Here is a 243,793-nt window from a genome sequence, read left to right as displayed (position 1 = left end):
AATATGAGAAATTTCAGTCAGGATCAAACACTCATTATGATGTATTTAATGCATAAACAAGTTTGAAAAACTGCATTACATGCAAGCTAGGTCACCTCTTATGCTCCTTCACTATGTGGCAGAAGGTACACAACAATCCATATCCATCCATCCGTCCGTCCATCCATCCATCGGTCCGTTCGTCCGTCTGTCTGTCTTTACCCACTTATTCACCTGTTACCATTCACAGTACAAAAGAAATGTACAGTGGTACCTCTATTTATGAATGTCTCTACATACAGAATTTTCAGGTTAAGACACGCCTCAACAAGAAAATATTGCCTCTTGTTACGAAAGATATTTCAGGATATGAAAGGCAAAAATACAGTATAGCTGATACTCGTAGCTCCTAGAGTCTCTCTCGTCCTCTTCAGTCGCCCCTTGTGTTCCGAGAGCTTTACATGAGTGTACAGTGATCCCTCACTACTTTGCGCTTCTAACTTCACGCCCTCTGTCCATCGCGGATTTTTTTTTCATAAAAATGAATAAATAAATACAGATGAGCTGTCCTGAGCCAATCGCGTAGTCTCCCTCCTTCTCCCTGCTCTTTGTTGATCAAGCAGTGCACTGGAGTTGCTTATTACAGTTAATGATGATTGACAGACGTTTAATGCTTGATCTTGCCACAGATGTCTGGAAGCCAAAGTTTCAAAGCGCTGCATGTGTCAATCATCGTTTAACTTGTTAAACAGTTGCAGTGGCAACTAGGATTGTTACGATCATGTTTTTTTACTCCCGATCCGACCCCGATCGTTTTAGTTTGAGTATCTGCCGATCCCGATATTTCCCGATCCGATTGCTTTTTTTTGCTCCCGATTCAATTCCAATCATTCCCGATAACTTTTCCCGATCATATACATTTTGGCAATGCATTAAGAAAAAAATGAATAAAACTCGGACGAATATATACATTCAACATACAGTACATAAGTACTGTATTTGTTTATGATGACAATAAATCCTCAAAATGGCATTTACATGATTAACATTCTTTCTGTGAGAGGGATCCATGGATAGAAAGACTTGTGACTTTGTATATTGTGACTAAATATGGCCATCTAGTGTATTTGTTGAGCTTTCAGTAAATGATACTGCAGCCATGCCCCGATGCATGATGGGAAGTGGAACCATGATGGGAAGTGAAACCATGACTGTGCGTCGTGCTACCAATGGATATATCTTCTCTGCTTTGGGAAATAATCTAAGGTGTGAAGACAATAATCAATTGCCATCTTGCTTCACCACATTGCTTCCCATGATATTTCTAATCATAGGGAGAGGGATTGCAAGGCTTTAGCCAATTGGAGCAAGGCTGCCAAGATTCACTCTACTCATATAGCGCTGCCTTTTATCTCTCTATCTAGATAAAACGGCGTCATTACAGATTGAGCGCGACAATGAGTGAGAGGGTCATGAAGCGCATACATTAATTGCGTTAATTAATTTAACGTGACACATTTTTTAATATATTAATTGCCGCAGTTTTCGGGATATTTTTGATAACCCTACCTTAAGCCTAAACTAAAGACTCTGGATGAGTGTAACATATTATATCTGTAACATTAAACATCTCTACTGGCAACTCACTGTGTGTAAGTGAGCAGCTTCAGCGGATTTGAGTGGACTCACTCAATGAAGCATTTAATAAAGACAAGCATTTTTATATTTTATTTTGTTTAAAAATAATTTGGTGGGACAGTAACATGTTTAAAACTTATTATTACATTTGAAGTGCTTAAAAACCATTTATTAAAATACATAGTATATACTGTACATAATTTTTTTTTTTTTTAAATTCTGGGAAAAAACAGTGAAAAGACATGTTTTATATGTATCACTTTCCCATACTAAATCTGAATAAATACATTGAACACATAAATAAACAAATAAATAAATAAATAATGCAAAAAAATAAAAAATAAAATAAACAATAATATATTTTTTTAATGGGTTGGGACACTACTTTGCTTTTTTTCACTTACTGCGGCAGGTTCTGGTCCCCATTTATACCATGAAAAACGAGCAATCACTGTATTAGCTTTTTTTTTTTTTTTTTTTTAACATTATTCACAACTCTTATTTTATGTTTATTGTGCAATAATCTAATTCTAACATGTATTTTTTTTTTTACATGTTTTGATGCATTTTTATGCATTATAAAAGATATTTATGTCTGACTTTAGGGGGCTTGGAACGGATTACGGCATTTACATGGAAAACGCGTCTTACAGAATTTTCAAGTTACGAAACTACTTCCAGAACCAATTAACTTCATAAGTAGAGGTACCACTGTATTGTGTTCAACTCAACAGGTCCATATGACCATACCACACAAAGCAGGCCAACATGGGAGATAAATGAAGAAGCGATCCAGATTTAAGTGTAATGCAGGCGTATTATGTATACTTTTATTTCATGTATATATCTATTTAAAAAAAAAAAAAAAAAAAGATTACCTGCTGGGCAACAATAATTTCAATCATAAGAAAGGGCAACAGATTCAAGCAAGAGTATAAGCCTGCACTTTTAAACCTTTACTATGCTGCCATCTTGTGGAAAAAAAAAACACAATTCAAGGAAAATAATAATGCATTATAACCAGGGGTGCACATATTTTTTTTGCCCAGGTTCTCTCAGAGGAGGACCTGGAGATGTGACTTGGTCCTCATTGAGCTTGAGAGCCGACCCGCCTGATGCGATAAAATGATGACAAGCTTTAGTTAGAGCCAAATACCTTTTATTAATTATATTAACAATTAATGCCTGATTAACATCAACTGGCACAACAAATTTGCCATTACTTTGAAGTGAAATGTAAAGAAATAAACATAAAAGCAGTACTAATTCAAAATAAAGGGCATTATGCGGCTCCCACATTAACTCCAAGCCTTTGTAAAAGTGGGATGTCCTCGTCCTCATAAGAGCTCATTGAACGTGCATGTTTAGCTTTGTGAAATGCGAGCAAAAACACGTTTGTCAGTGCATGGCGCTGCTCTTCATTAACTTTATTCCGCCACTTGTCCATAGGGCGAGTGGGGTGCTGCCTGACATCGATAGTTTGCTTAATTGTCACATGCTCTGTTTTTTTCGTGCATTTCAAAGTTTGGATGGCTGACATTCTTGGACCCAACATAAAATGCGCTGCCGTTATCAGTGATTCTCACGGCAAATTTTGTACCACATATCCGTGCGAGCATCATTTGCTTTAGCTATGGTACCTCCTGCTGCCACTTTTCAGCAAAAGTCCTTTTTTCGGTAGCTCCGGTGACATCTCTGTCGTCTGTCTGTCCTTTGACGGGGGTGGGGGAACACGGAAATAATTACTCAGTGGGGCCTGCCTCCGACATTTTGAGAAGTGATTATCTCGTGTCCGCCGCAAATACAGTGGTCAGCCATTGGTACGCAAAAGCGTATGGAAGCCGTTGAGGGCCAGCGCGTTTGTATACGTCCAGTACGCATGCGCGCATGCGGACCACTTATGTGCACCCCTGATTATAACTATTCACACGGAACAAAAACTTTCGTAAGTAGAGGTACCACTGTAATGTGTTCAACTCATAATAATAATAGTATGACCATACCACAGAAGGCGGGCCTACATGTGAGATAAATGAAGAAGCGATCCATATTTTGCCCATTTAATCCTTTACTATGCTGCTATCTGGTGGGGAAAAAAAGACCATTTAGGGAAAATAATATTGCATTTTAACTATTCACACGGAACAAACTTTTCTTTTAAAAATTCAACAGTACAAAATACACAATAATCCCAATATAGAACCAGTTCACACTATATATGCACATTAATAAAATTTTTACATTATTTGAGCCACAATCCACTTAATCAAATTTGATAACAAAAGATTGTCGATTACTTTTTCAAACAGGAAAATTTGCGTTTAAAATATTAACATAAAATTTAAATATTTCCATAATATTAATGGCGAAAACATTTCCTTTCTCATTTTTAGTTTAGTCCCTTTCCAGCCGCCGTACAGTCACCAGAAGACCATCGAAAACGATGGTCATATCCCATCCTCTTTAAGAACTATATCCTTCCGCTTGCACTAGAAAATCCTTTCTTGTAAAGTAACGTTCTCAGTACTTAAATCTATGACCAAAAATAGAAAATATTCTTACGGAAACCACAAATAACATTTAAATTTGTGGTAAGTATACACCAAACATAAGAAATCGGTACTCTGCGTGCGTAGGGATATCCTTCACATCCATGCTCCTAAGAGCGGCAGATCGGAGGTTGCTAACTGCACGCTTTCTGTTGGACTAGGTAAGATCACTTGGTTTTCCCATTATTCTTTGTTTTGTGCAACATTATTCTTTTTTTCTCTGCTATTATAAATCGCTCCCTAGAATGTTTAATGATCATATGCACTCGTCTTGGGTAACGTTTTTTTTCTTTAACACAGTTAGACAATATTTAGTTTCTCTTTCTCTATGAGAAGCTAATTCATAGGCCACCAGGCGTAGAAATACATTGTAGTAGAAACAGGATTTGGTTTCACTCATTGCAGTGCTATTTAGTTGATGTATTTGCTTGAACCCTACGTTTACCGTCCTAACATAACGTGAAAGGCTCATGCTCAGTGCTTGGAAGAAAGTATAAAACCCCATATGTTCACTAATGCGGTGGTTTATCATCCTTGGAACTTGATCGAGTGATAAACAATAGTACTCTGCATAAAATGTTGTGATGTGGACTCTGCTCGTGTCCAGTCATGGGTCATCCACTAATTGTGGGTTAATATAGATTCATATTTAAATAATGTGTCACATTTAAGATAAAAGTGTGCTAAATGCTGCTTCTAAATACATGACACAGAATGCCTTTATTCACACGCGTTTAAAGCCCTACTAAAAACCTGATTTTGTTCGATAACTTTGTTTGTACTCTGCAGTAGCTAGTACAGTATATATGTAATGCAACTACAGGATATTAACGCAGTGGTGGATGAAGTACTCACTTTTTTTTTTTATTATTATTATTACTAAAGTAAAAGTACAGATAATGGTGCAAAAACATACTTAAGGGAAAAGTACAAGTATCTAGAAAAAAATACTCGTGTAAAAAAAAAAAAAAGTCTTTGCTTTTAAATTTACTCAACAAGTAAAAAAATGATTTTTTTTTTTCCCGATGCAAAAATGTAATATATGGCATAAAACACTCAGATGACTTGAAGTTCCGCTCTGAGAAATTTCAAAATTGTCTGATATACATGTGTGATACATCATTGGAAAGCTTAAAATGTCATATTTCTGAGGGGGGGAATTGTTTTTTTGAACAGGAGGGTATTTAAATAAAAAAAAATAATAAATAAATAAATTAAACAGCAAAACCCTAACTGGAGGTGAGAGATGCGAGAGCATAATTATAGACTCCATGAGAAGATATTATCGCGTACTTACAGTGGGGCAAATAAGTATTTAGTAAACCACTAATTGTGCAAGTTTTTCCACTTGAAAATATTAATGCCTGTAATTGTCAAAATGGTTAAACCTCAACCATGAGAGACGGAATGTGGAGAAAAAAAAACAGAAAATCACATTGTTTGATTTTTAAAGAATTTATTTGCAAATCATGGTGGAAAATAAGTATTTGGTCAGAACTCAATCTCAATACTTTGTTATGTACCCTTTGGTGGCAATAACGGAGCCCAAACGTTTTCTGTACCTCTTCACAAGCTTTTCACACACTGTTGCTGATATTTTGGGCCATTCCTCCATGCTGATCTCCTCTAGAGCAGTGATGTTTTGGGGCTGTCAGTGGGCAACACGGACTTTCAACTCGCTCCACAGATTTTCTATGGGGTTGAGATCTGGAGACTGGCTGGGCCACTCCAGGACCTTGAAATGCTTCTTACGAAGCCACTCCTTTGTTGCCTTGGCTGTGTGTTTGGGATCATTGTCATGCTGAAAGACCCAGCCACGTCTCATCTTCAATGCCCTTGCTGATGGAAGGAGATTTTCATTCTCGATACATGGCCCCATTCATTCATTCTTTCCTTTACATAGATCAGTCGTCCTGGTCCCTCTGCAGAAAAACAGCCCCAAAGCATGATGTTTCCACCCCCATGCTTCACAGTGGGTATGGTGTTCTTCGGATGCAATTCAGTATTCTTTCTCCTCCAAACACGAGAACCTGTGTTTCTACCCAAAAGTTCTATTTTGGATTCATCCGACCATAAAACATTCTCCCAGTCCTCTTCTGGATCATCCAAATGGCTCTCTAGCAAACCGCAGACAGGCCTGGACATGTACTTTTTTCAGCAGGGGGACACGTCTGGCAGTGCAGGATTTGAGTCCCTGGCGGCGTATTGTGTTACTGATAGTAGCCTTTGTTTCTGTGGTCCCAGCTCTCTGTAGGTCATTCACTAGGTCCCCCCGTGTGGTTCTTGGATTTTTGCTCACCGTTCTTGTTATCATTTTGACGCCACGGGGTGAGATATTGAATGGAGCCCCAGATCGAGGGAGATTATCAGTGGTCTTTTATGTCTTCCATTTTCTAATAATTGCTCCCACAGTTGATTTCTTTACACCAAGCGTTTTACCTATTGCAGATTCAGTCTTCCCAGCCCGGTGAAGGTCTACAATTTTGTCTCTGCTGTCCTTCGACAGCTCTTTGGTCTTGGCCATAGTGGAGTTTGGAGTGTGACTGACTGAGGTTGTGGACAGGTGTTTTTTATACCGATAATGAGTTAATACACATACAGGTAGTGAGTGGAGCCTCAATAGACCTCATTAGAAGAAGTTAGACCTCTTTGACAGCCAGAAATCTTGCTTGTTTGTAGGTGACCAAATACTTATTTTCCACTCTAATTTGGAAATAAATTCTTTAAAAATCAAAAAACTTGATATTTTGTTTTTTTCCCCCACATTCTGTCTCTCATGGTTGAGGTTTACCCATGTTGACAATTACAGGCCTCTCTAATCTTTTCAAGTAGGAGAACTTGCACAATTGGTGGTTGACTAAATACTTATTTGCTCCACTGTACCTCTTTTCGCTCCAAAAACTCCATGTATCACCGAGTGTCAAGACACAGCTGTGAATGGCCACAGTCGGATTTTTGGGGGATTTAATGGGTGAAACATGGTTATATAACAAGGGTTGCGATGCAGAAATTGCAGACATCAAGGAATGGTCGAGAATTTCATTTTCATATCTATACCCTTTAAAACGTTTTTTCTTCTTCTCAATTTTTCTTTGTTTGGATCAATTATTTATCATCTAAAATATTGGGGAAAATGCGACAGTAACGAAAAAAATGCAATTAAGCGATAGTTGTGAGGTAGATATCCATGACATTTTCACAGACGCTAATTTTTTCATTGTGACGTAATTTGTTTAAAAGTTTAAAATATGCAAGTGAATAATTTTTTAAAGTCGTTTTTTTTTTTAAACTAAATACTAGACATCAATTAATGATTCTAAGCTAAAACTGACAGACATTTCGAATAATAAATTCTAGTGATGCACGATAATACATTTTCCAACCGATATCGATAACCGATAATTTCCTGCCCCTTCCACCCGATTCCCGATAATGTCACTCCGATAATTCTATTGAAATATGTGTGTAAAATTTTAAAGTATACAAAGATCAAATGTTACTGTGCAAAAATGTAATTTAGTGCTATTTTTTTCTACATCAAATGTGAACAAGTAGTAAATTCCAACAACTAAACAATGGCAATGACGTTGTGTAATGGTAAGCTTTTGGTAACAATTACTTAGAGAGTAAACACCCAACTTGCACAAAAATGCCTTTAAAAGTAAGCCATTCCTAACATATATCACATTACTACACTGCAAAAACACCTCCTTAAAACTAGCAGAATTGGACAAAACTGTTGATTGCGCACATTTGGAGGCTAAATCAAGTATATAATTATCGGATTGCATTATTGGTTGAATTTCGTTTTATCTGGATTATCTGTGTGACGACATAATTGCCATTATCGGCCGATAATTATCGGTGACCGATATTATCGTGCATCTCTAATAAATTCGATTACTTACCTTCTTTTTATGGCTCGGTTGAAACAAAAGCGGTTGCGCGACATCTTTAAACGAGGGTTTCCAGGGTTAAACGGACAAATTAAAAATAGTTTGGGGGATTAATGGCCAGGTACATTCATTCTCTCATTCGCTTTCATGTGATAAGTGTGTAAGTGTACTTACATACGTGCATGTGAATAAAGTGTACATACATATGTTTTTAGAACTTTTTAATTCTTATAACAAGATACTCATAACAAGATTAAAAATTCCACGATGCACTTCGGGCGCAAAAGTTGAGCCGCAAAGTAGCGAAGGATCACTGTATCTCGAAATGATGATATACTGTACATTATAACCAGCAGGTTGCTACCAAAATGTGCCAGAAGACATTTTACACTAAAATAGTGGAACATCAGCATTCAAAAACAGACCTTACAGTTTGAAAAAACTGGACGACTATCGTTGTCAGTGACAGGCAATGAGTTAAGAAAGACACTCATTTGTTTACAAGAATGTTGCACGAATATACTGTTGCTGTATTTATTTACAGAAATATTGCCGCGAAATATTCTCAGTCTATGAGGAAGACAATTTTTTTTCTCTTTAATAGTTGCATATTAGAGTATTATATGGAATATTGTAGAGTGATTTCTTGACAGAGGTTCCCTCCCCTTAAAATCAATACACTCTCAATGACTGAACTTAATTGTAAGGGAAGTATATTTTGTGGATTCTTTCATTAACATTGCAGAAGGATAAAAGCAAGTTTGACACACATTAGAAATGTTTTATAACCAAGACGTTCTATGGCTATAGGTTATGTTGTATTCGTTTCAACATAGTCTTTTATTGTTTCCGGTTTCTGGTGGTTTAACCATTGTTTTTCTTTTCCTTTACGCAGTGAACACATCATGAGCACAAGCTGAGATCTGTCCAGACCACAGTCTGTCGTTTTACCTCGCTGTGTCTCGGTCTGCTCCAGCTGCCGCAATGGCTTTTGGACCAGCTCCCAGTCCAACCGTGGTGGACCAGACCACCCTCATGAAGAAATACCTGCAGTTTGTGGCAGCGCTCACTGATGCAAACACACGTAAGTTCATTGATTTTTAACTGTTACTTTTAGACACCTACAGGCCTAAATAGGTTAGGTACCATTTTTTTAGCATGGGAAATGTGATGAGAGCGATATGCTTTAGTCCAGTCAAAGGTACATGTCTGTGGGCGTGCGTGTTTGTGTGAATGTTTGTGTGTGAGAGTGTACCTTTTCGATCAAACTGGCAATGAAAGTAAAACTGATAAGATCTGAGAGTCCCTGCTAAACATATGAGAAGATCACTGACATTAAAAAGTACTTAACTAATATGATTAATAATGACTTTGTCCCTCAACATCCAGCTGATGAGACCAAACTCAAGATGATGCAAGAAGTCAGCGAGAACTTTGAGGTGAGTTTGGCATAGGGTTAGGCAATTAATTGATTTTTTTTCGATTCGAGTCTATCCGTCAAGCAGTATATACAGATATATACTAGTACATGCCATTAATTTGTTCCTCCTTCTTCCCCAAAACTTTGTTGTTTTTGGTTATTTCAAATACATGACTTGTGTTTGTTTTATATTTGACATCTGACATCATCACCAAATCCACTACCTGTCACCTTGATCCTCTTCCCACTGCCCTCATCAAAACTTGTCTTCCCTCAATAGCCCCCCTCATCACTACTATCATTCACTCTTCACTTACAGTGCCTTGCAAAAGTATTCGGCCCCAATGAATCTTGCAACCTTTCGCCACATTTCAAGCTTCAAACATAAAGATATGAAATTTATTTTTTTTGTCAAGAATCAACAACAAGTGGGACACAATCGTGAAGTGGAACAACATTTATTGGATAATTTAAACTTTTTTAACAAATAAAAAAACTGAAAAGTGGGGCGTGCAATATTATTCGGCCCCTTTACTTTCAGTGCAGCAAACTCACTCCAGAAGTTCAGTGAGGATCTCTGAATGATCCAATGTTGTCCTAAATGACCGATGATGATAAATAGAATCCACCTGTGTGTAATCAAGTCTCCGTATAAATGCACCTGCTCTTTGATAGTCTCAGGGTTCTGTTTAAAGTGCAGAGAGCATTATGAAAACCAAGGAACACACCAGGCAGGTCCGAGATACTGTTGTGGAGAAGTTTAAAGCCGGATTTGGATACAAAAAGATTTCCCAAGCTTTAAACATCTCAAGGAGCACTGTGCAAGCCATCATATTGAAATGGAAGGAGCATCAGACCACTGCAAATCTACCAAGACCCGGCCGTCCTTCCAAACTTTCTTCTCAAACAAAGAGAAAACTGATCAGAGATGCAGCCAAGAGGCCCATGATCACTCTGGATGAACTGCAGAGATCTACAGCTGAGGTGGGAGAGTCTGTCCATAGGACAACAATCAGTGGTACACTGCACAAATCTGGCCTTTATGGAAGAGTGGCAAGAAGAAAGCCATTTCTCAAAGAGATCCATAAAAAGTCTCGTTTAAAGTTTGCCACAAGCCACCTGGGAGACACACCAAACATGTGGAAGAAGGTGCTCTGGTCAGATGAAACCAAAATTGAACTTTTTGGCCACAATGCAAAACGATATGTTTGGCGTAAAAGCAACACAGCTCATCACCCTGAACACACCATCCCCACTGTCAAACATGGTGGTGGCAGCATCATGGTTTGGGCCTGCTTTTCTTCAGCAGGGACAGGGAAGATGGTTAAAATTGACGGGAAGATGGATGCAGCCAAATACAGGAGCATTCTGGAAGAAAACCTGTTGGTATCTGCACAAGACCTGAGACTGGGACGGAGATTTATCTTCCAACAGGACAATGATCCAAAACATAAAGCCAACTCTACAATGGAGTGGTTAAAAAATAAACGTATCCAGGTGTTAGAATGGCCAAGTCAAAGTCCAGACCTGAATCCAATCGAGAATCTGTGGAAAGAGCTGAAGACTGCTGTTCACAAACACTCTCCATCCAACCTCACTGAGCTCTAGCTGTTTTGCAAGGAAGAATGGGCAAGAATGTCAGTCTCTCGATGTGCAAAACTGATAGAAACATACCCCAAGCGACTTGCAGCTGTAACTGGAGCAAAAGGTGGCGCTACAAAGTATTAACGCAAGGGGGCCGAATAATATTGCACGCCCCACTTTTCAGTTTTTTATTTGTTAAAAAAGTTTAAATTATCCAATACATTTTGTTCCACTTCACGATTGTGTCCCACTTGTTGTTGATTCTTGACAAAAAATTAAAATTTTATATCTTTATGTTTGAAGCCTGAAATGTGGCGAAAGGTTGCAAGGTTCAAGGGGGCCGAATACTTTTGCAAGGCACTGTACATCCGGTACGGTCCCTCCATCCCTCAAAACTGCTTCCATCACACCCATTCTAAAGAAACCCAACCTGGATCCCACCAATTTCAATAACCTCCGCCCAATCTCCAACCTACCTTTCATTTCCAAAATTCTTGAAAAAACCGTTGCATCCCAACTCCATAAACACCTAATTACCAATGACGTTTAAGAGCACTTTCAATCCGGTTTCCGCCCCCTCCATAGCACCGAAACAGCCTTACTTAGAATTACAAACAACCTCCTCATAGCATCCGACTCCGGTTTATTATCAATTCTCGTCCTCCTCGACATCACTGCCGCCTTCTACACAATTTCCCACACAATCCTTCTCGACTGACTCTCCTCCATTGGTATCACCCACACACCCCTTTCCTGGTTCACTTCCTACCTGTCCAACCGCACACAATTCGTCAAACTTGGCCCCCATAAATCCAGTTCCCTCCCTGTCTCCGCTGGCGTGCCCCAGGGCTCTGTACTGGGGCCGCTCCTCTTCATCATCTACATTCTACCCCTCGGTTCCATCTTCCGCAAACACAACATTCACTTTCACTGTTACGCGGATGACACCCAGCTCTACATATCCTCAAAACCAACCGCCTCCCTCCCACCTTCCTCCCTCACCCTCTGCTTAGATAACAATAACTCCTGGTTCTCCTCCAACTTCCTCCTACTTAACAGCTCCAAAACAGAAGTCCTCTTAGTTGGTACCACCGCAACGCTCTCTAATGTCCATAAGTTCTCCATTACCATCAACAATTTACTGATCTCTCCTTCGTCTCAAGTTAAGAGTTTGGGTGTCATCCTCGACAGCACACTTTCCTTCCGGTCACATATCAACAGCATCACCAGATTAGCCTATTTCCACTTTCGCAACATTTCTCGCCTCCTCCCTTCTCTCACCCGCCATACCGCTTCCACCCTGGTCGGTAATCTAATAACCTCCCGGCTCGATTATTGCAACTCACTGCTCTTCGGTCTCCCTAACAAGACCCTCCAGAAACTGCAGCTCCTCCAGAACTCAGCAGCACGCCTCATCACTCGAACCCCCGCAACACACCACATCACCCCCATCCTCCGTCAACTTCACTGGCTTCCCGTCAAACAAAGAATCAACTACAAGATCCTCATCATCACCTTCAAAATACTCCATGTCCTGGCCCCTCCCTACCTTTGTGATCTTCTCCGTCAAAACCATCCAACCCGACCACTTCGCTCTACCACTATTCTTCCCCTCTCCGTCCCCCGTGTCCGCCTCTCCATCTTTGGTTCCAGAGCTTTTAGTCATTGCGCCCCCCAGCTCTGGAACTCCCTACCCCCTGATCTTCGCAGCATATCTACTCTATCACTTTTCAAATCTAGACTGAAAACACACCTGTTCACTCTTTCTTACCCACCATAACCCCTAGCTGTTATATTTTTACTTCTTTCTATTGTGCTTTTAATTTTTTATCCTTTTAATACCTTTTTATTGTACTGTGATTCCATGTCTCTTGTGAAGCGTCTTTGTGTGTTTTGAAAAGCGCTCTAGAAATAAAATGTATTATTATTATTATTATTATTATTTGGTTTGACAGTTGACTTCAATTGTGAGTGTCATAAAACAGTTTTAAGTCTTTTTCAGTTAAAGGATTGTTCACTATTTGCCAAACTGCAGCTAAGTGAGTTGAGTTCACTGATACCATACGGCAGTGGTTCTTAAGTGGGGTTCGATTGAACCCCATGGGATCGGTGAGTAAGCCTCAAGGGTTTATATAAAGGTTAGGAAACGCGGAGTCCTATTTCGTACGCTGAATAAATCTAGGCAAAGTGGCGTTTTAGACCAGGTTTTGGACTGGTTTGCCCTCAATTTGCAGGCTTTATTCCATTTCTTTCAACTGCTAGCCCTGTATTTAATGGGAGGAGAAATCAGTTTGCTCACCGGAAGATTGACTGGCACTTGGTACAACAGAACTACAGACAGCGTGAACTGCGTACATAATTTAAGAAAAAAAATAAAAGCGTCATTTTACGTCATGAGTCATCGTCTGTGACAATAAAATGAGAAAGTAGACATGAAAACAAAAAAAGAAACGGTGTGAAATGAAATGAGTTTCATTTCATTTACCAGCTTGAAAATCTACAGCAAAAGGCAAAATTATTTGTCGTAAATTTGAAAACTGGAAGAAATTTGAACAGGAATTCACTTAGATGTTAGCTTGCTAGGTTTTGAATTCGGGAAAAAAATGGCTTTGTTATGAAATTCTGAAGGGTTCGGTGAATTAACCTGGAAAAACTCATGGGGTTCGGTACTTTTAGCAAGGTTAACATACAGTCTTGAATTTGCACTCTCAAGTCAAAGCAAAAAATAATGTGGAGGACTACTTATATGTATCTTAGATATATCAGTTGTAATATATTTTATTCATTTAAAATAGGGAAAAACAGGTTTGCCATTTTTGTTCTGTTTTTCTAAAAGATGTATGATCTCTTGGGGCTCCAAGTAAGGAATCCCTTGGACCCTCCACCTTACTCGTGCATAAACATGTGCCGGTATGAGATGACCTCGGCAGCCACCCTCCGCAATCATATTTTACATATTGGTTGGCCCTCCTCCTCTAAGCCGCGGCCGTCTGTAACTTTTCTGTCGCCGAAGTATTCCCATACCAGCAATTTCGTTTTCTTCGATGGGGGAAAAAGTTCTCGAGTTTCACTTCTTGTAGCCATCGTGGAGCACAGCTGACTCACTGACACTGATGGGTGGAGGGTTGAGCTTTACAGCTGCAAGTGAGAGACCTCTCCATGCATTTTTGGAACATAAAAAATGGCTAATACCTTAGGGACGGTACGACGGAAAATTTTTGCGGTTTTGAAACCTTGACGTTTTTAACCACAGTATACCCTGAAACCGGTAATCAGCACATGTCTACTTCTGCCCACCGCAAAAATTTAGTTTTTGCACACATAAGTGCACAATATACTAGTAGAAGTAAACAAAGTATAAGACCAGATCAAAATAAAAATAAATTTGTCAAACACTTAAATAGTATAAATAAATAATATCAAATAAAATAAACGTATACACTTAAAAGTACACACACACTTAAGTTTCACTTTTCACAAAATGCAATCCAAAGGCATCGTGTTAAAGAGCATATGACACCAGAAAAAAAGTCTTAAATGGCATTATTATGTGAATTAGAATCATATTTTGAGACGATTCGACTATATACAACAATTTAGCAAAGCGCAGATGATGAGAAATTAGTCTTTTAATCTGCCGGTTAGCCACGCCTACAATTATAGGGCTTTAGCGTCCCCAACAGGTGGATGACGTCAGCGGTAGACTAGGCTCATCGGTTTTACTATTCACCCCATTGAGGGGGAATTGTTCAGAACGAGGAAAACGCGACAAAGAGAGCTGCAAAATGTCATTGTTCCAGTCTCTCTACTCCCAATATTTTTACAGGATATTCTTTTTATCCAAGTATTTTTCCCCAATAGCTATATAAATGGCTTGAGAAGGACCAGTCAGCCCGTCGAGGGGGAACTATTCACAATGAGGAAAACGCGACGAAGAGAGCGGCAAAATGTCATTGTTTCTGTCTCTTTACTTCAATATTTTTACAGGATATTCTTTTTACCCAAGTACTTTCCCCAATGCTAAATAAATGGCATGGTCATGACAAATAACAATCTTGTGCTAAATGGAATATAAAATAATAAAAATCCATTTATTCAAGACGACATGGCAAAATTACTCCATAATGGTCAAAACAGTCGACTTCACCTTTACTGTCACACCTCCCGAACGATATTTTATGACACCTAAATCGGACATATGTAATTTCCCTTCCCCAGCTTCGGAGAATGTAAACAGACCAGAAGGAGTGACAGCTAGCCGACATGCTAACCCGAACCGAGGGATGTTTCAAAGTCTTCGAAGTGGAAAATCACACATAACTAGCCTGGATTATTTGACATGACGACCCGGTTGTCGAGTTTCTTTGCGGATCGGCAAACCGCCCGGCGGAGAGCAATTTACAGTTCGTTCCCTGGAGGAGGGTGGCTGGAATTGTTGTGCAGCTAACGTGCTAACAGCTAACTGCTAATGAGCATGAGGATAGCTTTTTACATGCCTATCAATGATCAAACGTAAGTAGTCCTTTATTTAAAGGAATTTTATAGTGTTTACTTTGTAATCACTGTATTCGTATTTGACATAATACAAAACAAGATGTTTACTCACTTCCTTGTAAGTCCAATGGTCCCACAGTAAATATCCACGGTGAATGGAAACCTTTTGGAACTCCAAAAAGGCGCATACGCCTCTCCCGCATACAGAATGATTTTTCTGCAGCCGTTTGGCTGGCGTGATGCAAAAAATAAAAGTATTAATCCGCAAAATCAGCTGAATCCTTCGTCCTCATACACAACAGTACACTGTATAGTGAAGAGAACGTCTTCTACCGTACACGTCACAGCGCCCTCCTCCTCAATGCAAGACCGAAGCCGGAAGTCACTCATTTTCATGGCGCGGGATTCAAAAAACTAAATAAATATAGCGATCGCTTCCACACACATCCAAGCGGTCCATATCATTCAGGGGCATAAAATACCGCGTGTATTATGAAATAAACATGCTTTTTCATGTCACAGGCACTTTAAGGGCAGCTAGTTTGGTGTCATTTCAAGTGGCCAATTCTTTCCTTTTGTGGAGTACATGTTGGCAGCCCTCAGGGGGCCCTTTATTGGCTGGGGCCCCAAGCAAGTTTCCGGGTTGCCTGTCTGCTAGCCCTGCCTCTGATTGGAAATGTCTCCTACTGTATATATTTTTTTATTTATATATTTGTTTGTTTTTTAAGGCTTTAGCAGCGAGATCTAATACTGTATATAAAGTGACTGACAACAACGTAGTGCTTTTTCGGTGTTGATAACATTCATTGTCCTTAATTTCCAGAATGTGACGTCCTCGCCTCAGTACTCCACATTCTTGGAACACATAATCCCTCGCTTCCTCACCTTTCTTCAGGATGGAGAGGTGCAGTTTCTGCAAGAAAAGCCAACACAGGTCTGGGGATGTGCTTTATAAAATGATGTACATTATTGTCACAGTATGAAATTGTTTTTCATTGCTGTAGCAATTGAGGAAGCTAGTGCTAGAAATCATCCACCGCATTCCTACAAATGAGCACCTTAGACAGCACACCAAGAACATCCTCTCTGTCATGTTTCGCTTCCTGGAGGTATGGGTCATTTGAAAGGCTTTTTTATTTTACACGTTTGCAACATGTCTTTAGTCAGAAATATATTATATCGTAGACTTCACTATCAGTTGACGAGAAACGGGGCGCGGGGGCGCACCGTAGGGGGCCTATTTTCAAAAACTTAAAATTCAAATATTTTCAAAACCAAAGCCGCTAGCGATCTAAAACCAAAACAGGCGCCACCCTTAGGCATATATGAGTCCCCGTGAGCAGCGGCATAAAAAGATTAAAAGTCGTTCCCTAATAAAATCCCGATTAATTATTTTTCATATAATTATAGAAAACTTAAAATGGCAATAAAATTCTCAGCTGTTACGCTAGATGCAAAAAAAAAAAAAATCACCAAATGAAGAGAAAATCCCCTATATTTTCAGGATCAATAGCAATATTTAACATATATAAGTTTTTGCCCGAAATAGCGACGTAACTTTTTTATAACGGATGTCATTTAGTGTTATCGGGCAAATGATCTCACTTTTGAATGGATGTAAAAGATCCAAGATGGACATAAATGAAGTTAGTGACATAATTTGCCGGATGACACTTAATGACATCTGTCATAAGCATTCAGTAATGCCCATGATTGTGTCCTGTCATAATTATGACAGTCTGATGACGCCGTTGTCAAATAAAGTGTTACTTATTAACCCAAATAAATCAACAAATAAGCCGTACTGGATTATAAACCGCAGGATTCAAAATGAAGGGAAAAAAGGAGCGGCTTATTGTCTGAAGATTACGGTATTTGAATATAAAGTTAGGCTATTGTGTATGGATACAAAACCCAACGTGGTGGCCATCACATAACAAAGAGCTTTTTAAGTTGAAAATTCTAGTAAATAAATGTGTTAATCCTGGAATTTCTATAGACAGGAATGTAAAACAGTCTAGATCAGGGGTGGGCAAACCGGTCCTCGAGGGCCGCAGTGGGTCCTGGTCTTTGTTCAAACTTATTCAGCACAGACAGTTTAGCCAATGAGGTATCAGTGGAAACAAGAAGCACCTGACTGAAATCTACTGATTGCACTTGTAAGAAACCGGATTGGTGAAAGGCTGTCCTCATGATGGGTATGAAGAAAAACCCGCACCCACTGCGGCCCTTTGTGGAATTGTTTGCCCACCTCGGTCTAGATTCTCGGTTAAAGCAAAAAAACGGGCAGTTATCATTCATTTTACGTAGATATTTCAAGCTAAAGTTGCGCTAATTTTTTCTAATTTTTAATCATTTAATTTTTTTCACAACGTTTCAAACTGGTGCTATTTTATATAATAATTACCTTGAATCCTTGACCAAATCACTCTTGAGACACTCCTGCCTGCTTGTATGCACTAAAATTTTTGTCCTGTTTCCACCTAAATCCGGCGTTAGAACGCAGCTTGTGTTTGAGTTCATCGCAGTGAAAGCATCCGCGATGCCCTGCCTGGGCCAGCCCCCTACGGGAAGTCGTGGCGCAATGCTGTCTCGTCAACTGATAGTGAAGTCTATGAAAATATATTGTTAATGGTTGACATTCCTACTTGGTTTGTATTACCTCAAAACATGAGGACAATGTGGTGAACTTGACTAGACTGGTATTGTTTTCTAATTTCTCTTTCAGATTGAAAATGAGGAGAATGTTCTGATATGCCTTCGCATTATCATTGAACTGCACAAACAATTCCGTCCTCCAATTTCACAGGAGGTGAGTTTCATGGCCATATACAGTGGGGAGAACAAGTATTTGATACACTGCCAATGGGTTTTCCCATTGTCAGTGTGTCAAATACTTGTTCTCCCCACTGCCCACTGTATGTTATTGCACATTTCACTTTAGGAAATGTAAATGTGCCTTGTTTTTGGAATTTTGTTTAGTGAAAATAATTGCAAAACAACGGATCAAAGGCTCCAGTTTCTTTAAAAAATTGAAATCATAATAATACATAGTACAAAGTATATATGTAATAGTAGAATAGTATGTTCAGTAGGAAATCAAAACCCTTGCTCTACGTAGACTGTGCCATCTTTTCAGATTCATCACTTTCTAGATTTTGTGAAGCAGATTTACAAAGATCTCCCAAAAGTTGTTGTAAGTACTTTTTGTATGATTATTTTTTATTGATTTACTTTTTATTAATCACAAAAACAACATATCATGCACGCACGCTCTAGGCTCGGTACTTTGAGAACCCTCAGGTGATTGCTGAGAACACGGTGCCTTCTCCAGAAATGGTTGGGATGATCACCTCTGTGTTGGTGAAGACTGCACCCGAGAGAGAAGACAGTGAAACACGAACGGTAAAATATTAATACTCATTCTTGGGCTTGAATTCATCTGTGTCGTCTAGAATTACCACTTTTAAGCAATAGGTGGCGGCAGTGCTCCACATCAGCAGACCGTTTTAGTTCCAACAAATACTACAGGGGTTACATTAAATAAGTGTAGACTAGTTTTATAATACCCTAAGATTTTTTGGTTTTTGTTTGTTGATTGAGGTAGTGCAGGGTTGACAACGGCTTATTATTTTAAAAATAATTAACAATGGAAAAACGTCTAGTTAATAATTTGAAATATTGTTATTCAGAATTTGATTGTTGTGAACTTTTATTCATTTATTTTATTTAAAACGATCACAATCTGCAAGTCATGAGATTTTTTTTGGGGGGTGGAAGGATTGTTTGATAAAGTTGGGAAAAAAATGTTCCAAAAAAGGTAGGCACAAATAACACTGGTCTACAAGCAAAATGCTTCCTTGATGAAAGTAGGGAGACTTAACTAAACTCAAAAGTATCAATTAGCTATTGTTTTTGAGGTACAGTACATGGCTTGATTGTTAAAATTAAAGCAATTTAGATGAAAATGGTTATTTCTGTATAAAAAATATCTACCCCAAAAATTGTCTACCATTTCAGAATATAATTGTATAGGCAGGAGCTTTGACATAATACTGTGGTACCTCTACATTCGAATTAATTAGTTCCAGGTCCTGGTTTGTAAGTCGAAATGGTCGTATTGCTAGTGGGATTTTTCCAGAAGAATACATTATAATTCGATTATTAATTCATTCCACAGCCCAAAAACTTAAGCTAAATCCTTAATAGATACAGCTAGTACAATTACATGTAGCAAAACAAATAAATTAGAAATACAAATCATAATAATGATGATAATAATTATGTAATGAATCAGATTTTAATATAGTGGTTGTGTTTTGCATGCTGTTCCTGAATGCACCATGTGACTGACAACAGAGTGAGAAAGTTGCGGAAGAGTTTTTACTTTCTCTTTTAATGTTGTTGTTGGCATCGGCGACGGCAGACTGTAGTTGTGTTTTGTTGCACAAGTTCTGATATTAATCCAGGGTTTTCCATAGGATTTTTTTAAGCTGGTGGTAGTGGTGGACTACATCACAGTTCGACAGTCCCAAAATGTTGTGCCGCGGCAAAATTGCTTCATATCATGAGAATTTTTTTTTCACATTTGTTTCCAAGAAGAACCATAACAAATATATATTTTAAATATTTCATTAGCTAGGCTAATGTCATAGCTCTCAGCTATGGTACATGTACGTAAAATGCATAGCTGATTACAGCTACTTCCATCTCATAGTTCCTTTTTTTTTTTTTGCTTTATTTGACCTTAGTACGTACTATATTACCACAACAATGATAGTATGTTTATTAAGGGACCCTCGTCTGTTGACAACTTAAATCTTTTCTTAATACTTCAAAATACTCATCAGAAATTACAACCAGTGATATCGGTAACGAACAAATGGTATGCTGGTACGCCAAGATTCGGGTCAAAAACATGCTATAAAGAACTTAAATGGTATGTGAATGTCAATTTTAAGGTCATTTTCACAGGCTTAAACTCTCAGCATCAACGTCGTCAGGTACAAGCTTGCAACAGCAGAACCAATGTGGTTTTCAAAATAAAGCGTGTAAAGGAACAATTTTTATTTGACATGGTTTTTCTGGTAAATAGTGAGCTTTATTGTACTGCCCATAATAGTGTGTTTCCTTGTGAGCTGCCTGGCCGCCAGCTAACAATGTACTTCAATTAACCAAAAGGCTTGGTCTTTTCTTGCCTTCATGTGAAGTCTCTTGTTTTTATATTGTGAAATTATAACACAGAAACATACACATATTCAAAACTCAATACACTACCAACTATACAACACACTTACATACACAACTATTATATAGATATCACAACTTGCTTGAGCTACTACTAGCCTTAAGCACAGGCTGGCTTCTATCATACAACAAGACTTAAGAAGTTTTGTACATATGACTTTCCTCCACAGAGGTGTGTATATACAGCGCATCAATAGGTTACTGTAAATGTAAAATACTTAGACATATATTTCCGTTGCGAAAACGTAGCAAAAAGCACTCACGAGTGTCAAAGCGACCGATAGTCACAGCACTGTGCAAGTAAATGACTTGTGAGCCAAACAGTATGTCACAAAATAGATGCAGTGAATTATTTTGACTGACAAGTGGCAGCAACACACAGCAAAAGGTCAACTGATTTCCCACACTGGCGCATATAGCCAGCACAGACGTATTGTTAAATTATACAAATTATAAAATAGAATGTATCTTTATATAAAAAAAACAAATCTCATTTGCAAGGCGTGGCGGCTTTCTTTTTTTTTGGGGTGTGGTGGTGTGCCACATTTTTTATATGTAGGGGAAACCCTTATATGATTTAAAAACCTGATGAAGCCGGCAACTTCCTTGTTGATGTTATAATAATAATATTTGTCACCTTAACTTGTAAAGAGTGGCAAACAAAGGTCGGAGGAGGACCATTGAGATCGTGGATATTTTCTGGCCGTATTGTCGAGCCAGTTCACTGACGCCCACAACACGCTCATATTTTAACTTAATTTATTTTCAATGTCACCTTTCAGCGTCACCTTTTTTCACCACCTGCACCAACCTACTTGGGACCCATGTTGATTTATCTCATAGGAAAATCCGCCGTGAGTCTGTCTTGTGGGAAAAAAATGAAATTGCGATGCTGTCATAAATCGTCGTATTTCGAGCATGTCTTCATATGTCGAGACAAATGACCAGTAAAATTTTACGTCTGATGTCGAAAGGATCGTATGTCCATGCGATCGTATGTCGAGGTACCATTGTATGCTGTTTGTAATGTATTGCATAAATCCTGTTGTTTTGGAAGTGGTCAAAATTCATTAATGTAGACAATTATAAGCATTGGCGGACAATGATACAGCCAGCTCATTTCAAATGTGGCAACTTGTAAAACTGATAGTATAAAATTACACCAATGTATTTTTGTCATCAAAGTCTAACATTAAATACCTTGAATACTTTAGCCAACCAGCACTAAAATCTTTTATTTTCCAATCCATGTCACAATCAGTATGATTTAGCCATTTTTATCTCTGAATACATGTGACCAGGCCAGTGTAATAGATAGATCGAGACTTTTTCACGTGCAGTATCATGATACTGATGTGTTCGGCTTTTGTTTTTGATTATGCTAAATAGTTGATAACAGAACACACTATTACATTTTGTTGACTTGAGGCATTGCATTGTAATTGGCTCGCATTGATTCGAATGCGGAAGAGTATGTAAGTTGTGACTGTGTCATCAGGAATTGCAATCTTTTTGTTCTGCCTCCAGCACACTATCATCCCACGAGGATCTTTGTCTCTGAAAGTGCTTGCAGAACTGCCACTCATCGTGGTACTGATGTATCAGGTGGGTGAAATGAAATTACAGCAGGAGAACAAAACCACTCAATCAATCATTGTGAAAATATATTGCTTTTTTTCTGAAGGGAGATGATGATTCTATTTTTATTAAGGACATTGACACCCGAAACTCGTCTGATTCATTTGCGTTTTTGGATGATTGGAGTTAGGAGTGGTGTGCCTGGATTTGATGAATGAATATTCTCCACAAGTGCTCATTAATCCTAGAATTAAATCACCTCATCTTTAATTACGCGGCTGTATTACATTAATGTTGTTTTCCCTTCTTTAACTAATTTTGTCCACCCCACAGCTCTACAAACTGAATATTCACAATGTGGTGTCAGAGTTTGTGCCCCTCATCATGAGCACCATCATGCTGCAGGTGTCTCCACAAGCCAGGTACTACCATTTGCCCAAACAGGAATTACAACTCCCACTAAACTGAATTAATTTTTATTTTATGGCCCTTTGAATGAAATTGGGTACACTTTTAATAGAATTGTATCCCCAGCACTCTCTCTTCATTGCTTTTTCCTGGCAGCATTTTTTTGATGGTGTTGCTAAAGCGGGTTCCGTTCCATTTAGGAAAGTTAAAATAGCAGAAATTGGCTTAGCGGGAGGTGAAATTTGAGTGTGAGGTTGTATTAAACTTTAGAAGTAGGAAGGAAATGGAGCAGAGTTAATTAAGGAAAAACAAACCTCGGGACTCTCTGGCAGGTACGGAGAAAGTTTCTTTGGGAGCCACAGAAACAGCTGCCACACAAATGAAAAAGCCATGCAAGACGAATTGAGTCCCATATGTAGTTCCACATTTCACCCTTCATTAATTGTCACCTACTGCAGGCATGCTGCATTGTGTTGATGAAGCTAAATTACTTGCGTTTTTCTTGTTTTTTTCTTTGCAGGCAGCACAAGCTTTATAACAAGGAGCTTTATGCGGACTTCATTGCCGCGCAGATCAAAACGCTGTCATTTCTGGCTTACATCATTCGAATTTATCAGGTACACTTGTTCGATGTGTTTCGCATTCATTCTTACTATAAACAGAGTGCGGTCTTTTCATTTTGGTTAAACTAATGTAGGGCTGCAGCTATCTAATATTTTAGTAATCGAGTGATCAACTGAAAATTCTATCGATTAATCGAGTAATCGGATAAAATATTTTTTTGCAAAGAGCAATTATAAATATACATGAGAAAAAAAAGACATTTAATCCAATGTTGAACCATTTTCAGTCAATCAATGTCTTTATTTTCGATGTATATTGTTGAAAACAGCCAACAATTGCATCTCAGATGTGACTAGAAAAAAAAATCACTGCTTTCACTCAAAAAACTTGTAGATCTTATAAAAAAAAAACATTTCTTACCTAAAAATGTGATTACGCTTGATAACACACATCACTTGAACGCTATGTGTTTTTCCCACGTTTCAATTGAATTTCCATTTGTGTCAAGCCATTTTTAAGTTTTAGTTAAGTTTTAAGTTAGTCTAAACTGTAAGAACTGATAGGATTTTGAGTTTTTGCAGTGTTCAAAATAAATGTATGATACCTGCTGGATTGGCGCACATTAGGGACTAGTGCTACTTGGTGTTTTATTCAGCAATGACTACTGAGCTAAAACTGACAGTTTGCTGTATTATGTTTTAATTTTACACCCTCATCACTCTACAGCGCTGTGTTTTTACAGATTAAATAAAGCCTGTATGTAAGACATGTTAGCCACGCATCGACAGTGGTCATAATCAATAGAAACTTAGCCCTCCGAAGGGCTAACGTTACGTGAGCGAGTGACAGTAACGTTATATTTATTAGCGCCGAGAAGTCTACTGCTTAACGATGGCAGCTGTTTACTAACACTGCCCAAACGCAGCCGAGTCTGTCATTTCGCATCTAGTTCTAAACGCATGCGATATCTATGAGACTCATCGGACACTACCTGTTACCACACTAGCATCATGCGGGCGTAGTTTTTAGCAACGTCGGCGTAGTTTATACCGGCTGTCGGCTGCAGTAAGGTTTTTTTAAAAAAAATTTTATTGCTTCTTCCGCTGTGCACGTGACGTCAGTGCGTTGTCCCGCATTAAGAGTAGTCCGGGCAAAACGTGATGCTTAGAGCTGGCAAAATGAAACGATTCCTCGAGTTGAATAAAATTACTCGATCAGTTTTTAAACTCGAGTTACTCGAGTTGCTCGAGTATTCGTTTCAGCTCTAAACTACTGCAATGTAAAGAAGACAATGTATGGAATATGAACTATTTGGTACTTTGAGGTTATGGTGGGCGACATGGCAAAAAGAGGCAGATGGTTGACTTGATATTATAGTGCAAATGACAGTTGGTACATATATATCGATATACTAGTAATAGTGCAAAAATGCTTTAACATAACTGTGCAAATATTGCATATACAGTATCTAGATTATGCAGTACCCAGAGCAGGACAATTCTGAGAACATACAGTGGGGCAAATAAGTATTTAGTCAACCACTAACTGTGCAAGTTCTGCCACTTTAAAATATTAGAGAGGCTCTAATTGTCAACATGGGTAAACCTCAACCATGAGAGACAGAATGTGGAGAACCCCCCCCCCAGAAAATCACATTGTTTGATTTTTAAAGAATTTATTTGCGAATCATGGTGGAAAATAAATATTTGGTCTATACCAAAAGTTCATCTCAATACTTTGTTATGTACCCTTTGTTGGCAATAACGGAGGCCAAACGTTTTCTGTTGCTCTTCACAAGCTTTTCACACACTGTTGCTGGTATTTTGGCCCATTCCTCCATGCAGATCTCCTCTAGAGCAGTGATGTTTTGGCGCTGTCGTTGGGCAACACGGACTTTCAACTCCCTTATCACCCCATGGCGTCAAAATGATAACAAGAACGGGGAGCAAAAATCCCAGAACCACACTGGGGGACCTAGTGAATGACCTACAGAGAGCTGGGACCACAGTATAAAAGGCTACTATCAGTAACACAATGCGCCATCAGAGACTCAAATCCTACACTGCCAGACGTGTCCCCCTGCTGAAGAAAGTACACGTCCAGGCCTGTCTGCGGTTCGCTAGAGAGCATTTGGATGATCCAAAAGAGGACTGGGAGAATGTGTTCTGGTCAGATGAAACCAAAATAAAAAAATTTGGTAGAAACACAGGTTCTCTTTTTTGGAGGAAAAAGATTACAGAATTGCACCATACCCACTGTGAAGCATGGGGGTGGAAACATCATGCTTTGGGGCTGTTTTTCTGCAAAGGGACCAGGACGACTGATCTGTGTAAAGGAAAGAATTAAGGGGCCGTGTATCGAGAGATTTTGAGTGAAAATCTCCTTCCATCAGCAAGGGCATTGAAGATGAGACATGGCTGGGTCTTTCAGCATGACAATGATCCCAAACACACAACCAGGGAAACAAAGGAGTGGCTTCTTAAGAAGCGTTTCAAGGTCCTGGAGTGGTCTAGCCAGTCTCCAGATCTCAACCCCGTAGAAAATCTGCGGAGGGAGTTGAAAGTCTTGTGTTGCCCAACGACAGCCCCAAAACATCACTGCTCTTGAGGAGATCTGCATAGAGGAATGGGCCAAAATACCAGCAACAGTGTGTGAAAAGCTTGTGAAGAGTTAGAGAAAACGTTTGACCTCCGTTATTGTCAACAAAGGGTACATAACAAAGTACTGAGATGAACTTTTGGTATTGACCAAATACTTATTTTCTACCATGATTTGCAAATAATTACTTTAAAAATCAAACAATGTGATTTTCTGTTTTTCTTCCACATTCTGTTTCTCATGGTTGAGGTTTAACCATTTTGACAATTACAGGCCTCTCTAATATTTTCAAGTGGGAGAACTTTCACAATTAGTGGTTGACTAAATACTTATTTGCCACACTGTATTTCTTATTGAGATGCATGTGGCAATGCTGTGGCATTAAGAGTACAATGACAGTGACATTTCAGTGCAAACTTAAGTTCAGTATGGTGACAGATCATGGAAAGAAACTGTCTCAGTCAGTTTGTTTTGGCTATTTTATTTTTAGACTAATTTGCACATTACTGACCATTTTATTTTATATTAAACATTTAAGTTTGAAAGCTTTCTGAACCCGTTCCAATTTAAATAGTGCAATTTTTACCTAAATGTGCAATGAACATAAAAGGCAGTGAACACATGATACTTTAACATAAAAACTCAACACACCAATTATGCTATAGTAAAAGGCTGAAATAAACATGCAAACTTAAGTAACTGTCCCTTCAGTGTCTATACCTTGTTTACCGAGTTTTTAATACATGTGCCATTGTAATGGTTTGTTTTGAAAGTGTTTGCATTTACTTTTTATTCATTTAGGTGGATACACTGCCCTCCAGAGGCAACAGTGAATATGGTATAAGTCATTTCACATGCCTAAATCCAGCTGCTCCCTGTTAAGACCAACATACGTTTTTGAGCTAATGTTTTTTTAATGCATTCGTAATTTCGTTTATAGGTATATTTAGCCATTTTTTGTGGGAATGTGCTTTAACCATTTGTTAAGAATATTGTAAAAACAAAAACAAAAAAAAAAGTATTTTAATGTATTTTATAGCATTTAAGCTAGAACACTTTTATTTTGTAAGTTAGCCACACAGAAAGTCAGAAATATGGCAATGCTTTGAATTTGACTACTAAGGTAAATACTCTGAGTGCTCCTCTAGTATTTGTATTAAAAAAAAAAACAAAAAAACGACCAACCTGTTTTCATATCTGCCCTCAAACAAGGAATTTTGTTGTTTTAAATATGTGTGAAGAGGGAGAGGCAGAGCGAACATATGAAAGAACATTATGCCCATATTCAGGCTGTTGTTCATAAGAAAGCTTGCGTGCTTTATACTCTAATCATGTGTATGTGTGCTTAACCTTTCAGGACCTGGTAGGAAAGTATTCCCAGCAGATGGTGAAGGGCATGTTACAGCTGCTCACAAACTGCCCCTCAGAGACTGCTCACCTCCGCAAGGAGCTGCTCATCGCAGCCAAGCACATTCTCACCACTGACCTACGCAGCCGTATGTGCACTCACACAAACATATGCACACAACATGTAAATGTTACATGACACCATTCAGCATGATTCAATGAAGGTTCAACATTTTTTGTTCATGGTTAAAAAAACATGTTTAGCGTATTTTTCCAATATCGTTCAATCTAGGTTCGAGCACAGTACAGTACATTGGCACCTCTACTTACGAAATAATTGGTTCAGGAAGTACTTTCTTAACTTGAAAATTCTGTAAGTAGAGACGCGTTTTCCAAGCAAAGGCCCTAATCTGTTCTTAGTAGAGGTGTGCAAAATTTCCGATTCTTAGATTATTCGCGATTCGGCCGTAGAAGATTCGGGAACGATTCACAAACATCCAAATTCCGATTATTGAAATATGCCAAGTAAAGCGGAAGTACAACACACCCAGCGCGCCGCGCGGTCTTCGGGACAATGAGGAACAGAGCGAGAGTAGCTAAACATCATGCTTCTCATTACCCGGCCCCTCGGGTAATGCCAATGCTCAACTCATGGCTGTAGCTCAACTCATGCCACGAGATAAAAAAACACAACAACATATCGGACTGCTGCCGAAAAGCTGCTACAAAGTACATCCACATAATGTTACGGTAGATATCATTTATATAGGACTAGATGCAATATAGATTCGGTAGCGTTAGCAGCACATTTACAAAAAGCTAGATGCGGGCGTTAGTAAACGGCCGCCATCTTAAAGCAGTACACTTCCCTGCAAGGCTGTTGTAGAGAACCTTCCAAGCAAACCTAATTAACTTTTTATCTAAAATACTCCTAAATCGGTAAAATATTGAATTGAATCTATCTTTAAAATAGTTTTAAAACTTTCACATGTCGAAAGTAGACAAAAGGGAAATTATGGAATAACGGGAGCAATTTTAACAGCTTTAACAGTTGATTCACAACATTAGATTAGTAGTAGTAGTAGTTTAAAGCTGCTGATACAGAATGGGGACTGGAGTTTTTTATTTACTGTTATTTTTGTATATTTTTTTACTGCTATATGTTAACTTGATACTGAAGTAGTAGTTTGGTTTAGCCTGATAGTATTTTTGAACAATTTTGGAACTAATGTACAAAACATTTAAAAAAAAAAAAAAAAAAAGAAAGGAGGGGGGTGCATCAATAATCGTTTTATAATCGAATCGGAGCCTCTGAATCGTAATCGAATCGTTAGGTGCCCAAAGATTCCCAGCTCTAGTTCTTAGCCCCCCAAAATTGAGACATAAATCTTTATAATGCATAAAAATGCATCAAAACATGTAACATGTAATATGTTACAATTAGAATATAGCACAATAAACATAAAATCTGAGTTGTGCATAATGTAAAAAAACAAGGATGGAGTAAAGAATCAAAGTTAATAAGTTAATGCAGGGGTCCCCAAACGTTTTCCTGTGAGGGCCACATAACTTTTCCCTTCTCTGATGAGGGGCCAAGGTCAGTTTGTAACAGAAAGAGTGTGACGATTGCAGGAGTGCCTAAATGTAAAAAAAAATATTGTTTTTCAGAAAGCCACAATCAAATAACCCTTTCTGGATTCTTCACGGAACAAAAGTAAATAAAATAATATAATATAATATAATAATAACACTATTGATTAAATAGATAATAACTAAATAACCCTCTTCGAGTTCTTCACAGAAAAAGGCCAGGAAATAAATAACACTATTGAGAAATTTTCTTTAAAAAAATTCAAAATGCTCTCTGGTATTGTTCAGGGGGCGTATTAAATGTAGAGGCGGGCCGTATCTGGCCCGCGGGCAGTAGTTTGGGGACCCCTGCGTTAATGTAAAGCTGTCTGAACATGAGGGGTGAATGAAGAGGACGCTGGTATACACACGTACATTAGAGGTCCCTCTGAGCCAATTGGATGCCAGGAATGCTAGGCAATAGCCTAGGCAGAGCAGCTATAATTATGTTACATTCAGTCAACTCTAGGAGCTGCGACTACCAACCATACTGTATTTTTGCCTTTATCCTGAAATTTCTTTCTTAACAAGAGGCAATATTTTCCCGTTGAGGCGTGTCTTAACCTGAAAATTCTGTATGTAGAGAGTAGAGGTACCACTGTACTCTTTAAGTTAAATTTTCTATTGTTTTTTTAAGTGCTACTTCTCCTCGTCTTGTCTCTGAAGGTGTATGCAACAACAGATTTGTAGCTCCTTATTAGGCCTGAACAGTATATCGTTTGAACATCGTCATCGCGATGTGCGGATGCGCAATACTTGAATCGCAAGGATGTGGCATATTTTATTTATTTTGAACACCCAAACTCGTTTTTCTTCCTGCTAGTACAGCGCCGATAAAAAGAAAATAATCCATGCAGCTATTGTATGTTATTTTAGTAGTCGATTAATCACCTATTAATCAACTAGTTAGTTCGGGTAATCGGATTAGGAACATTTAATGCGTTGCAGAATAAATTTTAGGAGATGTAAAACAATTGTTTGCTAAGATTAATGATTAATGATCTTCAATTATTTAAAAATAAATTAAAATACCTGAGCTTAGCCCCAAACGGTATAAAAATAAATGAATAAATGAGTACAGAGTACAAGAGAACAATTGGCTAACTTTCATAGCAAAAGTCTGCAAGTTTTTTCTTCTTCTCACAACGCTCTTAATAAATCGTTCGAACACATATTCCCACAAAAAATGGCTAAATACACCTATAAACTAAATTACGAACGCTTAAAAACACATATTAGCTCAAACAAAAATTTATCTTATGTTGGTCTTAACAGGGAGCAGCTGGATTCAGCCAAGTTAAATGAGTATCCACTTAAAGCAATAAAACTAAATGAACTTTCAAAACCATTACAACGCCATTCTAAAGAAATACTTCAAGCAGCAAAATGTAATTCAAAGCTTTTTTTAATCTATTTACTTGACTTACTGAAAAAAATGCAAAAACATTTTTATTTTTGTTGTTGTTGCAGAGTTCATACCTTGCATGGATAAACTTTTTGATGAATCCATTCTCATTGGCTCTGGGTACACTGCTCGAGAGACCCTTCGGTAAGTTGCGCATCCATTGCAATCATCTCCTTGTTGGCAGAGGATTGCTCCAACAGTTCAGAGTCCTTTGCATATTAATGAAGCACATCTGAGATCCTTCTGTCAAATTGTCATGTACAGTTCACCTACATCACATCTCTTGTGGGTAGTTATTCCACAGGTCAATTTCCAAATGTCTTTGTCCTGCCACCCCACTCTCGCCACTTCACTGTCATTTCAAATTAGTAGTGCGGAGGAGCGATTAAAACCTGACTGGAATATTGTTTTCTTTTATTAATTCATATTTACTTCCTATAACTTTTCAGAGTAGCTCTTGTTTGCACTTTGTCTCTCACCACTTTCAAAATGTTGCCACATTCAATGTTCCCTAAAATCCACTCCAATTTCCCTATCATCACATCTCTTTTCAGACCTTTAGCATACAGCACACTTGCCGACCTCGTTCACCACGTTCGCCAGAACCTTCCCTTGACGGATTTGTCCTTAGCCGTGCAGCTATTTGCCAAGAACATTGATGACGAGTCGCTTCCGAGCAACATTCAGACGATGTCCTGCAAGCTTTTGCTCAATCTGGTAGACTGCATTCGCTCAAAGTCGGAGCAGGAGAATGGCAATGGCCGGGACATCCTCATGAGGATGCTGGAGGTAGCAAGCCTCAGACTTGGATATTGTCACTTTTCTTACATTAAAATGTTGAGCGACATTTCTCTTCTCTCTTTCTTTTTAAGGTATTTGTGCTAAAATTTCACACAATAGCACGCTACCAGCTCGTCTCCATCTTCAAGAAGTGCAAACCCCAGTCCGAAATGGGTGTTGTCGAGCCAGGGGTCCTTCCAGGTGTGCCTGCTACACCCACTCCATCTACAACGCCTGCCATTCTCCCTCCTGCTCCCCCCACACCCGTTCCTAGCGCGCCACAGCCCCCAGCAGCAGCCTTTGACCGTCAGGGTGAGAAAGAGGACAAGCAGACGTTTCAGGTGGCAGACTGCCGCAGTCTTGTTAAAACTCTAGTGTGCGGAGTGAAAACCATCACATGGGGCATCACCTCATGCAAAGCCCCTGGAGGTATGGTTAGAAATGAAATTGGTCTGTCATAAACTACCGACTTCAATTTATTTTATTGTTCATTTCCAACAGAGGCTCAGTTCATCCCGAACAAGCAGCTCCAGCCAAAGGAAACACAGATCTACATAAAGTTGGTCAAGTATGCCATGCAGGCTTTGGACATCTATCAGGTACCATAAGAGAACTTTTCTGTGCATTTTTTTTTTCATTCAATGGAAAAGGAAAAGCGATAAAAGAAATTTGATATCAAAATCAATGGAATCTGTGTACAGCTCTGAAAGGTGTCATGTTTTTTATATGACTAGGTCCAGGTTGCCAATAACCAACAAGCATATATCAGGGTGGCCAACTGCCAAGCGGTACGCATGAAGGAGGAGAAAGAAGTTCTCGAGCACTTTGCCGGCGTCTTCACTATGATGAACCCGCTTACATTCAAGGAGATTTTTCAAACTACTGTTCCATACATGGTCGAGAGGATTTCCAAGAACTATGCACTACAGGTATACACTGAAATTATATTAACTATTTAAGTGCCAATGTCACAAAACAGCGACACGCAACAGTGCAGATTTTTACAGGCCAGAGTTGCAAAGAAGGTGCCTCATGTAGTTAGTATTTTGCACCAAGAGATGGCAGACTTCTGCTACATCTATCATCATTTGTGGGCATGTTTATATTCAATGTTTTGTACTTTATAGCGTATGAAAACCGCTCCCGGTGGAGGAGATGAGGGAGCAGCAGTTTGAGTAGAATTCTACCGAGACAGCTTAACATGCCGAGTAGGGTTGGGAATTAGGGGTGTGCTATCTTAGGCATGCCATGATTCGATTACGATTCAGGGTGCTACGATTCGATTACTGAACGATGATCACGCTATTGACGATGATCACGGATATCACGATTATCGATGCATCGTACATTAGTAATTAATAAAGTAGGTAAACCATGGTACCCGCGGGTTATTAAAAGTATTAAAAAAGCATTGAATTTAGTTTTCCATTATTAAAGGTATTAAAAGTATTAAATTAGCTGTTGTAAGTCTGGAATTTTTTCACCGTGGTCGTAATTTTCAAGAACATCTCAGTGCAACCTAAATTATATCCGTGACGTTTTTTTTTTTTTTTTTTTTTAATCCATAATGAAGATGACGCGTAGATTTTTTACGATGCACTGCACTACAAATCGAAATGCAACTCGTGCGTGCAAAACCACCACAACCGGCAAAACTGAGAATCCATCCACCTCTGCATCGGGAATGCGTCCGTTTGTCAGTGGAACGAAAACCCTGCAGGCAAAAGTATTGTGGATTCTGAACACCAAAATGGACCACCATTCATAAACTTCAAATGAGTCCATTAGTGATCTGTTTTGGATATTACGTCATTTTTGGTCGGCATCGGCTGTCACAATGTCGGTCATATTTCGTTTTGTTCCAGAGGGAGCGTTCCCGATGTCGTAAATGTCTTTTGTAACGAATTTTCAGTTGGCAGAAAAAAAAAACTGCACATTTTCTTAATGTTTAAATAGTCGACATATTTTTATGATCATAATAAATGCATTTACACAATGAAGTAACGCTGGATTAGTTTGTTAATGTTGGTCAAATCGTGTTTTTTTTCCGGAGGGAGCATTCCCGACTTCGTAACTGCAGCCAAATTAAGCTCATCAAGACTTTAAGATAGAGGTAAAATCGGGCCTAAAAAATCCAGCCTGACCCAAACTGGTCCGCGGGTATTAAAGCCCGACCCGCGTTTTGTGTGATAACATTTGTGACGATGTCTGTATAAAAGCCTGTCTTTTATAACGAATTCTCAGTTGGTAGGGAAAAAAACGCACATTTTCTTAATGTTTAAATAGACTACATATTTTTATGATCATTATAAATTTATTTACACAACGAAATAATGCTGGAACAGTTTGTTAAATATAAATAAACAGATGCGGTTTTGCGGACTCGCAGAGGGGAAGATTAAAAAGGGCGTATATACATGCTCTGGCTCTGCAATGACTATACAGCGCCTAATTTTTTTTATCCAAATTATTTATTTTATAACAAGTAGTATTCCTTATTTTATCATTCATGCATCGTTAATGTATAGTTATTTCAAAAAGTTAGCGAGAAAGAACCCTGGCCCGGCCCGACGTCATAATTGACATTTTAATTTTGGTCATGTTTTCAGTTTAATTTAGCTGTTTCCAGCTTGCTATGTTTATAATTGTGATGTTTGTTTACCGCTTTTCCTCTTACTGCTAAGAGGGAGGAAGTTACATCGGCCGCCGCTATGATATTTAAGTCATCAGCCATCTGCTGTGACCCGGGAATTTAACACCTGCTTTCATGCACACTGCTTCCCATGTCAGTCGACAAGGGAAATTGTTTTCACACACAACTGCTGCACGGTTAAGTCCTGCGATATTCCCGTTGTTTTGGAGTGTGTGATAGGAGCTCAAGTTACATCCAGATACCTTAGGTTGCAGTTTATGGGTCATGCGAAGGCAGTGGACCTGCTTAAACATTTCAGTTTGCCTGTCGAATGAATGTGAATTTCGCCGTTTTAACTCAAGAGTCAGCCATGGTCACTGGGGTCTTGGCAGGTGCACTAGCGGCTAGCCTGTCACAGAAGATGGCTGGTCTGAGTCCTGTCCTCCTCCTTTTTTTGTCCATGATTATTGTGTGCGTGTGTGTGTTTAAAAAAATTCTGACAGACTTTATAATGTTACTTTAAATGTTTTAATTGTATCTTCAATATATGTGCTTTCTTTTGTCAAACACACCTAATAATTGAGGTTAAATTTGATGTTCAGTGCTTTATCTAATATGATTCAATATGATCTAAATAATGGGTGCAAGAAAAGTATTAATTTTCAGTTGAAATGGCAGTCAAAAAGGTCTTAAAAGTCTTCAATTTAGATTTATTAATCCTGGGGGGGACTCTGTGATGAAAATGATCAGTCGTCCAGTGAGATAAAGTTTTTCCGTATAAGACAGGGGTGTCCAAACTTTTTGCAAAGGGGGCCAGATTTGGCGCGGTAAAAATGTGGGGGGCCGACCTTGGCTGACGTCCTTTACGTAGAACAATATATTTAAGCAAAATTTAGCTAGCAATTCAGTGTGTCACATTTGCTTTATTAATTTTTCTTAATTAATAATTTCAACAATCTCCCAACTAGCCTTTGTGGCGTTCTCTTTCGACTCTTGGGCTCTTGCGAAATACTACTGCTGTGAAATTAAACTTGCTTTAAGTTGCTTCAATTTCTCACTGCGTATCTTCCCTGTAATCTTGTCGTACATGTCAGCGTGTCTTGTTTGGTAATATCGCCTGACATTGAAATCTTTAAAAACAGCAACTGTCTCTTTGCAAATGAGGCAAGACACAGTTGTTGCGTATTTTAGTGAAGAAATAGTCCAATTTCCACCTATCCGTGAAGCGTTGGCCGTCACAACTTTCTTTTTTTTTGTTGTTGATTGTCGCCCTTTTAGAAAATGGAAGTAATGGGTCACATGGAGTAATGTTGCTCAGCCCTTAAATACCTGCAACATGAAGCAATTATCAGAGAATCCCAAAATTTGAAAAATAAAGTCCTAATGAAACCTTTTTTTCAAATTTGTAAAACGAAATGTCAAAATGAAAGTGTAATAAGCGCTCTAATATCTATAACCCATGCTAAATCATGTTTTTTTTTCATGGAACCTGCAGATACATGTGTTGACTTGCATCCATCATTTTATTTTTCAAAAAGAAATGTCAAAATTCTAAATCTCAAAATCATGAAATTTTAGGTGTATCAAATATGATACATTTGACGATAAAGGGTTAAAGTGCTGCTGCCTTTTAGTGGGTAAATGAGGAGCAGCATTTTGTGTGTAAGCTACTTCGTATGCTGGTTGCGGTACTGCTGACCAATTTATTAAGTCTGTGTGCGGGCCAGACGTTATTGATTTTATGACAGAGGCTGGGGGCCGGATGAAATTTGACCACGGGCCGCATTTGGCCCCCGGGCCGGACTTTGGACATGTCTGGTATAAGACGTAGTCTGTACTCGAGCCAATGCTTTGTTTGCTTCACCAAGTTTGGAGTGGCAGGAGTTACAGCAATTTGAAAAAGTGATATCAACACTGATTTAAAAAAAAAAAAAAAAAAAAAAACTGGTACCCAAAGGATTAAAAAAAGAAAAACAAAAACAAAAAAAAACAATATTCATTTGATCTTGTATTTGTTTCATTTTCCTGTTCTGTATTCTTCAGATTGTGGCAAACTCATTCCTTGCCAACTTGTCGACATCAGCCCTATTTGCCACCATCTTAGTGGAGTACCTTCTTGAAAGATTGCCAGAGATGGGCTCGAATGTTGAGCTCTCCAATCTCTACCTCAAGCTTTTCAAACTGGTGTTTGGCTCAGTCTCACTGTTTGCAGCTGAGAATGAACAGATGCTGAAGGTAATTTTCAGCATGGTTAGCTAGACACCTGGGTTATTTTTATTAAAACGATTCTTGTTTCCTTAGCCACACCTCCACAAGATCGTCAACAGCTCAATGGAACTGGCCCAGTCAGCCAAGGAGCCTTACAACTACTTCCTCTTCCTGCGGGCACTCTTCCGCTCCATTGGTGGAGGAAGCCATGATCTCCTTTACCAAGAGTTCTTGCCTCTTCTACCGAACCTGCTCCAAGGTACAACTATTAATCAGAAGTCTCTGATGTGCTGGTGTGTATTTTTCTACTATTCTCCATATGTCTGCTTTATGTGCTATTAGGTCTTAACATGCTGCAGAGTGGCCTTCATAAGCAGCACATGAAGGATCTCTTTGTGGAGTTGTGCTTGACGGTGCCAGTGCGTTTGAGCTCTTTGCTGCCATACTTGCCCATGCTAATGGATCCACTGGTGTCAGCCCTCAATGGTTCTCAGACTCTAGTGAGCCAAGGGCTTCGCACCTTGGAGCTTTGTGTAGACAACTTACAGCCGGACTTCCTCTATGACCATATCCAGCCTGTCAGAGCTGAGCTCATGCAGGTAAGAAGTTATACAGTTGTACTTTGCAATTGTATTAAAGTTGCTCGGTAAGGTTTTGGTTCTGCTCTTAAATGTATTGCTTCTATAGCCTCCAGCTCACCCGTGACCCAAATGAGGATAAGAGGCGGAGAAAATGTGTTGGAGACACTAGTGTATTTTTGGGAATAGTTTGTGCAGGGAAAATATGCCTGATTTTGTTTGTGCAAAGGATTGATTACTGACGCAAATGGGCACGTCGAAATGTGTTAACAATAAGTATAGAGTTGTCCGCTAACGACTTTTTAACCAATATGCCGATATTGTCCAACTCCAAAAATCCGATGCCGATATCAAACCGATAAATGCGGTTGTGGACTTAACATATAATGGCTAATTGTATTGTGACACCCCGCTGGATGTTTTAACAATGATAAATGGAACAACTCAAAGGTTTTCCAAAGAAACATTCTGTGAAAAATAGGAGAACAACTTCATCTTTTAATTTTTTTTTTTTTTAATCAAGTGCAAAGTGCCAATATTATTATTATAGTCCGTATTTTTCGGACTATAATTGGCAGTTTTTTTCCATAGTTTGGTAGAGGGTGCGTCTTAGGAACTAGAGCAGGAGTGGGCAAACTATTCCACAAAGGGCCGCAGTGGGTGCAGGTTTTCTTTGTAACCCATCAAGAGGGCACCTTTGCACCAGTCTGGTGTCTTAAAAGTGCAATCAGTTGATTGCAGTCAGGTGCTTCGTGTTTCCCAGGGCCTCTCATTGGTTAAACTGCCTGTGCTAGGTCGGTTGTAACAAAGACCAGGACCCACTGCGGCCCTTGAGGACCGGTTTGCCCACCCCTGCTCTAGAGCCACTTATATGTGATTATATGCGGTCGGGTCGGGCCGACTTCTCCCTCAGTAACTTTTCTTTTGAGAAATATATATTCATATATTTATACTAAAACGATGTATGGATGTTAATTTAAATAAATTATTAATAATAATAATAATACATTTTATTTATAACGCTTTATTTGGATAAAACAGAGAAGGCGCTGTGCATGCCTGCACACGTGAACGCAGTGGCCCCACTCTTTTCAATCTTCCCCTCCGCGAGCATCCTGGTATTTCCTTTTCGATATGGAGCAGCTATTGGAGTGAAAAACTAAACACAGGGGAATTGAAAAGCAAACCACTGCGGTAGGAGTGGGATATGGAAAGGATTCAAATTGATTGTTGAAAATGCTATATGGAAACCTGTGTCGGCTTTGCTGAATGTAAACAAATGTGGCGCTTTGGTCTAATACGAGAAATATATTTAACAAACTTTTCCAGCGTTATTTCGTTGTGTAAATGCATTTATAATGATCATAAAAATATGTGGACTATTTAAACATTGAGAAAACTTGCGTTTTTTTTTCTGCCAACTCGAAATTAAAATAAATGTGAAATCCACTATCCGCCTGTTAGAACAGAAATGCAATTATAAAAGATATGATTGTTTATTGAATATCCATCTTACAGTCTTGTTTAACTGGGAGAATTCGTTATAAAAGACAGGCTTTAATTTGTTATCATTATGCATATACAGTATGCACCGGCATCGTCACAAACGTGATCACACAAAACGCAACCACGCATCGCATTTCCTCTTTCTCCTGAGTCCTCACAAATTAAACATTTCGGGTTTTCTTTTTCGGGCTCGGGCAAGCAAATCAAGTTAATTGATCGGGCTCAGGCAGCGTTGGGCTTTAATACCCGTGGGCCGGTCTGGTCTGACTGGATTTTTTAGGCCCGATTGAACTTCTAGCGTCGTGTAATGTTAGCATACCATACACTTATTCACCCTGTTGTTCTGTATTGTATTTTAAATTGCCTTTCAAGATGACATGTCTGTTCTTGGTGCTGGATTCTATCAAATAAATTTCCCCCCAAAAATGTGACTTATACTCCAGTGCGACTTATATATGTTTTTTATCTTTTCATTGCGCATTTTTTGGCTGGTGCGACTTATACTCAGGTGCGACGTATAGTCCCAAAAATACGGTATTCTGTCCTAAATGTGTGTGTGGGTACACAAATCGACAGATAGCGAACAAATCAGGTTCTAAAGCGGTGTTCCTTAACCGGGCTGACGGTACCGAACCCCACGAGTTTCACAGGTGCATTCACCAAATACTTGGGAATTTAATAATAAAGACTTTTTTTATTTTATCGTGTTCAAATTTCTTTCAGATTTCAAATTTACTACAGATATTTTTGCCTTTTGCTGTTGATTTTCACATTGAAAAATGAAACTTATTTCATTTCGCTCTCTTCCTTTTTTGTTTGCATGTCTATATTCTCATTTTATTGTCGCATCCTTGCATCACATACTATTTTCATGGCGTAAAATAAAGCTTTTTTTTTTTTTATTGTTATCTACGCAGTTCACGATGTCTGTAGTTCTGTTAAACTCCCTCATACCAATTGCCAATCAATCTTCCACTGAGCAAATCGATTTCTCTTCCCATTAGGGCTAGCAGTTGAAAGAAGTGGAATAAAACCTGGTCTAAAGTGCCTAGATTTAGTCAGCGTACCAAATAGGGCTCTGCGTTTTTTAACGTTCACCGAACCCCTGAGGCTTACTCACCGAACCCCTGTGGTTTGATTGAACCACAGTTAAGAACCACTGTTTTAAAAAGAGGTCAGACGCTGGAGTAAAGTTGAATTTGCTTGACTTGAAAAAATATCAGTGCTCTTGTCAAAAGATTTCCATTTTGACAAGAGCACTGATATTTTTTTGTAAAACTAAAAGCAATAAAATTATCAATAATCGAAATAAAGTCACCAATAAAGCAGTATATACCACTTGCCAAATTTGAATATCAACTGGTAGTACAGCTTGCAAACAATGAATGACCACATTTCACCACAGATGCAAACAAAACGAAATATACACATCTCCAATATATTACACAACACTCATGAATATAAAACAAGGAAGAATATAACTTACAAGCGATGCTTGTACAGTGGGGAGAACAAGTATTTGATACACTGCCAATGGGAAAACCCATTGGCAGTGTATCAAATACTTGTTCTCCCCACTGTATAAGGCACAAACAACGTGGTGAGATGGCAAGAACTGCTATGGTACACTGGCTGCAGACTTTAGCTCGTCCATTTGGCTCTCTCAATTTGCTATGAGCTTGCGTCCACATAAGTTTATGTCAGACAAAAGTGCTGGAACAAAATATACCTAGCACCAGCAGGGGTCTCAAAACACCAGAAACACAGGCAAGCAGTAAGTGGACATGACAGCACTGCCGTATGCATATCGGTAGAAAACTGATCATGAAAAACCGATGTCGATATCAACCGATATCATTTTAAAATGCTTTTATCTGCCGATATTTACGGCGAGCGGATAATATCAGACAACTCTAAATAAGTATAAAAATGTTGGTGAAGACTAGCCAAGTCCCTTCACCTTCTCGTGCACACACGGGGTTTCAGATTGACTGGAAACTAGTGGTCATTAGTAATTCATAGATATACAATGACAAATAGTGACCATTAACTTGAGTGAAAGAGACATTTATCTATTTGAATGTAGCACTGGTAGAAGTCTTCACACTCAAATATGTTCTCTGTGCCTGTGCTCCAAGGCTTTGTGGCGTACCCTCCGCAATCCGGCCGAGACCATCTCCCACGTTGCCTATCGTGTCTTAGGAAAGTTCGGTGGCAGTAATAGGAAGATGCTGAAGGAGTCTCAGAGGTTGCACTATGTGGTGACTGAGGTTCAAGGGCCCAGCATCAAAGCCGAGTTCACTGACTGCAAAGCCTCAATACAGCTCCCAATGGAGAAGGTAAGGCGACTCTATTACTTGACAGAGCTTCATTTTTAGTCACATGTGTCTAGGTCTGTGTGAGCTCCTGGTATTTTAATTGAATCCTAAGCTCCCATTTTACAAAACGAAGTTATGGTACTCCCAGATATTGGTCACTGAGCCTAGCTCTTCTGGTTGCGGAAGTGAAGCAGTTTGCAAATAATTCTAATCAGCCTGATTTCCTTATTAAAATAAACCTGTTTGAAGTTCAAAATTTGAATTTGGACCTTGTTGTGAAATTAATGCATCATGACAACTGTATGGGGAGTGATTTTTATTTTTATTTTGTACCACAATCGTTAAGTCCTAATCTATCTCTTTGAAAAAGTATAATGAGTGGCAAGGGCCACTTGTCGGCCACCAGTTGGCACCAGTGTTGTTTTTGGCAGCCTTTGGTTTTAGTCTTTAGGACGAAAATACTTAGTAGTCTTAGTCATATTTTAGTAATTACAAGATGTGTTCGTCTTTGTGTAGTTTTAGTCGACGAAATATCATTCAAACTTTGTCAAGCATTAGTCGACAGTTACTCAAAATATTTTCGTTTGTAAAATTTAAAAATTTTAGTCAAAAAATAAATAAAGGTTTCCAGCAATTTCGAATGAACATAGACAGACGATCACATATTGTAGCATCTACAAGAACAACACCAACTTGGTGATGATACTACAAAGGAGTAGGAACCTCTTGGTACCTCATGATACAATACGATTTGCGATACAAAGCTCACGATAACGATGATCTGACGATATGGCGAGACAACGATTATGGATACATTGGTCAGGAAATCATTCTATGATAATCTGCAAACTACTAATAAACAGAAAACCAAGCTTCCGCTGTGAATTGGAATGAGTTTATCACTAGTAGACGTCCAATCCATTTGAACTCCCATTTCAAACGGATTGAACGTCTATGGCCGGTAGTGGCAGCCAATGCCAGGCAATGAGGTATTTTTGGGCCATTTAAGATCATTTACCTGTTGATTTTCAGTTACTTCCTGTCGATTTTGGGGTATTTTATGGGCCTTTAACAGTTTATTTGTAGTCACAGAACAGGAAGTGACCTGGGAATCACCCAAATAAATAGGCAGTGACTCAAACTCAACAGAAAATGACCTGTAAATGCTCTAAAATGAGCAGCAAGTGACCTGTAAATGCCCTGAAAATCAGACAGAATGACTGTGAATGCTCTGGTTTGGAATAAACGAACGCTCCCAGTCTAAATGGATTGGGCGTCGAGCACCGTCAACGCAGCCTTAGAGTTAACTCACACACTAGTATGGTGGAAGATTTTGGTAGCAACTTGGTGCTTCCTTTTTATTGATTTTTTTAGACATTGACACGTTTTTAAAACGTTATCTCGATTCTTGGCAGGAACATATCGATAATCTTTTGGGATACAAAGTACAACCATATATCACCATTTCGATATTTTGTCACACCCCTAATACTACACTGTTAGAAGGAAAAGCAGTCCATCATTTTCAAATAAACCCACCTGGTAGCCACAAACGGTATGTAAAAAAATGTCTGCACGTCTAACACTGGGAAGTCTGGGATTTTTTTTTTTTTTTTTTTTTTTTGCTATTCTTAGTCTAGCCAGAAGTTGCAAGCAATCAGTTCTTCCCAATAATTGCTCATTTACCAAACAAAACAGCGGAAGTGGGCTATTAGCTAAATGCCATTTTGCCAACTGGCTCTTCTCTAGATTTACGGACCAGAAAAGCAAAGGGCCTCTGCTTTAGACTGGCCATTGTTTTAAGAGGACGCTCACCATTCTGAGGCCATGTTCACACCAAGCAAAGTTTTTTTTTTAAAAAACCGAGGATCCTGCCCTAATACGTTGGGGGAAAAATAATTGCGTCCACACCTGCACGTTTGTAAAACAAACAAAAAAAACTTCCACCGATGATAGGCCAAACCATAGAAAAATGTCTTCTTTTGCCAAATATCCTGCTACGTGTGGACATGGCCTGAAGCTTATGCTAATGCTAAAGCTAGGAGTTACATTTAACGTCTGATGATCACTCAGTACACCTTTAAAGGGTAAAGCAGCATTGCATATTTTCTATTGGCAAGATAAGAAAACAAATCTTACTGTGTTTCCAAACAAGCAAGATGGCGCGCAGCCTAGCTTGTAATACATCCTAAACTCTGGTGAGTAGAGTGAGGGAAAGGCGCAGCACATCTCACACGAGTGACACGACCCAAACACTCCTACAATGCAAGCTTACAATATGAAAATGTCACGTACTCTGAACATATGATAGAAACTATCATCATTGCTGACGAAAACAACACTGGTCAGCACGTTGCGGTTCCCGCCCATAGATTAACGTAAACAAGACGTACCGCCTAAGTAGCCTCAAAATGGGCTTCGCTAACATAGAGGAAAACATGGCGTCTGTTATGGCGGCGCCCTGAAGCGAGCTTCAAATGGGATCCGGCGAACGCTATATAAGTGACGTCACCCACACACCAGGTCCAGGTCTTCTTTTACGGTCTATGATTTTAATTCATCACCCTATTTACTTTATCCACAGTCAGTAATCGTCAATCTACTGTGGTCCAGTATGACAGAATTATTTACCCTTTGTAATGGCTGCTTCCCCTCTCTGGCTATAGATTCATGCCACACATTCTCTCACGGCTGCAAATAAGACTCGTAGAACTTAAAGGTGCTATGAAATGATGACCATGTAAAAAAAATGAAAACGACTGCAATAATGTAAATTTATACCTAGAAAACGAATTTGGCACTCAATTATGGCTGTTTTTTTTACAACAGTCATCCCTTGTTTTCCCCAAAAATCGAAAATCCGCGTCCGTAGAGGTGGAGTGTTCAATGTATTTATTCAGATTTAACAGCAATGGATAGTGATAGATGTAAGATGTTTTTCCCCAAAGTATAAATTAAAAAAACAACCTTATGTATATTTGAATAAATGTTTTTTAATCTCCACAAATGTAATAATAATGACATAAATGAGATATATATAAAATAATTATTTTTACATCTATACATTCATACATCTTAACGTTTTTAAATGAAATAGTATATATATTTAATTTCATTTTATAAATCCGCAATGGCCCTGTGGATTTATTTTTTCTTAGAGAAGTTTGAAGTTTGAAGCGGGAAGTAGCGAGGGATCACAGCATTTCCAGCCAAAACCATGCATCAGGGAACGCCCACTTTTTTTTTTTTTTAGCAATTCTGGTTGTGTCATCACCATCAGAATTGATTACAATTTTTAGCTTTCTAGTTCATGTTGACAGAAAAGTCAATGGATAGAATTCTAGCGGACTGCAAAAATCTGCAGCTCATTCTGGGTGTGACATCATCTTGGGTTGAGAGATTTATTTTTTTTTGTGGGTGTGGCCAAGGCAGCTAAGAAAGCAAGACTAATTAAGATTTAATATTATCATCAAGCATTTTCTTTCACCCTTGTGGATGGATTTGTTTCCAAATATCATTCATATCAAGCTACTTTGTGTAGTATTTTATCGCACCTTAAGAGAAATAGCACAAATAAGAATACTAGTGTTTCAATTATGAATGAATTATTGACCCATAAGTGAATTTGAAACAAAATTGAAAGTATTCAGAGTGAGTAAAGAGACAAATTTATATCGGCCATATAACATGCCCCCCTACCTTGAAGCCATTTAGATTTTAGGCTCCAAGTGATGAAAATCAGTAAATTTTCTGAGTAAGATTATATACTTATATACAGTGATGTGAAAAAAATAGGACAGCCTATGGAAGCCTGTGTGTTTTCTAACATATTTGGTCATATGGATGTTTAATATCAATTTTAACAATCTTGAGAGATTCAAGTAATAGAATTAAACAACTAAAACTTTTTTTTTTGTTTGTTTTTTGTTTTTTATAACTTTCTGTAAAATGTCATTTTAAGTGAATGCAATTTCTGATGAATAAATTAGGACACCCCCACATTCAATCTCAATTAAAAAAGCTAAAATCGCACACAGGTGTATCACATCAGGTGCACATGATTAGAACAGCATTACCCAGTGCTTTGAAGGAGACTTGCCTTATTTAAACCTCTCATTTAGTATGGTGTCCCCCAAACTGTTGAAGTGAGAGAAAACACCATTGTGAGATCAAAGGAGCTGTCTGAAGCCTTCAAAAAGAAGGTTGTAGATGCATATGAGTCTGGTAAGGGATTTCAAAAGATCTCGAAAGAATATAAAATCAGCCATTCCACTGTCCGGAAAATAGTCTACAAGTGGAGGACATTCAAAACAACTGCCAACATGCCCAGGTCTGGTCTTCCAAGCAAGTTCACCCCGAGAGCAGACCGCAAGATGCTGAAAGAAGTCTCCAAAAACCCTAAAATGTCATCACGGGACCCACAACAGGCTCTTGCTACCGTTGATGTGAAAGTGCATGCCTCTACAATCAGAGACTTCCCAAGGTAAACCTTCATGGGAGGTGTGCATGGAGGAAACCTTTTCTCTCAAAGAAGAACATGAAGGCCAGACTGAAGTTTGCCAGAGTGAATGTAGACAAAGACCAGGACTTCTGGAATAATGTTCTTATAATAATAAAAGTAATGTTCTGGACAGATGAATCTAAAAATTATTTATTTGGAAACCAGAACAGAGGACTTGTTTGGCGTAAACCAATACAGCGTTTCAGGAAAAGAACCTCATACCAACTGTGAAGCATGGAGGTTGAAGTGTCATGGTTTGGGGATGCTTTGATGCAGCAGGACCTGGCCAGCTCACCATCATAGAAACTACAATGTATTCTGTCGTTCATCACAGGGTGCTTGCGGAACATTGAGATTGTCTGTGAAAAAATTCAAGCTGAAGCGAAACTAGACCCTGCAACGTGACAATGACCCAAAACATACCAGTAAATCCACCAAGGACTGGCTGAAAAGGAAGAAATGGAGAGTCCTGGAATGGCCGAGTCAAAGCCCAGATCTTAATTCCATTGAGATGCTGTGGGGTGACTTGAAACGGGCTGTACATGCAAGAAACCCCTCAAACATCTCACAGCTGAAAGTATTCTGCGTTGAGAAGTGGGGCAACCTTTCTTCAGACCGATGTCTAAGACTGGTAGATGGTTACAAAAAGCGTCTCTCTGAAGTTATTTCAGCCAAAGGGTAACTCTCGCTATTAGGTTGTAGGGTGTCCTAACTTTTTCCTCAATTAGAATATGCATTTTTGTTCATATATTTGGTTTAATGAGTAAAACAATGTTCATTTTAGTTGTTTACCTGCAATTAAATCTTTCTTTACTAGAGATAAAGAAAAGCAAGATCAGACATATGTTATGTAAACATTTCTTAATAAAGAACGGAATATTTAATGGGGTGTCCTAATTTTTTCACATGACTGTATACATAGTACAATATATATTTTCTTGGCCAGATGATGCTTTAATGTTGACAAATTTTAGCAAATTTTATTTTTGATAAATTATTAAAGATCTGTGTGCTGTATCCCACTCTAGGCAATAGAGACAGCCCTAGACTGTCTGAAGAGTGCCAACACAGAGCCTTACTACAGACGGCAGGCGTGGGAGGTCATTAGGTGTTTCTTGGTGGCCATGACCAGTTTAGATGATAACAAACATGCTCTGTACCAGCTGCTGTCTCATCCCAAGTGAGTAAACATTCATTTGTAAAATGTAGGGCTGTCCCGATCCGATCACGTGATCGGAAATCAGGCCGATCGCGCCAATTTTCAGATGATCGAAATTGGGTGAAAAAGATGTGTTAATCATCATTTAGTCAACCTTCGTTGTCGAGAGGCTGTTCTCGGCAGCGTGAGCATCAAAGCATGAGTGAATTTGTTCAGGGTGAATCCCGCCTTCTGCCTGGAGTTAGCTGTGATAGGCTCCAGCACCCGCGACCATCGTAAGATTAAGCGTTTCAGAAGATGAATGAATTATATGTATGTTAGAGCGTAATTAAAAGTATGCTGTTGAAGGTGATGCAATGAAAATTGTGTGTGCGCCTACATTTTGTGCTGGTGCACTTTAAAGAGCATACGACAGGAGAAAAAAAGTCTTAAATAGCATTAATATGTGAATTAGAATCATATTTTGAGACGATTCGACTATATACTACAATTTAGAAAAGCGCAGATGACGAAAAATTAGTCTTTTAATCTGCCCTTCTAGCCAGACCGCCGGAACTGCGCTAGCCGAACCGCCGGACCCGCGCTGGTGGAGCTCCAACGACCCGGACCGGCAGGACCTCGGCAATCCGACCAGAAAGCCAAACTCCGCGCATTCACCTTAGTCTTAACCCTTTGTACTGACTCCATTTTGAAAGGTTTAAAGAAGGCTCACCGAATACAAGTTGACAATTTTTTCAGGCCGATAGCAATCAAAACAGCAAGGCGAAACAAAAACACTCAGGCAGGGAGGTGAACTCGTTCCAAGGTCACCATATCAGAAGTCAACAAAAGGTTCCCGAGAAAAAATGACAATGCTTAGTTAAACATTCAGTCTTTTGAAGGCTCTCGCGGGGGCGGGCCGTGGGCAGGAAGAAGGGTGTGTTTGGGATTATTGTCTGTTTGTGGATTGGACAGGAGGATTCTGGAGTTACTGTTGTCCGGGCAACGAGGGTTGTGTATTTTGCCACCTCGGTGTCAAAGGGGCTGTTGGAGTCTTGTCAGTCATGTTATCAGTTGGATATCGGGAATTCTCCGGTGCTCCTTGTGTTGGGACAGACTGTCCCGCTATTTGTTCTGGACTGTCCAGGAGAACGGATTGCGAGAGTTGGTGCGTCAATCTTGCTCTTGACGCACACGTTGGGCTTCCGTGATAAGAAGGCGTCGTGTATCTTTTATGCCCTATATTTTGCTTGTTTTCCTTGAACTATGGTATAACTGCTATTTACTATATATTAGCTGTGTTAGGGTAATACAAACAAACAAACGGTAAATACGAGAAACTATACTAAACCCTGATTAATTGTGTTAGAGTAATGCAAACAGTTAGACAGTGCCTACGAGAAAAGGTAGTATCTCCTTCAGATGTACGTAGAAGAGGTGTGCTTGTGGGACGGGTTAGTCACATTACAAGCATTGATCCTGGGCAGAGGCTAATTGACTTTCTTCTGTCTGTTTATGCTGGCCGTTTCACTCTGCTTTCATTACATACGCTCACACAGAAAGACAAGTGTGTCTGTGTCCACGCTTCTGCCTGGGTAATGAAGTGTGTCAGTTATGATCAGGAGGGCTGCAACTGCTGCCTCAACTTGTAAGGCATCTTGATTTGTCCCCCCTTCATGAAATATTCTGTTTTCTTCCTTCATTTATGCTCTTTTCACTCTTTCCCTCCTTGATTAGATGACTAGCCTTAGTGAGTACGCGGGGAAGCTCTGGGATGACAAAAGGTCAATTGATGTGACACTCTTGACCGCCACACCAGTTTCCACCCTGCCCACCACCATATTTGTCTTCCTCTGATTTGGTCACTCCTTTTTCTTCACCTCCTCCCACTTCCATCCATTTCTACCCTAAATAGCAGCCTTTTAAATTGCACTAATTAAATTAAGTGATCTATTAGGTCTACCTCCGGCATGTGGCATTACAAAACAGAAGCTCAAGCATGGATAAAACAGCTGCTCAATAACACGGTGGCCCAGTTGCCTTCAGCTGTTGTAAAAATCAAATACAACGGGGACACAGACACAGAGGGCCAACAACAGACTGCAAAATGGAAATCAAACCTTTTTTTTTTTTTTTTGTTGCATACAAGTGAAGTTTATCAGCTCGAGCGTCATTCATGTTGCCTTTTTCTTTTTTTTGGCACGTCTTATTTGTCTGGGTTGCAAAAAGTAATAAGCCTATTTTGGCAAATTGATGAGTAGAAAGAATTAACTATCTGAGTATGGTAATATGAATTAGAGATACATTAAAAATCTAATTAACTGTATACACTCTGGGCATTATGGTGAAATTAGGGGTTAATTTTTGGATGAGTTTTTATAAACTTTAAAAAAAAAAAAAAAAGTTCAAATATGCCTTGTTGCACATATATGTATTCCTAAATCATCAAAGGATTGTGTCATGAACATTTTCCCTATATATATATATTTTTTTTACATTTTTGAAAGAGTCATAACCAGCTAAAGCTGAAGAATTTCAAATGCCAAAAATGGAAAATCGCACACATTGCTTGATGTCTGATAAACTCTAAATCTCAGTAAGGTTTTGACTAGTGCTGCAATGATTAACCCTTTAAGGTCTGGGCCTATTTTGTCTGATTTTGCATGCCTTTGAAGTTGCCTTTATATTTCAAAGAAAGAATTGTTTACGATGGCCTGGTTTGGTCCCTTTTTTTGTGACACCTTGAACTTCATGTCCAAACTGTTGTTTCCTTCAATGACCAATTATAAATCATCATTTTGGGCCCAAAAAGACCAAAAATTCCAAAATCGTTTTGTCAAAATTTTTAATATTGATGTCCAATTGACAACCAAACATGCGTAACGAACCGTTTTGAAACTTTGTAATATTTATTCAACATGTTAGGATGAACATTCAACCAAAAAAATTTAGAATAAATAGTCTTATATTTGACAATTCAACATAAACAACAGGTATAGCCATAGGCGTTTTTTGCCTTCATACATGCTCTAGTCAAAACAGGTTATATACAGCAGACCAAACAGTGAAGAACAGTGAAAAAATATATACCATCTAACACAAAAAGTGTTTAGAGGCCATCTCTTTATGAGTTTAGGTATCGCGGCCCATCACCTGATGAAAACTATGTACACACAATCAAGCTTCTTGAACACACATTTATATACACAAATTGAGAAGACTGATTGTGGGGAAAAATATATATATATAACATTGGGGGAAAAAAAGCATTTCCAAAAATATTTACAATAAACAAGTTAAATTTTTTTCAGGCATGCCACTCCGAAAAGCAGTTTCGTCCTGGAATTGGACACGGCTACATCACACAGCTCACACTTCCATGGGGTGTCGCTCCTCTTTCCACCCTTCCATTTTCATTTCACTTTACTTTCATTGTCTCTATAAATGTACATGAAAAAAAAAGTCAGTATTTATGAAAATAATAAAGTATAAAATAAAAATATATACAGCAATAAATAATAATGGAAATCTATATGTAAGACAATAGAAAGAATACCATAGCTGAATATGTGCTACATCCCTAATCTTCATATAGAAAGAAGAACACCACAAATGATAAATTCCTGCCTGGGATACCCACAGTGCACGTACGACTTTGATCTGATATGCACATTTTATTATTATATACACAAACACACTTTTATTGCATCAAAATTAACTTTGTCTTGCAATATCAAAAGAAACTTTCAAAAGAAACATTTTCAGCATGAAAAAAAAGAGTGAGTTGGCTTACCTCTGCTCGTCGATGGCGTCACCCACGTGTTCAAATCCGTCACTATCTTCACTCGAGGACTCTTCCGAAGAAGACGATGATGACGAATTTGGACCATCCTCTTCCTCAAGTTGATCAAAAAGCACAATTGCTTGCGCTAAATTTAGTTTTCCGTTCATTGTCAAAGTCACACAATGTCGCTGCTCGATCCAAACGGCCGTCGCTCGCCACCTCGCTGCTTCAGAACACTCCTCCCTCTCGTTCGGTAGAACCTCGCACGGCAGTTATATTTATTAAAAAAACGCATTTTGTGCTTCCACTGTGACTTTGAAAGGGTTCGTTTGATTTGTGGTTTTTTCATGGAGCTTCCGTTTTGAAAAAGGACAAGAAATGATGGAAATACAGACATAAACAAATGATCCATGCAACGTTTTAATGTTTTTTTGAGAGGACAATGAAACTATAAAACTTAAATGACAATATCTCACGTTCTAGTTGGTCGATTGACTTCAAATAATAACGAGAGTAAACCGCAACTTCCGCACTTTAAAACGAGACCAACCAACGGCATGTGGGTGACGTAATTAAAACGTGAGGGCGCTTCAAAGACGACGTGCGCTGATGACGCGCCGGCGCGTCCTTCGACTCTCAAGGGTTAATGGATTAATAAGAGTAATTTGATTAGAGAAAAATATTCAAATTTCATTTTGCTGCCTCTAGTATTCGTTTAATTAAAGCGGCATTGTAATGGTTTGTTTTGAAAGTGTATTTAGTTTTATTGATTTAGGTAGATCCACTGCCATCTGGTGGCAACAGTGAATATAACTCATTTCAAATGGCCGAATAAAGCTGCTCCTTGTTAAGACCAACATAAGCCATGTTTTTGTTTGAGCTAATGTTTCTTAAATGCGTTCGAAATTTAGTTTATAGGCAGAGGTTGCGCTAGACTTTTTCGTTGTCTGTCATTTTGACTGACAGGGTCATAAAAATCCGGTCATAATCTATTTTTTCCCGTCAATTAAATTTTTAAAATGATGATAATGACATTGTGGTGACCCTTTGTTTGGCATAATTCACCTTCCGTACTTGTGTGTCCATTTGGCCGAGCGCGTTACCGGCTACGACAGTCATGTGACAGAGACACATAAGAGCCGCACGCGGTCCCCTCACTATCCACTCGCTCTCGCTATATGATTGGCCGAAGAGTCTAAATGCTCTCCCGTGAAATGCCCGTTTAAAAATGTTCCCGTTGTTACTTCTTGCGTCCGCTTATAAGTGCCCATTTAAAAAGGAAAAGCGATGGATGATACTACACACAGAGCGTATTATTAACAAATGTTAAAGTTGTATAATCATATAGCGAGAATAAGGAATGTCACTGACAAGCGCAGGCCCCCGCGAGTGGATAGTGAGGGGTCTAGGATAGTGCGCCTACAGCTAACAAGACTCTTAACATTGCATACCGCTTTAACATATTCAATAGTATTTAGTTTTCATTCATTTTAAATAGGGCTGGGCGATATGGCCTTAAGTACATATCACAATAAATTGAGCAGATTTACCTCGATAACGGTAAATGACGATAAATTCGCCCAAGCAAACTGTTATATAATTTGAAAATTTGAATCAATGCATGGAATACAAATTAACAGTTTCTCGTTAAATTTATTTACCAGCTTTCAATTTAACAATTGCACATGCAGTCTAAACATTAAGTATTAAAAAAATCTTGTAAACAATAAGAATTCTTGTGTGAACATTTATAACAGCTTGTATGACTTGAAAAATATCATCACTTGAATTTCATTCAATTCATTCCGCATTGTTATACACTAGATAGTGGCATACGTAGAAAAGATACAAATACGACACATCCACCCGCCCCCCAGAAATTATACTTAATTAAAAAATAAAATGTTTCACAAACCTTTGCTTTCTTTTATTCGGCTCAATTATTTACATCTTATGATTTTGGAAATCCTTACAGTATGCAATAAATAATATTCCTGTTCCCAAGCACTGTGCTTACTGTACTGTAATTTTTACAAAAAAATAAACAATACATAGTTACTCCCTGTCATCTAGGACGAGCCACTTACAAATACTGCTTTGAACACATCTTCACAGACAAAAGCAATGACACAGGCTTAAAGAGGTAAACTTTAATTGTGTAAATCACACTTAATGACGACAGGATCTCCTGGTTGAAATAGACGACATCCACTTAATTCTATTGTTCTATTGAAAATATGTAATGCTGAGGCAATTTGTCAACTTTACTTTTAAAAAGAAACGTGCATTGTTTATCCAGTAGATGGGGCTCTTGCAGTGTGTCAAACAGTGATTCAATTTAGGGCAATTGTCTTAAAAGTGGTTCATTGTTTCAGAAAGCCTCGGTTTTTCCATCCCTATCTGGAACCCGTCAAGAGTTCACTTAATGTCGGGTGAAAGTTTGGCGAAGCTAACTTAAGCCCGACTTCATCCCGTTTACTTGTAGCGTTAGCCGCTAGCATTAGCAGCTAGCGTTAGCCTACCGGGCTTCTGTTTGATTGGCTTCCTGAAAACCATGTGACTCCAAACGTAAGCACACTGTCTGCTTTCTTAAAGGGGAATGAACATAGCCGAACAACACAGAGTCAAAGCGGGATGAAAAGACTATATTTTCTTCTTTTATTAAATTACCGAATTTACCGACATGGTCAAAATTACGTCGGTCATCGTGAAGAATTTCGGTAACGGTAAATTTTCGGTTTACCGCCCTGCTCTAATTTTAAATTAATATTCTGTCCGAACAAGCTTAACAGAGAATCCACACCGTGCCATCACACATCAAGCAGATGAATATGTAACTTTTTCTCCGCAGTGACAAAAACAGCTAACTGTGGCCCCAGTAGTTAGGTAGCCTACCATATGTAGCATATGGAACAATGAAATTAACAGTTCACCTGCTGTGGCCTGAACGTAGTCTCACACTTTCCTCCTGGTGCGCATGGACTTGAATTGCGTGCCCGCTTGTGCAGTCCCTGTTTTTTCACCTCTTTTATCAACACCATCGTCGTTTTGGGGCTTTTTGAAGAAACTTCGGACACTCAGTTGCCTTGACATTTTTCAGAAAAAGGCCAACGACGTCATGCATCAAGAGAGACAATAGCTAATTAATAAGCTCACTCGCCACCCTGTGGTCTGGGGTGTGAATTGCAACCGGTCAAAATGACGGATGGACTTGTTTTTTCCGTCACCGTTTTAAAAAATCGGTCAACGACGGAAAATATTCGGTTAACGCGACTCCTGTTTATAGGTATATTTAGCCGTTTTTTGTGGGAATATGTGCTTAAAGCATTTAAGAGCATTGTTAAAAAAAATAGTATTTTATAGTATTTAAGCTAGTGTACGTTTGCAATGTAAGTTAGCCAATTGTTCTTTTGTTGTACTTATTTATTTATTTTTTTTTACCATTTGAGGCTCAGCTTAGGTTTTTTACTTTTTGATGTTCCTTATCGATTACTCGATTCGAACTAACTACTTCATTGATTAAGCGACTACTAAAATAATCGATAGCTGCAGCCTTAGTTTTGACAACTGACCATGAAAAAATAACATCTTAGCTTTTATTTTACATTGCAAATAGAGGTTGCGCAAATGAGCACTGAGTAATTTACATTCCAAAAATGGCACTTTTTGACAATAATTTGTAAACAATACACATTATTGTCATAAAACTTGAAAAATAATATTTTCTATTCATTTGAAAAAAAATGAAAATGAAACTTCATCTTTTATATCTTGGATGGGTTTGTCCATGCCCCTGGCTCTACCTATTAGCCATTAGAGCTCTGGCAGGGGTCAATCTGAAAAGTGAAAAAAATATTATATATTCTATTGTTCTCGAATAGCCAATTTCACACTGTATTTTCAAATTCACACATGAGTATCATAAAAGTAAAATAATTAATCTCATAATCTACCAATGATTTTTTTAGGTTTCTAATGGAGTTTATCATCTTACAAAAAGAAACATTTTTTGTCAGTGTTTACGTGGGCAATAATGCAGTGAGAGTCACTCTGTTCAAGGTAGGTCTAGAGGGCTCAAATCTTATCCAATTTAACTGGATCGTTGATATGGTCATGATAAATTGGTGTATTTTTTCATTTTATTACCTTCTTTGAGGGGATCAATGTCATTGTTTATCAACTCCTCTTCCATCCTCTTCGAATCTTCCATCCTCTTCGAATCTATGTCCCCTCTTTCTGGAGACTCCTCATCAGACTCGGCACAATTTACTGCTTGTACTTGCTTCCTAGGGACTGGATGATCTTCTCCTGGTGTTCCACACCTTCCTCTACCCCTGCCTTGTCACTCAGTTGCCATATTTCCAATATAATCGTGATCAAAATTGATTATTCCAGCAGACAGAGGATAGAAAACTTTGCGGATGCAAGATGGCGGCCACTGACTCTGTGCTGCCATGTGGTGTTGAATGAAAGAGCTACTATTCGTCTATATTCTAGCTGAAAATGTTGTCTTTATGACGAATACAACAGAAGTTATGGTCCACAGAAACCAAGGGGACGACGACGTCCCCGTTTGTACAGTGTGGAGTGTGCATAATTATATTTAATTACATCACACTACTCCCTATTACGACATTTTCGGTGTTATTTTTCTCTTCATTTGACATTTGCTAATTCTTTGCTTATGTTCTCTCTAGCTTCACTGAAAAGTGGATCCCCAATGTTATTATATCTCATCGCTACAAGGCACAGGACACGCCTGCCCGCAGAACTTTTGAGCAGGCCTTGACTGGAGCATTCATGTCTGCCGTGATAAAGGATCTGAGGCCCAGTGCACTACCATTTGTAGCTAGCTTGATTCGCCACTACACCATGGTCGCTGTGGCTCAACAGTGTGGTGAGACTCGTGATCGGCTTTTGCCCCAATTGCACAATAAACCACTTACAATATTTACTAAGCCAATTAGCGTCACGGTTTATCATGTATTTGTGGGTTTCTATTCCACAGGTCCATTCCTATTGCCGTGCTACCAGCTTGGCAGTCAGCCGAGCACAGCTATGTTCCACAGTGAAGAGAACGGGTCAAAGGGTATGGATCCACTTGTTCTGATCGATGCCATAGCCATTTGCATGGCCTATGAAGAGAAAGAGCTATGCAAAATCGGAGAGGTGGCCCTGGCAGTCATCTTTGATGTGGCAAGCATCATCCTTGGCTCAAAGGAGAGGGTGAGTCCTTGACGCACTGCAATATCTACAGTTCATATAACCTACAGTGTGGTAAAAAAGCCTCTACCGTAATTTTCGCACTATAAGGCGCATCTAACTATAAGCCCCCACCCACATAATTTGGCACAAAAACGGCATTTGTTCAGAGATAAAGCCGCAGCTTTTGTCACTGTATTATGGGATAGTTAGATCAAAAGATATTAACCGGTATCACTTTACTTGACAGTGGCATAATACAACAGTCATAAGACCAAATGGACCATATATTGCTTCAAGAAGCTTCAAGTGGCCATCACTGCTCCCTTTGGGGAGACAGTGAACCTCTGCTGCCACCTACTGTCAACACTGTTGTTGTCCAACATGCCTCCTAGCATGCATTTCAGGGCTACAGATGTAAATAATGATCAAAATTTGTGTATTATGCTAATTATTTCTTCAGTTACCTTTCCATTTGTTTCATGAAGTACTAGTTATGGTATTTGGTAACATTTTATTTGATAGTGGCGCCGTAAGACTGTCATCAGACAATCATATTTCTGACATGACACTGTCATGAGCATTAATCAAGGCTTATAACAGATGTCATTTAGTTTTATCCGAAAAAATTATCTCACTTTTGAATGGATGTCAAAGATCCGAGCTCGACATAAATTGAGTTAGTGACATAATTTGGCGGATGACATCCGTCATAAACATTTAGTAATGCCCATGATAATGTCGTAATTATGACTGTCTTTTGACAGTCTTATGACACCATTGTCAATAAAGAGTTACCTATTGCCCCAAATAAATCAACAAATAAGCTGCAGGATTCAAAATGAAGGAAAAAAGTGGCAGGTTATAGTCCGAAAATTAAGGTAATTCTGCAAGTTATCTTACTTCAAAGGAGCCGTTTATACTTGTCACCATTGTTACATCTCAACTGTGAGAGACAATGTGCAAATCAGTGTTATTTTTGGCAGCCCTTCTCATTTTCATATTATGCTTATTCGTCTAAGTCATATTTCAGTCATCACAAAATGTGTTTGTCTTCGTCTATTTTTTTGTTGACGAAAACTCAAAACCATTTTCGTCCAGTTTTCGTCAACTTTTAGTCAAAATGTTTTCGTTTGTAAAATAAAAAAAAATACTCAAAATAAATAAAGGATTTCCAACTATTTCAAATTAACATTGACAGACGAGCACATATTATATAGTTTCTACAAGGGCAACGCCAACACACTCAGCAGGAAAACAGTACATTATATTCTATTAACTATAACCATCTGGACCCCACGAATTGTTTGAAAAAAAACAGAATTTAAGAGGGCGCGAATGCTATGCTGACGCTACGAGTTACACTTAATGTGTGATGAACACTCAGCAGAGTTAGCACAGACCTTTAAAGGCTAAAATAACATTGCATATTTGACCCAGAAAACAAATCTTACAATGTGTGCAAGCCTGCATGGAGATGACACACTGTTGAGTCGGGGGACAGCACGTCACAAATGACACAACCGGACACTGCTACGATGCAAGCTAACTACACATAAAATGTGACACATTGTGAACATGTGACTGAAATTTTTGTGCCTTTTCGTCTCGAACACTGGCATTCGGCTCGTTATGTTTTAGTCCATCAAAACACATTTTTAGCTGATAATCATCTCTTCATCATCATGAAAATGGTGTTCGTTGATGAAATATTTTCATTATCATCGTTGACGAAAACAATTATATTTCATTCATAGCAAAAGTTGAATCTGGAACATAACTGGATTTTCTCCATATCTAATAGTAGAGTGCAGGTAGATTTTTCTCAAAGATGAATCAACCTCCATTCTACATTCCGACATTAAGATGATTTGTTCATGCTTGCTTTTATTTCAATCTACAGGCATGCCAGCTTCCCTTGTTCTCCTACATTGTGGAGCGTTTGTGTGCTTGTTGCTATGAGCAGGCTTGGTATGCCAAGCTCGGTGGTGTGGTGTCCATCAAGTTCCTGATGGAGCGGTTACCTCTTATCTGGGTTCTACAAAACCAGTTGACCTTCCTCAAGGCCCTGTTGTTTGTAATGATGGACCTCACAGGAGAAGTGAGTTTAAATTATACTTTGTGAAAGGATGTAAATAAGTGGCTCAATACTCTGTCCTTTTTTAAGTAGTACTTTAATTTAGTGAGTTTATTGTGAAATGGGGCTTTAGAATATCTTTTTATCCCAGGTTTCAAATGGAGCCGTAGCAATGGCTAAGACCACCCTAGAGCAGTTGTTGGTCCGCTGTGCCACTCCACTGAAGGATGAAGAAAAAACAGAAGAACTCCTGACTGCCCAAGACAAATCTTTCCACATGGTAACACATGACCTTGTTCGAGAGGTCACCTCCCCCAACTCCACGGTCAGAAAGCAGGCCATGCACTCCCTGCAAGTGCTGGCCCAGGTCACTGGCAAAAGTGTCACTGTCATAATGGAGCCACACAAAGAGGTTGGCACCAGCATGTTGTTTATCAGCTCAGGCGACACATCCGGACAAAACCTTTGAATAACTGATTTGTATTGGTGCTGCTGTTTCTTATCAGGTTTTGCAAGATATGGTCCCACCTAAGAAACATCTTCTACGCCACCAACCTGCAAATGCCCAGATTGGCCTAATGGAAGGCAACACATTCTGCACCACCCTGCAGCCCCGTCTATTCACAATGGACCTTAATGTTATGGAGCACAAAGTCTTCTATACAGAGGTAGGCAAAATTCAGCATTGCAATTGTCATTTGTCAAAGAAGTTGGCAGAATCATATTCACTTTGTTTTCGGTTTGAGAAGAAACCAGTCCAGTGCAAGGCACTCTCTCAGACACCTGATGCCTATTAATACTAGTATGTTGCAAAGCATTGATTTTAGTTGTAAATATTTTTACTGAGTTTTCCTGGCCTCAACCGGTTTAACTCTACTGTACATGAGAAAAGACCACTAGAGAAAGACTGTGTTAAAGACATAATAGACCATATTGGACCAACCAGTGACAGTCTGACCTTTTTCCTGTTCTTTCTTCAGCTGCTGAACTTGTGTGAGGCTGATGATGCTGCACTGATGAAGCTACCATGTTACAAGAGTCTTCCCTCTCTGGTGCCCCTCCGCATCGCAGCTCTCAGTGAGTCACGTCATTTTAGTCGTCTTTCATTGGGGTTGAATGGATTATCATCAGTGGTCAATGATTACGACTGATCGCATCTATTTTGCCACCTAGTTCGGCTGTCGCCGTTTTCGTGCGGCTTGGCCGGGGGAGCGAATTCCAACACTTCCAATTAGCAAATTTTTTGAGGACTTTTGACCCGCACTTGCTTCCGTTACTCAGGGCCGTTCCTGACCAATTTTGTGCCCTAGGCAACATATTTATTGCCCCCCCTCACCCCCCCATTTTCACCACATATATTTAAATACTCACACTGAAAAAGCATGTTATCTCTTTGTAATTTATTATATAAAAAAAGACAACGAAAAAGCGCAGAAATGAAAAGAAAAATGCTGTAATAACTATTCAAAAGCACCAATGAAAACACTTCAAAAACAAATGCATTAAAGGAATTACAATTGTTATTACAATATGATTAACACCCACCCACACAAACCTATATAAAGACACACAGAACACTTTCAAATGCAACATTTTTTTCACCTTGATTTATAACCTTACTCACCTTGTCTTCACTGATGCAAAAGCATCTATTGCACTTTCATATGACAGTTGTTTTGGAAGGTGCACTTCTGTCCTGGACTTGGTGGGCTTGCACTTGGTGCTGATGTGGATAAGTTCGCTGTAAAAGATGACCCAGGATGTACAGAGGTAGAAAGAAAATATTCAGAAGAGCATCTACAAAGAGAAGAAAGCGGAATGTTACATTAATTAGTCAAATAGCTGTTGATTGTGTAACCAGCATGACATAACCATAATAGCGCCTAAATTCTTGCAGCCTACTGTACCTGTCTATTGGATCCGGCCACTATCTTTGATGGGCGTAGTTAAAGGAAAATAAATTCTTGAAGTACGGCAACTACACAGGACTATCCAATAATAATGAATTAAATAATATATGATAGCAAAAAAATAATAATAAATTGAATGTTTTTACATGAATGTGATTGCCATTTTAATGAATTAATGACACATTTAATAACAAATGTTTGCATTTAAATCCGTGACACTTTTAGTCCCCAATACCACAGAACCTTGAAATTATTAATTCCATATTTAATGGTGTATTTATTTAATTAACCTTGGCACTTTTAGGCAAGGCAAATATATTTGAAAAGCACAATTTAACACAAGGTAAAAGTGGTTCACACCACATGAAAATAAGCAAGACAATTTTAGTCACCCATACACTTTGTCCAAATTTCTCTAAAATTGGAAGGGGAGTAAATTTAACTGAAACTAGTCCACAGCTGGCTGAATACTGAAAATATTTCTAAAAAAACAGCCTGGTTAATGATGCAGTATAATTTTGCTTTAGCACTAAGTCATATAAGCTCTATGTATATAACCGCTAGCTTGCAGTTGTGCTAAGTCTACGTGCTTATGCTGTTGAAAAAAATCACAACAAACCTCTGTTTTTCTTCATGTCTTTGCTGTCTTCTTTCTTTTTCTTCTGACCCGAAGGGCTTTTGTCTTTTCATGAAGTTGACTTGTCACCGTAACGTCGCTCAATTGCGGAGGCTAAAAATAGCACCTTCAGGTAGCTCGCTGGTCTGCTGGGTGGTGAGACTAGGGTCCGTGGTGAAATTATCGCATCACAGGAAAAAGTGAAACTGGCAGAAGGCACACTAGAAAAATGATTTCATTATTATTTCAAGACTTATCATGAACGGTTTTGTTGTTCTTTTGTTTTATTGTTTTGTATAATGTTTTGAATACTGCTTTCATCAAATATTATTTTAATATTTTTCTTGACGCCTTTTTGGACGCTGGTGCGCCCTTAGGCGGTTGCTTAAATTGCCTTACTAGGGGTGTGCCAGCTTAGGGACCACACGATTCAATTAGATTACAAATCAGGGTGCTATGATTCGATTACTGAACGATGGTCACGGTATTGACGATGATCACGGTTATCACGATTATCTTTGCATCGTAAATTACTAATTAAAACAGTAGCCAAACAAATTTATGTCCATTATTTATTAAAAAATATCCTAATGATTCAACAGGAACGATAGAAACATGCCCATACAACAAAAAGCTGCATTTTTTAAATTTATTTATTTTTTTATACAAGAAAGTGCAAAATCATTAACCATTTTAAAGGCAGTACTTATTTCTCAACATGCCTATACAAAACAAGATGCTCTTTTTTACAAGAAGGTGCAAAAACATTAGCTGTTTCAAACAGATTTCTCTCAACAATACGATAAAATTTACACTGGTGGAATGAATTCCACATTTTCTGGAAACAAAGTGTCTTTCGAAACTTCTTTTAACCAATATACCGCATTGGCCCGGATATAAGACAGCCCCTGATTATAAGACGACCCCCTTTTTCAAGACTCAAGTTTGAAAAAAGACTTTTTGAACACCAAATTAATTTTAATACAGAAAAAAATTACAGGACATCTGAAACAAATGATTATAACAATATATTTGAGAGAAAAAGCATGTTATTTTGCCTCATTCAAATCTTAATATCTGAACATTTAAATATGTAAGCTAAAGTGCAATCACATTCGTAAATGAATGGCTTCTGGTTTTTTGAAATGTAAATAAACCAATCTGTTGTGATAAAACAGCAAAATTGCAATAATGGCATCAACCATCAAACTAACTGTAACTGTAGTCTTGAAACAAATCTGAAAAAGGAAAAACATTGCAATAAAATAATGCAAACTGGTTAAACTTGAGAGTAGCTGAGCTTTGTCATGACAGAAGATTACTCCTCAAGTTCAGCATTCGCTTCAGTGATATCTGGCGCCATCTAGCATCGTGAATGGGTATAATGTCTAGACCCCAAATATAAGACGACTCCACTTTTTCAGTCTTATTTCAATGCAAAAAACACCGTCTTATAGTCGGGCCAATATGTTACTTTGTTTTCACAGATTTCTGTACTATTTATATATGTTTGTAGTGTTACCGCTGTACTTAAACGTGGTTTTACACGTTCTGCATCTGGAATAACTTTTGTACACCACCAAACAACGAACAACTTGACATGGAAATACAAGTCTCTAATTAGCATAGCGCTTGGCGCTAACTAGTAATATCTCAAAACCAACAACAATAAAGGCTAAACAGTACAAGAGGGTTCGTGTACTCACCTCTGATAGACGAACACGGGTCTTAGCAAAACACTAGGGGCTTTTTCCAATTACACGACTTGAACCTACAGCTGGACAACTGAAAGGCAAGGAGCAACAAACTCTCTATTCCCCTCTCGCTCTAAAAAATAACTTGCGCACAGAAGCGCGACTGCTGGGTCCCTGCCTGTCTCATACAAAAATTGATTGAACGCTGTGTGTGCGTCTGTTAAAGGTGTCCGGGCGGCATTCGTGTCTTGAATTTCGTTACGAGCGGCTGTCATAAAGTTATTAGGGAAAGTCATCGTTTTTGAACATTTATGAATCGTAATCGAATTGTCACATGTCGAATCGCGATGCATCTAATAATCGATTTTTTTGGCACTCCCTTATCCGTTACCAGAATATACTACAGTGCTCAAGTGAAGTAGCGAAATGTCCTGCGAACAAGATCCAATGTTCATACATCTGAGAGTACAAAACTTCAGCTTGTGGTGGATGAAAATAGCAGCCAGCCTTGCTAGCGTCAGCTATTCCAATTGCTACTAGTCAAGTTAAAACCATGTACTATATTTTGCTTTGTTGTAAAGCACTTTGACGACCTCTCAGGTTTTTGTAACACACTTCTGTAGCTATTCATTCGTACAAACAATGTATGATTTCTTTTGCATTTCTATGCTGTATTCTTAGACGCTCTAGCGGCCTGCAACTACTTGCCACAGTCCAGAGAGAAAATCATTGCTGCTCTGTTCAAAGCCCTAAACTCGACCAACAGTGAGCTTCAGGAAGCAGGGGAGGCATGCATGAGGAAGGTCAGTATGATAAGATTTATCTTTTTCTCTTTTTTTGTTGTTATTCTCAGCCTCATTTGTCAGGGTGCTTTATTATTTTCGTCTCTCAACCTCATTGAGTATCAGCCGACTTTTAAATAAAAACCTTGAGACCCTCACACAAAATATTGCTCTAAACTGGTATTCAACCCTGCCCTCGAGCTATAAAGCATACTCATGTTTTTTAATGCACATAGTTTTCAGAAAGTATTTTCCCTCCATATCAGTGGTTCTTTTCGGCCTCTCCCTCAGTTTATTGGCTGCTTCACTCATGCCATTTGCAATTGCAGGGATCATTTATTAATCCGTCTGAACCTTTCCATGATTTATCAGACTGTGTGAACCAGCCATGCCCCTATTTATCAAATCACCCACACCATGAAGACCCTAATCAATTCACCCTAGATGCTCTTTGTCCCCTTTCTCCTTCAATTTCCGTGTCCTTCATTTTCTTTCTTTGCCGCCATCACTCTTTATTGTGTGACCCCCCCCCCCCCCCCCCCCCGCCTCTCTTTCTTTCATCTCTGCCCTGATAGCACTAATGAGCATTGCTGTGGCCCGATCAATACAGGATGGGGTGTTTGTTCTCTCCACTAAGGGGAAAATGAATGTGGCCTCCATGCATCTTTTCCTCGTGCGTGTGTCCGTGCATCTGGCCCTGCCCTCATCTGATTTTTCTTTATCAATGGAATATTTAGTTAGAAGCTGTGGCACGGGAAGTGGGGTGCTGAGGGTGCTGCAGCACCTCCTGGTGTTGGGAAGAAAAAAGTGTTTTGGAAGAAACTTTTTTGTTGTTAAAAATAAATCAATAAATAAAACATATTGAAACGGTTGCTACCAGGTCACGTTGGATGAGGCGCTATTGGAACAGAAAATTTAACTGTTGAGAGAGGAGGTGTTAACATTGCGCTAAATGAATTAGCGATTTTTTTCTTCACAAAAACAGCAAAATTTTCTAAATCTCAATTCGAGGTTGAAAATAAAGATGATTATTATAGAAAGATGATTATTATAGAATTTATAATCGACCCAGCGAGGAAAGGTAAGCTGCAGATTTAGACTGTGGAGAACTTCAAATAGTTTGCATTGTAGCCATATACAGTGAAAAAAATAAGTATTTGAACACCTGAGAAAACGAATGTTAAAATTTGGTACAGTAGCTTTTGTTTGAAATTACAGAGGTCAAACGTTTCCTGTAGTTTTTCACCAGGTTTGCACACACTGCAGGAAAGATCTTAGCCCACTCCTCCACACAGATCTTCTCTAGATCAGTCAGGTTTCTGGGCTACCGCTGAGAAACAGAGTTTGAGCTCCCTCCAAAGGTTTTCTATTGGGTTTAGGTCTGGAGACTGGCTAGGCCATACTAGAACCTTGATATGCGTCTTAAGGAACCACTCCTTGGTTTTTCTGTCTGTGTGCTTCGGGTCATTGTCATGTTGGAAGACCCAGCCACGACCCATCTTCAATGCTGTGACTGAGGGAAGGAGGTTGTTCCCCAAAATCTCACAATACAGGGCCCCAGTTGTCAGCTCTTTAATACAGTGCACTCGTCCTGTCCCATGTGCAGAAAAAGACACCCAAAGCATGATGCTACCACCCCTATGCTTCACAGTAGGGATGGTGTTCTTGGGATAGTACTCGTCATTCTTATTCCTCCAAACACGGTTAGTTGAATTATGACCAAAGACTTCTATTTTACTCTCATCTGACCACAAAATTTGCTCTCATGTCTCCTCTGCGTCATCCAAATGGTCACAGGCAAATTTAAGACAGGCCTTCACATGTGCTGGCTTAGCAGGGGACCTTCCGTGCCATGCATGATTTCAAACCATGACGTCTTAGTTTGTTATCAACAGTAACGTTGGAAATGGTGGTCCCAACTCTTTTTAGGTCATTGACCAGTTCCTGTCGTGTAGTTCTGGGCTGATTCCTCACCTTTTTTAGGATCATTGAGACCCCACGAGGTGATATCTTAAATTGGGCTCCACTCCGATTGAGATTGACTGTCATGTTTAACTTCTTCCGTTTTCTAATGATTGCTTCAACAATGGACCTTTTGTCACCAAGCTTCTTGACAATTGCACCTTAGCCCTTTACAGCCTTGTGGAGGTTTACAATTTTATCTTTGTTGTCTTTGGACAGCTCTTTGGTCTTGGCCATGTTACAAGTTTGAGTCTTACTGATTGTATGGGGTGGACAGGTGTCTTTATGCAGCTATCGACCTGAAACAAGTGCATCTGATTCAGGATAATACATGGAGTAGAGGTGGACTTTTAATAGGCGGGCTAACAGGTCTTTCAGGGTCAGAATTATAGCTGATAGACAGGTGTTCAAATACGTATTTGCAGCTCTATCACACAAATAGTTTAAAAAATCATGCATTGTCATGTTTCTTGTTAGATTATCTCTCACAGTGGACATACACCTACAATGAAAATTTCAGACTCCTCCATGATTTCTAAGTGGGAGGATTATCAAAATAGTATGGTGTTCAAATACTTATTTTCTTCACCGTAATTATTTGTTGTTGCTACTAAGCTGCTGCCATCCAGAGCGCTGTTGGATATTCTTGTGCAATTTATTTCATCATCATCATTTTCCCTGCCGCTTTTCCTCACGAGGGTCGCAGAGGTGCTGGAGCCTATCCCAGCTAACTACGGGCAGTAGGCAGGGGACACCTTGAACTGGTTGCCAGCCAATCGCAGGGCACAAGGAGACATACAACCATTCACGCACATACTCATACCTACGGACAATTTAGAGTGTTCAATCAGCCTACCATGCATGTTTTTGGGATGTGGGAGGAAACCCACGCAGGCACGGGGAGAACATGCAAACTCCACACAGGAAGGCCGAAGCCCGGGATTGAACCCTTGATCTCAGAACTGTGAGGCAGACGTGCTAATCACTCAACCACCGTGCCACCGCAATTTATTTGAGCGTTGTTAAAAGTGGGTGTTAAACCGAGGCTTATTGGACTTTTAGTTTTTTTATATGTGTTTGTGTGTCATTGTGCCATCTAGCTGTGGGGATTTGCATTATAATACACTGCAGGTGAAATAGATCGCTGTCTTTGTAGTACCCCAGTAGTAGTATGTAAACTATCCAGCATGCATGTGTTCTGCCATTGTGCACGCTTTGTATTAGGCATGTGCCGGTATGAGATTTTCACGGTACGATAACCGTGAGCAAAAATACCGCGGTTTCACGGTATCACGGTATTGCAATTATAGCTCCAAAATTTTGAGATGTATGGGTTTAAAAAAAAAAAATAATAATAATTCCATTGAACAGGATTTTTTTTTCAAAACATATTTGCAAATTGGAACATGAATATAATGTGAAAATAAATAAATTAACAAAAAATAACAAATATTTTATATAAAATTAAAATAAATAGAACCTAGACTATACCCACAGCCACAGCTCAAGTTTTTCAATATTAGAGTAAGAACTAAATAATTGCTATAAAAAGTAAAAAGACTTCTAAATAAAATTAAAAATATGTACTGTATGACTTTTTTTTGAGGGGGGAAGCTCAAGTGAAGTTTCGCCATTTTCAGCCACTCTGTCAACTCTAGTCTACATGATGCCATGCCTTTGTGTTAAAAAGAACAAAGAATTCATAAGTTAATAAGTTAGTTAAAAATTTATAAGTTAGTTTTATGAATTAGTTAAAATGTAAATATTGTTGAGGAAAGGTTTCATCTAAAAAAATTTTTTTTAAAAAGTGAGGAGTGAGACCTCCTTTCTCAAATAGCGATCTTTGACGCGATTCTTTTTCTTTCCCCCCTTCATTCAAGCTTGTCTCTCACTCAGCGGCTGTGAGACATAAAACCTCGACGAAGCTGCTCTCCCAGCTTAGCCTAGGCTAACATTCGTCTTTGTAAGTTTTAGTTAGTTTGTATATTGAATTTGAAAGGAAAATGTGTGTTTTGTTGTTAGCGAACTTTCTAATGGTGCTACTGCTATCCTGTTGAACTTAATCACACGTGGAAAAATACAATTGTACAACGTTTAAATGTATTCATTTGTATATTTCACCACGATTTGAGAGCTCAATAAATTGAAGAAAAGTACGCCTTGTGTTTGGAGGATTTGTTTTTGGGTTTGCTGGCTATTTAGCAGAATAGCGTTACTGACACTCACGGCAACAAACGGGAAGGGGTGAGCGCTGCCGCACCAAGCCACTTCGGCTGCATTTTGGCACATGAAAAATAGCGAATACCGTACTAAGGTATGACGGAAAATTTTAGTGGTTTTGAAACCACGGCATTTTCACACCACGGTAAACCGGTAACCGGCACATGTCTACTTTGTATGGAGAAATAGTGTGAGCATGACAAATTTGGACTGAAACAGCTGTTTTTGGATGGAAATCCAAAATAAGTTCATCAGCACCCCCTGTTGTGAGTGACTTCCAGCGCCCCTGGTTAGAAGTTTACTTGGTCATAGAACCTGACAAGACTAACTCCAATGTTAAAGTTATAGAATTTGTAGAAGTGACATCAAATAATGTGTGGATATTACGCATTTCATTAAGCATTGAGTTACTAAAACATGTAAAAATAATGAATTGCACCCTTTGTGTTCCTTTCTAGTTCCTGGAGGGCGCCACCATTGAGGTGGACCAAATCCACACTCACATGCGGCCACTGCTTATGATGCTTGGTGACTACCGCAGCCTTACGCTGAATGTCGTCAACCGTTTGACCTCCGTTACTCGCCTATTCCCCAACTCTTTCAACGACAAGTTCTGTGATCAAATGATGGTAAGAAATGCTTCCATTTTTATCGTGAGCGTTGATTTTTAATTGAAGATTTGCAGACATCCCAAAAAGAAGTTCCTACCATTCTCTAAATCACTGGTGTCAAACTGACTCCATAAAGGGCCAAGTGGGTGCAGGTTTTCTTTCCAACCAATGAAGAGGACACCTTTTGACCAATCTGATCTCTTACATGGGTAATCAGTTAAACTTTTTCAGGTGCTGCTTGTTTCAGCAGAAAATTCATTGGTTAAACTGTCGGTTGGAACAAAATCCAGCACCCACTTGGCCCTTTGTGGAATTGGTTTGACACCTATGCTCTACATAATGGGCATGTTACTCTTGGGCACAGTCAAAAACTGCTTTGTCCCCTAACTACCAAACACCTGTGTATTGATTAGCTGTCATTTTATCCCTACCGGAGCCGACTCCAGGTTAGTCGGATGATAAGACTTACAGCTCCTAGTGGCAAGGAGTAAAATTACATAAAATAATCAGGAATATTGCTCATTCATTAACACTAGAAAACCCAGCAGAGGCCGACTTGGTCTTTCCCAAGACAAACACTCCTAATATTCCCTAGCAATGGCCAATTTGGCCTCTCCTCCATGACTCATGTGATAGTTTGTGTCAGTTCAAGTCAAGCTACATTTATTTAATTACATTTATTTATAAAGTTTGACACTTTTCACACATTTTTTTAATTCACTTCTCCTATTCTCCACACATAACAACAGAAACAATGGCCCAAATGTGTACATTGTTTTGAAGAAGAAGAAAAAAGCGTTTTACAACTGCAATTTGAGCGTAAAGCAGGAATTGTGTCTATAGTTTAGAAGGACTGAATCAGGGGCATGGAGTATGGATTGTGGTCATTGTGTCTGAAGTTAATGTATGTCTAGTGGTTGCATTTCCATATGAACGGCTGTTGTCTGCCCGACAACGACTTGCCAATTCAAAAGCACTTGGGTCGTTTTTGCCACCTCTGGGTTTTCCGGGGGAGAGGCCATATTTGCCATTGTTTGGGACTAGTAGGAGTACTAGAACTCTCTGGGACTTCTAGTGTTAAGATTGAATCTTTTTTTGCCTTAATATAACTTCAATGATATTCTTTCATGACTGTTTGAACAGGCCAAGTCACATGTTAGCGGATATTTTTTAATCCTATCTAGGCCAATTTCTTATGTGATTTTAAATCTAGGAGGGGTCGGTTTTTCAAAATTTGGCAGTTCCTTCAATACTATCAATGGCTTACCGCACGCATGCTATTTTTAGACCGTGACGTTGCATCGTAAAGTGGAAGTAAAACAGAAGTGGGACATTATAGACCCGCCCTTGCATAGAAACCATGTTAATTGCGCTACTTTTCTCCGGTAATCTTTCAAAAACGAACATACCGATCACACATTGCTTTTTTGAAACTTGTAGAAACGACTGAAGACATTACAACATTATGAAGGATGTTTTCATCATACTTCCCGAAACCAAAACCACGGAGGAAAAAATGTGAAGAATGAATAAATTTGCGCGGACTTTAAACGCCAGCTCGGCAGTAAACATTTATGCAGTAAACATTTTGTTGGGTTGTCATTGTCTTTCAGAGGAAAAAGAGGCAAGCCATTTTGATATTTCTAACTTATTTTATAGCGTGATGTTGTCCCGTGCTGCTTCTGTCTGACAATGAATGACCTGAAAAGAATTAAAATGATATCTGACTGCCACTGTTAGATTTTCTGTTGTAAAAAAACACCTTTAGTGAGGGGGAAGTGTAAATAAACTATAGAATTAAGATTTGGTATCAATAAAAAAATTAAGTGCTCGTTGGCTGTCATTGAGTAGCATTTGCGATCGCTACGCAAAACAAACAATATAAATTACCCCCAACAACAATCAGAGACGTAGGACAACCAGAGGATATAATATTCAAGAAAGACAGTGCTGGTGGTAAAGGATAGCTTGTTGAAACAGGAGAATGTCATTGTTAGTCACTTAAGAAAAAGGTGTCGATAAAAAAGCTAAGGCTATGCTTCGGTCGGCTCGTTTTTTTCGTCTTTTTTCAGCATACAGCACTCAAGCCGTCTCTCTAACTGAACATTTTTATGTTCTTCCACATCTTTGCCAGTGAATTTGGCACCAGGGACATCATTTTCAGAGAGAATTGGTTGGTTTAGCTCTGTATAAACATCTCCTTCGTACGTGATTTCCATTCATTTCCTATCGGGGACAAAAGGTCGCGTGTCCCCCCTTAGCAACAGTACCTAACCTCATGAATATTAATGAGCGGAAGTGACATGTTGCTTGCGATACGCCATTGGCGCAGAAGGTAGCAGTCATGGCCATGACGATACTATTAAGCTACTATAATTTGTCGCTTATTCTTAGCGATACTGAGGGTGTTACAATATATCGAAAATGTGATATATCGCGATACTTGGTAGCCCGAAAGGTTATCGATATGCTCCCACCAACAATTGATATATCGTTTTAACAAGTTATAACTGTTAAAAAAATGGTACCAATAGGTTCCCGCCAAAATCTTCCATTGGAATAGTGCCTACTAGGGGTGCAACGGTTCAGTTAGCCCACGGTTCGGTTTGAACCTCGGTTTTTGGATCACGGTTTCGGTTCGGTTTGCGTTTTGCTTTTTTTTTTTTTTTAAACTGTCTTTATTTTACTTTGAAAAAAAATGAAATAAAATGTATGTAAACATTTTCGGATGTTAAAATGCCTCTTAGCTCTTTGGCTAGTGCAGTTACTGACTACAGAAATACACACACAGTAGTAAAAAAGTTACTTGGCAAAGTAACTGGTGATACCTTTCATGAAAAAAACAAACACACCCAAAAACATAGTAACCTTTGCTATGTTTGGAGGTCATTTAATGTTGTGAATCAACCGTTAAAGTTGATAAAATTGCTCCCGTTTTTGCATTAGTTCCCTTCTGTCTACTTTCGACGTGAAAATTTTAAAACTGTTTCATCCTTTAAAGATAGACTCAAGTCAAGATTTTGCCGATTTAGGGGAATTTTAGATAAAAAGTTTCTTAGGTTCGCTCGGAAGGTTTACTACAACAGAGCCTTTCTGAGGAGTTTACTGCTCTAAAATGGCAGCTGTTTACTAACGCTACCGAGTCTGTCATTTCGCATGTAGTTCTATATGCAGGAGATATCTAGGCGTTGATTGTATGCTGTCGGCTACAGTCAGGAAATATTGGAGCCACCTAGCCTAGCATCACGTTTGCTACAGCGTCTCAACAAGCACTCATCCCTCTCAGTGTCTGACTTTTCTCGCGTCATACAACCAACGTAGTAACGAACATTGTCTCGTTGCAGAAACGGTGACCAAAACCGAACGGATGAAAAAAAAAAAACACTATGCACGAAAAACATGCAGATTTTGAACGTAACGTATGGCGTACACATTTAAAAATCAGTGCTCACTTGTACAAATTACGACGAGACCGTACAACTTGACAGGTATGAATTATAGTGGACCCTCACAGTTACTGTAGGTATTAGCACTCTGTAGCACGGGACGTCCAACTATCAGTGGTCAGGGTGAAACTATGTGCTTTAGCGAAATCATCTTCGATGGCTTTGCGTGCCATTTCATAAATGTTGGGGATTACGTTGTTGGAGAAATATGTCCGAGAGGGAACAATGTAACGCGGGTCAAGCGTTGCAAATAAATTAACGAAGCCCGCCGTGTGTTTTGACTGGTGTCATCTTCGGGGTTGTCCTGCCCTGAGAAAGTGATATCTGTGGGTGATGCAGACTGAGGTGCCGGAGTCATGTTATAAAAGTGTTGCCGTTAGTATGGGGAAGAAGCACTGAGCAATGCTTGCAAATTTTTTTTTCTCAATATTTTCTCTCCCCTCCGCATTGTAGTCCACGGGGAAACCAAAATGTTGCCACTCCGCCGATTTGAAAGAAGCCGGTGCTTCCTCAGAATTCGGTCTCTCCACTCCTCCGCTCGCCATAGCTATTTGTTTTCTTTCTTGTTTCACGTTCACTTCGCTCGTAAGCGAGAGAGGGCGTTACTCGGCTTTTATTACACAGGTACTTGACAGCAATCCGACATTTACTTGCGGGGCGGGAATTTCTCCACAGCTGTGCTTCACGTCACACACAGGCACACAGAGCTCGATCAATTCATTCCACAAGCGTTCGGAATACATTACTTGCAAAACCGAAAAGACGCGGTTCATAAAGGCGTATTGAACCGTACAGGGCGAACTGTACGGTTCGGCTTTGAACCGCAAACCGTTGCACCGCTAGTGCCTACGTTAGCTCACTGGCTGCCATTGACGTCGCTAGACATGCAATTCATTTTGACTGGATTGGACGTCTAGTGCCGTCAATGGCACTGAAATCAGAGCATTCACAGCCAGTCTTTTGGGCATTTATAGATCACTTCATATTCATTTTAGGGCATTTAGAGGTTACATCCAGTTGATTTTGAGTCACTTCCTTTTCAATAACCCAAAATAAACAGTAGGTAGGGGTGTTAAAAAAATCAGTTATGAGATGTATTGCAATATTACATCACACAATTTTCGTATCTGTTCAAAATCCGTCTGTATCGATCCTCTTGCATCTGTTTTTGGTGGAAATAAACAATTCAGTGGCTGCACTATTTAGGGTTGTTCCGATCATGTTTTTTTTCTCCCGATCCGATCCCGATCGTTTTAGTTTGAGTATCTGCCGATCCCGATATTTCCCGATCCGATTGTTTTTTGTTTCCTTTTGCTCCCGATTCAATTCCAGTCATTCCCGATAATTTTTCCTAATCATATACATTTTGGCATTGCATTAAGAAAAAAATGAATAAAACTCGGACGAATATATACATTCAACATACAGTACATAAGTACTGTATTTGTTTATTATGACAATAAAATCCTCATGATGGCATTTACATTATTAACATTCTTTCTGTGAGAGGGATCCACGGATAGAATGACTTGTAATTCTTAAAGGATAAATGTGACTTTGTATATTGTGACTAAATATTGCCATGTAGTGTATTTGTTGAGCTTTCAGTAAATGATACTTTAGCCATTTAACTTCTGCCCAAATGCACGATGGGAAGTGCAACATGACTGTGCGCAGTGGTACCAATTGATATATTTTCTCTGAGTTGGGAAATAACATAGGGTGTTAAGAAAAAGATCAACTACTACCTTCCCTCCCCACATTGCTTCTCACAAAATTTCTAATTGATGAGAGAGGGATTGTAAGGCTTTAGTCAATTAAAAAAAGGCTTCAAAGGCTGCCAAAATTCTCTCTACTCATTTTACATTGCCTTTTAGCTCTGTTTATATGTAAACGGTGCCATTATAGATTGAACGCGACAATGCGTCAATTGAGTTAACTATTTTAATGTTATTACTGCCGTTAACGCAATAAATTTGACAGCCCTGCTTTAAGACAAAACCAAAGACTCTGGATGAGTGTAAGACATTTTGTCTGTAACGTTAAATACAATTAGAAAACGATTTAATTAAAAATATATATGTATATATTAAAAAAGGCATGTCCGATATTTTTTTGCCGATTCCGATACTTTGAAAATGACGTGATCGGACCCGATTGATCGGGATCGGGACATCTTTAGCACTTTTACACCCGCCCAATAGTTAGCAGCGCGCAGCAGCATTGCCTTGCAGTCCGCTGAAGTAACAACATCATTAGACTAATTTGAGTAGAGATTTTTGACTAAAAATTAGAAAATGTTATAATGAAAGCCATATGTTGTTCAAACAAAGAAAAAACATTTTTACTTGAGTGCTGGGTGAGGTTTCAGAAATACCAAACAAAACAAAAACATTTTTACTTGAGTGCTGGATGAATTGAACTAAGTCAGGTATTATAAATATGTTGGACATTTGACATTTAATCTACTAGCTTTTTCTGTTTAGATCTATGTCTTTTTTTGTTTGTTTATTGGGCAAAACGGTGTGCATTCATGCTTGCGTTCTTTTGACTCGCCTACATTGTCTGTCTTTTTCTTCGTCTCTCAGCAACACCTTCGGAAGTGGATGGAGGTGGTGGTAATAACACACAAGGGAGGCCAGCGCAGCGATGGAAGTGTGAGTATAAATGTGCAAGACATGTACAGCCATGTATCGAGCCCTTCCGTGAGCTTTCTCTAGCGCTGACTTGTTGATGTAGTGCCTCAGTTGACATTTAGGTAAAATCCAGTGTTTAAGTAGCTCGTCAATAAAGACGTCATGCGATCTGTGTAAACCAAACAGAGGAAATGACACGAAGCTTAAGTCGCATATAGTCAACATATCTCAGCATGGCTTCTTCCCAGATGGGTTGCTAGTGGCCATATTACAATCAATGATTAATTAGGCGCCAGGCTGGCGATGGTCGGCCCAGTGCTGCGTCTCCTTATTATCCTCCTGACAGATAACCTTGTAAAGGCAAAGAAAAGGTGGGAACTTTAAGAGGAGAAAACAGTCCCCTCGCTTATGGAAATAAAACCATTTCAACCTTTCATTTCACGAGAGTCGCGACTTTCCCATCTATAAATGCTTTGCATAATTACATGCAAATTAGCCCCTTTCTTCTTTGCCTTCTTGTCTTATGCCAGTTGACAGTGAGCTGGGAAGTCACAGTAAAGCTAGGGTCATATGGTCAATTAGCCAAGCCTGATAAAGACAACAACGGGATGAAGAATGGCACAAACTGAGGTGGATGAAAGGGATCGTGACCGAGTCCATCCAATTGACTTTTTGACTTGAAAGGATGAAATATCTTCATTTTTGACCTTCTATCTCCAAATGTGTCGGTTTGGTTTGTGTGCTCCAATGGTCAAAAGTTTCCTGAGGTCATATGCAAAGGTTGTCATCAACTTCCCACCCACCCACTCACTTCACTCTATCATCCTGTCTTATCTGGCCAACATCCATTCGGAACAAAGACAGACAACACTCAGACACACACAAATGCACACTGCTGATTCTGATCATTGTCTCCCATTCTGGTACAGCCTGCATTGGAGGGCTCCGAGGTGAGATTTGACCCAGTACTGCGCCCTCTGTTGATGACGTTTGAAGCTTACTTGAGCCCATGTTGTGACAGTGGTGCTAGTGAAGTTGCCCTGTAGTTTTGTGTCCATGTGTATGTGTTTGTATGCAGACACTGTCATTGTCAGCTCACATTGTGATCTTTTTGGAAGCCTTTAATTCCCTACTGACAACTGCACTTCCCAAAATGACAATATTAGTGGTTTTACGAAATAAATACCCGTAATTGTCTTTGAAATGTTTGTCTGCTCTGGATTTACTTAACTTGATAGAACTCATCCGTGTTTTCCCCTTTTGAAGTCATTTTACTAATTGACACAAATGCACATTTTGTTTGACTAAAATTCATCCTGTTTTTTTTTCACAGTGGCTTCTCATCAGAAATTTTGTCGTGCCCCGGCATCTTATTCAACAATTTAGTTTACTCTCTTTTGTCTTATTCTTTTTCTATGTTTGACCTCTTTTTTTGTAGGAAATGAAGATCTGTTCGGCAATCATTAACCTTTTCCACCTGATCCCCGCCGCACCTCAGACTCTAGTAAAACCTCTGTTGGAGGTGGTCATGAAGACTGAACGGGCGATGCTCATAGAAGTAAGGCACACACCCAAAAATGGACACTATGTAGTAAACTGGTCCCAGTCTTTCAGTATAGTGATAGACAACCATTAATATTCATATTCACACTGTCGCTGAGTGGGTGTAGATATTCATATTAAAAAAAAACATAAACATTTTGTAAAATGTAAAGAACAAACCTTATTTCTTTTATTTGTATTGTAATTATTCACTTAGTTAAAAGCCAAATGACCAATAATAACTGATAAAATTTAAAAAATGCCTGAAGTTCATGAATAATTTTGTTAGAATAAATCAACCAATTATTAAATAAAAGATATATATAAAAATGTTAACTAGAGTTGTCTGATAACAGCTTTTTAACAGATATCCCGATATTGTCCAACTCCAAAAATCCGATACCGATAACAGACCAATATACAACTTAACGTGTTATTGATAATTGTATTGTGATGCCCCACTGGATGCTTTTATCATGATAAACGTAACAACTTTAAGGTTTTCCAAGTAATTATAGAAAATAAATGTCCCACAATATAATATAAATTGAAATGAGCCAAAATGTCCATGATTAAATAAAAGGAATTAGGTGTGAGACCATAGGATGCAAAGGACAGGGTTGGATGGAGACAACTGATTTGTGTGGCGACCGCTGAGGAGAAAAGCCAAAAGGAAAAGATCACAATAAAATCATGGTTACTGTAGTTATCCAAAAGAGCCACTTGGGGGCGACCAAAGCATCATAGGGCATGCCAATGCAAAGACAATACTTAGATGCATTTCCTGGGCTTTTGCACATATTTTTGTATTTTTATTACTGTTCTAGTTTTCTTAGTGACTATTTCTTTCTGGTAACGCAGTAATTATATGCATGTTTATAATTCATTATTTTTCATTGTCGCTTAATTTTTGCACCATGAATGCAAATGTTCTGCTTATGTAACAAATCCCAAGCATCTTGGTTAGGAAACGTCTAATGGTCAATAAGCATTAATACTGTGCTAAGCTGTGACCAGTCCTTGTGTAATGTCAGTCGGCCTCTTCATTCACTTAGAACGGATGTCAGAAGCCTGCGCCTCTAGTTGCGCCTCTTTAGCGCTGCTCTAGTGGCTCACTGGAGCTCAAAATGCTTGAAAATGAGAAAAGAGGGGGGAAGGAAATACATTTTCAGTTTTAATATGGTTTCTGTAGGAAGACAAACATGACATTCTTTTAATTCATTTTGTAATGAAGTCTGCATCGTACAACAGAGTAGTCACGTGGTGCGTCATTCCCTATATTAGGATGCACTGCAAGGCAGCGTTGTTTTTCGCAGCCATTTTAATTTTCGTTTTAGTCTTATGGACGATAATACTTTATGGTCTTAGTCATATTTTAGTCATTTTAAAATCTGTTCGTCTTCGTCTCGTTTTAGTCCACGAAAACTCAAAACAAATTTCGGCATTAGGTTTTTGTTGGCAATTCTCAAAATGTTTTCGTCTATAAACTTCAAAACTTTTAGTCCATGAATAAATAAACGAATAAAAAGTTTCCAACAATTTCGAATGAACGTGGCAGACGAGCACATAACTGTAGAGTCTACAAGGACTTCACCATTTTCATGATGATGAGACACACTCAGCAGGAAAACAGCACATTATTTGAAATGAATTAAACTCACCTGGATGCCAGGAACTGTATATAAAATGTTTGCCAAGAGTTTAAGAAGACACCGAGTGACCGTGCTAAATGCTAATGCTAACGTGAATGCTTTGCAAACGTTACAAGTTTTGTGTGTGATGATCACTCAGCACAGACCTTTAAAGGCTAAATCAATATGGCATATGTAGCAAAGATAAGAAAGCAAAACTTACCAAGCAGCACCTGACACGTTTCACAAAATTAGCCTGGAATGGGCACAGGCCTACTCACCGGCGCGTGTGTGAGGGTTGGGGGGAAGGCGCAGCACTTCACATGAGTGACATGACCAAACACTGCTAAATGCGTACTAACTACACATACAATAAGAAAATATCACACATTGTGAATTTATGACAGAAACTATGGCGAATTTTCATCCCGTTCTCATGTTGTCAGATGACAACTGGCATCCATTTCGTTGTTTTAATCTCCTAAAACACCATTTTCAGCGCATATAAGCCCAAACTGATAATGATAAACCAATATTGATAATATCTGATATCATTTAAAAAATGCTTTTATTGGCTACCCTACAATATTGGACGACTAACAATAACTACAGTACATTTCAGTTAACAGTTAATTTATAATAAATGCAATGCATAAAATTCTTGATTGGTTTTAGGACCAGGCCAGATCTTTTGTACTGTATGTCCTGATGAGAAAATCCTCTTGTTTTTCCATATTTCATTGTAATTTCAAGAAATATAGATCCCCCACCCCCAATTTTTTTCCTCGTCTCTTCCCATCTCTCTATTCATTATGTTTTTTTCATCATCCAGGCTGGCAGTCCATTCAGGGAGCCTTTGATAAAATTCCTGACTCGCCACCCTTCTCAGACAGTGGAGCTGTTCATGATGGAGGCCACTCTTAACGACCCTCAGTGGAGCCGCATGTTCATGGTTAGACATTGGACGCACTAAATGGTTCTCCCTTCTGTATTCATAGACACATTTGCTGCTATTAGAGGGGGAGAAAAAGCTTTTATTTTTCTAGCTTTGCCGGCATACTTTTTCCATCTTTGATATTCCATTTAGTGGCAAACTGAACAGTGCATCCATTTTTCCTACAGGTCTTTAAATATTTGGGCACACATCTACTTACTATATTAACAATGTGTATGTTTCCATATCCAGAGTTTTTTGAAACACAAAGATGCCAAGCCCTTAAGAGACGTACTGGCCTCCAATCCCAACCGCTTTGTCACCTTGCTGGTTCCTGCTGGCACCGCTGCCACTGTGCGTCCTGGATCTCCTTCCACCACCACGGCCAGATTAGATCTCCAGTTTCAAGCCATTAAAGTATGTATTTTATTTGTATCGTACCCTGAAAGTAACGGAATGTAAGTGCGTCTGACCATTTCCTTTGACCTTGTCTATTTAGATCATAAGCATCATTGTGAAGAATGATGAAGGCTGGTTAGCAGGGCAGCATTCACTGGTGAATCAACTCAGACGAGTGTGGGTCAGCGAGGCCTTTCAAGAGAGACATCGTAAAGACAACATGGCTGCTACCAACTGGAAGGAGCCCAAACTTCTAGCTTACTGTCTACTTAGCTACTGCAAGTATGTACATTACATTTTGAATCAACTACCATGACAAGTGAGCCAAGTAAATTAAAAATATATATAAATTTATGCACGTTTGTAATAATAAATAATTTATCCTCTAAAAGACAATAAAATGGTCAAATGTTTCAGTTAAATATTATAAATATTTATTAATATTTTGAACATTGCATATTGATATTGTGCACATGCTTATATGGGCGTGCATAACTGAATGACTCCCTGTCCCATCCAAAAGGCGCAACTACTCAGAGATAGAGTTGCTGTTCCAGTTGCTGCGGGCCTTCACGGGTCGCTTCTTGTGCAACATGACCTTCCTGAAGGAGTACATGGAGGAGGAAATTCCCAGGAACTACTCCATCGTCCAGAAGCGTGCCCTGTTTTTCCGCTTTGTCGAGTTCAATGACCCACACTTCAATGACGAGCTCAAAGCGAAGGTATGTTCACTTGTAACCAGAGCAGAAAAGTCAATTCCTAGATGCTATACTGCTTGGAGCTGAACGTCCTTCAGTGCTTCTGACAATTCTGTCGATCAGAAATTCAAAATAATTGCATATGATGACTGTCTACTACAAATTGACTGATTTAAAGCTATTAAAAACACCCACACAAGTTAAACTATTACCCATTTGATGTTTTCAAAATTGTGCATGGGCGTTGCCAGACATATTTCACTGGGGCAGGTGCCCCATATTGATCTTCAGTGCCCCAGTATAAATCTCACGTCTAAATTGAGATGTTTTTTAGCTTCTAATAATTTTTTTAATTCAAGTAATATGGGACATTAATGGAAAAAAAGAGAAAAATCCAACCTTCAATACAAGTGCATTTATTCAGTGGGGAAAAAATCACACATAAAGAAATAATTATTTGACATCAAATTATGTGTGTCACAATTATTAGCACCCCTGGTGTTAATACTTTTTACAACCCCTTTTGCCAACAAAACAGCACCTAATCCTCTCCTATAATGTTTCACAAGCCTGATTTTGTGTTTGGTGAACCATTTCTGTGTAGATTTGGCCATATGTTTAGGGTCATTGTCTTGCTGAAAGACCCAGTGATGACCCATCTTCAGCTTTCGGGCAGAGGGCAACAGATTTTGATTTAAAATGTCCTGGTATTTCAAAGCATTCATGATGCCATGCACCCTAACAAGGTTCCCCTGGCCTTTGGAAGCGAAACAGCCCCACAGCATCACTTACCCACCCCCATACTTCACAGTGGGTATGAGGTGCTTTTCAGCATGCGCATCTTTCGTGGCACGCCAGACCCACTTACAGTGTTTGTTGCCAAAAAGCTCAATCTTGGTCTCATCTGAGGGACCGTTTTGTTTTTCTGTAATCTGTGGTGTGGATTATCTTTCATGTTTACTTGTTGATGTCTCAAGAAGGGTCCTTTCAATTTTGAACAATTCGTAAGTGCTATTGTCAATGATCCAAACAATGTGGGCATGTGTGACATGCGCTTGTCATCTTAATGATTGCGATAATCACGTGAGTGTTCAAATGACTGTTATGTTGGATATAACATCAGGTTATGGTGCAGTGGCATAAGGCGTATGCATGAATTCAGTATTTGACTTGGAGACACAAAGGAAACAAAGAGTGCGGAATAAAAGGGAATGAATCATGTCTGATGCACAGACGGAACGCCGTCTGCTCCTCTTACAGTTAATTTGTTTTTGCCGTGTAGACTATAAAGACATGTTTTTTAAAATCCCAAATTCAGGGCATATAACTCATGCAGACAAGCAAACAAAAGTGAGCATGAAGTTGATGAAGCACACCGTGCTTGTTTCACAGTACACTGCAGTTTGGTTTTGTTACTAAACATGCCGTGCAAGAGTTGTTTGAACTACTGCAATATTATGATCACCGTGTCATTTTACTTTTTTATGAGGGGCAGGGGTATTATGAGTCATTCACTGCACTGTGCTTCTATTCTTTTACATTTTGATTTCGACTTTATATTCTGTGTGTTTTTTAAATGTATTAATGTCAATGAACCTCAATATATTGTGGTACCAAGGAAACGTATCTGTAGTTTACCTGGTATGTATGAGGTTATTAGTAGTTATGTATTAGGAACGATATTTGGGGGGGGGGGGGGGGACTATCATTGCGGTTTTTTTTGTGTGTGTGGGGGGGGGTTGCGGTGTACTGTGATATTAAAACTGGAAGAATTTTCACCAGATAACTTGAATAGCTCTGTTTAAGATAGGCCTTAACGATATTGGAAAAAAATGCTATATATATTGCCATGCCTCCAAACTTACTTTTTGCATTGGTGGCATTGGTGCGCCTAACTTTTTTCTTAATGTGCACCAGCACAAAATGCAGGCGCACCCACATTTTTCCTTGCATCACCTTTAACGCCATCCAGTGGTACCTCAACTTACGAAATTTATTGGCTCTGGAAGTAGTTTTGTAACTTGAAAATTCTTTAAGTAGACGTGTTTTCAATCTAAATGCCCTAATCCATTCAAAGCCCCCCAAAATTCAGACATAAATCTTTTATGATATATAGAAATGCATCAAAACATGTAACAAAAACATGTTACAATGAGATTATTGCACAATAAACATAAAATCGGAGTTGTGCACAATGTAAAAAAACAGGAATAGAGTAAAGAATAAAAGTTAATAAACTCATGTAAAGCTGTCTGATCTCGAGGAGCGAATGAAGAGGATGCTGGGATATACACATACAATAGAGGTCCCTCTTAGCTAATTGGATGCCAGGAATGCTAGGCAATAGCCAATGGCAGAGCAGCTTATAAGTGTGTTACGTTCAGTTAACTTTGGGAGCTGCGAGTACCAGCCATACTATATTTTTGCCTTTCGTATCCTGAAATTTCTTTCGTAACAAGAAGCAATATTTTTCCATTGAGGCGCATCTTTACCTGAAAATTCTGGATGTAGAGACATTTGTAGGTAGAGATACCACTGTACTTTTAATTACTTACCATAACATTCATATGATTGATGAATTCATTGATTCATCCATCCAACTTCTGATCCTTTTATCCTCTCAAAGGACGCGGGCGTGTTGCAGCATATCACAGCTCCAGTGGGGTAAATAAGTATTTAGTCCACCACCAATTGTGCAAGTTCTCCTACTTGAAAAGATTAGAGAGGCCTGTAATTGTCAACATGGGTAAACCTCAACCATGAGAGACAGAATGTGGAAAAAAAACAGAAAATCGCATTGTTTGATTTTTATAGAATTTATTTCCAAATTAGAGTGGAAAATAAGTATTTGGTCACCTACAAACAAGCAAGATTTCTGGCTGTCAAAGAGGTTAACGAGGCTCCACTCGTTACCTGTATAAATGTTACCTGTTTTAACTCATTATCGGTATAAAAGACACCTGTTGACAACCTCAGTCAGTCACACTCCAAACTCCACTGTGGCCAAGACCAAAGAGCTGTCGAAGGACACCAGAGACAAAATTGTAGACCTGCACCAGGCTGGGAAGAATGAATCTGCAATAGGTAAAACACCTGTTGTAAAGAAATCAATTGTGGGAGCAATTATTAGAAAATGGAAGACCTAAAAGACCACTGATAATCTCCCTCGATCTGGGGCTCCATGCAAGATCTCACCCCGTGGCGTCAAAATGATAACAAGAACGGTGAGCAAAAATCCCAGAACCACACGGGGGGGACCTAGTGAATGACCTACAGAGAGCTGGGACCACAGTAACAAAGGCTACTATCAGTAATACAATGCGCCGCCAGGGACTCAAATCCTGCACAGCCAGACGTGTCCCCCTGCTGAAGAAAGTACACGTCCAGGCCCGTCTGCCGTTCGCTAGAGAGCATTTGGATGATCCAGAAGAGGACAGGGAGAATGTGTTATGGTCAGATGAAACCAAAATAGAACTTTTTGGTAGAAACAGAGGTTCTCCTGTTTGGAGGAGAAAGAATACTGAATTGCATCTGAAGAACACCATACTCACTGTGCAGCATGGGGGTGGAAACCTCATGATTTGGGGCTGTTTTTCTGCAAAGGGACCAGGACGACTGATCTGTGTAAAGGAAAGAATGAATGCAGCAATGTATCGAGTGATTTTGAGTGAAAATCTCCTTCTATCAGCAAGGGCATTGTAGATGAGACGTGGCTGGGGTCTTTCAGCATGACAATGATCCCAAACACACAGCAAGGCCAACAAAGGAGTGGCTTCGTAAGAAGCACTTCAAGGTCCTGGAGTGGCCTAGCCTGTCTCCAGATCTCAACCCCATAGAAAATCTGTGGAGGGAGTTGAAAGTCCGTGTTGCCCAATGACAGCCCCAAAACATCACTGCTCTAGAGGAGGTCTGCATGGAGGAATGGGTCAAAATACCAGCAACAGTGTGTGAAAAGCTTGTGAAGAGTAACAGAAAACGTTTGGCCTCCGTTATTGCCAACAAAGGGTACATAAAGTATTGAGATGAACTTTTGGTATTGAACAAATACTTATTTTCCACCATGGTTTGCGAATATATTCTTTGAAAATCAAACACTGTGATTTTCTGTTTTTTTCCCCGCATTCTCTGTCTCATGGTTGAGGTTTACCCATGTTAACAATTACAGGCCTCTCTAATATTTTCAAGTGGGAGCACAATTAGTGGTTGACTAAATACTTATTTGCCCCTCTGTATTCTACAAAACAACTAATAAACGGAAAAACAAGCTGTTGTTGTGAATTTTAATTAGTTTCACTTGTAGACATCCAGTCCGTTTGAAGTGGGAGGGTGGCAGCGAATGAACGAATGTTCATTCGCTGCCACCCTCCCACTTCAAACGAATTGAACGTCTATTGCAATCAGTGGCAGCCAATGCTAGGCAACGAGGTAGTTCTGGGGCATTTCAGATCATTATTTTTTGATTTTCAGGCACTTCTTATTGATTTTGGGACATTTTATAAGTCACTTCCTGTTGATTTTGGGTTACAGAACAGGAAGTGACCCAGGAATCTTCGAAATGAAGAGGCAGTGACTCAAACCTGACCTGTAAATACCCTAAAATGAACAGAAAGTGGCATGTAAATGACCTCAAAATTGGAAAGAGTGCCTGTGAATAATCTTGTTTTCAAATGATTGAACGTTCGTTCGACCCACCCAGTCTAAATGGATTGGGCGTTGAGTGCCATCATTGACAGCCATAGAGTTAACTAAGACACTATTATGGTGGATTTTGATAGCAACTTGTTGGTTCTTTTTTTTTTTTTTCTTTTCTTTTTTTAACATCGACACCTTTTTAAAACGATATCTCGATTCTTGGCAGGAGCCTATCGATAACCTTTTGGGATACAAAGTATCACGATATATCGCCCTTTCGATATTTTGTCACACCCCTAACAAACATTTTGATTGGCTTCTAGTTTGTTTAATCAGAAGTCACAACCTTACAAACTCACAACGAGGTCAAAAGAGGCCCAAAGCCTCGATGTTAACTGTGGCAATATGTAACTGTGGCAAATAGACAAGAATGTGTAACATTTTACTGAAACATTTTTCAAATAGAAATAAAAAGTCCTCCTTTTTAAAAGGACATATGAGCTGATAGCACTCAAAAATAATAATAAAAAAGATAAATACTGTCAAATACAACAGAACAGTGAGTCGAGTGGGGTTGAGTCGTGCAAAATGAACAATTCTTTTGCAGAAAAAAAGACATGTCTACTTTTTCAGGTAGGGTACGGGATCTCTCTGGACTTATGGTGTCTCCAGCAGTGGAGAACACCCTCTCAGATGGGGTGGAGAAAGTCTGCACACACAGAAAGTGTTCAGCTAGTCCAGACAGCAGGGGGAGAGTATCTTTTTTTTTATTGTCCCAAATATTAACAAGTTTATAATTAGGTTGGTGTTTTTTTGGGGCAAATTTTGGCAAGGCGCAGATGACGAGAAATTAGTCTTTTAATCTGCCGTTTTGCACCGCCTGTCATTATAGCGCTCTAGCGTCCCCAGCTGGAGGATGACGTTGAGAGGGTCACAATTTCATCTGATTTAGATCTCAGCCCAATGGGGAACATTCAGAATGAGGAAAATGCGACAGAGAGCAGCAAAATGTCGTCATGGTTTTTATCTCTCCAATATTTTTACAGGATATTCTTTTTATCGAAGTATTTTTCCACAAATGTTAAATAAATGGTATGGTTATGACAAATAAGTGTTGTGCTAAATGGAATATGAAATATTAAAAATGCATTCTGTACGACAAAATTACTCCATGATGGTCAAAACTGTCGACTTCTTGCACCTCCCTAACTATATTTTATGCTACCAGAGTTAGTCCGGCTTTTGTCATTTCTTTGTGACAGCTAGCCGACATGCTAACCCGAACCGAGCGGCGTTTCATATTCTCGCCCTTCGAAGCAAAAAAAATCACACAAAACCACCCCGGATCATGTCACACTTCAGCGGGGTTGTCGATTGTCTTCACCAATCGGTAAACCCCAATCAATAAACCAAATAAATGCAGTCCTTTAGGTGAGCCTAAACCCACAGCTCGACATTATTACCATCAGATAAAAAATAATTGTTATAATTGAGTTATTTTCCAGAAACCACGTGTGTATGACTCGTATCAAGTTTACATTATACACACATTCTTTCTCAACACAGACAGTTGCCAGAGAGAAAAAAAACACGTTTTACCACTGCTAGACACACTAAACACGCTGGAGTTAACTCTCGTAGCTAGTGGGAAACGATCATGACAGTGTTTACGAACCTTTAATTTTCTGTAAATACGAAATCATATTGGAGGTATTGCCTCCTCGGCAGACACCCTTCGCAAACATGTTTTCAATGATGGTTGGCCCTCCTGCTCTAAGCCGCGGCCGTCTGTAACTTTTCTGTAGATGATGTATTCCCGTACCATCGATTTCATTTTCTTCGATGGGGCGAAAAGGCCATCGTGTAGCACAGCTGACTCACTGACACTGAGCAACACCTCGTGGGGGAGGGTTGAGCCTTACAGCTGCAAGCGAGGGATTTCTCCATGAATTTTTGGGACATTAAAAATAGCTAGTACCTTAGGGACAGTATGACAAAAAAGTTTTGCGGTTGGTAACCTTGACGTTTTCATACCACGGTGTACCTTGAAACTAGTGATCGGCACATGTCTAGTCACCATATCGTGAAATAATCGTTCTCGTGAACTTTGTATCGCAGAGAGGCGTGCGAAATTTCCGATTCATAGATTATTCGCAATTCGGCCGTGGAAGATTCGAGAAGGATTCATAAACATCTAAATTCCGATTATTGAATTATACCAGGTAAAGCGGAAATAAAACACAGTCAGCGCGGTCTTTGGGACGCCGCGGTCTTCGGGACGCAATGAGGAACTGACCAAGAGTAAATATTTTGTTCAACTCATGCTGCTAGATAAAAAAAAACAAAAACACAAAAACAATCATACCTGGCTGCGGCAGACATCCGCTACAAACAGCGACCGGTAGCTAATTGCTACAAACATACGGCAACATATGGCTATGGTAGATGTCACATATTGTACAACTAGAAGTGAAATGACAGTAACGACAGTGTTGGAACATATACAAAGAACTAGATGCGAAATGACAGACTTGCCGCCATCTTAAAGCAGTAGACTTCTCTAGAAGGCTCTGTTGTAGCGAACCTAATTACTTTTTATCTAAAATAATTCTAAATCAGCAAAATCTTGACTTTAATCTATCTTTAAATGATGAAACAATTTTAAAACTTTGACATGTCAGAAGTAGACTGATGGGAAATTATGGAATAATGGGAACAATTTTAACAACTTTAACGGTTGATTCACAACATTAAATTAATTGAATGTAGTTTAAAGCTTTTGATACAGAATGGGGACTTGAGTATTTTATTTGCTGTTTTTAACTGGTAACTTGATACTAAAATAGTTTGGTTTAGCCTGAGAGGATTTTTGAACAATTTTGGAACTAGTGTACAAAACATTAAAAGTGTGGTGGGGTGCATCAATAATCGATTTATAATCGAATCGGAGCCTCTGAATCGTAATCGTAATCGAATGGTTAGGTGCTCAAAGATTCCCAGCTCTAATCGCAAACCATTATATCTTCAGGTATCCAGAGGTTCCCAGCCATAGTGTACATAGTAAATACTCTGCCACAAAATACACACAAGTAAACATTTGTCAGACTAAGAAAATTACACCCAACACCTATAGACACAGAATAAGATTGAGGCTCCATGCGCAAAGATCTTCTGTTTGTGTTCTTGTGCACAGACTCTGTGTGGTAGGATCACTTTATCTAATCATGTCACAAAGATGACTGTGATGCTACTGTGATTGATGCTAGGAAAACTGAGAAATGATGTGGACAGATGAGGCTGGAGACAGACTGGTGCGCAGTGTATCTTCACAGCAATTTCATTCCGGGCCGTGTGTTGTGGGTCTCCATTTGAATCCATCACGTTTGCCTCAACACTGTGCAGAATGTGTGCGAGTAACGACCTAATGGAGGAGGGATAGCACATGCTGCTGTAGATCGTTCTTCGCCGTGCGTCGCCCTGTCCTCCCTAATGATGGATTGTATAGGAGGGCTCATTAACAGATAGCAGCTTCTTTAATAAATGCTGTCGTTAGCTTTATTGTGGGCAAGATCTTCTACATTTTCACAGGCTAATAAAGCCTGTGCCTCCGTCTCCTTATTTTGCCATCAATCCATGCAAATACTTTGGTTTGGTTCTCTTATTATTAAGACTGCACAATTAAAGTTAAAATGAAAATCGTGTTTAAATGAACCTTCCCCCGATTTCAGCCATTTCAGGATAATCACACTCACCAATTAATGTTGTAAAATTTTGTGTGATTTTGAAACGCGTAACCAAAATGACCACACATAAACCATGAAGTCTTCTTCGTTGTGACAAATAAGTATTTGTTATGCCTTAGAGACGGAGGCAGTAGGCTTTGTTTTCAAGTACATTATCTGGTCAATATCACACTTTATTTTTACAATTCCAAGTGTTGTAAGCGGTAATTGCTGTTGCTGTATTTAATGAAGAGAACATCTAGAGTGGGAGTGCTTTGCTGTCATGTTTTATTTTTTTTTTAACGTATGTCTTTGATTAGTGTTGTTATTTGTCATAATTGCCTCACACATCTACCCAATGTGTCCGTGTACTTTTCCCCAGCTAATTAATTGTTATCCTAGATAAGTGACTCCGAGGGTTCAAATTGTGCAACATGTCTTTTTTGACACTAAATCTTATGGTAATGCGCGTGTTTGATTTAAAGATTACTTCTACCTCCACTCTCAGGAATGTGACCAGTAAAAGCAAATGTTATGGAGTTTGTGTATTATGCATGTGCCGGTATGATATTCTGACAGTATAACGACGGTATAACACTAACCTTAAGCCTAAACATCAAGGAATTACAATTACAGCTCTAAAATTTGTTACTTTGAGATATCTGGGTTAAAAATATATATACATATATATTACTCAAAACACATTAGCAAATTGGGACATAAATATGATGTTAAGTTAAAATAAATAAAAAACAACAACAAAATATTCTAAACAAAATTTAAAATAAATGCAGTTATTTATGTGAGTCTAAACCCACAGCCTCAGCTCAACATTATTGCTATCAGAACAAAAATAATCGAATTAATTTCTATAAAAAGCACGTGTGCATGAGTCGTATCATGTGTTACCTTATACACACACACTTTCTCAACACAGACAGTAGCCACAGTGAAAAAAACACGTTTTACCACAGCTAGTCACACTAAACACGCTGGAGTTAACTCTCGTAGCTGGGCAGTGTTTACTAACCTTTAATTTTGTATAAATGCAAATTCATATTGGAGGTATTGCCTCCTTTGGCAGCCACCCTCCGCAAACATGTTTTACATGTCGGTTGGCCCTCCTCCTCTAAGCCGCGGCCGTCTGTAACTTTTCTGTAGCTGAAGTATTCCCATACCAGCGATTTCGGTTTCTTCAATGAGGGGGGAGTTCAGGAGTTTTACTTCCTCAAGCCATCGTGTAGCACAGCTTACTCACTGACACTGAGCAACAACCATACAAACAACAGTATACCTTGAAACCGGTAATTGGCACATGTCTACTGTGTATTAGAGGTGTGACTAAATGTCAAAATGGGGCTATATCATGATACTTTGCAACCCAAAAGGTTATAGATACGCTCATGCCAAGAATCGAGATCTCGTTTTTCAAAAGATGTCAATGTTAAGGGGGTGGGGGGGCAACAAGTTGCTACCAAAATCTTCCACCATAAAAATAAAAAAATACATATGGCGAAAAACACTCAGGTGGCTTGAAGTTCCACTCTGAGACCCCCAATTTGGCCAACTTCTAAAATTGTCCGATATGCATGTGTGATACATCATTGGAAAGCTTAAAATCTCAATTTTCTGGGGGAAGAAAAATGTTGGACAGAAGGGCATTAAAAAAAAAAAAAATTAAACAGCAAAACCTTAACTGGAGGTGAGAGCACACGAGAGCAGAATTAAAGGCGCCACAATTTTAACGAGACATTATCACATGCTTACTTCTTTTCGATCCAAAAACTCCATGTAGCATGTATCACCGAGTGTCAAGACACAGCTATGAATGGTCAGAGCTGGATTTTGGGGGGATTTTATGGGTGAAACATGTCATAACGCAACAACATAATATAAAAAGGGTCGCGATGCAGAAATCGCAGACATGAAGGAGTGGTCGATATTTTCTTTTTCAAATATTTACCCTTTTAAACGTTTTTTTTTCTCAAATTTTTCTTTGTTTGGATCGATTATTTATCATCTAACACAGGGGTGTCCAAACTTTTTGCAAAGGGGGCCAGATTTGGTGTGGGAAAAATGTTGGGGGCCGACCTTGGCTGATGTCCCTTACGTAGAACAATATATTTAAGCAAATTTTAGCAAGCCATTCTGTGGGACACATTTGCTTTATAATTTTTTTTTTAATTAATAATTTCAACAATCTCGCAACTAGCCTTTGTAGCGTTCTCTTTCGACTCTTGCGAAATACTGCTGCTGTGAAATTAAACTAGCCTCAAGTTGCATCAATTTCTCAATACATATCTTCCCGGTAATCTTGTCATACATGTCAGCGTGTCTTGTTTGGTAATATGGCCTCACATTGAGCTCTTTAAAAACAACAACTGTCTCTTTGCAAATGAGGCAGACACAGTTGTTGTGTATTTTAGTAAAGAAATAGTCCAATTTCCACCTATCTTTGAAGCGCCAGCCATCGCAGTCAACTTTTTTTTTGTTAATTGTCTCCTAATTTTAGAAAATTAGGAGTAAAGTGTCACATGGGGTAATGTTGCTTAGAGTGCTGCTGCCTTTTAGTGGGTAAATAAGGAGCAGCATTTAGTGTGTAAGCTACTTCATATGCACGTAGCAGTACTGCTGACCAATTTATTAAGTCTGTGTGCGGGCCAGACGTTATTGATTATATGACAGAGGCTGGGGGCCTGATGAAATCTGACCACGGGCCGCATTTGGCCCCCGGGCCGGACTTTGGACATGTCTGATCTAACATATCGGAGATAATGCGACAGTAACCAAAAAAATACAGTTAAGCAATAGGATGAGGTAGATATCGGTGACATTTTTACAGACACCATTTTTTTCATTGTGATGTAATTTGTTGAAAAGTTTAAAATATGCGAGTGAATAATTTTTTTAAGTTGTATTTTTTTAACAAAATATTAGACATCAAATTAATGAATCTAAGCTAAAAATGACAGACATTTTGAATAATAAATATAATTAAATACATTCGTTTTATGGCTTGGTTGAAACAAAAGTGGTTGCGCGACGTCTATAAACGGGGGTTTTCAGGATAAGACGGACAAATTAAAAATAGTTCTGGGGCTTAATGCACCATGAATCTGCTATGGCAGCATATATACATATTGTTCTATCAAACACAACAGTTCTTTTGGCTTAAAATACAGCAGTTTATTTTAAAGAGGGGTGCAAGAGCAGAAACTGCTTTTTCAGTCTTGTCTGTGTTTTCCTCCATGTATATATGTGTATATTCACCCCCCCCCCCCCCCCCCCCCGCACACACACACACAAACATGTATATATTTGTTTATATATTGAAGTAATTTTTTTGCACCTGTATCTGTAATATTACTTAACTGAAAAGAGTAATTCATCCACTACTACTGAGTATAAACACAGATTTGGTTTCATCTCTGAAGGTGCTGCAGCACATCCTCAACCCGGCCTTCCTCTACAGCTTTGAGAAGGGGGAAGGGGAGCAGCTGCTTGGCCCACCGAATCCCGAAGGAGATAATCCAGAAAGCATTACCAGTGTCTTCATCACAAAGGTACATGTGCACTGAGATACTCCAGTGCAATGATTGTGTTCAATGCAAGTTTTTTTTTTAACCTTCCCCCACTTTGGAAAATTTGTCTCCCATCGTTTTCAATGGTTGCCCATTGCTTGAGAGCATTGTCCCATTACTATTTCACTGCTGGATGCATTTCCTTCAATAACTTGTCTCTTCAGCACTCACCCCTCCTGCCTCAGGATCACATCCCCCTGTCACTTTGCTTTTTGTGAGCCTCCACACTTTTCATTATCCCACCCTTTCAGACATTTCCATCGGGCTTGATCGTTTTAGCTTAAAATGTCCCCGATCTGATCACGTGAGGATTGTTCGATGCTGCCAGCTACATTGGATTGGACAATGCCAACTTTGTCAGTTCAAATAAATTATCTATCGCAACAATGGCAGTGAATAAATTAAGGGCTACAAGCAACAAAATAATCCAAAGGAATAACGATTAGGGATCTCCCTGATCGTATCACATTAGAGTGCAACAATTAATCGATTAATCCACAACTAATCGATGAGCAAATTCATCGACAACTATTTTGATAACCGATTAATCGTTTAGGACCTTCTTCAACTTAAACTTCTCTAAATTCTTGAAATTATCAGATTTCTTCATTATATTTTTTGGCAAAGTAGAACATGAACAAAAATCTTTAGAAAGCAACAATTCACATTTTTGCCAATTTTTGGACGTCATACTGTATAAACAAGCCTCTTAATAATGCTGCAATAACTACATAATCGATTATATCTGGTTATAAATTAGTTGCCAACGAATTTGATAATCGTTACAGTTGAAGGAAATAGTCATACATTTTGTCTTCATTGCTACGTACAACATGCAGAAAACCCTCAAAATCTACGATTGCTCGCTTAAAATCTTTAACTGCTCGCTCAATATAGTTTTTGTGCTCGAAATCTAGGTTACTTTTGCTCAATTTCCATTATTGCTCGCTCAGAATAGTGTCAGCAATATAACCCCATAGAAAACAACTTCAAGGTAAATTGTTAAGGCAAAAGAACAATTAATCGTTTCGGCAGATTAATAGAGCACGCGAGAGCAGAATTACAGACGCCACGACTTTTAACGAGATATTATCGCGTACTTACGTTGTTTCGATCTAAAAACTCCATGTAGCACTGTATCACCGAGTGTCAAGACACAGCTGTGAATTGCCATAGCTGGATTTTTGGGGGATTTTATGGGTGAAACATGGTAATATAACAAGGGTCGCGATGCAGAAATCGCAAACATCAAGGAGTGGTCAAGATTTTCTTTTTCATATATTTACCATTTTAAAAGTTATTTTCAATTCGATTTTTTCTCATCTAAAATATTGGGGGAAATGTGACAATAACAAAAAAAAAATACAATAAAGCGTAATAAAGACATTTCGAATAATAAATATGATTACTTACCTTCTTTTTATAGCTAGGTTGAAACAAAAGCGTTTGCGCAACGTCTGTAGAAGGGGGTTTCCAGGGTAAAACGGACAAATTAAAAATAGTTCGGGGGCTTATTGCGCCATGAATCTGCTGTGGCAGCATATAGACATATTGTTCTATCAAACACAACAGTTCTTTTGGCTTAAAATACAACATTTTATTTTAAAGAGGGGTGCAAGAACAGAAACTGCTTTTTCAGCCTTGTCTGTGTTTTCCGCCATATGTTTTTTGCTTTGAAACATTTTTAGAAGATTGGAATCAGGTGGAAAAAGTGTTTTAAATATTTTTTTAATGGCTATAAAGCAACAAAATAATCAATATGGACAAGGATATTGTCAAAATAAACAAAACAATTATGTTTTGTAATTAATGAATTGCTAAGGTTTCCAATCGGTACTTGGTATTGGCAGATCCTCAAAATCGGGTGACTCGAAGTTGACAGCAAAAATGTGATATGGACAACTCTAGTTTTAGCTTCCGCTAGTGCTCCCACTGGTCCTGTTTCATTAATTACATCACACTATAGATCCCTGGTGTGAATGTCATGATGTGGCCATGTTAAAGGTCAGCCTATTTTTTATATTCATTACTAACACCTGCTTTATTTTGGCTGGTCATGGTTTCCTCTTTGGAGGTTTAAAACTACCGGAATTTCCTTTGACAACCCTTTAATCTTCTATCATCAGAGAGACTCCTATACTGAAAGGTGTTTATAGTATATTTGGTTAAAAGGAAATTCAAGTTCATAGGTTTTCTAATTAAATGACAATAGGTATTTAGTCAGGGATGAACTAATCGAACTCTGAATGTCAACATAGTGTACTAAACAATGCCATACCTTTTTAAGGTTCTGGATCCAGAGAAGCAGGCGGACTTGCTGGACTCTCTACGGATATGCTTGCTACAGTTCTCCACTCTGTTGGTGGAGCATGCACCCCATCACATTCATGACAACAACAAATCCCGCAACAGCAAGCTACGGCGCCTTATGACCTTCGCTTGGCCATGCTTATTGCCGAAAGCCTGTGTGGATCCTGCCTGTAAATACAGCGGACATCTGCTTTTGGCGCATATCATTGCAAAGTTTGCCATTCACAAGAAGATTGTTCTACAGGTAATGAACGGGGGTAATGGAGTGGATAGTGAGTTTTTAGTGCTACCACATAATGTGAACCTCAGAGATTTTGCAGTGCAGTTAGGAATGTGATAATGTATCGATATGGTGATATATTGTGATACTAGGTTATCGATATACTCCCGATATATCGTTTTAAAAAGATGTCACTGTTTAATCAAAAGTCAACATTTTCCAAATGGATTGGACGCCTAGCGCTGTCTATGACGGCCAATGAGTTAAATATTTTGAAAAAAAAAATCTAGTGTTACTTCCAATTATTTCCAATAAGCAGAATTTGACAAATAATTTTCCTGTTTTTCGTGGTTTTCAGGGGATTTTTTCCCTATGGTTTTTCACAATTTCTGCTGGTTTGCTCAGTTTTTTGGCTTTTTTTCACAAGTGTTTGCTGTTTTCACATTTTACTTGTTTTTTGCGGGGGGGAGGGCGATATCTTTTGGCGGGTTTTAACCTAAAACATAATATATCGGGACAACATATCAGGATGGTGATGTATCACAATACTTTGTATCCCAAAAGGATATTGATATGCTCCTGCCCAGAATCGATATATCGTTTTAAAAAGGCATCACTGTTTGAAAGAAAAACAAACTAGAAACCAGCAGCAGAGTTTCCCTTAGGATTTTTTGAAGCTGTGGTGGTGGTGGGCTGCATCGAAGTTGGACAGCACCGCATCTTGTGCCGCGGCGATAATTGCTTCATGTCATGACTAATGAGAATTGTTTTTTAAATAACATTTATTTTTATCCAGGAAAAACCATAACAAAGATCTATTTAAAATATTTCATTAGCCAGGCTAATGAAATATTTCGAAACGTGACAGTCTACATTTATAATGGAGTATTGGGGCCAAATAAAGAAATCAATAAATAAAATGGCTCAGAGACTAAATTTGCTACGAGGGGGAAAAAAGTATTATTATGTAGGGGTAATGTAGCTGTAAACTGCTACGCATTTTACCAATATGTACCTTAGCTGGGAGCTAGGACCAAGCATTAGCATAAATCATTCTATGGATAATAATTTGATGCAGATGAGGCAAGAGAAAAAAAGTTGAACAATTACTACGAGAATGAATGTCGAATTAGTAGTACGAGAATAAAAATCGCACTATTACATAGGGTTATTGGAGCTGAATAAGCAGCTACGTACTTCACGTAACGCGTTGCCACCTCCATTGAAATCAACAATATCAAAAGCATCTTTTAGAATCTGTTTAACAAATAAGGAAATCCTTAATATTTTTTTCTCATCTACATGAAATTATAATCAATAGAATGATTTATACTAATGCTTCATCGTAGCTCTCAGCTACGGTACATGTATGTATAATGCTTAGCTTATTTACAGCTACATTTCCCCTACTTAATAATATGACCATTTTTTTCTCGTAGCAATAGTACGAGTTACATCTTTTTTTTTCCTTATTTGGACCTAATATGCAAATTACCTCAACAAAAATAGTCCTTCTGTTAACGGACCTTCGTCCAATGACAATTTAAATCTTCAAGTACTTCAAAATACTCATCTGAAATTACTACCAACGACATCAGCAATGAACAAATGCTATGCTAGGACGCGCCAATTTGGGTAAAACACACGCCAAAAAGAACCTAAACGTCATGTCAATGTCAATATCAAGGTCGTTTTCATAGGTTTAAACCAGCATTATATTAATTAACTTAAAATAGGACTCTGGATTTTTCTCCCGACTCCGTGCCAACGTAGTCAGACTCACGCTTGCAACAGGAGCGCCGATGTGATTTTCAAAATAAAGCGTGTAGAGGAACCATTTGTATTTGCTTGTACGTGCTATTTCAGATGACTTCTGGCAAATAGTGTGTAAGTAATGAGCTACAGAAATTGATTTAGATGTCTTGTAAATTATACAAATTATAAATTAGAATATATCTTTAAAAAACATCTCATTTGCACGGCGTGGCAGCTTTTCTTTCTGTATGGAGGTGTGCCACAATGTTTTTTATATTGACCAGGTTGCACTGGCTGCCATTGACGGTGCAAGACGTCCAATCCCTTTTGACCATCAGTGGCATTGAAATAGAGCATTCAAAGCCAGTGTTCCTGGTTTTTTACGAGCATACTAGTATATATTTATCATTTTTGTTTCACCATATCGTAAGATAATCGTTATCGTGAGCCTTGTGTCGCACATAATGTCTTATCGAGAAGTTTGTCACCCCTTATTACGTCAGCTATTCCAACTTTGACATTGATCATTATTATTTGAATAATGGCATTAGTTTGAAAGAGTGATGCTAGACTCCCCCAGCATTACTGCAGTGTAGTGGGAAGTTGTCAGAAAGATGGCAGGCTGACGATATGTGTTGTTGTACAGGTCTTTCACAGCCTTCTAAAGGCCCACACCATGGAGGCCCGAGCCATTGTCCGCCAGGCAATGGCAATTCTCACTCCAGCTGTGCCAGCCCGCATGGAGGACGGTCATCAAATGCTGACGCATTGGACGCGCAAAATCATCGTGGAGGAGGGCCACACTGTACCACAGCTGGTCCACATACTGCATCTAATAGTGCAGCACTTCCGGGTGAGTAGATGCAAAAGGAACAAAACTACTGTCATTAGAGGAGATCACTCATGCACTCCCTCTTGTCGTCTAAACACTGGTACACATGTTGATTCCCAGTACGTTCATGTGTTTAGCACTATAATTGACCATCTGTGTATAGTATGTAATTTTAGACCACACTTTTCAGGCCCTTTTTCGAGGGGGAAAAAAAAAAGCTTCCAAAATAATCTCACTCTGACATTATATCAAAAAGGTGATAAATAGGGATACTTTGAAGCCCTAAAGGTTATTGATACACTCCCACCAAGAGTCGATATATCGTCTTAAAAAGGTTTCACTGTTTAAAAAAACAGGTTGCCAACAAGGTCTTCCATTAATAGTTTTTCACTGGCTGCCATTAACAGCACTAGACATCCAGTTCATTCTGACTGGATTGGACGCCAAGCGCCGTTATTGGCACTGAAACCAGAGCAGCCAGTCTTTTGTAGGCATTTACCGGTCACTTCCTGTTTATTTTAGGGCATTTACAGGTTACTCCATGTTAAATTTGGGTCACTTCCTATTCTTTCGGGGACATTCTTGAGTCACTTCCTTTTCAGTAACCCAAAATCAACAGGAAGTGACCTGTAAATGCCCCCAATTCAGCAGGAAGTGACCGTAAATCAACAGGAAATGACGTGTAATTCCCCAAAATTTACTCATTGCTTGGCAGTGACTGCTACTGCCGGCCACAAATGTCCAAACTGTTTGAAGTGGGAGGAATTGCATCGTATGAAGCTGCCAATCTCCCACTTTAAATGGATTGGACGGGTACAAATGATAAACTCATTCTAATTCTCAACAGAAGGATTTCCTGTTTATTAGTTGTATTGTAGAATTTCTTGACCCATGTTTCGATAATTGTTGTATCGCCATATCGTGAGATCGTTATCGTGAGCCTTTTATCGCAAATCGTATCGACTCGTGGGGTACCCAGAGGTCCCTACACCTAATATTTTTTTTCCTTACCACCAGTGTTGTTTTTTCTTTTAATGTTCATCGTAGTCTTTTGGACAAAAATACTTATGGTCTTAGTCATTTCAAAATGTGTTCGTCTTCGTCTAGTTTTAGTCGACGAAATCTCAGACCAATTTCATCTAATTTTAGTCAACAGTTACTCAAAAAAAAAAATCATGTACAACAAACACTGATAAAAAGCCAGAAAAAAATAATGAATTAGTTCCAAAGTGCAACTCTTTAGCATTCACAAACACGTAAAGAAATGAATAAAAAACATTGTGGTGGTCAGTAAATGCTACTTTTATAGAGCAAGTGCAGGGAAATACAGTACATATGAAATCACTCCATTCTGAGAAAAAAAAAAAATGGAATCATGAGAAACAAGGAAATAACAATCAAAACATATCTCTAGTATTTAGTAGCACCACCAATGCAGATTCTTGACTCTTGACAAGGTGATGATGCTGGAATTTTGTTTTGGTGCTGTTCCAGTGAGACTTACATAAATGACTGCCTGAAGAAAACATCAAAATTCCCTCAGTCCTTGATGATATGGGGCTGCATGTCAGGCAAAGGCACTGGGGAGATGGCTGTGTTTAAATCTTCACTAAATGCACAAGTTCACATTGAAATTTTAGACCGCTTTCTTATCTCCTCAATTGAAAATATGTCATTTTCCAAGATGACAATGCATCATGCCACAGAGCTAAAACTGTTAAAGCATTCCTTGGGGAAAGACTCATCCAGTCAATGTCACGGCCTGCAAATAGCCCAGATCTCAACCCTGTTGAAAACCTGTAGTGGAAATTGAAAAAAATGGTCCACAGCAAGGCTCCGACCTGCAAGGATGATCTGGCAACTGCAATCAAAGAGAGTTCGCACCAAATTGATGAAGAATTCTTATCAAGTCCATGACTGCAAGCTGTTATAAAAAGCCAGAGGTGGTGCTTCTAAATACTAGAGATGTGTTTTGATCGTTATTTCTTTGTTTGTTTCTCCTGATTCCATTTTTTTTTTTCCCCTCAGAATGGAGTGATTCCATATACGGTATATATCCCTGCACTTGCTCTATAAAAGTAACGTTTACTGACCACCACAATGTTTTTTATTCATTTCTTTTAGTGTTTCTGTATTCTAAAGACTTCCACTTATTTTTTTCAAGCTTTTTATCAGAGTTTGTTCTACATGATAAAATGTCTGAGTGAGTGCTCGTCCGAGACTGGTGATTTTATACTTTTTGCTAGGGCTGTCCCAAACGAGTAATTTTCTCCCGATTAGTCAGCCGACTATTTTTACGATTAGTCGACTAATCTAATAATTAAAAAATATTAAAAAAAAAATTTTTTTTTCTAATTTAGCAATGAAATTTTTGTTGACGCTTATCAATTCACAAAAAATATATTGGAACACTTAAATTATTTATTAAAGTACAAATAAACATGTAAATAACAATAATAAATCACAAATAAACAATGAGTTCAAATGCTGATAGAATTAACTAGTGTAGCATCCCGATTGGGAAAGATGGTCTCTTAAACTGATGGTTTACAACTTTTATTCCATCCTTGATGTAAACACACCGTAAGAGCTACGGTGCACACAGATAAAACAACACAATTAGAAATTAACAAAAACTTTTCACCTTTTTCCTTTGAAATCTTATTTATATATCAATGAATTGCCTATATGAATTGCCTTTACCTTAAATTATTACCTTATCATTGACAATCTCTCCCTTGAGTGCAATCACTGTATATACTGTATATATTTATGACCTTTTAACCTTATATAAACCATAAAATAAACCATAACATGAAATAAACCTTTCAATTAGCATTAAGAACAATACTAATAGCACTTATAGGCCCAGTGTCAATGAAATATCATTATTTAGTAAGGCGACAGCACCCTCTGGTGTACAAAAAATGAAAAAAAATTTTTTTACAAACTGGGTGCGGCGCATGGTGTTTATTCACGGCCGACTTGCAGCCAAGCTTGGCATTGAAGCGACAGGGCAGAAGAGTGTACCCTCCTTCGTTTCTTTCAAATAAGTCAATGTTTTAGACACTCTGGTGCGCTTTTTTTGGCTTTGTGCCGCTTTCCCCGCTTGCATACCGAGCATCCGACATTCTGAACTTTCCATACATATCTTTTTTAACCCTTCATTAACCGTCGACGGGATGTTGTGCTCGTCGACGGATTTACGTCATCGATGACGTCGACTAGTCGGGACAGCTCTACTTTTTGCTAGGGGTTGTATAGTATACTCAGTACCCAGCTCAAAATCTCTTGTCCATCAACTTCAAATTGTATTAAATTTGTTTGACTGTGTTGAGCTTCCAGAAGAGCTTCTGCATTCTCTGAAGCACTGCTCAACAGCATTTCTTTACATTCAGTGGTTCTTTGTTTTCTAATATGTGCACTTGAGAGCTGAGATTTGGTGGTTGCTTGTCAGCATATAAATCACATCATTACCATACTTTTAGAACCCGCTCTGTGACCTAGCACCCTTTTAATGGAAGTTATTGACAGTGGCCATGATAATGGCCCTCTTCTATCTTGCAGCTACTTTCTGCAGACTGTAATTGCCTTACGGCAGATACTTTCAGAAGTGTGACCCATCAAATAACACCAGCAAACGATCATTGACCTATGTGTTTGCACTCCTCTTAAAACTTGATCGACACTTTATGGCTCCTCTTTTGAATGTCCTGGCTTCACTAGTTCAGAGAACGAGTTTCTGAACAGAAGTGACATTTTCCTCAGATTTCTTCTCTGTCTCACTGACAGGTTACTCTCATTGGGCCAGATGACTAATCTAATGTAATCACATAAGCATAATTGCACTGGGGGAAGATAATGACAGGCAGATGAGAGACTTTTAAATGTGTCTATGAGTGTGTGTATTTGTGTATGAGCACATGTGATGGACAGGGCTTAGCCTATCTGTCATTAAGGGGCGTTGAAGTCCTGCTCCATCGACTATAATTACCCTCAAAGTGAGAAGCTTTAATATTCTTTGTAGCAGCAGCCTCCTGATAGACATCTCATCTCTCGCCCTTTGTCTGTGTGCTTGAGAGTCCCAGTTTGCCTCGCGAGGAAGCTAAGTGAGCCTCCAATGTGATGCTTTAGTGTTCTGTCACGTCCTTGAAACTAAGTGCATGCGACTTCTGACTGGGTCTCGCCGTGATTGTATAACTCGCTTAACTCGGGGTTCTGTACTTCCAAAATCAGTGTCACCTGAGTGCCGAAGTTGCCCAAATTCAACTTTTTCAGATTTTACACTTGTAGAACTCGCATTCAACAGCAACTACTTGGGGTGTGTGCAGAATATCCATTGAATTTATAACATTTATGGGTCCAAAGGGGTCAATTTCAGAAGGAAAATTGGGGAAAGATTGGTAATTATGAGGATACTTAATAATTAGGTAGGAACTACTGCATGAATAAACGTTGCTTTGTGATAAGCAGACGTCAACACAAATTAGCATAAGTGACATCAATTGAAATGACATTTGAGCAGATTTGTTTGAACATGAAAATGTCATCAATTATTTCTATTTAAACACAAAAACATGAATGTTGAGTTAAATAATAGTCATCTGCCTAATAACAATGCGTCTCTCATTCAAATATTTCCAAAAACTACAAAGCGTAGCCAATCATTTTATTTTCATATTAACTGTAATTACATGAAATTTGGTTTTAATAATGAGTCCCCGAAAGTACTATTTTTTGCCTAACTAGCAATTACTTAAGTCAAAGTACAGATTAGTGGGAATCTTGGGGCACCTAATAATTCGATTCGGTTCGATTACGATTCAGAGGCTACGATTCGATTATAAATCAATTATTGATGCACCCCCACTATTAGCTGCTTTTAATTTTTCGTGCATTAGTTACAAAAATTGTACAAAAATCCTCTTAGACTTAAATAAACTACTATTTCAGTATCACGTTAACAGTTCAAAACAGTGCATAAAATGCTCAAGTCCTTACCGTAGCATTATTTGAGTGTAGTTTGTAACAGCTATCAGCCACAGTCAGGTATTATTGTTTTTTTTTTTTTAATCTAGCTGCATGAGTTGAGCATGATGTTTATTCTCAATCCGTTCCTTTTTTTGTCCCAAAGACCGCGTTGACTGTGTTTTAATTCAGCTTCACTTGGCATATTTCAATAATCGGAATTTGGATGTGTGTGAATCGTTCTCGAATCTTCCACGGCCGAATCGCGAATAATCTAAGAATTGGAAATTTCGCACACAGATACATTTACAGGTGCAAGAAATTAAGAGTACGAGTAGCTGAAAAAAAATGTACTCAAGTAAAATAACAAAAGTACTTGCTTTAAAATTTACTTTACAAGTAAAAAGTAAAGTTGCACCGATACCAGTATCGGCAGGGGGCGCCGATCCGGCCCGAATTGGTGGTATCGGTATCGACGAGTACCAACATTTAGTGCGCCGATACCATTTACTGGCATCACTTGAACGCAAATGCACTGTCCTCCCTATGTGAGCTAACTTCCCAAATCCCGATGCATGACATCTATATATCTTTGTCTCCAAATTACCAAACGAAATTAACTCCTTCGTGTTCAATTTTAAGGATGTAAATTACACCGCATATCTGCGATGTTACATGCTGCTCATCTAACATGGCATTCACAAACAATTAGCATGCGTAAGCTAACGCCTGCTATTTAAGCGCCAATTGGATCAGAAAGGTTAAAACCGTGGGAGACTAAGCAAACTCATGGTGTCATGATGAACAATGAGTGGCAAATTAAGAGCAGCGTACTTCAAACTCGTCTTGTTTATGAAAGTCGATTGTCATATGTGTTGTGCAGTAATGAGCAGATGTGACTTCTGTGGCCAGAAAACACTCAAGCGGCGCAGCGCGCACACTAGACATCATCAAATAGCAACCTAGATGTCCTATGTTAGATCCCATGCTAACTCTCGCGCGCACACACTAGATATCATCAAATAGCAACCTAGATGTAAACATTAGATCCCATGCCATTAGCTGCGTGAGCCCAGAGCGACGCGTAGTCCATATACTACATTGATGAATTAGAAACCACCATGACTGAATGGAAGTTAAGCAGGCCAAATCAATCCATACCAGTGACTATAGATAATGCTGTAAATACTGTTAATTCAGTACATGTTACAGATGGACTCTGACCACAAATAGGATGTTTTGCTTATATGGTAAATATAGCTGCTAAGAGAGCCGCAGCAATCAACAGTGTGCCCCACTTTATAAAACAGTAAAGATTGTTCTCAGCAGTTATATACAAAATTTCTTTAGATCAGAAGTAAGCAGATAAATATTATGCACTAAAATGCTTTTTTATATGATGTTATTTTTGCTTGTTAGCAAATAAAAAAAAAAAAAAATAATGATAACAGTTGTATTTTCTGTTTCAGAGCATTAAATGTATTGAATTGTATCGAAAATTGTACCGAACCATGACTTAACTGTATCGTTGCATCCCTTATATATATATATTTATATGTGTATATATATATATATATATATATATATATATATGTGTGTGTGTGTATGTTTATTTTTTATTTTTTTTTTGCTAACAGAGTGGTATCGGAATGGTATCGGTATCGGCCGATACTGCACAGCCAGGTATCTGTATCGGTATCGGGCCCAAAAAATGGTATCAGTGCAACACTAGTAAAAAGTGGCAGTATTTTCTCCCAATGCAAAAATGTAGTATACGTCTATATTACAAGTTTTTTTTTTTTTTATATATATATATACGAACATGCATACATACCAGTATGAAGTGAATATTCAAAGAACCAGAAAATTCATTTTGTGCTCAGTTTTATTTAAAACTGTGCAGAATGGAAAAAAAACAAGCAATAAAATTGAATGCACTGTAAGCAGAAGCTTAAGCAGCTCAAAAACTCCAAAGCTTAGCTTAACCCTTTAAGGTCTGGGCCTATTTTGTCTGATTTTGCATGCCTTTGAAGTTGCCTTTATATTTCAAAGAAAGAATTGTTTACGATGGCCTGGTTATGTCCCTTTTTTTGTGACACCTTGAACTTCATGTCCAAACTGTTGTTTCCTTCACTGACCAATTATAAATCATCATTTTGGGCCCAAAAAGACCAAAAATTCCAAAATCGTTTTGTCAAAATTTTTCATATTGATGTCCAATTGACAACCAAACATGCGTAACGAACCGTTTTGAAACTTTGTAATATTTATTCAACATGTTAGGATGAACATTCAACCAAAAAAATTGAGAAAAAATTAGAATATTTGACAATTTAACAAACAACAGGTATAGCCATAGGCGTTTTTTGCCTTTATACATGCTCTAGTCAAAACAGGTTATATACAGCAGACCAAACAGTGAAGAACAGTGAAAAAATATATACCATCTAACACAAAAAGTGTTTAGAGGCCATCTCTTTATGAGTTTAGGTATTGCGGCCCATCACCTGATGAAAACTATGTACACACAATCAAGCTTCTTGAACACACATTTATATACACAAATTGAGAAGACTGATTGTGGGAAAAAAATATATATAACATTGGAAAAAAAAGTATTTTCAAAAATATTTACAATAAACAAGTAAAAAAAATTTCAGGCATGCCACTCCGAAAAGCATTTTCGTCCTGGAATTAGACACAGGGCTACATCACGCAGCCCACACTTCCATGGGGTGTCGGTCCTCTTTCCACCCTTCCATTTTCATTTCACTTTACTTTCATTGTCACTATAAATGTACATGAAAAAAAGTCAGTATTTATGAAAATAATAAAGTATAAAATAAAAATATATACAACAATAAATAATAATGGAAATCTATATGTATGACAATAGAAAGAATACCATAGCTGAATATGTGCTACATCCCTAATCTTCATATAGAAAGAAGGACCCTCGTGAGGAAAAGCGGCATGGAAAATGAATGAATGAATGAACACCACAAATTATAAATTCCTGCCTGTGATACACACAGTGCACGTACGACTTTGATCTGATATGCTCATTTTATTATTATATACACAAACACACACTTATATTGCATCAAAATTAACTTTGTCTTGCAATATCAAAAGAAACTTTAAAAAGAAACTTTTTCAGCATAAAAAAAAAAAAGTGAGTTGGATTACCTCTGCTCGTCGATGGCGTCACCTACATGTTCAAATCCGTCACTATCTTCACTCGAGGACTCTTCCGAAGAAGACGATGATGATGAATTTGGACCATCCTCTTCCTCAAGTTGATCAAAAAGCACAATTGCTTGCGCTAAATTTAGTTTTCCGTTCATTCTCAAAGTCACACAAAGTTGCTGCTCGATCCAAACGGCCGTCGCTCGCCACCTCGCTGCTTCAGAACACTCCTCCCTCTCGTTCGGTGGAACCTCGCACGGCAGTTATATTTATTTTTTTAAAAAATGCATTTTGTGTTTCCACTGTGACTTCGAAAGGGTTCGTTTGATTTGTGTTTTTTTCATGGAGCTTCCATTTTGAAAAAGGACAAGAAATGATGGAAATATAGACATAAACAAATGATCCATGCAGCGTTTTAATGTTTTTTTGAGAGGACAATAAAACTATAAAACTTAAATGACAATATCTCACGTTTTAGTTGGTCGATTGACTTCAAATAATAACGAGAGTAAACCGCAACTTCCGCACTTTAAAACGAGACCAACCAACGGCATGTGAGTGACGTAATCAAAACGTGAGGGCGCTTCAAAGACGACGTGCGCTGAGGACGCGCCGGCGCGTCCTTCGACTCTCAACGGTTAATAACGGATTGCAACCAACGATGCATACCGCCACTTATTGTACAAGAGTGTGGTGGTTTTAAGTGTCCAATATCTTATTCACCTGCCTAATCTTGCTTGTATTCGTGTTGCTGCGTCTAGTGCTCAGTTACAGTCTAGTTGCACGGGGCTTCTTGATTGAGCTGGAGGGCATGAAAACGAAACTATCAATTCACAATGAGAAAAAAATAAAAGTAACGTGTAACGCAGTTGACAATTTGAAAAATAGTGGAGTAAAAAGCACAGAAACCCACTGTAAAATGTAGTGAAGTAAACTACATATTTGTACTCAAGTGGGAGTCGGTGGATGGATGGATGGATGGACGGATGGACGGACGGACAAAAATTGCTTAAGTACAGTAACGAAGTCCACCACTGCGAACTTGCTATTTTCCCTATTCAGAACCAACATTTAATTTGTTTTATTCCCATTTACGATAGCCCCTTTCAAACACGCCGAAACACTGTGAGAATCGTGGGATTTAAACCGGATGCCCTAGTATGTGAACACAATTTTCCATGTCGACTGACAGAGATGTCGCGTTTTAGTATAATTCCTGTGAAAGTCGCGGGACAAGGCTTATTTAAAAGCAAGCATTAAATTCCTGTGTCACAGCACGATGGCTGATGACGTAAATATCATGGCGGGCCAATCGTCACTTCCGCTTTCTTCGTAGTAAGACGAAAAGCAGTGAACAAAAATCGCATTTCTCTACACAGCAAGCTGGAAATAGCTAAACTGAAAACATAACAAAATTAAATTGCTACTGGATCGTAGAGTTGAGAAAGAGAGTCCATCGTCCATCTTTGGAAATGTGTGGTTTATTTTGTTGCCAATCACATCTGTGGAAACAAGGTTGTACCTCAAAGCATAAAACAATGAAGGGATGCATTCAAGGGTTTATTAACTCATTCACTCCCAGCCATTTTCACCGGAGCAACCCCCTTCGCTCCTGGCCGTTTTATTGGATTTTGACTGATTTTGCAAGCCCCAGAGAAAAATCTGTTCTATTGCTATATAAACATGGAACCCACCAAAAGAAAGATTAGACTCTTCTTTTAGCAGGAAAAAAAGTAAGTTCCAATCTTTTTCCATTCTTTTGATATCAGCATTAGAAAATAGCTTAGTTTGAGCAATTTTCCAATTTCTGATGAAAAAACAGTAATTGAGCTTTTTGTAAAGGCATTACATTTCAAACATTAGTTTTTTGCTTTTGTGACATCCCAATCATCTGAATAATGTTTTCCTTCTAAGAAATAACATAAACAACAAGCTTTTGATTGCAAAGTAGCTATTTATTTACACATAACTAAACTATTGAACTGAGAGATGATGCTGTTGTGGCTGCGGCTGTATCGGCAGATGGGGTAAATTTTTCCCCTCATCACCACCTGTCTGTCTCATCAAGATAGATTTTTTAAAATCTTTCTTTTGTAGTGACCACTACCTCATAACAGAATTCACCTAGGGAACTTGCGTGGGGCATGTGCCTTGTGTTTACATCGTTCTCCACATTTTTCTCACGCTTCTTGCTTCTTCCAACTTCCGTTTCCTGACTATTTCTCTTCATTCATTTCCTTTCATGGTCCGATATGAGTTATTACCAAATGCACTACTACCCTCCAGTGGTCAGTTTTATTGCTTTAAAATGGATTTTGAGCGTTGTGCTTTGGAGCGAACTTGCATCAGAACCTAGAGATGTCTGTTGTGGGGGGAAAAAAAGACGTTTAAATACGTTTTTGGGACACTGAAACAATTAAAAATACAACGTATTTGTACGTTTTTGGGAGCAAATGAGTTAAATACAAACGAAAATGCACACCATCTCAGAAAAGGGGGAACAACACAATGGGTCCGTGACAGTAGGTCGACGGGGATCAATAATACTAACCGAAGCGGTAGCCAGAGAGACAATAAGATAACAAAACAAATGCACTCAAATACCAGCACAAAGTAGGGGATTTCAAAACAAGGGCTGCATAGGTATCAATAGCACCCAGCAAGTTAATATCTCGGCACCCTTGGATCGCCTGGGTTTAAAAACAGTCTTGATGATCTTTAATTGGCTACAGTTACGACGTCGGAAATGCTCCCCCTGAAAACAAAACACGATTTATCAACATTGTGACAGCCGATGCCGACCAAAAATCATGTAATGTCCGGGTTATAAAATTGCCCTCCCCGCACAGAGAGCGCCAGTGGGCAACACGGGAAAAGTGTGTGAAAGTGTCCAACCCGCGTAATTCTCAAGACATCTCTACATGTGTGAAAGCAATGACGCGAGTAAATCCCGAGCCACCTTACATGGGAATTTCCCGGGATGTGTGTGTGTGAAAAGGGCTTATTATGCATTTTCCAAATCCCAGAATTTCGCAACTCCTGTTTTTGCTTCTACAGGTATACTATCCTGTTCGCCACCATTTGGTGCAGCACATGATCAGTGCAATGCAGCGTCTGGGCTTTACCCCCACTGTGACCATTGAGCATAGGAAACTGGCTGTGGACTTGGCCGAGGTGGTCATCAAATGGGAGCTGCAAAGGATCAAAGACCAATTGGTATAATCCTGCACATTTAGAATTTCGCATACAGTAGTACACCGTGACAAATTTTTTGTTTTTTCTTGTTCTGTGAACCATATTACATATCCATCTCTTCTGTTTTGTCCTGCCAGCCTGAATCCGAGGGAGAAGTTGGGTCCAGTGGTGAAGGAACAAGTGGCACTGTAAAAGTAGGACTCTCCACAGACAGTGCCACTCCTGGACAAGATGCGAAAAGATTTCGTACAGCAGCTGGAACGGCCTCTACAGTGAGCTAATTCAACATTTTACTACTTGTTGATGCCACACCTAAGTTTAGCAATTACTTCTAACTTTAATGCCCTCCAGCTTTACTGTTTCAAAAATGATTAGTTTCATTAGTTTAGTCTTTTTCTGAAGTGTTAAAAATGACAGCTGTCATCACATGTTTCTTGGGCAATTTCTGTCACTTATATTTAATTTTGAACATGTCAGAACAATCAATTGTGCTGTAGTAATGTAAACATATTTTCAGTTCACGAGTTTTTGGTGCAGTTTATTGTAATTCGGGTCTTGGGTGTGATAGATCCCATCCCAAACTACTTGAGGCATATAACGCACTGCTGTCTGGGAATTAATATGCATCTTATTGTTAAAGGAAAACTGTTATTGTTTGTTTTTAGGTGTTTGGTCGCACTCAGTCCATGCCAGGCACAGAGACAATGCTCAGTAAACCTGTTGACAAACAACATACGGATACTGTGGTCAACTTCCTCATCCGAATTGCATGCCAGGTAACACCTCCTACACATAAACATACTGGTAATAGAGAGGATTGTATGTCTTTTTATATAACCAGCACACTGCACATTGATTTATTACATCAATAGACAGAATCTGCCCATTTTTTGTTTTTTCGGAGGATCGTGATGGTAAATTGAACCCCAAAAAATGTGAGTGATGATAATAAACCAGGAATACACAAGGCTCTTGGTTGGCAGAGTTTCATTGTCAGCCGTCAGCCTTGAACTGGCGTACTGTAGAATGATAGTTCTGATAGCAAGGCGGTGTCTATACAACTGTCACACTCCTTGTCACATAAATGAAATGCTCCCTAATACCGACATTCTTCCCTCTACAATCTCTCCTTGACCTGTGTGATTTCTCTCATCACCGGGAAGCCATAGCGATATTGGAAGATGAAGACTCTTCGTCAATTGCAATGATATGTGTCCAAGACCTTCTTATATAACCCTTCCTTCTCACGTTCAGGTGAACGACAGCACCAATGTCGCCGGTTCTCCGGGGGAGCTGCTTTCTCGTCGCTGCGTTAGCCTGATGAAGACTGTCCTCAGGCCTGATATGTGGCCTCGCGCCGAGCTCAAACTACAGTGGTTTGACAGGCTGCTCATGACTGTGGTGAGAAGCCGCTTGCTGTATTTTGACAATAACTTGATTGGATTATGAACTTGTAATGTTTCCGCCATGCAAGCTTTCTTTACACCAATGTTGTTTTTGGCAGCCCATTTATTTTTTTGTTTTAGTCTTTTGGATAAAAATACTTGTTAGTCTTAGTCATATTTTAGTCATTTCAAAATTTGTTTGTCTTCATCTAGTTTTAGTCGACCAAATGTCATACAAATTTCAGGTAACACTTTACAATAAGGGTCCCTTGATTAACATTAGTTAATGCATTTTTAGACAATAACTAATGTTAGGTAGCATTACAATGAATAATATAATTGCTTATCTAACATTTATTCATATATTAATTAACATGAGTTAATGCATTAGCTAATGCATTAGTTAATGCATAACCAGACAATAACTAATGGTTGGGGGGGAGGCTTAAGCATTTATAATTTCTTAGTTAAGGGACACATGTGCTATAGTTTACAATAAGGGTCCAAAAAACATTCAATAATGGTTAATTAAGGTTAAGTAATACTTATTAGGTACGTTCACGTGAAATAATACCATACTTAAGGTTAGGTTAGCAGCACCCAAGGACTCACAGAGCTATGTTTCTCATTTTAAAATAACATAATCACTTACTAGTACCAGTATACATTAATAACTATTTATTAATGCACTAATGTATATGTGAATTAATGTTAAGTAATATATTATACATATTATATATTATAACCTAACCTTAAGTATGGTATTATTTCACGTGAACGTACCTCATAAGTATTACTTAACCTTAATTAACCATTACTGAATGTTTTTTGGACCCTTATTGTAAAGTGTAGCACACATATCCCTTAACTAAGAAATTATAAATGCTTAAGTTAACAAACTGTAACCCTAAACACAAACCCTATAAAGGCCTATATATTTTTTTAATTTTACCAAACTATTAGTTACTGTCTGGTTATGCATTAACTAATGCATTAACTAATGCCTTAGCTCATGTTAATTAATATATTAATAAATGTTAGATAAGGGATTAAATGAATTATTGTAATGTTACTTAAACATGAGTTATTGTCTAAAAATGCATTAACTAATGTTAATTAAGGGACCCTTATTTTAAAGTGTTACCAAATTTCTTCTAGTTTTAGTCGACAATTACTCAAAATGTTTTGTTTTGTTTCGTCAATTTTGAATGAACATAGACAGACGAGCACATATTGCAGCGTCTCCAAGGACAACGCCAACTTGGTGATGATATACACTCATCAGGAAAGGCAATACATCAATTTTAGTTAAACCCACCTTGAAGCCATGGACTGTATGTAAAAAAAAAAAAAAAAAAAAAAAAAAACAATGGTTCCGAGCATTTAACATTGGGAAGTCTGGGATTTTTTTGTTGTTGCTATTTTTAGAGTCTAGCCAGAAGTTGCAAACATTCAGTATTTCACAGTAATTGCTCATTTACAAAGCAAAAAAAACTGAACTGAGCTATTAGCTAAATGCCATTTTGCCAACTGGCTCTCCTCTAGACTTTGGCCAGTATTTTAGGAGGACGTTCGCAATTCTGAAGCTAATGCTAATGCGTATGCTATGCTAACGCAAGGAATTACATTTAGCGTCTGATGATCACTCAGCACAGACCTTTAAAGGCTAAAGTAGCATGTCATATTCTCTCTTGCAAAGATAAAAAAAACAAATCTTACCGTGTTTCCAGACAGGCAAGATGGAGCACAGCCTAGCTTTAGACTCCAGTGAGGAGAGTGAGGGAGAGGCGTAGCACATCTCACATGAGTGACATGATCCATACACTGCTACGATGCAAGCCGACCTACTCCACGTACAATATGGAAATATCACGCTTTGTGAACATATGGCAGAAATGATGTCGCATTTTCGTCTTATCAGACGAAAACAGGCATTTACCTCATTATGTTCTCGTCTTGCAAGCCACGTTTTTAAGCTCGTCATCGTCATGAAAGAATTGCTCGTCGATGAAATATTTTCGTTATCATTGTTGCATTGTTGTATCATCGTTTCCACCGCTCACTTTGCCGAAAAGTCTGATCCAAAATACTGTTATGCCCTGGATTAGTGGAAGAAGAGGAGTCGGTTTTGCCTTAACCATTTTATTGTAGCAACAAGAGTAAAGAAAAACAATTACAAAATAACAGCGGGCTGCCACAGCGTGCAACAGCTATCTCGCCTGTTCTCCGATTCTTGCTACTCGCTTTCCTCTATGTCACAGCTCCCCAGTCCGATCGTCTCTTAAGGGGGCCGCGTGTAGTTACGGACATTACAATATACAATTAATAGGTTGCCGCTGAACCCTTCAGTTAGTTTGAAACGGCCTTTAAAAAAACTCATTTGCAAGGCGTGGCGACTTTTATTTTGATGTGGCAGTGCGCCACAATCTTTTACTTGTAGGGGAAACCTTCCGATATGAACAATAGTGAAGGCTATGGGTAGTGTCTCGGTCAGGACCCTAAATGGGTGTCAAGTTTATTTTGGGTTTCCATTTCCACGTGTCAGTGAAGTGCTATAGACAGACGGCAGTTTTGCTGGAAATGTCCTCCATGTTCAATTGTTTTAGTTAACAGAATGTTAGTGTTATAGTCAGGGGTGCACATAAGTGGTCCGCATGCGCGCATGCATACTGGACGTAGACAAACGCGCTGGCCCTCAACGGCTTAGATACGGTTTTGCGTACCGATGGCTGACCACTGTATTTGCAGCGGACACGAGAAAATAACTTCTCAAAATGTCGAAGAGGCAGGCCACACTGAGTAATTACTTCCGTGTTCCCCCACCCCCGTCAAAAGACCGATAGACAACAGAGACGTCACCGGAGCTACCGAAAAAAAGGACTTTTGCTGAAAAGTGGCTACAGGATGTACCATGGTTAGAAGCAAATGATGCTCGCACGGAAATGCGGTACAAAATGTGCCTTGAGAATCCCAATGTCGCCGATAAGAGCAGCGCATTTTATGTTGGGTCAAAGAATTTCAGCCATCCAAACTTTGAAAAGCACGAAAAAACAGAGCGCATGTGGCAATTACGCAAAATATCGATGTCAAACAGGACCCCACTCGCCCTATGGACAAGTGGCGGAATAAAGGTAATGAACAGCGAAATGCACTGACAAACGTGTTTTTGCTCGCATTTTACAAAGCTAAACATGCACGTTCAATGAGGTCTTATGAGCAGGACATCCCACTTTTTAAAAGGCTTGGAGTTAATGTGGGAGCCGCATAATGCCCTTTATTTTGAATAGGTGCTTTTTATTTCTTTACATTTCACTTCAAAGTAATGGCAATTTTGTTGTGCCAGTTGATTTTAATCAAGCATTAATTGTTAATATAATTAATTAAAGTTAATTGGCTCCAAGTGAAGCTTGTCATAAATTTATCGCATCGGGCGGGTCGGCTCTCAAGCTCAATGAGGACCAAGTCACATCTCCAGGTCCTCCTCTGAGAACCTGGGCAAAAAAATTATGTGCACCCCTGGTTATAGAGTTTTAATAAGGTTGCATACCAAGGGTGAACCTGATTTCTCTGATAAATGGAGCTGAAAAACCATTTATTAGCGTAATTGTCTGAGAACATATGCTTGTATCTATTGTTGTCGTGAGGTTTGTATAGATAATTTATTACTTCAGTGAAGGAAATTAAAACGTCAAAGCAGAAATATTTCCACATAAACACTCATATCAATAATATAGTACAACCGACATTAGGAGTTAGTTACTCCTACCTCGAAGGACTGCAAAAGTTTACATGTCACAACTGATGTTCTTTTTGGTTTATATGCAAATGCCTAAGTCCTTTGTCTGTTATCGGTTTTCTGCAAAGTGAGGCGACAACTGCCTTAATGACAAAATAATGACAGTGGCAAGATAACTAAAGTCTGCCCGTGTTGGCCTGGGACTTCACCAACCTATCCTTTGTGTCTCAAACACTGTCCTTGCCTGCTGTATCACTGGCTTGTGAGCCTCTGCATCCACCCTTACCTGCACCCTTTTCTTCCCAGTCCCTCATCACAACCTTCTCATGTCGTCATCTCGGCTTCTGTTTTCACTTTGTCTCCCTTATCTGTAGCTCTCCTCTGTCTTTACTCATCGCTCTGGTCTGATTCGCAACCAGAGACAAGACAAGGTTATCACCGTACCCCGGCGTTATCCCATATTTTCTTTGTACTCCTGCGGGGATCTCTGCATTAGCTGTACTGCTCTCTCTCTGACTTTGCACATTCTATACTTGTCAAGCACATTGTCCAATTTTTATGCAAATGCTCTGACAAACGAAGGTCTATGTAGGTCTTATTGAGACAATACACAATTCTGTCTTTTGGGGAGTGTGCAGTACTTGTCCAACAGGTTAATGAGCATTGCCCTACATCAGATTAGCTTTTACTATCACACCATATTGGCATGCCAGTGGTTGTAGGACAAGAATGGGCTAATATGAAAGGCCCTGAGGGAAGAGCCATGTATGCAATTACGATTGCACATACACGCTATATGCGCGTCTAGAAAAATCATCTGTTTCAGTCACTTCGTCCAAGATCAATACCACCCTAATTTCTACCTAAAGCCCTATCAGAAGGGTCACCTTGTTTAAGTCAAGATTAGCGCCATGGATCTGTTTTAGATTATTTAGATTATTGGCCTTGTCATCTTTGTGCACTGTAATTACTCCCGGTATTTTGACCAAACTACACCTGTATGTGGGTCAATTGATCTTTGTTTTAGTACAAATCACTTTTTCTGAGATTGATACCCCTGTGTCACACTATTGATTCTGGAGTTGTCTTGAGTTTGTATTTAAGAGGATAATTAGCGATACTGATGAACAAAAGCACTTGGACACCTTGCCTGGAAGTGGAAGTAATAGGGTGGTCATCAATGTATTTGCAGTCATCTCATTCTGGAAAAAGTTTCTTCATTGTTACTTTACTATCATACTGTTGGTGATGGGAATATCGCAAATGGTTATGGCTAGGAGTCCAGGATTGTTGCTATGCAATATAATGGCTGTGGGCAAAAAGGGGCTCTTGAAGTGTTCACTGGTAGAAGAAGATGTACTGTACCAGTTTTTGGCAGCCTTTTAATTTTCGTTTCAGTATTTTAGACGATTATACTTATTACTCTTAGTCAAATTTTAGTCATCTAAAAATGTTTGTCTTCGTGTAGTTTTTGTTGACGAAAACTCGACTAAATTTGTTCTAGTTTTATTGGACGTTTACTAAAAATGTTTTCTTCTGTAAAATTCTATTCCAAAAATAAAGGTTTCCAACTACCGTATTGACCCGAATATAAGACGGCCCTGATTATAAGACGACCCTCTCTTTTTCAAGACTCAAGTTTGAAAAAAGACTTTTTGAACACCAAATTAATTTTTATACAGAAAATAATTACAGTACATCCGAAACAAATGATTACAATAATATATTTGAGAGAAAAGCATGTTATTTTGCCTCATTCAAATCTTAATATCTGAACTTTTAAAAATGTAAACTAAAGTGCAATCACATTCATAAATGAATGGCTTCTGGTTTTTGAAATGTAAATAAACCAATCTATTGTGATAAAACAACAAAATTGCAATAACTGCATTAACCATCAAAGTGAAGTCTAACTGTAACTTTAGTCTTGAAAAAAATCTGAATAAGGAAAAACATTGCAATAAAATAATGCAAGCTGGTTAAACTTGAGATTAGCTGAGATCTGTCATGACAGAACACCGCTTCAATGATATCTGGCGCCATCTAACGTCGTGAATGGGTATAATGTCTAAATATAAGACAACCCCCACTTCTTATTTCAATGCAAAAAACACCGTCGTATATTTGGGCCAATACGGTATCTCCAATGAAAATTGACAGATGCGCACATATTGTAGCGTCTACAAGGACGACGCCAACTTCCTGATAATACACACTCAGCAGGAAAACAGTACATTATTTTCAATGAATCATGCCCACATGGACGCTACAAACGGTTTGTAAAAAGAGGACACTCGCCGTTAGCATTAGCCTAATGCTAACGCGAAGAAGACTGCAATGTTAACGCTACGAGTTACATTTCGTGTGTGATCACTCAGCACAGACCTTTAAAGTGCCTGTGACACGATTAAAAAAATCCTAAATAGCATTATTATATGAATTAATCATATTTTGAGACGATTCGACTATATACAACAATTTGGCAAAGCGCAGATGACGAGAAATTAGTCTTTTAATCTGCTGTTTAGCCACGCCGGTCATTATAACGCTCTAGCGGCTCCATCTGGGTGATGACTTCAGCAGTGTAACTATTTCAGCCCAATGGGGAAGATTCAGAACGAGGAAAATACAATAGAGAGCAGCAAAATATCTTTTTTTTTTTTTTTCTCTCCAGCATTTTTACAAGATATTCTTTTTATCTAAGTATTTTTCCCCAATTGCTAAATAAATTGTATTATGACAAATAAGTCTTATGCTAAATGAAATATGAAATAATCAAAATAAATTCATTAAATAATGACAGGGCTAAATTACTGCATAACGGTCAAAACTGCCGACTTCTTACACCCCCTGAACGGTATTTTATTCCACCAGAGTCCGGCTCTTGTCATTTCGGAGGAAAGAGCTAGGCTACATGCTAACCCGAACCGAGTGGCTTTTTTTTTTTTTTTTTTTTTAAGTTTTTTTCTCGCCTTTCAAAAACGAAAAATCACACAAAACTACCCCGACCCATGTCACACATGGTGGCGGGGTTGATTGTCTTCACCGATCGGCCAGCCCCTGGCAACGAGCATGTTTCGGCCAAGATAAGAAAACAAATCTTACGGTGTGTGCGTGTCTGGAAGCCTGGAGACTGGAGAGCAGCAGCATCACATGGGTGACACAACCAGACATTGCTACAGTGCAAGCTAACCCATTAAATGTCACACATTGTGAACATGTGACGCAAAATATTACGCTTTTTTGTTTCGTCAGACGAAAACTGTGATGAGGCTTGTTATGTCTTAGCCTCCTAAAACACATTTTTAGCTTGTTATTGTCTCGTCATCATCATAAAAAAAGTCTGTTTCACAGACAACTTTTATAAAGTTGTGCCTGAATGTTTTACCTCATTCATTTTTCAGTATTTCTGAGCGTTCACACTGTCCTTTCAGGAGCAGCCAGCTCAGGCTAACATCTCTAACATCTGCACTGGATTGGAGATTCTCTGTTTCCTGTTGACAGTGCTGCTATCACCTGCTATTCTGTCCCACTTCAAGCCCCTCCAGAGGGGCATTGCCGCCTGTATGACCTGCGGCAACACCAAAGTCCTGCGTGCAGTTCACTCTCTCCTCTCTCGCCTTATGAGCATTTTTCCCACTGAGCCTAGTAAGTTGCCAAACACTTAGACTTTTAAATTCCAACCGAGCAAAAGCACAGCTTACGATTTAATGTTGAAAGTCAAACATTGCGCCTTATCTCATCTTATTCCAGGCACGTCCAACGTGGCATCAAAGTATGAGGAGCTGGAATGTTTGTATGCAGCCGTGGGCAAGGTCATCTATGAGGGACTTACAAACTATGAAAAAGCCACAAGCAACACCAATCCCACACAGCTCTTCGGTAAGACTGACTCTTACTGACTACTCTTGAGTGTATACAGTATAAACACATTAATTTTTAAATATTTTTCACCTGCAAAACAAAGAAACTTCCCAGTCAGTTAACGCAGTGAGACTGGTGAGTAGGTCGTAAAAATGCAAGATTAGTGGCTCACATCTGATGACTTGAAATAAAGCCCAGAATCCAGACATTTCGGAAAGGTTGTACTCAGAAAAATTACTGCTTTGTCAATTCCATCCAGCATGACTGTTATGTTTTTTACCATGTCCGAGATACACAAATGTTAAATCTAGGCACTATTCTGAAACAGCACAGCAAAATGAGTCACAGTGACCACTCATTTATTATTCATTTTTATTCAGAAATAATAGATTTCCCAAATTGTTTGACTTTAAACAATTTCTTTTTGGGGTAGGAGTATTTCACTAGCTTTAGATAATATTCTTAAACAACTCGAAATCCTCAAAATGTGAAATAACAGGCACTGCACTTGCAGCCACTTTATAATGTAGGCTGTAATGCATTCGTACTGCATGCACTATTTGTGTTTTTTCTCAGTAGCAGTACATAAAAAAGTAAGCAAAAGTATCTGGGGTTAAATTGTCACTTTGTATTGAACCAAATCGGATAGAGTAGTTTACTATATTGTCCCTAAACTGGACCACAGACTTTGCCTGGTACACCAGACTCACCGCTGTTCCAGCTGTTGAGTCTGGCCACCATTCAGTGGATACAATTTCCAGGGTGGAGCAAGCCACAGCAAACAGACAGCGGAGTGGACCAATCAGCGACGGGCATATGTGACGTTAGTAAAACGACGAGGGCAGGACGAGAGACTTGCGCGCGGAAGTAAACATACGAGGAGAGCTCAGTTTATTCAACATGGCTAGTAGAGCTGGGAATCTCTGGGTTGTTTTGTACATTAGTTCCAAAATTGTTCAAAAATACTCTCAGGCTAAACCACACTACTATTTCAGTATCAAGTTAACATATAGCAGTAAACAAATATACAAAAATAACATAAAATAAAAAACTCCGGTCCCCATTCTGCATCAGCAGCTTTAAACTACATTTAATTAATTTAATGTTGTGAATCAACCGTTAAATTTGTTAAAATTGCTCCCGTTATTCCATAATTTCCCTTTTGTCTACTTTCGACATGTGAAAGTTTTAAAACTATTTTAAAGATAGATTCAAGTCAATATTTTACCGATTTAGGAGTATTTTAGATAAAAAGTTAATTAGGTTTGCTTGGAAGGTTCGCTACAACAGCCTTGCAGGGAAGTGTACTGCTTTAAGATGGCGGCCGTTTATAACGCCCGCATCTAGCTTTTTGTAGATGTGCTGCTAACACTACCAAATTTATATTGCATCTAGTCCTATATAAATGATATCCACCGTAACACTATATTGTACTTGTAGCAGCTTTTCGGCGGCAGTCAGGTATGTTGTTGTGTTTTTTTATCTCATTGCATGAGTTGAGCTAGAGCCGTGAGTTGAGCATTGGCATTACCCGAGGGGCCGGGTAATGGGAAGCATGATGTTTAGCTACTCTCGCTCCGTTCCGTCCCGAAGACCGCGCGGCGCGCTGTGTTGTGTACTTCCGCTTTACTTCGCATATTTCAATAATCGGAATTTGGATGTTTGTGAATCACTCTCGAATCTTCCACGGCCGAATCGCGAATAATCTAAGAATCGGAAATTTTGCACACCTCTAATGGCTAGCGCGAGACAGACTGTTGTCACTTGCCACGTTTACATGGAGCCAAATATTCCAATTACAATCGGAATATTTGTTCAAACCGAATAAATGTGTTCCATATAAACACCTCATTTGGAATGAACAGGCCCAAACCGAATGGAATTTCATTCAGATTCACAGGGGTGGAATATTCCTTTTCCCAAACCGATTGAAGTAAAATTATATCATGTAAACAGGGAAGCGGAATGGTGTCTGGTTGCGTTCTTTCTGCACATGCTCCGTACTGACGTGGTGACGTCACTTTGTGACGTAAGTAACGTAACTTGCAACATGGCTTCCAAGCACAGCGCACCTAATTGGAGTCCGGCAGAAAGATTGTTTTTAATTCAAACTTTAAAAGAATTGAATATAATTGCTCGCTTAGACGGGCGTAAAACGAGGAACAGTGAACTATTTAAAAAAGTTCACGAGAGGTTACACGAAGCCGGAATAGACCGGAGCGTTGACCAGATTAGAAACCGGTGGAAAACCGGCTACTACAAGGCAAAAGAGCAAAACAGCAGAAGCGGATACGACCCCACAAACACAACAAGTGGGTTAAAGTTAAAACAGCAGCACTCCGACGATCGATCTCCATGTTTTGCAACGTGACGCTTTGTTTTGATTAATCTGCACATGTCAGACGGCAGTTGTCAAACGTCCTTTCGGAATAAAAGCAGTCACATGTAAACGCTGGATCGGAATAGATGAAGTGACATGTAAACAGCTGATCTGAAATTTCCATTCGGAATGATTTGAATCGGTATGAATAAAAGTCAGCATGTAAACGTGGCTAATGACTCGTGTCGATGTGTTTTTGGTAATTTAAAACTGATTTTACCGGTGATTGGAACATATTCTCGGCTTTCCCGTTTACCATCTGTGTTGTTGTGGAGACGACTTTCGACGCGCAAGAGTGACGTTGCTCGTTAAGAACACGTCACGCAAATAAACGAATCTGATTTGTCGATTGATTTTGTACCTGCTCGAGAGGCCGTTAATGGGCTGGGTTACGGACTTTTCTCTCAGTGTTTGAAAAATACAGGGAGAACAGTCTGGCCGTGCCAGGCAACCACAGACTATGAATCAAATTGTTTTTTGAGTGAAAAATTCGCACCATTATGCTTCGGAATTGTTAATGAGAAGAGACCATATGCACTAATGGTGCATAAATAAAACGAACAATAAATGAAAAGTAATGAATTATTAACTTATTATATATAAAACTAATATTAGTTACTACCTCACCTGAAAGAAATAGTCACTAAAAGCAAATAAACACATAATGAATAAATCTGCACAAAGCCCAGCACAGTGCATTTTGGGAACTACAGCATCCCCTTCATCTGATACATGCGTCACACAGCAAGCAGATGTATTATATAATATAATAATAATATAATTTTCGGACTATAAGCCGCTACTTTTTCCCTTCCTTTTGAATCCTGCGGCTTATAGTCCAGTGGGGCTTATTTGTTGATTTATTTGGGTTCATAGGTAATACTTTATTTGATGGCGGCGTCATAAGGCTGCCATAACACCGTCATAATTATGACATGACAATATCATGGGCATTAATGAATGCAGATGTCATTAAGTGTCATCTGGCAAATTATGTCACTAACTTCCTTTATGTCAGATCTTTGACATCCATTCAAATGTTAGATAATTTGCCGAATGACACAAAATGATTACTGTCATAAGCATTCATTAATGCTCATGGCAGTGTCATGTCATAATTATGAAGGTTGTATGATAGTCTTTTGGCGCCACTGTCAAATAAATAACATGTTACCAAATTCCATAACTAGCAATTAATGAAACAACTAGAACAGTAACTGAAAATATAATTAGCACAGAACATGAATTATCGGTTGCGCTGCAATGCATGCTATGAAATGGTGGTTGATTCGGTCTTATGATGCTGCTCTCAAATAAAGTGTTACTGTTTAATATCTTTTGGTGTAAATATCCCATAATACAGTGAGGACAGCTGCGGCTTATAGTCCAGTTCGACTTGTCTATGACCAAATGCTGTTTTCATGTTAAATTTGGTGGGTGGCGGCTTATAGTCAGATGAGCCTTATAGTCCGAAAATTACAGTACTTGAGTAACTTTTTGAGAAAAATGTACTTCTAAGAGTAGTTTGCCACGCCATACTTTTTACTTTTACTTGAGTAGATTTGTGAAGAAAAAATTCTACTCTTACGCCGCTATTTTTGGCTACACTAGTGATTACAATTTTCCTCTTTATTGTAAATATTAGAATTTACTTTTTTTCAACCACTATCACCAATGAGACGTCGCAATAATAATCGCATGACTCCATTATACCAATCAGAGTCAAGCTTGCCGTTCTATGAACACGTCAGCCTGTTCAATCACACAGCCTCTGTAAAGCACCGTAAAAAATATATATTTGAAATAGCCTGCCGCAGTCAACATGACTCAAAGCACAGATTTTAATATCCCTACCAGTTTTTATTTGACACGGATGCGACCCTCGTGAGGAAAAAGCGGCATGGAAAATGAATGAATGAATGAATGACCACGGAAACCCGGAGATATGAGCCTTTTAGTTTAAAATAGGGAATCTTTTCCCCACTAGAGGGCACTCATGGTTTTTGGACGAATAATGCGTAATTTCTGTTGATTTTTTTTTCTCGCGGAATTCAATTTTTTTGTTGTTGTTGTATTTCTTTGACTTAATATGGTTATGGTATGTTATAGTACACTATAGGGCTGCTTATTTTAGTAGTCAATTAATCGATGAACTAGTTAGTTCGAATAATCGAGTAACCGGATAAGGAACATAAAAAATTGAAATAAGTGAGCTGTGCATCAAACGATTTAAAAAAATTAAATTAATGCTCTTAACAAATGGTTCAAACAAATATTCCCACAAGAAACGGCTAAGTATACCTATAAACTAAATTACGAATGCATGAAAAAAACATTAGCTCAGAAAAAAAAATAACTTAGCTTATGTTGGTCTTAACAGGAAGCAGCTGGAGTCATCCATGTGAAATGAGTTGTGTCATATTCACTGTTGCCACTAGAGGGCAGTGTATCCACCCAAATCAATCAAACTAAATGCAAACACTTTCAAAAGAAACCATGACAACGCCACTTTAATGAAACGAATACTCAAAGCGGCAAAATTTAATTTGAATCTTTTTTCTAATCGAATTACTCGAGATAATCGATTTATCGTTGCAGCACCAGTACAGTATAATAATATTTCATATAGATAACTTTGTGCTGAGAAAAAAATGGACCATTTTTAGAAAAAAAATCAAGCATCTTAAGCAGTTACTCACATTGTTACTCATTACTTCAGTATTCTATTCACTAAATACTTTTTTACTTGTACTTGAGTACATTTTACTTGAGTAATATTATTTTGAAGTAACGCTACTCGTACTTCAGTAAACTTTTTGGCTCCTCTATCCACTTCTGGCTACGAGTTATATCAAGTGTGTGATGATCACTCAGGACAGACCTTTAAAAAGGCTAAAGTAACATTGCATATTCTCTTTTGCGAAGATAAGAAACAAATCTGACCTACACATGTTTTGAAACAAGTCTGGAGAGGACACCGGTGGGGGTGGGGCTTGGCGCAACACGTCACATGAGTGACAGAACTAAACACTGTTACGAAGCACAAATGCAGGCTAACTACTAGTACGATAAGAAAATGTCACATATTGGTAGCATATGATGGAAACTATGGCGCACTTTCGTCCCGTCAGACGAAAACTGGCATTCGGGTAGTAACACGTTACATTTACTCCATTACATTTACTTGAGAAACTGTTTTAGGAAAATGTACTAAGAGTAGTTTTGCCACGCCATACTTTTGACTTTTACTTGAGTAGATTTGTGAAGAAGAAACACTACTTTTACTCCGCTATTTTGTGGTACACTAGTCTACATTTTTCCTCACTATTCTACCTACGTATTAGTTTACTTTTTTATTTTTGCCTATGATGCCAACAGTAGCGCTACCAGTTTCACCAATAATACATTGCAACAATAATCACATGACTCCATTATACCAAGCAGACTCAAACTTGCCGTTCTATGATCAAGCCAGCCTGTTCAATCACGTGGCTTCTTTAAAGCACTCTGTCTCCCAGTTTTTATTTGGCACCGATTGACCATAGAAAACCAGAGATATAATCCTATTAATTTCACAATATGAACTGTGATGGAACTATTTAAACTAGGAACTATTTCTCCACTAGATGGCACTATCATAAGCAGTTACTCACAATGTTACGCATTACTTGAATATTCTGTTCATCAAATACTTTTTTACTTGAGTACATTTTTAAGTGACTACTTTGACTTTTACTTGAGTAATATTATTTAGAAGTAACACTACTCTTACTTGAGTAAAATGTTTGGCTACTCTACCCACCTCCGCACTGCGGTAATATTTTTGTCTACATGCATGCACTCTATTCATATCATGTAGCAAATGAAAATGAGAAAAGGGAGATGTGGTTTTGAACACTTTACGATTTTTTTTAATGGTCATTGAACTAGTGCTGCAACGATTAATTGATTACCTAGAGTAATATGCTTAGAAAAAGTTTGGAATCAAATTTTGCTGCTCCGAATATTTGTTTAATTAGAGTCGTGTTGTAATGGTTTCTTTTGAAAGTGTTTGCATTTAATTTTATTGATTTGGGTGGATACACTGCCCTCTAGTGACAACAGTGACTATGACTTGATTAACATGGCTGAATCCAGGTGCCCCCTGTTAAGACCAACATTTTTGTGTGCGCTAAAATGTGTTTTTACGAATTCGTAATTTAGTTTATTGGTAACATTAGTCGTTATTTTGTGGGAATATGTGTTTGAGCGATTTTTTTAAGGGCGTTGTCAAAAAACATTAGCATTTAATAGCATTTAAGCTAGCGGACATTTGCTATCAAAGTTTGCCAACAGTTCTCTTGTTGTACTAAGGTCCTAATTTATTTTTGTTTAAACTGTTTGAGGCTAAGCTCAGGTATTTCAATTGAATTTATTTTTAAATGCAAGTGCAGTCGTGCATAGTTTAAAGAAACACTCGGGAATTTTATTTTGTATTCGCATTTAATGCTCTTTAGAAAGTGCAATTTTAGCAAGCCTTTGTTTTACATCCAAAATTTATTCTGCAACGCAATAAATGTTCATAATCCGATTACTCGATTATTCAAACTAACTAACTTCTTGATAGATTAATCGACTGCTAAAATAATCGATAGCTGCAGCCCTAAATTGAACTCTGAAGAGGGAAAGTTTAATGAGGAATTGTCATTTTCGAAAGTTTTGACCTTGGGTAACATTTTTGCCTTTTATCTCAGAATCTCTCTCCGAGTCTTGAGACCAATTTTGCTATTACTATTACACTATTCTATATTATTATATTACTGTATCTTTAAATTTTATTTTTATAACTTTTCCGAGGCCAAAAAGCTGTGAGTTATGTGGCATATATCCCCGAACTAGCATTTTTTGTCTATAAAAAGGCTTTTTATGTCAGGAGCTTGTGTAGTAATGCATCTGTTTGGCCAGGGTTGACATTCTAACATTTGCTCAAGGGAGCCGTAGCAACAAAGAGAGAGTTAGTGTCCTTCCTCGTGCACTCCCTATCCTTACTCAATGACACCGTAGAACTGTTGCTAGATTCCCTCTAGCAATATAAATTGGGCTGAGTATAAAAATGAACTCACTTTATGTGTGGGACTGTGTTTGTCTTTTGTTAGTATTGTACTCACACTTCTTGGTTCAATGTTTTTCTTCTAGGAACACTGATGATTCTTAAGTCAGCCTGCAGTTACAATGCAAGTTACATTGATCGCCTCATCTCAGTGTTTATGCGGTCCCTGCAAAAGATGGTGCGTGAACACCTGAGTCCCCAGCAAGCCAACCCAACGGTCACTGAGGCCAGCACTGGTATATATCCTCACCAATACAGTTTCACATGCAGTTAAACATGAACAAATAATTCATACCTCCGCCATGTTTGACTGTGTGGACCGTGTTCTTTTCTTTGAAGGCCTCGTTTTTTTTTTTTTTGTTTTTTTTTTAATTAAGTTAAGTTAATGCCTTTTCCCGAAAAATTCTACTTTTGTCTCATCTGACCAGAGAACATTCTTCCAAAACATTTTTGGCTTTCGCAGGTAAGTTTTGGCAAACTCCAACCTGGCTTTTTCATGTCTCTAGGTCAGAAGTGAGGTCTTCCTGGGTATCCTACCATAGAGTCCCTTTTCATTCAGACGCCGACTGATAGTACGGGTTGACACTGTTGTACCCTCAGACTGCAAGACAGCTTGAACTTGTTTGGATGTTAGTCGAGGCTCTTTATCCACCATCCGTACAATCTTTCATTGAAATCTGTCATCAATTTTTCTTTTCCGTCCACAACTAGGGAGTTTAGCCACAGTTCCATGGGCTTTACACTTATTGATGACACTGCGCACAGTAGACACGGGAACATTCAGGCCTTTGGAGATAGACTTGTAGCCTTGAGATTGCCCATGTTTCCTCACAAGTCTGCTTCTCAAGTCCTCAGACAGTTCTTTGGTGTTCTTTCTTTTCTCCATGCTCAATGTGGTACACACAAGGACACAGGTTGAGTCAACTGTAATCCATTTTAACTGGCTGCAAGTGTGATGTAGTTATTGCCACCACCTTTTATGTGCCACAAGTAAGTAAAATGTGTTGTAATTACCCATATTAGAGAAGCAGCTCATGATTTTTCAAAGGGTGCAAATACTTTTTTCCGGCCCATTTTTGGAGATATGTGTAAAATGATAATGTTTGAATTTTTTTCCCATTCTCTTTTGTATTTTTTCATTGCAAGCAAAATCAGTGAAGATATTACTACCAAAGCATTTGTAATTGCAATCATTTTCTGGGAGGAATTGAGCATTAACAGAATCGCGGGGGTGCCAATACTTTTGGCCAGCGGTGTACATGGCCGAGTCGGGGCAAAGTAGCGCATATAAGGCAAAGTGTGTGCGTCATGCGCGCACAGTGCCTGCATGCGTTCTATCAATCCATATAAACTTGGATTATAAGACTAAACGGGGATTATTTATGTCTGTTATTTGTGTCCTCTTTTTGGAAATCAAAATATGATAACTCTAGAATGACGTAGAGCCAGCATGTGTAGTTATTTGATTTGATGGTTCTGCGCATGTCAGTTTGCTCAGAGCGTGATGCGAATTAGTGCACATGCGTAATACTTGAATGGCCGCAATGGACAAAGGCAGTCTGAATGGACACGCCCAAAAAACAGATATGACAAAAAATCAGAATTGTGCATTAAGACCCGCAGTATGAACCTAGCCTATGTCACATTGTCGTCTCTTCAGACGAAAACTGGCATTTGTCTCATTATGTTTTAGTCTCCCAAGACATGTTTTTAACCTGTCATCGTCACAGAAAAATTGTTTGTCGATGAAACATTTTCTTTATCAAAAACAACACTGGTAGTCATATCTTAATGCCTTAGACTTGTCAGTCGAAGCTAACTTTCCTGTTCTTCCCCAGTCACGAGTGAGCTGGTCATGTTGAGCCTCGACTTGGTGAAGACTCGGCTCTCTGTCATGAGCATAGAGATGAGAAAGAACTTCATTCAGGTCATTCTGACTTCGCTTATTGAGAAGTCGCCGGATCCCAAAATTCTCCGTGCTGTTGTCAAGATTGTGGAAGAGTGGGTGAAAAATAATTCTCCAATGGCTGCCAATCAAGTTAGTAAGATTAGCTAGTTCAGTCTGCACTCGTATAAAATAAGAAAAAGTAACACTTTCCCATTCTTATAGATGCCGAATATTCGAGAGAAGTCCATCTTATTGGTAAAGATGATGACCTACATCGAGAAGCGTTTCCCTGATGAACTTGAGTTAAACGCCCAGTTCTTGGACCTCGTTAATTACGTCTACAGGTAATTACCTCTATTCATCATATAGCAAAGTGGCCGTGTCACCAATGCTCAGCTGCCCTTGCATCCATCTCAATATATGTTATGAAGGTCAAGCATGTTCAGGGAGGGGTAAAACTGACACACCATGTGGCAAGAGAATGATCAGAGAAGGTGTTAGACTTTATATTAGTGCTGCAACGATTAATTGATTAACTCGAGTAATTCGATTAGAAAAAAAATTCTAATTAAATTTTGCTGCATCGAGTATTCGTTGAAATAAAGTGGCTTTGTAATGGTTTGTTTTGAAAGTGTTTGCATTTTAGTTTTATTGATTTAGGTGGATACACTGCCCTCTAGTGTCAACAGTGAATATGACATAACTCACTTCACATGGATGAATCCAGCTGCTCCCTGTTAAGACCAACATAGGCTAAGTTTTTGTTTGAGCTCATGTTCTGTTTTTTTGTGGGGATATGTGTTTGAACCATTTGTTAAGAGCGTTGACATTTTTTTTTAGCATTTTTGTGGCATTTAAGCTAGTGGGCTTTTGCTAAGTAAGTTAGCCAATTGTTCTTTTGTTGTGCTTAGATCCTTTTTTATTTTTTAATACCGTTTGAGGCTCAGCTCAAGTATTTTCATTTTTTTTATGTTCCTTATCCGATTACTCGATTATTCGAACTAATTCATCGGTTAATCGACTACTTAAATAATCGATAGCTGCAGCTATCGATTATATTAGTAAGCCTACCATTGGATTGAAGCAGTTATATGCTAAGCCTGTCGCAATATGCAATAATTCCATTTATCGCGCGGTATATAAAAATGAAGACGGTAATTTTCTTGCTGCGATTTATCGCCTCGCGTGCACGTGCGCGAGCGTCTGTTTGTCACGTGCGTGCGTGTGCGCGTGACGCACGCGCTTGCGGCAGATGTGTGGCAGACGTGCTTGACAGCGCTGTTTAAAGTTCAGCTTCCTTGTGCCACTCTGTTTTATTGACTTCTGGGTATGTTCGTTTTATACATTTGAGTTTGAGTGACCGTTATTTAATGGATGGAGGCAGGGCCGAGTGCACTGTCGGCGCACAGCAATGAGCGAGCGGAATGAGGAAGAGGACGAACCAGTCTGCAAAATGTTTCTGGAGGTTGTTTCAACAAAGATGGCCAACAGAATAAATCTACATGCTCATTTGAAACACTGTCATCCTCTCCAGTTTTCACTGCTTAATAAGAAAACTGCATCGCAACAAGCGGAGCCTCCTCGTCACGTCAATTAGAAGTATTTGCTTGATGTGAGAAATACAGACGACACCGCGCAAAATAGTGTTCCCTCACGGAAAGTGAAGTCCGCTACATTGCTGAAGAAATGAGACCGTTTTACCTCTGTTAAATGATATTTGATACCTTTGGGAGCCAAATTTGTGTTACTGCTACTTAATTCGTCTATTTTTCTCTGTTGTTGTTGAAGTGCAATTACTGTTACTGCAACTTTATACCTATGTGCCTAAATGCTTCAGTTATTAAGTGCAAATTTATTTTTTCTTGAAAAAAGACATTTATTATGTGTTTCTGTGCGGTATTAATATTGTCTTTTACTTGAAAGAGGCATGGTCTATTGTTTTTAGTTGTGATTTCTTAAAAGGTATTTTTAAATCTAAAAGTAAACATTTATTGCGTTTAAATGGGTGTACTTGATCTATTAACATATACTGTATTCTCACTGTTATTGTAAATCGGTTAAAAGGGGATGATGCTTCTCTCGTCAGCCCTTGTCTTCGTTTTTTTATCGGGTTGCTCATATCACATCTTGCAACTGTCAATGATACCAATGATGATAATAAATAAATAAATAAACGCTCGTGGGGGCGCAATAATATCGCATATCGCAATAATTTATGAGATAATTTATCGCCCACTAAAATTTGTTATCGCGACAGGCCTATTATATGCACAATTTTACATCTAATTAAAGTTAGAATCCTTTATGTAAATGATTGTGGAAGTGCTTCCAGGAGGTCATATAGGCAGCTAGTTGTGATAAAGCTCACCATCTCATGGCAGGACATCTAGCAGTTGGGTGGTTTGAGGGGAAAGACTATTCTGTTGACTGCAATTCATCAAGCTGTGATTCTCTTTTGGCCGTGACTCACACATTACACTTTTTAATCAGGCAAATGCATCCTATATCCCTCCACACATCTGCTCTTCCTGTCATGAGATTTAAAATGAGTATTTAAGCCATGATTGACAGCGAGTAATGATATTGGAATAATAAAGCAGCTGTGCCTGAACAATGTATGATCGGAAGCGTGGTGCCAGTAGAAGTGATGTCCAGCTGTTGTAGCCTTGTCTTTTTTTGTTCCTTTTATATCAGCTTTTTTCGCTCGCTCTCTCTTTTGTGTGAATCATACCCATGAGAGAGAGACAATTAAGCACAATGTCTTAATTTTTACTTTTTGTGGTTGGAGCAGTTTCACTACCTTCAACATACATACAAATGTATTACAGTTGTATGGTCCATCACATTGGCCTATTTGTATGCACATTTCATTAGGGCCCTAGCACCAAGTGATACAAGAGGCCTATTGTATTGCTAAGGATTATCTTTTTATATATATATATATTTTTTTTTTCTTGTTTTGAAGTTCCAATCCAGGCTCATGTTTGCCTTTGTTCTTCAAATTTAGCTTGGCAGAAACCATCAGTGCACTCTAAAGTAAAAAACTGGTAAAAATATGGTAGTGACACCTAGTAGCCCAAATGGTTATCGATATGCTCCCACCAAGATAAAGTGAGCCCTCGTTGTTCGCGGTTAATGGGGTCCAGAACCCGCCACGATAACTGAAAAACCGCGAAGGAGCGCACCCCCCCCCCCCCCCACACACACACACATATTATTATTATTTTATTATTATTATTTTTTTAATTATTTTTTTTTTTTCTGTGTATGTATTTTTTCAGATTTAGCATTAGAGATACATATGAGATGTATTTTCACTTTTTTTCCACAATGTATAATTTAAAAAAATGTATATGTATATTTTAATTAACTGTTTTTAAGCACTTCAAATGTAATAATCATCATAAGTTTTAAACATGTGACTGTCACACCGAATTATTTTTAAACAACAGTACAGTAGTAGAAAAATGCTTGGCTTTATTAAATGCTTCATTGAGTGAGTTCACTCAAATCATTTACACACAATGAGTTGCCACAGCAACTGTTTAACAACTTAAACCATGATTGATTCATGCGTCGCTTTGAACTTTTGGCTTACAAGCATGGTGACAAGATCAAACCCAAACAGCTGTCAATATCGTTAACTTTAATAAGCAACTCCAGTGCATGGGCTGACGAACAACGAGCAGGGAGAGGGAGGGAAGGAGGGAGCGAGAGTGAGACTACGCGATCTCCTCAGGACAGCTCATCTGTATTTTTTATTCTTTTTAAATGAAAAAAAAATCCGTGATGGACTGAGGGCGCGAACTTTGAATCGCGAAGTAGCGAAGGTTCACTTTATATTGTTTTTAAAAGGTGTCACTCTTTAGAAAAAAATAAATAAAAGTAACCCACAGGTTGGTAACAAAATCTTCCATTAGAATAGTGTCTAGGTTAGCTTACTGGCTGCCAAATACGGCATTAGACATCCAATTCATTTTGACTGGATTGGACGTCTAGCGCCTTCAATGGTACTGAAACTATAGAGCAGTCACAGCCAGTCCTGTAGGTATTTACAGGTCAATTCCTGTTCATTCAGGTTACTTCCTTTTCAGTAACTCAAAAACGAACAGTAAGTGACCTGTAAATGCCCCCAAATCAACAGGAAGTGACCCGTAAATGGCTCAGAAGGAAAAGGAAGTGACCGAAAATTAACTCATTGCCTGGAATTGGCTGCCACTGATGGTGTAGGTACAAGATCGTCAGTCACTCGACCTAATGGCACCCAAGACAACATATTGATGACACAATAATAAAGTTAAACGACATTTGTTTGAGGCGCCATGTGTTTTTTTCTCATACAGTAAATTACCGATTAACAATTTGCCCTTCAGACCCCGTGTATTGGTCATTCCTTTCTGAAAGAAAGAAGAAAAAAGAAGTCCTGTGCTAAAGAGAAAAGCAATCCCAATAACAAAGATTTTAACATGTATTTTACAAATGAAATGCCTCAATCTTTTTTTTCTTCTTATGAACGGTTTTCAAAAGCTTTATTGGTGGATTTTCTCAAGTTAAAGCGCCACACAGAAATTAATAAATTTAGTTGTGTAAGCAGGATCTGTGTATTATTATTATTATTTAATCACAGGTGTTTTAGCTCATTTCAATTTATTTTATTTAAATGGGCTATTATATTTTATGTATATATAAAGTCTGTATATTTTATGTTGTATAACTTAAGTTCCTATGTGAATATTAGTTCCTGCTTGTTTTGTTGTGGTAGGAGGGTTTTGTATTGAACACGGGGCCATGTTGGTTATTATTATAGCAGAGAAGACAGCAGTAAATCAACAAAGAGTCAACTGTGCCCCGATCTACCACTCAAGAGATCTGATGGACTCAAAAAGTGGGTTACGATTGCATATTAGGCTACGTTCATACTACAGGTTCATACACCAGGTCTTAATGCACGAATCCGATTTTTTGTCATATCTGTTTTTATGGCGTGCCCGTTCAGACTACCTTTGTCCATTGAGACCATTCAAGTATTACGCATGCGCACTAATTCGCAGTCCGACAAGCGCTGAGCAAGACGACCCGCATGCGCAGTAGCCTCAAAACAATTGACCACACATGCTGGCTGTCATCCGTCATTCCAGGGATATCATATTTTGCTTTTTAAAAAGAGGACACAAATAACAGACATAAATAATCCCAGTTTAGGCTTATATTCAAAATATATGGATCGATAGCATGCACGCACTGTCCGTGCATGTCACACACATATACGCGCAGTTTGCCCCGACTCTCGGCTGCCGTGGCGTCTCTCTCGCTTTTTGATGACGTAATTGCTGCATGAATTCCGGTTTGAGAGACTGGACAGTACAGACCGCCGCGACAGTCTGGAAAAATGTGGCCCAGATCGGATTTGAACCACACATGAAAGTGACCCAGATCGGATTTGAAATGGTCCAGTTCTATGCGACTTGTCACGTTCAGACCGTCAAGTTAATGCCTCACTCGAGTCGGAAAAACACGAAAAAAATCGGATTCGTGCATTAAGACCTGTAGTATGAACGTAGCCTTTGTTTGAAAATCGACCGGATCCACCGTATTTTTACACGAGTGACTTCCAGTCTGCCCCATCCTAGGTACCGGTAGTAGTATTGACGCAGGAGGGTCACGTCTCTCGTCAAATAATAAACTCTGCCGTTCTTTTCACGTGCGTCGTGTTGAGCCGCTTCTGGGACGCGTCTAACACGCGGCCGCACTGCGACTGGTGTGCATTGGCTGATTGACTTTAACTCCCGCGTTTCACTGCGTTCTCACGGCGGCCACGTTGTCGCGCCGTTGACGTTTCTGGGTTATACTGTCCTACTGTGTTGGTCCTCATTATAGTAGAGAAGATGGAGTAAATATAATCTACACAAAGAAACTGTAACCCGATCGACTCACAGCCTCGAAAAGTAAGGGTTAAATTACGTCAGAAACTTGTTCGTTACGCCTCCGTTCCGAACCGAGCACCACGTACCGAAACGGTTCAATGCAAATACATGTACCGTTACACCCTTAATGAAAATAGCTTGTTTCTTTGTTAATTAGTTGTTTTGTAGAATATCTTTCAATGATTTCCTAACTCATGTATCAATAATTGTTGTATCGCCATCGTGAGATCGTAATAATGAGCTTTATATCACAAATTGTATCGTATCATGGTTCCCAGCCCCATTCCCAGTTGTGCGTAGTCTGTTCGAATGACTGACCAGAGAATTGATTCAATTAAATTATTATTTGTGATATTAGTCAAAGATCGCAATTAGGAGTGGGGACCTCTTGGTACCTCACGATACGATACGATTTGCGATACAAAGCTCACGATAACGATGATCTGATGATATGGCAATACTTCGATTATCGATACATTGGTCAGCAAATCCTTCTACGATATTCTACAAACAACTAATAAACAGAAAAACAAGCTTCTGCTGTGAATTGGAATGAGTTTATCATTAGATGTCCAATTCATTTGAACTGGAAGGGTGGCAGCGAATGAACATACAATGAACGAATGTTCATTCGCTTCCATCCCTCCCACTTCAAACGGATTGAACGTCTTGCCGGTAGTGGCAGCCAATGCCAGGCAATGAGGTAATTTTGGGCCATTTACCTGTTAATTTTCAGTTACTTCCTGTTGATTTTGGGGTATTTTATGGGTCTCTTCTTGTTTATTTTGAGTTACAGAACAGGAAATGACCTGGAAATCACCCAAATGAATATGCAGTAACTCAAACTCAACAGAAAATGACCTGTAAATGCCCTAAAATGAACAGCAAGTGACCAGTAAATGCCCTGAAAATCGGACAGAATGACTGAATGCTCTGGTTTCGAATGAACGAACGTTCCCACTCTAAATGGATTGGGCCTCGAGCACCGTCAATGCAGCCTTAGAGTTAACTGAGACACTATTATGGTGGAAGATTTTTGTAGCAACTTGTTGGTCCATTTTTTTTTTTTTTTTCAGATATTGACACCTTTTCAAAACGATATCTCGATTCTTGGCAGAAGCATATCGATAACCTTTTGGGATTCAAAGTATCACGATATATCACCATTTCGATATTTTGACACACCCCTAATCGCAATCCTAATAACATGCAACACGCCTACCAACAGTGCACACATTTTTTTCAAGAGTTTACCCGCTGTGTAGTTCACTTAATTTGTGATTTTACTAAATCAGGCCTTTGTAGTCATCTTTAATAATTTTTTCCTTCTCATCATCTAGGGACGAAAGTCTCTCTGGAAGTGACATCACGTCAAAATTGGAGCCGGCTTTTCTCTCCGGACTTCGCTGCACTCAGCCACTGATCCGTGCAAAGTTTTTTGAAGTATTTGATGCCTCCATGAAGCGGCGTGTCTACGAAAGGCTCCTCTACATCTGTTGTTCTCAAAACTGGGAGGCAAAAGGTAGCCACTTCTGGATCAAGCAGTGCATCGAGGTAAGCAACATATCTGGCAATATGAAAAGGTGTCGTTGAGTCAAATCACAGCTCGGTTTTGACAGTTTTAGTGTCAGCTTGCAAGATTTCTGTTAAGGGCTTTCACTAAGCTTAACACTTACGCATATGTGCTTATTAGCTGCTACTAGCAGTGTGTGAACGCAACACCATCATCGGCACTAGTTGCCAGGGATCGATGCTTCCGTCTATCACAAATGTCATCAACCTGGCCGACAGCCACGACCGCGCCGCTTTCGCCATGGCGACGCATGTCAAGCAGGAGCCGCGCGAGAGGGAGACGAGTGAGACCAAGGAGGAGGTAGGACACGCATGTGTCAAGAGATGCACTGTACCACATCAATTAGCACGATATCCAATTAGGAACGTGTGCAACATGCTCTCATCCTGAGTGTGGATGAAATCGTTGCTTTTCTTCACACATTCACATCACATCTTCTCTCTCATACATTAATGTCAAGTGAATGTCATTTCCATTTCCTCTCCGGTAGGATGTGGAGATTGACATAGAATTAGCACCAGGTGACCAAACCGCCATTCCCAAGACTAAGGACCAGTCTGAAAGGGATGCCGGCAACCAATTGCACATGCTTACGAACCGCCACGACAAGTTCCTCGACTCTCTACGGGAAGTCAAGGTATTGCCGTCGTTGAATCACAACATTCACAAAATTATGAAACTGACATTTAAAGTGCGTACGACAGGATAAAAAGTCTTATATAGCGTTATTATGTGAATTAGAATCGCATTTTGAGACGATTCGACTATATACAACAATTTGGAAAAGCGCAGATGACGAGAAATTAGTCTTTTAATCTGCCGTTTAGCCACGCCTACCATTATAGGGCTCTAGCGTCGCCAACAGGAGGAGTCATGATTTCATCTGATTTAGAATTCAGCCCATTGAGGGGGAATTATTCCGAATGAGGAAAATGTGACGAAGAGAGTAGCAAAATGTAATTGTTTCAATCTCTTTACTCCAATATTTTCCCCAATTGCTAGATAAATGGTATGGTCATGACAAATAAATCTTGTGCTTAAATGGAATATGAAATATTAAAAATGCTTGAATTTAGTACGACATGGCAAAATTACTCCATAATGCTCAAAACTGTCGACTTCACGATATTAATAACAATATTTTATACCACTGTAGTTAGTCCGGCTTTTGTGATTTCCCTGCTCGGCTTCAGAGAATGTAAACAAACCAAGAGGCGTGACAGCTAGCCGATATGCTAACCCGAACCGAGTGACGTCTCAGTCTTATTTTCGCTTTTTTAAGCGAAAAATCACACAAACTAGCCCGGCTCATATCACACAGCGGCGGGGTTGTTGATTGTCTTCCCCAATGGGCAACCCAGTTACAGCGCATTCCTCTGCTGCGGGCAGGAGAGCTCGTTTGCGGGGAAGCAGCTGGGCAATGACGACATCTGAGGAGCACGCAGCTGCCACATGTTTAAGACGAATATGGCGTAAATTAATGCTTAACTACACCGCGAAGACGTAAACAGTGTGAGTCAGAGAGCGGTGTGCAGTTGTTCTGTGCAGCTAACAAGGCAGGATGTGTCTGAAGAGAACTTTTCTACATGTCCGTCCATGATCAAATGTAAGTAAATATTCCTTTATTTAAAGAAAGTTTTTAGTGTTTACTTTGTAGTCGCCATATTCGTGGGCATTTTAACACAAAGTTGAAATTTCTGATGGGGTAGAAAATTTGACAGAACTCCTGGCACACGAAGACTGCAATAAGGAAAGTATAGCGCTCTCCCGGTGTGGGGTGTGTGCGACAAGCCGCCGGTCGTCGGCCAAGTGGCATCAGTGGAGAAGGAGCATTGTCAGCCACAAAATGCAAGCCACCTCCGTATTAAAACATGTGCCATGATCCCAGTATTTGACATAATACAGAACACGATGTTTACTCACTTCCTCTTAAATCCAATGGTCCCACAATTGTCGCACACTTGTTTTGGCCGATCTCGGGGTGAACGGGAACTTTCTGAAACCCAAAAAGGCTTACGCCTCTCCCTGGTGCACCTACAAAAGCCCGCAGCGGTTTGGCTGGCGTGATGCAAAAAGTAAATGAATTGATCCGCAAAATCAGCTGAATCCGCAGTCCATCTGCATGCTATAAAGCAATGCTGTATTGTGAGATGCTGACCCGGGTGATGTCATATTCGTATTCGTCCTAAACCCGAGGCTGGAGCTGGAAATTACTCATTTTCATGGCGCGGGATTCAAAAATTGAATATATAAAACGATCGCTTCCACACACATCCAAGCGGCCCATTTCATTCAGGAGCATAAAACACAGCGTGAAATATGAAATAAACATGCTTTTTGGTGTCATACGCACTTTAACCATACAGTAGAATTTGAAACTCATTTCAACCTTGTTGTTTGTTAGACTGGGGCGCTGCTGAATGCTCTTGTCCAGCTGTGTCACATCTCTACTCCTCTGGCTGAGAGATCTTGGGTGCAACTCTTTCCTCGTCTCTGGAAGATTCTTTCTGACAGGCAGCAGCATGTGAGTATATTACCGTGAGCGTCTCTAAGCTCAGCACTGGGACTTGGAAAACATTCAGGCTTGCATTATGAAATCTTAATTGTCCGTAAGGACCAAATGGTAGAACGCCACATGCAAAACACTGAAATGGTCACACAACTATGACCTTCGTCTTTGCCATCTCATCACACGTGATTGTACTTAATGAGGTTCATTTATGCTAAAAATGGAAATGAGAAGCCGAGGAAGAAAGCTTTAATGAGCTGAACTAACAACCAAATGAATATGGAGTATTTTGAGTGGGGTTGAAAGGCCTGATTTTAAGTGATTGAGCTCTTCAGTGTCTGAGAGATGCAGTCATTAGAATTAAAAAAAAAAAAAAAAAATCTACGTGACTTCCAAGTCACACATGCTATGTGTGTTTATTTGAATGGATGTGTCTGTGCCTCATCACATGATACTGTGACAGTTTATGGTGAAAGCAATAGCACTCCATCTCTGCTTTTAGCGTCACTTTCTGAAAAGAAATTTCGTGATCAATTGGTCTTCATTATTGCTAGCTTAATTAAAGTGACCATCAACGCATTAAATATTCAATGCTGTCAGTAGGCATTGCAATTTATAGTCAGCAGCAATGCATCATTTATTTCTGTGTGTGTGCTGTGTTTGTGATTCGTCTACAGTCCATCTGCTTGATGAGGATTTGATGATTGCGACTATGAACTTGGAAATCACATTTTCGCACATTGACCCATTGAGTGAAATAAAAAAGACCGCATTTTACTAGGCTACACAACATTAAATGGTTCATAATTCACAAGGGACAAACCTTGAAAAAAACAAATGCTTTGATACTAATACACCGATACCACTTTATCAGACTGCCATGTTACTTACGGGAACATGGAGTACAAGCCATGACCTCTGTAGTTGCTATCTTAATTCGATGATATTATCAAGGAAGAACCAACTTATTTCCAGTGGTTGAATGTAGTGCTGCAACGATTAATCGATTAACTCGAGTATTTGATTAGGAAAAAAATATTCGAATTAAATTTTGCTACTTCGAGTTTTCGTTTAATTAAAGTGGCGTTGAAATGGCAAATTTTGAAAGTGCTTGTTCTTAGTTTTATTGATTTGGGTGTATACACTGCCCTCTTGTCTGCCTCATTTCACATGGCTGAATCCAGCTGCTCCATGTTAAGAACAACATAAGCTAAGTTTTTGTTTGAGCTAATGTTTTTTTTTTTTTTTTTTTTTTTTTTTTTTTTTTTTTTTTTTAATGCATTCGTTATTTAGTTTCTGTGTCTATTTAGCCATTTTTTATAGGAATATCTGTCTGAACCATTTGTTATGAACATTATTTAAAAAAAAACAAAAAGTAAGTGTTTTATAGCATTTAAGCTAGCAGACTTTTGCAAGCAAGTTGGCCAATTGTTCTTTTGTTGTACATAGATCCTTATTTATTTATTTATTTTTATACAGTTTGAGGCTCAGCTCAGGTATTTCATGTCCCTTATCCGATTACTCGATTATTCGAACTAAGTAGTTCATTGATTAATCGACTACTAAAAAAATCGATAGCTGCAGCCCTAGTTGAATGTAACAGAGTAAAAGTATTTCGTTATTGTACTGGAGTGCATTTTGTTTTTGTAGTTGAGTACAATTATGAAATGGTAATTTTTACTTGACTACATTTTACAGCATGTATCTGTACTTTTTACTCCACTTCTTTTCAAATTGTCGCCTGCATTACACATTACTTTTGTTTGTTTTCTTTTTTTCTCATTGTGAATTGATAGTTCGTTTTATGTCTTCGGCGCAATCGATTAGCCCCGTTAAACTATACCGAGAATGACCACTAACGGCAGCAACATGAGTACAAGCAAGATTAGGCAGGTGAACAAGATATTGACCAATAAAAACCACCGCACTCTTGTACAGTAGATGGCGGTATGCACTAGTGTTGCACCGATACCATTTTTGGCCCCGATACCGATACCTGGCTGGTATTGGCCGATACCGATACCATACCGATACCACCCCGTATATATATATATATATAATTTTTTTATTTTTATTTTTTTATTTTTTTCCCTAAAGAGCTACATAATTGGATGTGAAATCATTGCTATCAAGTCTTTGTCAGGCTGTTGCTTACCTTTGCAAAATAGGAAAAAGACTGGTAAAAAGTATAATACTAGCCCAACAGTAAGAAAGTAAAAATCAGTTCATAATAATAAACTCTGAATGAACTGAGTAAACTTTTTTTAAACCTCTCAAAGGCCAAACAGTGCAACTTTCATGAAATTATTGTCACATTCTGCTGCTGGTTAGATTATGTTTTGTTGCTGGGCTGTTAGTGGGGGCGTTCCTGACGTCGCACCTGAATCCAATGCGGGCTCATCAACGCAGCATTTAAGCACGGGTGAGCTCAGAGAAGGCTGCCGAGATATTTGCTTTGCTGATCGCCATTTGACATCTCGCACTATAGTCTCGCTACATTTGCTTGTTACGCCCCTGCGTTGGGTTTTTTCTGTTAGTGTGCTGCACTCGTTTGTAACCTCTACCCTGTGCAGGTATTTGAGTGTTTTTATTTTGGCTTTTTGGCTCGCTGCCTATCGTCTTAGTTAACCTTCGAGTTTGTAGTATTGAGCTCCGTCGACCTGCTGTCACGGACTCCTTTTGTTATTTCTACTATCCCACGATTGCGTGTAATTTTTTGTTTGCAATTAAACCCTTGTACGTATCCCCCGCTTGTTGTCCGCTTCGAGGTCCAACCTTGTTTCCGCATTTGCGGACGCTAACAATTATAAGTAATAATAATTGACCACAGCATCCCGTCTCTCTATTAGCCTCCTTTTTTCGGGAGGGGTGGGGGGAGTCCCTTATTTCTATTTCTAAAAGGTGGCAACCCTACTTTGGAAACAGGTCCCAAATTACTGTGGCATTTCTTTCAGTAAAAGACAATAAAAGTAAAGTAGACGTAGTAAACTGACCAAAGATTGTTGCTCCGGTCCTGCGCCCTTCCTCTGGAGAGCAGTCCTGCTCTTGCAGGCTCAAACTCGTTGTGTTCGTTCACGTTTCGTCTTCAAATGTTTTATCAGGTTCGAGGTATTGAAACTGGCCGATTTAACTCCACATCTCGAAACTTTCAGGCCGCAAATCTTGCATGCAGCCATTGATTTTAATTGACAGGATTTCTATTTTGAAATATTCCCCGACCGCCGCCATGTTGGCAGCGCCGACATAGCGGCCTTGTCATTGGTCAGGAGTGGCTGTTGGCCCGTTCTCATTGGTCTGGAGCAGGCCAATAGCGATAGCTGCTTGGTGTTTACATGTCATCACACAACACAGAGACAAAGTGTAGTGAGCGCCAGGAGAAAAATAAAGGCTGCGGTCAAATGTTAAAATAATGGACCGGTAAACGGTAAGTGACACGAAAACGGTATTGGTTCATAGATAAGCCGCACCAGACTATTAGCTGCAGCTGTCCTCACTGTATTATGGGATGTGTACTCCAAAAGATATTAACCGGTAACACTTTATTCGATAGCGGCATCACACGACTGTCATCAGACCAAGTAGAAGCTTCATTTGGCCATCACTGCTCCCTTGGGGGAGACAGTCAACCTCTTCTGCCACCTGCTGTCAACACTGTTGTTGTCCAACATGCCTGCTAGCATGCATTTCAGGTCTACAGATGTAAATATCGATCAAAATTTGTGTAATGTGCTAATTATTTATTCAGTTACTGTTCCAGTTGTTTCATTAATTGCTAGTTATGGTATTTGGTAACACTTTATTTGACAGTTGCCCCTTAAGACATGACACTGTCATGAGCATTAATGAATGCAAATTATCTCACTTTTGAATGGATGTAAAAGATCCGAGCTGGTCATAAATGGAGTTCATAACATAATTCGCCGGATGACACTTAATAACATCTGTCATAAGCATTCAGGAATGCCCATGATAGTGTCATGTCATAATTATCTCTGTTTTATGACAGTCTTATGATGTCGTTGTCAAATAAAGTGTTACCAAATACCATAACAACATTTACACCTGTAGCACTGCAATGCATGCTAGGAGGGATATGTTGCCTATTAACCCAAATAAATCAACAAATAAGCTGCAGGATTAAAAATGAAGGAAAAAAGCGCCTTATAGTCCGAAAATTACAGTGATATAAAGATACCGAGTGTCAATACACAGCTGTGAATGGCCACACCTGGATTTTGGGGGGATTTCATGGGTGAAACATGGTAATATAACAAGTGTTGCGATGCAGAAATCGCAGACATCAAGGAGTGGTCGAGATTTTCTTTTTCATATATTTACCCTTTTAAACGTTTTTTACATTTTTTTTGGTTTGGATAGATTATCATCTAACATATCGGAGAAAATACGACAGTAACAAAAAAAAATACAATTAAGCGATAGTTATTAGGTAGATATCCGTGACTTTTTTACAGACACCATTTTTTTCATTGTGACGTAATTTGTTTAAAAGTTAAAATATGCAAGTGAATTAATTTTTAAGTCGTTTTTTTTTTTTTTTTTTTTTAATCAAAATGTTAGACATCAATTAATGATTCTAAGCTAAAAATGACGGACGTTTTGATTAATAAATATAATTACCTTCGTTTTATGACTGGGTTGAAGCAAAAGAGGTTGCGCCACGTCCGCAAATGGGGATTTCCAGAGTAAAACAGACAAATTAAAAATAGTTCGGGAGCTTAATGTGCCATGAATCTGCTATGGCGGCATATACAACACAATAACCACAACATTTCTTTTGGCATAAAATACAGCAGTTTCCTTTAAAGAGGCGTGCAAGAGCAGAAACTGCTTTTGCAGTCTTGTCTGGGTTTTCCGCCATATATATACACACACATATTACATTTTTGCATCGGAATAAAATACTTTTACTGACTAATTTCCCTGAGGGAGCCCTCCGAATGGATTAATAAAGTTTATTGAACTGAATTAAATTATACATTGTCATTTTTTGCATCTGTATCGGTACATTTACTTAAGTAAAAAAATATAGTGAGTACTTCATCCACCACTGCTTATTTCTACAAACATTTGTACATCTTCCTTTCTCACTCTGTCACTATACCCATCTCCACGATGGAATTTTTCGTGCGAGGGACTAGTAGGTGTTATGCAATTACAGCATGAGATGAACCCATTATTTTTGTCATTGCTATTATATTTGCAGTTGGAAGTCTTGCAAACATGAAGTTTCTCTATCCCTGTCGGAGTTCTTCTCCACACTGCTCAATAAAAATAAATGCCATTGTATGCGAACTTTAACTCGTAGGATTAGATTGTCTTGCTTTATTGCTGTACTCTACAAATTGTCTTCATACAAATAATCATACAACATAATAATTTTATGAATGCTGTATTACGTCACCTTGAAATTATTCTTACCACTGCAGGCATTATCTGGAGAAATGAGTCCTTTCCTGTGCAGCGGGAGCCACCAAGCCCAGAGAGATTGTCAGCCCAGTGCGCTGAATTGCTTTGTGGAGGCCATGTCTCAATGTGTGCCCCCCATTCCGATCCGTCCCTGTGTGCTCAAGTACTTGGGCAAAACACACAACCTCTGGTTACGATCTACTCTTATGCTGGAGCAGCAGGCCTTTGAAAAGGGACTCAGTCTTCACAGCAAACCTAAGCAAAGTACAGAGGTCTATGAGCAGGAGAGTATCACGCCACCTCAACAGGTGAAGTGTTTGATCATCCATTTTAATGTTTCAGCATCTTTTTATGCTAAGTACTCAAATATATGGCATCTTTTTATTTTTTTTAAAGGAAATTTTAGATTCCCTGGCTGAGCTATACTCACTGCTCCAAGAGGAGGACATGTGGGCAGGCTTGTGGCAGAAGAGATGCAAGTTCCCTGAAACTGCCACTGCCATTGCCTATGAACAGCATGGTTTTTTTGAACAGGTGACGTGTTAAATGCCTCAATATGCATTTATAATACAACTTCCTTAATATGTCAAGGCTCTTCTTGGAAGCTTAGCCTAAATATCTGTGTGTTTACAGGCTCAGGAAAGCTATGAAAAGGCCATGGAGAAGGCTCGAAAAGAGCATGAGAGGAGCACGGTTTCACCAGCTGTATTCCCTGAGTACCAGCTCTGGGAAGACCATTGGATACGGTATTCAATTTGTTCAAATGATATTTATATACATATATATATATATATATAATTACAGCTTAAAAATTAATTAATCGTAATTAATCGCAATTTATTGCAATTCAAACCATCTATAAAATATGCCATATTTTTCTGTAATTTTATTGCTGGAATGGAAAGATAAGACACAAGATGGATATATACATTCAACATACGGTACATAAGGACTGTATTTGTTTATTATAAAAATAAATCAAAAAGATGGCATTAACATTATTAACTTTCTGTTAAAGTGATCCATGAATAGAAAGACTTGTAGTTCTTAAAAGAAAAATGTTAGTACAAGTTATAGAAATTTTATATTAAAACCCCTCTTAATGTTTTCGTTTTAATAAATTTTGTAAAATTTTCAATCAAAAAATAAACTAGTAGCCCGCCATTGTTGATGTCAATAATTACTTACACAATGCTCATGGGTGCTGAAACCTATAAAATCAGTCGCACCCAAGCGCCAGCAGAGGGCGGCAAAACTCCATAAAACACAATTAACAAGAGAGCGTTTCACTGTACTGCAGGGGTCGCGTTAACCGAATATTTTCCGTCGTTGACCGGTTTTTTAAAACGGTGACGGAAAAAACTGAAGTCCATCCGTCATTTTGACAGGTTGCAATTCACACCCCAGACCACAGGGTGGCGAGTGAGCATATTAATTAGCTATTGTCTCTCTTGATGCATGACGTCGTTGGCCTTACTCGGAAAAATGGCAAGGCAACAGTGTTTGCCTGGCACGGCCAGACTGTTCTCCCTGTATTTTTCAAACACTGAGAGAAAAGTCTGGGACACAGCCTCTCGAGTAGGTACAAAATCAATCGACAAATCAGATTTGTTTATTTGCGTGACGTGTTCTTCACGAGCAACGTCACTGTTGCGCGCCGAAAGTCGTCTCTACAACAACACGGATGGCGAACGGGAGAGCCGAGAATATGTTCCAATCCACGGTAAATCCAGTTTTAAATGAGCTAAAACACATTGACACGAGACATTGACAACAGTCTGTCTCGCGCGAGCCTTGTTGAATAAACTCCGTTCTCCTCGTATGTTTACTTCCGCGCGCAAGTCCCTCGTCCTGCCCTCGTCGCTTTGCTAACGGCACGTCTGCCCGTCGCTGATTGGTGCACTCCGCTGTCTGTTTGCCTCTTGTTAAGCTTGTTCGGACAGAATATTAATTAAAAATGAATGAAAACTAAATACTATTGAGTATGTCATTATTATCATTTTAAAAATGTAAGTGACGGGTAAAAATAGATTATGACCGGATTTTTATGACACTGTCAGTCAAAATGACAGACAACGAAAAAGACTAGCGCAACCTCTGCTGAACTGTCATTTAAATCTGTCTGAGCGGTGCATCTGCGTTAATTGCGTCAAATATTTTAACGTAATTAATTTTAAAAAATGATTATAATTATATATATATATATAAATATATATAATATATTATAATTATATATGTGTGTGTGTATATATGTGTGTGTATATATATTGTGTGTGTGTGTGTGTGTGTGTGTATATATATATATATATATATATATATATATATATATATATATATATATATATAATATGTGTGTGTGTATATATATAATATAGCGGAAAACACTCAAGTGACTTGAAGTTCCGAGACCCCCAATTTGGCCACATTTCAAAATTGTCCCATATGCATGTGTGAAAGCTTAAAATCTCGATTTTCTGGGGGAAAAAACATTTTGAACTGGAGGGCATTTAAAAAAAGTTTTTTTTAAACCCCTAAACCGTAACTCGAGTTGAGAGCATGAGAGTGCATAGTAAAAGACACCATGATTTTAACAAGATATTATCGCGTACTTACCTTACCAGCCGGAATTTTGGGGGGGATTTTATGGTTGAAACACTGTAATATAACAAGGGTTGCAATGCAGGAATCACAGACATCAAGGAGTCGTCGAGATTTTCTTTTTCAAATATTTACCCTTTTAAACGTTTTTTTTTTTTTCCTCCAATTTTTCTTTGTTTGGATCGATTATCATCTAAAATATTGCGGGAAAATGTGACAGTAACCAAAAAAAAAATACAATTAAGCGACATTTATGAGGTAGATATATCTGTGACCTATTTACAGACACTATTTTTTTCATTGTGACGTAATATGTTTAAAAATGTCAAATATGCGAGGGAATAATTTTATAAAGTCGTTTTTCAATTTTCTTTTTCTTTTTTTTTTTTTTTTACAAAATATTAGACATCAATTAATGATTCTAAGCTAAAAATGATATACATTTCAAATATTATAACTAGAAATACATTCACACACCTAGGATAAAAAAGCCCCCTAAAAAAGCGACTTGCAGCTGTAGTTGGAGCAGAGGTTGCGCTAGACTTTTTCGTTGTCTGTCATTTTGACTGACAGGGTCATAAAAATCCGGTCATAATCTATTTTTACCCGTCACTTAAATTTTTTAAATGATGATAATGACATTGTGGTGACCTTTCGTTTGGCATAATTCACCTTCCGTACTTGTGTGTCCATTTGGCCGAGCGCGTTACCGGCTACAACAGTCACGTGACAGAGACACTTAAGAGCCGCGCACGGTCCCCTCACTATCCACTCGCTCTCGCTATATGATTGGCCGAAGAGTCGAAATGCTCTCCCGTGAAATGCCTGTTTAAAAATGTTCCCGTTGTTACTTCTTGCGTTTGCTTATAAGTGCCCATTTAAAAAGGAAAAGCGATGGATGATACTACACACAGATCGTATTATTAACAAATGTTAAAGTTGTATAATCATATAGCGAGAATAAGGAACGTCACTGACAAGCGCAGGCCTCCGCGAGTGGATAGTGAGGGGAATAGGATAGTGCGCCTACAGCTAACAAGACTCTTAACATTGCATACCGCTTCAACATATTCAATAGTATTTAGTTTTCATTCATTTTAAATTAATAGTCTGTCCGAACAAGCTTAACAGAGAATCCACACCGTGCCATAACACATCAAGTAGATGAATATGTAACTTTTTCTCCGCAGTGACAAAAACAGCTGACTCTGGCCCCAGTAGGTAGGTAGCCTACCATATGTAGCATATGGAACAATGAAATTAACAGTTCACCTGCTGTGGCCTGAACGTAGTCTCACACTTTCCTCCTGGTGCGCATGGACTTGAATTGCGTGCCCGCTTGTACAGTCCCTGTTTTTTCACCTCTTTTATCAACACCATCGTCGTTTTGGGGCTTTTTGAAGAAACTGCGGACACTCAGTTGCCTTGACATTTTTTAGAGTAAGGCCAACGACGTCATGCATCAAGAGAGACAATAGCTAATTAATATGCTCACTCGCCACCCTGTGGTCTGGGGTGTGAATTGCAACCGGTCAAAATGACGGATGGACTTGTTTTTTCCGTCACCGTTTTAAAAAATCGGTCAACGACGGAAAATATTCGGTTAACGCGACCCCTGGGGGAGAGTACTGCAAAAAAGTAGGTGGGACTGAGCTGTGCAGCTATGCCCTTTTTCAAAACCAAAATCAATCTTCTAATTGGGCCAATTCGACCAAGTGTGCCAAAATCCGTGGCTTTATAAGCTGCCTTAGTAAATACACTTCCTTTTAATAGCGAACAAAGGGTCGTCACGGCAACAGGCAGACATGTGGACATGGGCCATAAAATGTTGTATTAAAAAAGGTCTTGAAACTACAATGACCAACCTGAAAAAAACTGGACATGTATAAGTAAAATGAGTGACTTTCTGTTGGCACTAGTTGCCCCTGTAAGGTTTATGCAACTTACCTTATTTTTATGGCTGGGTTGAAACAAAAGTGTTTGAGCTGTCTGTAAACGGGGGTCTCCAAGGTAAAACGGACAAATTAAAGATAGTTTAATGCGCCATGAAACTGCTATGGCAGCATGTTGTTCTATCAAACACAACCGTTCTTTTGGCTTAAAATACAGCAGTTTATTTTAAAGAGGGGCGCAAGAGCAGAAGCTGTTTTTTCAGCCTTGTCTGTGTTTTCCAAGGCAGTAAAAATAATGCAGATACAGTGGTACCTCGACAAACGATCGCGCAACATACGATATTTTCCACATACGACCATTTGAACTTACAAAAAAGGTCCAGGAACGATAAATTCCCACTGTATATTTTTAACATGCACAATAATGTCAAAGTATTTAATTATGTAAATTTTCATACATCATTGTGTGTGTGTGTACACTGATGGTGGTGAAATGTCAGATTTTATGATCCATCTCATTGAAATGGTCAATTCGCTTAATGCAGTCTATTTCTCCCTGTTGAAGCGAAAGATTCTTCTCTTCCGCATTTTTTTAGTAATTAACATTTGTTTTGCATTGCAAGACACAAACCATTTAAAGTCAACATGTTCTCTGTTATGTCCAGATGTTCTAAGGAATTGAACCAGTGGGAACCTTTGACAGAATATGGCCAATCTAAAAACCATTCCAACCCCTATTTAGTGCTGGAATGCGCTTGGAGGGTTTCCAATTGGGCTGCCATGAAGGAAGCTCTGGTGCAGGTGAGGAGTACAGAGTTACTATTTCAAATCAAGTCTCTTCACATTCACGTGTACCCATGATGTGCTCGCTCTGAAATTGTGGCCTAACCTCAAAAGGCTGGATGGAATAAGGCTATGTACTAGAGTTATAATCTAGAGTCCCTATAAAACACATCACTGATGGTGCGGAACGGTTTGAACCCGGTGAACAAGAGATTCCACTCCACTTTTCTTCATTTTATTCCTAGAATTGAGTGTAATGTTTTAATATCCCGCAAAGATATTTTGTCATTGTCGGGACGTAACTTGATATTCAACCATCTTGTCACTCAGCAACCTACTAGGAGAATCCGATAGCTGTGGAAGTGCAGCTTGTTAATTTATTGGCTGCATGTTTGCTAAGAGGAAGCATAGACGGATGGAAAGTGTGTGATAGTACCTGACATTTAACAAAGAATCCTGCTTTGCTCTTTCAAGGAGACTTGGAACCAATCCATTGAGCTGATGTGTCCTAAGGTGACACCTAATTAAATTGTCTGGATGGCAACACCAACTCTACTTCATCACCTTCTTGTGCCATTCCTCTGTTACCAATTTTAACTTTTACTTTTCATCTTTGCCTGTTCATTTACATCCTTTTACCTAATCTTCCACTTGCCCGCAGTGTCCCGTCCTACCTTTCCCTCTTGCTCTGTTAGCCACTAATATTTACGACATCTCGGCGTGTGAATAATTACCCTGGCATCTGCTGCGGGCTGATTTGTTTTATGGTGGCGAGGATGGGAGAGGCTTTCCTTGCTAGCTCAGAAGTGGAATCCAAATGCCCCGGCTTTCAATTAAAGCTGGCTCTTGATAAGGCCGTCGTTGTCTCCGGGACATTCATCAAGCGTCACCCCTGATAACTGTGCTCTGACCAATCACTGTAATTTTCTTAGCAGCCCATGCAAATACACACCAAAGCTTCCATAGCACCTTTCAGCCACTGTAGTCGTGATACTCCTCATTTGTTTTAAATTCAACACCTAAAATACAGGTTTGACTTTGAAGTCCCCCTCAGGTTACTGTTTGTTTTGTACTAATCAACTCAGCATTTTAATTATTAGCAAGGCCATTTCTTCTCCTGTGATGTCAAACCTGTGAAGTTGATTAGTTTTAAGTATTAAATCTCCCGAGGCACCATCTGACAAAATGAATTAGAAACCATGTTATTGTTTCGTAATAATAGTGAGTTATCCACCTTTTACCATTTGTACTTTTCAAGTTCTATGTGATGTTTATATTGATACAGCAAATAACTAATTCATATTAAAACATTTTTTCCAAGAAGAAATGATACTATCAGTCTCATACCAGTTTTCAGGATTAACTTGCGTAAATATGAATAATAAACTATAAGAGAAGCCGAATGTTTTGTAAACTAAAAATGTTTCTCATTTAAATTCACTGGTCAACGAAAAAGAAAATGCAATGCCGCACATTGTTAATCATGGTCTATTTTGTGTTTGTTGTTCACGCTGGCTATTCAACCATGAACACATTGAAATTCTGTTTACATATTCATGACCAGGTGGAGATGAGTTGTCCCAAGGAAATGGCCTCAAAGGTGAACATGCATCGAGGCTACCTGGCCATTTGCCACCCAGAGGAGCAGCAGCTCAACTTTATCGAGAGACTAGTGGAGATGGCGTCCAGTCTCGCTATCCGGGAGTGGAGAAGGTTGCCTCATATCGTTTCACATGTGCACACGCCACTTCTCCAGGTAAATGATGCAAAGTACACAAAAGTGTTGTTTTTGGCAGCCCTTTTAATTTTCGTCTAAGTCTTAGTCTTTGGGATGAAAATACTTATGAGTCTTTGTCATATCTCAGTCATTTCAAAATGTGTTCGTCTTTGTTTATTTTTCGTTGAAGAAGACTCGAGACAAATTTAGTCTAGTTTTAGTCGACGAAGACTCAACACTCATGTTTTCGTCTTTAAAAGTTTTAGTTCAAAAATAAAGATTCCCAACAATTTCAAAAGAACATTGACAAATAAAACAAAACAAAAACATTCCGGTAGTTTAAGACAACACTCACTATGCTAATGCTAACGTTAATGCTACGCTAACAAGGTGGGTAGTAACTCGTTATTTACTCCGTTACATTTACTTGAGTAACTTTTTGAAGAAAATTTATATCTAAAAGTAGTTTTACTAAGCCATACTTTTACTTTTACTTTTACTCCTGTAAAGTTGTTAAGAAAAAAACGCTACTCTTACTCCGCTACTTTCGGCTACACTAGTTGCTATTACATACAGTATTACATATATATCTACATATTAGATGTGCCGTGATGTGTATGAGATGTGTATTTTTTTTTTTTTCTAGAGACGCCAACAGTGGCTAACCAGTTTCACCATTGAGGCGTCGCAATAATAATCACATGACTCCTTCAAACCAATCAGGTTCAAGCTTTCCGTTGCTTGCCTATGATCACGCCAGCATGTTCAATCATGTGGCGTCTGTAAAGCAACGTAAAAAAAATCAGCATTTGACAGAGTGCGCCGGTGTCAACATGACTTTGAAGCGCAGATTTTAATCTCCCAGTTTTTATTTGACCACGGACTGACAACGGAAAACCGGAGATAACATATTTCCTACTATGATGCTAAAAGAATCTTATCTCCACTAGAGGGCGCTCATAGTCTTTGGACGGATAACGCTTTTTTCTGTAAATTTCCTTCTCTTGCCGGAATTAAATGTTTTATTTTGTTGTTGTTGTTGTAATTCTTTTGCTTAATGAGTTTATGTAATATGTTTTAGTCCAGTATAATAATAACAGTTCATATACATTCTGCTGTAAAAAATATACAGTATACCATTGTTTAAAAAAAAAAAAAAAATCAAACATCTAAAGCAGTTACTCACATTGTTACTCATTAAGTATTCTTTTCACAAAATACTTTTTCACTTGTACTTGTGTACATTTTTTGGATGACTACTTTTACTTGAGTAATATTATTTTGAAGTAACACTAGACGTGCTAGTAAATTTTTGGCTCCTCTACCCACTTCTGGCTACGAGTTACATTTAGTGTGACGATCACTCAGCACCGACCTTTAAAGGATAAAGTAACATTGCATATTCTCTCTTGCCAAGATCAAATCTTTTCAACACGTTTCAAGACACGCATGTCTGGAGAGGGCACTGGCAGGTGTTGGGGTGGGCGCAACACATCACATGAGTGACAGAACTAAACACTGTTACAATTAGGGGTCTGACAAAATATCGAAATAGTGATATATCGTGATACTTTGTATCCAAAAGGTCATCGATATGCTTCTGCCAAGAATCGAGATATCGTTCAAAAAAGCTGTCAGTTTTTTTTTTTTTTTTTTTTCCTTTTATAAAGTAACCAACAAGTTGCTACCAAAATCTTCCACCATAATAGTGTCTCAGTTAACTCTAAGGCTGCCATTGACAGTGCTCGACGCCCAATCCATTTAGACTGGGAACTTTTGTTCATTCAAAACCAGAGCATTCAGTCATTCGGTCCGATTTTCGGGGCATTTACAGGTCTCTTGCTGTTCATTTTAGGGCATTTACAGGTCATTTCCTGTTGAGTTTGAGTCACTGCCTATTCATTTGGGTGATTCCCAGGTCAAGTCCTGTTCTGCAACTCAAAATAAACAGGAAGTGACCCATAAAATGCCCAAAAATCAACAGGGAGTAACTGAAAATCAACAGGAAAATTATCTTAAATGGCCCAAAATTACCTCATTGCCTGGCATTGGCTGCCACTGACGGCCATCAACGTTCAATCCGTTTGAAGTGGGAGGGATGGCACCCTCCCAGTTCAAATGGATTGGATGTCTACTAGTGATAAACTCATTCCAATTCACAGCAGAGGCTCGTTTTTCTGTTTATTAGTTGTTTGTAGAATATCCTAGAATGATTTTCTGACCAATGTATCGATAATCGTTGTATCGCCATATCGTCAGATCATCTTTATCGTGAGCTTTGTATCGCAAATCGTATCGTATCGTGATGTACCAAGAAGTTCCCGCTCCTAGTTACAATGTACGGATGCAGGCTGACTACTCACACAATTTCACACATTGTTAGCATATGACTGAAACTAAGGCGCAATTTCGCTCGTCTCGTCAGACAAAAACTGGCATTCGTCTCGTTACGTTTTAGACTCCCAAGACACGTTTTTAGTTCGTTATCGTCTCTTCGTCTTCGTGAAAAATGTATTCGTCGACAAAATATTTTCATCATCGTTGACGAAAACAACAATGCTACACAAGAAACTGTTGCATATGCGTGTGTACAGTATATGTTTTATTTTCTGGAAATGAATCATACAGACTGATGCTGACGCTTAGAAGCCAGCAAGAATCAGTTTACTGTGCTGAGCACTGAAAGATGCGTGTTGCGAGACCATCAGTCGCCTTGAGACATTGCGTTGTTAAGTAATGCTGATAACGGCCTCTATCTCCTCCCCTCATTCCCATTTTGTAAAATTTAGTTAGATGAATAGATGATGGGGAAAAAAAACCTTTAAGCCTCTTTAGTTTCTCCACAAGAGATTAAAATAGACAGGAGAAAAGATGAAATGGGAGGATGGGTGAAAAAGAGAAAGCTGGGTGATGGAGTTTAAGGACGATGGGTCTGAAATGCTGAGAGAAGAGAAAATAAGGAAGAGGGAAGAGTTAGTTTAGTAGTAATTACTTCCCTGCCATAAGATAGCATTTGATTAAATACCTGCAGCAGAATTACATTTACATGATGAATGGCATGGTCCTGAGGAAGGTCAGAAATGGGCCATCAACTGATATGAACTGATAATTGTGAATAAATATTGTATTACCCGTTTTATTTCAGTTGTCTGTTTGAAAAGTAGGCAAGGTAGACTTCATCCCATCTCTTATTCGCTGCATTTGTCCATACAAAATTGGAATGCAAATTAGCTGACTACTTTCTTTGTTCTTTGCACACATGTGGGTGGGTGTTCTCGCATATGTGCGGTCCATTTATTATCTCGCAAAAGGAAAACAAGCTATTTATTCCTCTACAAGCAGTCTAGCAGCCAACTGTAAATTTTCGTTCTAAACTCTGTCCTACATTCACAATTCAGTGAGTGCTTCAAAATGAGAAGGCCAGACTCTGCAATAACAGAAAAGATTTTAAAAAATGAAGTTATCGTCAAATCCTGCCTCCACACGGCGTCTGACAATCAGTGGATGATCACCGACTCTATCGACCGGGAGAGCTGGCGTTAATATTGATTGAGGAGTTACTATAATGGAATGATTGATTATGTGTTCATAAAGTGGCTTTAGGACAATCAATGCAGCCTCTTTTCACAAAATGAGTTAGATTACCTTGCTTATCAATTTTACTTTTCCCTCAAGCTCCCCCTCTTTTTCTATTACATCATAATAACAAAAGGGTTTCAGGAAAAATATATTTATTGATTTTCAACAAGTGTTTTAGACCACTCACATCCTAATGACATATTTCTTTAGTGAAACTTATGTTTGTTTGCACTTGCCAAGGTCTGTATTGGATACTCATCTACTAATCAATAAATTTGACATCTCAGACTTTATATTTTACTAGTCCTGTTAAATAATTAGCATATTGGGATTAAGTTCATTATTTTCTGTAATTTACTGATAAACATTAGACTTTCACATATTTTAGATTCATTACACACAACTGAAGTAGTTTAAGACTTTTATTATTTTAATATTGATAATTTTGGCAAAAAAGTCAAGAAAAAACAAAAATCGCTATCTCAAAAAATTTGCATATTTCATCAGACCAATACAAAAAAAGGTTTTTTTTTTTGTTTTTGTTTTGTTTTTTGTTTTAATACAAAAAAAGTCAACCTTCAATTAATTATATCAGTTATGCACTCAATACTTGATCGGGAATCCTTTTGCAGAAATGACTGCTTCAATGCGGTGTGGCATGGAGGCAATCGGCCTATGGCACTGCTGAAGTGTTATGGAGGCCCAGGATGCTTCAATAGTGGCCTTAAGCTCGGTGGGGAGGGTTGAGCCTTGCAGCAGCAAGCGAGGGATTTCTCCCTGCAATTTTGGGACATAAAAAAATAGCTAGTACCGTAGGGACCGTATGACGGAAAATTTTTGCGGTTTTGAAACCGTGAGTTTCGTAGCACGGTATACCTTGAAACAGGTTATCGCCGCATGTCTAAACCAAACCAAGTGATGACCAACTGATCAAGTTAAATCCAAATTGTGATTGGTGAGAATGCGGTTACATGATTAGAATTGGAAAAGTCAGTAAAGGGTTGCTTATATCTTTGAATAATCAAGATGTATTTTTCTAGGTTTTCAAAGCTGTCATCGCTGAAATGTTTGGAGCACAAGAAAGATCTCGCAGCCTGTGTGAAGTTATTCCGCTTGACTCTTTTAAACAAATAAAAAAAGTCCAAATCTTTGCTAATGATTTTTTTGGGCCACTGATAAAGTCTTGATATTTCATGTGAGCAATTCTTCTCTACACATCAACGTAGTATGATGAACCTCGCGGGTAAATCGTTGAAAATTGTTGTGAAATAAGGCAAGAACAGTTGATGCTATGGAGTGCTGGTGTGGCATTTTGTAAATGGCGTCATCAGGCAGAGGCTGTCAGCGAGGAGCGTCCCATTTGCTAAGGTTTTGCTATGGCGGTAACTCAAAAACTACTTGGTCAAATTTTTTTGTTTTGTTATGGTTATATAAATTTTGAGACCACGAATGATGCATTCAATGAAATTTCATCGCGTAATATCTTCTAGAGTTGAACTTTTCATTAGTCCCTTAAACTCTAATCCTCTCCCTAGGCGGCACAACAAATCATCGAGTTGCAAGAAGCCGCTCAAATTAACGCAGGACTGCAGCCAGCCAACCTAGGTCGGAACACCAGCCTCCACGACATGAAAACTGTGGTGAAAACATGGAGGAACCGACTTCCCATTGTGTCTGATGACTTGTCCCACTGGAGCAGCATTTTCATGTGGCGCCAGCATCACTACCAAGGTACGACTCGCGGCCTCACTAATGTGAGTTGTACATGGGTCAGATCTTTACTAACCCTAACCCTAAGTACACACCCTCCCTTGTGGTGCTATTTTTCCAAATATCTCAGATTTTCTGAACATTATGATTTCAATCCACTTCATTTATACATGACAGCCTTGAAAGTGTATTGTTCTCTGCTACTGAAATTGATTTTTTTTTTATATATTCCATTGCTGTGCTCCATTTGCTGTACAATATGTTCATGTCCCTCAGTGCTTTGCTCTCCTTTGATGGTACCTGGATAATAAATAGAGGCGCCATTCGTACAACTTTTTTTCTCTGTGTGTCTGTAGCCATAGTGACGGCATATGAAACTAATACCCAGCATGATCCAAACAACAATAATGCCATGTTGGGAGTTCACGCGTCAGCATCTGCTATCATTCAGTATGGCAAGATTGCGCGCAAACAAGTGAGTCATGAATATACGGTACCAACTTTAGAGCCGTCTAAATGTTTTTCAAAAATTAAAAACTGTTCTTTGATTTTTTTGTGCACATATTTAATGTCATTTTGCACTGTCATACAGGGTTTGGTAAATGTAGCACTGGACATTCTGAGTCGTATCCACACCATCCCAACAGTGCCCATTGTTGACTGCTTCCAGAAGATTAGACAGCAGGTTAAATGTTATTTACAGCTGGCTGGTGTTATGGGCAAGAACGAATGCATGCAGGTGAGATTTTGGAATATTTGTGCTTGAAATGACATTCATATTTAACCAATAGCTACCGTATACCTATACTTATTATATTCGAGCTGTCAAAATTATCGCGTTAACGGGTGGTAATTAATTTTTTTTAATTTATCACATTTAAATATTTGACGCATTTAACGCACATGCCCCGCTCAAACAGATTAAAATGATAGCACAGTGTAATGTCCACTTGTTACGTGTGTTTTTTGGTGTTTTGTCGCCCTCTGCTGGCGCTTAGTGCTCACTGGTATACTGATATAACACGGACAAAGCGGGACGATTGTTGGCAATATTCGCCACATTTTCGCTGAAAAACAATCAAGCGGCTTATCAATGAGATTGGGGTCTAATGTCTTTAAGTGGCGTCTTAATTGATCTGGCTTCCGACTGTCCGCTATAATCATTTTTAGACACAGTAAACAGTGGTTTTTCCTCTTCTCCCACTATATTAAAAGTCAAAGCCAAAAGGCAAACGGCCCGAAAAAAGCGCATTCTCGGCGGCCGAGGGAGAACCGTAGGTGAGGGCAGTCGTCGTGACGATGCCAAAAAAATGGCACTTCTCGGGCAGACACGTGAGAACCGGAGAAGACAGTGGGTCGCTGCGTGAGTCCGGTTGGTTCGAAAACGGCGCACAGCTCTTCATATCTTTTTTCTGTGTGCTCTTGCTTAGTTAAAAAAAAAAAAAAAAACATGTTCCCAGAGCAGACATGCGCCACCCCTGGCATCGCTCTGCGCCACCCTATTTGAGAAGTACTGGTTTAACCTTAGAATTTGTAATATATTGTTGGAGAATTGTTGGAGAAAGAAGAATACTTCGTAGTCCCTCAATGAGAAAGTCAATTTACATGCACAGAAATACACACATGGAGCGGCTCAGGAAATGATCTGCAGGAGCTGTCTCGTGAAATATTTTATGGAAACAATATATGGTAATTATGTGTAATGGAAACACTGCAACTCGTCCAGTCTAATTTATATTATTCAAATTGAATTCCATTTATGCCTCAGTTGCCATTGATCTGACATATTTGGTCACCTTGCAAATTTACTGCTTAAAGTAAGCAACTGAATTGAATGATCGATATCTGTAATAATAAATGTACTACTTAAACAATCTCTTTACCATCTATATTGATGTAGTATTTATTTCTTGCTACCCACAAGCCAATAGTTGTTAGCTAAATATTTAATTAAGATGGCGGGAGGTGCTTGAAGTAGTTTTTGGTTGCATGTTTTTCACCAAGATTTGGAAGCAAATGTATGGCCAGGGATTACACTTAAAGCTCCCGAGTTCTCTGATTAATAGGAGTGCCTCAGCGCACCACAAGCGATTAGAAGTGGTAGAAGAAACCCTCCTCTCTCTTACTCCCCTCCTTCAACTCTTCTGGCTTGCACTTGCACTTCTGTTCACTGGCTACACATCGTTTGTCACAGCAGCACATTGGGGACGACTAATCAGAGGCTCAGTGTAGCTTACTTTACTTCCTTTAGCACTCCCTTCCCTCACATCCTAATAATCATCTGCCATTGTATTACTGTCCAGCAAAGATTGGCGTCTTCTTTCTGATGCTTTTCACAAATGAGATTTTATTTGTTAAAATTCATTCCTTTCTTGTCTGTTAGGGTTTGGAGGTGATAGAGTCCACCAATCTGAAGTACTTCACCAAGGAGATGACGGCCGAGTTCTACGCACTTAAGGGCATGTTCCTGGCTCAGATCAATAAGTATGGATGACCGTTACCTGCCTTTACACTATTTGAGGCCACCTTTTCACTATTTGAGCCCACCTTTTCTTTATCTTTGTGTCTTTTTGACTATGCACGAAGCCTTATGTTCTATCATGCAGATGGTTTTTAAGCCTTGCCCTTGAATATGCTTTAAAGCAACACTAGGTATCTTTTCAACATTGATTGTCTAAAAATGGTTCAATATTAGATGAAATGTCTTGTTTTCTCAAGTATATTTATAATTGTTCTTTACCTAAAAAAAGTCTGTCTGATTAGTTGATGGAATTTTCATTAGAATACTGAATTGCTAAAAATATTCAATAGCTGCAGCCCTACTCAAAAATGCGGCATCTTTCAAGTATAGCGCTCCCAGGCTTCTCTGGCAACATCAAGGCCTCAACAGCTGTCACTCATCGTTAATTTTAACAAGCAATCTCGATCGCACTGCTGACCAAGAAAAGCAGCAATTTGTTGGCATGTGGCTGGCGCTGCGTTGGTGCAGCACAATCGAAGTATCTAAAGTATCGTTACTCATAAAAAAGTATCGATATTCGGATTGTCACATCAAGGATCGCGATATATCGCCAGATATTTTTTCCCAGCTCTAATTTTTACAATTAAACACGATTAAATTTCTCGGGGAAAAAACTAAAACCATAGACTCCACCATCAGTTAACAAGGCAGCTTTCACAGACATTGGGCCACGCCTTCCCTAGGGGGCCGACCGAGGCCGAATGTTGAGTTGGCTTCTAATGAAGGATTTTGGTGGAAACAGGACGAAGGTTTGACTGCATACAAACAGACAGGAGTCTCTCTAAAGGGATTTGGTCGAGGATTCAAGGTAATTATTATATTAAATAGCACCATGCATGCACTTTGAAACGTGAGAAAAATCAATAGATAAAATTAGTGGCTTGGCTTCGGCTTGAAATATTTACATAAAATGAACGATAACTGCCCATGTTTTGCTTTTAACCAAGAATCTAGTATGTTTCACGTTCATATCTATAGAAATTCAGTGATTTAAGGATTTATTTACAAGAATTTTAAATTTAAAAACCTTTGTTTTGTGACGGCCGCCATGTTGGATTACACAGTTCCGTAATTTTTGTTTAAAATATTTTTCGTAAAATGAACGATAACTGCCTATTTTTTGCTTTTAACCAAGAATCTAGATTGTTTTACATTCATATCTACAGAAATTCTGCGATTTAAGCATTTATTTACAAGAATTTTCAGCTGAAAAAAGCCTTTTGTTTTGTGACGGCCTTCATGTTGGATTTTGTGTATCTACACAATAGCGGAATTCAACCTAAATAAGTTGTGATTGTACACGGAAAAATGCTAATTTTGCTTTTGTTGAGTAAAATTAAGATGATTCTGCATGCCTTCCTCAAGTATTAAGTTTCTGATGTGAAAATTGAGTGATTTATTAGCTGTTGAACACCAAATTAAATAAAAATTAGAAGTTGCTATTTTGGGCAAAAACCTATATGATATGTTTAATATTGATCCTGAAAATATAGGTGATTATCTCTGCGTTTGGTGATTTTTGTGCATCTAGTGTAAAATTTAAGAATTTTAGTTTTTTGTTTTAGGTTGCTAGCGGCTTGGGTTTTGAAAATATTTTCATTTTAAGCTTTTGAAAATAGGCCCTCTCCGCTCGTTTGAGTGGCTGTCGCTTGTTTGGTGGGGCTCGCGCGCGGCTGGATGTGCTCGGGTGCGCTCGGATGGGGGTCCCGGTGCCGGGACTGGTGGTGGGGCAGGGAAGGGTCGGTTGCCAATGGGCTTACACTCAGAAAGAAGTCACACGATTACTGGTTTCTAGATCACAGAGCTGATTTGTGTACACTCCACCCCTCCCAATCACTTAGCTTATAGACCCCCCCCCCCTCCTCTTTCCCTGGACAACAGGCCCCCCGCATTGTGTCAACCGGAAATACATCTAGCTGACGATAGCACCAACATGTTCATAGTTAGTGTAGGCGTTCAATGTATTTCTTGTTGTTGTTTGTGTTTCTTTTCTTTTCTTGTGTGTCTTTTCTTCTGTTCCCCCATAACCCCTTCCTGTTCGCTGCTTTGTCATAATAAACAAGGTATGTTGAACGATCACAATAGAAGTATGTAATACTCTCAATGTTAAACTTTAAAACTGTTTAGACCATCCGGACACTTAGACTTCCATTCTTCATGTCAAACAACTAAACAGGATAGGTTTTTTAAAAAAAAAAAAAAAAAAGAAAGAAAATAGGCCCCCCTACGGATCGACCCCGAGCCCCGTGTCCCGTAAACTGATAGTGAAGTTGACGCCAAAACGCTGGCCGTCTTCAACAACATCTAAATGGGATTAAAATTGTGTTTTGTGCTATTTTGGTTCATTTTGCTAACAGAAGGGCTTTGAGTTGTGGCTCAGTGAAGTACAATCCATCAAATTTGGTAAAGTACTTCCTGACATGATAGGGGGACTTTAAAAATTATAATACAGTGCTTCTGTGTCATCTGTCCATGACAGTTGCATGTGTAGTTCTGTTCTTCAGTTGCACGGCTTACTTGTAAAGCAGCATCTCTGTTCACCCCACCCCTCTCATGAGCGCCTTTTCCTCCCCGTAGTCTTTTTGACGTGACATGGGTAGCCTAAGGGGTAAAAGACAAATTGAGGAAGCCTTATTAAATGTATACGCAGCTCAATAATTAACCAGAGGCAATTTTCAAGAATCTCTACGATCAGCAAAACTTGCCTCCACCTCAGCAGGGTTTATTGCAATCATTAAGTTTCCCTTAACTGGGGGAGAATTAACAGCGGAGTTGTGGTCATGGGTCGAGGGAGTTTCATGTGGTTGGGTGTGTGTTTGCACGCGTGTGCATCCGTGTGCGTGCTGAAGATTTGGGGATCATTCAATTTAACGGGTGTCAAAGATTTGACAGTCTGTTGGGTGCCGGGGCTCCTGCTGAGGTAGCTTTTAGAAACATTTAATGTACTTTAATACTCGCAAAGTGACAGGCAACTCCATTAAGCATTACTGGAGGGTCTTTGGCTCTGACTCCCATAGCAATCAAGCCTTCATTTCTTTAATCACATGCCAAATGCCTTTCATAATAACAAATTTTAATTGATTGTCTTGGGAGACGTTTTGTTGTATATAATGGGAAAGTACTTTGGAAGCTCTCCACACATGCTTCTCACTAAGAGTCTCTTTCTTTGACAAGCCTGTCTTGTTTTGACGGCAGGGTCGCGTGTGTCATGAGCCTTGTTTATTAATCAAATGTTGAAATGTTTTAAGTTATTCAGCTCACATGCTCAGAAATGGTTATAAGCTGCACGGTCTGAAGTAAGCCAAAGATGGCTCACAATAAATTCCCTTGTCAGCATAAACGGTGCAGTCAAGTCTGCTGCCACATTTCACCTGTCTTTCCCTTAAGTATGCAACACGGAATGCGCAGGATTGGAAAGTGTGACTACTAGATTGTTGGATCCAGATAAGGGAAAAAAATGTTAGGCTTGCTCCGTTTTATCAACCTGCAGATTTCTCCAAGCTCAAGCAGTGCTCTTCATGGTTAATGTATTTATACAGATGTACGTATATATATATATATTGCCCTCACAGACATGTCAGATAAAATTGGAAGATTTTGAGACTATATTGCCCTCACCACTAAATACATTGATCTTTGCTGGATGTTATCGGCGAGGGCAGCTCGTATTTTAGCAAAAATCCTAAAACCTGGGTGACATGAATTCATCCTTGGTTAAATACTGACATATACTGTGCTCGGGTTTTAAGATCTATATGAATAGATGAAATGTTCTTCTTACTGATGTGTGATATACTGTATTTCTCAGTTTGTTTGTTTGTTTGTTTTTTTTACATGATCTTTATTCATGCTTTATTCCTTTTTTATCCACATTTCTCATCCACATGTCTTTTATCACATTTCTGATAAAGTGGTAGGAAAAAGTGAACCTTTTGGAATTTTTCACATTTCTGCATAATATCACCATCAAATGTAAGCTGATCTTTGTCAAAATCACACAGATGTAAAAAAAATATCTGCTTTAACTAAAACAACCATTCATAGTTTTTTTTATATTTTAATGAGGATAGCAAGCAAACAATGACAGAAGGGGGTAAACATAATTGAACCCTCTGCCTAAGGAGACTTAATTGAAACCAATTTTTGCCAAACAATTTAAGTCAGGTATGTGCCTAATCACCGATGAGTGGTTTAAAGCTGCCCTGCCCACTATAAAAAACACACCTGGTAAGAATTGTCTTGATGAGAAGCATTGTCTGATGTGTATCATTGCTCGGTCAAAAGAGCTGTCTGAAGACCTGCAATTGAGGATTGTTGATTTGTATAAAGCTGGGAAAGGATACAAAACCATCTCTAAAAGTCTGGATGTTCATCAATCGACAGTCAGAGTCTACAAATGGAGAGAGTTTGACATTGTTGCTTCTCTCCCAAGGAGTGGCTGTCCACCAAAGATGATGCCAAGAGTTTAGCGCAGAATACTCAGAGAGGTAAAAAAAGAACCCCAAAGACTTACAGAAATCACTGGCACAGTCCAGTTTCTCTGTGCACACATCAGCTATATTTAAAACTATGGCCAAGAATGGTGTTCATGAGAGGACTACACGGAGAAGCCACTGCTGTCAAAAAAAAAAAAAAAAAAAACATTGTTGCTTGTTTAATGTTCGCAAAAAGGCACTTGGACACTCCACAGAAGTTTTGGCAAAATATTTTGTGGACTGATGAAACCAAAGTTGAATTGTTTGGGACTAACACACAACGTCATGTGTGGAGGAAAAATGGAACAACTCACCAACGTCATCATCATGATTTGGGGCTGTTTCGCTGACTCATGGCCTGGACAACTGGCAATCATTAATGGTATGAATTGAAAAGTTTATCAGGATGTTTTGCAGGAAACCTGAGACCCGTCTGTCAGACAGTTGAAGCTAAAGAAAACAGAATGTTTTCAGAAGAACAAAATACACATTCCAGAGTGGCCAAGCCAAAGTCAATACTTCAACCCCATTAAAATGCTGTGGCAAGACCTAAAAACAGTGATTCATGCCAGACATCCCATTAATCTGACTGATTTACAGCAGTTTTAGAGAAAAATGGGCCAAGACCTATAATTGTTTGGGTGGTTTAAGTAAAAGTAGACATTTTTTTTATCTGTGTGATTTTGTCGAAGATCATATCACATTTGATGGTGACTATATGCAGAAATGTGAGAAATTCCAAAAGGTTCAGATTCTTTTTCATACCACTGTATATTAGATAACAACTTTACTCTGCTTCTCATTTGCGCCTCAACATCTTGTTGCAGGTCAGAAGAGGCTAACAAGGCCTTTTCCGCTGCTGTCCAGATGCACGATGTCTTGGTGAAAGCGTGGGCTATGTGGGGTGACTACCTGGAGAACATCTTCGCGAAAGATCGTCAGCTCCACCTCGGAGTCTCTGCTATTACCTGCTACCTCCATGCGTGCCGCCACCAAAATGAAAGCAAATCTCGCAAGTATCTTGCAAAGGTAGGAGATGTGTTGAGTTAATTTATGCATGTAGTAGGGCTAGACAGTGTTTTCACATTTTTTTTCATATTGTAATTGTTTTCCCCTTAAAGGTACTATACGGAATTTTTAGTGTTGATTTAAAATCCTTTTCTACTCCGTACATGCTCCACCAATGCCTTGATGAGGACTGTATTTTCCACACTATAAGGCGCATCGGAGTATAAGGTGCACCTTCAATGAAAGGCCTATTTTAAAACTGCTTTCACATACAGGGCGCGCCAAATTAGATAGATAGATTAACAGACTCAATGTCTAAATCACAACAACACAACACAAGAAAGAATTTAAAACAAAATAATAAAACAATGACAAGTGGACTACAGTAAACAACACTGGGTGTCCTAGCAACCCACTTTTAAAAGGCACATACAGAAAGTCAGTACACCCCTCGCATTCCTGCAGATATTTATGTTTTCATGCGACAACACTGAGAAAATGACACTTTGACACTATGAAAAGTAGTCTGTGCAGCTTATATATTACAGCTACCATAATTTTTGGACTATAAGACGCACCTGACTATAAGCCGCACCCACCAAATTTGACACAAAAACAGCATTTTTCCACAGATAAGCCGTACTGGACTATAAGCCGCAGCACTCCTCATTGTATTATGGAATATTTACACCAAAAGATAATAACCGGTAACACTTTATTTGACAGCGGCACCGTAAGACTGTCATAAGACCAAATGAACCACCATGAAGCTTTGAACCAATGGGCTGAAAAGCTTCATTGCTTCGAGAGGCTTTATTTGCCCATCACTGCTCCACCTGCTGTCAACACTTGTCGTCCAACATGACTCCTAGCATGCATTGCAGCACTACAGATGTAAATAACAATCAAAATTCATGTTCTCTGCAAATTATTTCTTGAGTTACTGTTTCAGTTTCATTTATTGCTAGAGATGGTATTTGGTAACCCTTTGTTTGAAAGTGGCCCCATAAAACTGTCATTAAACAATCATAATTATGACATGACACTTATGACAATTAATGAATGCTTATGCCACATGTCATTTAGTGTTATCCGGCAAATTGTCCCACTTTTGAATGGATGTAAAAGATCCGAGCTGAACATAAATGGAGTTAGTGACAGTTAGCCGGATGACACTTAATGACATCTGTCATAAGTATTCAGTAATGCCCATGATAGTGTCATGTCATAATTATGACAGTCATTAGATCAAATGAACCACCATTGCTTCAAGAAGCTTCATTTGGAAATCACTGCTCCCTTGGAGAGACAGTCAACCTCTGCTGCCACCTGCCGTCAACACTGTTGTTGTCCAACATGCCTCCTAGCATGCATTGCAGCGATACAGATGTAAATAACAATCAAAATTCATGTTATGTGCCAATTATTTCTTCAGTTGCTGTTCCAGTTGTTTCATTAATTGCTAGTTATGATATTTGGTAACATCATTTGACAGTCATGCCATAAGACTATCATAATTATGACATGACACTGCCATGAGCATTAATGAATCCTTATGACAGATGTCATTTTGTGTCAACGGCAAATTATCTCACTTTTGAATTGATTTAAAAGATACGAGCTGGACATAAATGGAGTTAGTGACATAGTTTGCCGGATGACAATGACATCCGTCATAAGCATTCATTTATGCCCTTGATAGTGTTATAATTATGACGGTCTTATGACGCCGCTCTCAAATAAAGTGTTACCTATTAACCCAAATAAATCAACAAATAAGCCGCGCTGGACTATAAGCCGCAGGATACTGAGGGAGGGAAAAAAGTAGTGGCTTATAGTCCGGAATTTACGGTAATTTTTTTCTGCAGAGATTGAAGAGGTGGGGGGTCAGCATGTTAGTGCTCAGACCACACGCCGCACTCTACATCAAATTGGTGTGCATGGCTGTCACCCCATGAGGAAGACCTCTTCTGAAGACTGTACACAAGAAAGCCCACAAACAGTTTGTTGATGACATGTCAACAAAGCACATGGATTACTGGAACCATGTCCTATGGTCTGATGAGATGAGGGGGCTTTTTTGTGTACCGTCTTCAGAAGAGGCTTCCTCCTGGGGTTTCACACCAATTTGATGTAGAGTGTGGCGTATGGTCTGAGCACTAACAGGCTGACCCCCCACCTCTTCAATCTCTGCAGCAATGCTGACAGCACTCCTGTAATGAGTCACATGACATTTTCGAGGGAAAATGACAGGCAGTACTCAATTTGGACATTTAGGGATGTACGTAATTTCTAAGGGGTGTACTCACTTTTGTTGCACGGGGGTTTAGATATTAATGGCTATATTTTGAATTATTTTGAGGGGAAAATAAATTAACGCTATTATATAAGCTGCACACAGACTACTTTTCATTGTGTCATTTTCTCAGTGTTGTCCCATGAAAAGATATTCTTAAATATCTGCAGAAATGCAAGGGGTGTACTCACTTTTCTGATACACTGAATACCAGTGCCTTTCAAAACCGTGACAAGAATCGAAAATTGGGCGACTCCATCTTTGACGTTTTCTGCTGCGGACTTCCAGTTTAGACAGAACAACGTGAAGTGCGGTTGAAGTAAGCAGTGTGTAGACAAAGATAAAACTGTGTCAGGATTAGTGATCAGATAGCATAGAATAGGATACCAGCATACTCAGACTCGCAAGGGATTCACACAAATACTGGGATCTACACTTCACATGGCTGATTTGTGTACACTCCAGCACTCCCAATCACTTATCTTTCTGAGTCCCCACCCCTCCTCTTTTTTCCTTGGTCATCAGGCCCCCCATATAGTGTGAACTGGATACACAACTGGCTAACGATAGCACCAACATATTAATAGTTAGTTTAGGCGTTCAATGTATTTCTTGTTGTTGTTTGTACTTCTTCTCTCTCGCCTTCTTTTCTTCTGTCCACCCATAACTCCTTCTTTTTCGATGTTTTCTACTAATAAACGAGGCCTGTTGAATGATCTCAATGGGAGTATGTCATACTCCCATGTGGTGACACATTAAAATCGTTACCAATCAGACACTCAAATTTCCATTCTTAGTGTCAAGCAGCTTAAAAGGACAGGTTAGAAAAAAAATGCAAACTCAATACAGAGGAACCCACAGAATCTCCAAAAATGGATTCAGCACAACGTAGATAAGGCTCTGGGACTTTGTTCTTATCACTTCGTTGATCGTTCGTGGACAAAATTCTAACTGTGCAGCCTGTTAACATGAGGTGTGTAGACTGATACACCGGCCACTTGAGTGACCAAAATGAGGCAAAATTACAAATAATATTCCAGTTGACGAATGCAGAAGGGCTGACACGGATTTTGTTGTTACAAGGAAATATTACAAGGTATTTTTCATCTGGTTAGATCATAGTTATGGTATTATGAGCTAATCACACAGGTACATATAAACACAAATATTTTGTCACTTATTTTTTTTATTGCAGATATTGATCGCATTGATTGATTCCATTTCCTATTTTATTTAAAACAGTTGGTGCATGAGCAAAACAGGTCAATAAATCACAGTTTATAAAATTATTAGAAAAATATTAAAGTACGAGGAGCATAACTCGAGGCATCCATCATCAGTTTTCCACAACTTTAGGCAGCATGTGTAAAAAGTTGAATGCAATTAGGCTTTATATTTCTCCATCAACGTAAGTAAGTTGTTGTGAGGCACATCAAATTGTCTTCCCTTGGCTAACAGCGTTTTCATTTCTGGTGCTAATGTAGTGGGCTAAATACTCATTGCTTTATGTTCGGGCTCATGCAAGCCATGAACGAGCTTAAAGTGCATACGACAGGATAAAAAAAGGTCTTAAATATCATTATTATGTGAATTAGAATCATATTTTGAGACGATTCGACTCTATAAAACAATTTGCCAAAGCTTTTCTACATGTCCGTCCATGATCAAACGTAAATAAATATTCCTTTATTTAAAGAAAGTTTGTAGTGTTTACTTTGTAATCGCTCTATTCGCAGCCATTTTTAACACAAAGTTGCAATTTCTGATGGGCTGGAAAATTTGACAAAACACCGGGCACACGAAGGGGCAATAAGCGGAGTAGAGCGCTCTCCCGGTGGTGGGAGAGTGCAACAAGCCGCCTGTCATCGACAGAGTGTCATTCTTGGTGGACAAGATGCATGTCAGTCACAAAATGCAAGCCACCTTTGTATTAAAACGTGTGCCATGATCCCAGTATTTGACATTATACAAAACACAATGTTTACTCACTTCTTCGTGAGTCCAATGGTCCCACAGTTGTCGCACACTTGTTTTGGCCGATATCTGGGTGAACGGGACCTTTATGAAACCCAAAAATGCTGACACGCCTCTCCCTGGTGCAGCTAAAAAGGCCTGCAGTCGTTTGGCTGGCGTGATGCGAAAAATAAACGAATTAATCCGCAAAATCAGCTGAATCCGCAATCCATCTGCATGCTACAAAGCAGGGGTCCCCAAACTTTTTCCTGTGAGGGGCACATAACTTTTCCCTTCTCTGATGAGGGGCCGGGGTCAGTTTGTAACAGAAAAGGTGTGACGATTGCAGGAGTGCCTAAATGTAAAAATTGTTTTTCAGAAAGCCACAATCAAATAACCCTTTCTGAATTCTTCATGGAACAAAAGTGAATAATATAATATAATTAATATAATATAATATCATATCATATAATATAATATAATATCCTTAGGGGTGTCAAAAGATTAAAATTTTTAATCGAGTTAATAACAGCTTAAAAATTAATTAATCGCAATTAATCACAATTCAAACCATCTATAAAATATGCCATATTTTTCTGTAAATTATTGTTGGAATGGAAAAATAAGACACAAGATGGATATATCCATTCAAAATACGGTACATAAGTACTGTATTTCTTTATTATTACAATAAATCAACAAGATGGCATTACCATTATTAACATTCTGTTAAAGCGATCCATGGATAGAAAGACTTGTAGTTCTTAAAAGATAACTGTTAGTACAAGTTAGAGAAATTTTATATTAAAACCTCTTCATGTTTTTGTTTTAATAAAATTTGTAAAATTTTCAATCAATAAATAAACTAGTAGCCTGCCATTGTTGATGTCAATAATTACTTACAAAATGCTCATGGGTGCTGAAGCCTAGAAAATCAGTCGCACCCAAGCGCCAGCAGAGGGAGCCAAAACTCCGAAAAACACAAGTACACGTTTCACTGTAGTGTCATTGTAATCTGTTTGAGCGGGGCATTTGTGCGTTAATTGCGTCAAATATTTTAACGTGATTAATTAAAAAATTAATTAACGCCCGTTAATGCGATAATTTTGACAGCCCTAAATAAAATATAATAATAACACAATTAAATGGATAATAACCAAATAACCCTCTCTGGGTTCTTCACAGAAAAAAGCCAGGAAATGAATAACACTATTGAGAAATATATATATATATATATATATATATATATATAATTATTCAGGGGGCTAGACCAAATGTGGAGGTGGGCCGTATCCGTCCCGCGGGCCGTAGTTTGGGGACCCGTGCTATAAAGCAATGCTGTATTGTGAGATGCTGACCCAGGTGATGTCACATTCGCATTCGTCCTAAACCCGAGACTGGAGCCGGAAGTCACTCATTTTCATGGCGCGGGATTCAAAAATGGAATATGTAAAAGGATCGCTTCCACACACTGCCAAGCGGTCCATTTCATTCAGGAGCATAAAACACAGCGTGAAATATGAAATAAACATGCTTTTTGGTGTCAGACACACTTTAAGACGGGCTGCAGTTACGCTTTAGGCCAGAGATGGCAGTCGCGAGTTAAAAAAAAAAAAAGTGACAAACTCCATATAGCACCTTTAACTAGTGAAAAAAGCAAATGGCATCAAATATCATTAAAAAAGTTGTTTTAGGCGGTGCGGATGGATGTTCGTCTCGTTATGTATGCCCTGCGATTGGCTGGCAGCCTCTTGCCCTATTGCCCATCTTTAGCTGGGATTGGCTCCAGCTCCCCCATGACGCTCATGAGGATAAGCGGCTCAGGAAATGAATTAATGAAAGTTGTTTTCCTTTCTCAAATTTTTGTCTGACACCAAACTAGCTTCAAAACTATTCTCTGTCCATCATTCATTCATTCTTATTAAAACATAAATTAATTTGGAAAAGACATTAAATAAATACATGACAATAAAAGATATAAATATGACTGTCATGTTGCCGTATCAGACACTAAAAATGATAGGGGGTTGTATCATAAAATGTTTTTTTGCTTTGTTTTGTTTATTTGAAACACGGCAGCAAAGCAAGCAGTTCTAAACTGCAATCCTTAGGAAAAAAACAAATTCCTAACTCGTGACTGAAGCAGTCTTTGTCGATTGATGTTTACAAAATTTCATATCCAGATAAATTATTGATCAAAAATAAGGTTGTGTAGTTTAGGAAGTAATAGATGTTTATATTATTTGTATATTTATTAGCAACCCCCACTTATCATACTTCAGCTCACATTTGCTTCTATGGTAGTTGTACCTTGGGCCCATAGATTTATGTGTTTATATGAGCATGAGCAACCACGCTTCGGCACCTGCAGGAGCGCCTCTTTCCATTAGACCCTTTTTCAAATAGGGTCATTGTTAATTCCCTCGTCTCCAGACCCCATCCAGCCCATGCATTATTGGTTCTGATGGGCCCAAACACATTTTATTCCACCCTGAGCCTCACTCGTAATTTGATTGCTCACAGTCCAGCAGTAGTGGCTGTGGATGGGTTCCCACGGCAGATCAATGGTGAAGTGGAATCCTCTTACACAGACGCTGACGGTCTAATGGCCTCCCCTGACACTCCAATCTCCCCATGTTTCTGCTTGGGCCAACCTTTTTCAAAGAGTCAGACTATCGCACTCGCCAGTTGAGCATACCCTATGTGGGAGGTAACGAGACAGACTCCTTGCTAACAAGCATTCCGCCTACTTATACAGACACACTTCAGAACATGAATTGCTGCTCCTTCACAAACCGCAATACTCAGGGTACCTGCGGGGCCTTGCAAACTTGAAAAAGTCTTAAATTTGATAAATGCAAATCAAGGCCTTAAAAAGATCTTAAATTGTGTTTACAAGTCTTAAATTTCATTCTCAAATGTCTTAATTTTTCAATCTTATCTGCGTGATAGAGCTAATAACTGTACATTAAGTAAACTAACAAAAAAAGTATGGTACGTTGTGTCGTAAAAAAATTTTTTTTTTTCATTTTTTCCAACTTTATCGATCTCTGACCGATAAATGCACTGTTTCGGTCGGAAAATCCAGATTTCCACGTTTGAAAAATGCAGCATTACATTGGAGCTTTACGTACAGTCAGTCGCTGACAAGATGTCGTCGTTGGCGCAGCAACTTTGGGATGGGAAAGTGCAGATTTAACCCATTGTGTTTGGGTGACTCAAAATATGACTGGCTTCAGGCTGTACCAGGGAATGAGTGGGAGGCTCGGTGCAGCCTGTGCCGTAAAAATTTCAAGCTCGGCACAATGGAACGTATGGTCTTGGAGTCGCACTTAAAGAGTGCTAAACATTTAGCAGTCTCAGCAGCTACATGTAGGCTGGCACCCATATCCCAGTCACCAAGCCCTTTCAGCCAGGTAACTTGCGAGCTCTTTGTGGTTCGACACCACCCCTTAAGGCAGAGGCTTTAGTGGATACTCAAGACAATACCGGACTACCTCACGTGTTCCTCAAATGACAATATAAGCAAGCTCTTCAAAGTCATGTTCCCCGACTCATGGATCGCCACTTCTTTCACATGTGGGAGAAACAAGACTGCCTAAATTACTAAGTTTGGTCTGGCCCCTTTCATCACCAAACAACTGACCGAGCAGGTCAATAAGGCGTCTAGATTTGTGGTCATGCTTGACGAAAGTCTAAACAAAGATACAAAAACTAAACAGCATTATTTCATAAATGTATGGCCAGAATAGGTGCGGGATTGGTCTTAAATTTCATGGATATGAATTTGAATGGAAAAATCCTGGGAGAGCCGTGGCTATACTGTATTCTGTTACTCTATAGGTGGGACTTTGATCGGTATACTTTAGTCCGTCGGGGAGCAGGTCTGGTGATCCCCCCAAAAAAAGAAACATTTTAGATAACTGGTGTTTCTCCTTGGCCCCAGAGGGCCGACTGGGTGCTGGCAGGTCACCCCTGTAGGTGTGAATCCTCTCCTTCCCCAGGCCTAGTGGCCCCCATGATGTGCTGCGTCAGGCAGGGGGTTACGGCAGTGGCTAGGGGTCCGGATGGGTGAGTGGTGGTGGGGGCAGGCGTGGGGAATGGTGGTGCTTCTCCTTGTCCTTACCCCGGGGTTGGGCGTTGGGGACATGGTTGGTATGGGGGACCACCGTGGCACCTGGAGGGATGAGGACAGCCACTTTGCCGGAATTACAAGGGGGGGGGGGTTTAGAGGGCGGGGTAAGTTGATGGCGACATGGATGGTCTGGGTTACCACCGTAGCTCCAGGAAGGATGACAACAGCCACTTTGCCGGCGTTGCGGGGGGTTGGGATTCAGGGGGCGGTGCCGGGGACGCGTTACCCCCCACCCCCTCAACTCCAGCAAAGTGGCTGCCTTCATCCTTATCACCCACTATCACACGTCAGCGTGGGTTCATGCATGACTAGGTGCAACGAGGCACCATCATGTAAATGTGATTTTCAGTGCCAAAATTAGCGATCAGGTAGCATAGAATAGGATGTCAAACTATCAACACTTAGAGGTGATTTTCATGATACTTATAATTAGGGCTGTCAAAATTATCGCGTTAACAGGCGGTAATTAATTTTTTTGATTAATCACGTTAAAATAATTGACGCAATTAACGCACATGCCCCGCTCAAACAGATTAAAATGACAGCAGTGTAATCTCCACTTGTTACTTGTATTTTTTGGAGTTTTGTCGCCCTCTGCTGGCGCTTGGATGCAACCCATGAGCATTGTGTAATTATTGACATCAACCTGTGGCGGGCTACTAGTTTATTTTTTGTTTGAAAATCTTACAAATTTTATTAAAACGAAAACATTAAGAAAGGCTATAATATAACATTTCTATAACTTGTACTAACATTTTAAGAACTACAAGTCTTTCTATCTATGGATCGCTTTAACAGAATGTTAATAATGTTAATGCCATCTTGTTGATTTATTGTTATAATAAACAAATACAGTACATATGTACCGTATGTTGAATGTATATATCCGTCTTGTGTCTTACCTTTCCATTCCAACAATAATTTACTAAAAGATATGGCATATTTTAGAGTTGGTTTGAATTGCGATTGATTAAGATTAATTAATGTTTAAGCTGTAATTACCTTGATTAAAAATTTTAATCGTTTCACAGCCCTACTTGTCAAAATTGTGTACGCCTCAACCCGCTTAGTCACGTTTCCTTTCGACTTACCACCCTTCCTATTTCTCCTCGGTTACCAGCGCCCCCCCCCCCCCCCCCCCACACACACACACACGCACACTCACACACACACACACGGTGTCCACGGGTAAATATAATTACTCTACGATAGAACTACTATGTTCATAGGTCGCATAGGCGTTTAACAATGTGTTTTTTTGTTGTTGTTTGTTCTTTTCCTCCTCTGTCAGCTTCATTTCGTTCTGTTCCCTTTACAACCCTGTTTCCTGCTTTCGCCTAATAAATAAAGCATAATGAACAACTACAATGGGAGGGTAGCAAACTCCCATGTGACATGTTAAAACAGTTTCAACCATAAAGATACTCAGAATCCTAGCAGCTGAACAGGATAGGTTAAAAAATAACTGGTGTTTCAAACTTATTTGTCTAGTCCTGGCAAAGCAGATGTTACAATTAAGTGACATTATCTATGGTAATTATAACTCTCTAAGATTGAAAGCACTCAGACCGCATTTAAACTGAAAGGCTTTGTCATGTCATGCTAATACGCACCTTCATCCCCAGTACTGTCTTGCCAAGCTGAGTTGACATTGTTTCACACTGATGGATATAGCCAGTTGACCAGTCATTACCAGCAATTATGTGCAATTTATAACCTGGCCGGAAATGCAGAGGGGGGTTAATAATATCGTCACCATAATGATGTGCAGTGCAGAAATTGCCTCCTACGTTACTTCATTATTTATGTCTGTAACGATCAGCTAGAAGGATCTTTGCTTCACTCTGCAAGCCCCCTGCTGTGTAGAGCCAGTGATGAAGTAAACTGACGGATGATCGCGACACCACCATGAATACTTTGTGTTCTAAGGAATATTTATTAAGTACTGTATGTAAGGTTATCTTGGCATTTATCTCATCTTTTCATCTTTTCTTCATTCGATTTGTAGGTACTGTGGCTCCTGAGCTTTGATGACAAGGACACACTGGCAAACGCTGTGGACAAGTACTGCATTGGAGTCCCGCCCATCCAGTGGTTGGCGTGGATACCACAGCTGCTAACCTGCTTAGTTGGTTCGGAAGGCAAACCTCTACTCAACCTCATAAGCCAGGTGTGCAAATTGACGTTTTTTGTTTTGTTTGTTTTTTAAATCTTTTGAAAACATTCTCAATGAAAGTAAAATCAGTACAGGTAGTCCCCGGTTTACGAACGAGTTCCGTTCCTGTGCTGGCGATGTAACACGTAAATTAAATCGTAATTAACCCTTTAAATACCTTTAAACACCCTCCAAATTAAAAAAAAAAAAAAAAAAAAAAAAAAAACTATCCAAAGACGTGTTATATGTCACCTGCATTGTGGCCTGTGCCTCTTGACACACCAATCAGCCTCCCTACTCTTTTGACTAGTCCGGCTAGAGATATGTGGACGTCGACCGCCATCACTGGGGTGTCTACACACCTCAGTAGCAGCCCAGCATCAGTCAATGTAAATAGTAACCTTAGCTGACTGCTGCTGGCTGTGTACTGCGGGCGGCACACCTCAGCAATGGCGGACGTTGTACTTACGACTTTTTGCTCGGATTAGTCAATCGATATAATAAAGTTTGTTTGTGTAGTTTATTTTGTTGGCAATGTGAGGGTTCGCAACTGCGGAAACAAGATTGAATCTGATAGAGGAAAACAACGGAGGGATGCGTTCAAGACTTTATTAAATACAAAAAATACATGCGATCGCAGAAAAGGGGGAATAACACAATGGGTCCGTGACAGTAGGTCGACGGGGATCAATAATACTAACCTAAGTGGTAGGCAGAGAGCCAATAAGACAACAAAACAAATACACTCAAATATCAGCACAACGTAGGGGATTTCAAAACAAGGGTGGCAGAGGTGTCGAATGGCACCCAGCAAGTTAGTATCTCTGCACCCTTCTCTTGGATCGCCTGGGCTTGAATATAGTCTTGATTAGCTTGAATTAGCTTCAGTTATGAAGTCGGGACGGCTCCGTAAAAAAAACTAAAAAAAAACACACAATTTGACCTACATTGTGACAGCCGATGCTGACCAAAAATGACGTAATGTCTGGGTTATAAAATTGCGCCAGCAACCCTCCCCGCACAGAGAGCGCCAGTGGTCGACACGGGACAAGCCTGTGAAGGTTTCCAACCCACGTAATTACCGGGATATCTCTACATGTGTGAAAACAATGGCGCGAGTAAATCCCGGGTCACCTTACACGGTAATTTGCCGGGACGTGTGTGAAAGGGGCTATGGAAATCAATTGGAGCTAGCATCTATAATTTGGAACTAGATTCTTTAATTGAAGCTAGTATCTATTAGAGCTGGGAATCTTTGGGCACCTAACGATTCGATTACGATTACGATTCAGATGGTCCGATTCGATTCTAAAACGATTATTGATGCACCCCCCCAATTTTATTTTATTTTATTTTTTTATTTTATTTTTTTAATATTTTGTACATTTGTTCCAAAATTGTTCAAAAATACTCTCAGGCTAAACCAAACTACTATTTCAGTATCAAGTTAACATAGAGCAGTAAACAAATATACAAAAATAACAGTAAATAAAAAACTCCAGTCCCCATTCTGTATCAGCAGCTTTAAACTACATTCAACTAATTTAATGTTGTGAATCAACCGTTAAAGTTGTTAAAATTGCTCCCGTTAATCCATAATTTCCCTTTTGTCAACTTTCGACATGTGAAAGTTTTAAAACTATTTTAAAGATAGATTCAAGTCAATATTTTACCGATTTAGGAGTATTTTAGATAAAAAGTTAATTAGGTTTGCTTGGAAGGTTCGCTACAACAGCCTTGCAGAGAAGTGTACTGCTTTAAGATGGCGGCCGTTTACTACGTCTGCATCTAGCTTGTGGTAGATGTGCTGCAAACGCTACCGCTACCATAGTGCATCTAGTCTTATATAAATGATATCTACCGTAACATTATGTGGATGACGTACTTTTGTAGCAGCTTCAGGTATGTTGTTGTGTTTTTTTATCTCGTGGCATGAGTTGAGCTAGAGCCGTGAGTTGAGCATTGGCATTACCCGAGGGGCCGGGTAATGAGAAGCATGATGTTTAGCTACTCTCGCTCCGTTGCTCATTGACCGCGCGGCGCGCTGAGTGTGTTGTACTTCCGCTTTACTTGGCATATTTCAATAATCGGAATTTGGATGTTTGTGAATCGTTCTCGAATCTTCCACGGCCGAATCGCGAATAATCTAAGAATCGGAAATTTTGCACACCTCTAGTATCTATGTATTTATATCTATGTGCGCTTGTCTGAAGTATGAAGTAATGAAGTATGACGTAGGCACATCAGATTTGTTCCCGGAAATAATAAGCTCACACGCTAGCGAAGATGACTGAAAGACAACCATCTTTTGTCTACTTTTTATGGGAAAAAGGCCACCTGACGAGTCAGAAGAGCAGCCTACGCTAAGTCCACGCTGCATAATATGTGGCCAAAAGTTAGCAAAGAAGGCAATGAAGCCTTCAAATTTGCTTCCGTACATAGTCTAAGCACCCTGGAATAATGGATAAACCTTTGGAATTTTTGAAGAAAAAAAAGCTCGAGCAGGAGGGAAAGAAACATTTAGTGAGGGCCCCAACATCAACAAAGCGAATGCACTTGAGAGCATCACACCTCGTGGCGAACCGTAATGCTGTATCCAAGAAGCGATTTTATAGATTTCTTTTACTTTCTTTTACTTTTCCAATAACACTTTATTTGACATCGGCGTCAGAAGACTGTCATAATTAGGACACTATCATGGGCATAACTGAATGGTTGTGACAGATGTCATTAAGTGTCATCCGGCAAATTATATCACTAACTCCATATAACTCCGTTATAAGTCGGGCTGCAGCTATCGAATATTTTAGTAATCAAGTAATCGACTGAAAATTCTATCGAGTAATCGGATAAAACATTTTTTTTTTTTTTTTTTTTTTTTTTTCGGTAAAAAGCAATTATAAATATACTTGAGAAAAAAGACATTTAATCCAATATTGAACCATTTTCAGTCAATCAATGTCTTTATTTTAGATGTACATTATTGAAAACAGCCAACAATTGCATTTAAGATGTGACTAGAAAAAAAAATTCACTGCTTTCACTCAAAAAACTTCTAGATCTTATAAAAAAAACATATTTCTAACCTAAAAATGTAATTACGCTTGATAACACACATCACGTTTTTCCCACATGTTTCAATTTAATTTCCATATGTGTCAAGCTATTTTTAAGTTCTAGTTAAGTTTTAAGTTAGTCCAAACTGTAAGTACTGATAAGATTGAGTTTTTGCAGTGTTCAAAATAAATGTATGATACCTGCTGTATTGGAGCACATTAGGGACCAGTGCTACTTGGTGTTTTATTCAGAAATTACTACTGAGCTAAAACTAACAGTTAGCTTTATAATGTTTTAATTTTACACCCTCATCACTCTACAGCGCTGTGTTTTTACAGATTAAATAAAGCCTGTATGTAAGACACGTTAGCCACGCATCAACAGTGGTCATAATCAATAGAAACCTAGCTCTCTGAAGGGCTAACATTACATGAGCGAGTGACAGTAACATTATATTTATTAGCGATGAGAAGTCTACTGCTTAAAGATGGCGGCTGTTTACTAACACTGCCCAGACGCGGCCGAGTCTGTCATTTCGCATCTAGTCCTGAATGCATGCGATATCTATGAGACACATCGGACACTACCTGCTACCACACTAGCATCCTGCGGGCGTAGTTTTTAGCAACGTCGGCGTATTTTGTAGCGGCTGTCGGCTGCGGTAAGTTTTTGTTTTTTTATTTATTGTTTCTTCCTCTACGCACGTGACGTCAGCGCGTTGTCCCGCATTAAAAGTAGTCCGGGCAAAACGTGATGCTTAGAGCTGGCAAAATTAAACGATTCCTCGAGGTGAATAAAATTTCTCGGATCAGTTTTTAAACTCGAGTTACTCAAGTTGCTCGAGTATTCGTTTCAGTTCTAGTTATAAGCATTCATTAATGCTCATGACCATGTCATATCATAATTATGATTCTCCAATGACAGTCTTATGGTGCCACTGTCAAATAAAGTGTTACCCAAGTTCCATAACTAGCAAATAATGGAACAAATAGAACAGTAACTGAAGAAATAATAAGCACAGAACATGAATTTCGATTGTTATTTACATTTGTAGCGCTGCAATGCATGCTAGGAGGCATGTTGGACGACCACAGTGTTGACAGCAGGTGGTAGCAGAGGTTGACTGTCTCCCCTAAGGGAGCATTGATGGCCAGCTTCTTGAAGCAATGAAGCTTAATGGTGGTTCATTTGGTCTTATGACAGCCGTATGAGGCCCCTGTCAAATAAAGTTTTACCGGTTAATATATTTTGGTGTAAATATCTCATAATACAGTGAAGAAAGCTGGGGCTTATAGTTCAGTGCAGCTTATCTATGAACAAATGCCGTTTTAGTGCCAAATTTGAAGGGTGCGGCTTATAGTATTAGTATAGGCTTAGTAGTATAGGGGATAGGCATGGCTCAGTGGTAGAGTAGTTGTCCCCGAACCCAGAGGTTGTGGGTTCAATTCTCTGCCCTGATGAACTCGCCTAAGTATCCTTGAGCAAGATACTGAACCCCACATTGCTCCTGGTGCTGCGTCACCAGAAGGTAGATGGCGATGTAGCGTAAAGCGCTTTGAGCGCCTTGAAAGGTGGAAAAGGACTATATAAGTATAACACCATTTACCATTTAGACTTGTAGGTGCACTATACATGTATAACACCACCACTTATAGTCAGGTGCGCCTTATAGTGCGAAAATTACGGTACTGTATTTTTCTGCCACACATCGCCTGTCCGTGAAAAAAAAGGCCCACATCCGTGGCGCAAAAAAGGTTGGGAACCACTGTCTTAGATGATAAACATACTTTCTATCCCTGCCTCTCTCTCATCTCTGAATGTTGGCCACTTCCACTGATGAAATATTTTGTGTTCTTGATCACATCCATTCAGTCGGCACATCTGGCTTCTGTGTCTGCAGCAATTTTCATAGGCTTTCGAATCGTGATGAATTAAATTGCATTCACGCTGAAGTGATCTCTCTAGCTTTTTACCAAATTAAGCATTCAGACCCACCCAACTTCCACTTTGACACCCATTTATTGGCTTTCACTAGACCCCGGCGAATTGGATTTTGAATTATTTGCACATGAAATCATTATAAAGTTAATACAGTACGCATCCTCACGGCAGGAACAGAGCACGTAATTAATGCAAGGACTAATTTGCGTTGCTTAATGGATGGAGTATTTTTTCTGAGCAATTTGAAGAGGGTGATCTTCAAAGACTAGAAAGCAACACCAAACATCCATCTTCTTGACAGATGAAGGATATTGTTTAGAAGATTTAAGCTTAAGGATGAGTTGTACAGTGGTGTTAAAAAGTATCTGAACCTTTTGGAATTCCTCACATCAAATGTGATCTGATCTTTGTCAAAATCACACGGATGTAAAAACGGTGTCTGTTTTAAACAAAACCACCCAAACATTTATCAGGATTCATATTTTAATGAGGATAGCATGCAAACAATGACAGAAGGGGGAAAAATAAGGAAGTCAACCCTCTGCCTAAAGAGACTTAAAGAGCAATTGAAACCAATTTTTACCTAACAATATAAGTCAGCTGTGTGCCCAATCACTGATGAATGGTTTAAAGCTGCCCTGACCACTATAAAACACACAAACCTGGTAAGAATTGTCTTGATGAGAAGCATTGTCTGATGTGCATCATGGCTCGGTCAAAAGAGCTGTCTGAAGACCTGCGATCAAGGATTGTTGGTATGTATAAAGCTGGGAAAGGATACAAAACCATCTCTAAAAGTCTGGATGTTCATCAATCCACAGTCAGAGAGGTAGTCTAAAAATGGAGATAGTTTGGGACTGTTGCTTCTCTCCCAATGAGGGCCGTCCACCAAAGATGACGGCAAGAGTTCAGCGCAGAATACTCAGAGAGGTAAAAAAAGAACCCTACAGTGTCTGCTAAAGACTTACAGAAACTTACTGGCACAGTCCAATATCGCTGTCCACACATCAACTAGATGTAAAATAATGGCCAAGAATGGTGTTCATGGGAGGACTCCATGGAAGAAGCCACTGCTGTCTTAAAAAAAAAAAAAAAAAGATTGCTGCTCGTTTAATGTTTGCAAGAAGGCACTTGGACACTCCACAGAGGTTTTGGCAAAATATTTTGTGGAATGATGAAACCAAAGTTGATTTGTTTGGGAGTAATACACAACGTCATGTGTGGAAGAAAAATGGAACAGCTCACCAACATCAACACCTCATCCCCACCGTGAAGCATGGTGGCGGGAGCATCATGATTTAGGGCTGTTTTGCTGCCTCGGGGCCTGGACAACTTGCAATCATTAATGGAAGAATTAATTTAAAAGTTATCAGGGTGTTTTGCAGAAAAACCTGAGGCCGTCTGTCAGACAGTTAAAGCTAAAAACAGGATGGATGCTGCAACAAGACAATGATCCAAAACATAGAAGTAAATCAACTTCAGAATGGTTTCAGAAGAACAAAATACGCGTTCTGGAGTGGCCATGTCAAAGTCCAGACTTGAACCCCATTGAGATGCTGTGGCATGACCTAAAGAGAGCTATTCATGCCAGACATCCCAGGAATCTGACTGAACTAGAGCAGTTTTGTAGAGAAGCATGGGTAATGTCTGTAGTTGGTCTGTGCGACCACTCTGTAATGACTAATGAGTAAAAGGTTAACAGTGTTCACTTCATATCTTTTTATGTAAAGGGAGAATCCAAATTTAATGCACGGCAGGCTTTATCTCTGCCACTTCCCTGAATTATTTAGAATTTTTCCTTGGCGGCGGGATGTTTAAAAAAACGTACGTTGAAAAATTGATGAAGGTGAGGCAAAGAAGGCCTGAGGGTAGGTGACGAGATAAATCGGAAGTTAACAGACAATATCAGCAGCCCCTCTCCTGCAACCCCATTCTCCCTTCTTGTCAACCGCTCACCCTTTTCCTCTCAGCCCTCATCGGCTTCGCCCAAATAATATAAGTCTTAACTTGCCATTAGCGTGCTGAGCTCTCGTCCCTTCCTCTGGCTTTCTTCCTTTCTTTTTCATCTTTAATGCTGCTCTTAGATGCCACCTTGATCTTACTCTTCCTGTCATTCTGCTCAGTCATCGCTCTTTGGTATTTCTGTCCTAATAGTTCTTTCATTCATTTCATTTTATGAAATTTGGACAGTGAGGTCAGATACACAGTGGTGGAGTGTTTTCAAGGCTTTTTGCACAAAAGGCTACTCTTTTAGTAGTGAAGTACAGCTTCTCCTCCACTCCTCTTTGTTCGCCATTGAGGAATAGATGAAGAAGGAAGAGCGAACCGAATGTTTAGCATTATAACAAAAAGTAACAATGGCTCTATAGGGTTGGTTCTATATCATATGCCAGGTTTCAGATTTTCATTAGTTTGCAAAAGTAATTTCCTTTCGAGTAATGTTGATGTTCTCTTATCTTGCTGAAAGTTTTGGCCGGAACGCTCACCTTCATCAGATCTCTCATGACATCCTGGCTCCCTGATGAATCGGAATAAAGTATTGGAAATTTAGAAACATATTCATGTCTTGTTCAGTGGTTGGCTAATTCATTCCATTCGTAAAAAGAATCCTAAATTTAAATATTTAGCGTCCCCAATTTGGGCAGTGTTGTTTTCCGCAACGATGACGACAACGAAAATATTTTGTCAACACTATTTTTTTCATGACGGTGACGAGTCGTCAAACGTGTTTTGGGAGACTGAAACATAACGAGACGAATGGCAGTTTTCGTCTGATGAGACGAGAACCAGACAAAAATGCGCAATAGTTTCCGTCACATGTTCACAATGTGTGACATTTATGTGTAGTTAGCCTACATCGTAGCAGTGTCAGGTTAAGTCACTCGTAACGTGTTCCCTGATCACGATAACGATGATCTGATGATACGGTGATACGACGAAAGTCGCAATGTTCAGTGATTGACTAATTCATTCCATTCGTAAAAACAATCCGCAGTTCAAATATTTAGCTTCCTCAATGCTGTTACTTACTTGTCAGTGACTTTTCTTGAAAAGGTCAATTTCATCATCACTCACATTCAATTTTGCATCCAGCTCCCATGACGCGCAGCTTCAAACACTCGTACTCTTACAGCAGAGGTTGCCAGCTGCATCAGTGTCATATCTCTTGACACACACACACACACAAGGAGTATCTCTCCCTCCATTATCCCCACCACCACCACCTCACCCATTCCATCTCTGTCTGCTTTCCCCCTATTCCTTTGCTGTCCTGAGGGGTTGAATCTTTGAAATTTAATGTATGACCCTCTTTTTATCCGCCAGGTGGGACGAGTTTACCCGCAGGCTGTCTACTTCCCCATTCGTACCCTTTACCTGACGCTTAAAATCGAGCAAAGGGAACGCTACAAAAGTGGTAAGAATTCACTTTTTTTGTGTGCTGATTTCACATTGAAGAATTGCTTTTTGATTGTGTATGCATGGAGCGGTGGATCATCTTACCAATGACCTAAAACTTTTTCAAGATACGAGCTGTGGGTCAACTTTTTTTTTTTTTTTTTAATCTAACTCTTATTTGATTTGTATTGTTGTGTCTGCACATGTAGACATTCAGTATAACAAGTTCAAAATGAACAACGAGCATCCAAAACAACTACAAAGCAAGCTAGTTTTGAGAACTCCCTTTGGTCTAAAATATTTAAAGGATTTTTTTCAAAATGATTAGCTACTAATATTACTGAGGACTTTTTACCTCTTTCTTGTATAGCTGCATGTGTTTGTTGTACTATTCCGTCATAGCCAATGCACACACACAAAAGTGTACATAATGTATTCAAGCGTGAAATCGCTGTGCATAGATTATTTGTTCCCTTCAATTTAATAAGATTGCTGTATGTTTTTGTTTTCATAATTTACAGGACTCTAGAATAGGGATGCAGCTATCGATTATTTAAGTAATCGATTAATATATTGATTAGTTAATTTGAATAATCAAGTAATCGGATTACGGACATTTAATGTGTTGCAGAATAAATTTTAGCATTACATTTTGCATTAAATAAATAAGATTCCCGACTGTGTCTTCAAATTATGAAGAATTGCACTTTCATTTCACAAGAGCAATTAATGCATTTAAAACCAAATTAACCCTTTAACAGCTGAGCCTATTTTGTCCGAATTTGCATGCCTTTAATGTTGCCTTTATATTTTAAAGAAAAAATGGTTCACATTGGTCTGGTTGGGTCTATTTTATCAGGACACCATAACCTTCATGTCCAAACTGTTGTTTTCTTCACTGACCAATTATGATCAACATTTTGGACCCAAAACGACAACAACAAAAATCCCAAATTTTAGGTCAAAATTTGTAATACTGATGTCCCATTGACAACCAAACATGCTCAACGAACCGTTTTGAAGCTTGATAATGTTGTTATACAAAGAAAACAACGACAAATCTGGCTCATCTTCTTCTTTGAGTTGATGAAATAATGCATCAGCTTGTGCTAGATTTAGTTTTCGATTCATTCCGCACATTTCAAAGTCGCTCGCTGAATCCACCCGGCCTTTGCTCGCTACCTTGCCTCCCTCTCCTGAGGTGGCACCTCGCTTGGCAATTTATCAAAAATGTTCACAGTACGTCCATCCTTTGTGACCTCGCAGTGGCTCCTGGTATATGTAGTTTTTCATGGTGCTTTCGGTTTTGTAAAAGGAAATAATGGCAGAAACACATGGTCCATGCAGCATTTTAATGTTTATTCATGAAAGAAACAAAAATATAAAACTCAAATGACATCTCCCGTTGTACTTGGTTAATTGACTTCAAGTAAAAAGGGGCTTGGACCTCAACTTCCTCACTTTCAAATGAGACCAACCAGCGGCATGGGGGTGACGAAATTACAACGTGAAGAGGCTTCAAAGATGATATGCATAAATATCTCGCCGTTCTGTGTTGAAGGGTTAAAATACCTGATCTTAGCCTCAAATGATATAACAAAATTAAATAAGGACCTAAGTACAACAAAAGAACAATTGGCGAGCTTGCATAGCAAAAGTTTAAATGCTATGAAATGCTAACTTTTTCAAATCGTCCAAACACATATTCCCCAAAAAACTGCTAAATTCGCTTGAAAACTAAATTGAAATGCTTAAAAAAACATCTTAGCTCAGACAAAAACTTAGTTTATTGGCCACTACCAAGGGATTATCTTGGTTTTAAGAGAGAAGCTGGATTCAGCCATGTTAAATGAGTTATGTCATATTCACTGTTACCAGTAGAGGGCAGTGTATCCACTAGGGGTGTGCCATCTTAGGCACCCCACGATTCGATTCGATTACGATTCGGGGGGCTACAATTCGATTCTTGAACGATGATCACGGTTATCACGATTATCGATGCATCGTACATTACTAATTGATATAGTACACAAACAAATTTTTGTCCATTATTTATTTAAAATATCCTAATGATTCAACAGGAAACATGCCCATACAACAAAAATCTGCCCTTAAGCTGCTTATTTATTTATTTATTTAGTTTTACAAGAAAGTGCAAAAACATTAACCATTTTAAAGGCAGGACTTATTTCACTCAACAAGACAATAAAAATAAATAAATAATAAATAAATAAATAAATAAAATTTCCACAGGTGGAATGAATTCCACATTTTCTGGAAACAAAGTGTCTTTAGAAATAAGCCTTCTTTTAACCAATATACTTTGTTTTCACAGATTTCTGTAGTATTTCGCATGTTTGTAGTGTTAACGCTGTACTTAATCATGGTTTTACACGTTCTGCAAATGAAATACACGTTTGCTAATTAGATTAGCGCTCGGCGCTAACTATTAGCACCTCAACAACAACAACAATAAAGGCTAAACAGTACAAGAGGGCTTGCCTACTCACCTCTTGTAGACGGGCACGGGTCTTAGCAACACACTCAGGACATTTTTCAATCTACATGACTTGAAACTACAACTTGACATCTGAAAGACGAGGAGAAACGAACTATCCCTCTTCCCCTCTCTCTCTAAAAAATACAGAAGCGCGCCGGCTCGCGCTTCTGTCCCTGCCTGTCTCATACACAAATTTATTTTCTAGTCTTTTGAAAAAGAATAAATCTGTCATTCAGTTACAGGCAGCATCCATTATAACGTGCGTTTATCAGTTAAAGGTGTCTGGGTGGCAGACATGTCTTGAATTTCGTTTTGCCACGAGCGGCTGTCAAAAAGTTTTGAGGGAAAATCATCGTTTTTGAGCCTTTATGAATCGTAATCGAATCGTCACGTGTCGAAACACGATGAATGTAATAATCAATTCTTTGGAACACCTCTAGTATCCACCCAAATCAATAAAACTACCGTACTTCTACGGTACGCACTATTTGGCACATCAGAGTAGAAGGCGAACCTTCAATTAATGGCCTGTTTTAAAGCTGTTTTCATATATAGGGTGCACCGCATAATAAGGCGCAGTACTAGTAGTAGTAGTTGGGGTTGCATTATGCATCCACTAAATGGAGCTGCGCTTAAGAGAGACTCATGTCATGATTAACCACTATTAATCCATATATAAGGCACATCGGATTATAAGGCGTATTCTCAGTTTTTGAGAAAATTGGAGGCTTTTAGGTGTGCCTTATAGTGTGAAAAATACGGTAAATGCAAACGCTTTCAAAACTAACCATTACAACACCCCTCTAATAAAACGAATCCTCAAAGCAGCAACATTTGAATTGTAACTTCTTTCTTTTCTAATCCAGTTACTTGAGTTAATAGATTAATCGTTGCGGCATTACTGTAGAGTGCTACTTTTGTACCTTTTGAGATATGAGCTCTTTCATAGTGCCTTGACTTAGTACTTTATCTGTGAATGTTCTGGAATTATTTAATGTCTTACCTGTAAATACCTTATCTTTAGATGCATCCGGACAACAACAGCCTGCTTCAGTTGGGTCCCAGTCGCACTCGGGGGCGTCTGACCCAGGGCCCATTAGGGCCACAGCCCCAATGTGGCGCTGCAGCCGAATAATGCACATGCAACGCGAGTTACATCCCACCCTTCTTTCCTCCCTGGAGGGAATCGTTGACCAGATGGTGTGGTTCAGGGAAAACTGGCATGAGGAGGTGAGAAATGAAGTGCTGGTTAAAATTACTTGTGAGAAAATCATTCCTTCATTCATCCATCTAATGAACCGCTTATCCTCACGAGGGTCACAGGGGTGCTGGAGCCAGTCCCATTTAACAATGGGCAGGAGACAGGGTACTCTCTGGTTGCCAACCCGACAAACATCCACACACACACTCAAACCTATGGACAACTTCGAGTGTTCAATTAGCCGACCATACATGTTTTTGGGATGTAGGAGGAGACCACAAACTCCACACAGGGAGACCGCAGCCAGGATTGAACCAACAATCTCATGATTAGGGGTGTGACAATATATCAAAATGGTGATAAATCATGACACTTGGTATCCTAAGAGTTTTTTGATAAGCTCCTGACAAGAATCGTTACGTTGTTTTAAAAAAAAAAAAAAAGTCATGGTTCAAAAATAAAAGGAACCAACAGGTTGCTATCAAAATTTTAGAAAAGTGTCTGTGTTACACTGATAGCCAGAAGTATTGGCACCCCTGCAATTCAGTCAGATAACGCTCAATTTCTCCCAGAAAATGATTGCAATTACAAATGCTTTGGTAGTAATGTCTTCATTGATTTTGCATGCAATGAAAAAAGACAATTGGAAAAAAAATTCAATCATTAACATTTTACACAAACTCCAAAAATGGGCCGGACAAAAGTATTGGAACCCTCAGTGTAATACTTGGTAGCACTACCTTTAGAGAAAATAACTGCGAACAGCCGCTTCCGGTATCCATTAATGACTTTCTTACAATACTCTGCTGAAATTTGAGTCCATTCTTATTTGGCCAAATACTCCAGGTCTCTGAGATTTGAAGGGTGCCTTCTCCAAACTGCCATTTTCAAATCTCTCCACAGGTGTTCTATGGGATTCAGGTCTGGACTCATTGCTGAGCACTATAGAAGTCTCCATTGCTTTCTGTCAAACCATTTTCTAGTGCTTTTGAAGTGTGTTTTGGGTCATTGTCCTGCTGGAAGACCCATGACCTCTGAGGGAGACCCAGCTTTCTCACATTGGGCCCTACATTATGCTGCAAATTTGTTGGTAGTTTTCAGACTTCATAATGCCATGCACACGGTCAAGCAGTCCAGTGCCAGAGGCAGTAAATCAACCCCAAAACATCAGGGAACCTCGGCCATTTTTGACTGTGGGGACCGTTTTTTTTTTTTTTTTTTTTTTTTTTAAGGCCTCGTTTTTTACCTGTAAACTCAATGTTAATGCCTTTTCCCAAAAACTTCTACTTTTGTCTCATCTGACCACAGAACAGAGAACAACATTTTTGGCTTTTTCAGGTAAGTTTTGGCAAACTCCAGCCTGGCTTTTTAATGTCTGTGGGTCAGAAGTGACGTCTTCCTGGGTATCCTTCCATACCACTTTTCATTCAGACACCGACGTATGGTACGGATTGAAACTCTTGTACCCTCGGACTGCAGGAGAGCTTGAACTTCTTTGGAAGTTAGTCAAGGTTCTTTATCCACCATCTGACAATATTTTGCTGAACTCTCTCGTCAATTTTTCTTTTCCGTCCACATTGATGACATTGCGCACAGTAGACCCCGGAACATTCAGACTTGCAGCCGTGAGACGCCCATGCTTCCTCACAATTTTGCTTCTCACGTCCTCAGACAGTTCTTTGGTCTTCTTTCTTTTCTCCATGCTCAATGCTGTACACACAAGGACACAGGACAGAGGTTGAGTCAACTTTAATCCATTTTAACTGTCTGCACGTGTGATTGTTATTGCCACCACCTGTTGTGTGCCACAGGTAAGTAACAAGTACTGTTAATTACACAAATTGGAGAAGCATCACATGATTTTTCCAAGGGTGCCAATACTTTTGTCCAGCCCATTTTTGGAGTTTTTTTTTGTAAAATGATAACGATTTATTACTTTTTTATCCATTCTCTTTAGTGTTTTTTCATTGCAAGCTAAATAAATGAAGATATTACTACAAAAGCATTTATAATTGCAATCATTTTCTGGGAGAAATTGAGCGTTATCTGACAGAATTGCAGGGGTGCCAATACTTTTGGCCATCACTGTATATCAAAATAGTTATATATTGTGATACTTATAAGATCTTATCGATAAACTCCTGCCAAGAATTGTTACATTGTTCTCTAAAGGTGTCACTGTTCGAAAAATAAACGGAACCAACAGGTTGCGACCAAAATCTTCCACTAGAATAGTGTCTGTTAGCTTATTGGCTGCCATTGACTGTAATAGAAGTCCAATTCATTTTGAACATCTATGACACTGAAACAGAACATTTACAGCCTGTCATCCCGGTTTTGGGGGCATTTATAGGTCACTTCATGTTCGTTTTAGGGCATTAATAGTTCACTTCCTGTTGATTTTTAGTCGCTTAATATTGATTGTGGTACATTCCTGGGTCACTTCCTGTTCAGTAACCCAAAATCAGCAAGCAGTGATCCATAAATGCCCTGAAATCATCAGGAAATAACCCGGAAATGTCTCAAAATCAACAGGAAATGACCAAAAATCAGTGTGTTGTATATTGTAGAATGATTTCCCGACACATGTATCGATAACTGTTGTATCGCCATATTGTAAAATAATCGTTATCGTGAGCCTTGCATCACATATCGTATTGTGAGGTACCCAAAGGTTTCCAAACCTAATGATATGATGATATTACATAATCTAGTATTTGATAGAATCAGACCACTAATTGTGAGCAGTTTGGTCATGGACAATGAAATCCATATTGTAATTTGCAGGTAGCTCTTTATGGGGCAAAAGGGACAAGAGGAAGAAAGCTAAGGGAGATAGGGTGATGGATGGATGTGAACAAGATGTAAGACAGGGCAAGGGATTTGCAGGCACAAGTTTTATTGTGTTTGATGGTTTGGGGAAACTTGGCAGCTGCTGCTGGCACTGTCTTCTCTTCACTGCACACAGGAGAGTAGCGTTATCATCCTGCAACCTGTGCCTTGATTTTAGTTGCTATTGCTTTTTCAGTATTTATGATTCAAGATTTTTTTTTCCTCACTTCATCACTGATTTCTTTAATCAATGCAGGTTTTACGACAGCTCCAGCAGGGCCTGGCTAAATGTTACTCTGTGGCCTTCGAGAAGAGCGGCGCAGTGTCTGACGCCAAGATAACGCCACACACGCTGAACTTTGTCAAGAAACTGGTCAGCACATTTGGCGTCGGCTTGGAAAACGTTTCCAACGTGTCCACCATGTTCTCCAGTGCTGCCTCCGAGTCGCTGGCACGTCGCGCTCAGGCAACTGCTCAGGACCCCGTCTTCCAGAAGATGAAAGGCCAGTTTACGACAGGTTAGTTATATACTATCATTTGGATTCTTGACGGTTACGGTTTGGCTCTCAGAAGTGTAACGTGGGAGAAGCGTTTTGCATCAACTCACTGATTGTAATGTTCAGAGGTTTGAGTTAAACTGAAATTAACAATGGAAAGATTAGCCTTTTGATGATTTAATGTGCAGTCTGACCTTAGTTAGACCATGTGACTGATGTCTTGGCTGTGATTATGTTTATGTTACGGGGTGGTCAGAGTGTTCTTTTTGGATTCGCCTTATTTAACTATCTTGGCATGTTGCTATATAGGAGGTTTCACGATAAATAGCAACGGGTGCATGCAGGTCCGTTGCGTGCGGTGCATAGAAACCTCCGTCCTAATGGTTTCAAGACTGCTAAAGCTACGAGGCCGGGCTTTTGGCTTAGCGATTAGCGGTGTTGTTTTTGGCAGCCCTTTTAATTTTCTTCTTAGTATGTCTTTTGGACGATGGTACTTATTCGTTTTAGTCATATTTTAGTCATGTCAAAATGTGTTTGTCTTTAGTTTTTGTTGACGTTTAGTAAAAATGTTCTCATGTTTAAAATGTATAAAATTTATTCAAAAAATAAATGAATGAATAAATGTTTTTTTATGTGACTATTATGAATGAACATTGATAGACGAGCACATAATGTAGCATTTATATGTAAGTTGAGCATAATGTTTACTAGGGCTGTCCCAAACGACTAATTTCCTCCCGATTAGTCAGCCGACTATTTTTACGATTAGTCGACTAATCTAATGTATATATATATTTTTTTACTACTTTAATAATGAAATTTTTGTTCAAGCTTATTAATTCACAAAAAACATTTTGGAACACCTACATTCTTTATTAACGTATAAATAAATAACATAAATCAATATAATAAATAATAATAATAAATCACAAACAATGAGGTCAAATAATGCTGGCATTAACTAGTGCAAAAAAAAAAAAATGTAAACGGAAACACTGAGACTTCACCTCTTTTTGTGGTATGTCATTGTCTATATCAGGGGTTTTCAACCCAGTCCTCAAGGCACACTGTGGGTCCTGGTTTTTGTTCCAGCCGATCCAGCAGAGACAGTTGAACCAATGAGGCTTCTGCTAAAACAAGCCACACCTGACTGCAATCAACTGATTGCACTTGTAAAACACCAGATTGGGGAAAAAGTGTTGTCATCTTGTTTGGTAAGAATGAAATCCTGCACCCACAGTGTGCCTTAGTGGAATAGGTTGGGAACCCCTGGTCTATATTGTTCTAAATGTTAAAATGAATTGCAATGTCCCGGACGACCATTTTCAGAATACTTTGTGTGAGTTCAGATGCTTTTTCTGGTGTGCATTCCGCATTTTTGGGGAGGGGAAAAACTGTTCTTTTGTTTGTTTTAACCTGAAAATAGATAAAGTAGAGGGCACACTGAAATACTACCACAACTATTTTGAATGAGAGGCACACATACTCACAGTAACAAAAATTAAATATATAGTATTAATTTTATAGTATACTACTTTATGTATATACACAATGATACTTTATAATATAAAGTGACTAACATTAGTGCAGTCATGGATTACAGTAAGCAGGCCAGTGCTGTTTCCAAAGTGACTAACATTAGTGCAGTCATGGATTACAGTAAGCAGGCCAGTGCTGTTTCCATGTATTTTCCCCAAGTGGGAGCTTCCATGATCCTAATAAATTTAATAATAATAAAAATAAAAAATAAAAAAAAATAAAAAAAAAATATATTAATTATTTTAATAAATAAAAATGCACATTGATACAACGCACATAAAGATAACTTCCATTTTAAAAAATCGTTATAAAGTTGTATGGATTTACAATCCGCTAGCTTGTTGTTTCTTGTTGTCTTGGAAAATTATACTTGGGTGACGGCGCTTCAAGTGTTCGTTCATGGCCGAAGTGCTACCGTGGTATGCGAGCTCAGTTTCGCAAAGAGTACACACAGTGGCACCCTCCATATTTTCCTTGAAATTATTCCAGGCTCCGGCTATTCTGGTCCGCTTTTTTGGCTTTATGCCACTTTCATGTGTCACCATTTCTGCCTTTTTTGGCAAATGGCGGTGTTTTCAACTCCTCGCCATAGTGAGGAGTGAAGCGGCGATTCACTTGACTCGTTGTCATCGGTTCGGCCCATGTCCTCCTCAGGAAGGCCGCGGCGTGCATAAAAACACCAAGAGGTGTCGGATAGCTCTTTATGGATACTTTTATTGTCCAAAACAAAAACGCAGGGGCTGCAGCCACTGAACTCCGTGCTACCCGCGCACTTTCCAAACTCACCGATCTCACTCCCTCTCTTTCGCTCCTTCTCTCTCGCTCGGCCACTTTCTTCCTCTTTGCTCAATTTGACAATGCCGGTCACATTGAAATAACAGCGGCCCCCTTGGGGGTGTTAGTACTGTAGCAACCGCTTGCATCGTGAGCGCCCGCCATTCTAAACTTTATCCGCTTGTTTTTTTTTTTTTTAACCCGTCAATACCTGTTGACGCATTTACGTCTTCGATAACGTCGACAACGTCAACTAGTCGGGACAGCTCTAATGTTTACTCTCGGTCCGTTCCTCATTGTGTCCCGAAGACCGCGCTAACAGTGTTTTAGTTCGGCTTTACTTGGCATATTTCAATGATCAATGATTCAATGATTCAATTTGGATGTTTGTGAGTCATTCTCGAATTTTCCACGGCCGAATCATGAATAATCTAAGAATCGGAAATTTCACACACCTCTAAAGATCACGCAACAGACTTTTAAAGGCTAAAGCAACATTGCATATTATCTCTGGCCAAGAAAACAAGTCTTAACGCGTGTGCAAGCCTGCATGGAAACTGGAGTCGACACACCGGTGAATTGGTTGGGGGGTCAGCATGTCACGAGTGACACAACCAGACACTGCTACGATGCATGCTAAGTACACTTAAAATGTCACACATTGTGAACAAGAGGCGGAAACTCATGCACATGTCTCGTTATGTTTTAGTCTCCTAACACACGTTTTTAGCTTGTTATCCTATTGTCATGAGAAAAGTGTTTGTTGACGAAGTATTTTCGTTATTGTCATCGTTGACGAAAACAACACTGCAACGGGTGCACGCAGGTCCGTTGAGTGCTGCGCATAGAAATCTCCCTCCTGATGCCTTCAAGACGGTGCGCTGGCAGCTAAAGCTGTTTGTCTGGGCTTTTGGCGTAGTGGTTAGCATGCTCGCCTGCCGGGCTCGACGCACTGTGCGGTGCGGGGATGAGTCCTGACCTGGAAAAGGGGCAAAGAGTTTAAAAATCACCAATAAAGCAAGTGTTGGAACAGTGAGTAAAAAAGTTGAATATTGGCAAGACCCTTGGAGGAAAATAAATGGTTTTAAGGACAAAATACTTGCCAAAACGAGGATATACTATAAACAAATGGGAAGTCATTTAAAGGAAGCCTGAGAGGGGACAAGATGGCAGGTGCGACGCCATTAGCATGCAAAAGCATGGCGGCGACACCCAGACAGACTGAATGAACAACACAAACAATGATGCGCGGTCCTCGCGGCGAGCACTGTGGTGATAAATCTCGCCAGATGTTGCAGTGCCAGCTGTGCTCACGCAGCCAGACATCATCAGGGCTCCTGCCTCGTCCACCGTTGTTACCCAGCTGTCCCCGTGGCAAAGTGTGAGCATGGCCGACCGCAACCCAAACCGCACAAGCCTTCGCCAAAGCGGAACAAAAAGGGTTTACAGAGCGGCTGAGCAGCCAAGCTCCCATTCCCCGCACCGTGCTAGTGGCTCACTTGCTTTCACAGGGTTTGTGGGCCGGAAAATATGGGTTTATGTGAGCATATATAACATCTGGCAGCAGGGAGGCATTCAAATCCAATTATGGCAAATGCTATTTGCATGAGTTGCTGTTTTAGTCGTGGATCTGTTCGGGAGACTTTTGTCACAGCCGCTTTTCTGGGAGGGAAATTTGTATAATATTTCTCTTTATTTAAATTCTGTGTGTTCTGCCGTGCAAATGTCTTTTTGGATAGGATAAGCGTTTAGTCGCATTTTGGATTTGCACCTGCTTGTGACAGCTCCGTGAACATTTTATGTGTCTTGCTTCCATGAGAATTTAATTTCCCTCCAGCGTTCAATTGTCAACTATCACTCTGTCTCAGCTTTACCAACTTTTTACATGTCGTGTTAGTTTAAAGCGGAATACTCTACAACCTCTTCTGTTCTGTGAGATGTTCACCCACCTTACAGCAAATAGTGAACATACAATACATATGATTCAATAAATGTTCTGCTATATTGAGACATTTAATCCATCATTTTGAGCAGTTGTATAGAAGAGCTGAGCAATTAATCGACATCGCATTTACTTTAAGAATTTTACTGCTGTGATAATCTATCCTCATGAACAGTGTTGTTTTTATCAATGATGACGAGACGATAAAGAGCTAAAAACTTGTTTTGCGGGACTAAAGGCAGAGTCATTGCTTCTGCGGCAGACCTACGCCGTGGCGGCAGATCCAATTTACGACCCTCCGCCGTAGCCTGACGTGCACCTCAACAAAATCCTGACTAGGTGTCACGTCAACGCAAGGCGCAACTGGACTGTGACTGGTCCGCTCAGACTGTTGTTTCCGGTTCAGCGCGACATCACCGCCATTTTCAAACATTGTTGTGCCATGCGCAAAAATGGACCAAGCCGACGAGAGTATCATTGAAGAGGTCCGCAAGTACGACAACCTCTACAATGTCTCAGCAAGACATTATAAAGATTGCCAGATGGCAAGCAATTCATGGAAGGAGATTTCTGAAAATATTGGGCTGGAGGTCAGTGAATGCATAAAAAAATGGAAGAATCTCTGAGAAAAGTATTTGTGTGTTCTGAAGCAAATGGCCACACAAAGCGGTGACCCAACCGGCCAAAAACTGCCAGCTTTTTATCACTTTGTTGTATTTTTGGTTGGTGCACTTTATCATTTATTGTGTACATATGTTTGGTGTGAGACTTGTTTACATTTTGCACTTCAGGTATATGAAGAATAAAGCACACGTTTGGTGTCAAAAGAGTTGTTTTGATGTTTAATTTTCAACAAAACGGGGCCAATTCATAGGGGGCCTATTTTCAAAAACTTCAAATATTCACAAAATCAAAGCTGCTCCCGACCTAAAACCAAAACAGGCACCTACCTTAGCCATATATGAGTCTCCATGAGCAGCGGCATCAAGAAATTTAAAGTTGTTCCCTTATAAAATCCCGATTATTTTTTATCTAAGTACAACAAAACTTAAAATGGCTATAAAAGTCTCACATTTTACACTAGATGCACAAAAATCACCAAATGCAGAGATAATCACCTATATTTTCAGGATCAATAGCAATATTTAACATATAAGTTTTTGACCTAAATAGCAACTTAATTTTTTTTTATTTACTGCAAGTTTTCAACAGCTAATAAATCACTCAATTTAACATCAGAAACTTAATACTTGAGGAAAACATGCAGAATCAATTATAAATAATATGGAAATAGATTATTAATAAATTCCATATACTATCACAATTTAGAATAGAATAGCCCTTTATTATCATTATATACTATATACTGTTTGTGAATGAGCTAGCGGCCGCCTGGCATGAACAGAGCTTTTCTGGCGAAGATTTTTGTGAATAAATGCATTAATCCCACAATTCTTCATAGATATTGACGTAAAACAGTCTTGATTCTTGGTTAAAAGCAAAGAAACCGTGCAGTTAGCGTTTATTTTACGTATATCGGCGAAGTAAAATGCTACTGTGTTAGCGAATGAGGCTAGCGGCCGCCTGGCGTAACAGATTTTTTTGGCGAATATTCTTGTGAACAAATGCTTAAATCCCAGAATTCTTCATAGATATGGATGTAAAACAGTCTCGGTTCTTGGTTAAAAGCAAAGAAACCATGCAGTTAGCATTTATTTTACGTATATTGTCGAAGTACAATGCTACTCTGTTAGCAAATGAGGCTCGCGGCCGCCTGGCGTAAACAGAGCTTTTGTGGTGAAAATTCTTGTGAATAAATGCTTAAATCCCTTAATTCTTTATAGATATGGACGTAACACAGTCTCGATTCTTTGTTAAAAGTAAACTATGAGGCTAGTCAGTTACTAAAATTAGCTGCCTCCATGTGTAAACAAAGAAGAAAATTCCTGCGAATAAATGCTTCAATCATGCACGAACGGTACGAAAAATATAATATTTACCTTGAATCCTCAAACAAATCACTCCTGAGACAATCCTTCCTGTTTGTATGCGGTGGAGCTTTCGTAGTTACTGTAAATTTAATTGTAAGTAAATCCAAGCTTAAATCCGACATGAGCATGTGCCGTTTTCGGCTATTTAATGAAGCTCGGCCCCCCTCTGGTAAGACGTTGCGCAAATAATGATGAAGTGACACGTCAATAGTAATGAAGTCTATGGGTCACCAAAAACTAGACAGCGACAAACACATTTTGTGATAAGTAAAAGATGACGATGACTAATAAGTAGGGTTGTTCCGATTATGTTTTTTTTGCTCCCGATCCGATCCCGATCGTTTTAGTTTTTATCTGCCGATCCCAATATTTCCCAATCCGATTGCTTTTTTTGCTCCCGATTCAATTCCAATCATTCCCGATAATTTTTCCGATCATATACATTTTGGCAATGCATTAAGAAAAAAATGAATACAACTCGGACGAATATATACATTCAACATACAGTACATAAGTACTGTATTTGTTTATTATGACAATAAATTCTCAAGATGGCATTTACATTATTAACATTCTATCTGTGAGAGGGATCCACGGATAGAAAGACTTGTGGCTTTGTATATTGTGACTAAATATTGCCATCTAGTGTATTTGTTGAGCTTTCAGTAAATGATACTGTAGCCATGCACAAATGCATGATGGGAAGTGGAACCATGACTGTACATAGTGCTACCAATTGATATATCTTTTCTGCGTTGGGAAATAATACAAGGTGTTAAGAAAAAGATCATATGCTACCTTACTTCCCCACATTGCTTCCCATGATATTTCTAATCGTAGGGAGAGGGATTGTAAGGCTTTAGCCAGTAAAAAAATGGCTCCAAAGGCTGCCAAAATTCACTCTACTCATTTTACACTGCCTTTTATCTCTCTATATAGGGAAAATGGCGCCATTACAGATTGAGCGCGACAATGCGTGGGTGGATCGTGCAGCGCATACATTAATTGCGTTAAATGTTTTAACGTGATACATTTTTAAAAAATTAATTACCGCCGTTATCGGGATAAATTTGATAACCCTACCTTAGGCCTACACTAAAGACTCTGAATGAGTGTAACATATTATGTTTGTAACATTAAATACAATTAGAAAACGATTTAATTTAAAAAAAAAAAAAAAAAAAGGTTTAAAAAAGGCATGGCCGATATTTTTTTGCTGATTCCGATACTTTGAAAATGAAGTGATCGGACATCTCTACTAATAAGTATTATCGTCCAAAAGACGAGGAAAATTAAAAGGGCTGCCAAAAACAACACTCCTCATGAGTTCATTTTTTCCATAACTCTCATGTTTGTCAACATCATTTGTATTTATGCAAGGCTGTTGTAAAGATGAAGACTTCTTTAAGTCAGGATTCTGGTTTTATGCGTTTAAAAGTTTGAAATGTATTAATTGCTATAGTTGTCAGAACTCGTAATTAGATTTTTTTGTCAAAATCTTGCATAGCTATTGAGTAGCTTCTCTCCCCTGTGGCGTCAGGCTGCCAGCTGAGACACCAGAATTGGCTCTGGAACACATTCACATTCTCGCCCTTGCCACTCTCCGAGCCCCCAGTTGACTATCGTGCTTGTCAGAAAAGTCACAGTTGGTAGCGATCTCTTGGTTTATATGTGGTAGAGACAAATATTTACTGCATTTATTTGTAGCTTCAAAGAAGTGGATGGTGTCTCTTCTTCTATTTGCGAGGGTTATAATGGTATTACATTGTTTCCTGGTAGCAATTTCTTTGGACTGTTTCAATTCTAACACTGCTCATCAGGTGGGTGAATTGCAGGTAGATAGACAGCTCCCCCGAAAAGAATAATGATTATTTTGAAGACGTCTTTTAAAAAAATAGTAAGTGTTCTCTAGGGGAGCTTTAAACCGGTTTTGAAATGGCAGATGCATTCACCATAACTGTCAAATCCTGAAATAGGAGTTCTAGCTGTGTATATGCAGTGCACATCATCACCTCACGTCTAGAAGGGCTTTGCGCTCTTGCCTCTTTCCCTTATTGATGCTGATTACAGCTCATCAAAACATGCAGCTTGCAATGTGATTGGAAACAGCAGTTTGATGCTTTAAGACTCTTATTTTTATAGCACTGATTTAATGATGTCTCGGCTTACTAAAGGGATTTTAAGTCAATGAAGCAAAAACTGCTACTTCCTGTGATGTTCCCAAAAGGGGCTCTGCTGGAGAGACGAGGCAAAATGTGAAATACAATATTTCTCAAACGTACGTTTATGTACTCACTGCCCTCCCTGAGGACATCACTGGCTACATTTACATGCTGCAAATAACCATTTCATAATCACATTTTTAGCAGTAACCCAGTTACACATGGCATGTAAACACATTCAATAAGCCGTTTTTTATAAAGCCTTTTCTAACCTGAATATCTGCCCATGTAAACTGATATCTGGCTATCTATCCCCTTTTAAAAGAGCATTTACGCTCCATTTGCAAGGAATCCTGGTCTGCTAAATAGGGAGTACTTGTTGCTGCATAACTGGCTAAAAGCGTTTGGAATCATGAATAAACTCATGAGACAATAAAACGTTACAAGCTGAATGCAGACGTAATGCAATCGCCGTCATGACCTTTTCTGTATGTTATGACGTTGGAATATTTAGAGTTAAAAACAACATACGGACTAACCTGAATATAGGTTTCATTTACACATTTACATGTAGCCACTAATTAAATAAAAGATAAATAAACATACAAAATCTACACCAAAGTGTTGGGAATTTTCCCCCCCAAGCATTTTCTGTCTCTTATCTTCAACTGCTTTTACTTGCAAAATGGCTTACTTGCATTTTTAGTAAGTACTCTGGAGGCATTCAGCTACAAAGAAGGTTAGCGGTCACACATGCACAAACACACCTGGGAGCTGCCCACTACTGTTCCAGCCTTGTACTATGGGCAGCTGGGATCAGCTCCAGTGGAGCAGTCTGGAACGGGTTGCCTGTCTCAAGGTCACTGAGGCCTTATGTTCACAAATCAGTGTCAGTAAAGCTTCAATGCTTAAATGTTGCTTCTTTCGTTTGCCTTATTTTTAATAGTCTGTTTTCCTCATCCAATAGACTTCGACTTTAGCGTGCCAGGCTCCATGAAACTCCACAATCTGATCTCCAAGCTCAAGAAGTGGATCAAGATCCTGGAGGCCAAGACAAAGCAGCTCCCCAAGTTTTTTCTCATTGAGGAAAAGTGTCGCTTCCTCAGCAACTTCTCTGCTCAGACTGCTGAGGTGGAAATCCCCGGGGAGTTCCTCATGCCCAAACCAACACACTACTACATCAAGATTGCCAGGTGAGAGGCACTGGAAACTACATATTGTAGAAAGTATTTTTTTCGATTTTACACATATGACTTCCCCCTGGGAAGTCGAATCTCAGATTCAGGAGGAGCAGTGTGGTTTTTGTCCTGGCCGCGGAAGTGTATAAGCTCTATGCTCTCAGCAGAGTTGCCTGGCACAGCCAGACTGTTCTCCATGTATTTTTCAATTACTGTGAGGATAGTCTGGGACCCACCTACTTAACGGCCTTTCGAGCCAGTACGAAATGATCCGTCCAATCAGATTTGTTCATTTGCGTGACGTATTCTTAACGGCCAACGTCACTCTTCCGCGTCAGAAGTGGTTTCCACAACAACACAGATGGCGAACAGGAGAGCCGAGAATATGTTCCAATCCACGGTAGTGGTCAGTTTTAAATGACCAAAAACACATCGACACAAGTCATTGACAACAGTCTCTCGCGCTAGCCATATTAAATAAACTTCTCTGCTCTCCGCTGTCTGTTTGCTGTGGCTTGCTCCGCCCTGGAAATTTGAACCGCTCATTGGTCGCCAGACTCTATAGCTGGAACAGTGGTGAGTCTGGTGTACCAGGCTATCAGCAGAGCTCTCGGGGGCTCATTGGAGTTCGCCCAACCAGTCTACATGTGTTTAGTGGATTTGGAGAAGGCATTCGACTGTGTCCCCCGGAAGTACGGGGTATCAGAATCCCTGATACTTGGGGTCAGGTCCCTGTATGACTGGTGTTAGAGTTTGCGCCGCATAGGCAGTTGTAAGTCGGCTCCATTTTCAGTGAGGGTTGGACTCCGCCAAGGCTGCCCTATGTTACCGGTTCCGCTCATAACTTTTATGGACAGAATATCTAGGCGCAGCCGAGGCGTTGAGAGGGGGTCTGGTTTAGTGGCACCAGTATTGCATCTCTCTGCTTTTTGCAGATGATGTAGTGTTGTTGGCTTCACCAAGCCATGACCTTCAACTTTCACTGGAAAGGTTCGGAGCAGAGTGTGAAGCGGTCAGGATGAGAATCTGCACCTCCAAATCCAAGACCATGGTCCTCAGTCGGGAAAAGGTGGAATGCCCTCTCCGGGTCAGGGATGAGGACCTTCCCCAAGTGGAGGACTTGAAGTATCTCAGGGTCTAGGGGGAAAAAATGGAACGGCGGATCGATGCCACGTCTGCAGTGATGCGGACTCTGCTTTGGGCCGTCGTGGTGAAGAAGGAGCTGAGCCGAAAGGCAAACCTCTCTATTTACCTTCCCCTACCATCAACTATGGTCACGAACTGTGGGTCGTGAGCCAAAGAACAAGGATACAAGCAGCTGAAATGAGTTTCCTCTGTACGGTGTCCGGGTTCTCCCTTAGAGATAAGATGAGAACCTCGGTCATCCGGGAGGAGCTCTGAGTAGAACCACTGCTTCTCTGCCTCGAGAGGAGCCAGATGAGGTGGCCGGGGTGATTAGGATGCCTCTGGGGCGCCCCCCCAGTGAGGGATTCCGGGCACATCCCACTCGGAGGAGGCCACAGGGCCGACCCATGACATGCTGGGGAGACTGTCTCCCGGCTGGCCTGGGAACACCTTGGGGTCCACTCAGAAGAGCTGGATGAAGTGGCTGGGGAGAGGGAAGAGTGGGCTTCCCTGCTGAAGCTGCTGCCCCCACGATGCAACCTCAGATAAGCGGGGAAAAAATGGATGGATGGACATATATCTAAATATGGTTGTACGATTTGCACTTGGTTCTTCCGCTCAGGTTCATGCCTAGAGTTGAGATTGTTCAGAAGCACAATACTGCTGCACGCCGCCTCTACATCCGCGGTCACAATGGCAAGATCTACCCCTACTTGGTGATGAATGACGCGTGCCTGACAGAGTCTCGACGCGAAGAGAGGGTCCTGCAACTCCTCAGACTACTCAACCCTTGCCTAGAAAAGAGGAAGGAGACCACCAAAAGACATCTCTTCTTCACAGGTAAGAGTGAGAAAAGCATAAGGGTAAAAATGGTTTACAGTAACATGTCAGTTCAACTCCTCTTCTTTCATACTACTACTTTAGTCAGACTAGGGTGTAGCATAGTATTAGGGCTGGGAACCTCTGAGTACCTCACAATACGATACGATTTGCGATACAACAGTTATCATAGGTCAGGAAATCATTTGATCATATTTTGTTCACTTACTGTTGATTTTGGGGCTTATTTTTGGTAATTTACGGTTGATTTTGGGGCATTTACACATCACTTCCTGATGATTTTGGGTCACTGAACAGGAAGTGAATGTCCCTAAATGAATAGGAAGGGACTCAAAATCAACATGAAGGGACCTATAAATGTCCCGTAAACCAGGACGGCTGGCTGTGAATGTTCTTTTTCAGTTCCAATGACGGTCAAATTGGTTTGGACGTCTAGCGCTGTCAATGGCAGCCAATGAGGTAACACAGACACTTTTCTAGTGGAAGATTTTAGTAGCAACCTCTTGGTTTCCTTCTTTTTTTCTTTTGAATTTTTATTCTTGGCTTAGCATATTGATAACCTTTTGGGATACAAAGTATCATGATACCATTTCGATATCTTGTCACGCCCCTACATAGTAGCGTTTTTTAAAAAAAGCTGTTTTCAGTAGGTGCAATTTCTATACAGGTTCAAGCTTTTTCCAGTAAATATTACTCGAAACAACCTAACCTTTAGAAATCAGGAACATAACGTAACTCATTTCTTTTTCTATCTGTCTCTGCCGCCAACACACTGCACACAATTTCCGTTCCTTCTCAAGGCCACTAAGTCCGCTTGCAGCGTTCCCTTGTGGTTTGCCTACACCCATGTTTCCCACTTTCCATTTGGGCACTTGATTGTTTTGTAAGTAAGAATACAGAATTCTACAGTGTTCCAACCCAATTCTTCGAATCTGGCTGAGCCATATTTGTTTGAAAAGGGAGGCTAGTGGATGTACATGTTTAGGTTTGCTTTGTGCGGTTCAGTTTGACTCCTTGTTTAACCTTGCTTGTTTTAGACCCGTGGTATGCTGTCAGCACTAAAATATTTCAGTTGCATTGTTAGACTGTTGGTTTCACTAATGTATCGAAAATCTGGTGGGCAAAATGTGGTCACCTGAACTAATTTTAAAAAGCAACACTGGAACCCACATTCATACAAATTTGGCAAATTGCACAAAAGTATGTGAATAATTATTTATAAACATAAAAAAAACGTATTAGTCTGTCATATTTTTGTCATTTGAAATGTGTTTGTCTTCGTCTAGTTTTTTTCCCCGACAATACTCAAAATGTTTTCGTGTATAGACTTCAAAAGTTTTAGCCCATGAATAAATAATAAAATGTTTCCAACAATTTCGAATGAACATTGACAGACGAGCACCTAATTGTAGAATCAACAAGGACATCACCATGTTCGTGATGATAATTGTTGGAATTTGACCTTTTAGCTGGATTGCTGGAATCCCGCCAGCCAGGTCGCCAAGTACGACCCGGGCCGGGGCAGCTCCGGAAACCCTGCCAAAAGGCCAAATTTCGCACGTTTATGTTAGTTTTAACGCCTTGCACTGACTTCATTTTAAAAGCTGGAAAAAGGCTTCGAAACACAAGTTGACAATTTATTACAAGTCATCAGCAATCAGACAGCAAGGCAACATCAAAAGGACCCAAACGAAGAGGAAGGCGTTACTGTTGTCAGGGCAACGAGAGTTTAGGATTTTGACAGCGTCAGCCACCTGAGTGCTGAGTGTCCAACGGGTTCCTCTGTTATAAGATGTTCCTTGTGGGTGGAGAGGATGTCTTTTCATTGTTCTGGACTGTCCATTGTAGGTTACAAGAAGAGCTGATGGTGGGATTTGGTGGTCCAGACATGGGCTTGTAGATGTCTTGGCCATCCCCTGCTTGTCTCACTCCGTCAGCGTCAATCTCGCTCATTCAGCTGCATGACGCACACGTAGGGCTTCCGTAGTCAGCAGGCATCCTGTAGTTGTTATCGCCCTTATCTGCCCATCGTCTTGGCACTGCAAATTACAATCACTCCAATCCAATCACTCAAACTTCAAATATATTGTACTTGTTTTCTTAAACTATGATTTAAATGCTATTTACTTTTAATTGGGTGTGTTAGAGTAACACAAATAGTTAAACAGTAAATACGGGAAAAGATACTAATTCCTTCATAATACACACTTAGCAGGAAAACAGTACAATATTTTCAAATAAATAAACTCACCTGGACGCCACAAACTTTATGTAAAAAGTTTTCCAAGAGTTTAAGACGACAATCACCATGCTAACGCAAACGCTATGCTAACGCTAAAACTTACATTGTGTGATGATCATCAGCACAGACCTTTAAAGGCTAAAACAACATGGCATTTCTAGCCAAGATAAGAAAACAAAACTTATCAAGCAGCACCTGACATGTTTCACAAAATTCTGGAGCCTGGAGAGGAGCTTACTCACTGGCCGGTGAATATGTGGGGTCGGGGGTGCAGCACGTCACATGAGTGACACGACCAAAAACTGCTATAATGCATGCTAACTACACATACGATAAGAAAATGTCGCACATTTTGAACTTATGATGATAACTATGGCCAATTTTCATGTCGTTCTCGTCTCGTCAGACGAAAACTGGCATCCATCTCATTATGTTTTACACTGCGAAGACACGTTTATAGCTCGTCACATCGTCATGAAAAAAATAATTTGTTAACGAAATATTTTCGTTATCGTCATCGACAACAACTCTGTTTTATTTTTCGGCCAATAATTCCTGTTTCTGTGCATCCCTATCTACTTCTACTATCTACTTTTGATTGGCAGCAAATAAAAGTTGAGCTTATTTCATTGCTTCCCTCCACATCTTCCTCGACAACTTATTTCTTTATCACCTCTCCCCTTTTTCTAGTACCGAGAGTGGTGGCGGTGTCTCCTCAGATGCGGCTAGTGGAGGACAACCCTTCATCTCTGTCACTGGTTGAAATATACAAACAGCGTTGTGCCAAGAAGGGTATTGAGCATGACAACCCTATCTCCAGATATTATGATCGCCTGGCCACCGTGCAAGCCAGAGGCACACAGGCAAGCCACCAGGTATGGAGGACATTTGGGCTTTATTTTATCAACAAAATGACTGAAATGAGTTTGGAAAGACTGCTTAACACTTCTTAAATAGTCTTATCATTAAGATGTTTTGGACATTTTTGTTTTCATTTACAACAGCTTCTCCTAGGTAGTTTTGTGGTTGGAAATCATTACTCTAGCTCGCGAATTCTTTGCCCAAACACTTTTAGCTTGGCTGACACATGCATGTGCCATACTTATTGTAGTTTTTTCTATACGTCTCTCCATGGTTACCAGGTCCTACGAGACATCTTGAAGGAAGTCCAGGGCAACATGGTGCCACGCAGCATGCTAAAAGAGTGGGCCCTCCACACCTTCCCCAATGCCACCGACTACTGGACCTTCCGGAAAATGTTCACCATCCAGCTGGCTCTAATCGGCCTTGCTGAGTTCATGCTCCACCTGAACCGACTCAACCCCGAGATGCTGCAGATAGCGCAGGTAAGGCTTGGAAGAAAGACTTTTCTCACTTTATTTTAATGTACCCACCTTCATGACCCTTCTCTCACAGAAAAATCAGAAACGGCAACTCTAATGCAGTCTATCCACAATCGGCACTAGTGGACCACCAATTGGAGCCGAATTAAATATTATTACGTAACATAACATATAAATATCGATATATCAAATTTAGGCTATATTGCTCAGCACTAGCATCATGTCTTTGGTGATGTTTTGCATGGCTGACACTGTGATTACCTTCCACTAATCTCTTTTTGTTCATGATGTGAGATGATTTCTCATGTTGTTTGTTCATTTGTAGCCTTGTTGTGTCCCTTTGAACTATGGAAAAAAAAAAAACTTCATAAATTTAATTGATTAGTCACACTGGCCTAAGCATCGATAGGCAATATGTCAGGCATTTTTTTCTTTCAAGGGCATGCGGGCTCCATGCACCTTAATTTGATATACAGGCACATGCTCATATAGATGCATTGAGATCACCATTACCTACTTTGTATCTGTCTTTATGACTCATACTTCTCCCCTGTGACATTCACATTAACGTCTATCAGTCAAGCACCTGCTATAAATGCAGCGGATGTTTTGACAGAACGTTATATGCAGTCCCACTGCGTTCCAACTATCAAACATGTTTCAATTTGAAGTGGCTGCGTTTGTGTGTGAGCGCATCTACCTCTCAGTGCCTGCTAAAGGTCCTCAGACAGCTTTTTCAAAGTCATTATTAAAGATGATTGTGTCAGTCAGCCACCCCTCCCCTCTGATCCTAATCGCCCTTTGCTGACAGGCGTTCCTCCGGGCAGCTAAGCGCTGGTATTAAGCCCCCACTCTGCCTGTTTCATTCCGTAGATCCCATTAGACACAGGAGGATTACAGTGCAGAAAGTGCATGTGCGCGGACACGTGTGCACACCGAACTGTGATTGCAAGGACGGGACATCACCGCCACGTACTGTATTTTTGCCCCACCCTGTTTAAATAAAGATCTTATTTTACCTGAGTATTTGTCCTCGAGGGCCATGTGAGTCTTTGTGGAGTTCTGTGTTTCTAGCGTTAACATCCTAGCTTGTGCCAGCAGCTCTTATGTCATATATTTTCAGTACTTATCTCCAGCCCATCATCTCATTTCTTAGGAGGCTCTTTCATATTCTTGCATATTATCAGTTTTTTTTATTCATGCACATTTATTTTAAAAAATAACAATAGCTATCATTTCCCTTATGGGCCCCTCTGTTGAAGCTAGCTTGAATACAGAATATGTGTTGGCTCATGTTTTCGTTGATTGCTGGGTGAGCAGTAAAACACATACTCTGTGAAAGTGTTTCTCAACCTTGCTAAAGGTATCGAATCCCAAAAGTCTTACATTTGCATTCATGGAACCCTTCGCAATTAGATAATTGAAAAAAAAAAAAAAAAATTTTTTTTTAAACATTGACGTTCCAAACCAGTATATCTAAGCGAATTCCTGTTCCTAATTTTGACAGCATGTTTTTAAAAAGGTCCAAATTTGAGTCCACATTGCTAAGCCTGTCGCGATTGCAATGATTGATTGATTGATTGATTTATCGTTTGCATGTGCTGCGTGCCTCGGCATACGTGCGTGTTGATTGCATACAAGACTCCAGTTCCTTTCACAGATGTTTATTGTTCATCAACACACCGTAGAATTTAAGTTTAGACATACAAAATAAGAAGACACATCTACTAGTATATGAAACATTGTAAAACGTTAGCATTGCTACCTTGAGGCTAATGAAAAATAGACATTTATTAATCACTTTAGCCTGGTATAAAACATTGGCAGTCTTCTCCAAAACGCAAACTTGCGGTTAAAAACCTGAAAACTCGCTGGTTTATAGCATTTGCAAACCATGCCAAAAAAAACTAAATATCTGTTACTGACACTACATGCATGACGAAAATAGACTTTTTTTTTTTTTTTTACTGAGTCTTAAGCTTACGGTTAGCGGCTTAACAAACGTACTTCCGGTGAACATTTCAAAATAAAAGCATGTCATTTTCAACATGTAAAAAAAAAAAGATTTCTGGAATTAATCTCTCGTATATCAGATTCTACATTAATGATAGCTTTAAAATGACACCCGTTATGAAAAATTTAAATGGCAATGAATAATTTGGCTTCAAATTAGCAAATATTTGTACTGTGCAAGACAAGATGACAGTCATTGTGAATCAAATAAACACTTTTGATGGGCTATAATTGGCATGAAACAAAAATGGCGTTTCTCACCTATTTCATATTTTGCTAGCTTTCAAATGACTCGTCATGCAGTTTTATTTATTTATTTATTTATTTTTTTGTAATATTATTTTTTAATATGGTTTGTGTTTTATTTAAGAACAACAATTTATTGCATATGAATTGGAAATTAATTAGGATGTATTGTCACTACATTAGTGGTTGAATTGGTTTAAAAAAAAAAATTGACAGTAATACCGCATATCAGCAATAATTTATTAGACACTATATCCCCAACTAAAATTTGTTTTCGCCACAGGCCTACTCGTTGCCCATTAGTCTGTTATATTTCCTCATACCAAGTGTGAGTCAACCTTCCACTGGGCAAACCAGTTTATCCTGCTACCAAATAGAGGGCAAACGGTTAAAAGAAATTGAATAACGCCTGTAAATAATTAGACTGAACCAGTCAAAAGCCTAGCCTAAAACACCACTTGGCATAGATATACTCAGTGTACAAAAATTAGGGCCCTGTGGGTCGTAACTCGAACTCCTCAGATTTATTCACCAAACCCCTGAGTTAGATCAATGACAGGCTAAGAACCACTGCTCTATTGGTACGCAGGTGCTGCTGTCAACACAGTACATGCCCAACCATTCACACACAGATTCGCAAACATCACATGCCAGATAAAAGAGCCTAAAGACATGTGACATCGTTTCCAACAAGACTGCTACCTGTAGTGCCGCAGCAAAGTGCTGAGCAAAGCTATCAGTAACAGAGTTGTTCATAATGGCGTTATTTTTTTCAGAAGTGAGTAATCTAATTGATTACTTTTTCCATTTTTGCAACGCCGCTACCTTTACTGAGGATGTGAAGGGGTGTGTTACTATAATTTGGTTGAGGGAAGCGCGAGTTGTCGACAGTTGATTTTTTTCATGCATTAGCTGCTTCTGCCTAGAGGGAGCAAAATAGGAGAGGATAGGAGGGAAGGGGCTGGTGACACCATTGCAAACGACGGGCCAGAGAATTTCAAAGGTCGCGTTCTCAAAGTTCAATTATTTTCAATATTTAATATTGTTACTTTTCACAACATTTTAGGATAGGGTTCTGCTTATTGTGCAGTTGGCCTAACATAGTTTCAGAGATTTGCAGTGGTTAATGGTCATTTTACATTTGTGTTTTCTTACAGACTAATATATTTGATCCAAATAAATATCAAATGTTCTAAAATATCTATATAGTTTTTTCATTCTTCACTTAATAAAAACATCTTTGATGTGAAAGATCTTATAGAATGTATAATGTCATAATGTGTAGAACATGAAAAGTAATGTCGGTTACTTTGCTGAGTTACTGATTACTCTTACAATCAGGGCCGGCCCAGCATATACGCAGACTATGCAGCTGCTTAGGGCCCCTGACCACTAGGAGGCCCCCAATCTGACAATTGTTTAATTTATATTCTAGTTTGTTTACTACAGTTTGCTTTATTTGACTTTTGTGAGTTTTGATACTTGATTACAAGCTTAAAAAAATAAAAGTTCTTCCTTAACGTCTTTCTTTCCTCTTTTAGAAAAAGGTTTGGCGCTATCTACTGTAAGTACTGACAATCATTTGGGGTGAGAAGTTTGAAGTATGCAGTGCAACAAAATCTGATTAATATACAAAATATGGACGTATGGGTTGGATTGCATGTATGGGTTTCACAGTACACTGTGACAAAATGGTGGGCCAAAAATATGGGCTCCTTTGCATTATTTTGCTTAGGGCCCCCAAATGGCCTGGGCAAACCTTGCTTACAATGAGGTAGCTGAGTTACTAACGCAATTACTTTTTGGGGGAAGAAATTTGTAACTATAACGAATGAATTTTTTAAAGCAAGATAACACTGATCGGGAATTAATTTGCTAAAATCCCCTTCTAAAATATTCATTGTCATTTCTGGCTATTGTGTGTAAGGCTGTAAAGTAACAAAATGTGGGACATGTACCTTGTGAATTCTTTACTTGTACATTGTACCTCGTTTCCGCACATCCCCGTCAAATTAAACCGGTCACAAGCATGTTGATTTAGCCCTCCGAGCACTGTCTGCAGGCCAATCAGAGCCCTCTGCAGGGGGGTTGCCGGTGCCTCTGCCTACAGCCCCAAGGCTTGCCGCAGGGGTCTGGAGTATCAGATGGCGGAGTGAGAGAAAGTAGCGGGATGGTAGTAGAGTGGGAATGCAAGCTGCAGAGAATTGCTTCACCATAAAGCTCTCAGAACCACTCACCCTTTCATACAATGGAGCTTAACGTTACCAGAATGGCGCTTTGTGTAGAAAAGTCTTCTTGCCGATAAATGCAGGCTTGAAGATGAAAACCTAGGCTGAATGTGTTTAAGTAAGGCTGAGAGGAGAGCGAAATAAGGATTATAGATGTTCGACTGCTGATAGCGTGACGTGTTACTTTGTCTGAAAGGCAAGATCAATAACAACATGTTTTGTAGCCCGCCCTTCCCCAAAGTATTCTATCATGCTCATGTGCACCCTCAAGGTTGATGCACAACTCAATCAGCATCAACCTTTGGTTTCGTAATAGACGTGTTGTTCCCTGTCTACACTTCCAGGATACCGGCAAGCTCAACGTCTCCTACTTCCGCTTCGACATCAACGACGCCACAGGTGACCTGGACGCCAATCGACCGGTTCCTTTCCGCCTGACGCCAAACATCTCAGAGTTCCTGACAACTATCGGCGTTTCCGGTCCACTCACCGCCTCCATGATCGCTGTGGCACGTTGCTTCGCACAGCCCAACTTTAAGGTAGTGGTCAAAATCATGTGTTTTGCAATTTCTTTGTGTTAACGTTGTCTTCGTGGATGTGCTTATTTGTGTTTCTGTACTTATGTATACGTGATTGTGTGGTTGCGTGTACTTTTGGGTTTGAGTGTTGATGGATGCTGTATAGAGGTGTGACCAATATCAATTTGGTGTTATCCTGTATCGGGATACCTTGTATCCCAAAAGGCTAGCAATATTCTCCTACCAAGAAACGATATATCGACTATACAAAAAAACAAAACAAAAAATGAACCAATAATTTGCTACCAAAATCTTCCACTAGAATACTGTTAACTCAGTGGTTGCCATTGACAGGTCTAGATATCCCATCTATTTAGATTGGGAGGGGTGAATAGACCAGATCATTCGCATGCAGATTTTCGGGGCATTTACTGGTCATTTTCTGTTCTGTAACCCTAAATCATCAGGATGTTACCCAGAAAAAAGGTTACCCAAAAGGACGGAAAATCAATAGCACATGACCTGAAAAGCCTGAAAAAAATCAACTCATTGGTTGCTATTGACCACCATTGACGTCCACTCCGTTTGAAGTGCGATGGATAGCAACGAATAAACGAATGTTGATGGGTTCCTGACCCATGTTTCAATAATTGTCATATTGTGAGATAATCGTTATCATGAGCCTTGTATCGCAAATCGTATCATATCGTGAGGTTCCCTGAGGTTAGTCTGTATTAGTGGGGGTTTTTTTTGCTCCCACAAAGATTTTTTTAATTTTAAACAGCCGTGATAGCAATGCTTAGAACTGCACAATCCTTTTGAATTTTTCTTTCTCTTCAGCGGAATCCCAAAGATTTCAGATAAAATGCAGGTGTTCACTTTTTGTCTTTGTTCGTTATGGGTATATTAAGGTGTCCTACTTGTTTTATACAGCACATTTTGTGCTTTGTCAAAATGTTAGTTTTTAAACAAAGGCAGCGCAATGAAAAAGCTGCAGGCTGCGTTTTAGTCCACATAACACAGCGGGATGTTAACGACGGCCATGTGGAGTCCTTTGTAAAGTTGGTGAGGGGAGCAAGGCTGCTTCACGTGCAGAGGCACAAAAACGTGTGTCCCCGTCAAGGCTGTCATGGGCTCCGATCTCCAGGGAGCAGCACCAATATGTGATCATCTGAATGAACCAGCTAAACCAGATAAACAAGCCTTAGCAACCATGCAGAAGCAACGCGTCTCATAAGGGAATAGTGTGTGTACACTGTGTACCTAGTTGGGCGATGATCACTGGTGTTGTAGTCCCGTTGTGGTTTAGCTGGTTGTGTATTTCAAGTCTTTGTCAACATAATGAGCTGCTAACAGCGCTTAGTTTTTCCCCACTAAGGAAACTAGCATGCCCTAAATTGAAGTCTGTTTTATGTTTGTTTGACACTGCCTTTATATACACAGTGTTTTTTTTTTGTTTTTTTTTTTATTGTTTTTCATCTTAAACACACAGCCAAGGAAAATGGTTCCGTCTAGATTGGCATATAAACAGCATTCCTAGACGCATAATGATGACTTTGAGATAAACCCAGACGGTTTTTGAATTAGCTCAGAATCTCAAAGGAAGAACAATGTGGCAGCTGTCTGCTACGGTTATGGTTAAGCCTAAAAGATTTTATACTAGGGATGTCCCGATTGCAGATTTTTGCACCCAAGTCCGAGTCACCTGATTTTGAGGATCTGAGTCCCCATCCGAAACCAAAAATTATTTTATTATTTTTTTTTTTTTTTTTTGAACAAAAGTCCCAAACATGTTACAGTACTGTCCGTCTAACAATCTTTCCTCTTCCGCTTTTTCCGGGAGTGTTGTGGAGTATAAAACGTATATAATGCCAATACATTTCTGGAGTGTTTTGTTTAAAAGTATAAAAAGTATAAATTAGGCCTGAACGGTATTGAAAAAAATTTACATTGCGATATACACTACCTTTCAAAAGTTTAAGGTCCAAGCGACCCCAAACTTTTGAACCGTTGTGTATCATATGTGATTCAAAAGTTTGTGGTCGCTTTTTGAATGGTAGTGTTTGGTTGCCAAGGCTCCACAGTGGGGCAAATAAGTATTTAGTCAACCACTAATTGTGCCAGTTCTCCCACTTGAAAATATTACAGAGGCCTCTAATTGTCAACATGGGTAAACCTCAACCATGACAGACAGAATGTGGGGAAAAAAACCCAGAAAATAACATTGTTTGATTTTTAAAGAATTTATTTGCAAATCATGGTAGAAAATAAGTATTTGGTCAATACCAAAAGTTCATCTCAATACTTTATTATGTACCCTTTATTGGCAATAACTTACTCTGAAGTAGGGACTTTCCGTGGGGCCGCAGGAACTATATTACAGAGCTCTTTGGTGATTTGCTGAAATCAGCAGCCACGCCCCCTACATACTCGCGCATCTCTCATCCAAAACAGTTAAATACACCCACATGACCAGTTACATCCTTCGTAAACACGTTGAATATATTGTTTTACACTTACCCGTAGCCTCCTTTTTTGTCTTCTACGGTCTGCTACCCTTTCATTCTCCATGAAATGAAGAAATATCACTCGCCAAAGGTTCTGTTGTCTTCTAACGTTTTCTATGTGCGCCTTGTGCAGTCTTGTCGTTAGACGCTGGAATTGCTTGGTGATGGAAACTATACCCTTCAAACATGAAAGTATTGCTGCGGTGTCCTCGACGGTCTCCATTTCGTTGTCTTCCGTTTAACTTAGTATTACTTATGCGCCGCTGCTGGGTGTAGCGACTGGCCAGTAAGTAATGTGTCACTGGCGCAGACTACAACGTCACAGCAGTTCGTTTTGGGCGAAGTACCCATGTGCGAACACGACTGCCTCGCGAAGGATAGTGGCTAGGACTGCTGGAGGACAGGGTACTTAAAGGAACTAAGTATTCAGGTTCCTACAGTTTGAAATCGGCTATAGATACACAACCATACACACACACCTATGGACAATTTGTAGTGTTCAATCAGCAAACCATGCGCGTTTTTTTTGGGATGTGGCAAGAACCCGAAGAGAACCCACGCAAACAACAACAACAATATGAAAAGAGAAAGTAAAAACGTAACACTCTTCCCCACCTCTCTCACTCCGTCGTCAATCACACGGTGCTTTCTGGAACAGCATGCAAAACGCAACCGCCACATTAGAATCCCATTCATTACAATATTATTATTACAGTGATCCCTTGCTACTTTGCGCTTCAAACTTCGCGCCCAATCCATCGCGGCTTTTTTCTTCTTCTCCCAAATAATAAATAAATAAATAAATAACATGAGCCGTCCTGAGCCGTTCACATAGTCGTACTTTCCCTCCTGCTGCTCTTTGTTAGTCAGACAGTGCACTGGAGTTACTTATTAAAGTTAACGGTGATTGACAGATGTTTAATGTTTGATCTTGCCAGAGATGCTTGGAAGCCGAAGCTTTGAAGCGCCACATGTGTCAATCATCGTACAACTTGTTAAACCGTTTCTGTGGCAACTCACTGTGTGTAAGTGAGCAGCTTGAGCGAATTAAGGTGGACTCACTCAGTGAAGCATTTAATAAAGACAAGCATTCTTCTACTTTATCTCTTTCCATTGCTAAATCTGACTAAAAACACTGACCGCGCACAAAAATTGTTTTGTTTTGTTTTTTGGTGGGGGGGAGGGTGGCGCTACTTCGCGGTTTTTCACTTATTGCAGTGGGTTCTCCCCGTTAGCCGCGAAAAACGAGGGATCACCATAAATATGATTACAGTGGTACCTCAGTATACAATCGCATCGACAAGGATATCAATTGATATCAGATGTAAAATTTGACTCATCATTTGTCTCGACATATGACGACATGCTCGAAATACAACGATTTAAGACAGCGTCACTAGGCCTGTCGCGATAACACATTTTAATGCGTGATAATTTATCTCATAAATTATTGCGCTATGCGATATTATTGCGCCCCCCCAATTTTTATATATTTTTTAAAACAAATTTACAATAACACAGTGAGAATACAGTATATATTAATAGATCAAGTACATCCATTTAAACGCGATAAATGTTTACTCTTAAATTCAAAAATACTTTTTAAGAAATCACAACTAAAAACAAGACCATGCAGCTTTTAAGACAATACTAATACTGCACAGAAACACAGAATAAATAAAATGTCTTTTTCAAGAAAAAAATAAAATTGCACTTAATAACTTAAGCATCTTGGCAAATACTAACTTTTCCCCTCATAGTTTCTGAAATGGCGTTCCATGTGTAATATTCTGATTGGATGTTTTCCGAGGCACCCTGAAGCGCACACAACGGTCATGTTGTTTTGTTCATGTGACGCGGCAGTGAGAGGCACACAGCCTGCTGAGAGCTTCAGGTGGTGTTTTTAGCGCCATGCGTTAATAAAAAACAAAGTTGTCAGCACATCGTGTGTTTAATATCATTGCCAGAAAAATGCACATAATAGGACACAATACAGCCTCCTTTTTAATGTTGTCCTTATAATGATGATCTGCTGCACCATAAATCAACATTTGAATAATAGTATATAATAGGAACAAATTGGCTCCGGTGCTTTTTTTTTTTTTTTTTTTTTTTTGCCGGACCCGGATCGAAGATGCATTTGGTAACAAGGAAGCCGAACTTTTAACAGCACGTCAACCGCACGCACGCACGTGCAAGCGAGGCGATAAATCACAGCAGAAAAATTACCGCCTTCATTTTGATTTACCGTGCGATAAATGGAATTATTGCATCTTGCGACAGGCTTAAGCGTCACAAGTTCATTGTTTTCCCGCAAGACAGACTCACAGCTTTTGTTGTGAGAGAACATGAATCCCAGGAAGGTTATTACACGTGGTGGAAAAAGGTGATACTTTCCACTGAAATTAATAAGAAATTATGTTTTCATAGGAAAATCCCGCTCGACATATGACCATTTCAACTTTCAAACCAGGTCCTGGAACTAATTAAATTCGTATGTACAGGTACCTCTGTAATTGTATTTTGAGGTACCACGGTAAGACTAAACATTGATATTTTCTAAATATGTTAAGAAATGCAAATCAGAAAATCACACCTACATCAGTATTCAAAACCTTTGCTCAACAGAATAGAAAGCCTTTATTATCACTGTATGGTGCAAATACAAAACAATTTTACTTTGTTGCTTCCCGTGTGGCAGCAATTACAGCCTTAAGTCTTTAAGAATGTGATGCCACAGGGCTTGGCACACCTACCTGTATGTTTTTGCAGTTTTGCTATGTTTCTTAGCAGTGCCTCTCACACTTCATCAGGCAGTATGGTCTGAATTTTGAATTGAGAGTAAGTTAAAAATCAAAAGTTACAAACCGGGATGCATTGTGGATGCTTTCTGGATACAATGCGCTGAGACTGCTTTGCTATTTCTGACACTTATAAAATGTGCTAGCTTCTGTCAGAAACCTTGGTCTCAGCTGCAGGTCATGGGTCCTCTCAACAGGATAAAGAGACATAGCATGCAGCTACAACCACAAACAGATGGCTAAGAACAAGCCACCGTACTATTTTGAGGCCTTGTACCGGGTGATGCCTGTCTGCCAATATAAGCAATCTAGAGTAGGCACCCCCTTCAACCCTGACACAGTGAAAGCAATTTGCTCTGGAGAAGTGGGACAAAATATAACAGTGAGTGCCTCCTAAGGTTGCACAACAGAGTCTTAACTGTAAGATGATTTTTCTCCAGGCTACTTTCATTAAGTTGTCTTTTAAAAATAATTCAAAAGCAATACTCTAAGGGTGCAACAACAAATCGATTAAATCAATTAAAATCGATTCATAAATTAGTTGCCAACTAATTTGATAATCAATTTTTGCTGGCAGCTGTGAGCTATCCCCAGGCATGAAAATCACTCACCTTTCGGCAAAATACGCCTTTTGGAAGTCAAAAAGCGGTGACCTACGTGAATTGTGTAGATCCGAGGAGAAAATTTTTAAGGGGGGGGTGGTTGTAAATCCATCTAACTAACTATTGTCATGTTTTATTGAAGTTGCTAAGCCTGTCGCGATATGCGATATTTATCGTAAGGTAAATAAAAATAAGGGCGGTAATTTTCACGGCTGCGTTTTATTGCCGCGTGAGTGCATACATTTGTGCGTGCGTGTAAATGACATATGAGACTCCAGTTGTTGTGTCCAGATGTTTATTGGTCAACAACACGCCGTAGAATTACAGTTCACACATACAAAATTAGGAAACACATCTACAGTGGGGAGAACAAGTATTTGATACACTGCCGATTTAGCTGGTTTTCCCACTTGCAAAGCATGTAGAGGTCTGTAATTTGTATCATAAGTTCTCTTCAACTGTGAGGGACGGAATCTAATACAAAAAAACAGAAAATCACGTTGTATGATTTTTAAATAATAAATTTGCATTTAATTGCATGAAATAAGTATTTGATACATCACAAAAATCAAACTTAATATTTGGTACAGAAACCTTTGTTTGCTATTACAGATACCAAACGTTTCCTGTAGTCCTTTACAAGGTTTGCACACACTGCAGTAGGGATTTTGGCCCACTCCTCCATGCAGATATTCTCCAGAGCCTTCGAGGTTCCGGGGCTGCTGCCGGGCAACAGACTTTCAGATCCCTCCATAAATTTTCTATCGGGTTCAGATCTGGTGACTGGCTAGGCCACTCCAGGACCTTAAGATGCTTCTTACGGAGCCACTTTTTAGTTGCCTTGGCTGTGTGCTTTGGGTCGTTGTCATGCTGGAAGATCCAGCCACGACCCATCTTCAGGGCTCTCACTGAAGGAAGGAGGTTGTCAGCCAAGATCTGGCGATACATAGCCCCATCCATCCTAGCCTCAATATGGTGCAGTCGTCCTGTACCCTTGGCAGAGAAGCAGCCCCAAAAAATGATGTTTCCTCCTCCATGTTTCACGGTTGGGATGGTGTTCTTGGGGTTGTACTCATCCTTCTTTTTCCTCCAAACACAATGAGCCGAGTTTAGACCAAAAAGTTCAATTTTGGTCTCATCCGACCACATGACCTTCTCCCATTGCTCCTCTGGATCATCCAGATGGTCAGTGGCAAACTTCAGACGTGTCTGGACATACACTGGCTTCAGCAGCGGGCACTTGCCTGCGCTGTAGGATTTTAATCCATGACGGCGTAATGTGTTTCCGATGGTTTTCTTCAAGATTGTGGTTCCAGCTCTCTTCAGGTCATTGACCAGGTCCTGCCGTGTAGTTCTGGGCTGATCCCTCACCTTCCTCATGATCAGTGGTGCCCGACGGGGTGAGATCTTGCATGGAGCCCCAGAACGAGGCAGATTGACCGTCAACTTGAACTTCTTCTATTTTCTAATAATCACTCCAACAGTTGTTACTGTACCTTCTCACCAAGCTGCTTGCTTATTTTCTGTAGCCCACCCCAGCCTTGTGCAGGTCTATTATTTTATCCCTGATGTCGTTACACAGCTCTTTGGTCTTGGCCATTGTGGAGAGGTTGGAGTTTGTTTGTGTGAGCATGTGAACAGATGTCTTTTATACAGGTAACATGTTCAAACAGGTGCAGTTACTTCCGGTAATGAGTGGAGAACAGGAGGGTTTTTTAAAAAAGAACTAAGAGCCGAAATATTTACTAGTTGGTAATGTATCAAATACTTATTTCATGCAGTTAAATCCAAATTTATTATTTAAAAATTATAAAATGGGATTTCTGGATTTTTGTATTAGATTCAGTCCCTCACAGTTGAAGAGAACTTATGATCCAAATTACAGACCTCTACATGGCTTGCAAGTGGGAAAACCAGCAAAATCGGCAGTGTATCAAATACTTGTTCTCCCCACTGTATATTAAACACTGTAAACGTTAGCATTGCTACACTGAGACTAATGGGGAAAAAGACAACTTACGTTAGCCTGCTATAAAACAGTCTTTTCTAAAACGCAAACTTGCGGTTAAAAGGTGACACTTCAAACATGAAAAATCGCTGTTTAACAGCATTTGCAAACAAAAAAAATGACCAAAAAAATCTATTCGTGACGCCACAAGCAATGACGAAAAGTGCTTTTTGCGGAGTGTAAAGTTGTTAGCGGTTTAGCGAACGTACATCCGGTGAACATTTCAAAATATAGGCACGTCACGTTTGTCATAAATAACGATTTCTGAAGTTAATCCCACATTCATCAGAATTAATACTATGATTTGTAAATACAATAATACTACAGAATTCAGATTTTACTCTAAGAATAACTTTAAAATGTCACCCTTTTTAAAAATTATGATTGGCAATTATTATAATACTATTCTATATAGTAGTATAATGCTAGACATTTTTTTATAAGAATTGTTTTGAATAATGTTGGAAAGGCGAAGTCAGTGTTCTGAATCTATTTACATTCCATTTTTTGCACTAGTAAATTCTATCAACTAAGTCTACGCAATATATCGTTTGAACATCGCCATCGCAATGTGCGCATGCGGACAAGTCACATCGCAGGACGTGCAAATTTTTTTCTTTTTTTTTCACCATTTAAACTTTTGTTTTACTTCATGAACGCAGCAAGTGTGCAGATCCAGATTAAACTGAGTTATAAAAATTAGGGCCGATGGCGCCATTTTTCAGAGCATCGGAATTTAAAAACAACATACATTCATGTTTTTCTGCTTCATGCTCATACAGCACCACAGTGTCTCACTCTCCCTCCTGCTAGGCAGCGCGACCACATTGTTTTTCTTCGTCAACAGTGCAGCTGTCCCGAACTGAGCTATTCAAGTTATTTGGTTAAAATTTTGTCGTTTTAATATCGCAAACTCCCCAAAAATCGCAATGACATTTTTTTTTCCCAATATTGTTCAGGCCTAGTATCAGCATTTGACCTCAGTGTTCATGTGTGATTAATTATTGTTATGTACATGTTTATTTGTACTTAAATAAAGAATTTGAGTGTTCCAAAATGTTTTTGTGAATTAATAAGCGTCAACAAAAATTTCATTGCTAAATATAAATATATATATTAGTCGACTAATTGTAACAGTAGTCGGCTGACTGATCGGGAGAAAATTAGTCGTTTGGGACAGCCCTACCGGAACATATTTCCTCCACACCCTTCTCACCTTTTTTAACTCCTGACCCATTTTCATGCATGCATCCCGTTTGGGTCCTTGTTTGTGTGTGATGTGAGGCTGTGCGTGCGCCAGTGATTAGATCTAGAGAGAGAGTTCACTGCTCCACTCAGGTTGGGTTGCTGAATCAATAATATTACTAAGTGTCGAGAGTTAGATTGTCTTTTGTGCTGTTAGATCCAGTGTGCCTCCATCAGAGGTGAGTAAATGAAGTCAACTGTATTGTTCGCATTCTTTGTTGATGAGAAGTTACAACTTAGCACGGAGCGCTAAGCTAGTCTGCGATTATGCTAATCATTGTCTTAAGTATCCGTTTCTATTGTGTTTTGGAGAAGCATATTAGCCCTTGAGTTGTTGTAAGATAGCAAAGTTGACTTATTTATTTTTTATAAAGAAACTACACACATAAACCCATTCATATAACAAGTCTTCTTTCAACACAAACTCCCGTTCAACCTGTAAGTTGTCATACAAGAGAGTGTTTGAGTTATTGTTTGATAATAAAGTTCTCATTTCTTTTTATAAAGAAACCACACATATAAACCCATTCATATAGAGTTGTCTTATTTCTTTTTATCAAGAAACCACACTCATAAACCCATTCATATAACAGCGTAGTGTCCTTTCAACACACACCCTTTCAAACTGTAAATCCTCATACAAGAGAGTGAGTGTTTGAGTTATTGTTAGATAGAAAGTTGTCTAATTTCTTTTTAGAAAGAAACCACACACAAACCTATTCTTACAACAGTTTCCTTTCGACACAAACAACCATTCAAACTGTAAATTGTCATACAAGAGAGTGTGCTTTCAAATTGGATTTTAATTGTATTTATGGACAACTATTTGATAAAACTGATTTATTATGGTCTGCCTCATTATTCGATTTTGATGTTTAGTTTGTTTAAAGACAAGAGTCACCGACACAATTTATACACTGCAAAAACACAGCTCCTTAAAACTAGTTAAATTCCCTATTTTCAGTGCAAATCTACTAGAAATAGGTGGATTTATCTGCCAGTACTTTAAGTAAATTTTACTCACTTAGGTTTCTTTAAGCAATAAATTAGTATATTTAATTTAAAAAAAAAAAAAAAAAAAAAAGCTTGCTTGTCCGAAATCTTCTTAAGTCAAAGATAGATTTTGTCCAAAACAGCATTATTTCTTGATTTAGGTGAAAATGACCAACTTCTGCAGTAGATGAATGGGCTTAGCCCGTTCAGACCCGCATTTTTTCTACTGGGCAAAAACATAAAAATCTGCACTTATTTTTACTCAAACACCAGAACAAAGTGCAATTTTGTGGCCGGACATATTTCGTGCTTTTATCGGTTATTTTTAATGTTAACGTTAATATGTTCTTAATGAGAAATGAGAACATTACGCTCTCCTTTTTGAAGTTGCGTTTGGTCAGCCATTTTCAAAGAGCCAAAAATGGCAAAGAGGGCCTGCCAAACTTCATGACTTCATTTCAGTTGGGTAAAGTTTCATCCAGTCATCTCCCAGAAGTGGCAATAGCAACTAAATTCAGTGTATTTATTGCTTTAGAGATGCGGACGCGTCATGTCCTTCAGCAGCATACTTAGGTCTGAAGGGGTTAATAAGAAGAAATAGTATTATTTGCTTAAAGTAAGTGGAATAATCTTACACATTAGTCTTTTAACTAGCCTTTAACACTCAAAACAAGATGATGGCAAAAATTATTTGAATAGATTTAAGAAAAATAATTTATAAAGACGTTACTAATTTGCAGTGTATCAGCGCTTTGTCCACAAGAAAAAATGTCAATCAGCAGCATTTTTTTTTTTTTTTTTTTTTTGAATGAACAGGACTTTTGTCTGATTTGTGTACTGAGAAATTATGAAATTATTAAATTATTAAAAACTAGTTTTATGTACTTGAAACTGTACTGTAATTTTAAAAGGAAATAGCAGTCCATTTTGTCTTCATTGTTACTTACAACATGCCTAAAACAACTTCAAGTTAAATTTTGAAGGTAATTAAAAAAGAAGTGACATTTAGCCGATTAATGAAGTCATCCTTTAATTAATCCTTAGTTGCAGCCCCACAACACTCATTTTTATTTTCAATTCATTCAGTAAAATATTTTCTTTGCTTTCTGACAGGTGGATGGCATCCTGAAGGCGGTCTTACGTGATGAAATCATCGCTTGGCACAAGAAAACCCAGGAGGATACTTCCATGCCGCTGTCTCCGGCTGGCCAGCCGGAGAACATGGACTCCCAGCAGCTGGTCTCGCTGGTCCAGAAGGCCGTCACTGCCATCATGACCCGCTTGCACAATCTGGCTCAGTTCGAGGGAGGCGAGAGTAAAGTCAACACTCTGGTGGCTGCAGCAAATAGCCTGGACAATTTATGCCGCATGGACCCAGCGTGGCATCCGTGGCTTTAAAAAGTACGTGCCAATCTTATGTTGGACACTCTAATGGAAAGCTGTTTGAACATTTATTCATTATCCTTGACATCCATCTTAAAAGGTAGCAAGGATAGAAAGACATTTAGATGTTAAAAGAATAAATGTCAGTACGAGTTATAATAATTTGATATTAAAACTCCTCTTAATGTTTTCGTTTGAATAAAATTTGTAGAATTATTTTACCAAGGTCGCCATTGTTGTTGAAGACATATGGGCATGCTGCCAGGCTTCCACAGTGTCAATCTTAAACATGTCGTCGGTTCTGCCCTTCCAATTTGAACCCAAGCGGAACATTAATGAGAAGGACAGTAGAAGCACAATGAACAGGAAAGACAGGATGAGACGAGTAGCGTTCATGTGTCTGGTTTGATAATGACAGCAATAGTGATGTCAAAAACTGTTTGCAGATCTTCACGGTAAACTATTGTGTGATCCAACTTGTTCCAATATAATTATGGAGATAGTTAGCATCCAGACCTGTTGTGTGCTTTACATATGAATAGGGTATACGGTGAAATAAAGCAGTTTGTTTACAAAGTAAACACTACAAACTTTATTTCAATAAAGGACTACTTACGTTTGATGATGGATTGGAATGTAAATGTTCAGCGGTCATTGTCCAGCTGCTTCCTTGGCGAGCTCTCCTGTCCGTATTAGCAGGGGAACGAGCTGAAAATTGCTCTCCGCCAGGCGGTTTGCCGTTCGGCGAAGACAGTCGACAACCCAGTCGTCATGTGAAATAATCCGGGCTAGTTATGTGTGATTTTGCGCTTCGAAGACTTTGAAACATCACTCGATTCGCGTTAGCGTGTCGGCTAGCTGTCACGCCTCTTGGTTTGTTTACATTTCCCGAAGCCGGGGCAGGGAAATGACATAAACCTGATTTAGGTGGCATAAAATATCGTTCGGGAGGAGCGACAGTAAAGGTGAAGTCGACAGTTCTTAACATTATGGAGTAATTTTGCCATGTCGTCATGCGTAATGCATTTTTATTATTTCATATTCCATTTAGCACAAGACTGTTATTTGTCATGACCATGCCATTTATTTACAGTAGCTATTGGGGAAAAATACTTGGATAAAAAAGAATATCCTGTAAAAATATTGGAGTAGTAAACAATGGAATAGTAGTAAACAATGACATTTTGCGGCTCTCTTTGTCACGTTTTCCTCGTTCTGAATAATTCCCCCTCAATGGGCTGACTGGTCCTTCTCAAGCCATTTATTTAGCTATTGGGGAAAATACTTGAATAAAAAGAATATCCTGTAAAAATATTGGAGTAGAGAGACTGAAACAATGGCATTTTGCGGCTCTCTTCGTCATGTTTTCGTCGTTGTGAATAATTCCCACTCAATGGGCTGCATACTAAATCAGATGAAATCGTGACTCCGCTGACGTCATCCACCTGTTGGGGACGCTAGAGCCCTATAATGGTAGGCGTGGCTAACCGGCAGATTAAAAGACTAATTTCTCTTCATCTGCGCTTTGCTAAATTGTTGTATATTGTCGAATCGTCTCAAAATATGATTCTAATTCACATAATAATCCTATTTAAGACTTTTTTTTTCTCGTGTCGTATGCAGTTTAAAGAGTGACTCTGTGGAAGTTTGGCAGCTTGGTCGTGTGACGTGAACAACAATGGCGAGCTACTAGTTCATTTTTGCTTTAAAATTTTACAAATTTTTATTAAAATGAAAACATTAAGACGGGTTTTAATATCAAATTATTATAACTCGTACCTACATTTATCTTTTAAGAACTAAATCTATCTGTGGTTCCCATTAAGGTTCAATGACTACAATACTATTTGTAGTCCCATGTCAAGACAAGTCAGCACATTTGTAAAATGACTGTATATACTTGTTTTTTTTTCCAGCAAGGCCGAGAACGAAAAGTGGTATTTGCCATGTGGCAAAATTGATTTTGCCATGTGGCATTTTTTTGGGATGTGGCAAAATGGATTTTAGTTTGCGGCATTTTTTGGGGGTATATGTCATTTTTACAGGCCATGCACGTCCATGCCATTGACGATATACACATCCAAATTTCCCTATCATTTTAAAGAAAAACGTGTGGCTGGGATTTTTGACCATACACTTACCATTACAGCGCATTGACATTCAACTGGCAATTGGCACATGGCAGTGTATAGTCAAAAATGCCATTTAAAATGAATGGAAAATTTGAATGTGCATAGCCATCAATTGCATGGACGTGCATTGCCTGCAAAAATGCCGTATACCCAAAAAAAAAAAAAAAACATTCAAAAAAAAAAAAAATCCACATACCAAAATCCATTTTGCCACATACCCCAAAAAAATGACACATGGGGAAAAAAATGACACATGGCAAAATCAATTTTGCCACATGGCAAAAAAATGACACATGGCAAAATACATTTTGCCATGGAGCAAAAAATGAAGGCATCATGGAAAAATCTATTTTGCCATATGGCAAAAAAATTCCACGTGGCAAAGTCAATTTCGCCATATGGCAAAAAAAATGCCACATGGCAAAATCAATTTTGCCACATGGCAAAAAAATGCCACATGGAAAAATCAATTTTGCCACATGGCAAAAAAATGCCACATGGAAAAATCAATTTTGCCATATGGCAGAAAAATGCCACATGGAAAAATCCATTTTGCCATGTGGCAAAAAATAAAGGCCAAATGGCAAAATCCATTTTGCCATATGACAAAAAAATGGCACGTGGCAAAGTCAATTTTGCCAAATGGCAAAAAAAATGCCTCATGGCAAAATCAATTTTGCCACATGGCAAAAATAATGTCGCATGCCAAAATTAATTTTGCCACATACCAAAAACCATTTTTGGTTCTCGCTGTCTCTCTTTCCCCTCTACTTTATGACATTTCTGCACACTATCCGGGCAACTTTGTCATTCTAGTCGAAGTATTAGTGAGGAAGAATTACTGGTTGGCATTTTAATGCTACTAGTATTGTCCATGAGCCTAGTTGGCACAGCGTATGCTGAAATAAGTTTTCTAGTGAAGCAGGGGGAAAGAAAAAAAAAATTATAAGCGAAACTGTAGAATTGTTGTAATTGTCAGGTTTGTCGTGAGGCTATGGTTGCTGTTCATTGAAAAACTAAATTTTTTCTCCCTCTTTATCCTAGATTGTGTTCTACATATGTGATGTTTAAAAAAAAAAAAAGGAAAAACTCACGGAGATATGTTCTTTTCAATGGACAGCAACAATATCAAGAGATACTGGGGGAAAAATGCTCTCCTTGTTATATGAAGACCATTGTTTTTACATTTCCTATGCTAATTCAAATTGTATTTATTAAGATGTTTTTTTATGATGAAAAAAGTGAAGCTTTTGTATTCAATACTGTTTTTCAACAGTTTGTATGTTGAAAAGTTTTTCTTTGTAGCTGTAATTTTTGCCTCTGTTGTACATAAGAATTTTGTTTGAATAAAATGCTCTATTTGATACAACTCACTTCCTCCTCGCCACTTTATTTCATCCCGAACTCTTTAGGCGGCTTCAACTGTGCCCGTCATGATCATAAAAACTCGCAATTAGTTTTCTCCTTAGTTTCTTGAAGTTGGTTATAAAACGGCAATAATAGCCGGTAATCGCCATCTGTGCCTCACTCTCTCGCATCACTTTGTCAGCGTCATAATCGCCCTGAAGGACACACTCCTGGATGTTATTGTGCTCATAACTCACACTGTGAAATGACTGCACACAAATCGCTCCCCAACATTTAGGAAGTTGATTGCCGTCATCCCACAGTCCGTCGGCACTTATGGAGAGGCGTTTCGGAGCAGCGCTTTCGCTCTATCGTTGGGGTACAATAACCTTGGGGGTCATTCCCTCCCCCCGGTTAGAAAGTCCTGTCAAAGTGTGTTGAGGCGTTTCCCTTCCTCTCCTGCTGCTTGATGAATGCTCGCCTTTAGATCTCTCAGCGGGCTGCCCTCGCCTGACTTACACGCACTGTCAGATGGCCCGCCTGCGCCCAAAAGCAAAACTTGTATCTCCAGCACTCTCTTGAACAGAACGTTGGCATAGTTTTGCCTAAACATGTTTACACACACTAAAAAACACTCAAATGTCTCCGTTCCTAAGGTAGCCATTTCCAGTGTTGTTAATAACGGCGTTACAATATAACGGCGTTACTAACGGCGTTATTTTTTTCAGTAATGAGTAATCTAATTAATTACTTTTCTCATCTTGGCAATGCCGTTACCGTTACTGAGGCGGGAAAGGCGTGCGTTACTATGCGTTACTAAGTTGGTTGAATAAAAAAAAGTCTGAGAGAAACGGACTCACGGGGACGAGAGCAGAGCAGGGAGGTGTGGGGAAGACGCCGTTGCAACCGCGATGCTAAGTGGCTCCAATAATACCAGACTGCAGCCATAACCGACAAACTACGCCCACATGACACGGTAGATATCATATTATAGAACTAGATGCAAATGATAGCCACTGCTGCACTGCCAACATGTTTTAAGGACTACATGCGTTTGTAAACAGCCGCCATCTTAAAGCAGTAGACCTCTCAGGAAGGCCCTGATGTAGAGATCCTTCCTAGCGAACCTAAGTAATTTTTTTAAATCTAAAATGCTCCTAAATCGGCAAAATCTTAACTTAAATCTATCTTTAAATGATGAAACAGTTTTAAAACTTAAACATGTTTAAAGTAGACAGAAGGGAACTAATGCAATAACGGGAGAAATTTTAACTTTAACGATTGATTCACAACTTTAAATGACTTCCACACATAGCAAAGGTTACTAGCTAGTTATCGCAATACCCTTGTGTCTAGTTAAGTGGAGGGTAAAGAATTGGGCTAGGGCCAATTGTCCCCCAAACACTTTAAGCTTCACATTGTGTGACCTGTGTGTGTGTGTTTTTTTTTTTTTTTTTGAGAAAGAAAAAAACATATCACTAGTTACTTTGCCAAGTAACTAATTACTCTTACATTCAGGTAACTGAGTTACTAACGCAATTACTTTTTGGGAGAAGTAATTTGTAACTGTAATTAATTACTTTTTTAAAGTAAAATTAACAACACTGCATGGCACTAAATGCGTTAGTAGACAGCCGCCATCTTAAAGCAGTAGACTTTATAGGACGGCTCTGTTGTAGAGAACCTTCCTAGCGAACCTAAGTAACTTTTTATTTTTTTTAAAAATCTTTTTATATAAATACTTCTAAATCGGCAAAATCTTGACTTGAATCTATCTTTAAATGATGAAACAGTTTTAAAACTTTCATATGTCGAAAGTAGAGAGAAGGGAACAAATGCAATAATGGGAGCAATTTTAACAACTTTTTACAGTTGATTCAGGGTAAAGGGTAAATTAGGGTAAAGAATTGGGCTCGGGCCAATTGTACCAAAAACCTTCACAAAAAACTTCACATAGTGTGGCCAATGGTTTTTTTTTTTTTTTTTTTTTTTTGAGGGGAAAAAAAAAAAAAGTAATTATCACCAATTACTTTGCCAAGTAACTAATTACTCTTACATTCAGGTAATTGAGTTACTAACGCAATTACTTTTTGGGAGAAGTAATTTGTAACTATAATTAATTACTTTTTTTCAGTAAGATTAACAACACTGGCCATTTCTAACATTGTAGACTGCAGGCCAAAAGTATTGGCACCCTTGCAATTCTGTCAGATAATGCTTAATTTCTCCCAGAAAATGATTGCAATTACAAATGCTTTGGTAGTAATATCTTCATTTATTTTGCTTGCAATGAAAAAACACAAAAGTAAATGGGGAAAAAAATGATCATTTTACAGTCTAGGGTTGTTCCCGATCGTTTAAGTTTGAGTATCTGCTGATCCCGATATTTCCCGATCCGATTGCTTTTTTTTTTTTTTGCTCCCGATTCAATTCCAATCATTCCCGATAATTTTTCCCAATCATATACATTTTGGCAATGCATTAAGAAAAAAATGAATAAAACTCGGACAAATATATACATTCAACATACAGTACATAAGTACTGTATTTGTTTATTATGACAATAAATCCTCAAGATGGCATTTACATTATTAACATTCTTTCTGTGAGAGGAATCCACGGATAGAAAGACTTGTAATTCTTAAAGGATAAACGTGACTTTGTATATTGTGACTAAATATTGCCATGTAGTGTATTTGTTGAGCTTTCAGTAAATGATACTGTAGCCATTTAACTGTTCTGCCCAAATGCATGATGGGAAGTGCAACCATGACTGTGCGTAGTGGCACCAATTGATATATCTTCTCTGCGTTGGGAAATAACATATGGTGTTAAGAAAAAGATCAACTATTACCTTGCTTCCCCACATTGCTTCCCACGATATTTCTAATTGTTGAGAGAGGGATTGTAAGGCTTTAGCCAATTTAAAAAAGGCTTCAAAGACTGCCAAAATTCACTCTGCTCATTTTACGCTGCCTTATAGCTCTATAAATAGGTAAAACGGCGCCATTATAGATTGAACGCGACAATGCGTGAGTAGGTCGTGCACTGCATGTGTGAATTGCATTAAATATTTTAACATGATTAGTTTTAAAAAAAGTCATTACTGCCGTTAACGCGATAAGTTTGATAGCCCTACTTAAAGCCAAAACTAAAGACTCTGGATGAGTGTAAGACATTTTGTCTGTAACGTTAAATACAAGTAGAAAACGATTTGATTAAAAAATATATATATATTAAAAAAAGGCATGTCCGATATTTTTTTGCCGATTCCGATACTTTGAAAATGACGTGATCGGACCCGATCGATGCCGATCGATCGGGACATCTTTATTTTACACAAAATTCCAAAAATGGGCTGGACAAAAGTATTGGCACCCTTTGAAAAATCATGTGATGCTTCTCGAATTTGTGTAATTAACAGCACCTGTTACTTACCTGTGGCACATAACAGGTGTTGGCAATAACTAAATCACACTTGAAGCCAGTTAAAATGGATTAAAGTTGATTCAACCTCTGTCCTGTGTTCTTGTGTGTACCACATTGAGCATGGAGAAAAGAAAAGAGCAGTGGACTACTGTGAAACATGTCTTACGATACCTAAAAGGTACTTCCGAAAAGAGCCTTAATTTCAAAAGAGACGACAATGCAAAACTTGGTGTACAGGCATATAGTGATGCTGACTGGGCAGCTGATACTAGCCACAGGCGCAGTACTTCAGGATACTGTGTTTTCTTGAGCAAGAATAGTTCTCCAATTTCTTGGGGAAAAAAAGTACCAACCTACAGTCGCACTATCTACCTGCGAAGCTGAATATATGGCACTAGCTTCAACCATATAAGAATGCCTATATTTACAACAACTACTTGGTAGCATTAATCACTATCAGTACACTCTAACAACTGTACACGATGACAACCAGGGGACAATCGTTCTTGCCAAAAATCCTGTTAACAGACAGAGATGCAGGCACGTAGACATAAAATATCATTTTGTTAGATCTACTGTGAATCAGGGATGAGTAACATTGACGTATTGTCCATCGGATGACATGATAGCTGATATCATGACAAAACTTGTAACAAAGTTAAAATTGAAGAAGTTTGTTATTTTTGGAATTTGAAATGTAAAACTTCGTTTGTTTGTTAAAAAGGGCATCAACATGAGAACAAGTGGGGGTGTTGAGAGAAATGTTGGGAGAAACTGAGGACTTGAGAAGCAAAATTATGAGGAAGCATGGGCAATCTCAAGGCTACAAGTTCATCTCCAAAGACCTGAATGTTTCTGTGTCTACTATGCGCAGTGTCATCAATAAGTGTAAAGCCCATGGCACTGTGGCAAATCTCCCTAGATTCAGATTCAGAGATTTATTTGTCATTGACACCAGCTTTCACAAGATGACAACAGATGCAACGAAACTCCGATGAGTGAGCATCGGGCCGCTGCAGACTTTGTTCCGCGCTGCCACTTCTCTCTCTTCTTCAGAAATTACAGAGCAAGTTACAAGTAGACACACATATATCATACAACAAAGCATGGGTATGACACGACGCACAGGTCACTTGTAGGGATTTTTTGTACGGAAAAAAAGGGCCACCAGTCATGGCTGGAGGGACCGGGGCGAAATCAGTGATAGTGAGAAAAAGGCAGTGGCAGACTGAAGGGGGGGGAGGTTTTGTGTAAGTGTGTGTGTGTGCGCAAGTGTATAAGTATTTGTACGTGTCTGTAGACAAAATAAGAGTCGCGGAGCCCTACGACCGGCCTTGGGAAGAGATCAAGGGCAAAAGATAGGAACATCTGCATGGATCTCCCCAGGAGAAGAGAGGGGTGGGGGGAGATAAGGGAGTTTGGGGAGGGAAAGGAAAATTATAATCAAATTAAGCCGAATAAGTAATTTAATATGTGAAAATACTGTTGGTCTTCAGTCAAATTTGCGCTCCTCATGGCGTAGGTGAGCTCTCCGGTCCCTTAAGTGATTGCCAATAGTTGCGGTCTGCCTCGACAGTTCAGTCACCTGCCCTGACAATTCCGTCACCTGGCGCAAGATAACATCCACTTTTCTCCAGCCCTCCTTGGACCGAACTGTGAGTCCACAGAGCCAGTTCTCGGTCCGAGCCTCGACGCGATCTTCCAATGCCTTGAATCGCACCGTATGATCCGTGGTCAATTTGTTGAGTTCCTTGAAAGCTGCCTTCTTGGAAACTTTCCAGTAAAGCAGGGCACCTCCTAAGCCAAGCAGAAGGATCCCCACAACCGTCACGCCAAACAGCCAAATATCCTCAATATCTTCCAATGCCTTGAATCGCACCATTTGATCTGTGGTCAATTTATTGAGTTCGTTGAAAGCTGCCGTCTTGGAAACTTTCCGGTAGAGCAGGGCACCTCCTAAGTCAAGCAGAAGGAACCCCACAACCGTCCGCCAAACAGCCAAATATCTTCAATGTCTTCCACAGACAGGACAGTAAGACATGCTGGTTTCCAGTGATCCCATGAATTTCTGTCATACCCAGCTGCGAAGGTCCCATCTGGGCAAGACTGCTCTCCGAGTGCACTGTGTCTTGTTGAAAAAATCTTGTCAATTGCGCTGATAGACCAACTAATCAGATCCTTTTTTGAATGAGAGACCAGCGCGTTTGATCCACAGAGGAAATACAAAAAAAGCAGACAGACTGACTGCCGAAGACAAAGATAACAGCAAGAAGCAGCAGGGCGGAAAAACATGTCCGCCCCCATCAAAGGCAAGAAGAAGATGTGGACGGGAAAAAAAAATTGAGAGATTTCATCGAAAGATTGTGCGGATGGTGGATAAAGAACCTCGACTAACATCCAAACAAGTTCAAGCTATCCTGCAGTCCGAGGGTACAACAGTGTCAACCCATACTATCCGTCGGCATCTGAATGAAAAGGGACTATGGTAGGATACCCAGGAAGACCCCACTTCTGACCCAGAGACAAAAAAAAAGCCAAGCTGGAGTTTGCCAAAACTTACCTGAGAAAGCCAAAAAGAATGTTCTCTGGTCAGACGAGACAAAAGTAGAGCTTTATGGGGAAAAGGCATTAACGTAGAGTTTACAGGGAAAAAAACAAGGCCTTCAAAGAAAAGAACACGGTCCCCACTGTCAAACATGGTGAGGTTCTCTAATCTTTTTGGGGTTGCTTTGCTGCCTCTGGCACTGGGCTGCTTGACCGAGTGCATGGCATTATGAAGAGTGAAGACTACCAACACATTTTGCAGCATAGGCCCAGTGTGAGAAAGCTGGGTCTCCCTCAGAGGTCATGGGTCTTCGAGCAGGACAATGACCCAAAACACACTTCAAAAAGCACTAGAAAATGGTTTGAGAGAAAGCTCTGGAGACTTCTAAATTGGCCAGCAATGAGTCCAGACCTGAATCCATTAGAATACCTGTGGAGAGATCTGAAAATGGCAGTTTGGAGAAGGCACCATTCAAATCCTGGAGCAGTTGGCCAAAGAAGAATGATCTAAAATTCAAGCAGAGCATTGCAAAAAACTCACTGATGGATACCGAAAGCCGTTGTTTGAGTTATTTTGTCTCAAGGTTGTGCTCCCAAGTATCAGGCTGAGGGTGCTAATACTTTTGGCCAGTACTGTAGCTCCTGTATGATGTGCATGGCTGTTTTAACAGACGATGGAATGTTTCAACATACTGTGGTACCTCTACATTCGAACTTAATTCGTTCCGGGACCTGGTTGGTGATGGATGCACTCCAGTGGGAGCAAAAGTGTAAGCACCAGATCAGCAAGAGCCAATATCTCGAAGGACAAACACAAATAGATCACAAATAGCCATCTTCCCCCTCCAGTGAGCTTCATCCCTGAGGATGGTGGGAAAAGAGAGTTGTGGGGGGGCTCTCTTACTGCTATAAGAGTGCCGTGGCGTTCCCTTGGGGGGTCAGAATCACTTATCTGTTGGGGTCTAACGGGACACACAAGTCGTTGTTCGGGACGTACCTCGGTACGGGGGGTCACAGTTTGGTAAGGGTTCGGGACAACAGGAAAAACTGAATTTTTATCAGAATTTAAAAGTTGGTTCTATTAGCGAAAACTAAAAAGCAGCTCCTATGAAAGAGCTTGTGAAAAATAGAAACATTTTTTTTTTTTTTTTAAGAAAATAAGATCGGGAGCAAAAAAACATGATTGGAACAACCCTACTATTTACTAGAGGTGTGCGAAATTTCCCATTCTTAGATTATTCGCGATTCGGCCATGGAAGATTCGAGAATGAAGAAACATCCAAATTCCGATTATTGAAATATGTCAAGTAAAGCGGAAGTAAAACACACTCAGCGCGGTCTTCGGGACGCAATGAGGAACGGAGCGAGAGTAACTAAACATTATGCTTATCATTACCCGGCCCCTCGGGTAATGCCAATGCTCAACTCACAGCTCTAGCTCAACTCATGCCGCGAGATAAAAAAAAAAACAACAACAACATACCTGACTGCTGCCGACAGCTGCTACAAAGAACGTCCACATAATGTTACGGTAGATATCATATTTATATAGGACCAGATGCAATATGGACTCTGTGGCGTTAGCAGCACATCTACAGAAAGCTAAATGCGGGCGTTAGTAAACGGCTGCCATCTTAAAGCAGTCAACTTCCCTGCAAGGCTGTTGTAGCGAACCTTCCAAGCGAACCTAATTAACTTTTTATCTAAAATACTCCTAAATCGGTAAAATATTGACTTGAATCTATCTTTAAAATAGTTTTAAAACTTTCACGTCGAAAGTAGACAAAAGGGAAATTATGGAATAATGGGAGCAATTTTAACAACTTTAACGGTTCATTCACAACATTAAATTAATTGAATGTAGTTTAAAGCTGCTGATACAGAATGGGGATTTGAGTATTGTTTTTAATTGTGAACTTGATATTGAAATAGTCGTTTATTTAAGCCTTTTTTTCTTTTTCTTTTTTTTTTTTTACAGTTTTTCTAACTAATGTACAATACATGAAAAGCAGCTAATGGGGGCGGGGGGGGGTTCATCAATAATCGATTTATAATCGAACCGTAGCCTCTGAATCGTAATCTAGCATTAGAGGCAAATGCGAGTTTGACCCCCCCTAGCAACAGTTGCTAACGTCATGAATATTAATGAGCAAAGGTGACGTGTTACGTGCGATACGCTATTTCAAACAATAACTTCTTGTTCGTCTGTTTTTGTTTGTCTTCTTTTTCCCGCAATGTCAATTGTTAGTTTATTTTCTGTTACGCCCCCCCAAGGAAGACGTAAATGTTTCGCGCCCCCCCAAACTCTCTGCCGCCACTGTAAATAGTATCATTTGTCTATAAAATTACTATTATAAATACACATCTGCCTAACATTGTCCTTTTTTTTCTTCTGAAGAAAAAAAGTAATATAGATCAACTTATAATAAAGTATAACTTTATTAACATTGTTTTGTTTGTAACAGAGAAGACTTGATGCGCATCAATTTGCCTGAATTAAAAAAAAAAAAAAAGTCCCATCCAAACTGTAAAAAATACACTCAAGGTACAGTAGATTTTTGACCATTTGATACAGAAAAATAAAATGTAATAAAATCAGTAAATAATAACAAATTAAAATTGATTAGAAACATTCACTCATGAGGACAATATGCCAAAAAATTTGACCGAAAAAACAAAACTGAATAAAAGAAAAAAAGAGTGTCCTTGGACAGAAGGACAGTTTTTATTTTTGCTGCTCACAGTATTACCTCCTTTGCAATAGTGTGGAGTTTTTTTGCAATGAGCATGCGAACAATGCTCACTAGTTTACTGATATAACACTGACAAAGCAGGACGATTGTTGGGAATATTCGGCACGTTTTCGCTGAAAAACAATCAAGCGGTTTATCAATGAGATTGGGGTCTAATGTCTTTAAGTGGCGTCTTAATTGATTTGGCTTCTGGCTGTCCGCTATAATTATTTTTAGACACAGTAAACAGTGGTCTTTCCCCATCACCCACTGTATTAAAAGTCAAAGCTAAAGGGCAAACGGCACGAAAAAAGCGCATTCTCGGCGGCCGAGGTAGAACCGTAGGTGAGGGCGGTCGTCGTGACGATCCCAAGCCGAAAATGGCACTTCTCAGGTGGCGACGTGAGAACCGGACAAGACGGGTCGCTGCGTGAGTGAGTCCGGTCGGAAACTGGCTTTCGAAAACGGCGGCGGCACACTGGTCTTCATATCTGTTTTCTGTGTGTGCTGAGTGCTCTTCCTTAGTTCAAAAATACTGCGCACACTCTGAAAATGAGAGCGCCACTGCCACCCACTGAGTGGATGTACAAGTACACTTTATTCCAGTACGGCAAAACAAAAAAAAACAAAAAAAATGCATGTTCCCCGAGGTCACATGCGCCCCCCCTGGGACTATTTCTTCACTAAAATACGCAACAACTGTGTCTGCCTCATTTGCAAAGAGACAGTCGCTGTTTTTAAAGACTTCAATGTGAAGCGATATTACCAAACAAGACACGCTGACATATACGACAAGATTACAGGGAAGATACGCAGCGAGAAATTGAAGCAACTTGAAGCTAGTTTAATTTCACAGCCGCGGTATTTCGCAAGATCCCGAGAGTCGAAAGAGAACGCCACAAAGGCTAGTTGCGAGACTGCTGAAATTATTAATTAAAAATAAATAAATAAATAAAGCAAATGTGACACATAGAATGGCTGTCTAATATTTGCTTAAATATATTGTTCCACGTAAAGGACGTCAGCCAAGGTTGGCCCCCCACATTTTTCCCACACCAAATCTGGCCCCCTTTACAAAAAGTTTGGACACCTCTGCTCTAGATTGAAGGAGGACTAACTTCAACATGGATTTTTTTTTTTTTTCTCCACTCAAACGTTTTCGCCATTTGGTGAGACGAGTACAAATACCGTTACACTTTTAATCAGCTGGCTTAAACACGATGCAAAAACATGGAGTGACTTTTACAACTTGAAATTTCTTTATCATATTTTTTTTACTTGACTGTCTTGATTTCCAAGCTTTCACTCCATGTTTTGGTCCAATCAGATTTCAGCTTCTGTGTGTTACTTATCCCTGACTTTGCAAACCGAAACGTGGGCCTTTGAGCACACAGCCCACCCCTGGCTAAGGAACATTTGTGGCTCGCATATGACAAAGCTACATCGACAATAAGTCAAGAGAATGTGACCAACTAAATCTATTTTCTCTAAATTCCATCATCTGACTTCTCTTCACCCATTTCAGGCGGCATCCAACGGTTTACTATCTCATTGTTTCAGGCCTTGTTGCACAGTTGGGGGGATGCGCAATTCTTTTTGGTGTCCTCGTGTAAACAAACAGTATTAATCAAATGACAACGATGTGTTTATCTCCATTCTAGGAAGCGGCTCATCTCATATCTAACGGCGGAAGATTTGATTTCTTGCTCGCCAACGGAGTCCCATTAGGACTTCTAATGACATTTTCACTTCGAGGAGTGCTGCTCATTGGCTTTGTGTCTCAAATCTGCTCTTTTAATTTTTAATTGCCCAAGTGGGATGTGGCGATCAAAGTCATTTTAGTGACAGTGACACAGTGGCACATAGCAGCTCTTGCTGGAAATAAGTACTTTCTTCTAGAAGCTTTTTATCATATGGAGAATGTTGCAAGATAATGTATTAACGGCGGCAGAACATTCAATTTTAGATGAAAACGCATTTAAGTAGAGAAACTACCCACTTAGGCAGGATGAAGTAATTACTTCCAAATCATCTTCCTAAAAATTTCCCAAATCCAACTGAACTTCCATCCCAATTAGTCACTTTTTTCATGCTTTTCAAGAAGATGCTATTTCAACATGTTCAAAATATATTTATAACATCAATTATACAGTGTATCACAAAAGTGAGTACACCTCTCGCATTTCTGCAGATATTTAAGTATATCTTTTCATCGGACAACACTAAAAAAATGACACTTTGACACAATGAAAAGTAGTCTGTGATCAGCTTATTTAATAGAGTTGATTTATTTTCCCCTCAAAATAACTCAAAATATAGCCATTAATATCTAAACCCCAGGCAACAAACGTGAGTACACCCCTTAGAAACTACATCCCTAAATGTCCAAATTGAGTACTGCCTCAGTAAAAGTTGTCAGTAGTAACATACAACATGTCAACTGTCAATATTTTGTGTGGCCACCACTATTATCCAGGACTGCCTTTACTCTCCTGGGCATGGAGTTGACCAGAGCTTCACAGGTTGCCACTGGAATGCTCTTCCACTCCTCCATAATGACGTTGCGGAGCTGCCGGATATTTGAGACTGCACACCTCCGCCTTCCGCTTGAGGATCCCCCAAAGATGTTCTATTGGGTTCAAGTCTGGAGACATGCTTGGGCAGTCTATCACCCTTACCCTCAGCCTCTTCAGTAAAGCAGTGGTCATCTTGGAGATGTGTTTGAGGTCATTGTCCTGCTGGAACACTGCCCTGCGACCCAGTTTCTAGAGGGAGAGGATCATGCTCTGCTGCAGTATTTCACAGTACATGTTGGAGTTCATGTTTCCCTCAATGGAATGTAACTCTCCAACACCTGTAGCACTCATGCAGCCCCAGACCATGGCATTCCCACCACCATGCTTGACTGTAGGCATGACACGCTTATCTTTGTACTCCTCACCTGGTCGTCGCCACACATGCTTGAGACCATCGGAACCAAACAAATTAATCTTTGTCTCATCAGACCATAGGACAGTGCTTCTCAGTTATTTTCTGTTATGCCCGCCACAGGAAGACGTAAACGTTCCGCGCTCCCCAACTCTCTGCCGCCACTATAAATATACTGTATTATCATTTGTATATGAAATTCTATATTATTATAAGTACACCTCCGCATAGCATTGTGTTTTTTTTAATTAAAAGAAAAAAGTAATATAGATCAACTTCCAATAAAGTGTAAAAACAAACAAAAAACTAAACAAAAAAACACATCAATGGTGTAAAAATACACTTGATACATTTTTTGACCGATACTGAAAATTAAAATTTAATAAAATCAATTAATATTAATACAATTCAAATTGATTAGCAACATTAACTCATCAGGATAATATGCCAAACAATTAGAACGAAAGAAACAAAAAATAATAGAACAAAAACGACATTGTCATTGGACGGAGGGACAGTTTTTATTTTTGCTACAGGCAGTATCAGCTCCTTTGTTATGGTGTGGGGTTATTTTGCACTGAGCAACTAGGTATGCCACCTTATATGATGCTGACAGTGCTCGCTGGTTTACATATGTAACACAGACTAAGCGGGAGGATTGTTGGCAATATTCGGCATGTTTTCGCTGAAAAAAATAATTCCTTCTGTCCGCTGCAAACATTTTTAGACAAAGTAAACAGACTGGTCTTTCCTCGTCTCCCACTGTACTGTCAAAGCCAAATGCTACATACGCTTCGTCATATTTCCTAGTCTTAGCTTTTCATATGTCCGGTGCTCTTTGCTGTGTGCTGTTGTTTTGTTCAAAAATACTGCGCACACGCTGAAAATGACAGCGGCACTGCCACTCACTGCAATTGCACTCTGTACGGCAAAAAAGTATGTTCCCCAAGGTCACATGCGCCACCCCCAGCATCGCTGGGGGGGCCCACCCCACTATTGGAGAAGTACTGCCATAGGACATGGTTCCAGTAATCCATGTGCTTTGCTGACATGTCTTCAGCAAATTGTTTGCAGGCTTTCTTGTGTACCGTCGTCAGAAGAGGCTTCCTCCTTGGGTGACAGCCATGCACACCAATTTGATTTGAGTGTGGCGTATGGTCTGAGCAGTAACAGGCTGACCCCCCACCTCTTCAATATCTGCAGCAATGATGACAGCACTCCTGCAGCGATTTTTCAAAGAAAGCATTGGGATGTGACCCTCAGCACGTGCTCTTAGGTTCTTTGGATGACCAACCCGAGGCCTGATCTGAGTGGACCCTGCTCTTTTAAAACACTGGATGATCTTAGCCACTGTGCTGCAGCTCATTTTCAGGGTGTTGGCAATCTTCTTGTAGCATTTGGCCATCTTCATGTAGCGCAACAATATGCCTTTTAAGATCCTCAGAGAGTTCCTTGCCATGTGGTGCCATGTTGGAACTTTCAGTGACCAGTATGAGAGAGTGTGAGAGCTGCACTACAAATTCGAACACACCTGCACCCTATGCGCACCTGGACACTAACGAGTCACATGACATTTTGGAGGGAAAATGACAAGCAGTACTCAATTTGGACATTCAAGGATGTACGTAGTTTCTAAGGGGTGTACTCACGTTTGTTGCCAGGGGTTTAGATATTAATGGCTATATTTTGAGTTATTTTGAGGGGAAAATAAATTAACTCTATTATATTAGCTGCACACAGACTACTTTTAATTGTGTCAAAGTGTCATTTTGTTAGTGTTGTCCCATGAAAAGATATACAGTCAATATCTGCAGAAATGCGAGGGGTGTACTCACTTTTGTTATACACTGTATGTATCTTCTATAATTTGCATTCATTCCCTCAACCGTTGATCAATAGGCAGTAGAAGTAGTGGTAATAATCAGTATTAGCAGTTAGTGCTGCAACGATTAATCGATTAACTTTAGTAATTTGATTAGTAAAAATCTTTAAATTAAACTTTGCTGCTTCTAGGGTTTGCTTAATTCAGTACTTCTCAAATAGTGGAGGGCGCAAAGCTTTGCCAGAGGTGGCACATGTGACCTGGGGGAAACATACTTTTTTGCCATACTAGAATAAGGTGTACTTGCACACCGACACAGTGGGTGGCAGTAGCGCTCTTATTTTCATAGCGTGCGCAGTATTTTTAAACCAAACAAGAGCACACAGCAAAGAGCACTGAAGATATGAAGAGTGAGACGAGGATATATGACAAAGCGTATGTAGCGTTTGGCTTTGACTTTAAATACAGTTGGAGACGAGGTAAGACCAGTCTGTTTACTGAGTCTAAAAATGTTTGCAGCAGACAGTGGGAAGCCAAATCATTTAAAACGGCACTTTAAGATATTAGACCCTGATCATATTGATAAGCAGCTTGATTGTTTTTCAGGGAAAACATGCCAAATATGGGCAACAATCGTCCCTCTTTGTCATTGTTACATCAGTAAACCAGCAAGCACTGCATGCTCAGTGCAAAATAACCCCACACCATAGCAAAGGAACTGATACTGCCTACAGCAAAAATAAAAACTGTTCCTCTGTCCAATGCCACTGTGACGTTTATGTTCTATTTTTGTTTTTTTCGGTCAAATTGTTTGGCATATTGTCTTGGTAAGTTAATGTTGCTAATCGATAGTATTATTTTTGATTGATTTTATAAAATTTTATTTTTCAGTATATGGTATATTTTTACAGTTTGGATGTGACTTTTTTTTATTTTTTGTATTCAGGCAAAAGGATGTGCTTGATGCGAAGTCTTTTCTGTTATAAACAAAACAATGTTAATAAAGTTATACTTTATTCTAAGTTGATGTATATTAGTTTTCCCCTCTAATATAAACATGGAAACAATGTTTTGCAGATTTGTACTTATAATAGTAATTTTAGAGACAAATGGTACTACTAGCAGGGGCGGCAAAGGTTTTTTTTTTTTTTTTTATTGTTTTGAAACGTTTACGTGCCAGAAAATAATTGGGAGCACTGGTTTAATTAGAGTGACATTGTAATGGTTTGTTTTGAAAGTGTTGCTTTTAGTACTATTGATTTGGGTGGATACACTCCCCTCTAGTGGCAACAGTGAATATGCCAAAACTCGTCTAACATGGCTGAATCCACCAGCTCCATGTTAAGACCAATATAAAGTATGTTATTGTCTGAGCTAATATGTTTGTTGATGTATTCATTTTTCAGTTTAGAAGTATATGTAGCATTTTTTTGTGGGAATGTGTGCTTGAACAATTTGTATAGCGCATTCTAAAAACAAACAAACAAACAAAAAAAAACGTTAGCATTTTATAGCATTCAAGCTAGCGGACTTTTGCTATGCATTTTGGTCAGTTGTTCGTTTGTTGTGCTTAGATCCTCATTCATTATTTTTTTATATAGTTTTAAGGCTAAAGTCAGGCATTTCAGCTTATTTCTAAAACCATTTATTGCCCTTGTGAAATGAAAGTGCAATTCTTCATAGTTTGAAGTAACAGGTATTTTATTTTCTACAGTATTTGCAGTTAATGCTCTTTTGAAAGTGCAATCTTAGTAATTGCAGGCATAAACGCTTGTTTTTGTGTTTTACATCTCCTAAAATTTATTCTGCAATGCATTAAATGTTTGTAATCTGATTGCGCGAACTAACTAATCGATAGATTAATCGATTACTTAAGTAATCGATCACTGACTGCAGCCCTGTAAGGAATATACTATAATTTCCCCTGTTAATGCAAAGACCACACAAGTATTTTGTTAGTCCCAAAAGGTGACAGCTATTGCCAACAATACTGCCAATCCTTTAAAATTTTTTTATTTAAATAAAATATAGATTTAATGTAAGCCATTTTGTTATAAAATTTTCCCCATTTCCCCTGGCATTTCTCGACTGCTGTCAGTTGCCACTGTCAGCTGTGCTTGTGTATGGATGCAAACAGCTCCATTAATTATAGAGGGCACTTTGTGCTGAGAGTTGAGCTGACATGGTAGTAAAGTAAATGCATAAACTGTCACCTATTATATTAAAGTTGTTTAGACAGGAGGTAGTCTCGATGCAAGTGCCCGTGAAAACGAAAGTGTCCATTAAGATAATATTATACTAAGTATTAAAATAGAAAGAACCAAATGTTTTTGTTATAATTCCAATTACTATAATTATACTTCCAGTCCGTCATTCCTTTATATTTTTGACATGCAGTGAAAAAAAAAATTTTTTTGTGCAGTTAATCATGTGCTCTGATATGCTCAAACACAGCGATAAAAACAATTGTTTATGCATGGTGTATTCTAGCAATCTGATGTACCATTAAAATAGTGGCTTGAAAACAAAACAAAAAATTACGTTAATACCATAATTTTCGCACTATAAGGAGCACTTGACAATAAGCCGCCACCCACCAAATTTTGCACCAAAACGACATTTGTTCATAGATAAGCCACACTGGACTTTAAGCTGGAGCTGTCCTCACTGTATTATGGGATATTAAGACCAACAGATATTAATACTATTATTATGTTATATATTATATTAATATTATTATTATTGGGGTTGTTCCGATCATGTTTTTTTGCTCCTGATCCGATCCCGATCGTTTTAGTTTGAGTATCTGCCGATCCCGATATTTCCCGATCCGATTGCTTTTTTTTTGTGCTCCCGATTCAATTCTAATCATTCCCGATAATTTTTCCCAATCATATACATTTTGGCAATGCATTAAGAAAAAAATGAATAAAACTCGGACAAATATATACATTCAACATACAGTACATAAGTACTGTATTTGTTTATTATGACAATAAATCCTCAAGATGGCATTTACATTATTAACATTCTTTCTGTGAGAGGGATCCACGGATAGAAAGACTTGTGACTTTGTATATTGTGACTAAATATTGCCATCTGGTGTATTTGTTGAGCTTTCAGAAAATGATATTGCAGCCATTCAACCCAAATGCATGATGGGAAGTGGAACCATGACTGTGCGTAGTGCTATCAATTGATCTATGTTCTCTGCGTTGGGAAATAACAGAAGGTGATAAGATAAAGATCAATTGCTACCTTGCTTCCCCACATTGCTTCCCATGATAATTCTAATCGTAGGGAGAGGGATTGTAAGGCTTTAGCCGATTAAAAAAAGACTCCAAAGGCTGCCAAAATTCACTCTACTCATTTTACGCTGCCTTTTATCCCTCTAAATGGGTAAAACGGCGCCATTACAAATTGAGTGCGACAATGCGTGAGTGTTTCGTGCAACGCATGCATTAATTGCGTTAAATATTTAACGTGATACATTTTTAAAAAATTAATTACCGCCGTTATCGGGATAAATTTGATAACCCTACTTTAAGCCTTAACTAAAGACTCTAGATGAGTGTAACATATTATGTCTGTAACGTTAAATACAATTAGAAAATAATTTTAAAAATATATATATATATTAAAAAAAGGCATGGCCGATATTTTTTTGCCGATTCCGATACTTTGAAAATGACGCGATCGGACCTGATCGATCGGCATCATCTCTAATTATTACATGTATTCTTTTATATATTATTATTATATATCATATTATATATATATATATATATATATATATATATATATATATATATATATATATATATATATATATATATATATGATAATAATAACTACTCTTAATTTGTCCGTTTTACCCTGGAGACCCCCCCGTTTACAGACACCTCGCAACCGCTTTTGTGTCAACCCAGCCATGAAAAGAAGCTAAGAAATTATATTATTTGAAATGTCTATCATTTTTAGCTTACAATCATTAATTGGTGTCTAATATTTAGCTCAAACTTCAAGCCACTAGAGTGTTTTCTGCCATTTATAATATATATATGGCGGAAAAAACTCAGGTGACTTGAAGTTCTGCTCTGAGACCCCCAATTTGACCAAATTTCAAAATTGTCCTATATGCATGTGTGATACATCATTGGAAAGCTTAAAATCTTTATTTTCTAGGGGAAGAAAAATAGACACTTAAACATTTAAAAGACAGTAAAAAAAAAAAAATTTAAACAGCAAAATCTAAAGTGGAGGTGAGAGCATGCGAGAGCAGAATTAAAGACGCCATGATTTTACCAAGATATTATTGCTAAGTTACCTTGTTTCGATTCAAAAACTCCACGTAGCATGTATCATCAAGTGTCAAGACACAGATGTGAATGGCCACAGCCAGATTTTGGGGGGGATTTTGTGGGCAAAACATGGTAATATAACAAGGGTCGAGATGCAGAAATAGCAGACATCAAGAAGTTGTCGAGATGTTCTTTTTCATATATTTACCCTTTTAAACGTTTTTTTTTTCTTCAATTTTTCTTTGTTTGGATCGATTATTTATAATCTAACATATCGGAGAAAATGCGACAGTAACAAAAAAAATACAATTAAGCGATATTTATGAGGTAGATATCCGTGACTTTTTTACAGACACCATTTTTTTCATTATATGATGTCATTTGTTTAAAAGTTTAAAATATGCGCGTGAATAATTTTTTTTAAACTTTTTTTTTTTTTTTTTTACGAAATGTTAGACATCAATTAATGATTCTAAGCTAAAAATGACGGACATTTTGCCTAATAAATATAATTAATTACCTTCGTTTTGTGGCTCGGTTGAAGCAAAAGGGGCTGCGCGACATCTGTAAAACGGGTTTTCAGGGTAAAACGGACAAATTAAAAATAGTTCGGGGGCTTAATGCGCCATGAATCTGCTATGGCAGCATATAGACATATTTTATTATCAAACACAACAGTTGTTTTGGTTTAAAACACAACAGTTTCTTTTAAAAAGGAGTGCAAGAGCAGAAACTGCTTTTTCAGTCTTGTCTGTGTTTTCCACCATATTTATATATATATATATTAGGGCTGTCAAAATTATCGCGTTAACGGGCGGTAGTTAATTTTTTAAATTAATCACCTTAAAATATTTGACGCAATTAACGCAAATGGCCCGCTCAGATTAAAATGACAGAAGTGTAATGTCCGCTTGTTACTTGTTTTTTGTTATTTGGCGCCCTCTGCTGGCGCTTGGGTCCAAATGATTTTATGGGTTTGAGGAGTGAGCATGGTGTAATTACATCAACAATGGCGAGCTACTAGTTTATTTTTTGATTGAAAATTTTACAAATTCTAATAAAACAAAAACATTAAGAGGGGTTTTAATATAAAATTTCTATAACTCGTACTAACATTTATCCTTTAAGAACTACAAGTCTTTCTATCCATGGATCGCTTTAAGAGAACGTTAATAATGTTAATGCCATCTTGTTGATTTATGGTTATAGTATTTGATACCCTGTCAATGGGTTTTCCCATTGGCAGTGTATCAAATACTTGTTCTCTCCACTGTATGTACCGTATGTTGAATGTATATATCCGTCTTGTGTCTTATCTTTTCATTCCAACAATAATTTACAGAAAAATATGGCATATTTTATAGATGGTTTGAATTGCGATTAATTACGATTAATTAATTTTTAAGCTGTAATTAACTCGATTGTGTTAGTGAAGTGTTGGATGGTGCGTCTTTACTCATAAGAGATAATGGCTCGTCATCCAGAATGAATTCTTTGGCAATGACTCTTGTTATTCCCTGGGCTTTGGGACTGTTGAGTGACAGTTTGTCACGCATAGCAAAAGTTTCTGCCAGTGTTAGTTACGTAGGACCTTTCTTTTTGTCTTCGGTTTTCTTAACATACTCCTTATACTGTTTGTGGTGGTATTTCGCTAAATGCTTTATTAGGGTGGTTGTATTAAAACTTCTTACAGCTTTACCACCACGCTTGACTTTATTGTGGCTTATGTTGCACTCTGCCTCTTCGTCTTTAAGGTGAAATGATCCCATACAGCTGACATTTTTACCGATAAAGTCTATCGGTAAATTGGGAGACGGTAATGTAGTTTGTTGAAGGTGTGCCTTAAAATGCGGACCGGATTTTAGGGAAACCGAAGCAAAAACTGGAATGGATTATGTAAATCGGTTCGCTGGAAAACCCGGACCGGATTTTCAAAAAAAAAACTGCACTGGAAGTCTGGATCGGAATTTTTTTTTGCCGATCCGATACCGATGCGCATTTTTTGGCCATATCGGCGTTCGATCCGATCCAAATATCAGATCGGGACATCTCTAATAATTACGTGTATTTTTTTTGTGTGTGTAAGATTGTCGGTTTGTGTGTGGCATCAGGGAGCATTCTTGACTCTTAGCAAAGGGGAATAAAAATGCTGATGGAATCTTTTGGTTAAGTCATTTTTATATTCATGCCAACTGCTTTAGTTTCTCTTCACTCCTCGCATCTTCATCTCTTATCAAGCCGTCATACACTATGTAGCAGCAGGTCATGATTGCGTGTTCACAGCCCTGCAACAGAGCGCTCTTAATTCCTCCCCGCTGCTGATGACCGGATCAGACCGCACACGCACAGAAAGCCGCCGAGCCCGGTTGACAACAATAACGGCCACTCGACTCCGTGAGCTCCGTGCCCTCGATCAGCATCCTCAGCACTCCCTCGTTACCTTTCTCTCTTTCCATCTCACTCTCTTCCTCCCTGCCCGCATCCAAGAACGTGATTTAATTTGTTTGGTAATATCAGGATTGGCATGTTCGGCCCAGCTTCACTCCAAAGTGAAATTGGACAAGGGCATTGGAGCCTTGCCGTGTAAAAGTGCTTTACCTTGACAGCTGCTTGAGTGGGGAGCGGATTGCAGAAAGAATGAAGGATGTACCAGTGAGGGAGGGAGGCAGGGAGGGAGTCATTCGCCGACACACTCCTCCTGAGTTGTGTCCCAGGCAGGGAGCTACCCGGCTTTGAAGACGCAAGCTCATTTGAAAGTGGAGACAAAGCACCAGGTGCAACTGGGGTACCCATCTGCTCAACTACAACATGCTGGAACTTGTCCAATACGTCCAATCAGCTTCTAAGCAGACCTTTTCTCCACCTTATCCTTGTAGGAAGATTGATCTCATTGTAATTACGTTTTTGTTGCGCATATCACATGAAAGGTTTTTATTTTCATGTTCAGTTGCATCTTTTGTATACTGAATACTAAATTGAGAAATGTACAGTCATGTGAAAAAATTAGGACACCCTTTGGGGAAGCCTGTGTGTTTTGTAACTTATTCGATCATATGAATATTGAAGGTAATAGTATGCTTTCTCGTATTTACTGTTTGACTGTATTACTCTAACACAGCCAATATAAAATAAATAGCACTTACACCGTAGTTTAAGGAAATATAAGGGCATAAGAGATACATGACGCCTTTTTATCACGGAAGCCCAACGTGTACGTAATGCAACTAACTGAGCAAGATTGACGCTGACGAGGCAAGACATCTACTGGACTGTCTCAGAAAATTAGAATACACAATATTCTAATTTTTTGAGACAGTCCTGTAAATTTTATCTTGAGAGATTCAAGTAATAAACTAACAATTAAAATTGAAAAATGATATTTTATAACTTTCTGCATAATGTAATTTCAAATAAATGCAATTTCTATTGAGGAATAAATTAGGACACTTCCACATTCAATCCCACTTAAAATGGCTAAAATCACACAAGTGTATCATATAAGGTGCACATGATTAGAACATCATTACCCATTGTTTTGAAGGAGGCTTGCTTTATTTAAACCTCACATTTAGTTTGGTATGCCCCTGACTGTTGAAGTGAGAGAAAACACCATGGTGAGAACAAATGAGCTGTTCAGGCATTCAGAGAGATGATTGTAGACGATTATGAGTCTGGTCAGGGATTTCAAAAGATCTCAAAAGACTATAAGATCAGCCATTCCACTGTCAGAAAAATAGTCTACAAGTGGAGGACATTCAAAACAACTGCCAACATGCCCAGCTCCGGCCTTCCAAGCAATTTTATCCTGAGAGCAAACCGCAAGATGCTAAGTTTCCAAAAACCCTCAAATGTAATCATGGGACCTACAGCAGGCTCTTGCTACTGTTGTTGTGAAAGTGCATGCCTCTATAATCAGAAAGAGACTTCACAAGTCAACATAGACAAAGGCCAGGGCTTCTGGAATAATGTTCTTTGGACAGATGAATCTAAAATTGAGCTATTTGGACACCAGAACAGTGGACAAGTTTAGCGTAAACCCAATACAGCATTCCAGGAAAAGAACCTCATTCCAACAATGAAGAATGGAGGTGGAAGTGTGATGGTTCACCCCCATGCTTCACAGTGGGTATGATGTTCTTCGGATGCAATTCAGTATTCTTTCTCCTCCAAATACGAGAACCTGTGTTTCTACCAAAAAGTTCTATTTTGGTTTCATCTGATCATAATACATTCTCCCAGTCCTCTTCTGGATCATCCAAATGCTCTCTAGCGAACCCACGGGCCTGGACGTATACTTTCTTCAGCAGGGGGA

The 243,793-nt window shown here is 39.1% G+C and overlaps 1 protein-coding gene across 3 annotated transcripts; it reads left to right on the top strand.

Moving 5' to 3' along the window:
- The first annotated feature begins 4,231 nt into the window (after positions 1-4,231).
- On the top strand, positions 4,232-222,099 carry trrap (transformation/transcription domain-associated protein). Of its 3 annotated transcripts, XM_057825940.1 has the most exons (74): positions 4,232-4,327; positions 8,958-9,146; positions 9,452-9,501; positions 16,384-16,494; positions 16,565-16,669; positions 18,289-18,372; positions 18,700-18,756; positions 18,840-18,965; positions 22,335-22,412; positions 22,719-22,807; positions 23,314-23,410; positions 27,313-27,451; positions 30,402-30,480; positions 30,891-31,125; positions 31,209-31,545; positions 31,618-31,715; positions 31,851-32,045; positions 35,792-35,983; positions 36,050-36,215; positions 36,299-36,555; positions 40,179-40,379; positions 45,888-46,039; positions 54,479-54,678; positions 54,790-55,007; positions 56,887-57,084; positions 57,212-57,472; positions 57,567-57,728; positions 58,041-58,137; positions 61,962-62,083; positions 66,703-66,873; positions 72,890-72,958; positions 73,867-73,887; positions 74,376-74,495; positions 76,943-77,062; positions 77,297-77,461; positions 77,544-77,725; positions 77,967-78,165; positions 89,930-90,058; positions 92,364-92,630; positions 95,008-95,214; positions 106,408-106,566; positions 106,683-106,817; positions 107,211-107,321; positions 107,800-107,946; positions 115,101-115,314; positions 115,420-115,548; positions 123,086-123,235; positions 124,838-125,037; positions 125,110-125,231; positions 132,152-132,365; positions 132,505-132,684; positions 132,875-133,021; positions 134,789-134,908; positions 140,341-140,628; positions 140,717-140,854; positions 140,954-141,066; positions 145,476-145,611; positions 147,158-147,349; positions 152,425-152,620; positions 152,956-153,074; positions 153,192-153,338; positions 154,983-155,083; positions 160,423-160,624; positions 170,996-171,157; positions 179,465-179,555; positions 183,061-183,266; positions 186,326-186,587; positions 195,942-196,167; positions 197,900-198,117; positions 201,050-201,234; positions 201,502-201,705; positions 206,534-206,728; positions 217,977-218,264; positions 221,423-222,099. In XM_057825940.1, exons 2-73 carry the CDS (start codon positions 9,047-9,049, stop codon positions 218,259-218,261), a joined length of 11,550 nt encoding a protein of 3,849 aa, XP_057681923.1. In that variant the 5' UTR covers positions 4,232-4,327; positions 8,958-9,046; the 3' UTR covers positions 218,262-218,264; positions 221,423-222,099. The 3 variants fall into 3 exon arrangements, with proteins under 3 accessions (XP_057681923.1, XP_057681922.1, XP_057681924.1); XM_057825939.1 differs by having other exon boundaries at positions 217,977-222,099; XM_057825941.1 differs by lacking the exon at positions 73,867-73,887 and having other exon boundaries at positions 217,977-222,099.
- Positions 222,100-243,793: the final 21,694 nt, after the last annotated feature.

The sequence above is a fragment of the Corythoichthys intestinalis genome, chromosome 21 (genome assembly GCF_030265065.1).
Source record: "Corythoichthys intestinalis isolate RoL2023-P3 chromosome 21, ASM3026506v1, whole genome shotgun sequence".
Classification (NCBI taxonomy): Eukaryota; Metazoa; Chordata; class Actinopteri; order Syngnathiformes; family Syngnathidae; genus Corythoichthys; species Corythoichthys intestinalis.
This window is presented reverse-complemented; position numbering and strand designations above follow the sequence as displayed.

Bases quoted from the DNA above. Each gene is read 5' to 3' on its own strand.
- trrap (XM_057825940.1), top strand. From the start codon at position 9,047: ATGGCTTTTGGACCAGCTCCCAGTCCAACCGTGGTGGACCAGACCACC. The intron at 73,888-74,375 runs GTGAGATTTGAC...CTTTTTTTGTAG, and splicing joins CTGCATTGGAGGGCTCCGAG to GAAATGAAGATCTGTTCGGC. The intron at 132,685-132,874 runs GTAGGACACGCA...CCTCTCCGGTAG, and splicing joins CGAGTGAGACCAAGGAGGAG to GATGTGGAGATTGACATAGA.